The sequence below is a fragment of the Apus apus genome, chromosome 3 (assembly GCF_020740795.1).
Source record: "Apus apus isolate bApuApu2 chromosome 3, bApuApu2.pri.cur, whole genome shotgun sequence".
NCBI classification, from domain to species: Eukaryota; Metazoa; Chordata; class Aves; order Apodiformes; family Apodidae; genus Apus; species Apus apus.
In genome coordinates, this window is record NC_067284.1 from 78324094 (window position 1) to 78612451 (window position 288358).

General features: G+C 37.8%; 3 protein-coding genes across 9 annotated transcripts; 1 reads left to right on the top strand and 2 right to left on the bottom strand.

Annotated features, from left to right (window-relative positions):
* Window positions 1-20691: 20691 nt before the first annotated feature.
* Window positions 20692-192068, bottom strand: BIRC6 (baculoviral IAP repeat containing 6). Of its 6 annotated transcripts, none has more exons than XM_051613084.1 (74): window positions 191689-192061; window positions 177149-177330; window positions 174161-174298; window positions 173565-173758; window positions 171486-171597; window positions 170052-170134; window positions 168664-168886; window positions 168396-168556; window positions 166435-166493; window positions 163733-165127; window positions 154827-154976; window positions 150411-150636; window positions 145924-146084; window positions 142842-142973; window positions 141456-141587; window positions 140995-141173; window positions 140492-140622; window positions 139487-139648; window positions 139246-139377; window positions 138887-138984; window positions 137475-137622; window positions 134687-134820; window positions 133475-133609; window positions 132764-132951; window positions 131799-132113; window positions 131279-131378; window positions 130623-130837; window positions 130230-130438; window positions 129605-129951; window positions 128435-128654; window positions 127384-127517; window positions 124706-124843; window positions 123815-123942; window positions 123085-123216; window positions 121545-121760; window positions 120467-120650; window positions 119918-120073; window positions 119439-119572; window positions 118165-118318; window positions 117307-117423; window positions 116224-116378; window positions 114874-115000; window positions 113949-114059; window positions 109636-109769; window positions 108480-108607; window positions 106074-106636; window positions 103054-103229; window positions 102437-102533; window positions 102067-102261; window positions 100315-100515; window positions 99433-99712; window positions 97238-97494; window positions 96600-96708; window positions 95880-96101; window positions 92184-92964; window positions 91111-91254; window positions 89182-89311; window positions 86349-86480; window positions 84696-84863; window positions 82036-82209; window positions 78427-78623; window positions 76152-76452; window positions 73258-73475; window positions 70828-70992; window positions 68622-68790; window positions 41521-41731; window positions 34595-34740; window positions 33649-33759; window positions 31486-31703; window positions 30634-30795; window positions 28873-28950; window positions 25675-25863; window positions 22424-22558; window positions 20692-21389 (listed from the first exon to the last, which is right to left on the bottom strand). In XM_051613084.1, exons 1-74 carry the CDS (start codon window positions 191933-191935, stop codon window positions 21210-21212), a joined length of 14565 nt encoding a protein of 4854 aa, XP_051469044.1. In that variant the 5' UTR covers window positions 191936-192061; the 3' UTR covers window positions 20692-21209. The 6 variants fall into 6 exon arrangements, with proteins under 6 accessions (XP_051469044.1, XP_051469046.1, XP_051469045.1 ...); XM_051613086.1 differs by having other exon boundaries at window positions 132863-132951; window positions 133463-133609; XM_051613085.1 differs by having other exon boundaries at window positions 96600-96648; window positions 133463-133609.
* Window positions 192069-193618: 1550 nt separating this feature from the next.
* YIPF4 (Yip1 domain family member 4) lies at window positions 193619-208448 on the bottom strand. Of its 2 annotated transcripts, XR_007889017.1 has the most exons (7): window positions 208178-208448; window positions 205135-205288; window positions 202116-202287; window positions 199880-199957; window positions 197895-198008; window positions 197242-197389; window positions 196159-196243 (listed from the first exon to the last, which is right to left on the bottom strand). XR_007889017.1 is itself a non-coding variant. In XM_051614619.1 (6 exons), the coding sequence occupies exons 1-6, from the start codon at window positions 208269-208271 to the stop codon at window positions 196106-196108; spliced, it is 750 nt and encodes a 249-aa protein (XP_051470579.1). In that variant the 5' UTR covers window positions 208272-208441; the 3' UTR covers window positions 193619-196105. The 2 variants fall into 2 exon arrangements, 1 of the variants encoding a protein (XP_051470579.1); XM_051614619.1 differs by lacking the exon at window positions 197242-197389 and having other exon boundaries at window positions 193619-196243; window positions 208178-208441.
* A 96-nt stretch (window positions 208449-208544) lies between these two features.
* Window positions 208545-219092, top strand: NLRC4 (NLR family CARD domain containing 4). The gene is given in 9 exon segments (XM_051615045.1): window positions 208545-208858; window positions 212702-212743; window positions 212745-212870; window positions 212872-213535; window positions 213538-213586; window positions 213589-214029; window positions 216431-216493; window positions 217471-217748; window positions 219003-219092. Coding segments are annotated over 9 exon segments (2067 nt in total).
* The last annotated feature ends 69266 nt before the right edge of the window (window positions 219093-288358 follow it).

The window sequence follows — 288358 nt, forward strand, 5'->3', positions numbered from 1 at the left end:
GCGACATCCTGCCCTGATTGTGAGGTCATGGCCTTACATTCCATACAAGGCCTCTTTTAGGATTTCATGGCCCTACATTCCATCCAAGGCCATAACAGCCCCGCCCATTGTGATGTTGTGGCCATACACTCCGTAGAAGGCCATACTGTCCCCCCATTATGATGTCATGGCCACACGTTCCATTAAAGCAGCCATACTGCCCTGCATTGTGATGTCATGGCCAAACATTCCATAGAAGAGGACATACCTGCCCTCCCATTGTGATGTCGTGGCCAAACATTCCATAGAAGAGGCCATACCTGCCCTCCCATTGTGATGTCATGGGCCTACATGCCATAAAATATGCTCCCTTGTCCACTGATGCAGTCGATCCATTGTAGAAAGCAAGTAGGTTTGTCAGGCAGCACTTACTCCTAGTAAAGCAATGTTGGCTGTCCTGAATCATCTCCCTGGCCTCTATGTGTCTTAGCATCTCTTCCGTGAGGATCTGCTCCCAGGCACAGGGATCTTCCCAGGCATAGAGGCAATGTTGACAGGTCTGTAGTTCCTGGGGTCCTCCTTTCTACCCTTTTAAAAAATGGGTGTATTTCCTTTCTTCCAATCACTAGGGACTTCACCTGACTGCCATGACTTTTCAAATATCATGGAGAGTTGCTTGGCAACTGCATCAGGCAATTTCTTCAGGACTCTGGGATGCATCTTATGTCCCATGGATTGTGTATGTTCAGGTTCTTCAGATGGTCATGAAGCTTGTCCTCACTTATGGTGGGAGGTACTTTGTCTCCCTGGTCTCCATCTTGTGGGCCATCAACTTCAGAGCTGTGAAGAGAGAGGTTGCCAGTGAAGACTGAGGCAAAATTGTTGAGAATCTGAGCCCTCTTCTCATCTATTGTTACTGGTTCACCACTGTTACTCACCGCGGGGGGGCGGGTAGGCTTTCTCTAACCTTCCTTTTCTGATGTACATACCTGTAGAAGACCTTCTTGTTTTTCTTTACATCCCTTGCCAAGTTCAGCTCCAGCTGCGCTTTGGCCTTCCTGACCTCATCCCTACACAACCGAGCAACGTTCCTACACTCTTCCCAGGATACCTGTCCCCACTTCCACTCCTTGTGTAGTTCCATCTTCCCTTTTAGTTTGACCAGCAAGTCTCGACTCAGCCATGCTGGTCTCTTGCCTTCCTACCCAATTTCCTATACCTAGGGATGGAGATGTCTTGTGCTTTATGGAAAGCATCCTTAAAGATCTGCCAGCTCTCTTCTGCTCCCTTGTCCCTGAGGACCATTTCCCATGAAGTGCTATCTACTAACTCCATGAAGAGCTGGAAGTTTGCTTTCCTAATATTCAGAGTCCTGACTATGCTTTCCATCTGCCTCGTCCCCCATAGGACAGTGAACTGAACTAGTGCATGCTCACTGCAGCCCAGGCTACCTTCAATTTAGACATCCCTGATGAGTTCACTTGCAGACCAAGTGAACTAGGAATGGCAGACACAGTTGATGCTTCAGTTGGTGTCTGGCAAAGTCCTGCAAGACTTCTAAAAACTGATAAGCCTGCATAGGATGAGGAGTGATCAGACCAAAGAGGCACAACAATAGTGCCCTCTGGAATAAAACATATTTTCTTATAATTTCCAAATAATAGGTTTTGGGTGTCTGCTGCTACCTGTGTCTTGATAACATTCTCAGATCTTCCTGTCCAGGTTTTCTTCTTTATATTTTTATGAACCCATGCCTTGCCTTTTCTTATCCAGGATATTGAAGCTCAGGTTATTTAATTCAAGTTTTCCTTTGGAGTTGGCAGTAATTCTGAGGCTGAGAGCCAATTCCTCGTTCCCATGCTGGATGCTTGCATGGCATTTCAGCTTTTAATGTGGTTAAACTTTGTAAAACTTTAGCTAGGTTTTCCCCTTATTGTCAAACAGTTGTTCTTAGAACCCATTTACAAATTCTTTTTTTCAGCCAGAATTTTTTGGAGTGATGAAAATGCATTTATACATTTATGCTTATGTTTTAATGATTATTTTTATAATTACAGAAATCAAGTATGATAACTTAAAGTTTCATTATTAAGTAAGTGTGTCATAACAGGGTCTTTACATTCTCTCAGACAATTTCACGAGGATTTCTTGAACCTTAGGACCAGGTCATTTTGTGGTTTGTTTTGTTTTTTTTTATTGTAATGGCAAAAACCAGAAGCTTTAGGAAACTTCATTATAGTCTTCCCATTTGTAATAGTTGCTATAAAGAGGACATACAGGATGTGCAGTACACACACCTGGACCTCTGTGGTCTTCTGAGGGTACTAATTGTGCCTAAATCATCTCCTGACCTCCCCAATGAAGCTTTTTCTTTTTCTTTTTCTGGCATAGACACAACTTTCATCAGTAGAGAGCTTTACTGATCTGCTCTGTTGAAGGTATGCTCAGGACAACAGAGATGGGATCTTTCTATAGATGGTTGTGATCTGATAAATAAGCATGTGTATTGTTTGGAACTTTGTATTCCATTTGCAGTGCTGCTCTATCATACTTTAATACCTTTTTGTCCAGTGATTTTAAGCAAATTCAAATTTTCTTTACCAAAAGAGTGGTTGGACAGTGGAACAGGCTGCCCAGAGAGGTGGTGGAGTCACCATCCCTGGAAGTGTTTTAAAGAAATATAGATATAGAGCTTAGGGACGATTTAAGCGCTGAATGGGTAGATTAGGTTATGGTTGGTAGATTTAGATTATGGTTGGACTTGATGATCTTCAAGGTCCTTTCCAACCAGGATGATTCTGTGATTTAATCAAATGCTTCTAAGAAAAAACAAACAACAAACAAACAAAAGAACTTTTCCTTCTCATCCTCCTACACTCTTCTCTATTATCTTGTTTTCTCAGGCCGCATTCTGCACCCAGGCAAGGCCCCAAAATGAATAGTATGTCTCACTGTGGACATGACTCTTTCATGACCTCAGAAAGACTAAGTAGAATTACAGCTTTGATTGGAAATTGCTTCCGCTCTTCTGTTTGCGTTTTTTAAAGTTACGTGTTTCTCAGTCCTAATGGCATTAGGTGTTTCATCTACTAAAATAATGCTTTATTATTTTTCTATAAACTTAGAATGCTTATCAGCAGTTGTGTGTTGCTTTTCTTATTTTCTACAGATAAGTCTACTTTTTAATAGATGAATTTAGATAGCAGAGGTGTCATTGAGATTAACTGGCATGGAGCCAGATTCAGGTAGCATCACAGTGTGCTGTAGGGCAAGATTTAATTTAGTCTGGCTTCTTGTGTGAACAGATTCAAGTCTAATGTCATCTCTGCTCCTGATGTAAAATAATAGCTATTTCTATTTACATGTCATTTTCAAGCCATCTATAATTCTATGCTATTACTAAAAAGGGAAGAAAGGTAATGAACACCATCCTTATTATAGTTTAATTGTTTCTGGAAGAATAGAAAAAGGTGTTGGGGACTTCATTTTGGTCCTTCTCTCTTAAAAATGACTAAAGGTAAGATAAGCTTTCTATCTTTAAGTCATCTAGTTAGTGTAGAAGTATATCTTGGTTTATAGCATATACTTGATAGTAGTATGGTGTTTTGGTCTTTTTATATATGTAGTAGAATCACAAACACATTTTTCCATCTTCTAGTTCCTTATTTCTCCTTGCAATGATATTCTCCTTATAGTCCTTCTTGACAAAGTAACAAATTGCATTCTGTTTCTCTCTTTCTCTTTTTTAATAAGCCCTACTGTTCTCCATTTCTGGCAGTCAAATTTCTGTTCTTTCTAGGTTTTTCATCAGTTATTTGGGAGCTTTGCTGCTCGTTTTGTTTTGTAGCATTTGTATAATCTTCTCCCTAGTGCTTATTGGGATTTGAGCTTTATATGCTTGGGATCTTTAATCACCATTTTTTGGCATCTTAACATCTTGAGTTAATTTAAGCAGATGAAAGAGATCTATAGGTAAGGTCTTAAATATTCTTGATAGCCAGATGCTCCTATATTTTGCATGCAGAAATCTTCCAGCTGCTGTCACGTTGACAAATGAACTGAGTTCTGAATGTGTCCCCTGTTTAGTTTCATGGCTGAGTCTTCAGGTATTCCAAACCCCATGTTCTGTCTCTGCATTGAAGTGCATAGGCCTAATAGCAGGGAAGCTTCATATTCCTTAGTTTAGAATATAGTACATTTCTGTTTCAGTGCAGTCAGAAGTAGTTAATCTTAAATATTTGTGAGTATCTTCAGACTTAAACTCCAAACACAAAAATCTTTCAACTGCTTCAGAAGCAAGCAAGGAGGAGCAGCTTATTTCAGTAGCTGCCTTTTGAACCCTTGAATTGAAAATTTAATTTTTTGTCACCTCTGTTCCCTAGAATAATATTTTGAATTTGCTATGATTTTGCTATCAAAACTGTCACACTTTTGTGTTTATATAGATATTTCAGTTAGTCTTAGATATTGTTGCATTATTCCAACCTTTGCAAACAACCTTAAGAAATCTACAGCAGCTACTATATTCTCTGATAGTAGTTATGGTAAGGACTGGTATCAAAATACACATTCTGTCCTGCTCTAGGAATGTCCCACACTCAGGATATACAGAGTACCTGTTGTCACTGGGTAAAGCCTGGAGATTGTTGACATTTAAGCTGGAAGGTAATGCAGCATGAGGGAGCAAAATTTAAAAGACATTACCAAACTTGTTATCATCATACTAGTGGAATAATTGTTGTAAAATACAAGACATTAGATACCATAAAGATTTTAGTGTTGCTTAATGACTTAGAAATACAAAAAGAGGGAAATCCGCTGGGTTTAAGCACAGCCAAAATCTGTGCCAAGGTGCAATTTGGAAAGATGTCATTTAACCTCCAGGAAAAAAATCTGCCAGAAGCTTGGGCTAATAACAGTGCTCAGACTCACTGCCTAAATAAATAGACTTTACAGTCTATTGGATGATGATGATGATACATACAAATATATTAACAAATCTTAATGGTATAATACCAACATCTTACTCCTACATATGACTAAGAATAAACAGAGCACTTAACAGAAAGGAGCAGAGAGAAACTATCCAGCCCCTGTATTGCTGTTCTTGCTAGCCTTATTTCCTAGGGAAAACAGATCTATGCAGTTTTATCTTGCTGACTGTCCTCATTTGATACATTCAGAACCCACTGGCCACATTCCCCCAAACTTAAATAGGGGCATAACTTGCCTCTAAGATTATTTTTTTTTTTCTAGGTTTGTGAAAAAGCTGGATAGATAAGGAGAAGAGAAATCCAACAGCCCCATTTTGTGTCTCCTGCTTTAAAACGTTTGTATTATTAAGTAACAGAAAACTCAACCTTGAAGGGTAAGGGTTTGGGAGAGGGGAACCATTAAATGCCCCAAGAGCACAAAGTGCTTCAGCTTCAGCTTGCAGTCAGCTGAGACACAAATTGGTTGGAAGCCAGGCCTCCCTAAATCTTACATGTGCAAAACTCCTGATTTAGTTATATCACCATGATCCTTAAAACTTCTGCTTACAGCACATACATTTAGAATCTGTTTTGCTATTCCCAGTAAATTTTTATAACTTTGGATTTCTCTTTGTAGGTTCTTTTGTACTTAGACCTATTACTACCTTTCCAGTGTTGTAGTGTCCATGTATATACAGAGTAAATTCTGCTGCCATTGGCAATGTGAGACACTGTCATAGTCCACTTTTGTCCCATATTGAAATTAGCAGTATCATTTTCTTTCACGACAAGCCTACAGTCAGGTTTTCTTTTCATCAGTAAAAATGTGCAGCTGAAAATCTCTGGATTTCAGTTCTGAAACAATTTGTTCCTTGAAAAAGGAAGACTGGATTCTGATATAGAGTGATTTTCTTTTTGGAGTTTTTCTGTGTCTGTCATTGTAATGCTAGTTGTAGATGTGTTCTAGACTTTATAACATGGAGGATACGTTGCTCTGCTTGAGGTTACTAGCGGAGTCTTGAAAAAAAATTGCTAAAACACTAGTTCAAGAGGAAGTGCTAGTGGGAGAGATGAGAGGGCTTTACATTTTCTCTGTCATGTTACATCTGCCAAAATCTTTGGATTGCAAAGTTGACAATTATTTTATTTTTGTGTCTTCTTAATTTCTCTTGGAATGCAATATAGAATCTTGCTGAAATACCTTTGATTGGTAGCAGGGGTTTATGAGGAAGTTATGTAGTATTTTCCATGGACTTCCAAAGTTTATCAGTTAAATTAAAAAAAAAAAACCTAGAAAAAATTAAATATCGCCATGAAATACCCTCACCACACCAACCCTTTCAAGGGGCAGCTGAATGTTGCCATTAGATTTTGTATATTTCAATGAAATTGAAAGTTGCTGCTGCCACAGGGGCACTTTCCCAGCTGCAGAAGCACTGGCTACCTCCTTTTCATATCTGATGCTATGTCTGGACCCAGGAGAACGGCTGTAATTTTTTTGGAACAGAATTTCTTTAAGGAGGGGGTTGGGTTCCTTACTATGTAAGAGGTTGTGATTCAAAGTTACAATTTTAAAAATGCTACCAGGGAAGGCAGGGCTTTATAGTCTCCGGATAAGAGTGCTTGAGGCCTGAATTTTCTTTTTTGAAGCTAAAGTTATTTTCAAATCACACTTTAATTTAAAAAAATAAACGTTAATAATTTACAGTAGTGGTAAAAATAACCAGTTTTAAAGGAGTTTCCTTTGAGCATTTCTTTATCAAACTTTCTGACAGGAATCAGTTTTAAAGGAGTTTCCTTTGAGCATTTCTTTATCAAACTTTCTGACAGTAATCAGAGCTATGCTGACAGTGGAAGTAAAGTATAATTCCATCTAGTTGCTTTTCTGTAAAGAAACCTAAAGCAAATTAGTAACCATAAATAAGATGTTACTGGTAGTTTATTAGTTTGCTTAACTTCTGGGCCTTCTAAATAATTTTGTAGCTGGCTTCGTATTTTAACCCAAGAGAATGTGAAATGGTAGTGGGGAGAGGGCCCAGGAGTAGCTCCAGTAAGAAGCTGAGAAGCTCCCCCTGCTCCAAAAGCAGCCACGGAGCCATTAGAGGGACAATAGATGCGCCTCAGCGATTAACATATGAAAGAACTGAGGTAAGAGTTGAGCAGAGCAAGCAGTTATAAAGGGACTGAGCTGGAGAGGCAGAGCGGTGCCTGTGGGTGGTGAGGAAGAAGGGGAAGAAGGTGCCCAAGCAGAAGTTTCCTTGCGTCCTATGGTGAGATTGCAGCTGTCCCCCTGCGCTCATGGAGGAACGTGGTGGAACATTCCCTGCAGGCGCCAGGAGGGGTGCGCTTGGATTTTCTGCCAGTGGACTCTGATTATGCAGCTGTGGATGACCCCATGGCAGGGCAGGTTACCGTTCCTGAAGGAGCCGTGACTCTGTGGGAAGCCCAGGCTGGAGCACCTTGCTCCTGAGGGAAGCAGGGAAGGACTGTAAGGGATCCTTCCTGAGGAGGAAGGAGCAGCAGGAACCACCAGGCTGTGAAGTGACTCTAAACCCCATCCCCTGTCCCCCTGTGCCGCTGGGGGGAAGGAGGGAGAGAACCCAGGAACAAATGAATTTGGGCCCAGGAAGAAGGGAGGGGTGGGATAACATATGCAAGGACTGCTCTGTGTGCTGTCTGTGTCCTGTGTGTGCTTGATTAGTGTGACATTAAATTATTATTTTTTTTCCCCAAGTTGAGTCAGTTTTGCCTGGGACTTTAATGGCTGAAGAACCCTCCTTGTCCTTTGGCTCAACCCATGAGCTCCTAGTTGGCCTTTGTCCTCCCCATCCCAGTGTGTGTCTGTGGGGACGCGGTGAGTGAGCAGCCACGGGGCTGGTTCCGTCTTAGGCCAAACCACAGCACTTCACTTACAAATGGAGTGATCACATAACTTGCAACTTTTCTTATTTGTAGATACATTTTTAAAAATAGAGAATATTTAATTAACGGCTTTCGAGCTCACCTGAATGAAGAACTGGGTCCTTCCTTTTTGAATTTCTGAAGTTGCACTGTCACTTACCCGCAGCAGGGAGGCACCTCATAGGCCCTGCTGTGCCAGTCGCTCTGCCAGCTGGGTATTAAGTTGTTTGCCAGGGAGCCTAGAAACCTGCGTCACAGCAGGAACGGGTAGCGGTCCACGCTGCAGGGCTGTCAGGGCCCAGCGCACGCCGGCTGCTCCTCAGGACCAGCGAGCTGGGTGGGGGTCTCAGGGGCAGGGCAGGGCCCGCTGCCCACCGTCCCCCAGCAAGGCGGGCCCAGCAGTTCAGCCCCATCCAGACCGTCACACAGGCTCGCAAAGAGGAGGCCCGTCCAAGGTCAGGCCAGCCCAGGGGCTGGGGTCTGCAGGGCCCGAGCTGCGACAGAGCTGCAGATCGGCGCCGTAACAGCCTAGCCCGGGCACAGACCCCCTGGGTGGGGCTTACGTAGAGCCCCTGGCTGTGTGAAGGCTGCAGGTGAGGCTGGTTGGGGCTGTTAGGGCCTGTCAGTGCACCTGACAAGAACATCTTTCCCTGTTCAAGATGGGGAGATAAGAGTGGCTGTTAAGACATACTTGGAGGTGCTGCGGAGAGCGAATGTAGTAAAAGGCAGAGAAAAGCACGCTTTCATGAGCCAGCTGTGTGAACAGCTGCATCTTGTCTGATTTTATCTTTTTAATAAAAAGATCCGAACGCTACGTAACTAATGGAAGTTGCTGCAAACCCTCTGTGTCCATTCGATCAGTACGTTGCAGGAGCTGTCATGGTGGATACTGAAGGATGAGAAAAAGAGTGTTGAAAAGTGGCATTGCAGACAAGTCTGGAGGGTTTTTTTTATTATTATTTTGTCCATAATGCATAGTGAAAGATAGCATTAATGTGTTTGTGGAGGAAGGGGTACATAGGCGATGGAAATGGATGTTGCTAGTTGATGGAGGGATCAGGCTGTACCAACTTAGGCAGATGTATGTTAAGAGCTCTAGTATCTTGTTCAGGAGGTGATGAATAACGGGAGCAAGTGGACATGTAAGAGGTCTGACACATTCTTGTTACTGACAAGGAACATAATTACTAATGGTAGATTTTTATGCTGAGAGGTATGTTCTGGAAGAACTGCCTGGTAAGTCATGGCAGCACTGTGGGTAGAGGTTAAGCATCTGGACACAAGGTTCAGTAGGTGACTCAGATTATTTCAAAGTCTACTTTGTTTCTTTGGAGTGCAATATATTTTCCAAGCAAATGAAAACTCGTTCCTGTTCTTTCCTCCCCCATACAATTTGCATCTTTTTCTCCAAAATATCTCTTGGATTAAAGAGCATTTCAGCCTCATAGCTCAAATACAGGGCAGATGGTGCCCTTGCAGAATTTAAATAAGATCTCAGCATGTTGTCACCTGTAAGTGCAGTGAATAGAGCAGTTCTGCAGTGCAGACACTGGGATGTCAAAAACAGAGGATAGAGTTTACTTTAGCAAATACTGTGTAAAACAGTTTTGGAAACTGGTTAATGCTACTCTTTGGCTTGCTGCAGTGCACCTGCCAGAAAATTAATTATTAGAGTGAGATACGAACACCAAGGTACTGTGGGTTTAAAAAAAAAAAAAAAGTAATTGGTTTCAGCATGTAGTAGGTTGAGGGAATTTGAGGGAATTTAACATATCCACTGCTGGCAGGCTTAATTTGCCAGCTTTTAGCATTGCTTTACATGATAATGGGCCTCAGTGTGAATGTGAAGAATCTACTACCTTTATCAACATCAAGGACTACAAAAATATGAATACTCTGTTTTCTTGAAGTGAAGACAAGGTGGTCAGATGCAGTCTGTTCCTAAGTTGAATGCAATATGGACAATATGTGCATACATTTCCTATTTCTTTTGTATTACTATTGCCACTATAATTTAAACATTACATTAATATATTGCTCAAGTGAGTAATTGTTTCAGTTACTGAAACAATTCCATTTTGTATTTTCTTCCTAAAAGGGGCAGAAAGGTTAAGAGCTTGAATTATAATTTAGATGAACAGTATTATTTAGGTTCCATTTAAGGAAAAAATGGTGACATTTTTACTGTTAACCCAGAAAAAACTGTAGCAGTTAAGAAAACGAAGTATCCAAGTATGAGGTAAGTACTAAACTCTACTTAAGTAGTCTGGAGCAAGAGGCCTCACATTACCAGAAGAGGTAATTTTTTAAAGAAGTCAAGCTTTGTATGAGCAAGGAGAATACAGAAGGGAAAGAAAAATACAAACACTGGAGTTGTTTTAATAGGTTTTGTAGAGAGAACAACATAATGGAAAAATCTATTAATTGATAAAGGGAGTCACACAGGGAAATAGCACTCGAGAAGACAGTGTTTGAGTTTAAAATGTTTTAGTGAGAGGAATGCATACTTGTTTTAGTCAGTGTTTTTTGGATCTGACTCTGTTTTGCATCTCTTGAGATTCAGCAATAAAGGCTCAATTTTGGAGAGCTATACCATCCCATATCCTGACAGATTGCTACCAAGGATTGTTCTCATTTAAGGTGGCATCCTCCAAAATGCCACTGAACCAATATACCTCTATAGATAATCCAAAGCACTTGATAGTGCATGTTAATCTATTTCCTTTCCCTTCTCCTGGATCAGTATTGACAAATTTATGAAGCTTACCCAAGCACATCAGAAGGAAAGAGACCATGTCATTCCTGTCAGAACAAAGCAGAATTGTATTTGATTGTGCTTTTCTGTCTTGGTCAGTGGGCTCAGAACAGAAGGAGAGGGGGAGAAGATGTATTGTCCCTGAGGTGGTTGTTTTTTATTTTGATGTTTCATGTGAGAGGCAGGATTCCTGGACAGTATGCAGATCTAGGGAAAAAGAAAGATGTGTTTGTTTCCTGTGTGTATTCAGGAGGATGCTTTACTGGTGATGGATTGTTTTGACAGGTTTTTTTCTCTTGAACCGTGTATTAAGGTTTTCCTGGTGCACAGGCATGTTAATGGTGTCTTACCCCAAAAATACATTTCAGAGCACAGTTAGAGGAATTTAAAATCAGTGAGCTAATCAAGCTGAATAAAAATGAATGAACAAAACTGGTGAAAGGATCAGGTTGAATTTGCTAAGAAACTTTCCTATTGTAATGGATCAAATTACTTTAATGATCTATTAATATCTATTTTTTTTTTTTTTTTTAAATTTAAAACAGAGATGGAATCAGACAGTTACAGGGTAAGTTTAAAAATCAGCAAGATAGAAGAGCTGAGGCTGTACTTGCATGAGCAGCTGAGCTGGCCAGACAGCACCCTGCCTCTAAAAATGAGAGGTCTCATCACCCTGCTGTCCTGCCTTGCTGCCAGCCACATGCCTTGCCCCTTCTTTGGAGGTTGCTCTGATACCCAGGAGACCTTTCCCTTGGCAGGATCCACTTCCTGACAAGTTCCTCTTCGTACATGCAGCTTTTTGGCAAGTTGAGGATGACACTTCCACAGCGATGGCCGTGGTCAGTTGGGCACTGGAGCTGATCTGGCAGCTCAGCTGCAGGAGTGCAGCTCTGAAGTGAGGAAAAGGGGGCTATTCTTGTTCCCACAGCAGTGATCTGTTAGAACAAGTCACACAGTCTCATGTGTCTGTGTACTGTGCTTCAGGATGAAATGGATAATTAAAACATTTGTGTTAAATCTCAAACCTGCTCAACTGTTCTAGAGAAATAAACTGCCCCAGCAAAATTGCTTCACCTTTGAAGTCAGGTGTTGAAAGATACTTTGAACATGAAAACAAACCAATACTGAACCAATCCATATTTTTAAGTGTTAGTCTTTTTTGCCCCTACTAGGCCTTCTGCAAGATGGTATTTGTTTCTTTGGAGTGTCTGATTTGTAAATGAATATGTAAATGTCTTATATGCAAAATGCTGGCTTTAAAGGAGCTGATTTGGCATCTTCTCTTCCAACAGAGCTGAAGTCCTGCAACCACAGTGCTCAGTAGAGGCTGTGAAACCCATTTTAAGAACTGGAGAGCTCTGAAGCCCCCAACACAAGGATGTGGACCTGTGGATCAGAGGGTTGGAGCACCTCTCCTATGAAGACAGGCTGAGGGTGTTGGGGTTGTTCAGGCTGAAGAAGATAGGAAGGGGCCTATTCGAAGGCTGGAGAAGGCCCATTCACTAGGGCACGTAACGACAGGACAATGGGTAATGGTTTCAAGTTAGAGAAGGGTAGATTTAGGTTGGACATTAGGAAAAAGTTCTTTAATATGAGGGTGGTGGATCACTGGAACAGGTTGCCCAGAGAGGTGGTGGGAACCCCATCCTTGGAGACATTCAAGGTCAGGCTTGATGGGGCACTGAACAATATGTTCTAGCTGGAGATGTCCCTGCTTATTGTATGGGGGTTGGACTGAACAACCTTTAGAGGTCCCTTCCAACCCAAGACATTATAAATGCTTGAGGGCATTTCCACCTTTCCATTTTATCTGCATATGAAATAGCTGTTTTAAAGGGGACTTGCTTCTTTCATTGCAGCTGGTCTGTGTGGGCTGTAGCACACACCTCTGATTAGATCAACTGCCTGGAGAGGGGACTGCTTTGCCTTATCCAGCAGGGCTGTGGTTACTGACTGTACCCAATGCTGCAGTAAGGAGTAGGGATTAAAGCTAAGTGAAATCTAGCTTTTGATCTGTTTTCTCCCTAAGGAAAAAAAGAGCAAATAGAAAAAAAAAAAAAAAATGGTTTGGATCAAACCAAAGTTAGTAATTTCCTCCAGCTTGACTTGGAGAGATTTTACACCAAGAAAGTGGGAGTAACAGCTTTAACTTACAGGTTTTGTAACAGTTCCTCCATTTTCCATGATTACATATATATATATATGTATGTATATATATATGTATATGTATATATATGTATATATATATATGTATTTGTTCTGCCATGCTGCACAGCATTTCATTGAATAGCAGCATTTTGGTTAAGGTACAGACTGCAATTCAGGCAAGGTTGGGTGCCTGTTTCTCTCCTGTAGCAGTGTTTCATTGTTGGAGAATTCTTCAACACAGCCAAATTAGATGCAAAGCTAATTATAGTTAGAAGACTTCATGTACAAATTATGAACACAAAGTGCTGAATTATTGCTCAAAAACTGTCCTTAAAAAGCAGAAAGAAATCATACAACTCGAGAAGTCAATTTATATTTTAAACTTCTACAAATTTCAGAAAATTTTCCTGGACTTTTATTCTAGAAAAGTCTTGCGTTCTTACTGCTCCAATATTACCTTATGTGCATATTTTCTCAATCTGTAAAAGTATGTCTGTGTCAATGTATAATTCAGGTTATTTTAGGAAAAGTAAACCCAAATTTTTCTTACCAGCAGCTGACATCAATCATGCCCTGCCCTACCCCCTCATAACCTTTACTGCTAAACAATGTTCCAAAAGAAAATTTATTAGATCACCTGTTTAGATTCTCTGACATCATTCTGTCATGGCAATGAAGTGATTTACATGGAAAAATGTATTACCTCTGGTTTTAGACAAAATGAGTTTAGGATAATTAATGGTTTTACTGCAGGTATGAGAGAAACTGGAAATGGCTGGCCTTTTTAAAGTGAAACAGGACCTGTGCTCAGTTTTCCTCCTTATTTTCTTCACCTATTGTGAAATGGTTTTGAGCAAATTAAAATGCAGAAACTATGTCTTGTAACTGAAGTAAGCTATAAATGCAGGGTATCCATGGTAACATCACTAGATAAGTGGAACTAGAGACAAAAGGGAGAAAGCAATTAGCTCAGAGCACAGAGTCTACAGTATCATGAGGGTGGGGGACCCTCACATATTCCATAAGCAGTCATAGTCATTGAGGGAGCGAGATGTTTCATTTATGGAAGAATGGGCTAAAGGGTGATCATCCCTCTTGGTCAGCATTTTTATGATTCTGTGATGTCATTGACTTTGGGTAGAGGACTGAGTATACAGTATGGTCACATGGATGGTGAAATAGTATTTTAACAAGAAAGCAAATAATCTTTTCTGATACATGCCTTAAGATGACACTTGAAACATTTATTTTAGCTTTGTAAGAGTTTTTTTCCTTAGATGACATATAAATATCATCATACATGAAGGCCTAAACTAGGATGAGAAGATGATGCTGAATACGAACTCTGAAGTATTTTCTTTACGTATGATTACTGAACTAAAAACCAAAGGTCTTCAAGACAAAAGCCGTTCAACTATGGAAATACTTAAATTTAAGAAAAATCTAAAAGTGGCATTTTTTCTAGAGGTCTTATGAACAAATTAAGTCTGATAAGAAGTGGGCAAAAGTCGAGGTGAACACTGCTGGCAATTAAATCTGCATGGAAACTTTGCATCAGTCACAGGATGTGATATTTAGGAATGCAAAGAGAACAACCGTATGACGGATCAAGTGTGCTTTGTTGTGGGACCCAGTAGGGACCAGTAGGATGCTTAATCGCAGCCTGGGGTGAATGCTGGGGCACAGAGTAAATACTGTTGTGTTCCCTCAGTGGCACTGTGATGTGCAGGAGGTCAGTGTGTTGAAATGTGGAAAATGAACTATCAGGGGAAGATGAAAACTCTAAGAACTTAAGAGTCATGGTTTGCCCTTGCTGACATGTACGGGACAACTGTTTCTGAGGACATGTAGCCATGGAAAAATCACTTGCTGTTGGACTCTGCCTGAAACACATTTGCAAGTAAAAGCAAAAGTGTATTTAAAGTAGTAATTAAAAATACACTTAGGCAAGCCATGCTAACGTTTCCAAGAAGACAGCAGTATCACAGCAAGCATTTTAACTGTGTTATTCTGATGACTAATCCACATCTTGCATTAGGCATATACTGAATTTAGCATTCTATTGCAGTTCTCTATATGCAGTCTTGAAATTTCAGCACTATCCTTCATTGATTCCTGCTAGCAGTACAGACACTTGAGACCTCTTCAAGATAGCATCTTTCCTGAATTACACAGCTGTTTATCAGGAACCATGTACTCTTGTCCTCCTGTTCTTTGTTTAAATGGCTTGGCTTCTCCTCTGATACGGGTTATTGATGTTCAGTTCCCTGCTGTGTGTCATTTCTTCATCTGGCTATTTGTTTTCTAACAGGAATGATTTCCTTGGAGCAACAGCTATACAAGAGTGGAAGGAGGTTTAACACAGCAGTAGGTAGTGCAGATACAAAAGGATATTTTGTTCTCTGGAGTACCTCTGCTTCAGCCTCCCCTTCCTGTCATCAACAGCAATTGTTTGTGACTTGAGTGTATAGTTGTAGTGTTGTGTTTGGTGGCTTGTTTTTTGTGTTTTTTTTTTTTTTTTGTGTGTTTTTTTTTTTTTTTTAACCAGAGTGAAATCTGTATTGACCTAAATCATCATTTGCGTGTAATTTCCACCTTTGTCTTCCCTGTTCTGTCATATGGATCAGATAGTCTCTATTAGACTCTTCCTGTTTAAAGCCTCCCAGGGAGCTATAGGACAGCAGGTGTTTCAGTGTCTGTTTGACCTGCCTACATATTCTGTTGCCTTTAGTGACAGGCAGATAGGAGATGTGTAGAATTGAATCTGGGTTCCCCCCCCCAATAGCTTAGGGCTTTTATAATGCTCTGGGACTTATCCAGAATCCCACATGCTATGGAAAAATTCAGCCAGTCAGATGGTCACATTTCTCTGGTGACTGCTGCCAAGCTGGAGGCCAGACCCTGTGGATATCATACATCCCAGCAAGTTTCACTGAGTCAAACTGCCTCAAAATTCCGTTGAGATTTGCCCAGTGACACCTTGGTAGTTGAGAGGATGGGTCCTGTTGGATTCCTTTCCAGCAATCCTGCTGGTGGCCGTTAGTTTTTGATCTGCCATGTTGCCTCTGTTCCCTCTTGAATCATTGCTACAGTACATTGCCAGCAAACATTTGTAAGAATTTCAGGACAGCCTGAACTGTAGCTGTAGCCAGGATGGAGGCTGGGATTTGCATCCTGCTGGGCTGTTCCCAGCCAGAGTGCACAGGGACCTGGCACCCTGGGTTTCCTCATGTGAGATTGCTGGTGCTTGGCTAGGCTGGTTGTGCATACGTGATGATGATGGCCTGGTTAACTTCTAAACTAACTACACTGGTACCCCTTGTGCAGTGCTGAAGAGCTACTGTCATACTCTAGGCTAAGAACTGTGCTGCACTGGGCTTCAGCCAAGACTGCTGTACAGCTGTGTGGCATCCAACTCATTGTCACCTTCTTACACGATGTTTAAAATAATTGTGGAAATAAGCTTATTATTATTACCAGAGGTTTCAAATGAAGGAATTTTGATGGACAAAGTCCCGGAAGTTTGCACTGATGTGGTTATTGATGATTTAGGTTTGGACAAAGTTTTTCTGTGCTAAAGACTTGCAGTTTTAAGGTGAGAGAGCAGGACTTCTGGAGACATCCAACCCTTTGTTTAGGCGTAGGTAACATGACATCTTTGTATGGTATTCTTTCTCTGAATCACATGTTTGCTTAAATATCTGAAAGAAAATAGAGAAGACAGTAGAAAACAACATTTTGCTTTTCCCATTTGCTCTCCTGGTAAATAAGAAAATGCTTAATGAAGCAAGAGAGGCAGTCTTTAATAATAGCAAATTGATTTAATTTTCTGGTTGCGTGGATTGTTGGGGTTTTTTTTAAGATGGTTTCATATGTTTGCTACTGGGTGACTTGGATGTGGTTGCTTTCTACCCACAGACTTGTATGCAAGGACTTTATGACCTACTGAAGGCTTTGTGCATGTCTGGGGCTGTGGGTCTGTAGGTGGTGAAAAGAACAATGAATGGAGGTGCAGGATAAATAACTTAAAAAAAGAATAATAAAATGGAGCAAGTGGTTAAGGTGGAATTATGGAGCACAAGAGTGGCAACAGGTTTTTAAATGCAGTGACACATGATAGGTTTGAGAAGCATTTTCCTCATGTAAATCCATGTCTGACTTGTTGCTTTGGCAACCTTAGTAGAGGAACCTGCAAAATACCTGGTTTAACTATAGTTTTGGGCAGTATTCTTAAGGTTTAATTATCTCTGTTGGATGAAAGTCTCACCAGTTACCTAATTTCTACATGTCTTTGAGTGGGACAATAACATGCCTTTCCTTCCTCTTAAGGCTCTGCTTGCACAGCTTCTCAAGATTAACTCCGCTACCTTCCCATCAGAAGCAGGGCTGCATGGTTCCTGACTGATAAGGACCTGCTTCTTTCCATACTGGACTTTTAACTAAACAACCTTGAATACAAAATTTTGCTGTCTGAATTACAGAAATATTACCAACTTGATATTACCTAGACATTTGAGGGTGATACTGTATTATTGGATGATGCAGATATTATAGGCACTTTTAATGTAAGGGATAAATAGCATTAATAGAGCTGGAGAACTAAGTGGACCAGGTTATCACTTTCCAAGAGCCAAAAAATTGCCTCTGAGGCAAAAGGCATAGAAGAGATTGCAGCATGCAGAGACGACACGTCACAATATGCATTGTGATTTTGGGATTTGTTTTCTCTGCACCTTCGTAAGAAATAAAGGCAGTAAGATTATTTTAGAGCTATACTACAGTAATTCACTGGGTAGGTACTGCAGTTTCTGCACTAATGTTCTAGGAGAATAAAACAACAGCAACAAAATCTCTGGAGAATGAAATGTTTGTACCTGTGATTCATTCTGGTAATTGTGGAACTTAACCCCATCATGCTCTGGTATAAATGCCTGCACAGTCCACCTAACATAGAGGTGAGTCCATGTGATGGTGACTGGCTTCTGAACAAACAAGGAAACAAGGAAAGAACACTTCTAAATCACAACTAGCACAAAGGCAGCATGGAGGTAAAAAATGAAGCTGTGCTTGAGAAACTCCAACTGAACATCTAAGCCTAAATAATTCTCCTTCACAGGGATCAGGGTAATATAGGATAGTTCTAGCTTAGTCAGCTGGATTTGTGTCAAGATATTTATGGTTAAATAAGGTAAATTGGTAATATGGTTGTTTGCTTATCAAGTTGTTTGCCTCAAGATGTAAAATAGAACATTTGTTTATGTAACACCAGAAACACTTTGGGGAAGAAAAGCTCCTGCAATTAACATCCTGGTTTTTTTTTAAAGTAAAGAATTCAAGCTTTACTGCTGCTTACTACGTCATTATGCAACCACAATACTGATGACAGACCCCATCTGAAGCTTGTTGGAAACCATCAGTAGTCCAGTGCCTTACCTGTGTTGGCCTGATGTTACCTGCTGCAAGGGGGTCTCCTCAACAGGCCAGCAGACATGCACAAGCTCTGCCTTGAACCTATGTCAGAGGTTGAGAGAAGAAAAACAGAGACACAGCCCAACCAACAATGCCAAACAGGCTGCTGTAGACCCAGTCAACCTGTGGTCACACATTGTTCTGCCAGTACCTACACATATAATTACTGGAGTGAAACTTGAGAGGTTCTTATGTTTAAAATTCTTGTGTTGTTTTTTTTTTTCTAGGTTGGTCATCTTTGTTTCTTCCTGTATAGTGGTGTTAGGATTACAGAGAAAGATTCATCCATATGTTTATGCACACTTTTTTTACCCAAAGGAAACCATTAAATCTTGCAGCAGTTTCATTCATGTCTCTATATGAAGAGTCCTCTGTCTACAAACTGCAGAACAGTTTAAGCACAGCAATCAGAAGAATGAGTGATTTGCTCTTTTCAAGCACAAGGTCTCATCAATGGCTGAGCTGTTCCCTCTTCTGCAGACAGTGTAGAAAAGCTTGGCATTATTGCCTGTGAAGCATCAGCAAAGACTACTGACTTACTACATGGTGCACTCTGCCCTTGGCAGAGCAGCCACAGTGATTCCACGGGCTGGGAACATCCCACACAACACTGCAGGGCCGTGTATCAGCTGTGGATCTGGGGCCAAAGGTAGGACCATAAACCATGGGGTAAAATTCCATAATGATCCAATTAGCAGTTTGCTGCCCTTTGAGCTTCTGAAAGTAATTTCTACTCACTTTTAAAATGTTGTCTACAAAAACAGCTTAACAGTTAAAACACAGGACTTCAATGCAATTGCTAGAAGCTGTAATCTTATCTATAGAGGTTTCTCACAGTTTGATAAAACGCTAGAAGATCAAGAGAACTGGTTACAAAAATAGTCAGTTTTCTACATACCTCTTAGGATTTACTGTTACACCTAAAGAACTGAAAATATGTACTTTGTTGCCAAGACTGTAACATATTTGCCAGTTATTAAGGACAGGATCTCTGTATTAATTTGGTACAAGACCATTCGAGCTCAGGTTTGAGAGAAAAAAAAAAAGATAATTGGTATGTGGATACAAATTAGAGTTTAATATCCCATGCAGCTGTTTACATCTGCTTAATGAAGCAGTAGTGACTTCACATTAGCATTGCTATGATACCATAAACACAAACTAGAGAAAAAGATACAATCACTAACTTCTTAATGTCAAATCAATGCAAGTTAGGTACTTTTGGTTTCAGTGGCGTTTTTTAATGGAAAGAAAAAAAGAAGTCTTCATGTTTAGGGAGGATCTCCAGGTCCGATACATTTGATTTTGGTACAAGTGGCAGGATTTTATAAAAAGATTTTGCTCCTGTAGGCACACAGGTTAAACCCTAAATGAAGAGCTCTAATGGAAACCACTAACTCAAATATAGTTGGAAGTCAGCAGGTAATTTTGCTTTTGGAGCCTTTACAAGAGTCCTTTTGTACAATAATAGAAGATAAGTAAATAGCCATGTAGAAGAATGCAGTGCTGTTGCAACACTGAGGAAGTTCTAACACTTGGACTATGTGGCATAAACTCTTTGTTTCATATATTTACCGGCCACTGTGGCACAGAGCTGCTTGTTTGTCTTTTTTGATTAAGGATCCCCTGAAGTAATGCAGATGTGCCAAGTCAGCTTTTGAGAGGTATATACAATCAGGACAGGCCTTGGATTCACACAACATACCAATGTCACAGAAAAATTGTACTTTGGTCAGAACTACTGAAGTCCGTTAACCATCAGCATAAGAACACAACCTCAGTTGGTGCCATTTTTAATGATCATAAAGAATACATTGTAAAACAAAACCTGAAAAAATCCAGCGTGATACTTATAAACAAAGAACAAACAGAAAACAAAAAAGCTTCGGTTTTGCCTGATTTATAGTATTTATAATACAACAGAACATTAGTCTGAGGTAATACCAGTAAAAACTCCTGTCTTCCAAGGACTGCTCAAAAATTAACAGTGATAGTAATGCATGCTATGTTAAAAGTCAGACTTGATTATTAGATCAAGCAAGTCCCTTGCCCTTTTTAGTTAGGGATCTGTGGTTGCAAGTATAAAATTGGACATGTCTGTACAGTAGGAACTACAGAATGTTAAGAGTCCTGTGTAGCACGTTGTTAGCCCCTGTCAGTACTCAGGAGTGCAGCTGATTATGTAAAAATCAGACATTTCAACAGAGAAAAGACTTGGTTCCAGAATAGCCCTTAAGAAATTTAGAATACTGTTAAAACAGCCAAACAAAAGATGAATTCAGAAGTCCAGATTTTGGCATGAGGTAAAACCATGTGCATTTATTTAATCTGCATTTTAGAATTAGTAAGCATAAAATGAAATATGTTGACTGTAATGAATTCAGTCATACAAGTGCAAGTCTTCAGCTAAAATGTATTTTGTGGCAGTTTATTTAAAAAATGTACCAGTAAATCATAAAAGAGGGATCATGTCCATTTAACGTTTATTGAAGTATACAGGAGGTTTTCTTTAGAATCAAATATGAGCATGAATATATGGCCAAACGTAAAATCTATCAAATTCAGTGAAAATTTTCTGACTTTAAATAGTAGCTGTAAGAATGACCAATATATATTCTTTGTTACAACTGCCCTCACTCTACAAGTAAAAAAAAAACCAAAACCAACAAAAAAAAACATTCAGTAAACATTCTTTCCTAAGGTAGTTTCCCTTATATATCAGTGATTTATCCATTTCTTGTATACATAACTTTTTAAACATACCAATCAGTGGTTCTCACAATTGAAAAATAAAAGCACAAAAAAGTTTACACTCTTGTACAGGTAAATAAAAGATCATCTTGAATTAAACTGTATATCCTTAAGGGCATAGTATAGTTTCAATTTCATTACCTATTACATAATTAGCTTCTTACATACAAATATTGACATATTTGGCTTGTGCTTCAAAGCCTTTGTGTCTAGAAAGTCCATGTCAATGCAACTCATAACTTGAAATCAGTGGGGATATCTTTACTGCTGCTGGGTTTCACCTGTTCGTGCAACACGGTCTCTTCTGAACTTGTTGTGGCACTGCATTTTTCTGTGGCGTCCTCAGTGTCTGGATCCAATCCTTCAGGACAGGGAAGTTTGAGAAGCTCCTCCCGCAGCTGAGCTGTATGACGCTGGATATGCAAAAAGGAATCAGATGGACTTTAAGAGCACAGGTAAAGCGTTACTTTTCACAATGTTGGAGAACATCAGGCAAAAGGAAGAATAAGTAGAAAAGGTGTCAATTTATTGTTTCAAAGACTGGATAAACTTTTCCCTGGTATTTAAGGATTGGTACTTTCCCTATAGCACCTGAATAATTAGCAAATGCTGATAGGGAAAAATTAAAGGCAGTAAACAGAACTGTAGCCAACACATGCATCAATACAAATGCTGTGCTGTTTGTCTTCTGGTGGAGTTGTATCTGTGTTCTGTGATCACAGCAGAAACTGGCTAGGACTAGGTGGGCTGTACAGTCAGAACGCAGATTTATAAAGAGGTTGTGGTCTTGATGAGATCAGCCACAGGGACAGGTGTAGACACAGAGATGCATCTACTGATGGTAGTAACAAACAATAACTGCATTTTGAAGACCAGTCACACAGAAAGAATGCAATTCTAGCAACAGAAAAAAGCCTTTAAAAATTTTTCTTTTGCTTCTCAGGGGAAGAAAAAAAAAATCTAATACAGAAATGACAGTACTTGGCTAGGAAGGAAGAAAGCATTATAATGGTTACTGCTGTTCGGTAGAAGTTTAACACAGGGTAAAACTAATCTAATGGACCACAGTTTAGTAACTGTGCTTGTCTATTCAAAAGTTTGTTTCCTGGCAAGGAGTTGTTCAAAGTACAACTTTATCATGAACCCCTTCTCACCCTTAGAGAGAACAAGGGAAACGCTTTCTATCTTACGTAAGTATTTACAGAAAAAACAGGCAGGACAAGTGGTAAGGAAAATCTAACTTGTAGAAAAAAAGTCCTGAGAAAGGGGAATGCACATACACTTCATCTCTTGACTGCTAGGAAACAGGTTTCTTTAAATGTTTTAGAGTTGCATTATAGTTACTAGAGTTCCATTATAGTTATTATAAAACTCAGCTGCTGAGCTATTTTGGTGCCATTTGTCACCTTTGGATTAAAGAACATAAATTTATAAAAGCAAGTCTCACCTTTAGAGCTGCTGCATGATGGGACATAGTCCTGCCTACCCGCTTGTCACTGCTGTACTGCTGTATGTCTGCTATCCACTCCTCACACTGAGCCATGATCTCCACTCTTTTCAAGTAAAAGTGTTTGTGGATGACCTGCAAGAAAATATTCCAAATGTAAGAACAGCACGTTCATTGTAAGAATTTTAAGTATATTTTAAGTACTGCAACTAAATGTTAAGCATTGTATACTTTAACAATACAAAATTTGCAATGAGTTTTCCTGTCAGCAATTGCTTGCTGCCTGAACAGAAAACAGATAATCAAAAACATGTCAAGAGTGTGAGCATAGGAACACAAGATGATTCTGCACAGGGAAGGAGGCTCATACCAGCTGCTGTGGAAGAGGTACAACCATGGGTACATCCCATAGATAGAGGCAGCACCTCTGGGAACAATTAGAATTCCCAGCCAAAAGTAGTTGATGTGCCCATGGTTTGGATGGAAACCAGTATTTTACCACAGTAATTTTGGTATTTCTGTACTGATTTGAGTTTATAAAACCCAAACAATCAATCCTCAGACAAAGCTGTGAGGCTCTGCTTAGTATTGCCTTTGTCCTAAACAGTTTTCTAAAACTCTGCCTGGTGAAAGAAACAATAAAAATCAAAAGAATTCTAGTGAGCTCAGAGAATTCTTGGCAATATTGCCACATAATTGACAAAATAACATTTTCCTCTAGATGTTAAGAGAATATAACTATCTGTCTAAAGAAAAACTGCATACTGAAGCATAACTGACAGATTTTTAGACTTAAATTTTCATGATGCCTTTGCATTTTATGGTGCTGAATGTTCATCATTAAGGTTTCTAACTACAAACAACTTAGAGGTCTTGACAACAAGCTAGTCTCTCAGACAAGCGCTCAGATAATCTATGCTATTTTCATAGGGACATTTTCATTTGGATGGGGCTGCAGACAGGATCCAGCATTCTTCCAAAACGAAACTATTGCATCAGAGAAAAATTTAATGCTTTCTAGTGCATAATTTCAATTGTTTTGATATGTAAAGAAAGATACACGGCACTTTACACAAGGAGAGGGAATATGTATTCAGAGAAGCAGAAAGGAAGCTCTTATGTCACACAAGTTGATAAGGCACTGGGTAGGACTCCGAGCTTAAGTTAGTACAGTTGTGTTTTTAACACAAAAGCAAGCTATCCTTGCCTCAAACTTCTCACATGCAGGCTAGTGTAGCTTCAAACTTCTCAGAATCTTTAGAATTTCCACCATACTGTCCTAAAGACCTCAGCATAGGGAAAAATGCTGTATGTAAGTCATCTGTTCTCAGGGAATGATCAATTTTCCATTGAAACACCACCATTTGGATACACCTTATCACTTTACCTTCCTGAAGAGGTGCAAGATGTCAGCTTACAAGCTGCCTTTTCAAATAAGTACTAAAAATACTAAGTGGCAAAGTAAGCACAATATTGCTGACACTACAATAACAGTGAACTGGGATTCATTTACCAATATTGCATATCCTTCATTTCTGTAATGTGAAAAGAAAGATAGAGCATTACTGTCAGGGAGCCCACCACCTAAGAATTTTGGAAAAAGTAAAATTCTTAAGATTTAGCTAGGAAAGGAAAACCTATAAGCAAAGGTTATTTGATTGTATGTCATCATGTTATCTTTACTATGGTCTCCAACTTAGTAAGCAAAACATTTAAGAGGTAATTTATAATAACCACTGTGTTCTTCTTCATTAATTCAAGACACCAGAGTACAATGCACATCCTTTTCTTTCTGCATGTGGATAAAATATTTAACTTCTACCACATAGGTGAAATGTCTGTGGTTTCTTATTCCACACAACACAGTCATTTTAATGGAAAAAAGGTTTTTGCATTCCAAGATACATTTTTTGGACAGCAAGGAAGGGATGGCAGACTACCCTTTCACCCAGATGCCACACTTAGTAATGTGCATAATCGTAAAAAAATTATGCTGTTTCAGCATTTTATTATGCAGACAATTGAAATCATAGGTGATGCTACAAGATGGTTCTGCACCTCAATTTACAAGTGGCATTGGTTTTAGTAGTTCAGAGTAAAATGTGTTTTTCTCAAAATATTTGCTCACAACACTGTGGGATGTACTCATTCATGTTTGACTAACTGTTTTGCATTAGCATTCATACAGATTCTCTTAGTGTATCTTCAACTTTCTTTCCTTGAGTTCTTTGCCATATCTGTTCAAGACCCTGAGATCAAATTGACCTGCTGTGAGAAAGGACTAGGGACACTGAGAGAAGTCTCTTAACAACTAAATTATTCTGTGATGCTAAGGGTGTGTACATTTGTTTTCAGGAATGCAAACAACATTGATTTATTTATAAATAGTAATTTTTTAAAGATAGTGTGAATATATGAAGGTTAATATTGCTTTTAGCAGCATCAAACAGTTGCTTTCAAAGGCATAGATTTCTAGGTTAGCATGGATATTTTATAGATCCTTCTATAAATAACATTCAGGCTGGTATTTGTTTTATCATAGAATGACAGAATGGTTTGGGTTGGAAGGGACCTTAAACATCATCTAGTTTCAACCCCCCTGCATGGGCAAGGACACCTCCCACTAGATCAGGTTGCTCAGAACCTCATCCAACCTGGCCTTGAGCACTTCCAGGGAGGGGACATCCATAATCTCCCTGGGCAACTTGTGCCAGTGTTTTCACCACCCTCATAGTGAAAAATTTCTTACTAATTTGTAATCTAAACCTACCCTCTTCTATTTTAAAGCCATTAAAGCATTTTAAAGTATTTTTCCAGTCTGCATTGTTTTGGTGTGTCCAAATTAATGTTTCTTGGAAAAATACTTCCTGTGTGCTCTGCTGGCTAGCAAACACTGAGGGCTCATCTGCAGGGCTGGCAACATGTCTTAACAAGGAATGTAGAAGGTACCACCTGGCCCTAAGGAGCCAAGCTGTATGAACCATGCTTTATCAAACAGTGCACCAAGCTTTCTTATAGCTTAGTCCTGATTTATGTACATTTGTGTACATCCTCTTCCCCAGGAAAAAAAATATCTGTGAAGTCAGGTACATCCTTACTTACTTCAGTCTCCAGACTCAACTGCCCCAGGGAATGGACTAAACCAGACATCTCCTGCATGATGTTCTGAAATATTTGTATTATTCTTAATACTAAAACTCAATAAATAAGTATTTACTGCTTTGTTATTTACTGCATTTCCCAAAACCTACCTCCTTAAAACATGGTGATGGATTTCTGATTTGTTCAAGCATTGCCCACTTGACTGTTGCCTGTCGTATATTTCCATCATATTCTCTGGAGCTCTGGGTACCACTCGGAGTACCTCTTGATCGTTCATAACCTGGTTCATTAAAATATGGTTCTGCTACCAGTATTAGAGATTGGACAGACACTAACACCTGTTAAGAGAAGAAACTAAGTATTAAAATTGTGCCACTCACTTCTTTTTACAAAGATAAATAGTTTTGCTTACCTGATATGCAAAACAACTTCCATGGCAAAGTACTGTTGTAATACAAGCTACTTGCAAGTAGGGAATGTCCATGCTTTTAAACTGAAACCATTGCTACACATAAAAAATAAGTCCTATCACTGTGAAAATGGCAAATATAAGTTAAAAAATAACAGAAATACAAATAAGAGAAAGAAAACTTTTGAAGGAAGAGATGTCAGATTGCACCTTTTTGTGAAATAAAGTGTATTTGTCAAGTTCTCAGTCAACAATTCTTGAACTTTTCCTGTGGTTGAACTTACTAATTCTGCTAATTCTGGATTAGATGGTCAAGGAACTAGTGAGGTGAAAATTACTTGTGGTATACACAGTCTCCCTCTTTTTTTTTTTTCAAATGTATTCAACTGATTTAGGTATGTTTCAGACTATGTACAACACTGTCATATGCCATTAAAACAATACCTCAGTATTTCTGTTAGGATAAGAAAAAAATGTTTTCAGAACTGTATCAACAAAAGACCAACTATTCAGTGTAAGGAAATAACACTGTTCCCCCTTTCAATTTTATCATTAAGTACATGTGGAAATATATGCTTACATACAAATTAAATAACTATATGCCCAAATATTCCTCATATAAATGAAAAAATGAATAGGTACACAGGGCATTTAGGCATTCAAATGTATGTGCATTGCATATGATTTGATGGCTTGCTTATTTTTCCCATATTGGAATGTTTGCCTCTATCAACTTGTTGCAGTTAACCAAAACTATGTTGCTGCAATAATGTTGCTATATAGGTAGAAAAACATAACTGACTTAAAAAAAAAAATAATTAAATGAAGGACAGGGTTTTCTTATATACTTAGGACCAAGTCCAGCAAGAATTTTAGGGATTACAATCCTATGACACAAACCTAATTCATAATGTAAAGAATTCCAAAAAGGTGATTTGAAGACTTACATTTCCTCAAATATTGAAAAAGCGATGATATGCTGACAGTCTCTAAACTGATCTTCCAGTTTCATCTGGGTTATTCGAGTTAGTTTCTGAAGTATTTTGGGTGGTCTGACAATAGTTTAATCTTTGAGCCAGAAAAACATGTAGTGCTTAATTCTTTCCAAGCAATTTATTTAGTTCTAGAGCTGTTTTCCATTTAAAAGCTACAAAGTGTTTTTCTCTCAATATAGGGGGTGGACTTCTTCTAACAGCTTTCTTACTATTGTTTAATTTGAAACTTAAATGCTGCATGAGATTTCCAACAATCAAATCTAACATTTTAATCTAAGAAAAACCACTTTAGTAAAAGTAAGATTTCATAATACTTGCACCTTTCTACACTGATTTTATAGTTATAGTCCAAAACTTCAGTTCATCTCTCAATTATGACGTTGTATCATGGGAAAGTGACCCTATGTAAGGAACCACAACATAGATCTCCAAATCCTAACTGTCCCTTGAAGGGAGATGGAACATTAATATATCCAAAGGATGGAAATTCCACAATCTGTTTGGGACACCTATCCTCGTGTTTGATCACACTCACAGTGAAAAGGTTTTTCCTAATATTTAATACAAATTTCCATGTCCCATCTTGTGTCAGTTGGCAGTTGTGTGAGCGCTTTGCATCTTTCAGAGGCTGGCTCCATCCTCTACCTTCCATTCGGGTATTGAAGACAGCAGCAAGCTCTGTTTGCCATCAGTCCAGCCCCTTTTTTGCTCATTGAAAATCCACATCTCCCCATTTTGGCTACAAGGGTAGTAAGGAAGACTGCAGAGGTCTTGCTGAAGTCAAAGCAAGCTACACCAGCTGCACTCCCTCTGTGCAGAGCCAATCACCTCACTGCAGAAGGCAAGCAGGTTAGTCAGGAGATCTTCACCTCCAGTAAATCCACACTGGGTGTTCTCAGTCACTTTCTTGTCTTTCATCTACTTGAAAATAGCTTCCAGGAGGATTTGCTCCATAATCTTCCCAAGAACCCAGGTACTGCTGACCAGCCTGCATCTCCTCAAGTCCTCCTTCTTGCCTGCCTTGAAGTTGGCTGCTAGAGTGGCCAGGAAGCTCCCTTGATTCTTCTGACCTTTCAAGGATGAGAGCTAGTGGTTTTGCAGTGACATGGCTGGCTGTCTCAGCACCCCTGGATGCTGAGATCTGGTTCCATGAACTGATGGGTTCAATCAGCTTGAATTCTGTTTCATTTACTGTGGGTAAGGTCTCATTCTCACAGACCTTCTTAGTGAGGGACTGGAGATGTGGGAAAGCAAACCTAACCCCTAACAACTGAGGCAGAGATGACCTCTGCCTCTTCTGTGTCCTTATCAGCAGGTTCCCTGCCCCATTAAGCAGCTGGAAAACCTCAGGAAGATGTGGTCTTTTGCTGCCAACATACTCATAAGAAGCCCTTCTTCTCCCTTTTTTATCTCTTGCTTTGGTTTTCTTAATTTCTTTCTTGAATGCTTGGAAAGTGTCTCCATTTCTAATTAGTTGCCCATCGCCTCCCTCCACCTTCAGTATGCTTTCTTTTTGCAGCTGAGCTTAGGCAGGAGTTTCTTGTTTACCCATGCTGGCTTTCTGCCACTCTTGCTTGACTGCTTTGTCTTCACCATAAACTTGAGTTCCAGGAGGTGATGCCATCTTCCAGTCTTTTTAATATAAAATATTTGAAATTATCCAAGCAAAGTCCAGGCAGTGCAGGAATAAGCTGCACATATGAACTGCAACTCTTCAAAACAAGACCAATAAAAATATTGGTTGGAAAGAGTACTCTGAAGAACTTGTCTACCCTACAGTGTTACTTTTCTAGTGCTCCAAGGACGTTTTCTGGACTTTTGTCTTGTTTACACTTAATTAAGAAAATACTGCTTTAAAAGCACTAGAAAAAGAATGCTTAGGACTGACAGACCACTTACTACTCCCAAATGACATCTACTGCAGAGAGAGAAGAAATGCTCACCTGCAAAAAACTTGATGTTTGGGGATTCCATTTCTCTTCTGGCCTCCCGTGCCATGTGTTAAGTATGCTTAAGCACACCTGAAAATACAACATGATTAGTAACACAGACTAAAAAATGTTCTGCTTGGGCAGAACAAAATTTTAAAATTACTTTATTATTTTTTTTCTTACAAACTTTTGTGTAACTGCATTCTAAAAGGCAAAGATGTTTCCTGTGAAACTAATTTCAAATGAAAGTGGATAAAAATAATGTGGATAAGCAAGAAAAGCATTTAAAAAAATTATCAAGTCAAAGGTAGATTACTTTTTTCATGAAAACGTATGAATTCTAGTGCCTTGAAAAATAAGTGAATTGTGAATACTATCTGACTCTCTACTTTCCTCATTAAGTACTGTTCTAATAGTAATTATTGTGTTTTTTAAAGGCAATAATTCTGCTTAAGCACATGAAAGGTGATTTCTGCCATGCAGACTATAAAGGAACTGAAAATATTCCTAAACTTTTATGACTGATCTGGACTTTAGGGAAGTCTGTAGAGTTCTTGAACCTTATCACAACATGGAACAATCAAAGTTAGGGAACACAAAGAGACAAAATAAACAGAAGAAATTTAGAATAGGGTGTTTGCCAAAACAGACAGACAGACAGAAAGAAGATAAAGTCTCCACTAGGAATTACATTCTCTGTCCACATTAAGAAAAAACCCTCTGTCTAGTACTGGAAAGGAGTATTCTAGCTCATGAAAACAGGGAACCCATTATTAACTGTGGAATAAGGGAAAAACATTAGCCTGTGGATTACACGTTTACACACAAATAAAAGAAAACCCAAAGCTGAATGAGTGCCACAGTGCTACAGCCAAAGCTATTTTGTGGGTCTGTGCTTTGGTGGAGACACACACATAGCCATCTCTACAGCTCTGGAGAGAATTTAATGTGTCCTGTTTTTTAATATAAATAGAAGTCACATTGCCCTAATGTGCACTTGACTTTTTGTTAACTTTTTGGAGCCTTTAGAACAAGCCACAACATACCAAGGACATGGGCAGAGGGAAAGGGGAAAGCTTGTTTAACTTCTAAAATTATTGCCAAAAACTTTACTATTTTTTTGAGAAAACTATCAAGTCCTTCTTTTAGAGTTACATTTTCCTTCATAAAGGACATTATCCTCCCTCAAGAAAAATCACTTACACATGGAAAAAGACAGACAAGGCACTTGGCAAGCATATTCAGTTGCAGCTGATACAAAACATTATTTGTCCATGGAAAGGACCCTGGGTATTTCAGCTAGCCAAAATAGATTTGTGCCTGGTTAATTTAGCAAAGAAAATGGAAAAGAACATTTTTCTAGGTCAAAATTCATAGAATCATAGAATGGTTTGGGTTGAAAGGGACCTTAAAGATCATCTAATTCCAACCCCCCTGCACATGCAGGGACACCTCTCGCTAGACCAGGTTGCTCAAAGCCCCATCCAAGCTGATCTTGAACACTTCTAGGAAGGGAGCATCCACAAGTTCCCCAGAAGTGATCAAATTACTTTTGCTTTTAGGTCAAATTCAGCTCGTAAAGCTTTAAAAAAATCTTCAGGACAATTCAGAAAGGAGACTGTTAAGTCACTCTTAATTTCAGTTTGAAGACCAGTTTTAACCGAAGAGCTTGCTCCAGTATGTTAGGAGTGGCTGATCATTTGATGGCAAAAGTAAAAAAGTTTCATCCATTTCACTTCCTTGTTACATCTATACAGAAGAAAGCTGACCTACCTTCCCATCATTGTAGAGGTTTGGATTAAATCTCACACTATGGCCTCCAGTTGTTTCCAGGTTCACAAGTGGAGGAGAATTAGGATAGTCTTGTGGAAAATATACATCAAATTCAAAGCAACCATTTGCGTAAGGGGTGTCTGCAGGACCAGTAATTAGAACCTAGCAGAAAAAAAAAAAAAAAGAAAAAAGATGACAGTTGTTTTTTTTTTTAAATAACCTCTTATTTGTTGATATTCTTATATGAAGCAAAATACTTCCACATACTACTTATAAGAATATAGCATTAGACATAATAATCCTATGTAGGCTACCAGTCTGTTCATTGGGTACTCTGGGAAGAGAAGCCCTCTGCTAACATTCATTTCTCCAGATTACACAAATGGAAAGCAAAACAGAAGGAGTTAAAACTCTATCCCCTCCCTACTGGATGCTATTAAATTTTTCTTTATACTTCAGGTCCAGAGAAACTCAGTGTACTTCTCCATAGCTACTGCTTTTAATTTACTTGAATGATTGTATGTAAAGATACACTTTGAGTGTAATAGAGTAACAAAACTAAACTTTTCCCTTCCAAATAGCTGAGTGAAGAGTGAACCTTGTCCTGTGAAGACTCCTTGGCCAACAGAGCAGCAGCCCATAGGTAGATGGATGGATTCTCCCTGCACCCCACCAAGTTATTGAGAAATCAGCATCAGACTCTAAAATACTTTTTTACGTTCAAGTTTAGACAGCAATTAAAGGGCACATTTAATACTTCTGGGTTCGTGTTTTTTTAACATTTAAGGCACCTTCTTAAACATTCAGAAGCCAAGCTGGAAGAGAGGAATAAAAATCAATTTGCTCCTTTACCTTCATAATGTCGAGCCGCTCCTCATCGCAACGTACGAAGACGCTGGATGACGACGAGAGAGGCAGTGATGTTGAAAGAGTCACAGCTTCTTGCGCAAGACGTCGGGCTCTGGCAGCACTGTTGGCGTCACTTGCATTTTTTACCTGAGACATGTAGTGGTAATTTACTTTAAAAACCAATTTTCCATCATCATCTTCAGAAACCATTTCAAATGTATCTAGAAGAGAAGAAAAATTTAATGCATCAGGAACGCAGTGAGGTAAATAACAGAAAAAGATTGTGAGTATTAAAATCAGGAGAGTTTTGCATTATAGTAATGCAAGAAATACCTATTTTCTCAGTTACCAGTGATTACAAAAAGCAGAGCATTAACAGTCCTGGGTCAAATTAATTTTTGCAGCAAATTTACAAGCTTTCATCTGCAACTTGTCAGATGTCTGCCTTTTCTGATTTGGAAAGTTACCAGCTACTCCAGGCCAGGCATATAATGATACTTATGAATACATAATAATGCTAATAAAGGAATCTGTGTGAAGCAGAGTGCCCAGAGTATTTACTCGTGGTGTGGCTGCAATGTTATTAAAGAATAATAAAAAATGACACTGAAGCTAGTTTGCTTCAATCAATTACTACACAAAATCTGCAGCATGGCTGCCAGGGTGAAAAGCTATCATTACAAACTTCCTGACTTCCTATTCTTGACATACATGCCACAAATATTTGAAAGAAAATCCCTTACAAATACGACAGCAAAGAAATGGTATTGCAAATGTTGCCGCTGTAACAAAAAAAAAACTTTTAGATGATATTTTTGCAATAATTTTATAGCTCTTTTTTGATGAAATACTTTTAATTCTTCACTGATTTTTTTTTTAACACATTCCCTCGGCCAAAAGGATCAGCAATTCCCATTGCATTTTCCAAATGCAACATATCGCCTGCCATCAAAGGCCACAATGAAGTTTATGACAGTTGAGTTTTGAAAAATATGCTTTGATCTGAATTCTATTCCAATTATAAAACCTACATTAAGAAACATACATCTACAGTCACAGATGAGTTTAAAAAAAATCGACTAAAACTTCAGTATAATTTGAGGACTGAAAGACTCACAAATCATTACTGGAAAGAAAACGTTACCACCATCATTCAATTGATCTGTTCCCTTGAATTAATCTAGTTGTCCTGCTTTCAGCCAGGATGAAGCCAATTTTCCTTTTACTGATATTTTTTTTCCTTCAGTGAACTCTCTTTTAAGCAGAACACTTGCTGAAAGTAGCAGCAAGTTTACCAGCCGGAGGACTGATAATGCTCAAATGTTTATAGTTACTGCAGAGACACCAAGGACACTTTGCTCTGCATGTTCAATCTCCTGCTTTGGACACTAAAGGAGCAGAAGAGTCGTATCTACAACCCTCCTGTAGGGAGGAACGGACTAGACAAGACAGCAAAATTAGCCAAACAGCTTGTTCCATCCATATATGTATGGTATAAATTCAGGGATCATGGAAGACAAGCCCCTTTTCCTTCTCTCCCATCCATGGCCAGTGTCCAGGGAGGATTCTGTCTATCCATCACTGTTGACTCCTAGGCCCAGGTGTTCCTGACCCTCATCACTCTCCCCTCAGCTCCTGTCTGCTCTGCCACTCTCTAGCAGCTCCGGGACATTTCAGAGCTGCTCACAGCTCAGGAGATGCCAGGGGAGTTGCTGGGGGCGTGGGGAGGCAACAGTGTTTTGCACATTCCTGAACATACTTGTATATAATTGTACATATTTTATTTTATCATTAATATTTTATTAAAGCTGTCAAGTTTAGTTTTCAATCTGGAAATTCTCTCTCCTTATTCTCTCTCTCCTTTCCACATCTGAGTGGGAGGGGGAGGGGAATAGAGAGCATTATTGTCACTGGTTTACTTGCTGATCCTAAGTCAAACTGTGACACTAGAGTATGCTTAAAACATTTCTTATTAGTTCAAATAATGCATTAATTGGTAACCTGAAAATACAGACTTAGATAATTTTCCATATGTGAAAAGTATCAGTGGTCACATATGTAAAAGGTTGTTAACATTCTAAAATCATCAGTGGTTCAGTGCAACAGACTGCGTATTTCTTAGGTATCTGCTTTCTAAGACACAAATATTCACATTTATTGACTTACCAAACTGGAGTTTTTTCATGACAGCAACATACTTTTCTTCAAGTGACCGTAAAACAGACAAAGGCTTGGGCTTCACAGCAGCCTTTCTGCAGTATTCAGCCATCTTCTTTTCTGTTATATAAAACACAGTGATTATTTGTAATTAACCATGTAATTCTGAGACAATTACAGCAAGTACTTGGTTATCATTTAACTTGAAATGACATTTTATGGTGACATTGTTTGCAGAGAAATCTGAAAACTAGATATCATTCATAACACATCAACTTGTTTTCCTCACTGCCATGTATTTCATTATCTGAACAACCTGAAGGAAATAAAGACCATTCTCTGAGCTCAGAAATAATTCATTACTACTGCTGCTATAAATATTTTTTCATTGTTTCTTCTATTTTAAAAAATATTTTAAATAGGAAGTATGACATATGCTTGTGAGGATGGACATTCACACATGTATTCTTGATACAAGCTCCAGAATCACAAGCTGAGTATATACCCCTTTTTAAAAGCCACTGATGAAGCTACTTTAGTTTTCTTTACTAGTCAACCAGATGGTCCCCTGAACGTCTGCAGACTCAATCGCAGATTTTTGTTCTGCATGCATCTCGTTAAGAGTTAATCTAATTGATAAGATTTAGTTTTAAAAGGAAAGACTTTAGAATAACAGGTCATGTATGTTGTCTTCTGCCAAGAAAATAAAGAAAAGGTACTACATAATTTTGCTGAAAGTCAAGAGATAGACTCTAACTTACTTATATTATTCTGCTTCCTGACTGAAACAATCAGGACTACCTCAAGCTTCCAGCTGCCTTCAAAATTGTACTCCGTAGCTGGGGCAGGAGGGAAGTATTTTTTTCTTACTTTTAAGCTACTTGATAAGTTACCTGTTAATGAATGTATTACAAAAAAACACTATGCAGTACTTATGAAAGTATTTCTATTTTACCTTGGTTTGCTTGGCGCAAACTGGTGGTAGCAGCATGAACTATCTCCGCAGTCTTTTGGATGTCTGGTACCAGAAGAGTCAGTCCCTCTGGTTCTTGATCAGAAGCATCGGGTTTTACTCCTGCTTTAGCTTTGTCTTTTTTAGACCTGTTCGGTTGGGATTTTTTTTTGGTCAAAGAAATAGGATATAGCATGAGGGAATGTTTTTCAACCAGTCAAACAGTACTCAGCATATTTATCAGAGACAAATACCAAAGATTAGACATTAAGATTAAAACAAGTCTTTTGAAACGGCATGTCTCCGTGTACCTCCAGGTTAATGACTGCATTTAACAATCAACTGTGACAATAGTGAACATAGTCTTGATTTGACAAACATAAACATCTGACATGACAAGTAAAGATATGAACACAAAGCCAGTGATACCAATATACTAGTTTCTGCTTTGACCATTTACTATTTGTGATTGCTATGCTGTATGCCAACCTTATGTTTGCACATTTTCAAAAACACCAGAAAAGCTTACAGAATTAGTGTAAGAAAGATCCCATCATGAATGTGCACTTCGTCCACCCATGTAGATCCTGGTGCCAAAGCAAGTCCTAAAGAGGTAATCTGGAACTATTTCCTAGTCCACAATACACTACCTACACTAATAGTAAAACACTAGGAAAACTCTAGTAAAAATTCACAGCATGTGTATGCGTAACAACCTAGGCATCACAAGGCAGTGGGTAAAAAATGAAGTTGATCTCTCTCTGCACTCCTCTTCTGTGCTACACAAGTTAAGACCTTTTATTTCAAATAATGTCATTTTTCAAGTCTTACGAATAAGGGAGGTGTCTATAATATACTGGATGTGTATAATCAATGTATTGCAAATTAAAACGTCAATTCAAAAGTCTCAAATTTTTACAATGAAATAATTTGAAAACACAGTATATACTAACACCATTGTTTGATAGAAGCTATTTGCCTAGTAATTTAAGATATATTTAAATATATTTTTATTTTGATAGTGACAACCCAGTCTTTACTAACATGTTCAACTGTTGAAATGAAGACATGGTATTTGGTAACACTGTAACCTAAATGTGCATATTTAAAAGCTTCTATGTTTTAAGAGCTAGCAGATATTTGCAAAACTGATGAGATTTTAATGCTACAGCCCCCAAATTATTTTACTGAAATTTCTGTAAATTTGTTGTTTTAATAGCACGTGTCCATTTTAAGATCTAAACAAGTTCAATAGCCAAGAAGGACTGTATTCCTCTTTCTCACTACCATGCCTACAAGCAAAACAGCAGGCTATCAATAAAAGAAAAATCAGCATTTTCATGGTTTGATGTCCCAAACATATTTTAGCAACTACCAAATACTACATCCTTTCTTTTTAATGTAGACTGAAATAATGCACAATGAATGAGTCTCTAAACTATTTAGTGGAGGTGATTACAGTAATACTGGAAGTCTTTGTACTGTACTTAATCAAGTGATAATATCCCTAGAGTGCATTAATAACAAAAATTCATTACTGCAGCATGGTGTAGTTTCCCTGATCCAGATCCAAAAGGATGTTAGCCTGTTATGGACTTTAAGCAATACTGAGCTTTCAGACGCTTAAAGCCAGGAGGAAAGCATCAAAGCCAAACTGTCAATCAGCATTTGAGGAACAGTTTTAAAACAAAGAACAGTGGCTCATACTTTCCAAAATTCTCATCACTGCCTTTCTCCTTGTGGAAATCTAAGCCAGCATTTTAAAAATATACTAACAATGTGTATTTCAGCCCACTAAACCTCAGTGATACCTGTTTTACCATCACAGAACACCCACCGGTTCCAAGGAAGATGTAGAGATTTAGAACTGCTTGCTGCTAATGTAGACTCCTTAAGCTATTTGCTACAAATGCTCGGAGAAATTTTAACTAAAATGAAACATCAGTGGGTTTATCCAAGAGACAGGTGCATGAAATGCAATGAAAATGTGACTGGTGAAGATACTGAAAGTGAAATTAATTCTTACACATTGATTTTCAAGACAGTTACCTTGTAAGGCTTTTACCTTCCACCTGTATTTACAATTTAGACTACCAGCCTTTTCCTACTACTTGGTCTTAAAGTAAAGCAAAAATTTAAGTATTTGTCTCCTTAGAAAAAAGGCTTAACCACATGCTTAAAACCTCCTTTTAGAAAACATTTAAATGTCTGTGTTGTACTGTACATTTTTTTCCACTAAGATACTGCTTGTGAAGCAAAATTTAATGCAGTTATTTAATACAGGCCAAACCTCCATCTACATGTTAGAATTTTCAGAGTGGAGGAGCCAAATATTTAATTTAGACTTAGAAAATTCTCCATACAGTTTTCCAATCACTGAAGAAAAAGCAGACAAAATCATGTCAGCTTATATTTAAAGGGATGACAGTCGCTAATATATTTGCAAGATGAGACAGCAGTGTACATGCTAATAATTTAAGCCATTAATTTAGCTTGTACTAGAAGACGACAACCTTCTCTTCACGCTGTGCGAAATGAATAATGAATGATACATTCCCAAGGCAAGTTTAATTTTTAAAGCCAATACTAATACTTACTAATCTATGCCATACTTAAAGGCAAATGTGATGATATGGAATGATACCTTTATCAAAGTATTCAAAAATAATGCCAATGGACCATTCAGAGCCCCTGCACACCACAGGGGCAGCTCAGTTTTATACTGATGATCACTGTCCTGGGATAGAACTGCCATAGGTTTGCAACCATGGTATTGAGCCCTTGTGGTTCCCACATATATGTGGGACACACAGGTACCAAGCAGAAGCTTGTGCCTTCCAGTAATTCACAGATTCTTAAAACAATCTCCTGAAATCAGGCAAAACATGCAAGGGACCATGCCTTTGCAATTAAACACTGGTAAAAGCTAGAAACCTCCTTTGAAAAGGCTCCACATCCTCCTCCTTGGGGCTTGGAGAACTGCATTTACAGACACTACGCTGAAGCATCCCAAATCAGCAAAGGCTGCCAGACCTGCTCCCTACAGCCAGAGGTCAGCTCCTGAACTGAGTGTGCAAGTGCAGCTAAAGAAACCAACAGTTGTTTTGGCTTTTAAAGAAAAATTAATTAAAACAAATGAGACCTCATTCTTGGGACCCAATCATAAAGAACATTTTTTGTTTGCAAGATGCACCATTTCACATAGAAGTTCTGCAAAATAACAGTGAACACAATGAAAAGCCATAGCAGGGAAAGTGCCTCAGGCCTACCTGGTTGTATTCTAGCATCCCCATGCAACAGAAAAACACCCAGTTCATAATAGAATGTGATAGGTAGGGCCTGACACATCCAGACAACCTTGGAGCTGGCAAGATTAACCCTTAGTAGCAGTATGACAAGCAACAGAAATATGAAGATGACAGAATTCAGTTCCTCAAGCAGTTATGATGGGGGGTTACTGGGATGATGTGGAAAGAGAAAGCATAGTTAGGAATTTTAAACATAGGCTTGCTATACTACACATTACACAAAGAAGCCATCAGCTTATTTTGCCAAATTTAACAATTTGCCATGAAGCTCACCTAGCAGATGGTGGTTCAGACAAGCTTGCTTTGCTACACAGCAGCAGTTCTCTGCAGCAGAGGGCTCAGCCATCACAGCAAACAAATCTCTCCAATACAGCCCTTGTGGCAACCCATTACACCAGTCTGACCACTCTCAAATTAGTGATGGCTTTTAACTTACAGAACAACAAATAGTAATGAGAAGTTATCTCATGCCTAAATGTATTCTCCACTATCCAGAAACTTCCCAATTTTCTAACAGAATATTATGACCTTTGAAGGAAGTGAAATCAAATGGAGTCCAAACCCAGAACTATTCTCCTTGAATTCTGGATCCAAGTAGACACTCTTGCTTCAACACGGAGATGACATTTGGTAGACATGCAAGCAGGACTGCTGTTAGATAAAAGCAAGTTTTGTCTTTGAAAGCAGATCCCATAATTATGCTGTTGTTCTGGCATTTGACCTAAAAGGGGCAGCAGATTGTCCTATTTAAGAAATTCATGCCAACTCTTGCTTCTATTGTTGGCATGCCTTCAACTGAAATGCTGAGAATTATAACCTTCCACCTCAATGATTCCAGGCTGTTCAGGCTATTGGTGTTTTCACCCCTGTCTATATACTGCCTTAAAGACAAACAGTATTATGCTTAAACCAACCACTGAAATACAAGATTTCTTTCTGTGCTGATACACCAAACTAATACAAGAAAATTGTACAGATAACGGAACTGCACTAAGCACAGAATTGTTATCAAATTCATCAATTACTAAAATAATACCAACTGTGTTTCTAGAATTCTTCTTTGTTTTCAGATCCTAAACTGATCTTGAAGAACGCATCACACTGCATTTCATTTTGCCAAATTAAAAAGAACTTAAGAGTAGTAGTTATGTGCCATTCTTACAAAGAAACTTTGGACTTCAACCTGGGGAAACGACATGAGAAGATACAGCGTTCCATGCCCATTAAATCTGAGGCTAACAGATGACAATACCAGCACATAAGAAGTAATTGTGGTGGAGAATTTTATACATATATTTATACTGGAACCAGATTACACAGAAGCCAAATGTATTTTCCTTTCCATTTAAGATGATTACATATACCATGCTCTACGTAATATTGCCAGCAAGCACAAGCTGCAAGTGTTATTTGTCATTCCTAATTCTATTTCTTTTGCATTAAGCAAAAAAATCCCACCACAGGTACATGACATGCTTGATATGCAAGACAAGCAATCTCAGACAAGAAGGATTAGACACATTTACAGGTAAAGTCAAGTCCATCAGGAGTTACTAGTAAGAGTTCCTAATCCAATGGGATTCCTGCTCAGAAAATCTCTCATGTATAGGTTGGTAAATACTCTTAGTTTATAGTGGGAGGAAGAACATTCTACACATGCCATTTCCCGACATTATAGTTAACTTCTTTTCATGATGCTTCACCATATGCTCAGGGACAGCACTAAATTATTCAGGGAAGGACAAGGTATTATTCCCTAACAAGCCACCTTTAAATTAGAAGCAAGTAAACAGAATCAAGAAATAAATTTCTGGAAGCAGAAAACTATTACAAGAAAAAAAAAGAAAATTTGTGTTGGAGCATTTACTTTTCCAAATCCCTCAGTCAGGACAGAAAACCCTCCAAACCCTCAGTTCCATAAACCAGAATGGCTGAAGTCATATAGAAACAGAGATGGAAAGTTGGTTGTGAAATCTGTACCAGCTACAGCACCTCCCAGAGGCAGGAGGCACTGGACAATGTGCTGGGGCTCCTTTCTGTGTGTGCTGGTCTGGTGACTGTCCCTGCAAAGAGCAACCTTTCACAGGAGGTGACAGTCAGATCTCTGTGAGAGCAGCATTTCTGAAGAAAAGAAGCCATGACTTTGGAGTGAGAGAACTGATGGTAAGAACAACCATAAAGCAACACTTCGTGAATCACTTGGAATTGCTCTGAAAAGACAATTTGACCTTTGGAACAGTCAGAAAAGGCAAAAGAAACATCAGGAAGGCAGAAGTAAGGAGTTTTGGCTGTTAAAAACAATACAAAGCTGCAATGCATTTATCCATAATGTGCAGTTCTTCTTTGTCAAAGGAGAATATTTAAAGAGAAAACTGATTTAGCAGTATGGGTATTGGTTGCTACTGAGTAGAAGAGGAAAGAAATCAGCTAGTCTACATTTTGTTTTTCTCCAACACCCAACCATGGCTCAACCATCTAGGGAGATAATGGGACAATAATACCAGGATTGACAAAGCAAAATTGTATTGTAACTATGTCATACACCAAAATCACCAAAGAAGAAAACCAGCTAATAATCAGCCTGGGCCTGGAAGAGCACCTGATCATTATCACCTTTATAACCATTTTACAAAGCGAGTTACCTAGAGGCTGGTCTGAAACTGTCATTCATGGTTTGTCTGTACAAATTTCTTTAAAAAGCCAGTTAACTCTGGAAGCTGGGCAGGACAAGCTCATACATCACTATACTGCAGCACTTACACAGCCCAATGGCATCAGAGCTGAGATGGGATAATAAGAGACATTTGTTTGCTAATTGCTCTGCTGGACTGCAAGTGTTTGACAAGAACTGTGAAACACAAAGAGTTTCTCAGGGGGGGCTGGAAGACCCCAAATTCTGGTAGGGATGGCTCCAGGCCATCCATTTGTAATTTAAAATCATCTTCAGCACACCAGTTCACCTCTTATGCCTCTAGTAACGGACAAACTAGCTGTCATAAAATCACCAATGTACAGAAACATGCTTTTCATATGCAGCACCAACAGACACCACTAATAAAACATTTTTAGCTATCTCTATACAGTCAGGGTTCTTACCACAAATAAAAAAGCCCAAATCTTTTCACCTCTTGAAACTTATTCTTCCTCGCAGAAGCCAAAGGTTTCTCTCCTGACCAGTAAGCCTCTGATGGAGAGCCCACTGAGGAACCTAGTCCTTACTCTATGTGTAAGACAGCATAGAAGCAGAGAGAAGAAAGCTGGGACATTTACTGTAAAAAATTACCATTTGGTTTGGCCCTTCCCAGTGCCATTCTTTACAGAATAGGCTTCTTCAAAAACTCTTTCTGATCAGTGGGCAGTTACCAGCGAAGTGACAAGAATAAGCAAAGCTACCAGCTTCTTTGTGTCATGCAAAAAACCCTCCTTTTAAACCGTACAATAAACCAAAATATAGACATATAAACATAAACCTAGATCAAACAGATGGTAGATTCTCACTCTGCAGTGCAACAACCATTCAGTTAAATATGCAGAACTGAGTATTCTTTCACCTCTATATTTATAATATGTAAGTACAAAGTACAGTTTAAACAAAGGGTAGGGATGAGAAAAAGTGATTACCTCAGTCGGTTGGTATAGGTATCTACACAGGTCTTCATTTTAGCCAACAAAGTCCCAACAGAAGCTTGTGACTCCAGCTGTTCTTCTTCCTCTTCACTATTTTCTCCCGACAGAGGAAGCAGCAATGGTACCATCGATGTGCAGGATGCAATAGCACGGAGTAATTCTAGCAGGGCTCGGTACAGGGGAACGTGTCGAGCCATATCCAGAACTAAGAAAACAAAACAGTTTACAAAATATATTAAAATTGAAGAGCCTCCCACTCTTAGTACAGTGGTTTCAATAGAACATCTAAATTTTAATAAACTATTAATCACATTTAATGATAAAATACAGTACTTTGTAATAGCCAATTATAATTTGTGTTTTAACTGCCTTGTCCAGAAAAAAATCATGTAAGACACCTGGAAAACAAAAGTTAGCAAAAGACACGAGAGGACGAAAGTGGTAACTAGGGTATGGGACAGGATTACCACACGCTATGTTCTTTTCTACTAGCTTAATATTATACTATCCTGGCTTAAGTTGTATGCTGACAGTAATCGCAACCAAGCTTCTATGGAGGAAAAATCATAACCTATGGTGTAGCAGGGTGGCATTTGCTGATTCTAAAGACATACACATTAACAAAGACAGACCTTCATATACCCACTTTTTTAATAGTTATCTTCACCTTTGGGAAAATTTGTCTGCATTATTGCAGGAATAGTTATGGTAATGAAATAAATGAAGTTATCTCCTAGGAAGTCTAGCTCTGCTTTTCATGGAGAAAGTATCATTATTAAAACACACATGCCCTCTTCAGAGCATGCAAAGGCTCTGAAGAAAATGCAAATTTTATCTGCATACATATGAAGCATAAAACAGTCCAGATGAATAAGAAAAGATATTAGGTAGGCAAACCTCACTGTATTAGTGCTTCTTAATTTGATGTGTATGTATTATAGAAGTAACTGTGGGTAAAACACAGGTATCAGCTTCTCTGACTAGGAAAAAAAGGCAGAGATACACAGTTCTAGCACCACATTGTTTATTTTTCTTTTCCACTTGCTTGGATAAATATGTAATGGATGTCATTTCAACTGACTTTGTATCATTAATAGAAATCTTGAAAATGTAGTAATACACAAATATTTTAACACAGCTGCTTCCTCTGCCCTAGGACATACTATTTTTAACCTAACTAAAGAAAAAATTGCTCTAGTTCAAAGTATTTACAAATGACTGACTTTATGATAAAATAAGTTTATGCTTTTTCCAGCAAAAAAAGCCCTAACAAACAAAAAGCTCTTGACAACTTGCATTAGGACAGAACAAAGCATGGAAGAATTCTTTAATGTTTCATTTAGCACATCTCATCCTCCAAGCTAAAGCAGATCACAAACCTTTATCTTCTGTCACCAAGCTCACAGCGCTTAAATACAGCATGATGGGACAGTATGAACCGCCAAGCAAAATTCAACTAGCCAGTTTATCCACGTTTAAAATTGGATTTCTCTCTACTAGTGTTCCTTGATTAACAGGAACAAATAATCAACAATTATTTGTATTTTGAAACTATCACAATGGCACAAACTGTTAACTGGTGAAGTTCTGTGGTGATGAACAGGAAAACAACTCACTGAAGCAAAGCATTAATATCTCAGGGCTGGTATCACAGCTCTAAAACTATCCTATGTCAAAACATTCCACGTATTTTAAGCAAACACCATTGAGTTTAAACATCAGCATTAAGAAAATTAGTTCCAATTATCTGTCGATACTTACATTTTAAATATTTTTACATATATCTCCATTCCTTGTGTTCAGTCTCTAAAGAACTAAATTTGCCACATAAAAATTTGCACAATGTGTAGAATGGCCTTAAAATAAACATGAATAGATCTGATATGTGAATTTAAAAAGAGAAAAAAGAAAAAATGTGTGTGGGGGGGAGTGTTAGGATGGCAGCAGGGCAAAAGAAAGGGAGAACATAAAACGCCATAGCTTAGTCCTCACCAGAAACCACCTCCCACCTGTAGTGCTAAAGATCAAGCAGCTCCTCGATTCCATCAATAGCTGTTTATTGTGAAGATAATGGGAAAAGGAGAGATACAACCTCCTAGATAACGACAGCATTTCACTTCTGGAAAGCTTTTAATTATTTATTTAACCATGAAAATTTCATGAGGCCAGAATATATAACTTCAAATCCTTCAATGCTTGCTTGCCCTCTCCTTTCCTAAATGGATGTTAAAACTCAAAATTACTGCCATGAGGGAAACCAAATGGACATAACTTTAAAACGGGAATGTTTTCCAGAAAGAATAGCAGAAAATTTCTGGTTTTAGCAGATTCAACTCACTTGCACTGCTTTGCAATTTTCCCCATGTGAAACAAATGAAACGTCTTTTAGGGAACAACTACTGATTTCTTTTACCTTAATGCTAGACTCTTTGAAACTCAGTTTCTTGGTACCATTATGTGTCTTACACTATTTTTGTGCAAGGCCTTTATTATACTAAGGATTATGACCCATGCAAGTGTGCTTGTCTGTCTGAAATACCAGAATTTCCTCCAACCCCAATCTAAATCCTCAAAAAATTTATCAAGACTGGGTATCTGAGTAAGTATCAGAAAAACTTGCTGTAAAGAACTCTAAATTGGCAAATTACTGTTTACTACCTTTATTTGGTAGTTCATCTACTCCTTGTGCCTGCTTTGCTTTCAATTGAAAGACAATGCCAAACTGACTACAGCATATGCTTTCTGCAGATACAGTTCTGCTTTCTCAAGTTGGTTAAGAAGACTTGAGAATTTTTTTTAATCTCTAGATTTACATGTAATTATTTGGTCCAAATTGGGTAACACTAATTTTTTAAGACACTATGTTTAAGCCATCAGGGCTACAAGACACTCCTTTGTAAAATACCCTCCTGGCCCAGATCTGGTTTGCTAATCTGTCTGTCAGGTCAACCACACTCACTCCTGGTGTGGCCAGCTGCATCTACCAACACCTTTATGAAAAAACAGAGGCTCAGCAACCTCAGCAGTGTCCATACTAGAACCTAGTGTTCAGGCTGCACCACTCAGATACTATAATCGCCATCTTTAGTGCTGGCAGCATGTTTGAGTTGGTTAGGATTTATGACAGATGTCTTCCCTTTAGATACCATTATGTACATATTTAGGGAGAGAATTTCAGATACATAAATGATACAGCTTTGTAAAAATATATTTAGATCCTGTAACTAAGTCCTCTAAAGGAATAGCAGTAAAATAGAAAAAAAAAAAGAATAACAATATGAAATACAAATATGCAAATTAACATTGAGTCATTGGACTCTCTCAAGTAAATCCCTGTCCCTCTTGAACTGGGGAGCCCAGAACTGGACACAATACTCCAGGTGGAGTCTCTCTAGGGCAGAGTAGAGGGGGAGGAGAACCTCCCTCAACCTGCCGGACACACTCTTCTTAATACACCCCAAGAAACCACTGGCCTTCTTGGCCATAAGGGCACATTGTTGTCCCATGGATAACTTGTTGTCCACCAGGACTCCAAGGTCCTTCTCCACAGAGCTGCTCTCTGACAGATTGCTTCCTAACCTATACTGGTGCAGTTTGTTATGCCTTCCCAGGTGCAGGACTCTACACTTATTCACATTGAACCTCATTAGGTTCCTCTTTGCCCAGCTCGCAAGTCTGTCCAAATCCTGCTGAATGGCCGCACAGCCTTCTGGTGAATCAGCCAATCCTCAGCTTCGTGTCATCAGCAAACTTGATGAGAAGACACTCTTTCCAATCATCAGGTCACTGATAAAGATGTTGAACAGGACTGGAACCTGCACTGATCCCTAAGGGACTCCATTACAGGTCTCCAGTTGAGCTGTGCACCATTGATAACCACTGTGATTCTGGGATACTGTAACAACATTTGATTTATAGAGGCATGTGCATAAACATACCAAACCGCAAATACACAGTGTTCTCAAGAGATTGAAAATAGGAGATAACAATTCTTAGCTTTGTAAAAACTAACAGATGGATACTTTATCCAGGATTTTCTGCTAGCCCAAAGTCAAAAACTTTCTTAAATAACGACAAATATATTTTCCAAACAGCTCAGTTTGGTGCTCCCTGTGTCTCACACTGAGTGTGCCTGGACCATCCTGGCTGTTGGTGCTGCTTGATTCTGCAGGGCAGTGAATTGCTGAGAAGGTCCAGCCCCCCAGTAGCAGGGACTGGTTCAGGAGCTCCTCCCTTGTTGCCTCTCAAAGAGAACTGCTGCCTATCTGAAATGTGCTAGGTTTCCTAAGGATTTCTTCAAATGACTACTGTATGCCACATACTTAAATCAAAAGAGAGGTAAAGATTCCATTGCTAGACTCAGAGCAGAGATATGCACTCTGTTTTTATCCTGTTTCCTCCTCTGCCTTAAACAGTGCCAGCAGGACAGGAGCAGCTGTCGAAAGCCATGTTATCTCAGAGAAGGTTCCAAAACCAGTGCCTGGAACATGGCTTTTGCACCACCTGACCCAGGCTGCTTCTCCTTTGAGCTTCCTATGTGCTCCTCAATTTGCATTCAGTAAAAACACATCAAGGTCTCACCTTTTGGCTATACCAGTAGTTAACAAGTTCAAACAGTGGAGCATGAAGCAAAGTGCAAGCTAAAAACTGCTGCTGAACCTGGAGTGTAAGCAGCCACCGGCAGGAGACCTCTTGGCAGATGGCTCTTGGCCGGTGGTCGGGAGGCAGCTGGGACAGCCCAGGGTGAGTGAGTGGGGCCAGGAGGTGACAGAGAGCAGCCAAGGCAACACCACCATGAGGTGAGTGGCAAGACAAGAATAGCAGGGCTCTTGAAGGTTAGAATCCCAGTGCTGTCACAGACAGCTGATTTAAAAGATAGTAACAGCAGCATCTTTATTACTACCTTTTTTTTATTAATTGCAGGAATGACAAGTTCTAGGAGGATGAGTGGACATGTCCAAAACCAGCTCAGTGTCTTACTGCCCTTTATAATTAGCAAGGAAGTTCACTGTAGCTTTTCTGGACAAGAGGCAGCATGCATATACACTCATAACTCACATCAAAATAGTGTCTGAGGTTTAAATTTATTCTGTTGCATTCATGAAAAGCAGAAATCTCAGCAAAGTTTTTTTACTAAGATAGGTAGGGAAGGCAAACATCTGGAAAAATCTCATGGTTTAATGGGGTAAGGTCTTCTCACTCCCTCGTGTTCCTTTGGGTAATAAATGTCAAGTTTTTTTGGTATCACTACAATTCAGTTAGCATCTTGCCACAATATTCGCAATTTAGAAAGACACTGAAGGCTAAGTAGGTAAAAAAATAGACATTTCATAAAACCAGATCTCCCTTATATGCTGATAACAAGCAGCCCGATTTGGAAGGTGGAGGGAAGAGGAGTTTAACTGAAGTTATTTTAAGAAATCTTAACTTTCAATAACTGTTGAGCATCCTGCCTTTTGAAATCTGCAGTCTGACACATGCCTAAAGGTCACAAAATACTAAGGCACTGATCACACTAAGGAAAACTTCTAGACACAACCTACTTATTCCTGGGAAGCAACTGATCACCATTCAAAGACTGTGTGTGTGATTTCAAGGCACCTCAATTGCATTCCACACATCTATTTATTCATCATTAATATAGATCTTATAGATTTCTTACAAAGACCTAAGACTACCTATATGCAACTGTAACCTTAATATAATGAAAAAGCATATGAGGGCAGGTAGTTTCATAGGATCAAGGTATCACCTTACACTGCATATAGACCTGTGACAAGATAATGGCCTGAGTCTAATACTCCTTTGCTTTCTTTTAGTATTATGCAATATTCAAACAAAGAACAGCCAGGCCTAATGGCCCATTAAATAGATAGTACTGAAGAGCAATAATTTTTTTTTTGCAATTCGTTTAACATCCTCGGTACAACTTAACTGGCTATGAATAAGATTATAAAACATTGCCATTGCAAAGGATATTTAAAACATATCATAAAGAATATGCACATTTATTTTAAAATAAAGGAAACCATTATTATATCATATCCATGATATCAGAAAATCTTCACACTTTATGGCAGATTAAAGAAACAAATAGAGAAGAGTAATTTGGAAGAAAGCGATGAAAAGTTCTGCTTTACTTGCATCTAAGGCTTCCCAGTGTGACCAAAATAGGAACTCTTACCCCAAAGGAGCCTACAAACAATGTAAAATAAACCAAAACAGGTACTCAAGGGAAAAAACCAAACACCTTTGGCAGTTGTAAATGTATCACATTCCCAGATGCATAGTGCTTCAGGGATATAGGAAAAGCTCTGTGTGTATATACATGTATGTGTGTATACGTGTGTATGTGTGTATATATATATATATATGCCCTCAATTTCCTGTGTATCATTTCTTATTTACTAGACTAGCATAATTTACTGAATAAACTTCGGTTATTTTAGAGGCCCACAGAAGTATTACTATTATATGTAATTCTATTTTATTCCAACCAATATATATGTCTGATTTTCTGCCTTTGATGGAGGAAAGAAAGGTGTGCTGGCAGCCACAGTAGAAGGCACCACTGGGAACACCCCAAATTACAGCCCTTTTCTTTGTTTTCTCAAAGAGATCTGCCACTGCAAACATGAGAGGGATGGTCATGAAAGGACAACTAAAAGGAAATAACTGAAAAGAAAAAGGCACTAGAGAGAAAGCGCAGAAAATGTAAATTTAAATAAAAACATTCTTGCAAATGGCTACAAGTGTGGCTTGCAATTCATAGATCAAAACAGGGAAAAAAGGTTAAAACTTGAAATTAACAAATTGACCCCTATAATCAAAGACGAAACTGAACTCTGATTTTATAATTATGCTCTCATCTTCCATTCTAAGAGGCCTCCTTCTTGCATGAGGTAGTTTCCAGTGACCCAAGAGATGACTTCAAGTCTAATTTCTTACTTTGTTTTGGATCTATGAATGATTGTATTTTGTTAAGTATTTGTCCAGAAGTAGCCATCTGATCTTGTGTCTGTTTTAAGAGATGTGAAAGAAAACCACTGAGAATGTGTAGAGCAGCTATATTATAAAACACTTCTATTCACATCTGGGACAAATGCTCAAGGTTTACTACAGTGTATCCAAACCTCCCCTGCAAAAAACCCAAGAAAATACCTATTTTTTGTTCTATAGTAATCAAGTTTGAAAACATTGTTCTCATCAATTTAAGAAGCTAAAAGTAAAATAAGACATTCTGATTCCCATGCTACTCAATAAAAACCTGAAGTCCAATGTTAAGATCACAACTGCAGTACCACACACACCTGATACTACTTTTTTTTTTAGTTTATTGTACCTTTTTTTAATCTCCAAATAATTTAAAAATAGATCTTGAAGTTCTGTCAATTTTACACCATTTCTAAAATGTGCTTAGCAATTACTGAGGACCTATTTTTGATGCATTTGTATCTTATTCACAAACCTAAAACCCAGAGCCTTGATCAAAGACTTTGGGATCTCATTATCATATTAAAGACTCTCAGTAGCTACAAACACCCCTGCTCAAAAAAGCCACACAAAGGAAACACTCGTTTTGTATTTTTAATTAAAACCATCAGACACAGTCTTGGTGCCACAGACACTGCCAAGCATGAGATGCATTGTCTTTCCAATAGGGCCACATGTCCTTTTGATAAATATTTTAAAACCGGAGCTGTTCCTCAGCCCCCTCTACTGCATCCTTGCAAACATATGATCTATGAATGCAGCCCATGCTGCAGGCAATAGTGTCAGTTCCAAATACATCATGCTCTGCTGCTTCTTGATTTTCTGTTTCAGAATCAACCCAGGGCAAGCCTCTTTTATAATAGGCCTAATTAACACCCTGCTTTCTGCTCCACTTTGATAGGGAAAAAGATTGCCTACAGAGTACTTAAAAAACAGATCTCTTTAAGGAAACACTAGCCTTTGGGTAGCTTGACTTTTTCTTCACTTTTTCTTTATAGGAATAACACAAGCATTTTCACAGCACCATTTTGAGTATCAGAAAAAATAGGATCAAAAAAGACTAGCCCCCTTGCATAATAAAGCAGAAGAAGGAGGGGTTAAAGCCCCCCTTACAGGTAATGAGTTAAAAATTGTGTCTGAGCAGTCAAACTGCAAGAAGGGTGAACCTCTGAATTCAGCGTGTACAGTGTCAAGCTTGAAGATTATTATTATTTATTATTGTTCAGAAACAGCCTTAAAATTTAGCCGTTCTGATGTCAGCTCTGAGTTCACTAATAATAATAATAATAATAATAATAATAATAATAATAATCATCATCATCATCATCATCATCATCATCATCATCAAATAAAGTGTTAGAAAAGGTGAAGAGAAATTAGAAATTACTTAATGAGACTGCATTCAACCATGAGTACCACTTCAACACCATGTGCATTTTCCCCCTTTCTCAAAGAGACAGGACAGAACTGGGAAAGGGATGAGAAAAAGGTGACTTAACCCAAGGTACAAGAATGACCTGCTGTGCTATCTAAAATGGAATATACTTAAGTGTTTTCAGCCTCAGTGACTAATCAAGTGTATCATACAGGTATTTCTTTTAAATAGTGAGTGGTGAAAGAAGTGAATAGATTTGGACTGATCAATAGGTACAAAGAAATAGGTACACCATTAGGAGAAACAGTGCCACTTGTAAAAGAGCTTACACCACACATTACACCACTAATAAGCTTTGGAAAAGTTTAGCACTAAATGCTGGGGCAGTAAATATTGTTAGAGGTTCAAAAGTAACCAGGTAAATTCATGTAAGAACAGAGTATCTGGGGCTAATACACACGGAGACACAACCCTTGCCAACATACTAGCAATACCAGGGCAGCATCTCTGCATCAGCTCCATCCCTGTGCTGTCCCATAGGCATCTGCTATTGTCCACTATTGGTGGGTGATAATGGGCTAACAACCTTGGTCTGTCTTGGCATTTTTATTATTAAAAGGGTCTTCTAGGAAACTTGGAAAAAAAACCCCAAAACAGTTTAACTGCAATGCAAAAGGAAAAGAGTGTTCAATTCTAGAAATAAAATGCATTGCTCAAGTTTGTTGGTCAGTCACCTGCAGTTAGTGTAGTAATGTGGCTCAAGAGAGCAGACCACTGCTCTTGACTCTTTCTGGTTTGCTTATTATTAGAGAATATTTGACTTCGGTGAAGGTAAGTATTTTCAAAAACGTTGACAACTCAAGTCAAACAACACTTAAAAACTTGTCAGAAATGTAACCATGAATCCAGAAAAAAACCTTTGACTGAAAAAACATGAAGCATTATTTCATTAGGTCAGTATGTACAGTTGAGTAAACAGCTATAATTCCCTGTATTTCAAAAGGACGGGAAAAAGAAAATCAAATTACATAAAAGACAAAAAAACCCCCATAGCCTTTCATGCATAAGCGACTACTAAAACCATGCCTGGCCCCCAGTTTTGAAGATACTACAGTTTCCATGCCACAGCCGAGTCCTTGGTAATGGAATCCATTAAGAGAGATCACTCTCTACAATTAAATAGTGCTCAAAATAATCTTGAAAAGGTGGTCAGGTAATGAAGGCCTCTTGGAAGGCTACAGAGCCATCCAACACGGCTAATTTAATCATTAATTAAAACTAAAAATGCAGAATTCTATATTAATTGGTTTGGTTTGTTTGTTTGAAAAAAGGGCTCAGTAGGCATCAGCGCAGAAAGGATGCGAGCAGAGTACTGCAGAGGTAGTCCATACTGCCACGGGATCCAACCCCAACTTCTAAGAATCTCCCCTCTGAAAGACTGCTGCTTTGACCCACCACCAGTTCTTTGAAACTAACAAAATACGAAGAAACAGAATTGAAGCATAAAGCTGGAACCCAATTATGTTTGTATCCAAACCTAGAAAACAAGTGTAAGGAAGCATCAATGAAAAGCTACAGAATTGCTCTGTATTATCTAATAAATACATAATGATACAAAGAAAGGTCCAGATAAAAGAAAGATATAGAATTATATGAAGATATATATATATGTATGTAAAGAAAGGCATTTGAGACCACATGAGAGTAAAGTTTTTTGCTTCATCAGGGAATGAAAAAAAACCTTCATTATTAATACAACTCTTTACTATGGCATTTAGTAAGATAGAAAGGACTAATATTTTCTATTTGAGGTAGACAAAACTAATATTAAAGGTAAGTTAAAAGTTTGAAATTAATCTTCCACTTAGCCAAGAAAAAATGAAAAACATTTTCTGTAGAGGAAAAAGAAAAAAAAAAAAAGGTTTAAATATTCTGCCAACAACACCTCTCTTGAAAAAGTAAAACCAAAACAAATTCAATGTAAGTTTGCCTACCACCTCCTGTTATGTGTCTCGAGTGCAGGCACTCCACAGAGATGAAAGGGAAGGTATCACAAAGCAGAATATTTAAGGAAGTTAATCTGGCTTTTATCATTGTCTCTCATCATTCTTGCACTGGAAGAGGGAATAGTGATTTCCCTATTTTTGGCAGTGGTGTGGGCAAGCAGCCACCTTAAAATGGTCCTCAGTCTGAGTGTTACCACTTCCAGCCCATAAAACAGTCACTAGTATTTTAGAATAAGACAGGAATTGAAAATAAGTTGGAAACCTGCCATTTCATTGCACATGTTGCAGAAATTGATGTGGAAATTCAAAATTAGATAATGAAGTTGGGGGATGTTTTTAAACCATTACTTCAGCAGATGGAAAAATGCCAAGACTTGGGTCTTCTGTTCTCACTGTCAGCAGAGGATACCAACAATGTTACTCGAGTGAAAGGACGTGCGGTTCCTGTGCCTTATGGCAAATTTCCCATATGTATGAGTACACCTACGAGACCATGTCCTCAGGAGACAAAGGAAAATAGCAGGTAGTCTCCTTCTGCCTTAAATATCTAATTATTTCATTCGGCCAAGATAGTAGAACCCCCCGTGCACACATGAAACAGAAAATAGAACCTTTATAACCTCATTATATTTTCTAGGGAATAGTTGGTTGTTTAAATACCAAGATGGGCTTTTGGTACACGTGCAAAATGCAGGCTGAGGAGAAACTTCAAGGGTAATAGCCCCTCTGAATTTAAGTTACATGAAAGGTAACCTCTTGCACACACAGCATATTCAAAGTGCCTTGGAGTGCAAATAGCTATGTGGCAAATTTATCAACCAGATAACTGCACACCACATTTGATGGGGAGAATCATGTCTATGCCCCAGACATGTAGAACAGGACAATTTGCACCTTCCTTGCCAACTCATTCAAGTTCCTGCATTACTTATTAAATGGATTCTCCTTTGTTATGTTACAGTAAAGCAACAAAGACTAACTCAAAAGAAAAAAAAATATTTTGTTAATGAGCAGCACTATCTTGAAGTTGTCCTTTAGATAGGACAAGAAGATACATATACTATTAAAAAAAGATAGAATGTGTGTTGGAGTAATCTACCACAGATAAACTCTTCTTCTAGACTAACTCCTTCAGCCACAGAGGTGTGCTTCCTTTGACTTTTACTCAATACTATGAATACCCCCAGAGAACTGTAAGAAAAGAAATACTACGAATGGGAAGTGTCCGCATAAGATGCCAGATACATTTGCAATGTTTTATTTTAAAAAACAGGAGAGAAAACAAGAACACAAAATAAATAAAAGTGAGATTGTTACTGCCCAGAAAAATGAAGACCTACCACTTGCCCAAACAAATGAGACTTTCAACCACTGAAAATGAAAGAAAAACAGCCTCACCTCACCTCAATATTCCAGGTTATTCCTCTTCAAATGCATGACAAGTTACACGCCTCATCTGACAAAACTCTTCACTGAAAGAACAGTGTGCTTGCTTTTAGGAAGGGCAAAGTAAAAATGTCAAGAACTAACCCTGGCAATCTCATTCATACATGGAGAGAAAGAAAGGGATTACTAGTTTGTTTGGTCAAGAAAATGTAAGCAGTTTATCCAATTGTGATGCCACTAATTGACATAACCACTAATATGGAAAAAAGACAAAAAGTAGGAAATGTGCTACTTACAGTATTTTTGGAATCTCTTGGGTGTCCCAATAAAACATTTGTGCCTGTAAGTAATCACTGTATCTTTAGCAACAAGGACCAGGAAGGAATAAGTCAACAAAAAGAAAGAAGCAGATTGTACATTTCTGTGATATAATACAGAACAGTGTAATACAGTAGGGCACTTAGTATTGTGTCACATTCTCCTCTGATGCCAATATTATCTTCCTAAAAAGGACTGAGTGTTGGTATTGAGAAGCATAATTTTTTTAAGAAATAATCCTTAATGCCTCCACAGTAAAATCTGTGAACGCTTGTAGCGTGTAGTGCTGCGGAGCAATCTAATTCCTGACACCCAGTCCTCATATTCCCAATCACAATTACAAAGTCTAAACAAAACCATTTCAGATGTACTGTCTGACTAAAGGGACATAAGAAAAAATGGGAGGCCCAATAATATTTATTCTCACAATGCTGAAAGATGCAATGTGGTATCTCAAATTTTAAAGGGCCTGCTGAATGTCTTTACCAAATACCCTCAGAGGCAAAAACCATTCCAGTATTCACAGACTCCCAGTCTTGTCCTACAAGCTACCAGTGTTGGCTTCCAATTAATGAAGAGAAAAGAGGAACTCCTGGATGAAACACTCATGGGCTTTAGTAATGAGATAAATGGACCAGGAAAGCCTAAGCATAGGCTCCCTCCACTTTACACAAGGCAGAACCTTTACTGCCTTGCACCTTGAACAGTCACGTCCTTGACCGGTACTATTTTCTGTAAATTAAGCAGCTATCACAAGATGATGACAGCTTACTGGCAGTGAGAATTTAACAGAACACCTATGGCCAAAACCAAACACTTTTCAAGATAACAGCCCCTACCTTTTATTTCTCAAGTGAATAATTCAAAATAAACATACCAAAACCAACTTCAGGAATTAAATTAGCACCAGCTGTATCTCATGTATGATTTGTTAGCTGTTAAGCATCCTTGTATCAAAGAATCAGCATCTAACTGCATTTCTCCAAAAGCTTATTAAAAAAAGGTAATTCAGCTGCATGTAGCAGCAAGGCAAACACTACAGTTTAGTTTCCTTTTACATAGAAAGTATTACACAGCGGAGTGCAAGGCATTAAGGGCTTTCAAACAAAGTGTATCTATACATGTTAGTACTGGAAGAGTGATGTCTAACTGGAGTGAAAGTGGAATATTAAAAAAATTACAAGTCCTTGGCAGGCAGATACAGATACATAAGCAGTCTGTTGCTCACTATTTCAAGACAATCATACTATCCTGTAACCACAGAGGTCCAGAACTTCACAGTGGTGTAGATGAGAAATAACTTTTTCTTTTATTTATGTTTTCAGGATTGTCTTGTAAAGCACCTTCAGTGGCTTAGTCATTATTTGGAAAAATGTATTTGATTTAAAGCTCATAAAAACAACTGACAACCCTACACCTCCATTCCTGATTACAGAGTACTCTTTCTGAAAAGTACTCTGCATTATTTAGGCAGCAGGAAAAAGAACATGTGGGTGAGAAGCAGGTGAAGGAAGAATGAGGTGAGATGTGAGAAGCCCCACTGAAATCTAGCCCTTACCCATCCTATGTTTCACCTGATAATTTCTTGAATATCTTAACCACAAAACTCCCCTTCCTTCTGGAAAATCCAACATGCACTTTAATTCACTGTCATCAAGTGAGTGGGGCCAGAGGTTGCAAGCTAGTCTGAAGTATGCTCTGTACATGCAGATGGAAAATCCACCACCAGCTGTGTAAATCAATGGAGAGCTCTCCAGTTAATAGATTTATGTTTAAAAGCCATATAAAATGATGTGCAGTACAGAAACAGATAAAGACTGAAACAGAAGTCAGTCTCACAGTGATCTTTGCTAAATAATGACTTGCTTAAAAATTACTTCCATCAGCTTTTTCAAGTAAGTGCTTTATCTGCTGTGCAATCCAGTACCCAACTACAAACCAAACCTAAACTGCTTTGTTCCTTGTAACAAGTAGGGTTTTAATTCTCAGTGATCTCAATGCCATAATGTTTCGATACATACTTCATAATTACTGGCTGTAAGTTACAACAAATTTCTGCAACACAATAGAGCTAGAAGTACAAATTTACAATTTGCTCTTTCATAGATCTTTTATATAATTAAGCACTCAAACAGATAATTGGTTTAGATATTTCAAAAAAATTCTGTTACTAAAGTTGTACTCCAAAAGTACTATCTACTAGGAAATAGTCTGCCACTCTAAATGTTTTGAAAAATATAATAAGCATATATTAATATTCATTTGCAATAGAAAATAAGATATTTCATGACACAGTAATTTTATCTTCTTATGCCAGAACTATTTCCCACTAAAGATGACAAATCAGAGGAAAATAATACAGCAAAAGGTGCTGGGATGGTGGTATCTTCTAAGTCCGTTTGTTTTGGTTTTTTTTAAGATCAGACACCTGGAAACTCATACGGACAAGATCTGTTCTCTCTCACAAGGTAGGATACTGTAAGGGCTTTGGAGAAAGAGGAGCTTTTTTTAGTACTGTTGTTCTCTGAAAGCCACCCTACTGGACTAGCATCAGTTCTCACTACTCTGCTTCCCTTTGCTTGCCCCGTAAGGACCCAACATTCACTTAATGGACTCCTCTAACAGAACAAAATTTATGAACATGACAGCTCCAAAACCTGACATTTGAAAGCTTTAATATTCCTCCAAAGCATGCAGCCTATACTCAAACTAATACTAATAAACAGTTCCAGATACCTGCTGCCTCTGACAAAAACCCTCTTGAGCTGCAGAGGAAGGCACTGAATCATGACTGGAGCATTTTTAAAGTCACTAACTGCTTTATAAACATACAATTGCCATACAAGATAATCCTTTTTGACAATAGTGAAGACAAAAAAAAAAGAAAATTGCCTGATATCCCATGTGAGACTACAGACTGAAGAAGAGAAAAAAGCCTCTTGTTTTTTTCCCATCATTCCCTTCCACCATATCCAGAAGGTCACCACACAGAGTCAGGGCTGAAACCTTCATGTCTAAATCAGGAATACTCAACAGTCACCAACTTCCGTGTTGCTTCATCAATATGTGATTTAAGTACTTTCCTCAAAAGAAATTTGTGATATGTCACTCAACCCCCTCCAAGGCAGATTGACTCAGTTTTCCCTCAACTATCACTCAATTTTCAAACTTATCACTTTTCTTGACAAAATTCTGGTGTGCATTCTGACCATGTTCACAGACAATAAAACAATGGTTGAGCTTGACGAGTGTTAAGAGAAGCTGGTGCTTTGTGTCTGCTTAATTGATTTCTAAACACAGACCTATTTTAAAGCAAGTGTGAGAGACTGGACAGCTAGGAACAAACTAGAGGAACTTCTGTAGTTAGTTATGAGAGAATTCTGGAATTTTCCAAGGATATTCTGAGTCAGTAACTAACTTACAAAATCAGGAAAAACACCCAGACAATAGCCACTTGAAAGCCAACGGGCTTTCAAGTTTCTCAATCAGAAAGAAAAAAAAAAAAAGATGTAGATGCATAGTTGAAGTGTCAAAATCATCAAGTTAATGCTGAGATGAAACACATGTAAGAGGTGTGAATGAGAATAGTAAAAAAATCTAAAAGTAACTTGTGTTGCTCCATATGAAAGATCTGAGTTCTTCCTTTTTTCAACAGAACGGTAAAAAAATACTTCAAAGCCTGGCTCAAACTGGCCATGCCCATCACTGCTGACTCAAGGGCATCACACATCAATCTTTATAATAAAAAAGAGGCTAACAGTTCCCACAAGAAAAAGAGATGCCGTGTTTAGTTCTCAGGAGAGAGAAGGAAAAAATAAACAAGAAAAAAAAAAATAAGGAAGGAGGAAGGATTGTGGATATCCACTTCTTGCTTATGCCAAGTGAACCAGTTCATCTTAATTTGTATATACTATTGCATATTGTATATACTAAAAGCCACAGCTTCACTCTGTTGTTCTGCAGTTTAACTGAAAGTGTCAGATCTCATAAAGAGAAGTTAGTGGAGGTTGTCAGAGAAGAAAACTAGAATGCATCACCTAAAGATGCACATGCTACTACATTTCAGGTAGTTTGCTGCATCTTAGGGGAAATACCGAACAACTACAAGGGGAGTCTTCAAGGACAACTACTGTACAAATGATCTTTGGGATTTCCTTACAGCATTTTAACCTAAAAAGATTTTTAAGTCCAGACAGCTCTCTACGTTTTTCTTTCCATTTTCTCCTTCAAATCTTCCCTTATGTTTTGCTTTAGCTTGCAGTCTTCTTCAAAGCATTTGCTCTCTAAAATGACAGTATCTGACTAAAAAAATGCTATTTGAATTAAAAAATACAGCATATAGACTGATTTTAGAGCACACAAAAATCAAAACAACATAAATCCATAAAAATACATGAGGAAAGAGAAAACTTATGCTTTCGTTAAGAGTACTTGTTTCTTTTGTAAATGTTATGTTATGGGTGTACATTACTCAAGGCAGTGGCATATAGTAGGAAAATGATCATTTAAGTATCAAGATCATAAATAATTAAATTTACATGACTGAGTTTTTACAAGATAGCCTAGCAATTCTCTGTTTAAGTATGAATATCTTTAGAATATGACATACATTTGTATTGCCTAAGGTCTATTCCCATGCAATACAAATGCTCAAACATCAGCAGTAATGAACAGAATGACCTCTAATCAACAGAATTTGTTCTGCTCTTGGGATGCTACATAAATCAGTTACCATTGAGTTGCCAAAGTCATACTAAATAAATGCTTGAAAGCTCTGCTTAGATGGAAGTAACAGAATTAAATTTAGGACATTTTTAGATACCCATGTTCAAACTCAAATACTATATAACCATGTAATGTTCACCCCAAAACAGGTGGTTTCATTACCAATTGCATAAAAAGTACTCCCAGGCTGTAATGTTGTTTAACACAAAATGTAAAATATCTCCTCATCTTTCCAAATATAAAAAATATGGATAAATCAAGACCTATCAAATCAACCTATATTACTCCTGTGAGTAATATGAGGAATCTTGCATGAAATTTTCTCTTCATACTGAAGATGCACTGTAGGTATAAGGAAGTTATTTGTAAATACCAGCTTCCTCCACCCAACATGGATGAATTCCTGAAGTTTCCTATAATTGAGAAATGTTACGCCTGACAACCTTTTTTATTTCTTTGCACCCCCACGCCCCCAACAGCAACTCTTTGCTAATACTGATAGCTTAAGCAGCTATTACCCCATCCCTCTTATGGTGCTGTGATAGAGATCTGTTTTTGGCTGGGTCTGTTTTCCAAACTAGCTCACAGCATGTCTGCTCAGACGTGCGTATCAATATAATGGAAGAAGGGGAGGGGAGAAATGCCATCAAACTAAGGCCCGTGGAAAACACTGAATCCAAATCATGGTGTGCAGGAGCTGTTGCTCCCCCTTGACTGTTGCTCCCCCTCAACAGAGAAATTATTTCCCTGGGATCACTTTATCCACTAAAGGGCCAGCTGTAGCACAACTAACTATGTAATCAGCAGATCACCATGAGACCTCAACCATAGCCATGACCAGGCCAAGAAATACTTCGTGAATCTTTTGCTGCTCTCCGTGGATACAACTTAACTAGTTGGTTGTTTGCAGTGGAGCTGATGAATTTACTTTAAGGTCACTATTTATGCTTGACAATATCTCAATAAATTCTTCTGCTGACCTTGAATCTTAATACCTGGTTATGCTGACAAGGTGACAAATTCCTACCCTCCAAAAACATGATTAATGTTTGAATAAAAGATGCACATTGCATAATTTCCCTCCTTTCACAAAGGAAAGGGTTGGATTTTTAACATGAGGGTTAATTCAGTGCAATAGCTTGAAAATGCAGTTATTGCTACGTGCTCTCAGCAACATTAATGGTCATCACAGGTAAAAATTTCCCCATCTTTGCCATCTCTGAATGGACCTAAATTAATATATAAATATATGCAAGATGCATAGACAGAAAACAATTCCAGGAAGAAGCGAAGTTGCAGCAGCCTTCTCAGAACAAGGGAATAGCGTAAAAGCAAAGACCATATACAGATACTAGAATGTATTTTAAGGAAGCTACGTTGGAGAGATCTAACCTTATTACTTAAATGTTCTGCAGTAAAAAAATTTCACTGAAGCAATGTGACTTTAAGGGTAACGGGCAAATGATGTATAAATACCCTGACAACACATGGTACTTCAAACATCTTATTGGCCCTTAAAAAATACACATGTAAAATATGCAGTTTTGTCAATCACTAAGATACTAACAAATGTGCTTAGACATTTTTGAAAAATAATGAGGAAAAAAAATTACATGTAAGCCAATTAATTTGAAAATATAAGTATTTAAAGCAATGATTTTACCCTCTTTTGCGTTCTCACAAAAAGATTATTGAAAACTGAATTATAAGCAATGCCTTGTAATTCCTAAAGAATGCTGCTCTGGAAAGTGATTAAGGTTTCCAGTTATATCCCTACTGTTTGAATTCAATGTAATTAATTATCTTTAAATTTTTCACATGTATAAGCTTTTTGTACTTTTTAATTCCACATTCCTTCATATTGTCAAGTATTTATTTTTTTAAAATAAGTTTTCCAATATATGTAAAATACTGTTGCCTTCATATCAGGCAGCTATGCTATACCAACGGAAAGACGTTGCTTTGGCCACCTTCATAGAACAAACTGACTGAATAGAATTATTTGAAACACAGCTACTTGCAGAGGTTATTGAAATTGTGGGGGTTTTGTATGAAGAGATTGGGAAGAAGAGAAGACTTTGCACAGCTCCCCCCTCCCTTTCCAATAAGACAGGACAAAAATACCTCTCTCATTTACCTAGGAAAAAATTGACTTACTACTCACTGTGAAATCAGAACTGGAATATTTTTCTTTAGGTCTGTGTTTTCATTAATTCTACACCAACCTGCATTCTTTGGGTGGCAAATAAAAAGAGGGAAAGCATTAGAAGTAGTATTTCCCATAGAAACAATTGCCTGTCAAACAAAGCATAAAAAGACAAAAGGCAGAAACACTGTTTCAGCTTGAATGCCTTAATGTCACCATTTGTCATGCAGCACTTCCCCGAAGTACAGTTAACTCTACTCCTCTTTACACTGCACACTTTCTCTGTTGGTACAGGATTAAAATGTGCCGGGCCTGACAATGAAACAGCAGAGCCATCGCACATTGTTATGCAACTCACTGTCTGCAAGGGTGGCTCGTAGCTCCTTCTTTATTCAGCAAGTGCCAAGTGCATGTTTAATCAATGTCACAGCTCGCCACAGTGTGCAACTAAAGCCGCTGTCATTCCTCTCCAGATTTGCCTGGCTAAGTTATGCAATGCTCTGAAGAATACCTTGGAATTCTTTCCAGAGGCTCTGAATGCAGGTGTGTGACAGCGTTCACATTATTGCCAGGAAAGAAGACTTCTTTTCATCCTTTTTCAGGCTGGACTACAATTACATAGTGTGACTACACGTAGTTCGCTGCATTTGGAATTACAACACGTCAACGTGAGAAAGCCTCTTCAGACGGTTGCCACAGAGCGTAAATCAAAGGCTGTTTTTTTTTCTGAAGTCTTAAAATAACTAAGTGTAACTGAATAAAACCAGGAGCTGTTCAGGTTTTCTGGTTTTGGTGGGGCTTTTTTTGTTGTTGTGGTTTTTGGAGGGTTTTTTTTTGTTGGTTGCTTTTTTGTTGTTGTTGGTTTTGTGGTTTTTTGTGTGTTTTTTTTTCCCAGGCAAAACTGAACAGCATGCATTTCGTTGCTCTGCATCATCTAAGGAAAAAAATCCTCAATTTTAGTGAGAATTAGTCAACAGCGAGGATCATTACCAGAAAGGGTTTTTCTGTTTTTCGACTACACTTGTTTTAGTGGATTACTGAGAGAGAAGACCAGTCATTTGGAAGATTCTGTAACATCATTATCCTCACCGTTAAACTTCTTCATCAAGGAACTGTTAATGCTCCTGTCTGGTCTGTCTGAGTGAGGAGAGCAGCCCCTTCATGAAGATAAAAGCCTGGTTTGCCACTGAATCAACGAGTAAGAAGCATGTCTGATGACATTTTATTCCTGATGCAATGTAGGGTAAGAAACATTTTTTTATTTTTTTTTTTACCTTTCTGTGATGGCTTTAATTAGATTCACAGCAGAAACACATTTTTCTCTAATGATTAAAGATGTTTGCCAGGACAGAAAAATGCTATTGCACTATTAAATGTGACTGCAAATCTTCAGTAAATTGGGGTTATCTGAACTAGTAGAAATCCCAATCAAATTTTGGCTTAAGGTTAGAATTTTCTGATCAGTAAGGCTAAAACAGCATAGCAGTTTACATATAATATCAACATCTCAGACACCAATGAACATAATTTTACAGGGAATGTTTCTAGAGGATATGTGACTGTCAATTAAGAGTACAAGAGCAGCTAAGTAATAGAGACGACCTGTCAACCTTACTTTTGCAACAAAAAAGGTAATAAATCATACACACATCTGTAAATATCTATCTCAAATCCTTATACTGCATAGAATTTTGTTACTATAAAAGTACAACTATCCTTTGGCATGCTGCAATAATAAGCATATAATAACAGTAGCCTTTATATTCTAAGACAGAGACATTTTCTGTTAAATGTGTACTGTTGCATGGATGTCCAAAACCTGATCTTTTAAACAAGTAAAAGGATCTCACCTGCAATTGCCTACATAGGGCTCACCAGTCAAAAAAGACTGTGGTACTGCATTAAGCAGGTATATTTTCCATGTTCAAAACCAGTACACATTAAAATTTTCAACTGGTTTTGTACTGTGACTGCTAAATATTTAACAACAGCTGAAAATTCCCCAGAGTATTTGACAATGCCCACATACCTGCTTTTACCAATTTGACATTTCATAAAGAAACAAATTAGGTGGCTAAAGACAAATTTTAAAATTCTTTTGTAATAAAGCGTATTAACTGGCTTCAAACATCAAGCTGTTTTTCAATCCTATCAAATCTTTATCTACAGAACAATTACTTTTAACATGAACATGTTTATACAAAAAGAAAGCAAAAGATTAATACAACCCAATAAACATAGCATTAAGAAATGTGTAAAGCAGTACAGAATTGTTTTTAAGAAGATTAAAGCTTGCATGTTTGTCAGACCAGATTTACCATTTGCTTTCTTTCTTCTAGCTAGCTGCCAGAATACTGGTGAAGGTATTTGCAGGGAAAATGGGGACCTCTGCCATCACAACACTGGAAGATGTAAAAAGGCAAGAGGAGAAAGAGGAAAAGGAAGAATCTATTTTAGCACTGCTTGGGATTATTGGAACTGTGCTCAATTTATTTGTTATTGTTTTTGTGTACATCTACACGACACTTTGATGACATTTTTGAACATCAGGTGCACAGCACACAGTGCGAAGACCAGCAATGTTAAGAATGATTTCTAAATTTAAAGCAAAAAAAAACCTATCTGAAAAGACTATCAAAAACATTCCAGAGCAAAGTGTCTGGCTAAGGGTGCTGCATCAATGACTGCTAAATTTACCTGTGAGCCCAGCTGGAGTGTTAAATTACGTAAATGAAGGCAGACGATATTAACGTCTCACTGACAGCAGATGAAATTCAAATAGCAGAAACAGAGATGGCACTGTTTTAGTGCCAGCAAACAAGCAACACACAAGACATGTAAGCAAACACTGAAAACAATCAGAGCATAGAGAGAGATTAATTAAATATATATAAGCAAGCCCCATGATGCTTTCTACGGTTTTGTGCAATGTCTCTTCATAGCTGAGGCCAGAAAACAGATGAAAGGGTTTTATTCTAGATCATCATATTTTAGGCTTACAACTTACACTAATGTATAATAAGTGTGGAAACAGGAACACTGTTATACCAAAAACTTTAATATTATAAATAAAATTTTAGTTGTTGACCATACTCTGCAGCATTTTTGTTAGCCTTGTGGAAAGCTGAAAAGGGTTAGCTTTTCTTGCCTTTACTGAATCTGTATGTGAAATCATCATTCTATTCTGACAATGTGCTTTTCTATTTAAAAATCCTTTAAAATGGTGTGAAAAAATAAAGAATAGTTTCTCACCACTTCCTTTAAAAATATGCATAATTACAATGGCACACTAATACATATTCTCCAAATGAAAAAAATCAGAAATTACATTTTATATCTTAGCATTTTTAGAATGTTATAGAAACAAATCAAATACAATTTTCATGCGTTCAACCCAATGCTTATTTTCAAGTAAAAGAAAATTTACCACACAAGGATCCATGGTGCTGCATGGAAAACAGGTTTAATAATCTTTGCTCAGAACAGTGTACTCTCTCTTTCTGGACCAGATCCTGAAGGCATTTTCCCTTTTTGTACAGTTTATGACTGAGACCCAGAATTGCAACTCATATATACTTCATGGAACATACAATTAGACTACTTAAATTGATGAAACTATTTTCATCATTTCAATTAAACCAACGTATGTCTGAATTAGACCCAAAGCTGCAGACATTCAGAGATCATAGATGTTTTTGTATACGATTAATATATCTCACATATATCTTCTAACAGAAAAGTTACTTTCGAGAGTTTAGGATTAAAAAAACAGTAGAAAAACAATACTCAAAAAAAACCCCAAAAAACCAAACCATGAATTTTAACAAATACCATTCTTAGTATCAGATATACCACAGAGGAACAACAGGGGAGCTGCATTTCTGAAAAATCAGCTCAGTTCCCTCTACTAGGCTGCAAAGCTACATCCAGTCCTTCCATAAAACGACAAGCAAAGAAACACAACCCCTTGTATACATGATAATTTATTACTGTATAGAACTTCGTATCTGCTAAACCAACTGAGCCTTTGGAAGACACTTCTAAACAAGCACATGCATAAAATAAGGCCAGGGATCTAGAACAGAATTAATTTGGCAATGATACTTCAGTCAGTTGCAGAAACTAAGCTGTAACAGTGATTTATGGCTGAACGAGGTGCAAGATGGTCTATTCTGGTTTTGCGACTCTGAGTCAATACTGGCTCAACCAGAAGAAATGATAAACGGAGCTGAGGCTGCACTGGAAGGAAGCATGTGCAGACAAGGAAAAAATTTCACTAGCCATAGTCTACAGCAAGTCTCCAATATTGTGTACTCATTTGCAGTATAAGAAGCACAAAAGCATTCTGCAAAACTAAGCTATGTGCTAGAGGAATTACAACACAGGTTATTAATTTAAGATTTTAGAGCAGAGTAAATACATTATTAATTTTTTCAATGTAGTCTTTATATCTCCATACTTATGGATAATGCATTAATCTCATACTACAAGGATATATGAGATGGGTCTTAAAATGAAAGGTTACAAGAATCTGAAAACCGAACAGAAATATGAAATTCAGGTAGAAATTTCTGCTGTTTATTTTGATCCTGAAGTTATTTTAACCTTGTCAATTCTGTGAAATCAATAAACAGTTTTATTTCATGTCATTTCAGTGCACAGCTCTCTTCTCGAAATTGTGAATCAACTAGTATGCCAGCACTGGAGTGAGATACTGCACCTTTTTTTGTAAACACTGCAGCAGTAAAACAGATAAAAAGCAATCCCAAAAGTTATAACCAAATGTGGCAAAGGTTGAGCATCATTCCTTTACCAATGAATGAATTAATCAACATCAATGAAAACTAGTAGAATTTTTCATTTCTTTAATTATATACTGTCTGTCTAAACTACCATTGTACTTCTAATTTTGCTTATAGCAAAAGGCTTTGCCTCTCTGAAGGAAATCACAGGGTAATTTTATCATTAGAGATTGCCCTGATATGCAAGTCAGATTTTGTTTTAAATAAGGCTCTCAACAACTTCAACCATCTTAACAGCAACTACCTCTTATTAGACACAGTAGAATGTCAGAAAAGCAGAATTTCATGATGATTCTACATTTACACTGCACTAGTACCTTCATACCTTCTGCACTTGAGTAAGATCAGTGTAGCAACCTCAGAGATCCATGAGGGAACACAAGTTCATAAAGCCTATTCAGTACAGTGGAACTGGACTACTTTGCAAAAAGTAAAGCAACATCACATAATGCCTTGAGAATAAGTATGATTAATAGAAAAGAAATACTTTAACATCAGCAGGCAATCTAGTGTAGTTCAAGCTCTGAGTTAAGAAGATGAGGCCTGAAAAGTATCACAGTAACAGGCTCAATTAACAAAGGTAGAAAGGAAGAATCGAGGCAGAAAAAAAAAATTAAAATCAATACATTCATCTTCAACAGATTTGTCCATAGTACTTACTAAATCAAATTCACAGTGAAGTATTTGGCAGCATGATAAAACAGCACAACTGTTAATGAATCCACAAGTCCAGGGTGTGACAGTACATGGCAAACTATGAAAGGTGCATTAAAGGCAAATACTGGACTCTTACAAAGTGGAACATGCTGGTCAGTAAACACAATTCTTTTAGTAAAGCCCTTACAAAGAAAAGTAAAATCTCTTCTCAGCAGCGCCACAAGCTATGCTGACCACATCACATGGGAGTCTTAGCCATCATTCCTCCTTAGATTGACAAAGAGAGCTAAGAGTTGGTCTTGATGATCTTGAAGGTCTTTTCCAACCTTGATGATTCTATGATTCTTAGAGGGGAGCATGCAAGAAAACCCCAGCAAAAATCACAGTATCACCTGCTTCCTGTAGGCCTGGGAATCCAAGCAAAGACAATCCAGGTAGAATTCTGCAACTTGCTATGAGGTCTGTCTTCCAAAGAAGAGGTGGTACCAAACCTCTCTCACTCTTCAGCTTTTAACAAGATTAAGTCATCTCAGTGTTTGCTAGATACTAGTTAACGGCCAAACCAGCACAACTATATTTTTAAGCAAGAAGAGTCTACCTAATACTGTAGTATCACTGATAAATCCAAAATTCACTGGGCTTTTTACTGTCCAAGCCTGTAACAAAATAGGACAGTCCCTGCCCTAAAAGACACTTGATTTCCTTCTGTTTCATTATTGCCTTCCACTACCATCTCTCTATAAACCTTGTTAACTGCAAAGATTACTATTACTACTGCTTTCTTCTTTCCCATTTGTAAATAATAGCTTGTATTATATACATTTTGTAATACTAGTTTGTAGTCTTCATAAACATAGGTCCAGCAAGTCAAGTAACTCTTATTTTTATCAGTAAAATCTAGACTTTCAGGACAGCCATGTACTCCAGTTAGAATCTGAAGGTTACACTTTGCTGGGAATTTGTTGCACAGCACAAATTTTTTCTTCTGCATTTTTTTCAAGGAGAGAAATGTTCACATATTTGAGAGAGTTCCTACAGCAGTAATTCTTTCATATGAAATGTGCTGTATACAAGACAATGGTGAAAAGGTTTTATGTGTCAGCTTTTGGTGTGAAATGGGCATAAATGACTGGTAATGAATACATGCTACATATTCCATCATTCAGAAGTTAAGAGCAACATCAATTTTACAAATCGAAACATGAATGAAGTCTGCAGGAGGAAACACAAGTGTAATAAAAAAAAATCTAACCAAGTTACAAATATAACCTTTTTTCATTTATAAAATGAATGATAATAAAAGCCACATAACACCGTAAAAAGGTACAAAAGAAACACAAGAAAAAAATATCAAGAAACAGGGTGAGGATTACAGCAGCTACTGCTCCTTGTGACTAGAGCTATGATCTATCTTGACTAATAAGGGAAGTCCTTCATAGACAAATAAACCTTTCTTCTCTAGAAGAAAAGAGCAATTATGAAAATTAATGAAAGTGGTCAGTTCACAATTTTCAAGGACTTCACAATCACCTTGCTCTGATGCAGATGAAGCTGCAGAATGTGTCAGAGCAATCTGGTTTGTAATGATCTGCTTCAAGGTGAGGTTTCTAAAAGATTAAATTGTATATGAGCATTCCTAATCTCATTCATATTCCTTTTATCTAGAACAATCTAGATAACAATCTAGTTCATGTATGTTTTGGGCAAATTAAGCAGGGATGGCAAAACATATTTAAGCAACAAAAAACCCAGATAAATTTCTAACTGTGACACAGGCCAATTTTATATTCTCATAATGGAACTCATCAAGAATTTTGTCAAAACAACTTTGAAAGCAGTATGCATCATACCTGTAGCTAACTGAACACCTCTAAACAAAATAGAAAATTCTCATCAATATAAAAATATTTATTATCTTGTATTACCATCATGGTATCAGTCTACTGTGTAATAAAGGGAAACAGCACATCTACAGATTCACTACACATACTTTTATAGAAATTTTTTCCCACATTATTTTACATGCATGACAGATAAGATACATGTGTGTGTGTGTCTGTGAAAATTACTGTTATTGCAACCATCAACAGCAAAACCTAAAACCTAGTAGAATACCTCCAGCATAAGGGTAACCTCTGACTAGCCTCACCAGCACCCATTCAAGTCTAAGTTACAGAGTTGTTGAAAATCGTTGATTTCTGTCAGCACTCTGCTGGGTACAGCTTGTTCCTGCTGGGGTGCCAGAACCCGATAACATGCTATTAGCATTCTGTATGCACTGTCCTAATTTCCCAGTCCAGCATGTTGCAGGAAGAATACAGTTATCTGCTTCTTCCACATGAAAGTACTTTTTCACTGGTCTGAAAATTAGAACACCGCATATATAAGTGTTACTACTAATGCTGTTCCCTTTCCTACTTCCTCTGAGTAGGCATTCAGCCCTATTGGAGAAAAACAGGTATTCAGGATAGACAAGACAAATCAGATCAGGTCTAACAGGAAATACTCAAATCTGCTCTACTACATTGCATTGGCACTAGACCTTTTAAAAAGAAAATAAAAATAAAAATGTAAAAAACAGTTTCTACATTTGAAATGTTTCAACTATAAACAAATTGTTTAAGTGAATTTTTCAGTCTTAAGTTTTGTACCAACTTGGATTATAGAAGGAGACAACAGTACATTACCTGAATCGTTGCGGAGATACGACGACATTGCGGGGATGAGGCAAGACTGACTGAGTAGCTCTAGGAGAACAGATGGAAGAGCACTGCTGTTTTGTCCTCTTCCTTCATGGCTAGTTTGGGCCTCTCCATTTGATGTACTCCCTGCAGGATTTATGTAACTGGCAAGAACCTGAAATACACAAAAAATATTTAATCAAAACTTAATTATTTTAGCCAAAAGAACCCTCTCTTCCTCCCTTAAGGAAGATGCCATTATACTTCACTAGCTATTTTGCTAATTCAGTACTGGTATTTATTTCAATACTCGCAAAGATGTCTTGGAAGAAATTCTATACAGTAATTAGATCATTATTCCAACTTAAGCTAGTGACTAAATTAAATAACTACTATAATTCCGAGCGACTTTAAGCCAGCAATGAATATGAACTTTGACAAACCTGCTGGAGTTACTCAGTGCAGGAGTTTGCCAGCTCACACCATTGAGACATACAGCCAATCAGCCTCATTCACTTCAGAACACCAACTAGCTAAAACAGATCTTTTTTTTTAACTACAAATGTTTCAAAAACAATTATAACTTCCTTTTGGATGGGACTTCAGAGTTCAGAGATGAAACAACAACTTAAGGTATGACAGTTAACTTAGAACAGCCACTGGTGAGCACGGCTCTTGCTTCAGTAAACAAAGAGCTCTGTTTCTGCTCAGTGACAGCAGGGGAGTCACCTCACGAATGCAGACCTGCTCCTCCCAAGGGTAGTCCTGCCTGAGCTTACAGGCCCTTACTATGTGTTGTAGACACACAACTTAATGTACTTGCATGGGTCTGATTTGTGCGATTGTACTCTCAAATTAAGCAACTTTGAGGTTTGAAAGGCAGTATTATTTGTAGTCTCAGGGGCTCTATTCACCTTCTTAGCTTTTACTGTCTTTCATTCTCCCTCTTTGTTCTAACTCCACTACCCATTTTATTTTCTGCAGCACCTTATCAGCACTCTGTGCAACAGAATTTTTCTAAACAACCTTTCCAGAGAAGGGACCAGGGAAAGTCTGCTGTACAACTGATTGACATCTTCAGCAAAATGCTGAAGGGTTTTCTATTTCTTTTTCCAATTGTTCAGTGTGCAAAGCAAGTTACTCCTTACGTCATGACTGACAAAAGTTATAGCTAAACTTCTGCATTGCATAATAGAGAATAATAGAGAACACTGTCTAGAAGCTTTGCCAAGAGTAAGTCAGGTGATTGCCCTCATTCTTGCTTAGGATGCTTTTTTTTTTTTTAAAAAAAAATTGTTTGGTTTTGCAAGTTACTGTAAGTTTTTGCATGTTATTTCTGTCTTGTAATCTATGGTGACTGAAATAACTGATTACATCAAAAGATATCTTAATCAGTTAGGGCATGGGCATTTCCAGAATGTTATCTCCTTTCATCTCACTACCCAGCAGTGAGGTTTACTAATGCATTTGAGCTGACAGTTTTGTGAATAAAATTTTTGATGACTAGACTGAATCCCCTTTTCCCTACACTGACCTAAGCTAACAGGGGTTGGTTGCACTTCACAATGGACTGAAAAGCCTAATTGTTTTCTTCTCCATAGTATGAGGTACTTGGAGAGAATCGGAATTTTATTAAGATCTGGATGTCTACTGGTAACCTGCTATCGTAATTTCATTGACACAGTTATGATTTGACAGTATGTCTGAGCGAGATATTGCTATATTGGCATAACAGTAACATAATCCATGGACATCAGTAACAACTATGGACATTTCCTTAAAGCTGAGCAAAAATGTGAGAAATGAATATGTAAGACAATTGGGCACACAAACCAAAATGCCTATTCCCACATCTTCCACTTTTAATGTACAGTTTTTACTTTTGACTGAATGCAGCAATGTCAACAGAGATATACAACATCTTCAAGGAAACACATTGGAATGTTTCTGGGTTCATTGTCTATTCAGAACTGTCACCCAGGCTTACCCACCCAGAGCTTTTTTTATGCAGCAGCCTAGAGACATTTGAAAACAGCCTCACTCAAAATATGATCTATACAATTTTTCATGTAGACAGGAGGTTGTAAATTATTTTTTGCCCAAAATACCATAATTACTCTGCTATATGACTGAAAAAACACAAACTTTTTTTTCCTATCCAGTCTTAATGTTTCAAGTGCTTATGATTAACCAAAATGTCATTATTACACACCTGTAGAAGGCAGGTCACATGCTCTTCTTCGAGCCTTTGCTTAGTCAAAGCTTGTTCAACATCCCATCCTGAAGCTGTGGAGCCCGTTCCAAAACCTGTACCCTTAGCCCAGTACAACTGTTGTTCTTCTGTTGATGCACTGTTGTGTGTACTTGACACCTGTGGCTAAGTTAAATATAAGAAAGTCACAATCATTTCACATTTTTCATGTTATGAACTTCTATTTAGAAAGCCTTCATTTTGCAAAAGAATGCAATTCCAATTTATCAACTTTATAAAGATATCCTCAGGATCCAATGAAATTCAAAGCTTTAGACAGGAAAGGCTCTATCACATACGTGGAGTTCTAGTACAGGTCAGCACTAAATCCTTGCAAGAGATTCTTCAATTTGTCTAGGAATGTAACTCCATTTTTGTTCTCTTTCAAAATACTATCACTGCTTAAATGATTAAAGGTATTAGAATGCTACTTAATACCATGCTACACATCTCAGCTCTTTAATTATTACTGTTTAACACCTAGTCAAGTTTAATAACAAAATAGCAAGACGTGTAAGTTACACATATAGCTATGACACTTGTTGTCTGGGTGACTGAAGCATATGCTGTTTCCTCTCCAGATAAAACACGGGAAAGACTTTGTCCTTAAACTGTTTTGAGAGACAGCATTTTTCCAAAGGTGCCTGTACAACTTTTTCCAATGGTCTGCTTCACTGCATTTTGATAACGTAACCCAAATACTATATTGCTTAGCCCTTACGAAACTACTTAAGTACCTATGTTAATCATGAAAGTTTACCAGATTTTTGGTGAAAAAGATGCAGAAAAAAACTCTGATAAGCATTTTTTAACTAATCTTTCCTAACTGTATACTCAGCACACTAACAAGTGAACTCATTTTCCAAAGTGATGAAAATTCCTAATTTATCACTGGAATTACTGAGAGGCAATTAGCCTTACTGGAAACCAGGTCATGAGAGTAGGTGTTCAATTTTAATTTCTAATATTTGATTTCTGGCTCTGAAAAGTTTAATTTTCTGTTCAGATTTTCTTCAGTAACTTTTAAAAATATTATACTTAAAGGAAAAGAAACAATGTATGAACAGACTACAATGGTAAAAAAAATTATCACCTATGAAGTACCATATTGGAAGTAGTCTGGAATCACCAATTAACTTACACATTGTGAATGCAATGCATCTTGGTGATGAAACATCTGTATGGTTATTCTCATACAGACATTACTCATTGCCTAACTCATGAACATGTTTTTCCTTTAACACTCAAGAGGACTGTCAGGAGTACTGACTTAAAGCACTTAAGGGAAAGCCTGGCCCCAGAAATACAAGCCTCAGCACAAGGCTGATGGATCTCTAGGTTCAAGTTAACATCTATCACCTGATAGATATGAATTATGAGAAAGCAAGCTGTTTAAGGGGTCATGGTAGAACTGAAGCAGAGATTAGAATTAATGGTTGCCCTTTTCCTCCAAAAAGCCCAAAAATGCTAAGGCGTTAATGTGTCAGCAGCCTAATACCCCATTAGAAGCAGAATATTTCCACTTTCCCATAAATTTGACTAGGCATTGAAACTAATTATCCTCAGGCACAGCTTCATCTCCTCCTTGCTCAACCCCTCATCAGTCTCAGAGCTGCTAAAATGCAGACAGCCCTGCATTTTGCAGCTACTTGCCATATTTAGCCACCAGGAACTTTTTCATGCAAGCCTCTGCCACAACAATGCTAAAGAGGGCAGTTCATTAATTTTGTTTAAACACTTTTATAGACAATTGGTATGTTATGCAGTAATGGCAACTGATAATCCTAAATAAACAAAAAGGGGCATAAACGTTCTCAATAAAGAGCGTTATAATACCGGAAATACCCTGAAAAAGCTTAATTTTGGAGATTCACTCGGGATCTTGAAAACCATGGAAAATTTTTGTCTTTAGATTTAATTTCCCCACCAGTAAAAAGGGTACAAGAAATAAATCACTGCATTAATTTATTAATTTTCACAACTCTTTTATGTTTGTGAAGCATTTAAGAGTAAATAATTTGCAGCCAGTAGAATTTAGATGATGAATGCTAAATAAGGCAATGAGGTCATGCTATCTGATGAGGATTAAAGAACCACCATCCACTGAGCATTATGCTTCTCATGCACTGAAAAAGAAGGTCTTATGAAAGAAACTGATTACACCTTAAGACTGCATGACAAGCCTTCTTTGTTGGTTAAATTTCATTATTACTATGTTTACTTGCAACAAGCGAGGACAATTAATCAAGTACTTTATAACTATTTTTCTTCTTCATTCAAATACCAAATATGCAGAAATAAGACCATAATGAACACAGTAAGATTATTTTCTTTTTTATAATTAAAACTCTTACTACTTCTCAGTGGCAATTACTCTGCTGTTAAACTTACTTCTGCCTGGTTGGGACTAGAGTTGGGCACTCTTGGTGCATGGTGGCTTAAAGCAGACAGACAAGCAAGGATAAGATGTATAGCCCCAATCTCCAGAGCCATCCTCCTAAGCAGTACTCCATCATCAGTAGTCAGTGGTGTAGTGCTGAACAAACTGCGCAACACATGGAAGGGCAGAGTTGGAAGCACGTTTGCTGAAGGAGACTGCAGGATGTGACCTGGATTGAAGAAGAAAAATATCAAACCCAAATCTTCTTGCAGTATTTGAATACCACTTGTTAATCCTGCAATAATTTATAAACAACACATACAGGAACCTATTAAGGACTTCAGCACTTGCATATAGTAAGAAATCTAATACGCTTCTCTTCACAAAAAAATTTCAGCAGTAGAAGAGTGTAGAAGAAAGAATGTTGCTTTACTTCCTTTATGGATTTGGTTATAAACCAAAAGGTACCAAATCTGATTCACCATTTCCAGGGAGACAACTTAGCTTGGGAATAACAGCAAGTCTAATTCTGTATTTAACTACGCTTCAGGTTGTATTTCTGAATGAAGAAAACAAAGGTGGTTTGCACTAATTTTTTTAAATGTTAGTTTTAAAACATTTTAACTACAGCAAGTTATAGAATGCATGTGGTCAGCTAATAGCAGCTCACAAGACATAGAGCTAATGTTTATTATGATGTAGGATTTTTTTTTCCTATTAATGTGCCCCAAAATGGGAATTTAGTCACTGACACAATCCAAGCTGTGATGTTATTCAAGTTGAATACATGGTGAAATACTAACATCATTTTAATTAGATGAGCTACAGGTTGAATTTTGTAGTGGATTTTAAATTTTTAACCCTTTTCCAATAAAAGCAAAAAATTACTTCTTTTAAAAGCCACATTTCAAATAATAGAGCAACGCATTAATGCAGCATAAACACATTTGGGAAACTGTCTCAATTTTTTCTGTCTAACAATGCATTTCACATTTTGTCCCCACTACATACATCAATAGAGGTATTTGACAACTGAAAATATTTCAAATACTGAAAATATTTCAAAATAGCCAGCTCTGCTAAGAAGTTTGCTTCTTGTTTTAAATATACTAATTTCTCCCTCATTCCTAAGAGTTTATCAGCTATATAATCATCTAGAGGTCTAAACTGAAATACATATCTACCCATACACATGCATACACGCACAAGTTAATTCATATCTAGCTGATAATCTTTGTAAAGACAATAACAAGAAGGAAAAAAAAAATCCTCTGACTGGGATCTTCATAAATAAAACTGAACACCTCTGGAAGAAGCCCACCTGACAGACTTCCAAAATTGCAAGTATAGCCAAATAAATGACAAGGAGACAAAAAAAATAAACCTAAACCTTTGCCCCTGATTTATCTTTGCAGACAACTGAATCCATGTTTAATATATAAAGCCATGGATTTGTAAGTGCAGCTCTTCATATTATGTGAAAAAGGAAAGAGACCCTAAGTGTACAAAAAAACCCACACAATTCCAAAAGAAAAGGAAAATCTTAATGTTTCATATAGGGAACTAATGCGGACTACTGTGTGCAATTGAACTCACATTTTGTAAAGAGTTCAATTCAGACATTTGGCTTAGGGAATGGAGAAATTGGCTGTTTAGTCCAGAAAAACACCTGCAAAAACCCAAGTAAGAAGGAATACAATTCCTGTCAACAAATACAATAGAGAAAGAAGAGCTATTCATAAGGAACGATGCTGGCACAATGATAAATGGGCACAAACTCAATATGAATAAATTTAGGCTGAAATTTAAAGCAGCCCCTACCTACCAAGAAAATGATGTTCTGGAACTGTATTCCAATAGTAACAGTGAATGCACACACACAAAAACAACCCACATTTTAAGGGTCTGAGTTGGTCTCTTTATTAAAAAAAGAAATAAAAAAGTGTCTGAAATTGCAAAGGATTGAAACCACTCAGGGACATAAAAATCTGAGGGACTGCATACAGTCCTTCAGTTAATTACTAATTAGATGAGGTGGGGGTAAGCAGCCAGACTGAATTGTTTTTAAACCAGTTTATTTTTGCCTACTGCCCTCTACCTAAACACAAGATAAACAGAAACAAAAAGAAGGGAGGGTAGACAAAGACTGTTGCTCAGTTGGTCTTATAAGCTACACGTTGTCCACCACTCTACAGGCTGCTGAATAGAGACTAACTTCAGCTGATTGCTGCACAGAAAAAAGAGCATTCTTTTCAAAGTCATAATGAAAGGAAACGTTTTAAAAGTACTAAAACATCTTTCACATACACTCTTCCAGTTTTTCAAAACACTAAGAAATACAAATATTAGAACTATACACAGAATTCCAGGTTCGGTTGTAAAGACATTCAATACAAATTGACTTCATTTCTCCCTCTGAACTCCCACCATTAAGGCAGAGCTCCTGCTCAGCTAATTTGATCACTATGATTTTCAGATCTTTCTCACCTTTGCTAAAGCAGCATTATTCAACAGTTTATTCTACATCTGCTGTAGCTATGCTCCTACCCACATCATTCTGCATTTGGTCTCAGAATTATAGGACATTTTCTCAATTAGCTCAGCATACCCAGCTACTCAGATTACTCTGTCTGAACACACTGTCATCTTGACACTGCCATTTTAAGTTTTATCAGCAGTTATTTTACAATTACTCTGACAACTAGATGAGAACACTGGAATACTGGTGATTGTGACAAATCTTTGTCAGATAGAATTTAATACTTGGAGACTGTGAAAGACGCTAGCAACACAGTTTTGCACAACCCAAGTCTAACTTCCTGCTAAAAATATTACAGTGCAAATTAATTTAAATAAAATTATCTAGCCGTGGTCTACAAAGAAACATAATAATTGCAGCACATACTTCCTTCACCATCATCTGTAACTCCCAACACCAATCTCAACAGACACTGAGCATGTTTCCGTTCTTTTAGCAGCACCTCAGCATAGCCCGGGAGACGAAGAAATAAACCGAAGGCAGCCAGAGAATGTGCGGGTATGGGAGACATAGTCTGCACGGTTGACTTGATCGGTGGAGGTTCTGCAGCAATTGTTTCTGGTGCTTCATACACCAGTTCCCCTGATTGCTCAATGGTAACCCATTCAAACTGATCACTGTCCTTCTGTTTTTCCTGTGTGGTTGATGTAACCACTGGAGTGCTCACCTTTACCAACAAAAACAAAGAAAAAAAATTGGTAGTCATTCAGTTAATCACCTAGGCAAAAACTGTATTAAAGTTAGGAACTAAAGGACATGTAATTTTAATATAGAACACCGTTAAAAAGTCACAGTAAATACACTACCATTTACAGATATGGGGACCAGACTAAATGGTTAAAAAGGGCATAGTTGTTGCATTTTCAATACAGTTCTAGAAGTCCTGCCTACACAAGCAAGCACCTGTGCTTTGCCAACCTAAAATCTTCTATACTATGTGCTCCTTAAAATCTAGAGGCATAAGAGACCCAAAAGACACTGAGATAAACACTACAATATCAGACTGTTAAATAAAAAACGTCCCCTTTGTTTTCAACATTAAACACTGAGTGTGAACTTAAGCGTTTAGTTTTTAATTACATACTTTCAAAAAGGAGAACAATTACACATGATACGTTTCAAAACTAATTAGATATTTGGGAATATTAGCAGTCTTGTAGCAGTTTACATGCCCATTTTGTGCTTTTGGTTAATTTGGCAGGCTTTATTACTACCATGCTGTAACACAACAGTCTGTAGTTCTGTGGTCTGAACTAACACTGCACAGAGGATTACGCAGCCAGGAATTATGATGGGAATCGGAGTTCAAGGGTGTAACAGTTACACAATTACTCAGTTGTACTCTCAGTTGAAATAAAGGCATGATACCCAGGTGCCTCTAATGTCACAGAAGTTTCAGGCTTTTATGCTACTCAGATGAACTGATGCAATCGTATTTAAAATTTTAGTATTTTGTCACCAAACTGATGTAAACTGGAAAAGATTAATCTGAAAAGCCCTTGCAAAGTTTATTCAGGGTGCCATATTCTTAATTAAAAATCAAAGCCATGTTTAGCTGCATTTATTCAAATCATCTACACCTTAAGAGAATCAGCAGTATCAGTGACTTAGAGAAATACAAAAGTAAAATTAGAGAACTAAGAGTCTGAAGAATTTATCAGTCTTCACTCTGAATCTTACATTTTGGACTATTGTACCTAATTTGTTTTTAAAGATCGTGGATTTCTTATTCAGTATTTGAATTCAAACACGTTTCACACTAAAAAACTGAAAAAAAAATATTCCCAGGACCATATAAAAAGAACAAACAAAGGGATGAAATTTCTCATGATCATAAGTTGCCTTTCATATGTTGCAGAATTCTGTGAATTAGTCTTCCTCAATACAGAGTACACATTATCACTCTTGGATTTCAAAACACAGTAAAATATTTATGTGAAAACATTTCCTTCACTTTTATTTTTTTTTTAACCTGGCTTGACACTAGACCTCTAAATCATATTTGTGGAACTACTTACAAAGGATTCACACTAATTATCCAGTCTCACTACAGGGTTCTTATTCCTGCCAAAGAAGTAATTCCATACTAATGCCACTACTGACCTGTAACTGCCTCTAGAGAAATTCCATACATAATTATGTGTACAAATAGCATACACATTAATTACATAATTTAAAGATATTAATGTAAATATAATAAAGATTAGACAGTTATTTGTTCTTTATAATAATAAATCTAAAATAAAATTATATAATCTGCTTTGAGAACTGAATTTCCCTTAACCATAAAAATCCCTGAGGGTACACTTACATGAGTGATTAGATGATAAGCAAGTATGGCTTTATAGTACATCAGTAACTTTATGTTACTGGACCCTCCAAGATATTTTACAAACAAAGTGAAGCAAGCAGAAACATTCGTTCCATAAAGACATGGCTACTCAAGCAGCCTATACCATGTACAGGGAAGCAGCCCATATAATCTGGACTGAGTCGTGGAATTACTCATCTATTTTAAAGCTGCTTTCCTACACAACTAAGATGACAAACTGAACCATTGAGAATTCTGAGAAAAACACTGTCCTTAAACAAACAAACAGAACACTCATAGCATATTTTCTACACTGCTCTTTCCACTCACTTGCTGAATTACATCAGGATAAAGCATAGGGAGTCTCTCTGCAATAAGGGCCAATCCACCCATTCCTGCAAAAACTTGCAGTGGAGACTGAATGGGACAGGTTTCAAGAAGTGATTCATCTAGAACTGCATCCATACACTCATCCCCAGGACTGATGGCTTCATCTTCAGGGCAAGGTCCCAGTAAATCTGCATGGTCTACAAAAAGAGGTAGGAGAAATTAATACATCATCATCAGTATTGTCTTTATTTCTTTGTCCTCACTCAAAAGTGGACCTCAAAAGTATCAGTTTCTTCTTAAGCAAAACCCAACTCAAGAATCTGAAATGAACAACAAGAGTATCAAAACAAAATAAATGTATTTGTGGTATCCTTTGCTAGTGATAGCAGACCCAGGTCCTAAGTTGGGACTACTTCTACAGGGTTGCAAGTTAATTATTAGATCAAATTCTAATAAAACAAAATCCTATGCCTTCAAGATTTTGTTAACTTTGGAAGCCCAACATTTAAAACACTACTTTTCATCTAGGACATAAGTAATTTTGTTACTCTCTGATAAAGAGTTTATAGTTGAAGAACGGAAAGATAACTTTACCTAAATTAGTCCTCCTTTTTCCTAAAAAATGCTGAGATTTTTTATTTTGTTTCCCATTTCCCATGATTTAACTCACCATCCATGAACTGGTATCACCTATCACTCACCACACCTATCATTCCCACATCTACTGAGATGTGTCAAAATGCCCTTCTACCAAAGCTGCAAAATTTAATTCTATCTTCCTAACAAAAAATTTCAGTATCTCTATTTAACATTCTGCTAGCCTCCATCCTCTCAGTTTATGACTAAGAACCCTAATATCTTGTCCAACAGACAAAAAAAGGTATTTTATACACTGATGCACAGAGGTTGTATATACATAACCCTACCACAATTCATTTATCAAAAATCAACCCTCTTTGCTAATTACCATAGGCAGACTTCACAGCTAACATACTTCATCTAAAAAAAAAAAAAAAATCTGTATTGCAGACTGTGTTGTTAAATTCTATAAAGCAGTGATCCTCAAAGCCTTCACAGTATATCCACATCAAAAGGCAGCACAGATCAGCTGAAAATTGATTATAATTAAAATGTTTGCATACACACATGCTACCATTTATTATGTATCTGTAAAAACACAGAAGCATATTAAAGCATAATTCATCCAGCTACCATCAAAACTTTAAAAAAGTTTTAACCACAGATACTTTATATCTTAAACCTTTTCATCCCTAACTTGAAAGGGAATAAGAAGCAGCAGGTCGTTCCCCATCCTAATGGTCAACTTTCAAAAAGTTCAAGAAGCACCAGGTTACAAGGACATTATAGACATGTCATGGGAGGAACACATCACTATGAAGCAATATGATCAAAGTAACAGATTTAATAAGCTCAAATCAGGGTCATGTGCAAGTATGCACATCAATTAATCCTAATTCAACCTGATGCACTACGAGAAATAGAAAAGGTCACATATACTTCCAAAGCAGAAAGAGCCCAAACATAACACTTCCGGTACCCACAGCTTTGTTATCTACTGTTCTTGAGGGTACAGGCAGAAAAACATCTCTGTGGAACTTTTCCCTGTCACCACAGGTAATGAGTGTATGCAAATATGCTTGTTTCAACAAGGGAGCACCTTCCATCAGACATGTGGAGGATGCCACCACACTAGGCTGAACACAAATTTAGAATTCAATTGCTTGGAATGACATCAGTTGATCAGACTATAAGAAAGGTTAGATTTCCTTGACAGGGAAAATTTTAAAATAAAGATTTTGAAGGAGGACTCACTCTTCTGTTTTACAATGTAAGCCTTCCCAAAGAAGGAAAGCAAGAAAATAGGCACACACAGATAATCACAATGCACAAAAAGATCACTAAAGCCAAATGCTTCTCTGCAAAAGACACTTGAAAAATATGCTATCAGTGAGCAAGGGTATAGGCAGATCTTTTATTATGAGTGCAAATATAATGCTATACCTTTCACATCTTAAATAGTGTTGCAAGGAGTTACACTTAAGTATGCTTCTCCAGTACTTGCTTTAGTTAATCTTCTTATAACCCAATTTAAATCATTTCACCTCCATTAATGTTCTGCAAGTTTTCAGTGAAGTCATGCACTTCAGCTGTGAAGAACTGCTAATCTCAAAGGCATTGAAGCACAGAGAAAAAATACAAATAAATTACACTTCTCCTCAAGTATAGTAGCAATAAATGCAGCACTAAAGACACCATGTGAAGTTATAAAATCTATCCAGCACAGATGGTGTAAAAAAAAGTCTACTTTAAGTAGCAAGTAAAGAAAGACTGCTATGTAAGAATTATTTCTACACATAATAAAAACTAGTAATGAAAAAGCAGTTGCACTAACCTTTGTAACTGATGAGTGCTGCCTGTGAGACATCTGAATATAACTAATATTTTGTTGTATAGCACCACAGATCAATGGATTTGTAATGACAAAGTCAATTTTTTAAAAGTATTAGTCCGAAGCCTTAAAAAAAAAGGCCTAGTAACTTAAGTTCAGAGGACCTTCATGTTTTCACATGCAACTCTACTACTAAACTGAACTTCCTCTAGTGATTTGAGTTTTATACAAACAAAAATTTTTATTGTAGGCTTAGAACTTAAATATAAAGCAAAACAATAGAAAAACACTATTTGAAAGAGAAAGGCTGCTCAATAGTGTGAAAGATCTGTATATCCAGTCATCACACGGAGTCATGAAATACTTAGCTCAGACCAGAGAGCAAGTAAATATTATTTTAATCAACTCTTCTTTCTGTTTCTTATCTTTTCTAGAAAAAGACTGAACTACAAGGTCAGCATTTTTTAAAAGAAGTCCCTGTCTTAAGATAGCCAAATTATTAACTTTGTAATTCCATGCTGTGCCAGCAGGATGTTGATTAGCACCTTAGCTTAATTTCAAGGTTCCATTCCTCCAAGTCCTTCCCTAAAGAAACGACATCAAAATCTTTCAAAACACATTCCTGGGCTACAGCTCCTACCTCTCTCTTCTGCAGTACTATGAGTAAGTAGATAGCAAGCAATTTAAAAAAACACATTATTAACAAATGGATCATGTTATAAGATGTTGAGACCTGCTTAGAAGGACTTGAGAAAAATTCCCATTTTCAAAGAAGTACCCAAGTTGCCACAATAAAAAATGTCACAGGCTTCTGTGACTCGTGTAGTTTGAAACAGCTCCTGCATTACTTCATCTGCCAAGGTTATCAGCACATACAACTACTACAGAGAATTGGTGTACATGTAAAGGAATAAAATACATGGTATCTATACAATCACATTCATATCATATACAACACTACTATGAAGAAAGGAAAGTGAAACCGGAACAACGATATTGGTGAATCTTACAGTATAAAGACAGGCCATGAATTTATTCTTTATCACAAAGTTTAGGACTTGTCTTGTAGAGAATGGTTTGGGAACATTATTCAAGAATATAGAGAAAATTGCTGTTTCTTATCAAGAAAATCAAACTAATTTTTGTCCAAAATAAAAGCATTTTCAAAAGGAAGATAGGAAAGAAATAAGAACGCTCACCTTTTTCTGTGTGAAGACGTTTAAAAGAGTCTGTTTTCGATAAGCTTGGATCTGAGATAACTTTGGAACCAAGCTTAACTGTCAAATCGATGGAACGGTATCCTTGAGGGAGTTTACGGTCATACAGCAGAGTCAGAAGCTGGGCAAGTGTCATTTCAGCTGGTAATGGTTGGCCTAAACAACAATGACATAGAATCAGAGGGGAAAATTATGATTGGGTTACTTTAACATAAATGTTCAGGTGCTGGTCATTACTTGTACCACAGATGCCAAGTAGACTAAATATTACCTGGCTTCAAAACCAAGGCCTTAATTTTACCATTTGTTCTCCTGGGAAAAAGGACCCCATCGGTTTGGAATCAACTAAAGAACTATGCCAAGATTCCCTAAGGCAGCTCTGTCCTGACAGTCCTAGCACTTGGCATATGTAACAAACGGCTAAGGCTGTAATTTGATCTGCATGTTAAGCACGCACAGCCTGTCCCCTACTATTGAACCCCACCCCTGCAGTACCCTTGGATTGTGGTGGTATAAAGGTGTGTGACTATAAGGTAAAATGGATGAAGTGGAAAAAAAATGGAAAACAGAGAAAGCTGCAATTCTTTTTCATTCCTATGAGTCCCAAGCTCTTGTGTCTGGACACAATTCAGCATGAAGAAACAAATGGCACTGCCAGGACTACTTTTCCCAGCAGCAACGCAGACTTGAAATGCCCATGCAATACAACCTTAACTAATCACTCAAAACAAGATTTCAGCCACTCTGATGTTACGAAGAACATGTACTTTCCTGAAATTACAAGTTACTCTCAAGGCAGAGCAATTTTACCTGATAACAAGTACACATTAAGGCAAATGTTTTACAGTTGGATCACATAATACACTGAGCATGCTCCATTCACCTTGACTGTATTTAATCAAATAACACAAGTTCAAGGAAGGTCTTTAGTAGGAACCTGTTTCTTCAGTGGAAGATGCTGTCTTAAGAAATGAAAATTCAAAGTGTCTTGCCATTGCGCAAATGTTTTCTTTAAAAAAAAAAAACAACCACTTTTTTGTTTTATGCCCAATTTTTTCACCACTAATTCTACTTTCCATGGCTCTTTTTCACTATAAAACAGACAAGAAGCTCTTCCGTCTAATACTGAAGTGTTTCACCCATGTTCCTATATATGCAGTGATCTAAGGTTAAGAATTTGAGTCACACCCATCTCTCTCTATAGGAGAGAGATCTCTCTATGCCCTAACTACAACACTTCTACCAGCTTTGTCCAGATAGCTGATAAAAAGTGAGTACATATCTGTTCTATGTAAAACAGATGACATCAAGCTGACTGGTGTGGTCAACACGCCAGAGGGATGGGAGGTAACCCAGAGGGACCTGGACAAGCTAGAGAAGTGGGCCCATGTGAACCTCATCATGTTCAACAAGGTTAAGTGCAATGTCCTGCACCTGGGTAGGGGCAATCCTCATTATCAGTACAGGTCAGGGAATGATGTGATAGAGCAGTCTTGCCAAAAGGGACTTGGGGATACTAATGGACGAACAGTTGGACACAAGCTAACACTGTGCACCCGCAGCCCAGAGGGCAAATCGCAACCTGGGCTGCATCAAAAGAAGTGTGGCCAGCAGGCTGAGGGAGGTGATTCTGCCCCTCTACTCTGCTCTTTTGAGACCCCACCTGGAGTACTGTGTCCAGTTCTGGAATCCTCAACACAAGAGGGACACAGACCTGCTGGAACAAGTCCACCCAAATGATCAGAGGGCTGGAGCACCTCTCCTATGAAGACAGTCTGAGGGAGTTCAGGTTGTTCAGCCTGGAGAGGAGAAGGCTTTGGGAGGACCTTATAGTGGTCTTCCAGTAGCTGAAGAGGCCTGCAGGAAAGCTGGGGAGGGACAGTTTACAAGGGCATGCAGTGATAGGATGAGGGGCAACGGCCTTAAACTAGAGTAGGGTAGATTCTGGTTGGATATCAGAGAGAAGTTCTTTACTATAAGGGTCATGAAGCACCAGAAAAGGTTGCCCAAAGAGGTGGTGGAGGCCTCACTCCTGGAAACATTCAAGGCCAGGCTTGAGGAGGCTCTAAACAACCCGATCTAGTCAAAAAGGTCCCTGCGCACTGCAGGGAGGTTGGACTAAATGATCTTTAAAGGTCCCTTCCAAACCCATACATTCTATGAAAACATGACTAACTGATTAAGTCATGCTATTTTTGAAAACACAAGTACTATGGAATTCAAGAACACTCCTGAACTGGCAAATCAACCTTCCAGAGAGCAATGCAAGATGGTTGCCCACTCAGAACATGAAATAATAGGCCACAAATACCAGTTCAGTTCTGCCCTGCAGGTGAAAGAAAATGTGAGTCACGTTACCAACCCACCCTCCTTTTATTTCTGAGTGGAAGTGGAAATATTGCTGAGATTTTGTTTAGCAACAAGGAACTAAACTTCAAGGAACTCCAGCATAATTGTTACTTTTGTTAAGCCACAATGTTATAACGCTCCACTTCCAGTTGAAAGCTGTTAGCAACCCAGAAGGGCCCTACACTTCAAGATGCTAAATAGAAAGATAAAGCATTACATCTACTTTCTGTTGACATATCAGCCACTGCAAAAAGACCAACATTTTTAAGTTGAAAAAGAGTTACTGAAGTTACCTGGTAGAAGTTTATGGTAAAGATGAAAGACTGGAACACTAATGGTCTTGCTGGAAGATTCTCCTCCTGAGGAAGAGGTACCTACTTTATCTGCCATCACTCTTCCTCGCCTTGATGGTGGACGTGGAGGGGTGGATGAAACAGCTCTTTTTGACTGAGATTTCAAACCTAGTACAGAAATTAAAAAAATCAAAGTAATTCTAGTATTTAATAACTTCAGTCAACCAAGATGTAATGTACTCAATACTTTCAATGATAGCTCTGAGGACACTAAAAACCAGACACAGTATATATGAAAAGATAAAGAAAGATAAAGACAAAAGAAGATTTCACAAGCAAGTACATAAACCAATGTAAATTAATGAAGTTTATATTTAAAATGGTTTACTTAACTGGAAAAAGACAAACAAAAAGAAGGAAAAACTTACATCTGCTTCTTTCTAAATAGTGAATGGGCTATATCAGGCAGTATGATCAGAGATGCAACTGTGATGAGACATGGCTGACTATGCTATGCCCTATCTTCAAGCTTGGCATTTTCTTTTCTTCCTAGATTCTTTATTCATATGTTAACCTGCACTTGGACCTATTGATATTTTAGATATTCCAAGAACGTGTTTACCCTGTTTAAGTGCCATCTACTGCAAATATCTTTTCAGATAGAGATGCTGTGCTTAATATCAGCTATGTTGCTTTAAATATACACCAAGATCCATGAAACTGCTGCCCTATTCAATACTTGAGTTTAGCATTATATCCACATCTAGAAACCTGAAACAAAAAGCTTAGAAATATTGGTGCCAGAAGTCAAAGGAAATCAGCATATCTTCTTCATGCTTCATGAAGTGTAAATGAAATTGAGGTACTTCAACGAAGGCAGAAAGCTAGACAGGAGAAGAATAGCTTGAAGTTCATTAATCTCTCTCTCACACACAGCAGCACCTCAAACCAAAAGACTTCGGAACTCTACAGCTATCATCTGAACTGTAATCTTCTTGTATCACTGCAAAATTACTCTGTCAAATCTATAACCTCCATGGTAGTTTTGGAGGAAAAGTGTTTACATGAATTATTTCAGAAGGATCTATATTAGTTTTTAGAATGCAATTGGTTTGGAAAAAAATCCTGTATTTGTGGTTTCCAAGTGCAGTTAACGTGGTTTTATGCTTTCATCTCCATCTGACAGTCTTTAGCAGAGTGTCACCAGCTGTTATGTGAAGTACATGGATCCATTTATTTCCAAAGCATATTGAGGGAATAGAGGTGATTAAACTCTGATGGACCAACCACTGCAATCAGGTGGAGGTAGTAATACTGACACCACAGTAGCAGTACACAAATACTAATATACTATCATGTAATCCCAGCTCCAGGTGTGTTTTTACAAAAGTCTGTAAAATGCACTAGCAACAGCATCCACAACGTGTCACTGACACACATATTTAAGTACAAATTTGTCAAAGTATATGATCTGCTAGAGGTAGAAATTCTACCAGGAACCAATCTTTGCTGCCTAACAGTCAGTCAGATTAACTGGGCACTACAATTTTTCTAACCATTAGTAATAAAAAGAATAATCTGTAGGCACTTTTCCCTCAATCCACACTTGTAATATCAGAAAGACCCTTTTTTCAGAAGGTGGAAAAGGCATACCAGAAGCAACAACAACGCTGTAATTGTCCTGAAATCCATTTTCTGCTTTAACTTTTTCTTTCTCTTCGTAGTTCTTTTTTTCTTTATCTTCCTTCTGCTCATTAATTAGCTTAGCTGTAATACTAGGTGTATCTATACGGGGGGGGAAAAAACAAAGAGGAATTTCAAAACACCAAGTTGATTTTATTAGTTTCTAGGCTGTTCAGAAGGCTATACTTAATTATTTTAGTGGCTTAGAGTTCCATCCTAGGCAGCAATAGTCTTGGAAATTGCTTGGAAATGAATTAAGGCATTTGATAATTCTGTTCCTTTCTTCCCCTGAAAATCTGTCCCCTGACAATATAAAATTCTAACAGTTCAAATCCATTACCTGATGATTTAAATGTATTAATATTAAAACATGGCTGCCCATGAATCAAAAATGAGATTTAGCAAAAATACCCCACTCAAACCCCAAAAACCCCACAACCAACCAACCAAAAAATATCAAAAAACCCAAACAAAAGAATAACAACAACAACAAAATCTAAAACTTTTTTAAGGACATCTGCAGACTTATTAAATAAACTGTTGTATTTAGATCTGGTTATCCAGTGTTATATATTGACTCAATTTTAGAACTGGCAATAGAACTGTTCCTTTAAAACTGGAAGATGCCTAAAGCACATTATACAACAAAAACTTCTGCCATTTGTTTAAGAGAACATTAGATTACTGAAGTTCAACTGTTTAGGTTCAATCATTAGTGCAGATCACAAATATCAGCAAACAACTATTAAATTATTGATGATTAGTGACAATGGGTAATTTCACACCTTGTAAGGTACAACACTGGAAGAAAGACAGCCAAAAAATTCTCTAATTACTTCTGAGTAGCTATTTGTTTCCACACAGCAGCCTTAAACTATAACCACAGACTCAAAACATAGAAGTACCAGATACCTTTAATTACATATGACCAGTGGGTGAGCTGCTGAAAGACATATGGTTTGACTGCTTGGAAATATATTATGATTTGTGCCTAAAGACGTTTGGTTATGTTTGTGCTAGACAGCAGTGCAGACCAAAAGAACATATAGAATGTGAAAGTGCTGCTACTCAGGACCCAAGATTCCGATGCACTATGTATCTGAGACTGGGTGTTGGCTTTAAAAAAAATTCTCATTAATATTATTACTACTACTACTATTATTAAACTTCAGAGTCACTCTAGTTTGGTCTTATGGACTGAATGCCTATTATTGATGGAGAATTTAAAGGCCATTAATAAAATTAAGGAAGCTTAAGCAACAGTATTTTTACTACTCAGATGATACCTAGATTTGTTGTTCAATTTTTCTGTCCAGCTAAGACCAGTAACTTAAGACTAAGGTGAATGAAATGCAAAACAATTTGTACTCATCCTAGACAATCCCGTCTTTCTATGGAAAGGAATGCAAGTAGCAGATTTAGTAATGATTTTAGAACTTTTCCCCACTAATTATTTTTATTTTTAGAAAAAAAGTATGACATGAATGTGCTTATCGTGATTTATTTTTGCCAACAGTAGGACACAATCAATTTGAGACATTAACAAACTGACAGACTTGGACACAGGATCTTCATTACTGCCTATTGTTGCAGTGGTGGCAGTCTTTTTTTCCTTTCCACTTCCCGTCCACCGCCTCACCCCAAACACAGAGCTTACTTTTCATATATTCAAGTCTTCTTTACTATGTCCTAACCATAAACTTAAGGGAATAATATACAAGTATCACAATAGGAGAAATCTGATCAGATGAGGGATGGAAACAGAGACCTGAACTTTTTCAGAATTAATTCTTCCCATTTAAAATGAGAGCTAAACTGAGGAATAACAGTTATGTAGCAAACCCCAAAGTTATGGTGCCCTACGAAGTCAGGATTTGACCAATCTCAATTACAGACATTACAGTGTATCACATCATAACATTCCCCTCCCTAGTCCCCATTAGCACTGGCTATCAATTCAACTGCAAAACACCACTAAGGCAGCTATTCAGTACAGTTTATGTCACTGCTCAACAACTGATTCCCACCTCATATGCACTGACTATTACAGTACACCCATTACAGTAATTCTGTCAATAAATTGAACAAGGATCCAAAAATTTTTCCACACGTGATTTGTCTGGACAGTAAGTGAATACAGAACTCTATGAGAAACAGTAAACTATTTACTGGTCAGAAGATTCAAGCATTTTTCTAGGATTCACTATCTTTTAGTTAGAATGCCAAAGCATGTGGGTTGTCTAGTATTCAGCTAAATACCATTATAGTACTTCTAATACCTTGTTAGGTAACCTCATTATTGCCCTAATGAATTTGTTACTTCAAATGTAAAGATTAAAAAAAGCAGTAGTTCCTCTGAACCCCACAAAGATAAGTTTAAAAAATTAAAAGCTAATCTACACTGTGTTCCAGAAAATGACACATACTGATGTATCTATATATCATATAAGTACCTAGTCAGACGCACACACTTCAGTGCACATCTGTAATACGGCAAAACCATAACTGCAGTGACGATCAACCAACCAAAAAACAAGAAAGCAAATCCCACATTCCCCACCTCAGTTTTGCAGAAGGTGAAAATAGTATCTGATCAGAAAAAGTCTATTTTGCATGAAATATTTAAGTCATATGCAAAAGCATACAACTTACACCACTGTTTCATATTTGGCAATAACTGATGAAGACTGCAAATACGTATGTTAGATATACTTGGTTTATGTGGCTTTTTTGGCTTTGGGTGGGTTTTAATGGAAACTATTTAAAAAAAAAAAAAAAAGAAAAAGAATTACTGCAAACTTGCCTGACACACGATCAAGAACCTCTGCTAAAGTTGTTGAGACAGGCAAGTGAAGAGTACGGAATTTGTGTCCAGCTCCATACATTGGATGTTGAATTATGTGACTAGTAGCATTAATTCTACCTTTGTACAGCTGAAAGGAAAAAAAAAAGTCAACATTTAACTGACTTTAACATTCAGAAATAAGTTAAACCACCAAACTCACCTCAGCAAAACAAAGCTAAAAAAGAAAATTGACATATCCTTCAGCTTTGGATGTATACAGTAAAAATGCATCAATGTAGGACAAGTTTAATTTTTTAACTCAAAATAATTTACTTTGAAAGCTTAAAGTATTTTTAGGATCAAAACCAGTATGATATCCTATTTTTTTAAAACCTGATTATTTGACATAGCTGTGTATGAGAAAAAAACTGAGTGTCTGACACTTGGAATTATATATGAAATAAAAAGTAATTCTGAAATTAAATGAGGAAAATCATAATATACTTGGAGAAAGACGTCATGTCTCTATTGCTCTGACCTGAGGATGAAGTTAATTCTAGACTTAATATCTACTTTTTACTATTATGAGGGATAACTAACTCACTATTAGTTAAAACATTTCAAATATTTTACCATAACATATTTTATCCTGAGGTCTGTTTGCATTTTGTATCACTCTTTGCTTGCAGTAACTTTGCAGACTTTTCTGCAATGAGACTGTCATTTATCTCCTTTCTCATATAATCAGTAGAACTGTTTACTTATATTCACACAGAGGGCCAATTTATTGTGAAATATTGTGAAAATAATTTAATACTTGATGACAATCAGAATTTAGCTTCCAAAATAGTTTGGTAAGAACTTAGTAGAAAAAAATGGAGATCCAACCTTTGAATGGTTATGTTGTTGGATACACTAGAAGTACTTGCTGCACAGCTACATTATTTTTAAGGTTTCTCTCTGGATCTTAGAGGAAGAATCAACTCAAGTAAGAACACACTACTTCCTGGTGTTTCTAATAGAAGAAACTGAATCAGCTGACAAATTATTTTCAATATATTTTTTCTGCTTTTACATATCTAATAACATTCTGTAAAAAATGGTTTTATGTAAGACAAATTATTAGAAAACTGATGTTACCTTCACATTACCAATGGCCATGTTAAAAATTAAACTAAGCAGGTTAAAACAAAACATTTAAATGTTTGTGATAAAACTGTATTTGTTCCTCCTTTCCCATTTTATACTATCTTATCCAGCTTCCCTGTCATGTATTTCACACAGTACTTAACTTCTGAGATGTAGTAAGAACAGCAGAACCTAAAGTAGAAAATAATTTATCCTGGTAAGGGAGTACCAAGATCATTCAATAACTTCTGTTTTTTCTGTATTTCTTTACTCACAGCCTTCAACTCGCAGCACTTCAGTCATTGTTTATAATTCTGTGTTCTGGTGAAGCATATGGAAGTATAAAAGCATACTTCTGCTCTATAAATTAATTCAAGTATTTATCACTTAAGATTTTATTCATAGTGTTTTAGCCGATGCTGAAGGATCACTGCCAGTTTTGAAGCATCAAAACTACGACTGTTCCTTAGTGAAACTGGTAACGAAGAACTGCTGGAAAGACTAGAAATAGTATATATATTTGCTGCGAATGCATAAGGATACTATTAAGAAGCCTTGCATAAGATAAATCTCAGTTATCAATTCTTTCAGAAGCAGTGTATTTTCAACAAGATGACTTTTTCTTTAAAATGGTGCCTTAAATTTTCTTTTAAAATGCCAAGTTATAATTCACCAACATATTCCTTTCCAAAATTCAGCAAGGTGTACAGTAGGAAAAGCTGCTGTTTGACATTTCGGAGTTGAATATATCCAGATTTATTTTTTTTTAAAGGTTAAATTTATTCCATATACACCATACAGATATAAAAAAATTCTTACTGGACATGGGGACTGAAGAAACAAAGTAACTTTCTCATCCTCTAGCATCAGCTGCAAAAAAAGTCTCCTAATAAATCCTGAAATATTTCCAGAGGTTGGGAGGTTCCCACGCTGAGGAGAGGACTGGAACAATTCACAGAGAACCTGGGAATGCAAAATGAAATCAGATTTAAAATATTTCTATATTTAGGTCTCTAAAATAAAGCTCTACACAGCCATAATAGGCAGTACCCAAGATCTACCTTCCAGTTATCATTCAACCAGATCAGATATGAGCACCACTGAAGTAAATAACAGCAGCAATAAGGGGTTTTTTTTATAGAGTTCAAAACACTGACTACAGCATCACAGTAATTGTAAACACATATATTATTCAGTAAGATTAAAAAGTGAAGAGAAAGTATTTAGAAAACTAGCTTTCAAATTCCTAAAGCAAAAATTTCCCACTGCATAACGCAGTATTATTGCCAGCTGTTAAGAGACAATTGTACTGATTTTTTTACAGACTGCCTGTTCCCAAGGGCATCATTATTCCTAACGTAGAAAAAGCTTTTTTTAATTACACTTTTATTCACCCACATCTGAAAGGTTAACAAATGAGAGGAAAATAGGAGAATTAGCACTAGAATGCCAAATGTAAAGCCATAACCTGCAATAATGCATATTTCCCTGGTCACAGATTGCATAGGCTTTACAGATGTACAAGCAAATTTACCATGAAATCTCCTTAAGTTACTAATACAAAAGATGTGTATGAAGTTTAATTTTCAAATTCCATTTCAGAAGAGTTTAGGCCTATCCAGTTAAACACAGTATTCTGGATTTTTATCTAAAACGTATTCCTCTCAAACAGGAATACAGATCTATACATAGCACTGGACAGCCATGCCAAAGCACTTTTATACTTTTCAAAGTCAGACCAAAAAGCTAACAATTTTAATTCAAAACTCTTCTAGTCTATGACAGCTTACAAAAAAGAAAATATTTTAAAGAAAGTTAAAAAAAATTAAGAAGGTTTGAAAGTTGGCTGTAGTTATTAATAAAGAAATGGAAGTGTTTTTTCCCCCCCTCACCTGTGCCATAAGTCTCTGGTTATTAGGATGGCAAGAGATGCACTGTAAGAAGAAAGCAACTGTTGCATTTTCAATTGCTGTCCGCTGCTGAGTGGTCAACCCTGCTGTTACAGTTGAAGAAAGCAAGCTAGATCTTGCACTGGTCTGTTGTGCTGTCACATTGTGTCCTCCAGAAGTAGCACCAGAATGGCACAACAGAAATAAAAGTGCTGTCCACAACGGATTGACTTCAGAGCCACCCAACCAATCCTTCATCATGTGGCTGTTGCCAACTTCTGTCAAAAACCTGAGAACAGGAGCAACCAGGTCTGCTGTTATAGGCATTTTATTAAAGTGCTGTGGAACATGATGCCTCCTCAGTCTGTCCTGGGTGACATCCAATGATTGTGCAGTGCAGTCAGAGCTAGAAGTATGGTTAAAGCAAAAACTAGCAAGACTTCTTACAAGCAGTGAAGGCAAACCTGAGTCCAATAATTGCTTGATAGCTTCAGGAGACTGAGATGAGGCAGCAAGAGTAGCCAGGTGAGACTCTGTTAGTGCAAGAGGGGCTTGTGCGTTTTTAGAGTCATCTGTTAAAGAGGAACCAAGGTCCTGCTTTTTGCTGTCATCAGTCATGGACAGTCTGTGTTGACACTGCATCGGAGGAGGAGTGATACCCATCCATCCCATGAGTAAGGAAAAATAATTTGGGTGGATGTGGCACATGGAGCAAAGCAAACTATCAACAGCTTTCTTCAAAACCATGTTGCACGGAAGAGACATGGACCAGTTAAACAGTGACCTGCAGAGGACAGAAAATCATGTCAATACTTAGTTTACCACTCATATTTCCTTTTCTTCACTGGTTCATAAAACATCTTTCCACATTTTCAAGAAACAACAGTAGAAGCTGTCGTACAACACTGCTGAGCTTGACAGCCTATTTTGGATCTCAGTATCAGGAGGACATTCGTTACCCAAAAGGCATTCCTCAACCATGTGGTTCGATTTCTTTCATCATACTGTATTTAATATAGATAAAAGCTGATCTTTCTGGCACATGAAAGACAGGATTTCAGTCTTTTGACAGTTATCACATAATTTATGCATTTTTGAGCCAACTGCAACCTCTTTTTGCTTTCAGCTCTCCAAGCTGCAGCTACTAGGAGCACACACACACACTTACATATAGATCTCTTAATCCTTTGGAAGAACTGAAAGCCTTCTAACATGTTTCCAAAAAAATTTAAAATTTGCTTTGAGTGCTACATAAAGAGGTTGCAAAAAAATGAAAGCAACAACAATACTGTTGGTTGAATGGTGTTACCCTCACTATCCTTACTCAATCTAAACTTAGGATGCAACAACAGAATTGCTCCTCAGAGATACTAAAATTCCACCTACCTTTGAACTCACATCCAAATACCACCTGCTGGAATGCTAATCCAAGGCACATTAATGCAAAAGCTAACTTATCTCCGACAATTCAGCTTAAATTTCAGAAGTGGTATTTGTAATATAGTAAAATAACCGTTTTTTCATATAACCTTGTTCAGAGTAGGTCAAGTATTAAAAAAAAAAGCAACCCTGTTTTCTGAACTGCATTCAGAGTACTGTGACATCATACATAAGTTACATTATCTTAACCTTTACATACAGAGGTGAATGCACACTTAAAAGTTTGAATGTTTTATCATACATCACATTCCCATTTAAAAACAAGGATTGTGTTGTCCCTCTTCTGGATGCAAGTGTTATCCTACGTCTAAGGGACTCTGCAAATCTAGAACAGAACATTGGTCTAACCAAAGCTCAGCTTTATCACCATTCTAGTGGATGGCTAATAAAAAACTCTCCACAATAAAACACTGAAAAGTCAGTGACTAAATGACCTATAACTTCAGAAGGAGTCACAATTTTCCAAAGTCCACATATAATAAAGGAACACTTAAAACTCTTCTCCAACTATACATTCACACAATCCTTTTGCCAAAATTTTCTGGTTAAGTTCATGGTCCATGAAAAATAAGATTCTTTTGCAAATAGTTATTAAAAAATAACTAAGGAATAAATTAGTATCAATTGGCCAAAGCAGAAATATTGACATGGAAAATGGAGATGATCTGAAAATATATCCAAGAGAAAAATAAAACACCAGATGTAGGAGAAATTAGGAGTTAGAACTAAAATCAGTTAAAATATTTCATAAGTTAAAATATCAAAGGGGATGAAGAATACACAGGGGAAGTGATGTTTATTAGAGGGATTATTTATCCATACAGGTCTGACAATAATTCTTCTACATTTATTAAAAATGGATTTTATAATTTGCTCCAGATGCTGGCTGATATGAATTAGTTTATTTGGCAGGAGGTAGAGGTATAGGACTATATTGCAACATGCATACTCAAACTAGGTACAATAATTTTATTAGTATTCCTTAATTTTGTCCTGTGATGAAAACAATATCTTCTCCAAAAGACAGGAGTTCAGTTGTTAAACCCACTTTTATATTAGTATAGATCTAAATGGGCCATCCATTTTAGAAAGTCTCTTTTTATTAAAAGTTCCTCCTTTTAAAATATAGCCTGAAAATGTATTTCTGTTAAAATGTATTGCTGAAAGGACTAATTGACCTGCATTTAAAAATCTTTTAACTGATTCCCAAAATGAACAACCTCACTTTGAATTAACAATTATTTATAAGACAGCATCACTGACATGTCTTTGGAAAAGGTCTAGTTGCAATTATGCATCTAAAGACCACCACGCTGCACATATACAAGAGCTCCACATAGTTGTACCAATAATTGTGTTGTACGTTTGCCAGTTTTGGATGTTCAATTATGCCTGAAGGCAATGGTAAAATAGTAAAAAAATGAGAACATTTCCCAAGGGCAAGAAAAATTTATGTGCTATCAAAGTTCCTTTCACTGAATTGTATTCAATTATACAAATGAAAAATGCTTTACTGGATATGGGAATGTAACAGCTGTATTTCTAAAATGCACTTAAAGATATGTGTCTTCTTTTGGTTTGTTTAAATAGAAGAGATGGTTAAGCAACATAACTTGGGAATATTAGCTCATATATTTTCAATCCAGAGTCAATAAAAGTATACAATTGTTTACGGTGAATTTTTCTTCAGAATCCAGCAACACCCGGCAAATTCATAATTCAAGACTCACTCAAGATTTTGTGCTTCATTTCTTTCAAATCAGATTGGCCGGAATAAAAGTGGTGACTCCAAAAAAAAACCAATCTCCCCCTCCTCTAAGTCTTAGCTATCAGTTACAGATACTGGATACTGTGATTAATTAATATGCTGATATGTAGGCACTATTTTATTAAGATCATGATTTATAGGTACTGTGAAAATTACTGCAAACACTCAATTTCAACAAGAACAGACCAGAGTCATCTCTTAAAAAAAAACCATAAAAACATGCAACAGTTTACCTTCCACGTTTGTGCTAGTATATACATGGATTTCCTGGTTTGCTTCGTATTTGTTTTTAAAGACAATTAAACCTGCAATATGTGAAGTGCAGTTTTGTGTTTAGAACTACAGAACTACCTGCTTAGATATATTTAAATATTCACACTATCAGTTAGTGTCAGGAATTCCACAATTAATGCACTTCAAGTTGTATCATTTCAATGAACAAAATAATTGAACTATAAAAAGTATGTAATGCAAAACTTTGCTTTACTTACTCAAAGAGGTCTCTGTCCAGCAATGCTGGTAAATCATATTCAACAAGCAATTCATAACTATGCCACAAAATAGCTGCTACACAATGCAAATGGGAAGGAGATGGCATCAAAAGCCCATACTCTCTTGTTGAGCTATTTGGACAAATGTAGCTGGCACGGCCACCTTTTTTCATAGCTGCAACTCTTGCGGAATCACTGACCCATTTCAGCAATGCTTGAATTCTGGAAGGCAAGATGATGTAGTACATTATGAAGGGTCAAAGAAGCACTCACAAATTAGCTTTTAGTAAACTGACGTACACATTTATCTCTTTCTTTGAAGCAAAGTTCAAGAGTGAGCTCAAACTGTTTTCTCAAGACTTAGATCACTAACAAGGGAAAAATCAAAAGCATCTATGATCTTGGACAGGCAAATATAAGCATTCTTTCCACAGAGAAAGAAAACATAGCTGTTATCTGAGCTCTGAGTATTTGAGAGAAAAGTCAACTGAGCACTGAAAGTTTCATCACTTTTATAAAAGCAACAAAAGAGGGACAGCATTCTCTACATAGGATGCAGCGAGCTAGGAGGGAACACTGGAAAGCTACTTTACATTTGTGCACTTTCAGTCTATCTCATAACAGATTTTTAAAAGTCTGTTTTTTGTGCAGGAACATCAAGCCACTATTCAGCAGATTGTTTTTGTATACACTTCCATATGATAATCCAAATAACATTACCTATCTTTTGTTCCAGGGTCTTGAGTAGTTCCAAGCTGATAAAGAATGTCTATTGTGGAGTCAGAAGAAAGACCATTTAATCTTCCAAACAGTAAAGGGCTATTCAGATCTTGTCGCATTAAAAAAAAAAAAAGGGGGGGGGAGAGGGGAAATAACAGAAGTACTTATATATGTATTTTTAAAAAGTACTGATGAAATTATTACAAAATTGCAATATTAAGAATTTATACTGCTCAGAATTTATACTGTCCTGCAGTATAAATACAGTATATATCCTATTGCTGCACAAATATTGCTGCATTTGTTTTCCTTATCATTACTCCTTTATTTTTAAATACCTTTTTATTATATTAAGAGGCACTTGAGACACACTGCATATCCTATTCCCATGTCTTCAAAACATTCACCTAAGTTATCTATACCACATAAAATAAAACAACCCTGGTTGTACCACTTGACTTTTGTATAACTATAACTACCTACATACAAAGACTGTGATACATAGAACCAAAACAAAGCCCACTGGCAAGGTCTAACAACCCCAATTCAGAACTCAAAAGTATCATGCTAACAAACCATATTTGTACATTTATACTACGTTTTTATGCAACAACTGAAAAGAAACACATTGCACTCACCTGCAGGATCGCTCCCTGATGCTGAGCAGTTTCTTAGAAGAATGTCAATCAATTTTAGGCCTATTCTTGTGGATTGAAGCCCAATTTTTACAAGCACAGCCTCAATGTTTGGAGAATGCATACCACAGTAAGGTGACATTAATAAAGCAGCACATGTCTGCAACAGATTAGCAGTGGGTGCTGCAGCACTAGCCATCATTCCTTCTAAATCACTTATGTGAGTGAGGCAGTGGTGTAGTAATCTTAACCATCCAATACTGAAAAAGGAAACAGGAAAATGAGCTAATATATAATTTTCTTATTATTTTTCAGCTATAACATAACTACCTGTGCATTAGATTCTAGGACAAGTACTGCAGAAAACAGCTGTGACATGATCAGACATCTCAGAAAAGCAAATTAAAATGACTGAATGACCATAATGTAATACACATTAGTGAAGCTGTTGTAATCACTGGTCTAAGGTTGTAAAAAAGGCAGGACTTGTGGGTAGAAGAGTTAAGAGTCTGCAAGTTTTATTACTGCAGTTCCTAAAACATTTCTTGTTTCACCTACATACTTACCCAAATAGGGCCAACCTATTGAGAGGATGGTGGAAGGCAAGGTGGTTATATATAGGGATGCTAGCAGTAAGGTCGTTAAAATTAAAAATGTGTAAACCACTACATTATCCTATGTGTTAACCATTACATTACCTTGTTTTTAAACGCCATACTTGTCTCATTTTTAAACAATAGTATTCAGTATAACCTGTAATAATAAATCTTGAAAAGTAAACCTATTGTAATTTGGAACCATATTAACTACTTTATTTATAAAAAATATACTACAATGCTGTTTAAACAAGTATTATGAAAAGTATGGCAATCTAAGTTGCATGTGAAATAAACAGCATCATTTCACCAGCAAGTTCTAAACTAAGTTTAACTTATTTTCACAATCCATCTTGAATCCCACAGTTCAGATAAAAGGCAAACTTGCATACAGATCTTAAATAAAGTTTGAACTTTTGTTTTAGTCCTAAATACTCATCATTTTAGAAAAGAACAAGTTTTCTGCTATGTCCAAAACAAAATTATATCCAAGTTTATTGAATATATCTATCATACTACTGCCATTACCTGTAAAACTATGCTGAAAGACAATAACATTTCACAGCATGAGGAATGAACCTTCTTTCTTTAGAGACCGATGATTTTTTGTGACTTCTAGATAACTTTCTCTTAAGTACAAATATAGCAAAAGTATAATTTGGCTATGAAAATTTACACTACTGCCATTCAAGACCAATTTAAGTTACACAACTTTTATCAAACATACACTGGACCGTATTTATGTTCTCTAAACTTACCTACTCTCTAAAAATTTTTCCACTGAAAGAAGAAAGGTTTTTAAAACTTTCGCATGCTCTCTTTTAAAATTTATAAACATTAGATTCAAAGATTAAATATTTTCAAGTAATGAATTTTTATAATTAAGTAAGCTAAATTTCAGAACCAAGAAATCTCAAAAATTCACCCATTAAATTAAATTCAAAGTTGGAAAACTTAAGAACTTATTTTTTGGTAATCCTTAACGGCTTATTTATTTTTACTTTAAAAATGAATACAAAAGTCAACATGCCACCTAACCAAATAAAAGCTTTTGACAATAAATCTTGCTGATGTGTCAGAATCACAACAGCATTCAGTTCCTATTTCTCAAATGTCTGCAAACAGAAATATAAGATTTGACTTCCACAAAACATCCTATTCTCCTATTTCTATTCCTGTTACAATACTTATGTAACTCCCCCAACTTCAGTAGGGCTAAGAAGCATATTGCTACTTCAGTATTTTGACAATTGTCTACCCATTAAGAACACAGAACACAACTCTGAACGCCTTCCTAACCTTTATATTATTTCATCCTTCTTAAGATGAGACAAAGCCTTTTACATATACAGATTAAGCATGCTACCAAAAAAGTGAGTAGTAGTGCTTGTATTTCACTTCTGATTAAAAAAAAAAAAAGAATTTGAATTTTTAAGAATTTGAAACAGATTATGTATATGTTAAAATTCAACTACAAAAACAGCTGCTCATGAATACAATTTGGTACTGGAAGATCTCACTCAAAGCAGACACATCTCTAAAAAAATCCCAAAACATGGACTGGCACTAACATGCCTCTGGCCATTGATACTACAAGCTTACCTTGTTTTAGAGACCTGATCCTCAGAGGGAAGGAATGGATTATTGACAGTTGCAGATGAGGTGTTTCCAAAGGCTGTGAGGCCTAGCAGTTTGATCTGAGAGAGGCCCAGTGTACTTGCATCCCGAGGACGATGGAGACGGAGGCAGACAGCTGAAGCAACTTCAGCTTTTACCAGCTGGATTTTTATATACGTGAGACCACTTGTGATAACAGGAGTTGACAAAGGTAACATATTGACACCATCTGCACTTATTTCAACAGACACTGATGAAGGGCAAGCTACAGAGTAAAAGAAGTTTTGAAACTATTAAAAAATCTGTACTGGCTTGAATTTAAGTGTTAAAAATCTATCCCCATTAAAGATACAAAAAAAGATGACTGAAGTTATCTTAACCAAACACTACTTCAGAACTGCAGCTGGAGTATTTTGAACTGTGCACATGGTGTATATAGTTTATTTCAAAGGCTTAAGACGAAAAAAAGTCCTGTCGTTCTAAAAGCCACATTTTTGTAGCAGGCTGATGAAAATAAGAGATTAAAATCTCACACTTTATTCCAGCTACCGTACAAAACCATTTTCTCTGAAGACCCTTGACCAATACCACCTTCTCACTAGGGAGAATTTTAAGAAATTTCACAAGCATTTTGCACATATTTAACATTAATGCCACAATATATGTACTAAGCTAGAAGAAATCAAGCAGAGTCAGGGGCTTCCATTCTCAAGAAAAGCAGAACCAGAAAGCTTATCAACTTATTTTACAGGCATTCTTCAAAAAAACTTCTGAGTTTTAGTTTCTCTGATATATCCTCTTCGTAGCATTTCTAAATCCTACCCTTCGAATTTTCAAACTGGCATCAGTTTCCGTCAATCTACTTACTTGCCAGGGAGGCCAAGTGAGGCTGGATGTGGATCTCCTTGAGCAGCACGGCTGCAGGAAGGTGAATCGTGAGGTCACACCAAGCTTCCTCGGGTAAAAATATGTACGACCAGGCGGCAGACCGAGCTCGTCTGTGGGGAGGAGTAGCCTGCAACAGCACCTCAGCAGGCTGGGCAGTGGGACTGCTGGAGGTGATTGAACCTTCAAAAACAGCACCATTAACACCGGTTATTTATGCTTACTGATAGAAGCCAGACTAATTTACAACTGTGGAAAACCCTTTTTTTCTTATCTCACCTGTTTTGGTTTATTGATAAGATCCCATGTGTAATAATGACAACTGCTGGGCTATTTTTACCTTTAGACTGTTTTACATAGGCAGTTCACATATTCCCATGCATATGCACGTGGCTGAAAATTTGCTGGGGACACTTGCTACCAAAATCCTAATCTTTCTATCTAGAGTTCATTACAAAAACAAACCAACCAAAAAAGTCCATGTTGAACACTGCTTACAGCTTGAAATCAGTTATTTCATAGTTAACATTATGAAGGCTTTAAAGATTGAAATATTACAGAAGTAACATAAATGAGTTCATAACCAAAATCTGCAAACCTTTTTCTTTAAGAAGGTTTGTTTCATATAAAAAACTCCTGACCTCAGCAGCAGCTTATTTTTCTAATCTTTGCATGAGTTAATAATGAAGTAGGAAGATCTAGGCTATGTCTTCTTCAGCAAGTAGTATGGCCTAAGACCAGATTTGTGCTGTTCACGTTACAGGTACTTGATGTGTTTTACTTTTAAGTAGCTCTAGCCTGGCCTACTGAATGCCTAGTAGCAGCTGGAGATAAAGTCCTGGACACATTTTGATAAGACCTTCATCCAAATGAAGAGAGTTAATCTCTCAGAGAGAATCAGAGGGTAGTGAGGACAACAAGAAGGTTAATTTTAAAATTTGAAAGTAAAATAGTAACATAGATGCATTTGTAGCAGAACACTTTCGAGCTGGGAGAGAAAGTCATGCAAGAACCCACCATCATATGTGCTTAGGATTTTTACTACTTAATCAAGTACCAATATTTACTGGATACTTAAATTTACACTTTGGGAATTTCTGAAGGGCAAGGTAGAAGATTTCTAATGGCCTTCCTATTCTTCCAAATGAACCTCTCCCTCATTTTCATTTTTTTTTTCATTTTATTATTATTGACACTCTAAAATTTGAATGACATCTGAAAGTATTTCTCTCTTGTCCAACAATTTTTCCAGAAATTTTAAAAATAATCCTTTGTGTTTCTCCTCTTGACAGTGAGACACTGTATAAATATGTTCACAGGCTAGTGGACAGCAACATTAAGACACTGCTCATTCTTTTTCATTCAGCTCCGCTATGCTTCTGTAACAGCTCTTGATGTGCCTCAAGTGAAGCTACTGCATCTTAACGTGTCTTTGACAGATGGTGGACTGGAACTGGCTATCCTGAGTTAGGGGACCAGGGTGGTGCCCACCTTGGTGCCTGACTACATCAAATACAAATCACACTCTTCTTTCCCCTACCCACGCACAGTCTTATCACCCATGTAGGAGGGGCTAACCTCTTCCCCCAACATCTTCTTGAAACAACAGCAACCCCTTTGTTTAGAAAATTTAATAATATTGCAACATTTGACATTATTACAATATTTTTGTTAATAACTTGATAAAGATTCAAATGACGAGTGGATATTAACGTAAGAGAAAATATTACTTACCCAGAGGTGCAAAATTGTGAATTCCTTCTGCATTATCAGGCTCAGAAGCCAGCACTCTAGCTTTCAAACTGCTGTCTGTTACTTTAGTGGGACCAGAATCAAGAAATTTCATAATAGTTGAAACCATACTTCTTGCTGTGTTAACAATTGCTCTTGTGCTCGTTACCATGTTGTTACAAATAAGCTGAACACCACCTGTGTATAATGAAGGCATGGAGGGAAAAAAAAACAAACTCTGTTTGGAAACATGCAATAGATTCTAGGCAAGCAAAGGCCTACTTAGTAAATTCATTCCTCCGGACAGCTACCTGCATTCCATCTTCAAAAGAAAAAAATTTACCTGATGCACCTAAAGAAATAACATTCTTACCCATATCATGGAAAGCCTTCAGTGCTTCACTTGTATCCAACACTCGTAAAATGAACCAAAGCAGTGGCTCTGACAACTGACAGGTGGCAAGAGAACCCTAGAAGTTAAGAAATACAGTTTCATGCAAATTTAGCATGACAGAAATACATATAAGTCTCTTATCTTAGTAAACAAAAGTCCAAGAGAGAAAATGCTACCATAGTTGACCTCCCCACCACAAAAGAGCAATATCATGCTCCATATGGTTCACTCTTATGCAGAAGCCTTTGCAGTAAGGAAGAGATCAAACTAGTAGGGGTAAGGAAAATAACAATATTGAGAATTTGAAATAGCCACTAATATTAACACAATATGTTTCACACCCGAACATAATAAAACATTCAACTCATCTTCAAGCCTTTTACCCAGGAATTTATGAGTATGTGGAAATGTCCTTGCAGAAACACACTATCTACCATGGGCAACAGAGGGAGGCTTCCTAAACTCCAGCACCAAAGTGAAGTGAAATGTTAGCATCTTTCTTTTACACAGCACTAGTTCCATTTTCTGAGCTTACAGGTTACAGTATCAACTAATCTGTAATTTCCTTGAAATCCAGCAGACCGAAGGGAACTTACCTGTCTTCCCATGTACCCACAGGCCATGTAGGTAAGAATTGGCTGAAGCATCACTTGCACTGTTGTTGCTTTTTTACTAAGCGTTGTCAGGATAGTGAACAACCCGTCTCCAACTGATATTGCATCTAAGCCACCATGGAAGTTTTCATGTTTAGTGAGATGTAAGCCACTTGCACCTTAGTGAAAACAGAAAAAAGTTCAAATATCAGAAGTTGAGATCTAATAAATCATTATAACACAGAACTCAAGGGCATTAACATTTCTTTTCACTTAAATCTTCACGTGGATTTTACAAAACATAAATGGGCCAGTTTTCAGGATCACACATTAATATTAGCGCTCCCAGGTACACGCAACCTTCTTTACATTATAAACAGGAAGACTTGATCCAGGAAGTCAGTGAATTAAAAAGCAATGTAAGGTAAGACCATACAAGTGACTGTTTATTAGTAAAGCAAACAGAGTAAGAACTACAAAACCTGGAACCACTTCTAGCCAGAAACAACTAACAAATATTTAAGGTTTTTTCAGATAATAGAAGTGCAGTTGTGCAGCCAGAAAAACCCCAAAACATTTAATATACATATATCTCTCTATATATATATATTTCTATCAGAAATACCTCTTCCAGAATTCTCCTTCTCAGTATTACAGCTCAGGATTTATTCACAAGGATTTACTGAATATTGATATTCAGCAATACTGATTACACGTTTCTGAAATCGAGAATGGAAAGCAAAAGAATTGTCTTCCCAAAGAAGAGATTATCTCCATAAACTCAACTGTTTTACAGAGTGCATGACATCAGTCTGGAAGAGGTTTTAGAAGTGGTTTTAAATTTGAGTGGGGAGAAATAAATAAAAGAATTGCAAGAGAATTGACAGCTGTAGCACTTAAATCACGTTCAAGCTGTCAAGAAAGAAAATATTGATGAGCACTTGGTGCATAGAAACAGAGAAAGAAAAGTCTTAAGACAGCCTCTGCACAGTGTAGAAAAATTAATGGAGTGAACGACGGAGCTGGAGCCAACTAAGGTGTGTTTGCTGTGCAGACTGAGATAAGAAGGTAGGCTTGGAGGGAAATACTGGCACTTCTATGATTTTCATATCCTGTCAATGGCAAAGCATAAAAACCTAATGAAGTAAATAACCAAAATGGTCATAAAAGAAAACCCAACAAATGTTTTAACTTCATGTGACAAGTGAACTACTCATGGCCATCCTGGTTCCTGACCAATTGGCTTGTCAGATGCAGTAAATTGGTATAATTAACATAAATTTTGACACCAGAGCCACTGCTTATCAGTACACATCTACAGCTATCTGCTTGCTTATCTTCCTGGGTTGCCAGCATGCTGCACTAGGTATTACATGGTAACTACTACATGTTGATAACTGATTTTTGCATCATATATAACCCTGGAGAAATGTTTTGTTCACAGAAATTGTAGGGAGAGAGGTTAATACAGTTTTTCATGAAAGAACTAAAACCACAAATAGCTGTGTTACAGTTTCCCAAAATACACATACAACTTAGTTTCAATAACACATATTCAAAGAACACGAAGGAACAATCCACTGAAGAGATTAGCTGGCCTAGTATCCCAAACTCAATGAAAAACATTTTGAAACAACTTCCAAACAGCCTTTTCAAAAATGTGAAACTGCTGGACAGAAATCGGTGGAAAGACATCAAAGTTCAGGAGAAGAATATTTGAATTTCACTGCAAAGAAAAACATACTGAGAACAAACCATCATTCCCACAACAAACTACTTTCAGTGTTCATAGTGTATTTGCAATATTACACCAACAACCCAGAGTAAAGGAGGAGGCATTCTGGAATTAACTTAAAGAAGGTCCCAACAGTGCAATCCAGGCTTGTTAAATCCTGCCTGCTGTTTGACTAGTGGAGAGTACTACTTTTTCCTCAATTGCTTTTATGCCAAAGTGAACCACTGGTCTAACATTCACGTGCTTTCATCCAAAAAGTGTACTGTTTCTGGTAATAGCACTAGTTAACAGTTTCATGCCTACTTCAAAGAGACCAGCAAAGAAAAGGCCAGAGATACTTCCTTTGAAACAACAGAATGACTATGAAGAGAACAAAATTTGACAGCTATTATGCCTGAAACGGAGATCAAGCTCTTTGACTATACTGCAAAACGTTTTTCCAGTCTTGCACATGCAGAAACATTAATGGTATTTCAGCCTGTGGTTTAATTTGTGCAAATAAATTCAATCCTATCATCACAGCTCACATAGTCTCTTTGAGAACAGGCATCTTAGGCACATGTCTCACAAACTGCAACTTTCTGTTCAAAGTATCATCAGCTTCCCACTTGTAGCAGGAAGATGCCACCCACAAATACATAACTGGAACTCCCAGAACACAATGTTAATGAGAACTCTGGTAAAACAGAGGAATAGAAAAGTTTACATATTCTGTGCAAGAGCCACAAATGATTTGAAAAAAAAGGAAAATAATGTCATACATAGAGAACAACTGAGGTGATGTGTCTACAGTACAAACTGAAGACCAATCCTAATGCATGCATAGAAGCATACGATGGGCACAGACTGAAATACAGGAAATTCAATTTAAACATAAGAAAAAGACTTTTCTACTTTAAGAATGATTAAACATTGCAACAGGTTGCCCAGGGAGTTTATGGAGTTTCCCTCCTTGGGCAATTAAAAGCCCTACTGGACAAGGTACTGAGCTCTCTGAGGCAGGCTCTGAGTTGACTCTGTTTTGTGCAGGGAGGTTGGACTAGATGCTCTCCAGAGGCCCCTTTCAACATTGACCATTCCGAGATTCAGCAAATTCAAATGTCAAATGCATTCCTGTTTTATTTTAATTACTGTCTCCCACCTCATGTTATTTTTTTTTCACATACCTGTCTCCCCCCTTTCAGTTCTTATCAGTCTGTTTTTTTCCTGTCATTTCTGTGATACATTCCTTCATGTCTACACCCAGTTTATGAGTTTGTAGAAGTTTGAAGTGTTACAGAATACCTACCAATAATCATTGCCATAGCGCTGCTGTTACACTGGCCAAGTGCAGACAAAATCTGGCTCATAATTTGTTGGTTGGCTAACACCAAGTCTGCCACATATGCAGTTGATCCTTGAGTATTAGGGTTACTTCCATTGCCATCTTTGCCTCCCGAAACCTTTTCTTCATCAGACACACTGTCTGTAGTACTGCTTGCTACTGGAACACGGGCACTATATTCTCGGTTACTGGAGAGCGGCAGTTGAACTAAAATGTTGACCAGCTTTAACAAATCAAACATAAGTTGATCCCTTGTCATTTCTCCACAAACTGCTTTGGCATCACCTGGACGGATAATATTGGCAAAAAGCCCTCCAAAACATGCTCGAGCACCCACAGAGCTGTCTGAGCCACTGCGAGACATCACTTTGTCCGAACACGTAATGTAATGATGCACTAGGAAGGTTATAGACTCAATTACTGCAGAAATAGTGCTAACTGATACAACTTCAAAATTCTGTTCCAAGGTAAATTCCAAGAGTTTCACTTGTGCATCCAAGGGTCCCTGACCTGTCTGGAAAGCACCCCTGAAAGACAAAAAATAAAAAAAAAAAAAAGAGAGGGGAAAAAAAGTTATTTCATTGTTCAACATTAACAAGTTAAACAGATTTGATTGTTGGGGTTTCTTTTCTTGAATTTTAAGAATCAAAAAGCACACTAGACTACCAATAAATAAAACCCCAGCCATTTTCAGAAGCACACATTGAAGCATAATCTGATCTTTCACATAAGTCAAGCATTCATTACCTTTTAATATACTGGTTAATACACAGCCTCTAGAACCTGCTCACACTATCGCCTTCCTGATACCAATTAAGGATTAAAGTTGCCTTTGAATAAGTCTAGGATCCTCTATTTATTTATTTAAATAATTACGTTGATTTTGTAGGTATAGGCTTGGAATATAGTCCTGTTCAGTTGTGGGTAAAAAGTTTCATATGTTTACAGAGAAGCTTTATGGCAAGAAGTCATCTAATACTTGAATGTCATTAGAATTCTTTGTTTCCTTGTTTTTGACATTGATTACCATGACTTTTAAAATTAAATATAGAACAAAATAGTTTATAGAAATAGCCCTGAAGAAAATATTTGGCATTTAATTAGTTTGAACAGTAGAATACTGCTTTTCATCACAATCAATCTTATGTTTTGATCAGACCCTGTATACTTCAATGATTACCTGAGGTTTTAAAAATAATAATCTAAACCCTTTCTGGTGCTTTGTTTCCACTTTATAACATTTCAGTCTGAACATTGGTTTGTCTCAAAAAAGACCTAGCACATTTGAAAAACTAGTTTATGACTGGTTTAATTAGCTTATTTCAAATAAATTACGGCATACAGACACTCATACTGTGTCACAATTCACTGTGAATTAATGATTTTTTTGTATTATGACATTTCTTCTATAAGTAATTGATCATCAATGTAGCCTAGTAAACACCAAACATTCAATTTAAGTTACTAAGGCAAAGTCTCTTGGAGAAGGACAAAATAGTTTTATGTATGACTAAAGAATAGATAACATCAAAGCGCCACCTACTGGGAAGCCAGAAACTGAGGAAGCTCATCCCTAATTATATCAAGGCTTTGTCTGCGGATGAGCAGAACATCAACACTAGAAATAAATAATTATTCCTAAGGTACTTCAGACCAAACAATTGCCACATTTCCAGTGTGCTTCTGTATATGCAACAGTCTTGTGCCCATCAAACTAGCCTTGAAGAAGCAGAGCTGTAAAAGACAAGGTATAAACTCTCTCCCCTGACCAGTGGCAAGCCTCTGCACTAGTGGGGAGACAAGATTATCAATTGGCTCCAGAAGGAGAGGGGCAGAGAAGGCTTTCCACTGTTGGGGTGAGGAGAAAAGGAAAAAACTAAGAAAAAGCAATAAATATGCATATTCCATAAATAGGATTATGCAAGCTCACATTTCACCCTACCATGTTCTAAAAGCCATCCGTATTATTTCCACAATCTATGAATAATTTCTAGATTCTTTCATTAATCCAGGCCTCAGAATATTTCTCTCTCATTGTAGCAGGTAACCTCATCAACAGTGTCCTTATTTTAGGGATTATTGAACAAGGCCTACATCTTAGCTCTAAACAAATTCAATTTAAACAACTGTTTATTGCTTTTATTCACTGTCATTCACACACGGACCGCTGTGTGTGAATTCCAGTCACACTCTTCCACGTGGTAGAAGCAGCCCAGATCATGCTTGTAGGGCTACAGCAACACCTATGATCTTCATCCATACATAACTTGACAGTATGGCAAGGTGGGACATACACATCTTAGTTGTCATTACATGTCCAGAGATGATTAAGACAAAGAGGCAAGAAAGGAAAAAATAGTTAAGATTTACCTTTCTGTTGAAAGTATATGTATTAATTTCAGTAAAAATTCACTGAACATCTGAGGACAAGTTGAAGAAAGGTGCACTTGTAACCGAGTAAGAAATTCTTGCATAGCTTGCGTAGCTGTAGGCCCAACCTATAGGAAAAAGCATTTTAATAAGTATTACATGAAACTGAAATGTCTTCAAGAACATTAAGCAGTACCTAACAAGAACATTTTCTAAGAACAGAAAAGTATTATGCAGCTTAACCTGCTTTCTGAAAAATTTTATGGGGTTTTAACATAACTATTCTGTATCATTTTATGTGTTTTTCTAATAGTAACCATGAATTAAAAGCAAGTAGTTCAGTTCTTTGCCTAAGACTTGTTTTGACACTTGAGGCTTCACCTTTTCAGCAATGCAAACTATGCTTCACACTGAATACAGATCTGCGCCAAGATGAATGTTGGGTTTTTTTTACAAAGTACATATTTGCATACAACTGCTTTAAATTAATGGCACCACACAGTCTTTACGTTCTGGAAAATATTATGCATTTCCTATAAAGTTTTCTGGAAAATACAGTAAATATCAGGGTTTTCTTGTTTCCTAAACTAAGTTTTTCTGAGATTCCTGTCAAAGATTACATACAATTATTTTAACTGTGGCTTTTTAAATCACTATTTACAGATCTTAAAAAAACCTGCAAAAAGCAAAAAAACTACATTTACTGAAATTAGGAGAAACAGTAGATGCCACATGAATTTAGAAACAAGCAGACAATAAAAGCGTAATTTTCCATTCTGCATTTATTATGTATTTAAATCTAAGCTTCATTGGCATTTTTATCCCACCCAACCCAGCAAGATTTTGGAAAACTAACTGAACTCTATTACTTTTTTCAAGCATGTAACTAAGGAATCGTAATGTTTAACATATTCACAGATATATCACATGACATTCTCTCCCTCTGGCAAGTCTCCAGGTAGTTGCAAAAATACACGATCACCACTCAGACTGTATCATCAACATGAACTGATGAGTTACTCATCAGAACCGACTAAGTCTATAACCAAAATAAAGCAACAAGCCAAGGATATAATATATTATGAATAACACAGATTCACATCAAGCGTATTGAAATCGTATTACAAGTTTTTCTCTCATTTTTATTGCTAGTTACCTGTGGACTGTGTTGATTTGTTCCGTGAGGATTAGTGCCGGAAAGAAATTTCACTAACACATGAATGAGGTTTGGATCTGACACCAACAATTGGGCAGTACTTTCCTGAGCTCCAATGGCACTGCTTGGACCAGCTTAAAAATAAAGACAAAAATTAATTCTGTAATCTTAAGCATTAAGTTTAAATCAAGTATTTACACTGAATATCCCTATAATTATTTAACGATGTGTAAATATTATCAGGAAAATCAGTTACCAAAACTTGCTTACTCAGGACCACAATTTTGAGTGTACATTCTCCCATGCATTACAGATGTGAAGTCTTACTCATACAGCAGTGGTATACTGAATCAATTCAAAACAGAACTTGAAAAAAGGAGTTACCTACTGAATAAAAAGTATGTATTATTTTAATACTACACCTATCTAAATGAAGTTACAGGTTATTACATACTGAAGACATGATATCTTTCAGACTATCTCATTACACATAAAAGATTAAATCAAGAGGAAATTATGCGTTGGTACATGAGCTTGGTTGGCATTGCTTCACATCCCAAGATTCTCAATTAGGGAGGCTGTTAAAAGAATAAAATCCTGAACTACTGTTTATCAGTCTTCATAATTTAATTTCCTTAAACTAAGGAAAGTTTAACTAAACATCCCAACCAGGAGGGAAAAATCTCAGTCAAAACCAGAATTAAACCCCAACTGCTTCTATCTCAGTTGAAAAGCTTTCAGAGCAATGAAATAAAAATAGTATAGGAAAGACATTTGCCATGAGAAGAAATGCTTATGAAGAAGAAGGAAGGAGAAGACAATTCACAGTAAGTTTTCCCCTTATTAAATGCCATTTTAGTTTAAAATTATTAACAGAATTCTTGCATTACATTAATGCAGAAAACTAGGGCTGAAAGCACTGATTTATCAACATTAGTGGTGGAACAAGCCTGTATGGCTATGACTGACAGCACGCCAAGAGCAGGAGGTTAGTAAGAGCAAGAGAGCAGCCCACAGCATTCCAGATCCACTGTGTTGCAGACAGTAAGAAAGCTGTAGTTTACATTTGATAGTGCAAAAGATGAAATGGCTAGGTCTTGTCTGGGTGGGGGACAAATCTGTAAAAAGCAAGCAATTTCACAGGTTCTCTGAAAGAAAAACTGAACATTTCAGAACAACAGAGAACATCTGTTGCAGGATGTGCTTTGAAAACACCAATCTGTACCTCTGAAGACTTACTTAAGTTACACATCCAGTACACTGACTCTCCCTCTAAGGAAAACTAGGTATGTAGGTTGTTGTTGGGTGGTTGTTTCTAGGCCATGTTTCTGAATATATAATCATACAAGTTAAAAATTGAAAACAACACTCAGGTGACTCAGAACACTGAACTGCTAAGCTCATAGCTCTCTGGCATGTATACGTAGACCTGTTATATTACTGCCTTTTGGGTTTGGTGGGTTTATTTTTTTTAATTTTGTTTAAAAAAGTTCCACTTGCCAACTCTTTTGAAATGTAAGACAAATCACTATCACTAAAATTGCATTCAACTGCAGCTGACATTATTAATCAAAATGAGATGTCAGTCTGAATTCAGTTATTTTGTTTTGAATAGTTTTCTGTAATGTTCATTGCTTCAAAGTAATTGCATTGTTGAAATTTTGTCTACGACTTCATTTTGAGCTAGATGTCACCTTAGTTTAACGAAAAGTACTGAGTATCCGAATTAATTTTAAAATAAGCAAAATGCCAAATGTTTATATTTTCATTTTTAAAAAGGATATAGTTTTGTGCTTTCCTGAACTCCTGAGTAGTACCTGAATGGTAGAGAAAGTATTTAATTTTCTTCAGAGACCTTGAATTACCTATGAAGTCTATAATTATTGGTGGGACAAGCAACATTGTTTTTAGAATATGCATGCTTTTTCTAAACAAGGCAAGTTTGGGGGATAGCTTCAAGTAATTTAATTTGTTCACTTTGAAGGTTACATTATTAAAAAAAGCTCCAGCTTTTTCCTGCTCTGTGCACCTTCACTTGTTAGGTTTGTACTGTTAAAAACTTATTTGAATCTGGCTGTTCTTTAAGACTTTACGTCTTAATACAAGCAGATGTTACATTAGAACTTCTCTGTAATTGACAGTCCCAGTGCATCTCCTCCTGACAAGCAGTAGCCAAGTCTACATGCTAACTTTCAAATAATTTCCTTCCAGGATTAGAAGGGTCCATAGTTTTTCTACTGTTTCATGAAAGGATTGATGGGGAAACTGAAAAAACCCCCACATTTTCACTACCCGCTATGTTATTTTATTTTTCTATTTTCTATTTAACAGCTGAAGATACCACTACAATATAAAAATCCACATTTTTTAATATTATACTTATAGTCTGACGTTTTGTTTGGCATTCTAACTCAGATTTTAGGTTGTGTCTACATCACCTGCTGTGTCAGTTAGTGTTTATGCTCAAAATGCTCTGTAATGTTGTCTCTGGTGACAATAACAAGTAACCAAAAGAGCATGTGGAGAGAGCACCAACAGCTCTTGCTGAAGGAACAGACAAGTAAATACACTATGAGAATAATTTGACAGATAACAGCTGTTTACTTTAGAGCAACTGTAGCTCTAAAAAATTTTTCTTAGCCAGGTTATCTTTGTAGATTTGCTTCTACCCACCTTCCTGGCATTAAATGGATCCACACGTGTGTAAAAAGAGACACAGCTTCAACCTTTTTCTTTACACTCCAGCAAGCTTGCATCTCTAAACCTTTCCAATTCAACTGCAACCTTGGGCTCACAATCCTATATACACAAAAATCCACAACCATATTTGTAAGCTGAAGTGCACCTGCAAGGAATTACAGTGGTTCCTTCTGAGCAGCTTTTAATTCACATAATCACTTACTGACCTCAAGCAATTGCCTAAGCAACTCCAACAAACATGAAGTTGGTTGGCTGGCTGTGTCAGAGAACAATACTGAGCCTCCTAACAGTCGGAAGAGATTCACATATGTTTTCTGTGGTACACACAGCACCATTTTTGGAAATTGCTAGTCTACAGTTACAAATTTGAGTGTTGAGAATATGCATGGGTGTTAACTGCAAGCACTATCATCCTACAAATCAGGCCACATTCTATTCTCAAATATCACAAATAAGATGGAGGTCTCTGTTTGTGAACATCAATAAGTCTCTTCCATTAGTTTATTCACAGTAATACTGCATCAACAAAGAGCAAAAATTCCAGCAGATTTCTGTGAGAATGATATCTAAATAACATCACAGGAAAGAGACAGAAAGTGAAAACATGAAAAAAATGCATCCCAAAGGCAATTATTTGAAATGGCATATATGAAAATAAAGATTCATAAGCGTCTTGGGAGGAAAACTGTGGAGATAAGCTTTGTCATCACAAGATCACAAAATTGCTTCACAGCAGGTGGCTCTGGGCTTCCTTCTTCTATAATTACCATCTTTAGGCATACACTTGGAGTGAAAGCAGAATTTAAGAGAGCTCTGACTTGGTCTAACATGTAGGATTTAAAAGATTCCAGTCTCCTGGTTCTTAATATTTCCTATCTTCAGCCTTGAGGACAAGGCCATCAAAGCATTCCTTATGACAACTGCCCTGTGATAGTGAGTCATTTAGAAGCTCAATTTCTTCATTTGAAAATGACATCCTTTAACTTCTACCTTGTGGCAAAATCTCATTCACAAAGTGAGATTATTTCTAGTGTGTTACAAAGCAATACACAGAATGTAAGAGAATGTGGTGTGCATAGGGAAATAAAGTTAAATTAAAGGGTTGTTTGGTTTTGGTTGTTTTGTTTTGTTTTATGTGTTTTGTTGTGGTTTTTTTCCCTAAAGATTCAGCTTCTGGGGGCTTATTCTCAGATAGCTTAACATAAGCAATGACTAGTGCCTGCATATTTACAAAAATATTCCTACTGCATCAGAAAAGCATAAACCTCTTTCATAGCACCTTAATTATTCCTCTGCTAATTTTCTCATAGTACAAATCTAATTCCAGAGGATCATTACCTAGTCTGAAAATCAATTTTTAGAAGACATTGTCAATCTACTTATGACATTTTAATTTTACTACTTGGGTTTCAGTGTCCCATGGTACAAGCAATTCAAGGAATCCACTCTTGAGAAAGGGAAAGTTGTGGTAGTTTTTTCAGATGTCACTCACTCATTTGTACATCACTAAAACAAGCAACATAAAAAAACCAAACACAACAAACAACAACAACACCACCACCACCCCCCCAAGCCCCCTATCAAACAAAAAAGAAAACACCCAAAAAACTTACCATTAAGCTGCATATTTGTCATGAGAGTTAGGCTATGAAGCACAAGGCACCATGTCCGGAGTAAGGTATTAGGATACCATGCCAGAACTGACAGGAAGCTAGTTACTGAAACTGTCAAGAAAAACATGTTTGCAAGCTTTAATCTTCAGAGCATTACTACAAATTTGTGTTTTGTTTTGTATTTTTACTCTAAGGTGCTATAGTTATTAATATTATTGTTTGTTGTAGTTACTTTGTTTTGAAAGCTACTGTTCCAGGGAATTAGGAAAAGCAGCCTCACCAACATTTCACAGGAACTGGCCCACAGAACTTTTACTCTGACATTTCAGAGAAAACAATACAAAGAAACTGGTTTCAAAATACTCTCATAGAAAGTTAATTATAGCAGGTATTAATGTTTTGGACTATCATCACAAGATACATCAGATTTTCTAAATTATACAGTATAACGTATTATAGGAAAAAAAAAACCAACACATATCTTTGTATTAGGTTAGTACTCTGCTGTCAAAAAGTAACTGGGCTTTCCCCCACCACCAACCCCTTTGACAGTAGGGCAGTATACAAGGAGAAGAAATTTGTCAGAAGTGCATACAAGTTCATCTTAGACTATGAGGTGTATTTTAAAAAGTCCTCTTGGGAGTAGTGATGAGTGAAAAACCACAAGGGTTGCAATTTAAATCGTGAGGAGATTCTGCAAATTCAGTAACCTCTCAGTTACATACTAGCTACACAGTTTTCACGTTGAAAAGAAAATGAGCCCTAGAGCTCTTTAATAATAACAACACAGAAAACTATCCCAACACTGATCTTATCAAGAATACTTACTGCAATAAATTTTCCTTATTAGCAAAAATTGAGTTAAAAATATAAGTCTTATTTAACACTTCCTAAAAATTAATTTCCTATATTTAAAGTATTTTACCTTGGTTCAAGGAAATGACAGGTATTCGGTTAGCGTTATAGAGGAAAATATCAGCGCCACTATCTTTACTTCCAGAAGAGCTGGAATTCAGGCTTAATGTGAGCCATAACTGTAAAAGGGATTCAAGCTGAAAAAAGGGAAAAAAACCACTATCAGAACATATTCAAGTGTTTTTCCAGAACTCCACAGCATTAAAGGTTATCTGTTCTGATACTAAAAGCATTGTTTACATTCTCAGCTGCAACTATTTCACTGATAATACACACACACAATCTCTTCTTTCCTGGATTTAAAGGTTCCAATAAACATAATAAGCAAGGCCAATTCAGCATAACTAGCAAACACTTCCACTATATTTTTGTCATTTATTTCTTCTAAATACAGTAAAGTTCTCTTAAGAGAAGTTTCTTCAAATTTATGTTAAAAAACAAAATCTTGCACACTTCTTAGAAATGTTTGTCTCATAACCTTACTCCTATAACACTGGTTTGTATGTAAGCAATGTTTCAGTTTTGCCTCAAATAAAACTTTGATATGTCTTAGAATAGTCAAATTATGTTTACCAGTCAACCACAATTATTCAAAAGGCCAGTTTAATTAATTACTGGGAAACCTCCCTCAGTATCAGAGAGACACTGATGCTCACTCTGATAAACTCACTTGAGGGAAATAACTATTCAGATATTCTGGGGAAGCATCAAGGTACGTGACACCACAAACAAGATTTTGAATGGGATATTTAAAGAGCAACTGAACATGAAGTCAGCCAACCAACTAAAATATAAACAGGCTGGCAGGTACCTAATCACTCATATCTAGCACGAATGGCATTCCTTTGTAAATTTCAAGAAAAGGACTGCTAAACCTATTACTTCTCAAAAAGCACACTTTAAACATTCAGAATCATTTGATAATTCAGGTTGAAAGGGACCTCTGGAGGTTATCCCATCCAATCTTCTGCTCAAAGAAGGGGCGAAGAAGATAGCCAGACTAGGCTGCTTGGGCATTTATCCAGCTGGATTTTGGAAACCTCCACAGATGGAGACAGCACACTTAGTGACACTCTTTGCTAATAAGCTAATAATTACCTTTTAGTGAAGCTATGAACTTGTTTTTAATTGGAAAACATATATCCACTTTTTCACTGTAACAAGAAATGTCCTACGTGATAAAAGCTTTTAGCAGTTGGTCTATTACACTATTGTTACTTTTGTCCATGATGGCCTCATAAACAATAAAGCACCTAACAAGTTACTTGCATCTTAAGTAGTAAAATATATAGGAAAACAACTTTCTAATTTAGAGAGAAATATGATTAAAAAAAACTTTTAAAAGTTCATAATTCTATACCTGAACATGGTGGACTTGTAGCATGGAAAAGAGTTTGTTGAAGCATGCACTCAGCATAGGTATAGATGACAACTGTACAATCAACTGGGCATTTTGGTTAGCAGCATGTAATCCTCTTAGCAATGAATCATCTGTTCCACTAGGAGACTGGCTTACTAAAAAACAAGACAAAAAGTACCACCCCCACCCGAGTTATTTGTAGAAATTGCTAAAAAGTAATGTCATTTATTTCCTTGCATTTTATACTTTAGGGAAAGATACTTATTTTATAATTTTGAAGAACATTTTCATTGTACTGTTCAGCTGTGCTGGACTACTGACTACCATACTGTGAAAGGCCTACTTGAATATCAGACATCTCCATCTTCACAAAAAAGTGTATGGAAAGCGAGCCCACCCAAATTTCACTGTCCTTGCTAAACACATTATAGGAAAGCCACGATAACACAATGGTAAAATATTGGTACATCTCTTCTGTGAATTATGGTACAACTATTGCAGTCAACAACAAACTTTCAGAGAATGAAGGCTGAGGTTGTCACTCAACCTACTCCATCATTAGATATTCAATTGGTGACTGCATGCATATTAAGGTGCCCAGAAAGCTACAAAGAAGCACATCTTAACAAGATGCAACTCACTGAAAATATGTTCAAAAGTTACCCGACATCATGCGTGTTTCTTTAAAATAAAGCTTACTGAACAGCTGAGTTCAAAACTGTATTAAAATATTTTCATTTTCAACACTGAATAGGTGAACCTGTCAAATGCAAGGCAGCTTTCAAACAGCTGAAATTTCACAATGAATGCAAGAATGAGGCTTCATAAAAACAGGAAACTTAACATTCACTTGCACCTAGACAGGATAACGAAAGCACTCCTCTATTGTAGTATAATGTCTCTCAGAAGGTCTTAAATATGTGCAAACCCATAATTCAGTATCTCTACAGCTCGGTCAAGCAAGAAAATTCAAACAAAATGTAACTTCTTCTAAGCTACTAAGTGACTGCAGAAAAAATTAGTATAAATTTCAAAGCATCATGGTCATTATGGGAAGAAAATTATTTGACAGGATATACTTACATGTAGGAGATGTGTTTGTTAATGCTTGTAGAATGGAATCAGCCTCCAGAGTGGACATCATTTTCAGCATGAGCTCAGCCTGCTGTTCAAGTCCAACTTCCAGACGTGCATCTAAAGCTACACAAGGTAACAAACAGGGTAAAACTGAATTAAGTCAAAGACATACATAACTAGTTACTCTAACTTCCTGTGCTAGCAATATATACCTATACACATTATACACATTAAACTGACAGAAAACCCTCAGTATCAAAAACATGAAGACTCACTTCTATACATTCTGCTTCTGTCTTATAGAAACTTACCCTTTGAACTGAAGATTCTTAAAGAAATGAAATATAAAATTAATGCTAAATTTCCATGAAAAACACACATTTCTTTTTATGGTCACTTCAGTATTACACATGACTAAGTATACATATGTTTAAGCCTGTTTTTACTAATGTAAAAGCTCTCAAACAAGAACCAAAAATCTGGTTTTCCCCAGTGTGGCAGGGGAAGGATCACTCCAGTTCATTAAAAATCCTCCAAACCAGTGTGCCACCTCATTCCTTAGGTTACAGCCAACTACCCAAAATATCAGCTAATTAGAAAACAGCTTCCAAAAGTTCCTGAGAAAACAGGAATGATTTAAAGTGTGTGTATTTTTTCAAGATTTTTTTGCTACGTTACTCTGCTTTAATACCAACACCACACGATAATTCTCTCAGTTACCACAGAAAACACTGTGGCAAACAGAAAATTTCATTCTTTCCACTTAATGCATGTAGAGATTGCTAATATAATTCAATATGCAAGAGTGTCAAGTACAGTATCACACAAAAGAGATCCTGAACAGAACTTCAGTTCATTGCTTACCTTGAGACACTGATACGCTCACAGTTTGTGATCCGTTCTTCTCTGTAGTCACTGGTGGTTTTGCAACTGGAATTCCCACACCTCCAATGTAAGGATTGTAATTGTAGGTGCCATAATCAGCACCCCAGTAATCATACCATGTACTGCTTATAGGCTTAAAAAATAAATCAAAACAACAAGCAAAAATTAACAGCAACTCTTCATACCGTCCAAGCACAAAAATAAAATTTGCTATGACTAGCAAAGACACTGAAGTTACAAAAAATTAAAACCAGAAGATTCAATCCAACAGCTTTAGAAAATTTTATTTCAATTTTTATTGCAGTATAAGCTACTGAAACCTTAGTGACTGCCAAAATCCAGCAATGTTGTTAGCTGTCTCAAAGATTCAAGAAAGCAATTTGAAAATGTTGTCATCGGTTTTTATTCTCACGTTTGTATTACATTGGAGATTTGAAAGTGGTGTATCATGCAGGTATTTTGAGAAGCTATTTGTCAAGACAGAGTACTGTATCATTAACTGTACTACTACAGTATCTTGAAGCCTCAGTGAGTCTTAGGGATTGTTTGTACTGGGCTTTTGCAAAAGAAAGAATTGAATAATCTCTACCCAAGCATCATAATCTAATTTATAAGAAGGATTAATAATGAAGAAATGTTTTTCTGGTTGTTTTTTACAGGACATTCCAATCAGGTAATAAAACCATGAAGATACCTGTGGAGTAAGCGCACTAAAGAATATTCTGCTATCATTTCATGTGGCAGTAAAGAAAGAGGGCAAGATATGCAACACAAAAATTAAGCGGTGTGGATTTTTTGGGTAGGGTGACATCTCAAGAAAAAATTGTATCATGACAGATAATCAGTGAAAGAACATACGAAATAGAAGAAGAGAAAAATTTAGTGTTGTCCGAGGAAGTGGCGAGGAAAATAAATGGCACTCTACTCTTAATAAAAAAAGACATGACTAGACTTATTTTTCTTTAACATTATGTTTTTGTTGTCTTTGAAATGTGCTGAAGTACAAGTAGACTCAGAACTTGTAGTTTATACAGATATCTTCAAAAGCAGAACATTCTGTGGTCAACTAAGATATGAATACATGTGAGATGTGAAAACAATACTTACCTTCTTTATTGTCATTCTACATTAAACCTTTATAAATAGCTAAAAGCAGGTTCATGACAATAAATACCACTAATGAAAGTGTGAGAGAGAAAGGATTTTACTGTTTCACATGTAAAGGTTATCCTGAAAAATCAGGTGTGTCGTACCTTGAAGACTTTGGCTGCAAGGGGATCTTTTTCCAAATCAATATCCAAAGGATCAATATCAACTTCCATCAGATCTTGCAGTAATTCAAGGTCAATGTCCTTATCCTTTTCCAAAGATGACAGAGGTGGAGCACCTTTGAATGATTAAAAGATTATTAATAATTACAAAGTGAAAATTATAAAACATGAATATATCATACACTTAATGGATAATTTTAAGGCTTTTAATATTACAACGCTCAGTGGAACAAGTTAATTAATGCAATCAAGTTGTCTTTTTAACATTACTGGGAAAATAACAATTTTTACTGATCAGATGTAAAACTGAGTTGAAGGATTACTGATTCTCTGCCTATATTTTCAGAAATTATTCTATCACCAAAAATCCTTTACTGATATTTTGATAGATGAGTAAATGCCAAAGTTTTTTTACTTTTTTTCAGTACACATATAAACGTCAGAATTATGGAATATTTTACCTGTGATGTCATGTGTCAAAGGCTCATCTATTGTTTCCACCAACTGAACTGTGGACTGCTGGAGAGAGTCATCTGAATCTACAGCCGAAGCTCCAGCATCTTCTCCCAAAACACTTTCTTCCATAGCTTCAGCTGCTATAGGTGCCAACAACTCTCCTACATTTTGAACAGAACACTGCATTTCAAGCTTTATTCCAGTTACAAATTAACAGCCCAGTGCCTAGAGTAACTGTTTTTCTTCTAACTCCCAATTCTCTAAGGGCTACTTCTTCAAGTGAAGGAGTTCTGAATAATTTTCAAATTATAAATATTAGATGAAAATATAAAGTTTTCAGTGCACAAATCACTAATTCAAGGTTGTCTGTAATCACAACTTTAAACTGCATTTTTTACGCACTAATATCAATGTTACGATTTTTTTTTTTTTTTTTACTATCTCAACAGTGTCAGCAGATTCTAAAAAAAGAATAACAAAATCCTAAAACATTAAGAGAAGAAAGTTTCAAGTGTAACATACATTCTGAAAAAATTAACAACCTGAAAACAAACCTGCTAGAATATCCTGCAGCATACAAGTCAGAGAATACTGAGCCCATGCTCCTCCCCAGGAGATGTCTCCTCTGTTAAAGTCAGTTCCAACAAGAAGCAGCAATAATCTTTCCAACTGAGTCTCATTTACAATCTCACATAAATGAATTGTTGGTCTTGTAGCATTTGCAATTCTAGCAAGAACCTATATTAAAAAAATAAATCCGTATCTATCAATATGATAGTATGCAATAGCTTTAATTTCTATGGTATTAGATTTTTCTTACAAGTAAATCAGGTATTTTTACTAGCTTAAATTTTAGAATTTTACAAGCGTAATTATATGAAAATATTTTTTTTTTAAATTACTTTTCTATGTAATTCTGAAGCCATGATACCCTACATTACTAAGTTGGGTGGGAGCGTCGATCTGCTTGAGGGCAGGGAGGCTCTGCAAAGGGATCTACACAGGCTTGATCCATGGGCCAAGGCCAACGTCATAAGTTTCAATAAGGTCAGACGTCAGGTCCTGCACTTGAGCCACAACAACCCCCAGCAGCACTACAGGCTTGGGGAGGAGTGGCTGGAGAGCTGCCCAGCTGAGAGGGACCTGGCGGTGTTGATTGACATCCAACTGAACATGAGCCAGCAGGGTGCCTGGGTGGCCAAGAAGGCCAACAGCATCCTGGCCTGCATCAAGAACAGTGTGACCAGCAGAACCAGGAAGGTGATCTTACCCCTATACTCAGCCTTGGTGAGGCTGCACCTCGAGCACTGTGTGCAGCTTTGAGCACCACTGTGTAGGAAGGACATCGAGGTGCTGGAGAGGGTGCAGAGAAGGGCAACAAGGCTGCTTAGGGGTCTGGAGAACAGGTCTTACAAGGAGAGGCTGAGGGAGCTGGGGCTGTTCAGCTTGGAGAAGAGGAGGCTGAGGGAAGACCTCATTGCTCTCTACAACTACCTGAAAGGAGGTTGCAGTGAAGCAGATGTTGGCCTCTTCTCCCTAGTGACTATCAAGCGAGCAAAAACGCAGTAATGGAAAGCTAGTTTAACATAGTCTCCATTGCAAGTACACAGTGATGATCCATGTTCTCTTTACCTTACAAACAAATAGAAGTAAATCTGCATGGCAAGTAAAGTCCATGGACAAGAGAAAGAGTGCCAGCTTCTGCACTACCGAAATACAACGTTCATGTGCCAGCGTAAATGGAAGTGGTTCAATTTCTGGAGTTTCCTTTGTTGTTGATACTTCTGTATCTAAAGTAGAACGAGGCCATTCTGCAGTCCGACGTAAGCGTATTAAGTCCTTGAAGTGCTACAGAAATTAAATTTGAATCAATAGTTACATTTAAAAACTAAACTCCAAGTCTTTTCCCAGTAAAAATCTGAGGCAGATACAACAGTAATTGTAAAACTTAAAAAAAAAAAGTCTAAGAATATATGAGATTCTGGAATGGAACTAAGGCTTTTTTGTCACAAGTTTGTTTTGGCGGCATGTTATCTCAGGTGACAGACTCATAACCAAATTATCCCATTCCAAACAAGTGCCAATTAAGTCTTTACATTTGCCATAAAACATATTGAGAATACACATTTTGGAAGTTCTTTTCATATTTTCACATCTGCATATAAAGCTACAGTTAGCATGTAGCAAATCGCATATAAAAATAGCTAATATAGAAATTTACCCCTACAGGAATGCTAACTTCTCAGTTCTTCATATTAGAAAGCATCAGTAATTTTTAACTTTCTTAATACTTCCAGGGTACAAAGTGTCCGTTAGCCACCATAAACTGAACTACTCTGATACTTGATCAGAGCTCTAAATTACAACCATTTTGACAGAGGGCCTACAAATTCAACGGAGGAAAAAAGGTGCTTTTATTAATCTTTCCATCCACCAAAGGGACACACATTCAGCAGCTCAATTAATAGCATTGGCTACTCAAGCAGTCTAAAATTAGATAATGCAAATGCCTCTTGCAACCTCACTCAAGCAGTAGCTACTGAAGTACACCATAGAAAAAAATATTTACTAACACAAAGTTTACAGCTTTCTCCTAAATGCAATAAATGTCTTAAATTACAGCTTGTCAGAACTGAAAGTAATTAGCAGGCAAGTAGTAAAAGCTGCATGAAATGCAACTATCAAGTGTACAATGATACTGTTACTAGATGTTAAGAGACTGCAAGGGGAAAACTCTTTAGTTCAACATGCTTTTTTGATGCAACATGGCTGCTATAAAGTGAAACAAACAATAGCTAGACAGCATTTTTCAGTCAGCAGCTTATTTAAAGGTATCTCTACCAGGGGCACCAGTGGAGCAGCCCTCTGGTATAACCTGCTGGAATAAGGCAGAAAATAGTGCAAGAAAGAACAGCTCATGACAAGCAGAGTTAGTGAAAACTTACGGGTTTACTTTTTATGTTGGTGTTTAAATTTTGGTTGTGTTTTGTTTTTTTTTCATAATTACACAAAATTTCCAGATGGCTGCTTTTTTCAGCATCAGAACATACTTGATAGCAGCCATGATGCAACAACTTTTTAAAAAGGTCAACATAGGACAAAAATGACTTTGCAGGAACAGGTCTTTTCACAAAAAGGACAAGAAGTCAGTTACAGTTTCAGAGCATCATACCTTTGAAGTAGCCTGCTTTAGTTTTGCCTGCTCTACTAAAAGTTTGTATGATGATCCTTTGTTGCTCTGTATTTTCTCTTTTTCCATCTGTTCCACCAAAGCCTTCTGTTTTGCTTTTAATAAGTTAAGTTGCTAAAAAGAAAATGTTAATAGGGAAAAATGAAAATTTAAGCAATAAGATGTTAAAAAGGATCAGTATGTTCATGTGATAGTATTCTTCAGTTCAAATTGTAACTTGAGCTTTTAAAATACAGTTTGTATATAATTTTAACTAAGACACTGTAAGACACTAGCAGACCCAGAAGAGATAAAGTTAAAGAACAGTATTTTTAAAGGAGCTCAAGACATACATGCCCAGGGTCATAAAACCAACATGGTTGCATTTAGAAATGAAAATTTTGTCTTTCAGAAATTACCAACCTCTATATCACAGTTTAGGTGCTTGCACTCAGGTGTACCCAGATTTATGTAGAAAGCAAATTGTATTTATTCTGCAATATGGGCCACAGAGTGCAACTGCACACTCCACATCTGCTCTTCCAGCAGATCCCATGCCCCATAGTTTGAGATGAATGTCAAACAAGCTAGGCAGCCTCCAGCTACAGAACCAGACCTACGCAAAAGCGAGGCTGCATGAGTCCCAAGGCCAAAGCTGTTCTTTCAAGAGTTGACATACTGTATAAATGAGATATACGTCTGATAAAATAGTCACTACCATGCTGGAAGTCACCTGTTTATGATGCACAAGCTGTTTTCTGATCTTTCTGGAATACAGTCTATCTAGGCTACTGTTGCCTTTGGTAGATCTGCTCAGACTCTGGGTGTGAAGGCTATTGTTTATAAAACTCCACTGGTTTCCTAAAGGAAATAGGAAAAAAGGGGATATTAATCCATCTTATCAAACTTCAATTTCAGAGAAGAGCATTTACATCGCAGCAGTGGTTAGCAACTCCATACACCAAATACTACAGGAACAAGCAAAATCTAACTCTAAGTATTAAGCAGCTATCACCACTGATCATTATATTTTCTTGTAATTTGAAAACGCAGTGGTACTGCCTTGTCATTATTTTAAAAACATATATGGAACTAAGCAAGACTGTCCTAAAATAAAAATATTTGAATAGCTTCCATAACACAAAAGCTTTACAGTTTTAAAGTTCAGAAAAGATGTTCAAAGAAAACCAAAGCTAATCCACCTAAATATTAATAAACAGTCAAAAAATGTGTTTAGAAATACTGGATACAAATGCTATGGCAAATATGAGTCATAATGTTGCCCCATCTCAACTGTCTCAACATGGTGTACTCTCAATTGCCATGTCCTGGCGTCACACATTTTACAAACTAAAACCAATCCTGTATTTTTTACTTAGAAAAAAAAAACAAACAAAAGAGGTAATATTTTAGAGGTCTTTTCCAACGAGGATAATTCTGTGATTCTGTGACACTTCTAAGGAAAAGGGGACATGAAGAAGCAGACAACAGTGCAAAGAAAATGATCACAACATCTGTTTTAAAATCTCAGTTTTCAATTGAATTTAAAATACACTTTTAGTATTCAAACAGCTCCCAAGCCAATACCCACAGAAGCAAAGTTTGATAAATAAGTGTTACAGACCTGTCAAAAATCGTTCCCTCTCTTTTCCATTCAGAGGTTTCTTGGCTGTGGCTGCTTCATCTTCAACAGTAGCTACATAATCTAGTAGTCTGGACACCAGCATTACAACCCAGCTGATCATAGGAATGTCTAAAACTCCTTAAAAAGAAATAGATTTGAGTGCTTTAAGTTTTGAAGCCATAGCAAACCAGTTTTAAAGAAATTGTAAAAAGCTTTGAACGGCACACATTTCACTAGGCCACAAAGATTCCATTCTTTTTTTTTTTTTTTTAAAAAGAGGATCAGAGTCTGAGCACTCATAAATGAGGGAAGAAATCAAACATTCAGTTCAGAACTCAAGTGTAAGAGAAAATGTCACAGTTCTCTGAGTTTGATGAAGTCAAAAGTCAAAAGCTTCAACTCTCCTTTAAGTAGCTTAAAAAAAAAAAAGTCTAAAAATCTCTCTAAACTTCCTAAATACTAAATGCAGAATGACAGTTGCTTGCATTAAAACACATAAATGAGATGTATCAAATTCCATAGTGTGCAATTCCTTCATCAACCAGGGCTCCAACAAGACAGTTCTAATGGTACACCCAAATACTATCATTTTTGCTCCTCTGTTAGTGTATTTTCATGTAGCCATTTGAATAAGATGCAGAAAAGCCAAGACTGAGTTCAGAGTAGATGAGCCATGTTGGTGGCACTAATGACTGACTGGCTATTGCCTGTTTCAGTCTCACACATTAAATGCAGTATTTTTGTACAGGCAGAAGGGAAAAAAACCCAACGTATTTTACACATTATGCAAGAAAAATCTTTGTGTACATGAGCAAATCTAGATGAACAGCTCTAAAATGAACTCAGGAGTGTTCAATAAAGACCAGAAACATACAATTAATGACCACTTGATCACAGTCATTAGTCAAATGGCATACTTTTACATTACATCAATACAGCAGTCATCAGTTCTAGAGGTAACATGTATATTTTCCTATCTGTGCACTGTGCTGAGCCACATTTAACTACCCTATGCTTTCCCTGTAGTGACCTCAAAAAACTTTAATTAACTTAAACTATTAGTAATTCCAGGTCAAAGAAGAAAACTAAGGCACAGAAATGACTTGTCCATAATCATATTTATTTGCTGGCAGCCCAAGCGATGGAATGCAGGCTCTGACTGTTAACTCCAGTTTCCTGTCCACATTGGCAGAAGGCAGCCCACCCCAAGCAAGCAAAAGAACAGGAGGCCCCTCCCATAACAGGGCTCAAACAAAAACTGCAGACTAAATATGAAGAACAGAAATTAGCAGCACTTGTGATCACTACACACCTTTTTGGTTGGTAGAATAAAAAGGGAGTCTGCTGCAGGGTGAAGTACATACCTTTTCACACTTCTGTTTAAACAAGTCCATTTCTTTTCCTTTTTTTCCTCTTTAAAATTTAAATTTTCAGCTTCCTCCCTTTAAGTGTTTTTTAATCCTTTTTTTCCCCCCTTTTGCCTCCAAGTTTACGACCTCTCTCTATCCACAACACTCACCTCTTGCTCTGAGTGTCCTTTGTTTCCTGACTTTTTCCCCAGTAAGTTTTTATCCCTTTGACCCTTAGTTACGCATGATAGTTCTCAAATAGGAATTTCTTCTGCCCTACCTGATGCTTCCACCACACATAATAATGCCCTAGTACTCACCTGTACTGTCCAGGAGGAAGGAAGCTGGAAGACCAGCAAATAAAGCTCTGAAGTATCAGTTACTTCTGCTTCCTAAAGTCCTCCGTGAGGACAACTAGTAAGGCAAGAGCTATGAAAGGAATTGGCAGCTGTGGGGAGAGTGCAAACAGAGGTAGAGGAGACGTAAGCTTGGGTTTGCCTCAAACTAGTTAGAGACTACAGCAGGATATGGCCAAGATAGAGAAAGTACAGGGTAGACCAATGGGAAGTAATAGGAAAGCTTCTGACATCAGCTGTAGGCTTGCTTACATCAAGAGACAAGGAAAAAAGTGAGGACAGCATGTCAGCTGGGATTTACCAACTTCAAAAGACAAGAATTTTAAACACCTTATCTTCTACAATGCTCTGCTACACGCATGTAACAAGTGAAGTAGCCTTGAGTTTGATGTTTTCAAAAGCAAGCATTTTCTTTGACCTTAGGGTAGTTAATAAAACACTTAAAAAAAAAAAATCAAGCTTTGAGAACATAATTTCAGCATCTTTTTTCAGGGTCAAAGAATGTAAATTCCCTGCGATTACAAAAACCCTCATGTAGTTTGCAGAAACTAAGCAGATACACCTAAGAAACCTATCTTCTAACTGTGTTTCTCCTCAAAAGCTTAAAACGAAGAATGGATCTAAAAAGCAAAAAGGGGCATATCTTTTGAAAAATGCTAAATTACAAAGTCATTCACTGGAGCCACTAGAGTTGTACACATGAGATATTTCCCCCACTTTGTTAAAACTTTAAAGGTCCCTAGATGAATTAAAAGCAACCAAACATTTTGCTAAGATCTAAACAAAGGCAGGGAGGAAGGAATCCCTTTTACAACCTACAAGAAGTTTCAGCACATTTTAGAAGACAACCATGTTTTGGAAATATACTAAACAAGCATTTTCTTCTTTTAATACACCAAAGATTGTGAGCTAGTCTCCCAGTTTTTTAGCTTATGAGGAATATGAAAATATAGTTTCCAAATTAGAGGGCTACCTTCAGTTCTTCTGTGCACAGGTAAATGAGGTTGCAGTGGTGACAGCAGGTTATCCAGGAGATTAAGTAAGCTTTCTAAAACACCACTGTTGCTAAGTGATCTTTGGCCAATGCAGGAAAGCAACATGAAGACCCTAAAAATAAAATTTACATATTTAAGATTTTATTTCCTTTTGAGATACAATAACATTCTCACACACCCCTTACAGAACAGTATTCCCCTAGGCTTTCATCTGAGACATGGGCAGATTGGTAGAGCAAGCAGTACTGTGGCCCAGCATGTGAACTGGATTTCATGTTCTGTCGTAAGCATAAAGCAGTATTTTAGGGTGAACATTTTCTTTCACCCTCAAGAGGTCAGCAGAGCATTCCACTTTGTACATCTGAAAATAAGATCTCATCTGTTTTATTTCCTGTTACACCTGATACACTGAGTAGCAAGGATAGAGAATTAAATCCATATATTATTTTATCCCTGCATTAATTATTCTTTTTTTAAATAATTAAAACATAAATGCTGCTGTCCAAAGAAGGCAGAAAGCCACAGAACAGCAAATATTTTTCTTTAAAATAAAATCTTAACGCTTAGAACATCAAACAACTCAATCAATAACCTGAAACAATCAACACATCTAACACTCAGTGCTCAACTCAATGCTTGTTTATTCTTATCTCAGAGAAAACTTTTGTGTTAAATGCTAATAGTGTGCTCTTCCTCCAAATGCACTAGAAGAGCAGCTTTATGATGAGGGTGCAATTAAGCCTGATAAAGGAGGCGGCTACTTTTGACACTGCAGAGCAATCCTGCTGGGTATGTGAAGATCTCCAAGTAAGGAAAACTAGCAACTTATTGTGGTGCAAACACAAAATAGATGCAATAAAAAACTGTAGAGACACTTAGCATTTGCAGTGCTTTTTTGGAACTATTTCTTAAATCAATAGCATAGAAGTAGCCTTCAGTCACATTTTTTTAATTCCAATGTTAAATTATGAATAACAGAATTATTTAAGTGATCAATATGTAATGTATCAACATAGACTTACACCTTACCTGTCTTGTGGAAATATAAGAAGCTGCTCTGAATTGTATAATTCCTGCAGTACATTTGAGAGAAATTGACCCCACCATCTTTCTCCTCCACAGAGCTGAACAAGCAGAAGGCCAGTATGCAATCGTATCTTTGGGGTCCCACTGATACATAGGTGTTTAAATAATTCTTCACAAGCTTGAGCATGGAAAGTACTTTGCAGAACCACAGGAACAGAGTGCCCTTTTATGAAAAGAGAGCAAGGAACTATGTTTTAAAAAAAAAGACGACTTGAAAACATAGGAAAAATTTTGCAGAAAGTTTTAAAAATTATTATAATTAGACTAACTGACACAGGGGAGAAGTAACAAATGGAGAGATGGTAATTTTCAGTTAAACCATAAAGATCAGACCATTTGGTGAAAACTACCTCAATTTCATGTCAGTGCAAATGCCCACATGGCTACACAAAAAAACCCCAAGCCCTCATTATGATTAAGAACAAAATAGCACAGAAAATTACAAGACATACACACCTATCTGTCCGCAGAGCAACCTTCTGCTTTTTTAAAAACAAAAATCAAACAAACAAAACAAAAAACAATGAACAAACACACACCACTCCTACTCACACACTTGAATTTTGATTCTTCAAGAACTCTTTCAATGACAAGTTTAGGAAATAAAAATCCTTACTGGATATTAAAAAACAGTAACTGAGTAGAGATACTGTTTTATGACTTCTTTCTCCCCACCAGAAGCCATTTCTGCTTCCTTTCCTCACTTGTAACAGCCTAATCCATCCCCAGTGCTGCACAGACTTCAGTACTCACAGATACTTCTACAAGCTGATTCTACCTACAAAAACAAGATTAATTCTGCCTGGGCAGGCTTTCGTTCCTTCAGCAAACTGAATCAGCCCATAGATAGATCAGATGAGTATCTGAACAAAGGAATACACAAGCATGACTTGGGAAAAGGAAGATGGCCCTCCATCTCCTCTTCCTCCTCCTCTTTGGGAGGTGGTGGCAAAGCTTTACACTGCATGTTACCAGCTACTAAAATCATAGCAAAACACATCTCAAGATAATTTAAAAGCTTTATAGTGGCAAAGTACAGATCAAGAAATAGAAACACTTGCAAACTGTTTCTACAAACAAGACAAAAATATCAACACCTCCACAAATACTAACCGTTGGAAGAATGAAGCAAACTAAGCAAAGTATCCAATAAGTATCTAATGATGGTGCGTAACTGTTCTGTGGATGACATCTGAATCAACTCTTTTGGATCAGCTTGCTCCTTCAGTGTTTTCCTGCTTGCACCTAAAGCTACTTTAAGCCTCTGAACAGCATGGTGAGCCAAGTTGAGTTGAAGCTGTAGCTGAATGCAGTCCTGGTATGCAGAAAATACTCTGCTATCTTCTTCTACTGCTTTGTCTGGTTTTCGTAAAAAGTACTGGGCATTGTTAGCACTATTGAGTGGTGGCAGGTCAATACTCTGCAGAAGGATTTCTAATCGATGACAGGCCAAATTGTACCTAAAGGGAAAAATTTCAACATACATTAGCAAACGGCAATATATTTGACAGTCACCCTGCAAGAAAATGACTTCTGGTCCATTTTGAGTGCACTTTTACAACAGAAATATAAATACAGTGTGGTCTTACTGCTGTGCATTGTAACTCTACAAAAAAGGCAGGGTTTTCTTTGGTCCAAAGAACATTAAGTGGAAAAAAACCCCATATTTATAACATTATGATATCCCAGTGGTTCAAGCTAAAATAACTAGTAAGTACACATTTGCTTGTCTTCTAACCTGCACTGTATGTCTTCTTGCAATGCGACCATCATTCCCAAGTGTTGGTCAATTTCTGGCTGATTTGCAGCTTCACCTTCTCCTCTGAGGGGATCATGCATTAGTTTCAGCTCGTTTTCAAAGGGCAAGATATAGGTATGGCCATAATAAAATCCTAATGGTATTTTTGCTCTGGCATTTGTGCTACCATATCGACCAATAACAGTGATCTGAAAGAGAAGAGAAATATACTGTAACACACTTGTACCAAACAGGCAAGATAAACACCAAGTGAGAAGTTCATAAAAAAATTTATAGCCAACTAGTTTGGCCTAAGAGAACTTAAGAGAAAGTTCACATACTAACAATAACCAAGAGTGTAAAAGACAGAGTAAGCAGTCTATCTCCTTTTACCTTCATAAACCTGCAAACTGGGGGTGGCAACAAGTCATGTAAAATAAGTGAATGTGTGCTAATGTCAGTAGCCACCACCAGTCGCCTTCCATCCACTTCTTCTCCTAAAGTCCAGATGTCAATTGACAGAGAAGCCAAATCTCCACAAGTAGGAATCAATACATCTGTCAGCAATATAGGTCTTCCAAAATCTAAGGTCACGAATCTTCTTGCTCCTAGGGGGAAAACACATGATATTGCCTAAAATTCCAATGCATGCTAATGAGTGAAGAGATGTTACTTTTAAAACAATAAAGCTGTTGTCAAACGTAGCTGCATAACCTCAGAATCTCTCACTACAACTTTCACTGTTTGAAAAGAAAATTTTGGCTTCAACTTCATTTATGTTGTTATGCTTTTTATGCACTATTCAAAATAGATGCTCTGTCCAGAGACCCAGCACATTCCCCAAAGCTCCTGGGATTTTTCAACTTTATAAACATCACTGAATGCTGGGGCTTAAACTTCCAGATACAACAGAAATGCTAACTGAGAAGTATCTTTTCTTTGGAAAGCCAAGTGAGCCTGAGACTAAAAAACTTCTTTAAGACCCTGGAAAATATTCCACTACTTTTTAGAAAATGTGTCAAAATTATTACTAGGAATTCTGGTTTTACCTGAGTGCATTCGCTCTATAATAATTGATTGATGAGGGGGAGGTTGAAGAAAATGTGAAGCATGAGATATTGCAAGAGCAAGTCCGGATCCAAGTGGATTCTGAGGAGAGGGAAAGCACCAGTAAAATTAAGTCTTCAAAATCTATGCATTTATAATAAGCTGTTCTTTACAAAAAACTCTTAGAATACCTCTTGTGATTTAAAGATATCCAATTTTGACACCTCACTACATTTAGATTTGAGCATGAACCAACAAAATACATTAAATACTAAATTTGAGGGATTAGTATCTCCTTATATAGTTAATCTAGCTCCAATTAAAATAAACCATTTGAGGTACCAGAACAACTCTATCTAGCTTTCATATGGTCTAAACCTACTTGATACAGTTTTCACACCTCATCCAAATAAACAGGTATTTACTAGCACTCAAGTACAAATCAGATCCTGATAAGGCTTACAGCCTCTTACAGTTTCTATATGAAAAAACAAAAAAACAAACAACAACAAAAATAATTACCGTTCTAGACTTGCTTGTATTTTTGTTATGTGCTGCAAGGTTAACTGTTGGGGGATCAATGACTGAACCAGGGAAAAGCTGAGCAAGCTCTGCATTAATAACAGCAGAAACTGCCTCGTTAGGTGGAGTCAAAGGCGGAGTCATGAATAGAGGAGTTGTTTTTGGTGTGGGTGGAATGACATCTGAAGGATGGATGAAGAACCCTGGGGCTGCTACTGGATTAGAAGGCACGGAGTTGTGAACAGGACCAACTGCTGATGCTGCTGCTGCCGCCGCTGCTGTTGTCTGGTGCAGCTTTGCTTCCAGCTTAGCTTTCTGTGGGGAAAATGAAAGCAGCATATGTAGCAGATAATACTGCCTGCGAAGACAGTAGCAGTACTGAACTACAAATTCAACTTTCATCGTAAGACTAGATTTAATAAATCCAAGCTACCTTCTATAGAGACATGTTAGATATCAAACTATAAGCTGAAAAATTAAACTCTATTCAATTTGACCGGACTTGTTCAGAAAAATGGGTAATTAAGTAATGAACTGGGGTAATAAAAAAATAATAAAAAACCTACAACTGAACAGCAAAGTACACAGCCAAGCTTCATACTGACGATTGCTTTATCAATGATACTTCTCAGTGTCAGCAACTACATTTTTCATTTCAGTGAGCTTTTTCAATTTCCAGACTGATATTCTTAACTATTAAGACTTAGTGTTGATTACAAACTTCCAACCCACCCTCAAATTACACAAAAAAAAAAAGTCTGAAAGACCAAAGCAGCACAGGAGACACTCTCAGCATTTTGCTTAATAAGAGTGATCCTCAGTCATGAGCTGTTCCTTCCTCAAATACACTGTGGAGGGAAAAAAAAGAAAAAAAAGAAAAAAAAAAGGTGACTAGCTCTGCAACTACTTTCTCAGCTTTTGAAATTTAGAGACAGCATTAAAAAAATAGCCAAATAGCCTCCAACCTGTTGCTGAAGCTTCAAAAGCTGCTGCTGTTTCTCTTGCAGCACCTGGAGCTGTTGCTCGGCTGAGGCCATTGCATGAGAGAGAGACTGCAAAGCTACCTGGGCTGCTGAACTCAGTGCTGTCGAGGCTTCCCCAACCGTTCCAGAAGAGAGGCCACCAACTGCTGGGGTAACCCCAAAGGTACTCACTGGCATGAAACAAACAAACAAACAACAAAAACAAGAAACACGTATGTAGAAAAGAAATTATAAAACACACCTTTAATTTAATTCCTTACTAATTGTTAAGAGCAAGGTAAAAACAAGGGAAGTATCTCCTTTTACCCAGCTTTCACTATAGTATATGGTTTATAGACTATGCACACTCATCATACATGCTATGTTTTCATTACAGAAGAGCCACCTAATGCCCTGGATTCTTAAGCCACATAAGGCTGTAAAGCAAAGATGCAAACTTCTATGTTATACTCTCCACTAGAAATAAAGTTGATTCCAACACAAATTTGTAATCCAGTTTGTTAGCTAAGCTTTAAGAAGTTTAACTTCACATATAGTAACTATTTAAAAAAATTTTTTCAACATATATAGAATTACAGATTGTTTGTCAAGCAAGTTTGTCAAACAGTGCTAAATATGTCCAATTAAAAATATTATACTGTGGAACTACACTAAATAGGAGAAAAGAAAAATTGTATATACCAGTAAACGTACTTGCATCGTCCCTTTCTATTCTAGTTCCATCACTTGTTGAAACGCAGGTAAAGTGCAGAGGTTCAACTTCCAGAAGTCCAGTAAGGGAAGTAAAACTACCTTCAGCAGCTGCACAGCTACTTATTTTCCCATTTCCTGAAAGAGAAATAAATACCTGCACAATCAGCTTATGTATTCTTGGCAATGACATTTCAAATCATGAAGAGTCAAAAGGCACAACTAAACATAACCTACATATTTTATTACCTCGAACAGTGGAACAAACACCGTAACACTATCACAGCCACAATACAAATGGAAGTGTATTTTAAACGGATAATGCTGACAAATTAAGTCCAACTATCAAGTGTGACAACAAAAGCATAGTGAGTGCAACTTTCTTAACTGCAGAAAAAAGTTATGTATGGATGCTCTATTCTTTCTACACTGTGAGAAAATTAGCTTGTAAAAATACATTTATGTTACTGGAAAGGAAGAGAAAGAAAATGACAGACAAAAATGATACATGAAGTGAGTATAAAAACTAGACTACTATTCAGTATACTAAGCAATTCACAGTGTTGCATGGAAGAAGGGGTGGGAAGAAGATGGACAAGCAAAGGAAGAGTCATTATGACTGATGGATATGCTTGCTATGAAAAGAATTTACTGACAGATAAAAATAGTCTGATTCTTAGGACATTCCATGGCCCAAAAATTCACTTATGAGTTAACCCAAAGTACAGATACAAATATGCTTTTAAGGTGTTTTAATGCCTTTGAAACAGAAAAAAGTATCTCATTAAAGCTCTAATATTTAGGTAGAAGAGTGCCATATGGTAGCTCCCAACTTCAGAAAAATCCATTTAGGTTTTCCTGTCTTTGAGATGGTTGCTAGTCTAAGTGAATAATACCATATCTCAAAAACGCTGATCAATGGAAGTGACAGATGCTTCCTAGATGACTCTGACCCAGAGAATGATAGCAGCCTTTCTGTTTAATCTCTAGCCTTTCTTAGATATTCTACAGTATTAAAAAAAAAAAATCCAGAAAGAGGTTTCTTCTTGCCCTAAGGCCTACAGGAAATGTAAGAGATCTCATGAAGCAGAAAAATCTTGAACTTCATTATGTACAGCTATAAAACAGATGGAAAGTATAAAACCAGATCTTCACTAAAGGAAATAGAGACAATTACCAATTATTGCTCTAGAGATTACTGGCAGACATACATACCTGAGAGAACATCAGACAAATCAATTTCATCTGACTGTACTCCAATACTGCTGTTGTATACGTTTTTACAAGAAGAACCACTTATTTCCAAATCAAATAGGACTGGATCAAAAGGTGAACTATATAATCCATATCTGGAAATGGAATAAGACAAACAGAACTATTCAAACAATAAGAATTTACGTAAAATTATTTACAAAGTATTTCATCATCAGAATTTTTTACATTTCAAATTACTCTTTTAATTTAATACTTACCATAGAAACTACCATTTACTTTACAACTTAAGTAGTTTACTAGGTGACCTTTTCAAACAGCTTATGATGCTAAATAAATAATGCTTTTTTACTAAATAAGTTTAAAGATGTAATACTGTCCTGGAAACACGACACACAGTCACACTCAAGACATGGAAACTAGAACTACAAGCTTTAGACAATCAGTCATACACATGCCTGCACATGGTAAGCCAGATATTTATCTGAAGTAAAAAAAAACAGTACTATTTTCCAAAACAGGAAAGAAATTCCACCTCAGCTTGTTCTTCCAGCTGAAGTAATAAGAAAAAAGGAAATGCTGCTAGGCATAACAATCAACACTTGCCAACACTTTAAATATCTCAACATAAGAAAATCTAATTACTCCTACTCTGGCAGTGTTGCAGGGGGGAAAAATAATGCAATCACTCAGGTAACAAGGTGATCCCAAATAATTTAGGGTTTTATAAGCCAAGAAAAATAAAATTTAAAGTAATAACAAAATTAGTGGTTTTACACTTTTGTACAAATACCTATTATCAGCAACTGACAAAAGGAGGAAAGATGGAAATCAGGCCAAATTATTAAGCAGGAATAGAAAGACTACATCTGTGAAGGTACAAAAGTGAGAAACACATATTTCCCACCTTGACTACTGGTCAGAGCCAGAACAAATATGAACATATTTCCATGAACACACCAGTAGCGACAGAAGTTCCTCCTCCCTCTTTTACCTGTGCCTCAGAGCAGCTTCTCTGTTCTTTAGCAGTTGAGGAAAGGCCCTAACAGGTAATACTGAGAAGGCTGGTGTTTTTCAATGTATTTTTTGAGCAAGTAGTCACAAAAGGATAAATGGCTACATTAACACTGCAACACCAGCAACATGGTGGAACAGGTTCTAGACTTCTCAGAATGTTAAAATGCTTCCATGTTGGCTGGGCTCAATGCTTTTTGCCACACAATGCCAAGACTAACTAGTCAGAAAATGATGTTACACAGAAGGGCAATAATTGCTACTATCTTTAAATAAAATTTAAAAAGAGAGGAAAGAAAATCTGAGAATCACAGATCAACTCATTTAACATACATTCCCTAACTAAGTTGCTTACAAGCACCTACAAGGTAGCAAATTTAAGACTACAACTTTGCACTGAGGACAATATATATTAGATTAATCTAGATTAATCTTGCTCTCTACAAGCCTGAATTTCACAGAAAAAGAGAAAACTGCACATTTAGCGAGACTGAAATATTGGCTGCATGACCTTTTTTCATAAAAAAAGCAAGACAACATGCTACTGTAAAATGGTTACTAAAAAATACAAAAATGGTCACAGCCTGTTTTAGAGCTTGGATTTACCAACTCAATAAATTAGGTCAGCTCAACATAAGTCATGCAAGTAGTAAATGTTAAAGTGAAGAGTTTGATTTATTAAGCAAGCAGGTGATAAAAACTAAACAGGAGTTACAAGAGTTTTGGTAGAATAGGATCAGAATTGGAATGTATCGCAGCGAGTCAAATGTATTCTGTCCAACCCAGATTTAATTCAATAAGCATAGTTCCTTTTGCTGATCCTTCAGTAGGAATGATCAGGTACATAGTTCTAAGATGCATTAGCAGCACCCTTCAGAAAAGGATACAGAAGTTACATCAATGAAAAACAAAGAATGAACCAATAACGTCACATAAAACATCATCCTATTCATCTGTGCAGTAATGAATATACACTATGTGAAACACTTCTTTTGCTTCACTCAGCAGAGACCTCAACTGGAAAAATGTTTACCATTTTGTGTACTGCAATTTGAGGAAGATGAGGATCAAAGAAAACAGCTCAAGGAACTGCTTCAACAATTACTATAGATCTGGAGAATATGATCAAGATACAAACATCCTTTAGGCACCCAAAATTTGTTAAGAATGAAATAATCTGTTCTTTACTGCCAAGATGGACAGGACACAAGCATTAAAAGACTTTAGTTGCAGCAGGAGACAATTCAGGTTAGATACGAGCATAAGGAGACCGCTGAAGTGTTAATGATAATAAACCCATGTATAAGCTTACAATATTTAGAATAATTAAATGCTATCTCTACTTTAATCAGGTGCTTTCACGGCCAGGGTGGATGGGGCTTGGAGCAACCTGGTCTAGTGGGTGGTGTCCCTGTCCAAGCAGGGGAGTTGGAACTAAATGACCTTTCAAGATTCCTTACAACCCAAACTATTCTATGATCATATATGGTGAAATGAATAGCAACTGAGGAAGAATGCACAGGCTTCAAACATTATATACCCATTTGCTGATTTAAAGTGTACTGTAAACAGCAAGACAGTAATTAAATTCACCTTTAACGCTGAACAAGTCAAAACTATTTTCCAGAGCTGTATCAAATTAATCCTTGCTTGAGCAAATAGAGAAAAATGCATCCTTCTTTTTAATAGCCAACCTTTTTCAGCACACCACAGGATGGCAGTAGACAGTTTGTATGTTTCTTTTTATTACGTTTACAACAGTTGCATTTCTTATTACCTTGTCTGAAGTAATGCTTCCATAGGCGTTAGGCGATCTTGCAACTGTCGGGACACAGCAGTTAGCAACGATGCACAAGCTGTACTACATCCTGCCAAATCTTCATCCTTTACATAATTCAGCAATACAAAATACCAATACACAGATCCTGTATTAAAAAATAAAATAATCCTTTCAGGTGAAACATGATTCAAATTTTCCACTCAGAAAACATACTTCGAAGCATAATCAATGAAAGTGAAAAATTACATTTCTCATGCTTAATGAATACAACCTAGGAAACATTCTATGATCCTATGATTATCCGTCTCCTCCTTTTTTGAGAGACTTCAATTTAGAATCATTCTGTAATCATTAGTTTCCACATGTACTTCAAATTCTCTTACCAACCAATTCATAATTGAAGAAAAAAAGGTTCCCAAAGACAGCATCCCACATTTCATTGCTTCTGCCCACTGTTTCTATTAAGCACAACAATCAAACTGTTCTTCATGTATTAAGGTGCTAGGCTAGGGGTTCCAGTCCCTTCAGAGCAAAGTCTTATTCTAGATTCAATTCCTCCTTTCCCCTTATCCTCTGTGTTTGGCTGCTGTGTCCCTATTTCGTATGTCCTGGAGTCACTCCTTACAGATAAGTTCTGGAAGCAGACCGAAGTGGCTCCGTACAGAAACAGAAACTCTGTACAGAAACTTCAGCTTCCTCATCCTCCTCCCCCTGTGTGTTCATTCCATACCCTCAACAGCAGCATATCAAAAGTTTCTACCTGGGTAGTAGCACAACAAGCATTTCAGACTGCAAACTAATTTTCGTGCAAGACTCCTTGGTGATGCCAAGCTAGATGCAATTCAACAATGACATACTGTGAAAAACACCAAAGCAGGCCTTGCCACCCCAAACACAGGTGCTCAAAGTCATCTTCCCATTCTATCTGGCACTCAAACAGCTCCAACAATGGTGCTACCATTTCTCTGCAATGTACATGAGGAAGGAATTTACTTGACTTAAAAATTCCAGAAGTAACAGAAACTGATGGCTACCTGCACCTCATTCAGATAGCCAGGATCCCTGGAATAAATCCTCCAATTTTCAGAAATAACAGACAATCCTGACTCTCACTTATGCCAACAGAATCTGTGGCTGCTCAATACCTTTTGCAATTCTTGCAAAACTTACTTGAGCTCTCTGAAAATACTAGTGTCTTAGCACTGTTTTAAGCAAAGTAATTTCCTTACAATTCCATCATCTACAAATGCGTGTTTCATACTCGGATACCACCTGACCAGACCACTCCAAGAAGCATTTTGTACTAACTGAACAATTACCTAATTCTTATTTCACAACAGAGTCCAACAAAACATGCCAAACAACAAATGTGCTGTGTATGCTTATGTCAACAAACACTGTATACATACCACCTGTTGCAGCAGCAGGCAAAAGAGGCATATTGTCAAGTAAAGCTTTTAGAAGAACTGATCCAAACCCCTGCTGACTTGGGTCACATCTGCCATTGCTAAAAAAAAAAACCAAAACACAACACATAGGCACTTTAACATTTAATGAAGAATGCAGGAAACAGGAAATCTCCTCCAGAAGATGGAAGCTGAAAGACTGATACTCTTTGCAGTCATACCCTAACACATTTTTCCTCAACAGAAGATCTTGTAAATCTTGTTGCTTTATAAATTCAATGTTAAACCATAACAAACACAATTCAGACTGCATGCAGAAACATTTATATATAAATATATTAAAACAATTAGCTTTGACTGACCTGATGCATAGTGCAAGAAATCGTGCACATTTGTGAGCTATGCTCCGCCCAGCTTCAAAGAAGCAAACACGTATTATATCAGAGACACATTTACGTGTTTTAGAAAGCAAGCTGTCATTTCCTTCCTTTGAGCTGTAAAAACAAGTTGCATACTTTAGACAATCATCTACAACTTTTATTTTTTTAACAGAGCTCGTAATGAGAAACAGCTATGCTAATTTAAACAAAATCTCCATCTCACCTGCCAGGTCCATTTGAATACACTCCTGCCAGCCAACAAAGCGTGTCTAGTACAAGACTCTGAGCATGTTCTGTAGTCAGGCCATCATCAGTCTTCTTGCAAAGAGTGGCAAGTAGCTTCTCATGGAACTCTGAAAACTGTAACATGGCACATCGTTGAACTCTAGGGAGGAGGGGAGAGAAATAAAAACCAGAATTATCCAATACAGCCATTCTCCCCATTAAAGTGTCCCTCCAGCTTTCTATCCTGTCTTAGGAGCAGCAAGAAAAAGATGCCAGTATATACACTTACATGATACTTTCCATGCACATATTCCCAATGTGCCTATTTTCTGCTCACAAACACTCCAGGTTACTATGTATTTGATAACTTTCAGGGTATTTTTTTTTCCTGTTAACTTGTCCAGTAACTTCTAAACAAACTTTCATCATCTACAACACTGTTTGGCAACCACTTGCAATAACCCGCAGCCTCTTTGACCTCTTTAAGCTCATTACAGCTAGTGTCACCATTGTGTGGTGACAGTTGATAATACAAATTAAATACTATATTATTTGTATTTAGGTCTGTAGTTTGAATCCATAGAGACTAACAATTCTTTTAGTAACAATTTGTTAACTAAATTTGATTCTAAACTTTGTCAAATAATGTAGTCTCTGCTGTAAAAAATAAGACAATATGTGAAAACAGAAAGAAAAGATCCTTCTTTTTAAAATAATCTGTCCAAATAATTTACATATTTTAGGAACAAAACTTACTTCCATCTGCATTTTCAAGTCAGGCAAATAATCACGCAACATACAACTTCATGCATGGTGTTATTCTGCCACAACTTGCACAGCACATGCCCTTGCACTCGCAATTTACAGGATTTTCAATATAAAATAGATTTATGTAGTGACAACTTTAAACCGTGGTATGACCTGCTTTATTTTAAGAACCAAGTATTTTACAAAAAGCATATAAAACCCTGGTTTTCTTTAGAATTAAAAAACATCTACTAACCTTTCCTTTGAAATGGAAGTTTTTTTAAATCTTCGAATCGTTACAGAGACTTCTTGAAGTAAGTCACAGCCTCTCAGATTATCTGATTTTCTTGAAGAATTAGTGGCTTCAATTTTGCTAGATGGCTTTTCCTAGTTTATGGGAGGTGGGGAGGGAAATTCATAAATCACATTGGTTTTGACTGCTTCATTTGTATACCTTGTTCAGTGAAATGCAAACAGTACAGTAAAATCTCTCCCTCAGTTTGAGCATTGTACTTTTATTCATTAATTGTTGTAATACGGAACAAATTTAACAACGTTCTGTAATTTATAATGGTCTAACCATTCTAATAATGTCCACAAGATGCTCATCATATCATCCAATCTTACAACTACAGGAATTAAGAGTTAAATATGCACACAAAAACACACACAAAAATCTTCTTAAGAGGATGAGTTATATGAGCTACTAAAAACACTGTCAATTCTACAACACCGATGTATTTCTTGGCTATTAATTACCTTGCCTGCTGCAACTTTTGCCAACAATGAAGCAAGGGAATGACCCTTGTTAGTCTGAGGTTTTAGAGATGGTATTCTAACAACTGGTCTAATGCCACCATTGCAGATTTCATCTGTTCCTCTGTCATTCACTGCTTTAACATGAATTAAAAATGAGCGGTACTTGCCACCAGCCATGCCTGAAAGTGGGGAAAAAAAAGGTGGGGTTGAAGAACCTGCATAGTTTACTACGGCAAGCTGTAAACATACTTCATCTTCACCGACATAGTATACAAACAAAGGTCAGCTACATTAATTCCAGTACTACAGCATCAATTCGAAAAGGTAACTCACTACTGTGTTACAGAGCAAAACTTGTCAATGTGCAAACAAATACATGCAAACCAAAGTCTGACTACAAAAGTATGAGATGCACTTGAGTCACATATAATTTGTAGAAACAGCATTATAAACTAGTTTACCTTTAACAAGCTTTGGACTTGTAAGTGTCAACATTCCAGCATGTCCTGATAGATCAAGTCCAGCAGCCAGCCATACTGGACCACAAAGTATATCTTCTTTGTGTTCCTCCAGAAATGGACACAATCTAAGACCTTAAAAAACACACGAGTAATATGTATCTGAATTACTCATAATTAATTTAAAAAATGATAATTTTCATGGGTTAAAAATGCACCGTATCAAACTCAAATCACTAAATACACATAAACTCTATATCAAAAAACTAACAATTACTTGAGGTTCACCTTAGCCACTTTCCAGTGAAATAATAAAGGTAAGTTACAGTTTTCAAAGCATTTTCAGTTCTTTTATACAGATAATATTTACATTGACTGGCTCATCAGAGCCACAAAATACACAACCAATAAAATTATGAACTAACATATTCTGATCCACAACTCTCACTGCACTGTGTGTTTTCTAAAGCAGAACAGAAGAGTTAAAAACAACAAACAAAAAAAATCATTTTTTTCTCCTGTGGTATACTGAAGTTATTGAAATTATCATTCACTCATCATCTGCTTCTTTCTCAGCATGAAAAACCTCCTTCCAACACTTTTTCTTGTATCACCTCTTTGATTCATTCCATCCCCACCCTTTGCAACACCTTTCTTAGGATCACAGAATGGTTTGAGTTGGCAGGGACCTTTAAAGTCATGCTCTAGATAAGCCTGATCACAAGAAAGGAAAAAAAGGTGTAAAGTAAGACTGCTGAAAGGGCCAAGAAAGAGAGTCATAGTTCTGGAATTGATTAACTCCAACTATAAATTTTTGATCTACAGCCCTCCACATTCAGATCCAATCTGATTGCCTTTCAGAGTCTAACAGATGTTGTGGAAGAGTACTGGTTAAAAAAAAAAAGGTAATAAAACCAGATACAGCAAATCTGATACAGCTGAAAATCAACCTGACTAGTTAAGAATTCTTTACCAGCTGTTTATTTTTCTTGGTTTACAGCAGCAGTCTCTAAAAAAGCCAGGTATGCACAGAAAAATTCGTCAGAAACTAGCTAAGAAAGGAAACTATCAGTAAAATACAGCTGGAACAGGGTAAGAGTTTCAAAGATGCCGTATCAGTCTACTTCATAAAATTGAATTAAAATAAACACTAATCTGCTTTTAAGCATCAAAACTCTCCTGCACTATTTTTGGGGTGTGTGCTTGTGTTAAACTTTCCACTTATACAGTAAACAGACCAGTTAAAGAGGCAATACTGAAGAGGGCTGAGAATCCATATGTTTTAAATGGCTAAGAATTTTTTGCAGATAATTTCTGGTGTATCATTAAAAAAAAGAAAAAATCAAGCTCATATTTCACACAAGGCATAACAAGTTTAATTTAACTTACATTGTGGTTCCTCTACATCCATATACTGCATTTCTTCATTGAATTCGACTAGTCCTGGTTTTCCATTTCTCTCCACTTCAATATTAAGAGCTGGAGATAAAGGAAATGTGATCTGCCTATCTACTGCTGCTTCTGGAAATAAAAACATTAGCAAGATTTCATTAACACTGCTGAAGTCTCACAGAAAACAGAAGCAATAGTTTTCATAGCAAATTTATCAGCTTTCTGCCCAAACTACTATTTCTAATATAGGCATGTTTTTCCTATTAGGACTGCAACTGAACTTGCAGCAAATAAGTTAAAAACTGTTTTTCTGAATGACCTGTAAACCGCCTGCTTTATTTCAACACTGCCCAAATTATGTTCTCCTAATAACCAAATGCAGATTACTCCTATGTAATTAGATTCCAGGATTGAAAGTTTGATAATTTAAACTGAAAATAACTGGATTGCTCCTGCTGAAAATCAGATATTGTTTTGATAATGCTTAAGTACAGCTCTTTTTTTTAATTAAATGGTTCTCATGAAAAGGACACGCAAGCAAATATACAACAAGAAATATATACAGTGAATTAAGTGCCAGATGAAAAACATCAGTTCCAAACCAGATGGATTATACCTCTGACCTTCCTGTTATTACACACTACACATTTAACTGGCTCCAGGATTTCTGTTATACAAAAAACAATTGAATCGACTCTCCCCTACAGATCTTCCTAAGGTCTCACTACCTTAAAATTTCACTACCTTTCTCGCCTTATGGAGGGAGAGAAGCTAAATGCGGGGGGAAGTTAAGTGAATTTCAGTCTGAAGATTTTATACATTTTTAAAGAGCCCACCACACAATCCTGAATATTCCCTTTCCCTGGGATTAGGACATTTTCGTTAATATCTAATGTAGATATAAATTATCTAAGTTTGTCATCCCTTATAATAATACCATTAGTGCCCTAATACTTCACTTAGTAGTGAGCAGAAACAAAGGCAAATGTCATTAAGGTCCTTTTCCAAAATGCAAGAAACTAAAAGATGGTAGGAAACAGCCGTAATGCAGCAACGCTAGAGAGCATGTTGGTCAGCTGAAACTCCCCAATCTCATTGTATCAAAAAGAAGAAAGATCTTGCCAAGGTCACCTTGCAGGGACTCTCACATCCCCCAGCCCTTTCCAGACTGCCTGTGCATACCCTGGCCCTCCACTCCATGCTTTACACATCCTATTCATAACAGAAAAAAAGTAAATTTCACAATATTGCATGTGAGGAAGTGAAATGTCACTTTCTGGAATAGCTCTGTCATGTCCTATGTTGGGGGTATGCTGCACTGTAAAGCATTCACAAAAAGCTCTAGCAATTTATTTCACAGCCAAACTAAACGCCTTCAAAGAAGCAACCTGATCTAGCTGAAAATGTCCCTCCTCACTGCAGAGCATTGGACTAGATGACCTTCAAAGGTCCCTTCCAACCTATTATTTGATTCTATGAATTATCAACTCACAGAATAGTTTGCTCAGCAATAATTAGATCTGAAACATCAAGAAAAAGGGGTTAGCATTTCACAGGTGAAGATTTTCAGATTAATTCTGACATCCAGATCTGCGAATGAACTGAATTTTAAAATTCATGCCAAAAACAAAACAGGTTACATTCAGGTGAGCAACATGGACTATTTGTCTTATTTTTCACCTTGATAAAACAAAATTCTGCTACATGCTAAAAATAAGGTTTTGCTTCAAAAATTAAACAAAGGAAGATACTACAAGAATATATGTTCACTACTGTCCTGCAGTCACAGCTAGCTAAAACTCTTATACCACCTTGTATCCTAAAATAATACACTTTCCTCCTAGTACATCACTATGCTAGAATATCTTATTCTTGGGTAACCACTAGTTTATAGTATTTCTTTAAGGAGTATCTCCAGCCCTCTTTTTTTCTTGTTAAACAGTAGGAGGTGCTACAGTGTCAGAAGCTGTATGAAAGCATGTCAATGATCTTTGGAATACCTGTATTCCTTTTTGAAATATACAGCTCTGTGACCCTTGTTTAACTGGGGTGTTCTTACTTGGCATTTAAAAAAACAGGGGAAAAAAAAAAGATCTTTAAAAATTATGCTTGCTCTTCTCCCCAACAAATTTTATATCCAGCAGCCGTTTTAATAATATCCAACACCAAGATTTCTCTGAAATACCAAATTCCTAGAAGCTTTCCAACAGAGGTGGCCAGATAAAATAACCAATTAATAACTTAATAAAAGGAAGCGCTGCATGTAATACCTTCCATCCCTAGCAGACAGGGCAGCAAGACATGCAGTGAACACTCCCACCACATGAAAAATCCCAATGGAGGCACAAACTCTTCCACATCAAAGAAGTGACTTTTCAATGTATGCTACCCCCTCACAGGTCCCCTGAGAGCTAGTAAGATGCAGAGTCCAGCTAGGAGTCTTCCTAAAGCAAGAGCATGCATAATTTTGGTCTACCCTGTCAAAGCTGCAGGGAACAAAAGGTGAAATCTTACTGCAGCTTTCACATAGCTTAGTTAATGAGCCAGATGAATTTCCATGGAGACCAGGTTTTATCTACTGTAATTAAAAAAAAAAAAAAAAAAAAAAAAAAAAGCTGTGCTATTTTCTCTTATGCATCCAAGAGGCACTGACAAATAATTTCCTTCTGTGACTTGGAATAATTCTTATAATTTTTTTGAAAATACATAAAAATCTTAAGAGCACCATTTGTTTCATAAATCTTGAGGATGATTTACAATTGACAACCTATTTTTTCATGACTGCAGGATTCAAGCAGTACAGAATAATAATTGGTTTCAACCTTTTTGAGCAACGCACTTTTATTTGTGTAAAATTCAGGATTTTGCAACTATTTACCCAGTTTATTTCCCCAATTTACATTAAAACATGGTATGTGAAAACAGACCATGATGCTGAGAAATAGAATTAAATAGAAATAAATGTAATTTAAAAAATCAATTACACTATTTCAAGCCATTCTTCTAACATATATCCCAGAGAATACTGAGTCTGAGAAAATAAATAATATTCTGAAAGACAACTGAAGTTATTTCTTACCATTGACTTTTCCTAAGCCTGGAGCTTTATTTTTCAGTAAAGTCACTTGAATCTGGGGAATGTTTGTGATGTTTGAATTCAAAACAAATTTGAAATCCACATGTCCAACCATACAAGCTTTTGGTAGAACCAGTTCAAAGACATGCTCATCCCAGCTGTTGCTGTCAGGAAAAAAAGACAACAACGAGCCAGTGTTAAAAGAAAATTCAGGTCAAACGAGCAGCATTACCCAGTATATTCTCCATCTATGCACACTTTCTTTAACAAGAAAAAATTCTTATTTTATGTTAGTTGACATCCACATTGACTTCTGAAGTAAAAGTCTTCCAAGCTGCAGGTAATCACTTTCATTTTGTGAAGAACATGTTAAAAGCCAATTGGTAAGAGAGACTTAATCAATGTTTGGATAAAAGCAGCAGTGAAAAGATTCCCTAATACCTTTATTAGTTTGTTTTCAGCATTACTATAAATACCACTGATTTATTTCTAGAAATAAAAATATTTATATTTTTTTTAAAATTCACTAAAAAAAGGATCTACCAATCAGTCAAGTGTATGAAAGCATGATAGTAACTACCCTACAAACTCTTAACTTGGCCTTCACCATTGGTAAGTTAAGCAACGCCATCTTCCAGTGGTACAACAACCACATCCAGAAGACTCAAAATACTAGTTTAAAAATATTTTTAAATGCATTTCATTTATACAGGGTAAGGAGTGCTTCTTACCAGGTGCACACTCAGAAGCCTGTGCTGTCTAAAATGGATGCAGCTTTCTTTTAATTAGCTATATTTTCCTTTTGAAGACAACTTTGGTTTAGATTTAAAGTGTAAACTTGAGACAATAAGCACCCCATAAAGATCATTTCCATAGTTTGATACACTAAGGTTTGCAAAAAATAGTTCAAAGAGTAATTAAAATAAAATTAATCATGTGTCAGTTGTCACATTTCTATAAACTTTTAGAATAACTGCACTTCCTGATCTTCCCAATTTATCAGTAAATTACTTTTAAAAATGTAATAACTTAAGAGCCTGTGATTATTTAATTGTAAAATTGAGTACACTAAGAAATTGAGTACACTGCTGTAAATACTGGTTAGATGTTTTTCTAAACTACAAAAAGGTATTTTAAATCAAATATTATGCTACGCATCGAGTATGTGCAGAAAACCATTTTAAAATAGATGAAGGATTGGTAGAAATATATTTAATTCTTTCTATTTTTTTCAGTATTATCCCTGAAGGTCGTATCTCCCTCAGACAAGTATAATAAACATACTTCTGATGATTCCAGGCACTCATAATGAAATGGCATGCTAGCTGTTCAGAACAAGCAACATAGAAAACAGTGATTTGCGGAGGAAGGATGGATAGAAGCAAAAGACGCAAGGAAGAGAGGTTGTGGTTATGATTTAAGAATTCAGAGAAGAATTTTCTGCTAATAGTACAAATCATTCAGGAAAATAAAATAGAATAAAAATTAATTCTACAACTCCAGGGAAAAAAAAAAACAAAAACAAAACACTCTTAGCAAATATAACACTAAAAACTTAAAATCACTCATGCCTTTCCTGTGGCTTGGAGAAGATGTGGCCCAATGTAAAACAGGGAGAGTTTTGGGGGTGGTTTTCCTACCTGTGTCATGCAAAGCATGGACTGAATGAGACATTCAAAAGAATAAGCCTTCTGAAAGGCCAAGTAATAATCTGGGCATTCAGTTTGAGTTAAAGATCTGGTACAAAATCAGAAATTAATAATAAACTGGTTTGCCTGCAGTAGTCTGTATTTTGCATAAAATGCATACTTCCATATTGAATTACAAGTCACTTCTCTATTCCAGAATTCTATTTTTGACAGAATTCAGCAGCAGATACCCCAAAGGAAGTTTTAAGTATCTCTCAATAGGCATGCATGGAATAATGATCCTCCATGAAGGTCTCACATTAACCCAACAGTGAAAAGATCTTACACCTGTGGCAGCAAAGGTCACAATCTAATTCAGCTATGAGTGAAAAACTCCCCATTAAGCAGTTTTTAAATTTCTCATAGCTCTGTTTAAGCACACCCTCTTTATTAATGTGTAGTTTCAAAGAAGGAAAAAAAAAATTACTATTTTCTCAATATTTTAGCATATGCATCCTAAATATCACTTTTCTGTGATAAACTAACGCAAGTTCTTTTAGCAAGAAACCTCACCTTTGAAACCCTTCTAAGCATCTTTTTAAAGAAGAATACACAATCAAGATTGTTCTAAATGCTAATAGACCACCATCCTCACAATTACAAAGTATTTTCCACCACACTTTTTCATTCCTTTTCTAGAACATCTCATCATCTTCCCCTACAAGTGAACTTTGAGCTGCAGACCCATTTCAAAAGTTTAAACACTGGAAAGCACATCAGTATCTAGCTCTTCCTTTTTTCACATGTTATGTGAAATATTATAAGGAATCTATAAAATATTTCCTGCATAAATTTGGGTAAAACTTGGGAAACTCAGAGGTGACTGTTTTATCAAAGCATATTAGGAATTTATGTACTTTGCTTAACAGGATTAACTCAATTTAACATTTCAGTTAAATTACCAGTGGAGATAAACCACCAATTTTTAGATAATTCAGAGTCTACTTTTTCTATTTTTTTTGTTACACAGCTTTTGAAAAAACAAAGTACGGACTGAAAAGGCATGAGTGTAATATAATGTCATTTCCAAAAATACATTTACAGGATTATCTCCTTCAATCTATTTGAGAAACAAAAGAATTACCATACCAAACTGCATTACTCATCCATCTAACCCTGTAATCCCACTTCTTGATAGGAATCAGCATGAGACACTCAGAGAGGAGATAAAAGGAGTGGAGATATTAATAATCCAGAATTAAAAAAGTTTCTTCCCAAGTAATTTTTAATTAAGAGCTCATGTTGCTCTCAATCTTAAGATTGTATTTTCTACCCTATTAACAAAGGGACTGTAATACAATAATTTTCATCATGAGTCATTTAGCAGTTGTCAAAGATTTCCAGTACTAAACCAAAACATTTAACTTTACCTCTTTACATTCCTGTCTTACTGTGTAGCAGGCAGAATTCTTTTCCTCTAATGTAACAAATATTCATAAACTAATGTTTCACCTATCACCTTTCATTTAACAGCTATTACCTTCACAGTCCGCTTCCTTTTTTTATAGTGGTAGGGTTTTAACTTTCAACTGTTACTGAATGCACCGAATAATCAAGGTCTAACTGAAGTTATTTTGCAAGGAACCACCTCGTTTCCACCTGTTACATACATACTGTCTCACTTACACAAAACAAAACCACAAGACAAACATGCTTTTTAAAGCCTATAACACACTGCAAGTTTTTAATCACAGCTTATGAACACTTAATACAATCAAGTTCAGCTTATTTTAGGTGTCAGCCCTGAAAACGGCTGCAACTATTATTACCTTTCAGACCTGTTATCCCACTTGAAATGCTTCATTACTTTTTTTTTGCTTTCATTTACTTACACAACAACCTTTTTTCTCCACATATAATCTCTAGTTCCCCAAGTATCCTTTGGCTGTTTAATTTTTCCCACTGTATGGGCATTTACCTTCCAAATTACTATCCAAATCTTATACATCAGTGGGACAGATGTGTGACAGCCTGAACCAAAAGATCTCACAGTATCTTATTATGCACATCCCTTAATAAAACACACAACACAACTCATACCTGTATTTTGTTTCTCAAAGCATTTTTCAGAAAAACTATGCAAAGCTACTTCAGGTAGTTTTTAAGCAACTTTTCAAGAAGGCTGTATCATTGGTGTTCTAGTCTGCAGGATCCCATGCGAATTTCAAGTTCTCATGCCAGGTGTAAAAAAAGACTAAGAGGTAGTACAAATACTATGTCAGTGCAGCTACTTTCAATGAAGATACTGCCTAATTTTTAGCGTAACTGGAGCTCTACGCTGCTTAAGCAAATGTCAAGCATATTAAGATTTAACTTGACATGAAAAGACATGAATCCAGATTCTATCTTCACATTTAAAAAAAAATTACAATACAATTTTGCTTAAGGCAACTAATTAGTCATATTGGCACCTGCAGCTGGCATTTTCTGATTAAAAATGTACTAAGAATGTGTGCATAAGTCAAACAGACTTTCATGGAAAAAATCAAGTATATCTGTAATTCTGTTGAATCTAAGTGTCTAATTATATAATGAACTGAGAAGATTTGGCAAACAAAAATACACAAATTCAAAACTTGACTTTTCAATTTGTTTCAAGGTCCACTAAACCAACTCTAATGATTTCAGAAAAAGCTACAATACAAACTACCAAACAGTGATTATTATATTTGAAAGTACACGTTCTTAAACCTGCACACTACTGAAAACAATTAAATTGCATTAAATTTGTGACTATACAAGCTAGATGAGCTAGTTAAGCAATACACACAAGATTTTTTTTTGCACCATTACCCTACCTACCTGTCTGTCTGTAGCTTCCAAGTTCGAGTATGCTGAGCTGCATCTCCATGGTGCTGCTGGTGCAAATGCTGAGGATGGCGCCTTTGCTGCTGCTCTTGCTGGACTTCTACCCAGCAGGGAGGGACTGTGGCTGAAAACCGTGGTGTCAAAGTCTCAAAACGGGTCAGTTCCACCAGGGATGTCAGTGTTTCAAGGGAAAATGGCTGGTCCACCAAAAGATCAACTCCTGAATAATTACAGAACATACATTAATTACTACTTAGGTATTTTTTCCAGAACCCTATTAACACTTTGAAATATCCCCGAACTGCCATATGTAAAATTAACTACACATTGTATGACTCTTTCAAAAACAAATCAAACACACAAAACAAACAAAAATCAACAACAAAAAAAAGCCACCAACACAAGCAACCAAACAACCCTAGCCTTGAAGCCAGTGTCCTTTGAAGATAGCTTATCTGGAATAAATTTTCTAAGTACTGAGAGCTCTGAGCATGCTACCTTGAATTCAACCAAAAGCATCAGGAAAAAGTAGTAAGCCAGCTACACTCTGATGATATACAGCTGATTAAAACACTTTTTTAACATCTCAACTGACTCAGAAAAAAAAACCACCACCAAACATAAAAATTGTGTAGTTCATGAAAACAGACATGTGGAATTACTATGCAGCTGTAACACTTTTATCACTGTCCAAAACATTATTTATGCATCTGCTTAACAGACTCAAAGATACACACTACGTCAATTTTCTTAATATTTCAAGTATGTTCTCTTAAAAATATATTTTGGAGGAAATCTTTTACTTGTCATGGCTTTCAGAAAGAGAAAGTTGACTACCTGGCTACTACTGTCACCACCCAGGGAGGAGGGGATTAAATACACTCAAACAAATACCATTCCCCTAGTGAAGTCTGAACCTAGTGATTACCTTGCAGAGCAAGGCAGGCTGAAAACAGGATAATAACAAGATTACAAGAAAGGCACATGCAATTCTTCCAAAAAAGTGGAAAAGCTCAAGATCAGATACCCAGAGTCAGCCAGAAAATTCACTCTCATTGTAACAACTAGGGTTTCTACTTTTCAATCTAGGAGGCACAAAAATGCTGAATAGATTAGAAATGCTTTGGAAACTTCATTCAAGAATACAACAGACACGTTAATTTTTTTTTTTTTTTTACTGTCAAATGTGAACCTCATTAGCTACACTGCAATAAGAAGTGAAATCATAGCACAAAATGTGCAACAATTCTAGCTTTGAATAGACTGGACTTTTTCTGCTTCATTCTCACTCCCTCTCTAAAAGAAACAATTACAAATTCAGACCATTCAGAGCAATCACATGTAATGTGGTACCAGCCTCTAAAATTGAAAAACTAAGTCCTTAACTTTCCAGTGTTGTCATATATACTTGGTTTCTTTTACACAATTACATGATTATTTTTTAATATTGTAAAATTGAGTAATGACAAGCTGAAATTCTAATAGACAAACTGAAAAAAGGAAAAAAGGCTTTAAACTGGTTAGAAAATTTATTTTTAGCTTGTTTCTTAAAAAAAAAAAAAAAAGCCTTATTTTAGATCACTTCACCACAAAAAACTCTCAGTTCCTTAAGAGGAAATAATATTTTTAACCCAATCTAAAGGTCTTTTCCAACCTCATGATTCTATGATTCTCAGATTTATGACTCGGTAAGTTTAACTTGTTTTCTTCTAAACCAATACAATTTAAGATGTATCCAAGTTGTAAATGCAGTCTAGACAACATATTTTAAGAAATGCATTCAAGAATGCAAACAGCAGAGAAAAATACATACAAAAGAGACCCACAGTTTACATAAATAGTATATATAGACAAAAGATTGCGCTTGTTGCTGTGGTTTCTGTACTGACCACAGCAACTTCTAGTTATGGTTTCAGAGAACACTGAAGTGATTTCATAAGAATGCCCCACTGCTGCTTGCCGTCAGCTGTGAATGAGATACATGCAGATCAAGACTTCCTGCTCAGTCAGATCTGCCTAGGAGTTAATTTTCCCAAAAAGAAAGCTTTCTGTTGAGCTGTGCCTCTGTCTGAAAAACATGCTAAGACAAAAGTGGAAAACATTTCTAAGCTGTCAGCTCAGAAAATCTTTGGACAGTCCTAGCCATTATTCACAGATTCTATGCTAAGGATCCCGTATTACTGACTGCAGTAACCTTAGCATGGGTAGTTCATACTAACCACCATTTGGTTTCAAATCTTTATCCCAACCCCGTCATGTTAGCACAGGCTTCCTATGACTAGTAAGCTTCTCTCACAGCTTTTAATGACTCATTTTGAGGCAACTGCAAAACACCACTTGATTTGTCTGATCGATACTATGGATCCAACAACTCTTTGGTCAAGCAGTACAACTACTTAAAAGAGAACCTGCGGCTTGTGGACAATCCAAAGGCACATTTATACTTTGAAGACTATTACACAAATAAAACCCCTTCTTGTTTGCATAATCCATATTCAAGCCCATACTGAAGGCTGGATGGGGACAAGAATAAGAAAAAAAAAAGCCCATTACGGTACTGGCAGAATTTAAATGGTAATTATAATCACTTTGATTCAATAGATTAGTCAAAGTTTCCCTTGGACTGGAAGTCACTTAAATCTGCTGATAAACTGCTGTGCAGGGAATGCATATACTGAAGCACATCTATGTTCTGGTTGTTGATGGTCCTTACTGCTGTATTTGCCACTATCAAAAGACAAAAGATGCAGAAGAAAGCCACAGACTTCTTTCCCTCACCGACATACAATGGCTTATTACCTAGTGATTTTCAACTTCAAGAATGGCTCCTTTGATGAAAGAGGAGGAGAAATTTAGTCCTCAAAGCACAGAAGACAGCAACTGCTGTACTGCTGTTTACAGATAATCTAATGACAAAAAGCATCTTTTCCTTCCCTCTTTTGATTGCTCTTGTGGAGTAAAATCAGGGGTCATATAAAACACAGCACAACACAGCTTAGAAGTGCTACAAGGCTGGAATGAAGCAGGGGTTTGAGGAGAAAAACAGCAAGCAGCCTGCTGGCAGCAAAGATGCCATGTTCCAAAATGGTCCCTCTACTGCCAGTCAGTCCCAGCTCCCTCCCAGCTTTTTTTTGTAGTTTGCAGCTGCAGGTAAAAAGTCTTCACCATACACTCAAAAATCAACATCACTTTTCTTGAAGAGTCATAGCTACAGGAATGGTTAATTTCCACTGGATCAATGCTTTATATTATTTATTCTTATATTTTATAGTCTGTTCCCAGTATACCCCTATTTCTATCCCAACAGATAGGACCAAAGCCTCTAAACTCTGACCCAACAAAAATAAAACAAATATGCTTTGTGTCTCTGTCTTCAACAATTTTAGGTTAAAACAAAATGAAAACCTAACAGTTTTACAGCTCTTTATAAACAATCCCCTTTAAAACACAAAACAAGACTACATAAATATATATACTTAAAAAACCTCAACAAGACTCAAACATTCCTCAGGATTAGATTTGTTGTTAAATTTTAGTAGAAAGAAAACATCTTTGATGAGGACTGAGAAAAGATCAAGAGGCCCACATAGGAGTTCACAAAACCTGCATACTCACTGCTCTCCCTTACAAGCAGGAGGAGCCTGTCCCATTTTTACCCTTCAACCTGACTACTGAAGGAACAACACTCCCTCTCAACTCTTTAGTTCACCCAAGTGGGCTGGGATACTACAAAAGGCAGCAGACTGGTGGCAGGACTGGCATATAAGAACTGCAGTTAAGACAAGAGCTAAATACAATGTTACGGGTAAAAACAGAATTTGGACAATTAGTAACAATTGTTTCATGCTGTGCACAGGAAGAAAACTAGTAAGTAAACAACAGCAGAATTTGAAAATGGCTCGCTCAACCCAGACAAAATGCTAAAAACAAAAAAACAAGAGTTCACACAAACTTAATTTATCAACAGCAACTGTACTGCTTGAATACAGTGAGCATGAGTTTCACTCAATGCAGCAATACCTCTTGAATACGTTTTGTACAGTTTTATTAAAAAGGCCTGTACAACTACTGCATGAATGAACATACAACTTCAATTCCAAATAAAGAGCTCAAGTCTATTTAAACTATGACTGCACAATTACCTGTTTTTCCCTTTCTGCCACAGTTAAAATAACATGTATAGATTGGAAAAAACAATCAGTTACAGAAAAGGGTTTGTTTGGTTTTTTTTAAATCAGGGCCTGAAGTTCTATACTAGTTCATAAGCAAATAATAGGCACACAGAAACTACGGAACTCCAACTTCGGGCAGCAAAAACGTATAAGCAACATACTACTAAATAACTCAAAATCATGTTAATAAAAAACCAAACTGTTTTACTTATAATACATTTAAACATGTGCAATTTACCTGTAATGCCTGGACTAGAAGGGTTAGATAATGGCTTGGTGCCTTCTGACGACTGTTCTACGCTTTTGGAAAGGGATCCATCTACAAGTATATCAGTTTCATCTATGTCATCACAGGTCCCTCCAATCTGAAGGAAATGAAGTTCTCCACCTAAAATCACCACAAACAACAAAAGCAGCAAGTTTAGATGATCATAGAGCTAAATTCAACTCACAAGACAGGCTTTCAGTTGCAGTGCTAAACAATTATGACGATAATAATTATGCAGGACCTGAAACCAGTAAGATTATACGGCAATACTCATTTTGCTTCACTACTACAAAAATTTTCAGGGTTAATGCAAAACAGAACTACTGATTCCAGCTGTCAATTGCATAAGAGGAAAACAAGTATTAGGGGAGAAGGGGATTAAAGCATAATTAACTGAAGAAACACCAATATAAATGCAAAATAACCATTATGACCCTTTCCATAATGCCAATGACACTTAAACAAAAAAAATAGTCCATCATGTCAACTGAAGGCCTACACTACCTCATTTGTACAGTTTGCATACATGTCCTGTAAAGTTCAGTATCTGACAACTGAAAAAAACAATTTCCCACTGAAGTCTCCTAACTAAGTGGCTCTTCGCGTTGCTCATCAGACCTGGAATAACAGCACTGATCAGGTCAACGTCATAACAGCAAGTACAAAATTTTCCAGGGACACAATGTTTCAAGAGAGCTTGAAAACATTCAAAGAAGTTGCCGGTTATTCACCAGCACAGACATACATGGATGAATTCTGTCATTTACAGAGAAGTCACCAAGAAGGAATGCTCAGTTTTGCAGGTGGCTGGGGGGAGGGAAAGGGCTGTTAACAGTTTTAGAAGCTACAAACATCTTACTCAGCAGGATTTCATTAAGAGAGGAAAATCCTAGGGTAAGCCTTCAATAATTTTTCTGAAAATTGATTACAGACTATCTTCCAGCACCTGACTAATATTATGACAAACCCTTTTATGCAAATTATCCAGGTAATCAGAAGCAAACAAACTTGAGATAATAGACATAATTAAAAGCCAAGACAAAAACTTAATCAGCAGGTGCACGTTCTCCCCTGTGAGAGGTGATGGGGGCAAAAGAGAGTAACAGAAGCACAGGGAGGTAGATGGTGAGCATATAAAAGGCATAGAGAACTGCTACAGAGCTTTTTTTAGATCTCAGTAAGATAGGCCTGAAAACAAGTGGCTAAATAAAACAGCTACCTTAACAAGACAGAATAAAAAGAGGAATATAATAGCTTGAATGACCAAAAAGGAGTAACTTCTCCACGGACAGGATTTGTGCAATGGAAATACCCACCCAGGGTCTGTGTGATGCTGCACAAAAGCAGTGCTCCCAGCATGTGAAAGGATGTGAGATTTCCTGTATTTCTCTTTTTGTTCTATTTTATTAAAAAGGCTGTTCCTTTAGGCCCCACCAACAAATGGCTTTTCTCATAGAGATCCAGTAAGAACCCTGTACTGCCCCTCTCTCAGCCCCAACCCACCCCATGTACAACTTTACATTCCAAGTAGATACGTAGAGCAGAGGGGAAAAAACAGTTCTAGCAAGTAACACTCATAATTCCTTTAATCTCCTTGAAATTAAACAATTAAAAAGTGAGCAGTTTTCCTCAAAGAGAATTAGGGACACATTTGAAAGCACAGACCTTGACAGCTTTATTTGGTAATAAGCCAAACCTCGGTTTGTTTAATACTCTATTTACTGCTCAAAAATCAATGATCAGAATGATCTCAACAATCAAAACCAGATAATCTTCTATCTTCAAAAGAAAGAACACCCTCATGCAATGGAAGTTCAACATACTCACTTCCACCACCTGTCACTTTTATGGCTCATAGCAAGAGAAACACCAAAGAACTTCAGACCATGGTATTTTTTCCTAAGGGAAAGTTACACCTCGGTCTCACATATTCTCTAGATGGCTGATTCATGTTTGGTTTTATAGAAAAAAAACCACCTCAGTTCTTGTATCAAATTTCTGAGCTTCTGTCACTAATTAACAGCAGCAAAAACATCCTTACCATTTTCATCCATACTACAAGGGGAAAGGGTCACAATCCCTGCATTCCCAAAAGATTCCAGCATTTTTCCAAGAAAAATTCTGTGCTACACTTGAGATACCTCACTTCCTCACATTTGTTTTTGTAAAGCTTCTGTTAATAAGTTTATAATGAACTTCAGTTATACAGTATAAAATTGTTACTGCTTGTGCACACTTTCCAAAACCCTGCACACAGCTTTGCTTCGTTCTTACAAAAGAGGTATTTACTCTCATAGAATATCCACAAAGATGACTTTCTGATGATGAATTTAATTATTTGTTTCAAAGATAATGTTTCAAAGATAATGTAGTTTCTATAGTGAAGTGCCCCAGGGGGGGAAAGGAAAAGTCAATGCTGCTGCCTTTTTCTTCTTCCCTTCAGTATTACTGGCTCATGGTATGCACTACTAGACTGAAACAGTGACTCATCTGACGTCTTCTGTTTACTACCTGGCTAAAACTATTGTACATAGTAGTTTTTCTGTAGACTTCTCTGCTTGCACCACTTTGACAGAGGCAATAAATGCTTCTGTTGAACTATCAAGACGATATGAGCCGACACCAACTTAGTCAGAGATCACAGAGTATAGTAATTCCAAACCAGCACCACTATACTTCCCACACATAACACACTCAAAACATTTTGAATTTAGTTCTGAATTGTATTCAAAATCTGTGATTTGCTTGGGCTCAAGAACCTGGTGGGTTAAACAAATACACCACAAAAACCATATATCCATCCAAATAAATCCTAAGCTTCCTCCTGGCAGAACAGTTATCAGTTCCAGGAAAGCAGGATTGACACAAGTTTGAGACCATGTCAGTGACTAGGCCACTGCAGTCAAAGCCAATCTGATGAAACGTTCAGTACGCTGAACATATACTGCACTCTGGCAGGAGTTTGGAAGAGTAACACAATTGTCAATAGCAAATCACAAGAACATGACTGAGCAATACCCAAACAGCTAAACGAATTTAGAAAAAAAGCCATACCACAGGAAACTACTCACTAAACAATTCAGTGTCCTCCTTGTCACACCACTGGGCTGTGGAGAAAGGGTTAGTTCTAGCCATACTAGTTCAGAACACTTGGAAAATGTCCTCAAGAAAGCATCCCCAAAACCTCACTTGAACAGAATTTACACTATTCTTGGAGATTTCAGCTGTAAAAATCCATCTTGACTTATGTAAAAATAGAATGCAATTGAATAGGGATAAGTGAAATTAGTTGTGGCTAGCAAAAAAAAATTAAATACACTATTATGGGATAAATAAAAATCAGCTAGCCAGCAGTTCTGTAAAAGCGGCTCTTGTGAGTCAGAGGATAAGCCTGATTCAATCTCCTGCTCATAAGTGCAAACATCCCAGTATGTACATACACACATGGTATGTAGAGACTGCAAGCTGTTACAGAATTCTGTTCCATTCCAAGACAGATCCTACAGACACAGGATCACCATGTCTGGTTCTGGGTATCTCATTAAGAAACAGGTGGTCTGACCTCAGAATGTCTTTTAGGAGGGGAGAGTATGAGGGTTGTTTTTTCTTTCAAAGCCCCTGAGAAAAGTTTGAAAGCGTTGGAGATACTCAGCCTAAGAAAACAGACGGCTGGATGAGGACAGTACCTTCCACTCCTTTTTTTTAAGCAATCACTTTACCATGTTTGTAAAGGACTGTGTAACAGTAATTACTCCAAATCAGGAAAGATTATACAGGCTAAACACTAGGAAAAAAACCAAAGCATTATCATCAAGAACAGCATGCACTTAAAAAAAAAAAAAGTGAGTGGGCTGTTAAATCTCTATGTTGAAGGCCTTTGAAAACAGGCTGATCAGCACTGTACTTCTGAATGGGTAAGTGTAATTGATCCTGATTTGAAGATGATCCCTTAGCATCACTTCCAATACTAATTCTTATGTGGAAAAAACTTGATCTCTCTCCAATCCCATTAGACTCCACTGTCTGTGAAGACAGAAAATAGAAAACACTAAACTGATTACTTAACTTCACCAGTTTGCAAGGCTGACAAAGCCTAATAACATGGAAGAGACAAGATATCCAAACAAAACCAGAAAAAAGCTACAGAGAGATAAATACACTAAATACAACTCAAGAGCAAGAAATTAAAGGGTAATCCAGTTCTGCCAGGCTTGCAACAAGAAATGTTAGCAAAGGCTTTCAACATACCAAAAGCCAGTCTAAAAATACCACTACTTTGTCTGACAAAGGGAGTGACTAGAAAAACTCGCTATAATGTAGACAAGAATTTAGCACAATCATGTATATAGAAAAGAAAAAAATAAATCACAAAACAGACACCTAAAGAAAAAAGTGCTTATAAATGAAAGTGTAAAAAGATAGGGAAGACCAAGAAATGTATGTGATGGGTTACACTCAGTGTTTGTGGGCTTCTCTTACAGCTTCCAACTCTGACTTCAGAGAGAGACAACATCCAAACTTATACAATGTGATCTAGGAATCACTGTGTGTGAGATAGGGAACTTCAGTTGGAGCTGGTTCTTTTAGTCTGAAGGCTCTAAAGCAATATTGCCAGAGAAGAGAACTGATAGAACAAAAAAGCACTAGAACTTTTCTTTCTTATGATAAAAACAAGTTGAAAAACTCATTTTTTGCCCTGCTTTTCTCTAGACTACTACCAAACAATAACTACACTGAAAATATAACTGAATTAATTTAGGGAACTACTGAAGAACCACTTCTTAAAATTCATATTGACTTTGAGATTTTTTGCTAGATGTAATGCAAAAACAAATACAAGCCTTTTTGTAGGACACAATGAGGAAATGATTTACAGTACAACCTTCTCTCAACACAGACATTCAAAAACTAGATCTGAGGAAGAATAAGATTGCAAATTTCAGGTAAGCACAATCCAGGAACACTTCACTCACTAGAAGGAATGCAAGCACTCACTTTGTCTGAGTGGGAAGTACCTGCTCCACCACAACACTCTGAACATTTTAATGCTATGCTTCTTGTAGCGTTTGTTTTTACATGTCACCTAGCTCTCCTACTTGATCATGTTTCTTCAGAGAGCTTCAGACACAGAAGTTCACAACTTGACGAGAACATCAGTACCAGTGAAAAGACAAATAGACCACAAATGATACTTAAAAATTATTCCCAGAAACATAAGTATGTACAGTTTTTAAAACTGTTAAAAGAAAATACAAGCAGAGATTTGCACTGTTATGTTAGATAAAAGAAGGAACTTTTCCAGTGTCCATTTTTCCACCTCATTCCATATTCTAAAGGAAAGTTCATCAAAACTACATGAATGGCAAACACTGAGCTAAGCAGCTAAACTAAGGAAATAATTCAAAACAAACCAAATAAAAGAAGAAAGTAGAATGTATACTGTGGACAGATTTTCTGCAGTAATTTTTTGTAGGACTGTAATTTAAAAAAAATAAATATAACTACATGAACACTTGAGATATAAAGAAGGCCATGCCAACTGTAGCTTTGGAAATTTATGCATCCAAAACAAATTATATCTGATTCTCTTAAACACCAGATAACAGGCTTCACATATAACCAAAAGACCACTCTACAGCTGTAACCCTATTAAAAACCAGAACCTGTCAGCTTACTGCATAGTTTCATAATATAAAGTTTACTTATTTTGGATATTACAAAAGCAGAATTTAAGCTCTTTTATATTAATGACACAAGACAAAATATTTAGGCCCTCCCATATGATAAGACACAAGTCACTACTAAGAGGGATATTAACTATAGCCTAACTTGGCCAAGGGGAAGAGAAGAAAGCAAACCACAAAGAGATTTAGGTTCACTATGTTTGCTAACAGAACTGGAAACAAGAATATACTTGCACACTTCTTCCCCCTGCCTGAGGCCAACTTCAGGTAATATTTGCTGCAAAAGCAAAGCACCTGAAGGTGATACCAACCACTCAAAAACCTGAAACATCCATTCACACAGAGGTTTCTTCTCACTAAATCTTTAAGGCAGCTATGAGAAAACTTACATCATCTACCAATGAAATAATATGTCAACAAGCAGGAGCAGCAGGAAAAAAAAAGATTATTCTGCATCCAAAGCTGCCAGACATTAAAGTACCTCTTTGCCCACTCCTACCACCCAAGAAAGTAAACAGGGAAGTATATACTTCTCAGCTTATGTTCTTTAATAGGTTTTCCAACAATTCCCAAGCATTTCCAGGGCATGAACATTCCAAATCTTATACTTAACGCTTTCACTTATGTCTCTGCACTAGAAACTACTGGCTAAAAGGATTAAATTTTAATAGATCAGTAAACATAGCTATTCTACTTCCAACATGTGTTGTTTTAATGCTGTCAGACTGTAGGCACCAACCCATATGTGATAGTAAATACAGAGGAACAAACACCTCAGAATTATTTTGGATGAAGCCTAGGAAAACTGCATTTAAGGAAAAAAAATATTTTAAAAATCTTCAGCTGCCTGACAGATAAGCAAGCAATTTTACCCACTTACAGCAGAAAGGCTGAAAGATGGTTCTAACAAAACACAACAAAAAAGTATGCAAAACCTAGTCCCTTACATCAGGTTATTCAAATGTAAAATAAGATACAGGTTAAACAGCATATTAAAAATTGAGGGGTTTTTAATTTGCTTTTTCATTTACTATTTCTGAATTGTATGTGGTACAGTTATTTATAAACATTCAAGATAAATTCATTCTTTACATAGCTTCATATTTTGGCATAAGCATTAGGACTCTTGAGGCTTCAGATTCCTTCTGTAACACTGAAATCCAGCCTGCTAATGGACATTGGTCCCTTTATGATGGCTTTGAATTTAATTTCTCAAAAGTGAGAAAAATGACATCAGGAGGTGACTGAAATGTTAAAAAAGGAATAGAAGTTGAAATTTCTAAAGACATTTAACAATTAAAAGAGTGAATTCTGAAGTCCATTCTAATTCAATTGCAGAGCATAAAATCATGTTCCAAATGGAGGCGCAGTGGGTGTAAATGAAAGATAAGAATAATCAATGGATTAAAAAAACTAAAACACATTATTAAAGCATTACATTCAAAAGGGCAAACTTGAGAGCAGAGGGATATCTGAGGCATACAGCACTCCAGAAGAAAAAAAACCAAAATCTCAGTCATCTTAAAGGCAATAAGAACAAGAGAAATCACACCAAAGCTATCAGCTATCTATAAATTACTAGATGGATATTATAACACTCTCAGAGAGAAAAAAAATATAGATATTTACTGAAAAAGCAGAATGATGTACTTGTCTATTATGAGGAAGATGAGTATCCTCCAGTAAGTAACAAAGGTGGTGGTTATTTAGGCAGAAGAGACAAACACTCCTACACATACAGAATAAATGCTCCCAACTCAACAGACCTGCATATCTTACACTCAAGGTCCTAAAACAGGTTTAGATAATACCAAATGATACAAGAATGTAATTACCACATATACTACCATGGGATGGGAAAGTACCATGCACAGTAACAATTAGACCTTAAACTCTTATCATTAATCTTAAAACACAAGAAAGACAGAATACATTTTATATAAGAAAATGAGCAGTAGTAAAATTCTGTAGGAAAAAAACAACAACAACCCTTTGAAAGGTTTGAGGTTTTTTAAATGAGACTGCAGTTTGATCAGCAAAGTACCGGTAAAAACATTATGACAAGGATATGATATACTAACAGTTTTCACAGGCAATTAACCTTTCAGTTAGAGTTCCATTTTAACTAGGAAAAAACATGCATTATTAAATAAAGCTAAAACAGTTTAACTGACGTTTCTTCAAAAGCAGCTACCAAACGAGAACAATCTAGAAAATATGAAAATTTCTATTGGGAATCTGCAAACACCAGTACTAGTTGCTAACATGCAATGTTTTCATCCATACTAAAACAGCAAATCTAAGATCTCCACTGCTAAAATATTTGGTAGGCAAGTGATAAATACAGGGCCCTTAACAGACATAAGATTTTTATAAGCTTGACTTTATCTGTTGCAAATAACAGGTAAATCTGTTTTGAGTTTCCTAAGTCCTCCTATGAGCAGTTAATCCACATGACATGACCATGAAAGGAGGAAATGTGACAATTCAAACTCTTGAAGTAAAGTTCAACATGATACTGGTGGGAGTTCACCTGAATGGCTTAGTCCCTCTGAGAGGCTAAATGGTTCCACCAGAACTGCATTCAAGTGCAGGAGAACCAGATGAGGCATTGAAGGATGGAGGAACTCAGCAGCGGGACAACAGCTAGAGCTGCTTCCACTGCCCCAGTGTAACACATGAAGGTGAGAGGTGTGTGGTGGTTTAGGGACTTCTACAAAGTAGCAGTTGCCTGGACTTCAATTACACTCCACTCCTATCTGTCCCCTTCCCTCAAAATGTCTTGTGTTAATTCTGAGAAAGATTTAACAATCTTTCATCTAAAAGAGATGCCTTCTCTACCTTTTTAATATTGTCATTTACACACCAGTGACATTTTTCTGAAATGCAGATCTCTAGCACAGAAATAATTACAAACAAGACTTACTTTGTTTTGGATTTAAGAAAATCTCTGCCTCAACAAAAAACAGTTTACTAGTACACTGGACATGCCCAAGACATATTCTCATCTTAGAGATAAAAACTATTTAAAGTGAGGAATTAAATGGAGTTTGTGCTCCCTAGAACAGAAGTAATCTATACAGAAATTCAGTGGAATTTGCTTAATACTATTTTGAAACAGATTCTAACATTCTACAATATAAACCAAATGCAGTCAAATCAAGCATTAAATCTTTTTAAAAGAAATCTTACCTTTGGTGCATGCACATAATCTGTCTGTGCCCGAACAGTATATCACAGAGACAAACATATCTGGTTCCTCAGTGCCCTCTTTTTTAGGTGGCTCCACTTTGGCTAGAATTTCAAAGTTCGAAAGATCTAGTATTTTTACATATCCTCCCTGAGTAGTTATTACCAGGTGCCCAAGAGTAGAGATCTCAGATCTTCTCTCTCTTCCACTGCCATTTTTAGAAGTTAATTGTATTTCCTCTACAGGCTCCTCACAGTCATCCTCTCGATTATCCAATATATCTGGTGGGAGCAAAATCATTGAGGTAATTGTGTCTTGAGGGTCTTTGATATGCTGGATTTTTACCGGTTCCTCCTCTAGAGTAACTATTCTAGTGGCATAATTCATCTTATAAAGCACTAGGTATCCACCACTAACACTTCTCTGTTCAGGCTGAATTATTAAAGGAGTTGGTACATCTGCTGGTGACTCATGTTGGATTACATCGATACTCGTGCCATTCACTACAGCAAGACTTGATTCTAGTTCTCCCTTCCTTCTATTACATAGTGCCGAGTTTAATTTATTTAAATTATTCAAGGCCTCTACTTGATTTATTGCACTCAGAGATTCAACAGGACAAGTCCGCAGTCCTACTAACAAATGAACTCCATCTGCACAAGGAGTGATTGAATCTACACACAGGTTCTCCTCCTCTGCAAACTTTGGCAGACGCAGGCACTGAACCAAAGTCCCAGGCTTGGGGACCATAGAGCTCCACTTGTCAGAGTCCGGAGAAGTGAGGTTGGCTGCAGCATCTGCAAACTGCTGAATGTAAGTCACAGGGGGATCCTGTAAAAGCAACTGTTCCTGACTGTCCAGCTCCATTTCAATGATCTGTGGAACTGTGAAACCATCATCATGTATACTTTTACTCATAATATTGTTCATCTGTGAAAAGAGTTTTCCTGCTTTTTCATCAGACTCCTTAATGCTGTATAGCAGCAATACAGGTAAAGTCCTCCTTACCAGAGGGGAATTCAGTTCTGAATTAGTGCAGGATTCGTTGTCAGTAGATCCCTGTTCCGAGACACTCTCACCTCGAGTCCTAGTTAAGCCATCCAGTGACCTCTGAGAGTTACTGCTAACAGGAGAGGTAGCAGGTGATTTGTATGTTAACAGACCTCCAGCTAATAAGCAAGGAAAGGGAATGTTGTGTTGTTCTAGATGTTTTTCCTTCATCTTTTCACTCTTACAGTTGGCCAAACAGGGATTTGCCCCAAGTTCTTCTAGATCCTTAACCGTATCTTCCAGAACATTTGCAACAATTTCCCACTGAAGTTTTTCAGGCTGCTGAAGAATGCTGAGAGCTGTTATATCAAGGCTGACTTCCATAGTTTCTTTTTGTGATGTATGACCTTTAAAAACAAAATTCCTTAACATAATATATGTTCAAATCAAAGCAAACACACGGCATATATTATGGACTTAATAATTAAGCAAAAAGTCACTGCTCTACAGTTCCAGTATGTTAAACATTCCATATGTTCAAGATCCAATAGTCAAGAAGCAATAGAAGAGGCCCAGAAACAATTCTTCCACATAGAGTAATGGTTCTAATTTTATCAATGAAGAGTGACAGTAAAGAGAATAGGACATTAGCCTTTGTAACGTCTCCTAGCGAGCAGCATTATCTTTCTGCCAATTATTCTACTTAGGCTAGACAACTACACTGAAATCCAACTATTCTAATCAACTTAATTCATGTTCTACCATATATTATTCCCCTTCCTCCCTAGACAATCCAGCACCATCAAAAATCTGCAGTTCTGCAGGGTCATTCTCCAATCTTCACTGAAAAACATGTCATTATACTCTAAAACTTGATACTTCACACAATGTAACAGACCACCTAACAGAAAGAAGTCCAAGCTGTTATAAAAGAAAATCCAGTAAAAACTTGAGAGAGCTTGACCAAACTAAACAGCACTGAAAGAATAACAATGAATCAGAAGTTTAACTAAGTAATAGATTTAAAAGATTACAAAGAACACTGTACAAACCCAGATTAAGAGGTGACTTAAGCATAAATAAGAGCACCATCTTTGCTAATACTTCTGTTGAAAGAAATCCTTTTCATATCTGAAGTTTATTTCCTTGTGTATGCACATGCACATTCTTTTTTCCCCCCACTTGCTGATCCTCAAAGATGTAAACTTGATTAGAGAAAATAAGTAACCCTCCTTCCCATCAAAATTTCTGATTCAGATTCTAAGAAAGTAACAATACCATGTACAGCAGTGTTATGCTTCCATATTAAATCTTTATTCAGGAATAGAAATATTCTATCAATACCACTCTCTCTGGCAATCCCCTAAATTTAAAGGGTTTTGTACAGCTGTAGTTTGTTCCTGTTCTAAGTAAGTTCTTTTAACTTAGTTTGTGTGTTTTATTGACAGCAAGATAAGCAATGCTTGTTGTCAAATAAGACATTTATTAACCAACAAAGGAGGGTATTCCTTTTCTCCTGTGTGTAATCTCTTCACCACACAAACAGTGACTTCAATATTTGCACTGCTTTCAAGGTCAATATTTTTTATTTTTTATTTTTTCTAATACAGTTCATATAATCTCCTTTGCCTTTGACAGAGCTCTTTCCAAAGCCTGAGAAGAAAATTTTTTTCTCCCAACCTCTAAACTGTTACACAGATCAGATATAACCTACCTGTCACAGATTCCGATCTGGAATGCTCTTCACTGTCTGAATCCTCCAATAGGTCATCACTGAAAAAAATAAATAATGCATGAATGACACTCTGTACAACGTAGCTGCATTCCTATTTTTAATTACATTTTAAAAAAAAATCTGGTAAAAAAATACATTGTGTACTATAACCTGGCATTTCTTTCAGTCAGCATTCTGCATTCATTGAGGAGTTGGTCACAGACACTAATAACACAAATTTTATCTTTCCCCTCCATCATCTAAGCAGTAGACTAGCTTTCTGTTTGCCTCATTCTACAATTGTACTCCCAAAAATTCAGACATAAATGGAATTAACATGAAAGCCAGTTCTCAGGAACCTTTCCAAGCAAAACCAACCAAAAATCTCTAAAAACTGCTGACATGATCTTCAAAGTTCCTCAAAATAGTCCCTGAAAGCTGAAGCTACCAAACTGGTCTTCAGCTCTACCAAGGCGATTTTGTAGCTAGTACAGAAAGGGTGTATGAACAGTGTACTGCTTTTAAAATACTAACAGATGAATCATTTTTTAATAAAAGCAGATTCTGCTCAAGATACCTCTTCAAGAGTAAGTCTCTCCCTAGGTCTAAAAATATATCTAGATTTTGTGTATCTGGCTTTTCCAATATAAGAAACAATTTCCTATTACAGGCTTTTTACACACAGAAAGAACAGAAATGCCTTTGCAGCTTCAGGTACAAATACTCACAGCACCAAGCTGGATTCCCAAATTTCAACAAACTAGATGCTTCCTCTTCATGCCCAAGAAGCAGGTCTTTTTTAACTCAAACATTGATCAACTTTCACTTCATGACAAGACAGCAACAATTCAGTACTTTGATTCTCATCCAGTTTCCCCTTGAGTGGGAAAGTGATAGCAAATTTCATACAGATTAAGTGAATGGAAAGATGCTAAGTTCTGAGCAGTATGACTGCACTGATTGTACTATCCTTTAACCAGCTCTTAAAATTGGCTTAAATCTCTAACTCTCAAGGAGATTACAGCCCTAAAGCTACAGGAAAAGCCTAGGCCCCAGTGGCTGTTAGGCTCTGTATAATTCCTGCAGTGCTGCAGAGCAAATACAAAGCTTGTTCTTCTGAAGGCAGTATGTAGTGATTTAGGCAACATAAGAGTGTGGAGCCAAAAACCAAAGACTTACTTCCCTGTGCCTGTAACAGGCACTGTAATGTTACTTTCTGTGATGCTGGAGTTTAAGAAACACTCAAGAGAACTAGCAAGACTCTGTAAACACCTTTTGTCCTGAGATTATCAGCAGTGACTCACTCCTTTGTTTGACTTTTGGTAATAAAAGAAACAAGTTTCCAGTAACAGTGCAAGAAGCATAAATGAAATACTGCTTTTCCTGACATGACAATTTCTGAGCACTGGCATACCCTCTAGCTCATCTAAAAGCTTGTGACAGGACTGTCTAATTGTTCAGAGTCTGTATGTACGTGTTAAAGGTACAAAGTGAAAGCAATTCCTAGCACATCCATGTAATTTATTTTCAGAATGACAGAACAAGAAGTTACAGAGAAGCGATCAGAGAAAAGCACGTTCCAGAAGTCTATGAGCAACTTTTACTTCCAAAACCTAAAATGCATCATTCCTAACTAAAATGAAAAGCTGTTCCAAAACTTAAATTCCTTTCTCTTTTTTCTCCGTCTCTGGAACATCAGCACAGGGCACCAATAAGATTTGGTATCTCTCTGTTTGCAGCATATAAAAATTGAAATAGCAGGAATAAGTGGAACTGGTTGTAAAGACAGAAATTTAGATTATTGGCTTTTTAAGTGTTGAACTGTGTACAGATAAATAGTGATTTGAATAGTCACCATGAAGAAAACAGTCTTATCAATCTTATTTTTCACAAAGCCTGAATTTACTAAACAGCATTTACAACTTACACAGCAGCATTTCTGATTCTGTAGATCAGCATACCTGTCTCCTTCTAATTTTGGTATATCTGAGCAGCTAGATGAATCTTCTAGCCATGCTAGTGTTGGCCTCCTTGAGTCAACCCCTGAGCTCTGTTCTCCTGATAACATAAGTTGCTGCACAATAGCCGGATCATATGCATTGATCTCAAATTTTAAGTGGACCTGAGAAATAACAGCAAAAAACAAACAACAGAAAAGGTCTTTGATTTAAATCGAGATAGGCTTATTCAGTAATTGGTTAATAAAACCTGGCTGTTTATATTGTATACCTTCATAAGTTTGGAAACATCCCATATGCAGATCTTTCCTCGTTTTGTTGCAGCAGCTAGAAAATGAGGGCAACTTCCAGATCCAAAGCAGGCTATTCTGTCAGTGCCATCTGAGCAGGGAAACTGTGCTGGACTTGTTGCCAGTGTGACTGAAAGAGGTACATTCTGAGTGTGCTCACCCTTGACAAATGGGCAGTTTGGGGAATGTCTCTCATGCTCAGACCTTTTCATATAAAAAAAAAAAAAAGACATAGCAAACTTTGATTTCTTACTGTGAAAAATACACACAACATACTCAAACTCAGCCCCTGAAGCTGAAACTTCACTGCTTGAACTGTATTGCAGTCAACCACAGAAGACAATTCTTTCTCTGCTGTTTCTCAATACCAGACTGTATTAAAACCTTTGATCACTTAATGGCTATTCATATCCAAATGGAGGAATCTACACACAGCGCTCTTATTATAATTAATCCATTTAAAAAAATTATCATTCTACAGGCTGTAGCCCATCATGTCCTCATGAAGAAAAGTGTAGATTGAATTATACAGAGCATAGATTAGAATTCCAATATTATGAGATACTACCATAAGTAACCTTAGGAATATGAAGCAACTTCCTGTCTTTTGTTCTACATCCACACTTAAAAAATCAAAACTGAAAACAGTCCTGGATGATACACTGACCAAGAAGCATGAAAAAACCCTTGTAATCCCATTATATACCTAAAACAGAAACATGGCAAGGAGCAATTGGACTACTACAAAATGTCTAGAAACTAACAAAGAAAAGGAAGAGACAAGGACTATGAAGGTAATATTACAAAGGAAATTTTCCAGCAAGTCAGGAATCTGACATGTTCAAATAATAACTTCCCAACACAATCAAGACAAAAATTACATTAAGAACTGTTTTAAAATCAACATAAGGTTCTGTCATTATGTACAATTTCTGCTGATTCAGGAAATTAGTAATGGATCTTGCAGCTTCACAAAAAAGGGAAGTATATACTGCATGGACGTTGCAACTTAAGAACTAAAAAAAAAAGATGAGTTCTCATCACAGTTACACAGAAGACTGAGCTCAGATCCCTGCGAAGAAATGCTGGCTGCCATCTTTGCTATGGAACAATATGAAATGAAATAGCAAATCAGAATTAAGAAATCAACTACAATTTCTAGGGCTATTGGTTTATGCAGAACTTTGACACGGTACAGGGAATTATCTTGCAATTTGTTCTATGGAATCTTCCCAGAAATCCAACCTTGTCAATGATACTCCCTAAACTCATCAGAAATTCCACCGAAATAATGTTGATCTTTGTCCTCCGAAGATTTCTAACCTCTTCAGCATGAAATTAAGTCTACTGTAAAGATCACCAAGCTTACCAAGGTTCATCTGTAGGCTCCCAGCATACCAAACACACACTACAGGTAAAGCACATGGCTCTGTCATCTCCTGATGAAGCAGGCTGTAAAAATAAAACCAAACACTTACACTTGAAATTTATATACCTATATACTACAAAACACTTTAACTAGGTGATCAAGCACTCTCTTTCTAGTGGCACAGCAAAGCACCACATCACATGTATAAAAGGCCACAAGTTACATACTATAAAGAGCAGTATTTCACATTAAAAAAACAAAAGGATATACCACGTTATTATAGAAATTATTCAGAACCAACACCTGTGCAAACCTCTGGATAAAAAACACACAGAGAACAGAACTCAGCATTACTGCTAAGACTTTTTTTTCTGGAAAACGTTCACAAGGTTCAAAAATTTTTGTGCATTTGCACGCTTGGAAAAACACAGGTTAAACAAATATTTCTTACCAAGCCTTCAACCTGCTGGAATATAAAGCATTCTGTATAGCTCCTCTGCAAAGAACAGTTATTACCAGCTAAAGTGACAGAGGAAAAAGAACGGAGATTTCCATTCTCTTAAAATGTAGCATTTTCATGACCGCATTTCAAGTCACTGAGAGATGCCTGGGAATATGTAGATGAAATTCTAACACATGAATTCCCCATATTTCTTCTCCTGAACAAGCTTAAGAAATCCTCCAAAACATGATCCACTTGCACCTACCAGACTTCGCAGTTGATATAATGAGGCAGACAATACTGATGTCAGATGATGTGCCTAGCCATTGTTATGTAAATCCATACAATAAATAATTTTTGATAGTAGAAATAATTTCAAAGAATGAAAAATGGAAATAAGCTAAAGTAGTGGAATAAAACTTACAGATTGTATTTATTTGCGAGGTTTAAGAATTTAGTAATGTCATCTACAACTGTTGTTTGTTGCAATATCATTTAAGTCCCACTAGAAAAGTATGGTTAGAAAAATCCATTGTCAGGCTTATTGATTTTTTTTGGCTTTCCTTATAATATAAAAAGGGTATTTGCTGAAAAATTTATCAAAGAGAGACTCTAGGTAACAACCAACTCCATCTTTATTTTATTTTTTTGTTTAACTCAGTTCAATGTGATACCTAAAAGTGTTTTATATGAAGTTAAGAACAGTATTTTCTATGATCTGTACCAAAAAAAGAAGCAACTTCAGGACATGGAAAAAACCCTGAAACTTAAAAAAAGAAAAGAGCTGAATGACAAAACTTTTTTATTATGGTTTCTGCATCACTGAAAGAATGTAAAAAAAACCAAAACAACCAAACAGAAACAAAAACAAAGCGAAACAAAAACAAAGCAAAACAAAACCCAAAACATGACCAAAACCAAAACACCACAACCGTTTGTACCCTGCTCCCCAAACTTTCACCTAGGGAACAAACACCAAGAACAACTTTTACCTGGTGATAGAACCCAGCTTGAGCCATAGGATCTGGCTGTGCCCACCTATAACCCACATGAGGCCATGAAGTGAATGTCTCCCGCCTGTTAGCTTCACTATACATCAAAGACCTAGAAAGGTGATAAATTATACATTACCCAAAATTGCCACTGAGAATCAAAAAAGTAAACTACTTATGAGATATTTTCAGTGTTCTAGTAACCATTAGAAGTACTACAGACAGTGATTTCTAGCTTATACTTAAAATTATAATTAACAATTACAGAAAAGTTACAGTGTTCTCTCACTTGGGTACCTAAAGTACATCCACACAGGAGTCCAAAAGACTATATAGACCTTAGACCTACAGACCTTAAAACAAAGATTAATCAAATAGGCTTCCATGTAGCCTATTTGGCCTAACTGCAGAAAAGCATCAAATACCCAAAAATACTCTGTATTTCAGAAAGATGCAGAATCTAGCCCAACAGAATTGCTATGGAGTTGTTTTTAATGGGACAACTAGGGAAAAATTTAGGTTTATTAGTTGAACAGATATGAATATACATATTTAAAAATACTCTAAAGCAATACTTTAGGCTTAACTGAATACATGGTACAAACCCCCAACATTCAACAGTCATTGCATACTATAATACTTTTAATACTACATATCCAATAATGTACTATACATACTATAATATAGTATGTAATACTTTTAATGACATAATACAATTATGAACTACTAAGTCACAAAATATGAAGTCCTCTGCAAATGAAGATCTACAAGGAAAGAAGCTCCTCTTTTTTTCACCTTTACTTAGTGTATGGCCCTCATCTGAACTAGTACGTAAGAAACAACTGTCAGCTTTTCTTTTTCCTTCACAGAAGTTTGTTCATTATCATCCCAAGACCTAGTCCTGCCAAATGGAAAAGTGCCTCACTTCTCGCTTCTGCCCCTCAGTTTCAGGAGATTTTTACTATCATATAAGAGAATGGATATATGAAACCATTTCCTATGAAGGATGTAAACTGTTCTTGCAACACCTAGAGAAGGGCTGTCTTAACGTGAAATTATATCATCTTAAGAGACAGTTCTTGGAGAGCTGTAATTGAAAATACAATATGGCAAGGTACAGGTAGACCTGGTGGCTTGAGGCTGGGGGGAGTAAGAGATTAAATCAATTTTATTGAATTGAGCTGTAAAACAATGAGAGTATGTTTGCAAAATAATATTTGTACAAAAACTTTCAAGAAGGAACTCATTTCTAGACTTAGAAGATTTATCAGTATTCTAACTAGTCTTGGCTTATGAAGGTTAAAATAATGGGTTACTCATTTGTGTACACCTTATCACTTGGATTAGAAAAATATGAAGCAACAGTCTGAGGTAAAATTTCCTGACTTCAAACACATAACAGTTGACTAGAGAGTTCAGAATTAGCACATATATATTCTGCAAAGATAACAACTGCCTGAACTTCTAAAACACAAAACATAGGCATAACTCTTTCTTGCATGAAGGAAAAGGAATTGATTTTGAGATGCAGTATAGTATTTATGCTCTATCATTGGTAGAAAAATTAGTGCTTTCCATTCAAGGAAGGCATACGTACACTCTTAAAGCTATGCAATTTTTAAGTATTTCAACACTGCAGTCTTGGGAAGGTTTCAGTAAAGCCAGTAACTTAAGTAACTACTCATACACATGGGACTGTTCAGATAAAACCCATGATCAAACATGAAGAGTAAAGCCTGAGTGAACACATCACATTAACATGTTCCAACACCACCTAAGGATCTATATTTAGAGCTGCAAATGTTACCTTTCTGAAAGTATATGTTAGTATTAAAAGGAAAGTGAATTCAACTTGCCTGACATTAAAGTCAGAATCCAAACAGTCTTGTGGCATCTATCAAGGTTTCTCTAAGTTTAGTAATACATACAGTGCATTGTGCATTAAACAACTAATTAGCAGTATGTGTAAGAGCAAAAAAGTACAGAAGAGGATTAGTTCCTTTGGCAAATTAGTCAACAAAGAGCTTATTCTGACGTAACTAAGCAGTCAAATTTATCACTTATTTTATCTTAATATACCTGTCCACAGATCGACCAGGCCCCACACCAAGTTCTGGTCGTGCGCTGGGCAGGAGGTAAGATAACCTATCCATCACAGAGGATGCTACAGGTAAGGCAGCAATATTTTGATTTATCTTCTTGAGTTCATTTACAATGGCACTGGCGACAGACTTCAAAACATGATGAGGAAGGTGGAACGTAACCGTTGCCCACTAAATTAAGAAAAAGAAGTGTCTAGTTTATATTTAAAATTTTCAGCATCTGAACAAAAAATAGATCACAAAGGTGTCAAAAGCAAAAACAAATGCACAACTTGATTTCAAGAAATAATACAAGAACGGACACACAAAAGCAACATGGACATAATGCAATGAGAGTCAATAACTTCTGATTTTAAGCTCAGTTGAGTTTATTTGTTGTTTGTTATCAAGAAACTAATCTTGTTTGTTCTCTTAGCAAGCGGAACTTCACACAGAGGAACTAAAACATAATATATTCCATCCTCTTCAAACAAAATCCACCACACTAAGTCAAGCATTTTGTATGGTTCAACAGTGGTAGCTAAGCAAACAACTTGGGAATCCATGTTGGACAATACAGGGACAAATTCTTACCTTCGCAACTTTATGATTTGCTGCTGTTTCATGTGAGGTATTTTTTAAACCATCCTTCAGTTGTGTAATGAATAAGTCGTATCCCTCTGTGCTAGAAACATCTACTTTTTCTATGCAAGCAGATAACAGCTGCTGAGCCTAAGATGCAGATGTGCAAGAAAAGTCAGCATCCATGTTGAATAACTACAGACAAGAAGTACACCTGTTTAATTACTCTGGGAAATGTAATTTGTCACATCCTTCTTTATCATATATGATATAAGCATAATTCCCAGAGCATAAGATCCAGAGTTGAGTAAGCAGTTTCAAATTTTACTTTGTAGGCCAATCAATGGATAAACTTTGGCAATAGTGACTAATTATTACAAGTTTCCACAAGGGCAATATTACCAAAGGTTAAACAAGTTAGTCATACAACAATTAGAACATCCATTAAGGCCAAGCAAAAGGAGACCTCTGTTGCCCAATACTTTCCCTTCAAAAGGATTCATTCAGCTCTAGGGGCAAAAAGTGAGAGCCAGAATAAAGTCTTGTCATTCTTTTGAGCAGCTCTGTATCTTATCATTAATGAGAAAAACAATGTTGCAACAAAATTAGAGACAAGTTACTTACACTGGTTGTATAATGAAGCTGAAAAATGAGGCAGAAAACAATAGGCTAGTTTTGAACCTAGAAATTCTCAAAACTTAAAAATAACCGTATTTAGAAAAGAACACTATAAACGTCCATTTATTGACGCCTTCCTTCCGTGTGCCATCTGTTTCTAGCTTGTCCCTCTGTCTGCTAACTTGATGTCAACAGGTAAGATTTAAAGGTACACTTTACCTGCAAAGCACTGAGTATTCTGTATCTTTTGTTAGGTGGGCTAACATCTGAAAAATGTTATATGCAATCTTCCAAGCTACAATTATAGGCAAATAAAACTGGTATAACAAACTGCTCCAAACAGAATGGACCAAATGGCCACTTGGTTACATCTGTGGAGAGTTCAAGGGAAGAAAGACAGAAATAAGGCAGATCTGCTTCTCAGATTTCAATAAAGACAATTGCAGTTTTTGTGGCATCTCATACTTCTCGAGCTTCTTGCAGATGACAGAAGAACAACAGATAGATTGTGGAAGTTCATATATTCAGTGTTCTACAAGAAGTAAAAACAGCACAGAGACTGTATCATTAGTTGTAAATGCTGCCGATTAGAAATGCATGAAGATGCACTGCTTTACCAGGAGATAAATCATACAAAAAGACTAGTTAATTTAAGTGCAAATATTTGCGAAAAAAAGTTCTCGAAACTAAGAAAAAAATCAAGGTCCTTGCTTGGACAATCGTTCTTGACCTTTGTATTACAAAAGAGGTGGACTTATGTGTTTGTATGATATTTGCTGATTATCTACTAAAATTTTCAGAGGTCTGGGTACCTGTTCTTTCAAATTAAAAGTAAGAACTGAAGACTGCTAATGGTTTTCCTCCCACCTCACTGATTTGACCATGAAATCCCCAAATTTGTTCCTACTGAACTATAATATTTTTCAGTTTTGTTGGTTTTTTTTCTATGGGAAGGACTTGAAAGAACCTTAAAATGAGTCTGTAAACTCTTTAGCACCAAAGAATCTTTTGCTAAAACTGATACGAACTTATAGCTCATGTTGAACCATGTGAGACTGCAAACCAGTGACAGCAAAACTTACAATAGGAAATGCTGACCTGTGTCGGTCTCTTCACATTCAGCAACACATACCAAGATTTTGTAGTTACCCACAAATGGTGTAAAAAAAATATGCCAGAGGCAGCAAGCTTGAGAAACCTGGAAAGCTCTCTTCAGAGATCTCTATGAGACATTTTATTGCTGTTACTCCTACTCCAGATAAGTAGTTAAAAATCCCACATATAATACACATTCTTGGTTCACACCAATACTATCCATAATAATTCAATACTATTATTCAATAGCACATAAGTATTTTCAAGTAATGCTCAGTAAGTTTTTGTTGGTGGTACATCATTCAATATAAATTTATTTCCCAGAAAGACAAGTGAAAAGTGTTAAATTTCTCAAGAGTGCCTTAAAGATTCAGAATCTGGATCTAGTAGGGCAGTTTTGTTTTTCCAACTGTAAGCACCATTCTAAGTATTATTTGCAAATGCTCTATGCTTTTTCCAAACAAAGAATTAATCTCACTTATAACTAAAACTGTTGTACAGATTTACTTTCCCGATTTATTACTTCATGACTCTTATAAAGGTGGAAGCTGCTTTCCTTATCACCAAGTACCTTAGAATAGAAGATATCTTGTATTAGGCAACATTTGAAAATAAGAACGTACATACTACCTCACCTAATAAATGTTATGCTAGCTGAAGGTAAACCAAAGCAAAAAAATCCTAAACTTCACACTCTAAGCAAAAATTTATACATTAGATTCCCTTACAGTGATACTAAATGCTTGGTTATATTGTCTCAAACCAGGAGGAATCACATTACAGTTGAGGTAGTCCAAACATGTAAAGAAAGACAGGTCTGCAGGGAAAAGTGTCTTTAATTAGGCCCAATGACCCAGCTAGAAAAGTTGGATTCCAGCATTAATTCTTCACATGTAGCAACAACACTTTAGTTGGTTTTAATTGTCTTTTCTTCTCTGAAAGCCTAAAACAAAAAAATTTAAGGATGCCTAGCAGCACAGACTGACTTCTAGAAGTGCATAGATTCCATACATAAGCACTGACAAAATTTTGGAAATGAGTCCTTATTTCTGGTCACTACAAAACTCTTTCATCTGTAAAAACATGCTTTCAATGAGGCAAGCTCTTATTTGTATGAGATATAGGTAACTGCAAAAAGCTACTGCCTTATGACAGCTAATCATTTAGAAACTTTTCCATCTCATGCTGTTAATATCACACAATACATTCAGGGTCAAACGCCTGGTTTCAGTACTTCTGACACAGTTACTTACATACTTATTGTTTTTTTCCCTCTCAACCTCTTACCTCTGTCACTGGCAATTCAAGCTGAACCACATCATCGTGTTTTGAAACGGGCGTTTGCAGAGCTGTGTCTAACAATAAGATGCCATTGAGATCTTTCCTACATCCTACTGCATAATCATCCACAAAGATCACTTTATCCACAGCAGAAATATACTGACATTTCACCCGTCCACCTGGTTTAGCTATAAAGGGAAAGACAAAAAGCAAGATCTGATTAGAAAACAGCTTTTATAAAATATGTCTAATATCTGTTCCAGAAAGTAACGCTTCAGCAAAATCTTTACTTCTTGAGATGACAGAAAACTAGCATTTCAGCTACAACTTTCAATGTTTTCTATTTCTTACATTAAAAAAACAAACCACCAAAATGTATACATCCCATCAACACCTACAACCATTTTATTTGTGCAATGTAAGCCATCATTCAAGTCCTGCTCCTACTAAGAGGCCTAAACTAGTGTTTTCAAGCCCAAAATAGATGTTAGTTGACAATCAATAATAAGAATTAAGTTGCACAGATCAGCATGAAAATTATGACAAAATTACTAAACTAACATTAAGGCTGATTAACACCACTTCAAGCAAAACAATACTCAAATTTCTGAAAATAAAATACAGCTTATAACATGCCTGTGCTACATGTGCTCCTTGAGACACTCAGGTAGCTTATTTCTGCTCAGCACTGCACACATGATGTCAGTAACAGGTAAGTTTGGTGGGGGTGGAGGAAGACTGTCTATAGATAAATAAGGAAAGGCTGTGGCAATGGATATTATCCTCAGAAATGTTTAATATTACTTGTCATGATTACATGTCTAAGGCTGAATGGAGTGTTAAACTAAATCCATGTAATATGCTCTCTGCACATAAGGGAAATTTCTGTAATTCACAGAAGGCATAAACTGCTGCTACAGAAGCTATACACCATCCAAAGGGCAAACCTGGAATCGCTGGATCATCAACAGATCTCTCTTCTTGCACAGAAACAGGAGTTTCATTAGATTCTGCATTAATCAAGTCCTGCCCCTGTTCTCCTCTTTCCTCAGACACCGGATACTGTTTTTATTATGAATAATTAAAACCCACCATTTAGGTAGCTAGCTAGCATACAGATGAAGCATCCAGATAAAGACGGCTACATAATTCTGTCATCTTTATACTTTGATACAGTTAAATTAAAATTAAAACTTCTCCAAATACAGGGCACATCAATTTGACCGTATTGCATTTGTGGTATCCTGTCTTGAAAACTCTAGTCAAGAATAGCTGGCAGTTGGCCTTTTCACCAAAATTTTGGAAACAATGACTCATATACTCTCAAAATGTAGTAATTGCTAGAACAGTCTGAAATACTTCAAGAGGCCTGGAATCACTTGATAGTTATGAAGTTGTTAGTCCTAGCTCAACAGAAAAGGGTCATCTGAATGGCAAATCAACTAGTTTCAAGCTGTATTTTTGCCATTACATTGGAGCTCCTCACACAAGACTACAGAGAACACAGCTGCAGGCAAGGAAGTAAGTAATTCTACAGAAAAACAACAGTTTTGACAAAAAATCAAATGCAGGTTTTCACGTCTTTAAAGTTACTAGTTTCAAGAAGATACTGGAAACTATTATGTAAATAAACTGTAAGGTATCTGATGGCCTAATCTAGAAACTTCAGTAGATTCAAATGGTATTTGCAATCTATTCAGTGTGATTCAAGTGATGGATCACTACATGGCACTTTCTTTGACCTGTTACTTCTCCTCCTTCCCAAAAAGGAGCTCACCTTTTCTGGCAGTGCCAACACCGTGAACACTCTTTTCCTCTTTTCTTGTTTGCTTATCAAGTACAAGAGTATACTCGTGCCCTATGACAAGGCGTTTAGCCACCTGTAGGACCCCAACCCTTGTGGCTTTCCAGGCTAGACCATCCTTATTTTATCATTTCTGTAATGAAGTTAAAGAAATTCCATGTCTAAACCACCAAACGCCTAACTACTATCCTCTGTGAAAGCAGCCTAAATTTTTAGAAGCCAAGAATATTACTAATGAGGTAGATAACATGTGTAATCTACATATTTCTTCTCCATTAAGAAACAAACCAAAAAGCTTTAACAACAGTACAAGAAATATATTTCTGTATATTCTCATTGTGCTTGTATTTTGATTGGTTACATTGACAGAAAGACTTTGGCCAAACTATCTCTAGAAAGTTATTTACAGTTACTGGTTGTATTTTGATTGAAGTGCATAAGAACATATCAAACTTCATTAGCCTAAGTAGATGGAGCTTCAAGGAAATTATTCTATTAATATTTAGTGTCCTTCCAATACCCAGAGAAACACATTCTGCAACTGACTGGTTTACACTTTGAATAGCCTCTAAATTGTAGACAAGCTATTTTGCAAACTCAGGAGTTTAATTTTGAAGTTCAGAAAATACATCTCAAGATGGTTCTACTCCTAATCACAAACCATATCATAGTGCATATGTGGCTGACCATATGATTAAAACAGTAGGTTGAGAACAAGGAAACTAAATTTAGAAGTCACCACTATAGCATAAGTCACAACAGTAGAAGAAATGCCTAGAAAAGCTTAAACTTCCTCAAAGCAGTGGCAGAAGGGTCCTTTCTAACCCAGGATCAATATCTTACAATGTGCCAATGGACTCTGACCAATATTCTTTGAAAAACCTACTGGTGCCACTACAGTATTATATCCTATCTGTCCAGCCTGGCTAAGTTTACAAGCTCTATGTAGGGATCCACATCTTCACAAATCACAGCTCAAAAGTTTAACATTAACCCACTGAATGACTTCAGCCAGATCATCAAAACCCAATTGTTATTCTCATTTTAGCCCTAACTCCTCCAGCTGCAATTTATTTTGGGTGGTGGAAGTAATTCGAAGTTTTTAACAATTTTACTTTTCAGTCTTTGTACAGGTGGATCATAGCTTCTCCCACATCTCCAGCTTATCTGTCTAGGAATGAAAACAAAACAACTCATAACACAGTCATTTAAGGCTTTTGTCAGTTCCTGTAAGGAAACCTGGAGGGCTGCTAGCATGCTAGAAGTGCAAGCCCAATAGCATGCTACATTATGGTACATCATCTATAACAACCTTAGAACTAGCAAAACTGAAAGCAAATAAACACCAGACTGCAAAAATGAAGAATTTGCTAAAAGGAACATTCCCCCTCCGCCTTTTTTGTTTTGAACAATACAGAACAGAGATCAGCAATTTCCTGTGATCAAAAACTGACCTACAAAAAAACATTACAGAAAAACTTGTTTGGAGAATACATAACAGTCTAAGCAACATGTATGGTGCCCCCTTGTCTGTAGGCATGAAGATGAACCAAATCCATTAGAGAATTAGCTTTGCATTTCAAGAAGTAGAAGAACAAAAAAGCTTGTCTCCATTTCTCTGCTACAGACAGCTTTAATCTCAAAGCCTCAGAGCTTAAGTGGCTGTCACCTGAATACACATGGCCACCATGATGAAAAGATGTAGGTTAATGTTAATAGTAACGTGGGGTTAGTTGTTGCTTTTTTTAATAATATTGAAAAAAAATAGCTAAGTCACCTTGAAAGCTACTAGCCAGGAATGGCACTAAATCATATAACAAAGTCAATAATTCTTTTCACAACAAGCTCCCAATGCACAGCAAGCAAACAATTAGAATAAACTAGAACTTTTATCTGCAGCTATAAATTGAGATGTAGTAAACACATGCATCCTAACACTAATTCCATCATGCCAAGACCAACTGAACATCTAAAGGAACATCCATAGCTTTGATCTATGCATGCAACTAGGTCTTCAGACTAAAAAGTAGTATTTTGGAAGAAACAGAAATCCCATCAGCTCACCATAACACACACATGACATGTATTGATAGTAGTTTTTGCACTTTCAATTTAAACTACGATATCCAACTACTGTATTAGTGCTCATTTCAAAATACTGCTATGGGAAGCTAAATGGATAAAGTTTCAGGAGATCAAAGGCGCTCTCTATCCTATTAACTTACATTTCAACATCAAGCTATTTAAATGCAAAAGAATAAAAAATATTAACAGAAGGTACAATTATAGAAATCCTTAACATGTACTGCTAAGAATTTAAAATAAAATGTTAATTTTCCCCTTCGAGTTTGGGAGATATTACCCTCATGGTAACATGTTGCATGGAAATTCTCCTCCCAGAAGTGAGGTTTAGCAGACAGCAAATCCATCCTTTCTATTAGGGACAGAAATGCTTCTTGCCAGCACGTTACTCAGCTACGTCTCACACATTTTTCACAAATATGTGGAATTAAAAAAAACAAAACAGATGTTACAGTTGTCCTCATTTGTTGCAAGGCAGGTGCCTTTCCTATTGCTACCACTTCACATAATCACAAAACCAATTGAAAAATCCAGTCCTCAAATCCATCATTTCATATGCTACCCAAGTAACACAAGCCTGCCAAGGCAAGTGTAACACAATACTTGCAGTTTGAGGAAGTTCTACAGTACAAATAAAAAACCTAAAACTGTCTTGAAGTGTAACTTGCTTTATTAAAGTGCTATATTTGCAGGAAACTATTACTACATAAACCACAATTATACATCAATTGGAAAGGGCAACATTTTCACGCAAAAGAGGACAAAAAGCATGACTGCAAGTCTGGTTTAAAAAGGACAGAGTTGTCTCTGAATTGCTTTATATCAGTGGCTCCCAAAGGAAACAAAAACACAGTGGTTATGAACATCTGTGAATACAGTAATGAGAAGATTGCTAAGATGGCCAAAACAGGCCATGCCTGCTCATCATTACTGAATTTACCAGTTAGAGATTCTCTCTTGTTCTTCCTCTTCTGCTCGCCTACTTCTTCAGCAAAAACTTCAGCAGTGCAGTTTTATCCTCCTGCCCCCTACTTGCTCTTGCTCCTCACCTCAGCAAAGCAATCCGCTGCCACCGGGAAGATGCTGCTTAGGTCCCTCCTTTCTCAAAACAAAAGCATTCTCAGACTTCAGGAAAGGATGGAAAGGAATCTATTGGATGAACACAAGTTCATGTCGCTATTTTAGGTGAAGGAAGTAAATGGGCTTAAACCAGCCCATTAGATTTCACTATATGCACACAACTACATCTGCAACATGGCCTGGAAGCGCAGTCCAAAATGACCAAATAAAGGAAAAATGCATCCATAGCTGAAATAGAAGAAAAACCCTAAAAATGTTCTCCAAGCAGCAAGAATGTTAAGGAGGCAGAAATGCTCAGTTTAACATCACAAAGTGCCTTCAAAGTCCCTTATTTGCCAAAACTGGATGTAGTTAATCAATTACAAGATGTGATCTACAGTTTATCTTTTCCTTTAGCAACAAACAGGACAGAATGTTTCACTATCAGTTTCATTGTAAGATAGCTGGTTTTAATAATCCTTCATAGAGCAGAAAGACATTTTATCTGGACCAAAGCTTTGGAGACTGCCACATACACATTAGCTAGATCTGTCTGATCAAGCAGCTACTTACAGAAGCTAACATTAGCACTTAAAAGGTTTCAGAGCTTAAACAAAAACCCACAGAGATCAAGGCAGTTCATATCTCACTAGTTTTGCAGGCACAGGGTCCTCTTCTACTCTACAGATTCAAACTGAGACTGAATCAGCAGGAAGAGAGACTGGTGAGCTCTTCATATTCACTCTTCATGTTGTTTCAGAACTCCATGTATCAAACATCACTGATGCCTTGTATGTCATATAGAACACACTCGCTCACAGAGCTTTGTACCATTACCCTCAAGAACAAATTATGAAAGATTTAACAAGGTATTCTACAATGCTTCCCTCAAACTCAGGTAAACTGTGAAAATGTAGGTCCCTGCAATTCTCCTTTAAACACCTTCAAAATTTTTCTCAAGGCAAAAACTATTATTAAAAATACTCAGTAAACATGTCTTTCACAAATTGCAGACAGACACATTACACAGCATCCACCCAGAACCAGAGACAGGCAAGGAATGCTTCTCAGCTCAGTAACAGGAAGTTCCCGTTCTTCAAGAGCAATTCCCATGGCAGCATTTCACAACAAAGAAACTTTGCCAGACAAAATTTTACCCCCAGTTCCTCTTTTTGTCCCTACAATGTCCAGAGCAGCTGAGTTCACCCATTATGTATCCTGCAGTCTCTAACAGGAGAAAACATATCCAGTTACGGCACTTTTTAAACTCAAAGACTGGCAGGAAATGGTTCAGCTTCCCTTCCCCCGAGTCCCAAGATTATATGGAGCTTCCAAAATATCAGGCTGGGAGAAGCAGCAAGTTCTGAAAAGCAGATGGCTGTGCTACAACACAGGTGAAAACCTGGGTAGACTGTCATACACAAAGTCAGTAGTTAATGATTTAACATCAACCTGGCAGCCAATCAGCAAAACTTGATATGGTTTACTATCTTCATGAATGGCCCAGAAGATGGAGCAGACTGGACCTTTAGCAAGACTCTGGATGATGCCAAGTGGGAGGCAACCAAGGGCAACTGATGCACTAAATGGCACGGCTGCATTAAATGGCAGGGCTGCCATTTAAAAGGATCTCAAAAAGCAAGAGAAATGGCTTGACACAAACCTCCTGAAGTTCAACAACGACAAATACAAGGTCTTACATCTGGTATGGAATATAACCCCATACACCAACAGAAGCAGAGGATGAAATGCCTAGTTGGCAACCCTACTGAAAGATCCTGAAGGACAAGGCTGACCAAGAGGTAGCAATACACTGTTGCAGGGACAAACAGTTGCCACACAAGGTATTAAACAGGCAGTAGATCAGGGGAAAAGATTAGTCTCCTCGATGCAGCAACTTTGAGCCCAGAATACCATGTCCAGCTTCAGTTCAACATCTGAGATATCAGTACATATGTGAGTGACCTCTGAAGGCCTACTAGGCCCAGCAGAGGGCTAGAGCATACAACACATGAAGAAAGACTATGATAACTAGGTTCAGTCTGCAGAAAAAAGGGTTTAGGGGGAAACCTAACAGCAGTATTCCAGTACCGCAGCAGTAAATCAATTTTCCTCTTTTTGACATTACTTTTAAGGAAATACAACACTGAACACTGAAGCAACCATACTGGATCACAGGAAAATGTGCATAACCCCACATATGTCCAAGACAGTGGTCCAAATCAAGTGGTTAGTGAAGAATTTAAGAAAGAGTATGTATACAATGGCATTTTCCTGTAACACACAGTCCCTGCTAATTTGTGACCTCTGATAGGTTGTTCTCCCATCAGTTTGTCCAATGCTGCTGTAATTCCACAAATATATAGTATCCACTATGTTCTGTAGCCAGGAGCTCCATATTTTATTGTTTCTAAGTTACTTCTTTTGATGCCCTCAGCTCTTGTATTAGAAGAGACAATCAACTCCCAGTTTACATTTTCAAGTTCAGTATTATTTTACATTCATAAGCCATCCAACTCCTTAAGTTTCTAGTTCTGTTATACTCATTTTTGAGATGGAAATAGCAAAATAAACACAAATACATTGAAATGGACTTCTATTCTCAGTGGAGTTCTTGACAGCTTCTCTAGCAATTGCTTATATGGTTAAGTGTTTAGTTGGTATTTCATATTTCTAGCATCATTCCAAGGTCTCATTCTGGCATTATGAGTCTGTTCAGAGTCCAGTACACCAAGCTCCAATTCCACCAAATTCTTACAAGTACGCCCAATTAATTAAATGCATTCTCACATTCTCCTAATAATTGCCTCTGCATAGAAAAGCTAAGGTAGAACAGATTAGATCCATTAATGTTTAAGCTATATTTAAGAGTCAAACTATTCTTTAGAATCCTTTTTCAAATTCTTTAGAGAAGCTGGCAAAATTGAAGGACCATATATGTTTAACACACCTATTTGCAGCATAGGAACATTTGAACATGGTAAGTTCAACTTTAATTCTGTCATTAAAACGTCACATTCAAAAAAGCTAACTTAAGCCTTCTAAGACTAGTCTTGCCAAGCTCCTTCTATTGGTAACTGGAAGCAGGTTCTTCCAGAAGTTCAGAGTAAGGACTTTTCCTTTCTCTGTATTGAATGGAGAGGGAACCTAAGATAACATGTTGAAAAACACTAATCTTGTCAGTTCTGACTTAAAAAAACTGAACAGAAAAACTTCACTATTAAAAAAAAGTCTATTGAGCAGTATTTTATGCCATCATTTACATCACAGCATGAATGTAGAATCCTGTAGAAGACAGTCTATCACGGTATTTCTCCACAATAATCACAGTGCCATCTTGCTCCCCAGTAAAACACCCCCTATCTTCCCACTCTTCACTGCCATCTGCCCAGAATTCTACTTCCTTAACCCTTTCTGACCCTTCCCCTATTGTCATCCAGACATACCATGGCAGTTCTGGAAGAACTGAGGGCAACAGCTGTTCTTTCTTGAACTGTCCACTCAGTGATAAGCACTCATCTGGTGACCACAAGCAGTCACTGCAATTAAGAGAGCATTAACTATTTAATGCACAGCTTTCTAACAGGAGAAAGCAATAATGTGGCATCACTTAAGAACCATCAAGAAAGTTAACTGATTCACATGTAAATTTTTTATTTAAAAATAAAAAACTGGTGAGCAGCTACTTACCCCAGTGGAACTGACAACAAACTCATAACATGACCTAGGTCAGACTGATATGCTCAAAAGTTGTCCCAGAGTCCACACAGTTGTAAGCCTTACCATGTCCAAGAAAGCCTAAAAACCACTTTTGAAGTAAGTCATACTCTTCAGGAAAGAATACTCATAACAGCAAGGATGGACAACTTTGTTTCCTGTTTTAAATGTAACTTGGAAAGAAAACCTGAAATAACTGATCAACATCATGCCAAAAAAATCACACATAATCATTACTAAAAGCTTGAGAGAAACAATAAGGTCAATCTCCAGTCTAGGAAAGAATTTTCTTATACTCTGTCTTATAAAATCCTAGATGATGTTTTGCACTTCAGCTTCAGTTATGAATACCAATGCAATAGCAACCATAAAAATATTGTTATAAACAATACAACTAAAGATTCCGAAAGGGATTTTACTAAGCCAGCTAATGTTATGTTTAGGACCAATTATAGGACAGGAGAGTATGCTAGATCCAAACCACTGATCACCATGACATTCAGAACAGTAAAAAGTTCAGTGCTCCTAAAGATCACTCAGCTGTGCAATCCAAACCAAAAACATTCTCCATGTTTCCATTACTTCAAGTCCAACAGAGATTTACCTGCTTTCTTTCATTATGTTCTGGACTTGAACTAATCAGTTATCTCTGCCAGAACATACACCTGCCAAGTCTTCTACATTTTATACCACACAGTATACAACACAACCAGGAGATGAGCTGAAAGATTTATCACATAAGCATATTAAAAGCTGTCTTGGCCGAAGCTGGACCACAATCAGCACTGAGGTTGAAAAATCATTATTTTCCCAAAGGATTCTTCATATCAATGAGAAATACCTTAACTACCTGTGAGATGGAATAGGGCATGAGGTCAAAGTTCAAATCCCTGACAGAGAGGACAGTATTTCCTCTTTGGGTCAGTAAGAAGCACTTCAAGATACATCTTCCTGCAGAAGACCTTTTTGCATGGCTATGAAAGTTCTGTTTATTCAACATGAAAGCATTCTGCAATTAACATTCTGCTGTATTAACAATACAGCACTAACACTGCAATGACAGCCAGGAATCCATCAGTCCGTATACTAATGATCTGTCAATAAAATGAAAAATATTGTGCTATCTTGCCTGGCAACATAAGATATGCCTGCATCACTGTCTGTTTTTACCTCCGGATCATTGCAATAAACATAGTAATGCAAACACCCCTTTAAAGGCATGTGAAAAGAAAAGATCTCTATTTTTACTCTATTTTAGCTTCTGCAGAAGTTAATCCAGATGTGGTCCTACAGAATTTGGAAATATCAGTTAACGGCATCTTGACAGTCTGGCAAGATACGTGGCAAGTAACAAGGAATGTCTGACATACTCTGATTAAGCTAGCAGAAAAATGGAGCACACACTGGTCTAGAATCTTTATTAGTATAAAACACAGAACTCAAATCTAACAGTTCTCCTATTCTGCTTTTTCAAGTCCTGAAGGCTCTTAATGAATCACATTAGGTACACGTAAATCAACAGAATGATCTCTCTGAAAATCATTTCACCCAGATTAGTATTGTCACCCAAGTATATTCAAATACATGGTGGGCTGTAGCTAAATCACCAGGTATTTCACAATACTCACCATGCAGTGAGAAAATAAAGGAGAAAATTCTGTATTAACAGCAGCAGCCTTAATTATTAATATTCTGTCTTCTAATTGAACAATTTAATAGAAGAGCCAAGAAGGTGAAGAAACTTGCGTCAATTTTAAGGAAGTATTACCACTGTGAGCTTGAAACAGTTGAAACTGCTGATGGTTTCTTCAAATAATTCAAGCCCAGAAATGGAGGGCAGAGTATCCCAACAGTTTCTTTCTAGAGATTATAAGAAGTGTACACTCCCTCTGTGACTTCCAAGTTACAAATTACAATCTTTTATTTTCCTTTTGCCTCCTGCATCAAGTGGAAAGGAATCAAAATGAAATAGAACTGGATACGCCTTGATGGATTTTCAGGGCTCTATAACTCAAAGTGATCCAGCTGAAGACTAACAGGACTTCCCAAAAGGGAATGCCAAGAGATAGACAATAGTGTTGAACTTGCTGCCACAGGTGAACCTCCTGGGCTAGGACTTACTTCCTTAAATTCTTCTGTTGGAGAAGCAGCACTTGAGAGCCTCTATTACGGAGGGTCTGTTTCCTCTACAGGAAATGGTAGGTATGTACAATGAACAGATCCTTCCCTGTATTAATTCAGAAGTCTGTATTTTGATTACTGCTAGGGCCTCCACAGTAATTTAGAAAGGCCTAGTTATGAAATACTGTGCATTTTAGTGAATAAGACTCTGATGATATTGGTATGTCAAACTAATCTAGAAAAAAAAACTACAGAAATATTCAAGATGGTCTCTGTTCATCTGACAGTAGACTTCAGTTTCTTATTGTGTTCCTGGCCATGCTTCTCTGAGAATTACAGCAGTCTCCCAGTTCAAGCAGTTTTCTTATTTTATCTGTAAATAGAAAGAACTGATAAATCAAACATCTCCAGGAACACAGAGAGAGTCACTCAAGATAATTCTGGAAGTTTGGTTTGACCCTTCAGGGGGTTTTCATGTGTTGTTTTTTTTTGAGGCAGAGAAAAAGGCTCATCCTTAGTGTTTTATTGGGAGATTGATCACTCATACTCTTTGACTATCAATGTTCAACTTGAAGCTGAAAGCACACAAATATTTAAATGCCCAAGAGAGAAAATAAAGTACTTGACAGACTTGAATGATAGATTCAAAACTAGTCCTGACTAACCACTACTAGCAAACACATAGGAATGTGTAATACGTAGAAATCACAAGAATTGTCGTTGCACTTCCAGTCTGGCTCTCTGAAATGCATAGTCAGCATGCATCAGCACTGGTAGAATAAAAAAGACAACCTTGTGACCAGGTAAGACAAACATTAATGTTAAAGGATCCTCTGATTTTCCCTTTACAAATGGTACTCTGTTTCACCACCATGCTCTGGGCTGTTGCAAATGATCAACTGGCCCATACAGGAAACAGATTAGAGATGATCACACACTTTCAAGAGATAGATCTGATTCAGATTCAGTGTGGTATAATAGTAATCATAATCCTCACTGGATTCCTACAGTTTGGGCTCTGAAAAACAATCCCTGGATCATCACATACATCAGACCAACGATGTTCACAGAAGAAACCAAATCATGCAGACCAGAGGCCACATCCTAATGTTTGGACCTGATCTAAAACTGATCTGCCTTTTGGCTGTGCATCTTTCTTCCTGCTCTTCTACACCCCAAAGAATGCAACCTGCATTTACTTGTTAACTAAAGAAGCCTCCACTGCTCTACCAAATTCAGTATTCCACAGGTTCAGACTTTTCACTGAGAATGAGCTCCAACCTTAATGTACCGCCCCAGTGAACTGCGACTGAAAACAAAAGCAACATTGAGGCTTGGTGGTGTTCTCTTTTCTCCTTCCTCTCCCTTAATGGGCAACCATTTTTCTTATTCTGCTTTCTAGAAGGAGAGGTCTGCTATGTTGTGTTTTTTTCCTTGGTTAATGAGCATCAGCACTTCTACCCAATATACACCTTTTGGCAGGGCAAAAAAACCTGCAGCCCAAATTACCAAGGAGGACAAGCAGTCTCCCAGGGGAAACAGTTTTGATTCCTAAGGACTCTATTTTTAGTTACAGCACCAGAAGTCCCTGAAGCAACAATATCCTTTGACCTGTCATTTATGGCAGGGAAGGGAGCATGGACAGAGTTAGTCTACAGGTCTCAGCATTTAGCTACTACTACCCTACAGGAAAAGGGGCCACACTGTACGGAGCAGGCAGACATCAGAGAACAGTTGAATTGCTTTTTCCTCCTCTTCCCAAAGAAGAGCTGAAGAGGGACAGAGCAAGACTGAACATGGTTGCTAACAGCCCAAATAGACACCAACTGCTGAGATGAACGAGATTTCTGACAGGCACGTCAGTCTGAATCTTTAAGGACATTCATTTAAAGTTTCTTCAAATTAAACCATGGTTATAATTCTTTTTTTTAAATTTAGTAACATAATGATCAGCTATACTACTCAGATAAAATTTGGGTAGATTGCAAGCAATTATGTTGTTTGATGTGAGAAGGAACAGAATCTACCTTTTACAGCCATGCTATCACAGCGAAGACTGACAGTAAAGGAAGTAAAGGAATATACATAACAGAACCAAAGCAATAAGTTATTTTAAAGTAGTTACTATTTAGGGGAGTATTGCTGTTAGCATTTTGAACGCTAAATCAAATGCCTTGCAAGGATTCTATCACAGGAAGTATAAAACAACAGCTTAAGATTTGATTTAAAGTTCACTTATTTTTCTGCTTGTAAGAATTACACATCTCCTAAACAGACAACCAATTACAAATTAACTCCTTGATTTATGCCGTCTACATCTACAAACTTAAAAGTAATTCTCAAATTCTGGCAACAGCTTGAAAAAGAAACAAAGCTACTAATTTAAAAAAGCACTTTAGGAGAAAGCAAGGTAGAAGAAAGGGAATTATAGAAGCCAAGTGATCTGAATTCTGACCAAAGTGGGAAACACCACACAAGAGTCTCATTTTCAGTACAAGCAATGGACAACAAAATCAGCTAACAGATTACAAATTCCACACAATTTTGTTTTCATTGTCCCAGACACTTAACCCTTACACTTTACAATGTACTGACTTTAACTTGTTAAAGGAAATCACTGATTTTTGTCCCGTTCTCTTCAGTTTGACATTGTAACAGAGTTGCCAGTTTTCAAGGTGAAAGTACACATGGTACTTAAAACTACAGCATCTCGGTACAATTCTTGACACTACTATACCATGCTCAGGTGGCAAACATCAGCAGGTCACTACCACCACTCAGCAAATCTTATTTGCCACACACAAGTGTAATGCGAACATGAACACTGAAACACACGACTAGCAAGAAACGCGTCTTTCTATGCCAAGGGCTGGTCTCACAGCACACCAAATAAGCCTTCCTGACCCAGTCCTCGCTTCCCACCTGTCAATATTCTGACAAGTACCACAGTTTAAGAACCATTCATAAACCAGAAACAAAGGCTGATAACTGCATATGGATCTTTTACTACAGAGCTGTTTTTTTAACAGTGTAAAAACACTAACGGACAACAAACTAAGTGGCTTCATAGGTAAAGAGATGCTCTAGTCCTAGCCTCTACAAAGCCGTACATAATGGTGCCCCCTTAACAGCACAGATACTGTTATGAGCACCAGAGACAGTCAGGACACTCACCAGCCTGAAGAACTATGCAAATATATTTATAAATATACCATTGAATAACTAAGAAGCCCTCTTAGCAAACGCAAATTAAGGCTCAATAAATAAATTACTACAGTGTCATGTATCAATAAGAACTAGAATTCTACCTATCCTGCACAACACGCTTTTTCTCATCTTTGCAAGGTTCAACGCTGTCATTCACAAGAACACTTGGAAAACTAAAATAAAAAAATACAACCCTATACATTACAGCCTTCCAACCCCGTTTAATCTTTAGTAACCACGCTAACACACTTTCCAAAAGAAAAACGCCTCGGTGCTGCCTACACGGATGAAGAGCTGGAACCCTTCAGGCTTGAAAAACGAGGTGAAAAACCGCCGGGAGAACCCCCCGGCACCGAGGGCCTGAACCCAGCGCGGCCTCCCCCCGCGGAAACCCCTCGCCCGCCACGACACCTGTTTCCCGGGGAGCCTCCGGCCCGCCCGCCCCGGGGCTCCGCAGCGCCGCGATCGCGGCCCGCAGCCTTCCCGGGGGCTGCCGCAGCCCCCTCCCGCAGCGCCCGGCCCGGGGCCCGGCAGGCCGCGGGGGCCCCGCGCTCACCGTTGAGCGCCGACGCCTGCAGCGTGGCCCCCGAGGTGCCGTCGATGACTTTGATGGCGCCGCGGGCGGTCACGGCCAGGATGGCGTTCAGCGCCGGGTGGTAGCACAGGCTGCAGAGCCCGTCGGCGTCGCAGCGCAGGCAGCCGTCCCGCAGCAGCAGCCACTCACAGGAGCCCGGCCCGGCCGGCCCGGGCCCGGGCCCGGCCGGCGCCGCAGCCGCCGAGGAGCAGGAGGCCGCCGCAGCCATCTTCCCGACCGCCGCCGCCGCCGCCCTCAGGACAAGAGGCCCGGGGGGAGCCGCTCACTGACAGTCCCTGGAGCCGCCGCCGCCGCCAGTCACCATCCGGGTGCGGGAGAGGGGGGAAAGGGAGAGCGCCAGCGTGAGCAGGAAGTGACACAGCCGCGCCGGATGCGGAACCGACCGCCGGCCTGACACGGCCGGGGGGAGGCGTTAACCGCGGCCTGTCCGGGCGGGCGGGGAGGGGGGGGGCTGTGGGGGGGGCGAGGGGCGGGGCTGCCCTCGCGCCTCCCGCCTCCCCCGGGGCCGTCGGGCGCGCGCCCCGAGGCGAGCTGGGCGGGGGCGCTGCGCGCGCCGCCCCGGCCCCGCCCCGCCGGGCTCCCTGCCGCGGGGGGGGGGGGGGGGGGGGGGGGGGGAGGGGCTGCTCCCCCGAGGGCCGGCGGCGGGTCCGGGCGCGGCGGGGCGGGCGCCCCTGCCTCCCTGCCCGGCCGGCGTCTGGTGGGCGCGCCGGGCAGACACCGGGCGGTGAGCGGGAGAGCGTCTTTGCCGCCTTCCGCCTCGGGAAAAGCCGGGGGGGACGGATGTTTCACACCGTGGCTCTTGGGACTCGTTTTCTCTTTCAGCACGAAGCGTGAGGTGAGGAAGCCCCCGTGGAGCCGCCTCCCGGCTCGGCAGCCAGCGAGGAGGCCCGAGGCCGGAACGAGCTCCGCCCTCGGGCAGGCTGTCCCCGGCCTGCGGGGCGGCGGGGGCGGGATTGCTGCGGGGTGTGGGCTGTGCGGGGTCCGGTCCTGCCTGCATGCCTTCTTTTATTTACCCTCAGAAGTAAGGACGGAGTCATTCTACTCATGAAAGCAGCTTGTTCCGAAGCAGCTTTCACCTTCATGCTTCAAGAATGACATAACGAAACCTTTTGTATTGTTGAGATTGTCCCTTTCTACTCCTGAAATGCCAAAGCAGCTCGTACAGCTAAGCCTACCCGTAAGCATTCGTTTATCTAAGAAGCATGTTCTGCTACAGTATTTGAGAAAACTTTTAGGCTACTGCTGGTCTGTAAATATAATGATGTTTCAAATATAACGTGGTTTCCTACAGAAGAATATTTTATTAGAGGGACCCCAATTGATACAGGCTGCTGTAGCAGGAAAATATTTAAGGAATACAGTGTCTGCACAAAGGAAAAAACACACAAAACTCCCAAACCATACACGTATGTAATGGCACCCAGGCAAATCAAATTTGTTCTGAGAGCAAAACAAGCAGCCTTTACGCTTGTTTCACTGTTTCAAGCAGAACATGAAAGACCAATAAGAGTAGTAACAAAACGTAAAGCAGATCTGAAGCTGTATGTTGTCTCCACAGGAAAGCAACTGCTTTCATATACTTCTCAAGTAGGTGTAATTTTTCCTGACAGAAGATGTCAGGGAGAAACACACACACAAGTCCAGCTGCTCTATACAGAAGATCATCCAAAGAGCATGTCTCATTATTAAGGTATGATACCCATGTCTCTACCTTGAGGTGTTACATCTTAGAGAAGAAACTTTTTGACAGATGGATGTGCTCTTCTAGGTTTCCCGGTTTGACAGACAGAAGTATATATATTGTCACAAAAACTTATTTACAGCCTCATAACTTAAAATTGATAACATGTATAGGAATGTGTCTTAAGTCAGTAAATATAAATGAGCTTCATACATTCTGTAAACAAGTTTAATTCAAAATTTTTATAAAACACATCTTGTATTTACACACATACCTCATCTAAAAATATGAGTTTGTTGAATGCAAAGTTATTACAAACTATCAGAACCCTTTGAAAGCTGTTTGTACATATTTCTTGCACAGCATATGCAAAAGGTGACCCTAGAGATACTAAGATTAAAAGGTGCAAATCTGCAATTGTGTACAAAGTATGTACTGTGTTAAGTGCATATCTACATTGCATATTACACATGTGCCAAGTCTGTGAAAAGGAACAGTTAAAATTGAAACTCTAAATTTCACAGAACATTAGTAGAGAGAGAAAAGAATCAAGATATCTGGAGATTAAATAGAACATTCTCACATCCTTTGAATGTCATTTCATTCTCTTGAGTCATTTCAGATGCATGGGATCCATTATGGACATTTAATGAACAGCTATGCAAACTAGAACTAAGCTTAAAGCTCTCTGACAGCCTAGTAACCTAAATGTTTGTGGTGGTGTTAGTTAAACATGTATTTTCAGGGTCTAAGTTGAGTCTTCTGATACTAGTTGGATATTGCTGTTAAAAAAAGAAATAGAAATAATGAAAAATGAGGTAAAACCAGATTATCACACAAGATTTCAAAGCTAATGTGTTGGGGTTTTTTTTAATACACTGTAACTTGCATACTGTTTTTAGAATGTGGTATGAATGCTCACAAAACACTTGTAGATAAGAACTAAGCTGCTGGTATAATTAGTTCAGTATGACCCTGCAGTAATTCTACCAAACCTTCTGCAAAAGTCCAAAATTAGGTGAGGAGTCAATCACTCTACCAGTTTTTCTCCTTTAATGTACTACAAGCTAGAGTATTACAGTTTTTGTCCAGCATCTACTTACAGTTTTATTTAAAATCAACACAAGCAGCAGCCCGAAAAGCAGACTGAATAAGCTAAAGGTCTCTGGTAGAGTTGGAATTTAAATATATATTTTGCGTCAGTTACGAGTGGTAAAAATAAGCTACTAAAATGGCAAGTTACACAGTCTAAAAAGCTGAAAAACTGCAGTTCTGATAAAGAAATCTGTCCATCAGGGATCAAAGACAGCCCTTGCTATTATCTTGTTATGGCTGGTTTTTATTTGCAGCATTTAAAAAAAAAAAAAAATTTCTGTTATAAAAAAAATTAAGAAACTTAAGGTCTATTTGGCAATACTAAATATTGAAGATTGCAAATGCCTAAGTTAGTACCATGCAGAGTGAGCTTCAGTGGACTTCTCTTGTGGAGAAACACTAACATAAGGACATTACATAAGCAATCAACACAGTACACAGGAAATATTTAACATGTCATCACGTTATTACATAATCCTTGGATGGTAAAAATTAGCAAGACTGTAACTGTTACTAAGGCTGTAATTCTGCCTTATTTAGTGGAGGGAGAACCTGGCCTTATAAAACTCTTTTATTTCTCTTGAGAAGGCATTAATATTACTGGGGGGAAAAAAAAAATAAAAATGGATGCATGTTAAATACCATGCTATTAACAGCAAGACAGAGCAAGATGTTGTAAAACATAGTTAGGGAAGCATTATTTTTATTTTGTCATATTAAAATAACATTGTTTGAAGATCACACAAATTTGATAGATCATCTCTTTTCTCCGACAGTAAGCCAGCACTACAGTTGAGAAAGGTGCTCACCTATTTCTCTGTAAATTTATACTTTTAAGTAAAATAATTTGATTCTCTAAATATGCAATTTAATTAGTTATGTCACACGGTACATATCTTGCTCCTTTGGTCAGAGATAATAAATGAAGACTTCAAATACTTCTATCTTCAATTTTTAAAACCCCAATATACATCCTCAGCCAAGGAGTATTTACGCTACACACAAGCCATAGATACAAAATACACAGTATGTACATGTTTTGGAAAGAAATTGGAATTTATAAAAACTCAATAGCCAAATCAAGATAATTGAGGCACTAAATTAAAAGTAGTATCTTCATGTCTTGATTATACACACTATTCTGTGAACAATCAGAACTGTTTCATAAATATATATTATCTACAGAATTTGCTGTGCCCAAAAAGCCAGCTCTGTTTTCTCAAAAGAAAAATTGCACTTTGCGATTGTTAGAGTGAGCTTCTCATTTTTCTCCTCCAAAATAGTAATATGGTCCTAGTGCTTTTGGCACAGGTACTGAGTTGTGGTTTTGCTACTCTTTCTTATAAAACACAAGGTTCTTTTTTTTGTTGTTGTTGTTCAATAAAATCTGAAGAGTCTCAAACAAACCTAGAACTTTGATACAAATCTATATAGCTACAATTGCTTCATTAAATAATATACACAAGTATGCTCTTCGATCTCAAAACATCCTGACAACTTGATACAAAACAGTCACTTGCATTATCTCCAGCCTCCTTAATCTTACGCATTATCAGTCTGCAAGTGAATAACATATGGTTTCTGGCCACGTCTTGCACTAGATCACACCCCAGTGTACAAAGACAGAAAATAAATGTATAATAAAAAGATTGGATAAATTAGAAGGGGTTTCTTGGTCTTGAATTCTTCTCCAACTAGTAATGATGCAGCACTGTATGCAGCCCAAAAGACTCCAAACAACTGAAAAAGAAGATGAACACCCTTAGCTGACACCACAAGAAAATCTCTCCAAATACCAAGATATCATCTCACAATATAATTAAAAAGAAACCCCCCAAAATGAATTTTTTGGGGCAAGGACTCCCCATACACACACACACACAGAAAGCATATACTATGCATTTTCATTTAAGGTTAGAGAAACACTTGACAAATGGGCATGTTATTTTCATTTGAGACATTTCTACTGAAGCGAGCAGCTAAGGACCTACAGTAAGTTTTCTCTAATGTAAGACATCCAGATACCACACAGCAAACCATACACCAATAACTGGAAACTTCACTAGATTAATACCTTTTCTTTTGAACTTGACTGTCCCCAACTATTAACACCCCACCCCCCCCCCCTTTCTTTAAGCAAGAGTTACTATACTTGACTCTTCCTCCTGCAATATATACCAGAGGGTTAAATTACCATTTTTTATTTCAGGATGTGTCATGAGCTTTTCTTTACTTATGGTGCAGCTCAAGCTAACTGAGTCTCACACACCTATTTCTTTCAGGTGCAGTGAAAAGCCTGCCAAAACACAATCTGTATCAAAACCAGATCACAGTGTAAGTAGTTTTGGCCATATAGGGCTTGTCCTGCATTTTCAAACTAATGATGCAAAGGTAAGAACTGTGCACAGATTCACCCTCAAGTTAATGTGAGACTGTTAGTAGTGATCAAGTAACAGAGGTTTCATTAACAGGTATTTATTTTCAAGTTAACTGGCAAGTTAATTATTTGCTTTCTGACTGTATCACTTAACAGTAATTGCAAGTTACCATATCATAAACACAGCAATTATTTATCATACACTTTAGTTGTACTTGAATATTACTGTTAACCAGCAAGCTAAAAGGATAGAAATTAATCAAACCAAGAGAACAAGAACTGAAAAAGCATACAGCTTAGCTAGTAACAGAATTTTCTCAGTCAACCATTCCAAAAGTTCAGGAGTAACTTCACAGGCTACCTAAAATGGTTTTAAGAAGGACTCTAAGTGTTCCAAGAACTTATGTAGTTCTGGAATCTTTCAGGGCACATTGCTAGTTTCATAAAAGGTGTCCAACAGCAGGTGGTATCAGTCAAGTTGTTCTTGCTTTGTGCCTTACAGTCCACATCTGTAAAATGAGAACAAGACTTACCTTCTCTGCAAAGGGCATTGAGAGGTTTGTACTGCTACCACTATGGGAAGGTCTCAGAACAATGACTAATGTCATATTCATGCTGCAGTGACTAAAAATAAACTGGATTATATGGGGAGGGATAGAATAGCTTATTTTCAGATTCTTCATTTTGAGACTTATTTTTTCTCGAAATGACAGTCTTATTTACTTTCATGCAACTATTATAGTACAGCAAAATACTAAAACAGAAGCTAACCTGGTAACAACAGGTGTTGTTATAGCAACAACACAGTATATACCCAAGCACTCAAAAGAAACATTCAAAACAGAATTCACTTGGCAGTCATGTCCATTACGCTAACCAAAAGGACCACAGAACTTAAGTTGCAGTTCTGAATATTTCAACACATTGCTATGCTGTCCTGAATAAATTAATACTTACTGTTAAGTGACTTTAAAATAAGTGTAAACAATTATTAACATATGATACTGAACTTACTTTTATTAGGGTTGAAACAACTTCAAATGATCCAACCACCAAAAGTACAGGTGCTATGACAATGAGGGGAAGTAGGGAATATCCTATCACACCAAGAACTTGGCCATAAGCAACCTGAAAAATTTTCAACCACACAAAATCAAGCTTTTCAGTACTCAATCTTTGTCACTAAACACAATATTGTTATAGCTACATTAATAATAGCGATAATAAAGTGTCAGATATTAGTGAAATTTCAGCTAATGGAAGCTTGTACTAGTATGGGAATTATTTCTGTATGCTACCCCCAGACTTTTGTAATTAATAATGCAGTTCTCTTAGAAATACGTTACGGTTTGTTTGTTTAACACTGTAAATGACAATTTTATCACTTCCAAGGGAAGTATTTACACAGGTTAAATTATGTAATTCCACCCACCCCTCACATTTTCCTGTTCTGCCTTAAGTGGTTCTCAGCTGCCCGTCTCCATGCACGTATGGCTCCCAGGAGCACAGAACCACAACAGACCTCTTAGTCACAAGCTGCAGTCCTGGCTGTCACAAACAGCAAAGATATTATTTTCTGCATGAAGATACTCATATCCATTATACATAAATAAATATATGAAGTACCCAAATGCTTTTGACATGTATAGAAGACCTAGAACGTGACCCCTCTAAGGCACAGAAATCTTCTAATTTTGAGTTTAAATTTATTATGACTATCTTAAACAGATTTGTTCAAACTTAATTCCATAACTGTTTTTAGCTTCATGAGGATTAAAACACCCAGTTTTCCCCTATTACAGTTTGAAATGCTCCTGGGCCCAGCTACACTTCTTGGATTTAACAGGAGAAACAATAGCAAGACAAGTGACAATACTGCAAGCAATCTCTTTTGGCTTTTCATCTTCACAGTGAGCTGTGCAGTCCTTTATTTTCTATCCAGTTTATACATTCTGATAATTTCACATTCTGAACCACAAAACAGCTTGATTTAAGGGCATCTGGATTATGCTGGTATGCAGAAATACCATGCAATCACACTTATAAGAGCTTTTTCTTTCAAAACAGTGTTCACACAAGACAATTCTAGCAATTATGATTAAAGGAAATTCTAAAAAATTGGAAGTAAATGTAAATAATGCAGGAAGCCTTCAACACTAGTTCACCATTAATGCAAGATGCATAGTAAAAATATAAAAATCAAGTATCATAATTTTTAGGTCTTCATGACACAGTCCATTGCACTTTATGCTGCAGAGCCATTTTAAGAAGTTTCTATACTTCTCAGTGTTCCACTGTAGCTGTCTGTAGGCCTTGCTGTAAGTAATTTTTTGCTGTTTACACTTGAACTGCTTAGTGACTCAATTTGTAAACAGCTCAAACCTCTATTCCAACCCTACCAGTGACAGCAGCTGGAGGGAGGGATCTAGGCCAGAATTTCAATTGGCTTTGCAGTTCAAGAACAGGCATTGACTTTCATTCTTTAATGGTTTTAACTGCATCAGGCCAAGGCTGAAAGCAAACACTAGTAGGTGCTCTACCCACAAGGACATTAAACAACTGCTGTTAGCATAATTTTGGAAAAAAAAAAAAAAAAAGTTTAAATAAGGGGCAGTAAAAGATCAGTGCAAAGGAGGAGAAAGGATCCCATTGAGCTTCGTGACCAAAAAAGTAAAAGCACTTGTCCCTCAAGAATGGACTTCAGTTCGGGATCACTGGTACTTTTTAGAATTTCTGGGATTCATACTACAAATTTCCAGATTATTACATCCAGCAGACCATCTATTGCACAGAAAGATTAGCTGACCATCATTGTTATTTTAGATTTTATTTTGGAGACCAAGAACCTAAAAGGTAAATGCTACACCTACCAATTACATTCATTGTTAGTTAGCCACAAGGCCAAAAGCAACGCAACAAGAAAACCCAACCAACTACTGAAAAATGTAGCTATGAGACTTTACATTACCTCCACGTCCTTCTCACATAAAGGTACTTACTTCTCCTCCAAGAACCCTGGCCAGTAAAAAAATTGTCAAGGATCCAAATATCCAAATAGTTATAATCCAAGAAACAACCTTAAGAGATAAAGAAAAATTAATTTATATTAATGACTCCTGTTGAGAAAGCAAGAAGTCATTTCTATTAATCACTGCAGTCAAGGATTTTATTACACAAAGCTGAATTCTGAATTGTTGCAAGAATAGTTTTACTTAGTATCACAATGCAACTTCAGAATAAAATTCTGATATTTCATTTACAGAATCATATTAATGGTCAGTTTGGTGAACACGGAATGCAAATCCAACATGTTTTGTAAGTATTATAATATTGTATGGAGTATGAAGGGTTTAGTTAAAGCTTAAGCTAAGACCTCCCTAGCTAAATGACTTTGCATCCCACCTATTACAAAAGGTGGACTAAGTTTTCAAAAGTCAGTCCAACCAATACAAGGAATATGCATTCTGCTTCTTTCATCCGTAGAGGCACCACCTTACTCTTTACTCAAACTGGGAACACTCAGAAGAAGACATAGGACTTTAACTCTCAGTAGAGCTTGATGATGATTACAACTTAGGAAACAGCCCTAGGCTCCTGGGACAAAGTCTTTAATTACATTTTCTTATTTCTTTCATTGCTCTGCTTTTAAACTGAAGAAGAAATCTTAAAATAATTATCTGGCTTAAAAGAACCTTCAAAGTAACTTAGCTATTATTGGAGTTGAGTCACTGGGAGGATTAAAAAGGGAAACTCCTCCTTTTGAAATACCTTTTTAGATGGAAACAACAATACCAGTGCAGTCTCCATATTTCCAAATTTAAAAATGGCTGCACTTAAAAGTGAAGTTACTACTCAATTCAATGTTTTTGCTTAATTAGAAGTTCCAGATTCACAGAAGAATAAAATAGGGGATTTTTATTTAAATTTAAAACCAGATTAAAATCACAGCACCACTTCAAAAAACTAAGAGAAATATAATGCCTTATGCTATTTGTGAAAATAGTGCAAAGCCTCCATTTACTCCCCCCTTCCTCCCACTACGTAAAAGAGGACCACTTTAAAGACTTAGAGCAGGAATGCTTGTCTCTCCGCAGCTTACAGCACACCATTCAGTTCATCTAGTCTAGCTGTTGTCAGTCATTCTCTTGATAGCTACTAGCTTTCCCTCCTCAGACAAGTACAACACTTTTACATCTGTATGGTAAATCCACTGTTCCTACGAAACACGAGACCTACTGTTCATGTAGAGTAGGTACACGAAATGCAGAAGGTAGATTATCTGTCATGGGATCAAGGAATGGTCCTTGTTTGCCTAGGAGACAGCTCAGTGGTCCGTACTGAATAATCCAGTGGTTTAGTCTACTCCAAGTCTCATAGAAACAAGATGCTAATAGTGAATTCTTAGTCAGCATTTGGTACACAGTATGGAAGCCAGAGGTTGCAAAGGGAGTGATTTTATCTCACAATTTGCAGAAATCCTTGCATAAGCCCATTCTGCTACTTGACATTTGGCTTACTGCTATACTACATTGTATCTTAAACAACTATTACTAAACACAAATTTCTGAAGCAGGACCACCTAGGCTTACATTTAAATTGTGACTATAGATGTTACCACTTCTCTATTTCAATCTGAACATAAAGACTAATGGTGTTTAAGGAGTCCAAATAAATCTGCACAAGGCCTCTGAATAGCTATTCACCCTAGGCTTCAGAAGGAAGTATGGAAAAAGTCTATTGATCAAAGGGAAGTTATTTGACTGTAACTGAGCAGGGAGGACAAAACAGCAAATGGTACTAATGAAGATTCAATATATCAGATAACAGCAGTGATATAGTATAAATTAAACAAGTAGCTTTGTGTCAGCAAAATTAATGGCATCCGAACTAATGTTCTTCAGTAACTTTTTTTTAATAAAAAGCACATTAATTGAAGGTCATAAATGAAATTGAAAGATTAATAGGACTATAAACCCATCAGATCTGTTTCCTCTAGAAACCAGATCTTTTCTTTGTTTTACTGTATAAAAATAAGCCTGACATTTCATCACACTTATCTGTGGGCTATTTCATACATTTCTTAATTCTTACACATTAATTTGAGAAACAACATTTGAAATGCTCTGTATTAGTTGGTGAGGACAAGATTTTCTAAGTAAGAATGCTAATTGCTCAGCAATCATGTCCCCAAATTCAGTTTAGATTTCTTTTTACGTAGAAGGTTTTTATACCTACCTTAAACTGTCCATATAATGAAATCATTGAGAAGAAAAGGACAACTGCTAGAGGACCCCAAAAGTCTGGATTGTCTCTCACTACCTGCCTATTAAAGCCAAGAGATGGCATAGGCATCAACACACATCGAATTTTGTAGTAAATATCCTTCAGATCAATGTCGAGTTCTTCCCTGAAATTGTAAAGCAGGAAAGCATTACTATACACCACAATAATAAAACAGAGCTTAAAAATTTAAGTTGTGGAACAAGCAGTAGGTTATAGAGCAAGTTTCCTGTCACCCATAAGGCTTTCTGAACCCATGACTAGCCAAGCAACAGCTTGTCCACAACAAAGCAACACCATACCTTCATCCTGCATTCAGTAACTGGTGTGACACAGCGAGATATATTTAATTATTCAAAAATCAATTACATGACTGAAAATACAAAACATACACAATGAAGCCTAACAGTCAACATTACAACAGTAGATCTATTTTCTGACATGCAGGAACACATGACATTTTCATACCACTGTATCTACTTAAAAGTCAAAGCCATACATACACAAAACTATGCCTGTGTATTCCTATGCTAAGCAGTCTGCCATGAGTATACTCATTATGGAAAGATTTTATTTTGAACTCTACAGGAAAGAATACCTTTACATTCACTAAACCTAAACCATTCAAAATACATCAGGTAAAACTTATTTTTTTTTTAATAAAATGGGGTTTTACTTCCTTCAACAACAGTAGTTTTGAGCAGGCCACATTATACTAATTGTTTAATTGTTTCTAATATAGGTAAAAATAAATAAAAGCAAATTAAACTAGGAACAAATTCTAACAACAGATCTGGATGTTCTCCAACTGCCTTTTCTACTCCCTGCTATAAACTATCTGTAAGCAGCTACAAATTGACCAGAAGATTCTTCTGCGTAGGAGGCTCTTAACTGGTAGATCATCTTGTGATTATCCTAGCACAAGGGGAAGGAAGCAGACTTTCCAAGTAACGGGCAATTTTTCTTCTTTAAGTTTAGGCATGGAACCTTAGGACAAAACTGTATGCTAGTGTTTTCCTTATGCAGTCACAGCTGAGGAGCTCTGAAGAGCTGCAAGAGACTTCCTGGCATATACTCCTCTGCTGTACATTTTAAGAGCAGTGGAGAAAAACGTAGAAACTTATCTTAGGTCCTTTAAAGAAAGTTTTGTACAACACTTTGAGTTATGTCTTTTTCCACAGAAAAGCTGAGGCAAGAAATAAACACAAAGACATAATTCACCACAATTTCTCTTTAACATAACTAAATAAATAAATAAATAAATATTGCTCATTGAGTCTTTCAAGGAAATTTTGGGATTGCTATTACTGAAGCTATTTCAGAATTAGTATTACTAACCTGTGAGCAAATAACAGAAATTGTTCTTTAATGCATCCTTGAACCTCAGGAGTAGACTAGAAGCCTCTGCTTCCCTCCATTTAAACAGCTTGTACCATTCCTTTATTTTACTCTGAAGATTGTGTAGAACAAATATTTCCTGTCTGGAAGTAATTATTTGTAATCACCTGAGGCTTCTGACAGCTTTTCATGTGAATAAACTGTCTTTGGCATGAAGCTGACAGCTAGCTCACCTAAGATGTGGTGGTAGCTGTAACAGGAAGCAAGTGTCTGGAGCATGGCTGCCCAAGAAAGAAAAAAATAAATCTCACTCTATTGAACAAGACGTTTGCACGGTAGCACCATGTTGGTGAAATTCCCTTAGCTGGCTGCTATTCTTTAAATCCTTAGCAGGACTTAGGCTGCAAGGCTTCACAACAATGTGTTCTGGGAACAATCAGAACTGCATAAAAACTGCTACATGAAAGTCAGATTAAGGTCTTCTCTGTTAGGATGATACATTCATCCTGTTTGCCACAAGCTAATAATTTGCCTGGCACATTCTCCTCACTTCCAGCAATCAACAGCTTGGAACACCTAGCTGTCTTAGATCCACAAACTTGTTTTTGGTGGTATAAAAGGCTACACAAAACAGGAGGTTCATATGTTGTCACCTTAGCACACCATTCCGTTTCTAACTGAGAAGGGAGAGGTTTACAGAACAGATTTATTCACACAAGGGGCTTCTTCTGCACACTTTATGAAACTTGAAAAATACTTTAAATTAATTAAACTCTCCAGATATTTGTTCTCTCCCAACACTCTTATTAGAGTTCTCCAGAGTACTCTCCTCATTACTCCATTTTTTGTAAAGCATTATTATCTTCAATTTACACAAAAAACCACAGAGACACAGAGAATGAAGCTGCTTAGGGGCAAAACAAGGATTAAGATGCAGGCTGCCTGATTCATAGTGCAGTAGCCTTAAGATGTAAACTTCCTTCAGCCAACCATGCTCCTGTGAACAGAACAAGGGATGTTGATACTTTCTGTTTGAAGGGCTTTGTTGTCTTTCAACATTAACACCCTTTTAATCTAACTTTATAATAGAAGATCGCACCAAAGATTGTGAAGTTTGTGCTACCTTGCTTCTATCATCCCTACTGCAACAAGCATGATTTACAATTCATTCACTTCAAAGTACATCACAGAATTTACTTAGATTTACTTAACACAGTCTTTCCGCAGGACTGTCTTTGCCTCCGATTCCTTGATAGGATGAAGAAACTTGCAACATCAACGCAAAAGATAAATAGAACACAATCTAATTTTTTAAGCCATGAAAAGGTCAACAGATAAGAGCAGAAAAAGCCAAAAAAGCTTTATACTTCTAGAGGTTAATAACAAGGAATTTGACTTCCTCCTTCCTTCCTCCCCCACAGTGTAAATAATAAACATTTAATTTACACTAAAAATAAAACCCATAACGAGATATGTAATTATTTCATTCCTGCACCAGGAAATACTAATTGGTCAAGAATTTGTCAAGCTGAATTCTAGTCACAGTCACAGAGTGTAGGACAAGTTGAGAGACAAGTTGGTTTTTTTCCCCTGTACAATTAATAAAGACAGATACCCCAAAATACTTATGACCTACAGGAGAGGCTTGTTATCTTCTGGGTCATCATCTTCCACTTCCAGAAGCCAGCCATACCCTCTCTGTCTTAGGAATGTACTTGCAGTAGATTCTTTGATGAATTCTCCTCCAAGATTTAGCTTAACATCTGGAGTTGCTATGGAGCCACTAAGATCTTAGAGAAAAAGGGAGAGAAAGATACACTTTTTTATGTCTTGCCAAAATCCATTTGATTTCCAAAGTACTGGAAGATAAACAACAGACTTATAAAGCTACATGTGCTGGTCATCACCATGAAATATTCAAGTTATAGCACAAAATTATACTTTAACAGACACATAATTTGAAGGGGTACTTCTGGTTTCAATGCAATAGTAACAACATCGGTTTATGTCTCAAATTACCAAGCTTTAGCTTCTAGATGGAACTCTAGTTTTGATGACACAGTGTTATGGTATGACAGAAAGGCTTCAATTTCTGCTTTATCGCTCAGCACTTAAAGGCATAAAAGGAGTAAGCCAATTAAAGTCTCATAATACTTTAAGTTGTGAATTATTTACTATTTTTTTGCTGACCATACTACACATCTTTTGGAGTCCATTCCTGCACAGTGGCATTGGTTCAGCTTTTTTGTACAATTTTTCATGAAAGGAAAGCATTTGTAGGTATTTTCCCTTTGTAGCCTGCCTTTAAAATAGATTCCCAATATTTGCTAAAACAGAAAAATCCAAACAGAAGCACAATTTTTTTCTGTACAAACCTTATTACAAATATATCAAGAGGCAAAAACTCTCTTTTCCTCCAACACTTTTTCACCTCACCAAAGAAAATCTTATGTTGTTTTTTCCATTATTGTGTGTTTTTCACACAAGAAATTCCTAGAAACACATTTCCCAAAACAACTAGCTATAGAAAGTATTTCTGAAATACATACTTACAGAGGCAAGTCAACTGATACTAGATTACATTTGTGACTTCTTCTATCAAAATGCAACATAGTTTTATAGAAAGAAAATTTTTACAATGACAGAATTACACAGTCTTCAGCCAGCATGTATGAAGCATTCACTGAACACTCAGTATTGCAATTAATTTAAGAGTAATTTCCTTCCCAAATCAGCCTGCTAGGCTACTCAAGCTGAAATTTAAGCTTCTCCATAAATGCTATTCAGCTGTTTCAGAATCATGAGAGCTAATGGTCCATTGCTTTGATTCACCATCTTTGAAATACCATCTGTGCAGGATCCTTGCAAAGATCACTGTAACTTAAATAATTTCTCTTTCCTCTTCCAAGTATGGGCACACATACACTCTTCTCACCAGCCACAAGCAAAGCCTTCCTCTGCTGGTTAGTGAGAGGGGAAAGAAGAAATATGTATTCTTAACATGAGGGCATCAAGCTAGAGAAAGCTCCAGGAGTCTTCTATTGTTACTGGGACAATAATTGTAATTTAAAAGTATTTCTTTCTTCTGTAATATAACACAGCTTTGTAAGGAGAGGTTCTTGCTACTCTTTGTGCACAGGTGTGGCTGTCAAAATAAGCAAACAATAACAGTCCAACCAGCCATTTAATTCTCCTTTCATAGTGACAGCTGATGAGCCATCCTGAGACAGGGAAACTTTTATGCAAGTCTTATTTACCAAGACTCCATTAAGCAGCCAATGGTTAGTGAATACCTACACCCACACTTTCTTACCATGAAACCTATTAGCATGATCTTAAGTATATTTTGCAAGACATCTCAAGAGAGACATAAAGCTGCAGAAACCAAGGAAAAGATGACCCACCACCTCCTCTACCAGCTGCTTTGAATGAGGTGGTTAACAGCAGGCCAGCCGAGTGCTGGAGAATCTGCCAAAAAGTCATGGTTTGCTAGAGTTAGAGTGCCTTCCTGGCTCCTGTCTCAGGCAGAGCACCACAGAAGCAAAACTGAGGTATCTTGCATACCTCATCTTAACCAGGCACTGTGGTTCAAAGACAGTTTTTGTCCTCAATTTTGAAAAGGCAGTACAAGAGACAAACCCCGAACCAGTCTGTGTTCATAAAGCACACAGAACTGAGCCCAATTTGGCACATCCTACTGGGAAGGAGCTTGTACTGGACTGGGTTCGGTATTGTGCAACTAATACTTCAAGCAGGAATCTTTCCAGAGGTACATGGATCGTTTTGCAGGCTGAAGTGGAGAAGAAAAACAAAACAAACTGACCATCATCACCAAAAAGCCAAAGCCGAGACTGCACCTGTTGATTAGTATTCCTTGGCAAAAGGACTGCGAAGTTAACAAAAAACCTGGCATTCTACAGTAGCTTTTCCACATCAATAATTCTTTTCCAGGGTGGGGCACATGAGTCAGGATTTACACCGTTCCCTATGCACAATCACAACGGCAACTAAACACAAAGTAAAATGGTTGTTGTTAAAATAGGTGGAGGCTAAAAGCTCATTCTCCATCACAACAAGCTACCACCAGAGTGTTGACTTCCGCGCGCCCCCGCTCCCGCAGCCCCGGGGCAGGACCCGGCGGCACCCCGGCACCCCGGCACCCCGGCACACCGCGGCTGCGGCAGCCACACGCAGGGCTTCGCTAACCCCCTGGCTGCCGTGCCGAAACGAGGCACAGCACCGAGGCTCCGGGGCAGCCTTACACCATCCCCACGAGACGCCGGGCAGAGGACGGAGCGCTCTGTGAGCAGGGCCGGTCACGGCCAGCGCCCGGTCGCCGGGAGCAACCTCGGTGACGGCTTCACCGGAGCGCCACGGTCGGCTTTGCAGCCGCGGCGCTTCCTCCAGGCGGATAAAGCCGCTGCTGGCAGCCGCGTCAGGCCCCGCTCCCGGCACCCGCCACAGCGGGCTCTCGGAGGCCCGGCCCGCGGGCACCGGCCGCCCCGCCGCCCGCCCCGCCCCCAGCCACGCCACCAGCCGCGGCGGCGGGGCCGGCGGCCAAGGAAGCCCAGCGAGGCACCTCCCGCCTCAGCGGCGCGGACGCCGCCGCTGTCCCGGGGCCTGGCCGAGCCCTTCTCTCGGGAGAGCCAGAGCGGCCCCGCTCGCGGCCCCGCGCTCACCTTCGGCGTCTGCCGAGGAGACGAAGGTGAAGTCCCCGTTGCTGGGCGCGTAGAGCGGCGGCTGCTGCTGCTGCTGCGGGCCCGGGGGCTGCATCTCCCCGCCCTCCGCGGGGGCTGCGGGGCCGCTGAGGGAAGCGACGGGCGGGCGGGCGGGCAGCAGGGCCTGCAGCCTCGCCGGACCCTCCGGTGGCGGCGGCACCCGAGGCCCACGGCGCAGCCGCCCGGCAGCGCAGCAGCGGGCGGGACGGCCCCGCCGATTGGCCGCTTGCAAGGCGCGCCCCGATTGCTCGCCTGCCAGCGCGGGCCGGCGTCCCGGCCGGCCGGGCACCGCCACCCCGGTAGAAAAGCCCTCCTGATTGGCCGAGGCATGAGGGGCGGGGGGGCGGGCGCTCTCCGGGGCACCGGGGCGGGGTCACCCGCCCCCGCGGGCTCCGCCACCGCCCCCCGGAGGCTCCGCCGCGGCCGGGCGTTTCGGTCCGGCCTGAGCTCCCAGAGCCGACCTGAAGGCTGTCAGCAGAGGTTCGGCATTTGCAGCACCCTGGGACGGCAGCTTCAGCCCCCGCCGCCGCCTGCAGCGGTTTTCCGGGTGTTCTACACTCTTCGTGGGCAGTGCCCGCTGCCTGCCCCCAGCTACCACCTGTCTGCTGCTGCGTGTAGCTGTAAATCTGCTCCTCGTTTCGTGTGGGGACTTTTCTTCACGTCTCTGTGCTGCTTGGCCCGTGTAATCTGCTTCCTGCGTGCTGCTAAAAGCAGTGTGTTGACCTTCCAGCATCCAATTACCTGCTGGCAAATACTTAGCCTTTTAAATAAAAGTGTGGACTTTTTATTTCTTTGTTGAATAAAAACATTAGCCCATATGTTCTCCTCCCCTGATGGATTCAAAAAAGTGCATCCTTCCTTTTGAGTGTTCAGAGGGATTTGCTTCTGTCTTTACTATCCAGTGATACTGTATGTGACTCTACCTCTCGGTATCATTGTGATCATGTGCATCCCTTTGGCTAACTGGCTTCCACGTGCAATCCTAAATCTGCTCTGTTACCCTACATCCTTTCTCCTCTCCTGCCATTTGGCCTTTTCTCCTCAGTATTTACATGCAGTTTCCGTCGTATTTTTTAAGCTACGCCCAGTCCACATGTATTAGTGGCATCCTTGGTATTCTCCTGCAATTCTGATGTTTCTGGGCTACTCTCCTGCAATTCCCTTGTGTAGAAAGAAATCTGGCACAGCCACTGATCAGACACAGAATGCAGCACATCATGTACACTCCAGAATGGCTGCCTTTTTAGTTGATAACTGAAATGCATTAGCATATCCAAAAACCTTTCCCACAGTTTAAGGTGCTACATCCAAGCTAGCTCCTTTACCAGGCCTTACTAAACAGCTACTGTTATTGATAGAATATACTGTTTCAGTTGCAAGGGACAGACAACAGTCACCTGATCCACCTGATCCAATGCCTCAAATACAGACAGGCTGGGAGCATTGACCACCTCTTTAGGGAGCCTGTTCCAGTGTTTGACCACCCTCTCAGTAAAGAAATGCTTCCTCATGTCCAGTCTGATCTGTTCATAGAATCACAAAGTAGTTCTGGTTGGAAAAGAACTTTAAGAACATTGAGTCCCACCATAACCTACTTCCACCAATCATTAATCTAAACCTACCAAGTTGAGTGCTTAAACCATACTCCTAAGCACCACATCTACATGTCTTTTAAACACTCTCAAGGATGGTGGTTCATCCACCTCCCTGGGCAGCTTATTCCACAGCTTAATTATAATTTCAGTGAAAAAGTTTCTTATAATATCCAGTCTACATTTCCCCTAGTGCAATTCGAGCCCATTGCCTCTTGTCCTTCCTGTTCTGTTTGTTACTCGGGAGACCGACCCCCACCTCACTACAACCTCCTCTCAGGTAGTTGTGGAGAGCAATAAGGTCTCCTCTCAGCCTCCTGTTCTCCAGGCTGAACAACCCCAGTTCCCTCAGCTGCTCCTCGTAAGACTTGTTCTCTAGACCCTTCACCAGCTTTGTTGCCCTTCTCTGGACTCACTCCAGCACCTCAAAGTCTTCTTGTAGTGGAGGGCCCAAAATTGAACACAGTACTTGAGATGCAGCCTTACCAGTGCTGAGTATAGGGGGACAATCACCTCTCTAGACCTGCTGGCCTCACCATCATCATCATAGAATCATCATAGAATGTCTTGGGTTGGAAAGGACCTCTAAAGGTCATCTAGTTCAACCTCCCCTACAATAAGCTGGGACATCTCCAACTTGAACAGATTGCCCAGAGCCCCATCAAGCCTGACCTTGAATGTCTCCAAGGATGGGGTCCCCACCACCTCTCTGGGCAACCTGTTCCAGTGATCCACCACCCTCATATTAAAGAACTTTTTCCTAATGTCCAACCTAAATCTACCCGTCTCTAGCTTGAAACCATTACCCCTTGTCCTATCGTTACATGCCCTAGTTAACAGCTCTTCCCCAGCCTTCTTATAGGCTCCTTTCAGGTATTGGAAGGTTGCTGTATCTGATACAAGCCAGGAATCAGGGGGATACCAATCAACACCCCCAGGTCTTTCTCTGCTGGGCAGCTTTCCAGCTACTCTTCCCCAAGCCTGCTGCATTGCATGAGGTTGTTGTGGCTCAAGTGCAGGATCCAACACTTAGCCTTGTTAAATCTCATACAGTTGGCCTCAGCCCATCCATCCAGCCTGTGCAGATCCCTCTGCAAAGCCTAGCTTCTTTTAGGCTCCTTTGTGGGTTTTTTTGTTTGTTTGTTTGCCTGTTTTTAATTTTTTTTCTTTTCCCCTCTTACTTAACTACATATAGGGATGACAACAAAGAATGCCATGCCAAGGAATTGCTTGCACTTAAGGCAAACCTATCACATGATTGTAATTCTTATTGATTGAAGTTGTGCCTCAAAACCTTTAAGGAGTTTGGTACCTGTCTCCTAACAAGACCAGCAGCGTACACTGCTAGAACAAGACTTGGACAAAAGTAGGGTGGGACAAAAGTAATGTGCCTCTTGTTAAACATGAGCAGTAGCTCTCAGGCCACCGTAAAAGGGTGGGAAGAGACAAAATAGATGAAGTCTCACAATGGATCAGCTTTGAGGAGGAAATGTGGGACAATGATAATTAACGACAGAATATTATGCAATAAGATGAGTTACAAATGCACATTTTGTTAATGTGCCAAACAGGAGCAGTGACAAAGAAAATTGCACGACAGTCTGAGTGACTAGTTCCTTCTCGTTTCATGCCTTCATGCCCTGGCCTCAATGCTATGTATGAGTTGTATTATGTTCTAAGTGCAACTAAAATACATATGGGTTGATGTGAAGCTGAAGACAATTCCATGAGACTGCTGGGCTTGCCTAGCAAGGAAGAGATCTTGTTCACTGTTTGGAAATATTTTCCATACTTTTTCATTGTCTGTGATTCTGACTATGATCTCTGTATGAACACGGGCAAGTAAGTAATTCTATTTATCTGCTTTCAGAAGTCTACTTACACATTATCATTCACTATCTTCTTTTTAAACATGATTTTGATATGATAGAAAGACATTTGTTGCAGTTATTTCTTTTCCTAGGGACTTCTTCACCAGCAGAGATACAAACGGAATTTCACACAGAAGAGACTCTGAAGGAGACAGAGGAAAGATACTCTGCCCATGCTTACCTAAAATAAGAACAGAGATTAGATTTTCAAGAATTTCTCCTCCCAATGCCCTGTCATACAAGAGCAGTGAAGGATCGAGAAAGACCCCTGATCTAGGTACTCTGGATTTTTCTCAGCATTTGCTCAAATATTAAGATTTTGGCTGTACCCCTTCTTTATGCCCTGTTCCCCTTCCCTTGTGACTTTGCAAGTGAGCAACCCGTTGTGCCCTACCTGGGCTGTGTCAGCGGAGGGCACTCTAGCACTGCTACTGGATTTCTCAGCATTTTATGCCTTTTCTCTTTCACTGCACTTTAGAAATGACCTTCATTGATTCAGACGCAGACCAGTTGGAGCGATTTGTGATTGCTCACATTTTCAGTGTAGCTCTTTGCACATAACCATCTTGTCATGTAGCTCAACTATTTGCAAGTGCTGGCTTCATTCCTAACACCACTGGTACAATTTGCTTGTGCTCTGGCTTATCGTATAGTAGTCAGGGAAAGGAAAAAGGGAAAGGCAGTATTTAAAGTCTGTAGAAAGCTGTGCCGCATACAAATGCCCTGTTGGATAGACACAAATACAATGTATCTGCAAATGGTTGTTTTAGGATGGGCTTCTGTTTAATTTTAATTTTACAAATACAAGAATCATGCAGCATTTGAATTTACTAGAATATTTTCTAATATTTACTGTGTGAAAAAGAAGTCAAAATAAATTTTGTTCAGAGTCATCTTCTGATTTCTTGAGGGAAGTCTGGAGCCAGCTGCTGTGACAGGGGAAGTAGGCAAAGTTGCTGGAGAGTTTTATTCCTGGAGTCTCAAAGTAGTATCAGGTAGACTAAATCTATCCATAAAATCAGACAGTTTGGGTCAATGATTGCTGAAACAGGAGAATTGCAAGAAACTCTTTAAAAATGCCTTGATGTACAAGCTGGCTGATGGTCTGTTACACCAGCTTAAAGAGGCCACTTTTGTGAGGAACCTTATGAAGACTCCACTCTTTGTAGTCATTGCTTGTGCTATCCAAATGTGTGAGTAATTTTCATTCAAGCACCCAAACTCTACTATTCTCTATATGACTTAATGATGGAGAAAAAAGGTACAAAACAGAAGAAATCACAGAAAAACATATGCTGAGCATAAATCATTGTGGAGACTTATCTTTAGATGGAATATTTGATCAAATATTTGATTTTCAGTCTGAGGGTTTAGCTGACATAAAAGAAGTCTTGCTAACTTCAGGTCTTCTGAATAAATGCACAGCTCAAAGACTGTAACCAACACAGAGATTCTTTCATAAATCATTTCAGGAATACACTGCAGGCAGAAAACTTTACCAACTACTGACAACCCACTAAGAAGCAGAGTTGAAGAAAGGGTATAGTTATCTACAGAAGGTTAATATTATTTCAGATATTCCTAATTCTTATTTCAATTTGCTCTTTTGCACTTGTGGAGCCTCTCTAGATGCCACTAGAATTATGCTGCTCTTACTGAAACTAACTGATCAGCACAGAAATATTTCTCAACTGTTATCATTAAAGAATCTGGCTTTGGAAAGTGAATACAGAAAAAAATCAGAAAACATCACAGAAAAAGAAGGCTTAAATAAAACTGATGACATTTTTGTGGACTGTGTCATTAATTTATTTTATGAAAGTTCTTCAAAATCAGCGTTGAGCAGAGATTTTAAAGGGTGGTGTTTTTTTGTGATAAAAGTATTTACATTCGCACTCAAAATATCCCAATTTCATTATGTTACTTTTTAGACACTTACTAAATTGTGTTATTGTATTAGGACTAATTAAGTTAGATCTTTTTGGAAATTATTCACTAAGTAAGTAAACAGATGATGGGAATGTGGAAGATCTTCAAAGTAATTAACTTTTAATTTACATTCCTGAAAAGGCTGTCTCCTTATTCTCCAACTGGAACCAGAATCTCTGATCTTCAGAAATTACACTGCAAGATTTCAACAAGTTAAAGAAACATTGTATTACATATCTGAGCAAAGTATGTTGCTCTGCTGCAAGTCTCAAGCTGTACATCACTAATTGTGTTGGTACCACAGGAACACTGAATGTCAAGTCCTTGAAACCTGTGAAACCTTAAAAGGTTTTTAATGTGGAATCCACACCTCTTGGTGTGAGAGACGAGCAACAGATCACAACAAGGACAAACCTGAAAACCTAATGTAGCAAAGATCGGCAAAGTGAAAATCTAGAAGCTACAGTATCTACTGGCAGTAAATGAGATTTCTCAGATAAATGTGGATTAGGAGGTAACTCAAAAGTTGTTCCTGGCCGCCTTGTATATGGAAGATGCTTGGTTTTGAAAAGTTTGAGAAATGTTACATTGCTAGAATGCAATTCTGTATTCATGGTGAAAGTAACTGCAATCTACTTGGTTGTGTAAATTTACTTCTATTCTTTAGTTGTGTAGGTCTGGCCTTTTAATCCCTGTAAATTGCCATTTAATTACATTCTTTACATATTCTTTAATTATGTTCTAGCTACACAAAGGCCTCTGCAGTAAGTTGTAATTCCATCGTATACTTGATTCTAGGTACAAAATACATTTAAAAACCCCAGTTTTTAATAAAATACAAGAGGGAAGAAAAATCTTAATGACTCTGGTGCAAATCATCCACTGTAAATGAGATAACATCTGTAAGGTAGCCAGACTTTCTAAGTGCCATGGCATATAGCATACTATGACTTTAATTTAGTTTTCACAATAGATGCGTATCTTTTGGCAACCAAATGAGAATGTTGTGGCCTAACTTAGACCTGTAACATTGGAAAAAAAAAATTTCTCTCACTGCTTCCTACAGCCCTGTCATAAGTTCTGGGTGAGCAGTTTTTGGAAGAAGTAGTTCTGATGTTAATACCCATATGATGGGAAATGTGCATTTTGAATGCATATTTTTATGACATTAATAAATCATTCCAATAATTCTTTAAATGCTTCTAGCTTGAATAATTGTTTTCTCTTAAAATTACAATGGCATAATAAAGAAGAGTGTAGTAGCTATAGTGTAGTATGCTCCAGATGTGCTGGAGGTGAAAGATGCTGCAGTTAGGATGAGGGACATATATTTCCTTTCACTGTGAATCACACACATACAGGCTCCTTCAACACTGTTGCTAGAGCAGGGCACTAATGGAGGGTTGGTGCATCTACTGCTGTATTGTACTCTGAGATTTCGTTGTTCAAGCTATCCTTGAACGTGTCTTGTCTTGTGAAATGTGGGCAAGTATTGATGATCCCAAATCTCAGACATGGGCGATCAGGAGTCAGCAAAGCACTCCTGCAGCAATAAAGACCAAGCACAGAGTGAGCTGCACTAGCAATAGTGTACTCTGGGCAGTAGTCATTCCCTGCTGTTCTGCACTTCTGAGTCCAAATCTGGAGAATCATGTGCAGTTTCAGCCTGCCTAGTATAAAAGAGATTGTAACATTCTGGTTAGAATCCAGTGGACAGCCACTAATATAGCCAGCCAGGGAGCTGCAACACCTAATACACAAGGAGAAGCTAAAAGAACTGGGAATGGTTTGCCTGGAGAAAAGAGGGCTAGTGGGGAAACTAATTGCAGTAGTCCGTTACCTGAATGTGTTATGGAAAAGAGGGAGCTTTCCAGAAGTGCACAACTAAAGGGCAAGAATCCACAATTCCAAGTTTGTAATGTGAGAAGCTCCAACTGGATATAAAGTATTTTTTACTGGGAGGGTGACCAAATATTGCAACAGGGATTTGGAGGTCATTTAATCACTATCCTCGGAGATTTTCAAAACACAGCTGTACAAGGCCGTGAGCAATCTCATCTGACTTCAAAATCAGCCCTGCTTTGATCAGACAATCAAACAATATGATCTAGAAGTCCTAACCTGAATACTTCTATAATTCTATGACATATAAATATCTGGAACTACATTATTAAAAACATATAATAAAAATCTCTTTCATGTGTACACATGTAAGCCAAGTTTGTTATGGAGAACAGCAAATAATAACAAAATCAGCCATACTGATTCAGAGGAAGGGTTCTTCTACCTTGGTGCATTGTCTCCGGTAGCAGCTACAAGTGGATGTCTAAGGAAGAGCAAGAACAATACAAGAATCTATGATAATTTCTTCTGACAGCCTCTTTTTTCAGCTCAGGCCAGTTTCCTGTGCTTATGATTTGTTTATTCAGTGACCTCCCAGAGGGTCCTGTTGGTAATTTTCTGTCTTTGCTTTGAACCCATGTAAATTTATTGCATCTGCAAAATCATTTGGCAAAGGGAGTGAATGACTATGTCCTTAATGTTTGTTTTGGACTAGTCTCAATTGGTGGCCTCTTGTTCTTGTTTTGCAAGAAAAAAATGATCAGTCAGCCTCTACTCGAGCTTTTCCATGCACTTATTATTTTGTAGACTTTTGTCATATTCTCCTTAGGTCATCCCCTTTACACATCCATATCTGCACACAAACCTGTTACTTTTCACAAGAACCTAATGCCACTGAAGTGTACCTGTTCTACAAATGAATTTGTCCTGTACTAAGTTAACAGGCTGTATACATCTATGGGTTTTTTCTTTTTTGGCAGGTGGACTAATTGACGGAATAAAGAAACTTGTGAATACTGAAGGATTTGTACTTGAAAACACAAGTATGGATTAATATGAAGCAAAAAAAGTAGTTTATTTCCTTGCTCCTATTTCACACAATAACCAAGTATATAGTCCTGAGATCGTGAATGTTTTAATGAGCTGGTCTAACGTTTGTACATTTTTAGGACTTGAAAATCTTAATAATGTAATTTAGAGAAGTAATTTCTTATACATTTGCACTAAAGTCTTGATATGTTCTGTATCCTGACTGTCATGAAATATTAAGGTGCTCCTTTCAAGTCATGCATACTGTAGTCAAACTGATGTAACATACTGATCCCAGGACTGGCAAATCTGCATGAACTGTCAGGAGGCTGCAGAAGTGATACCGTTCCCTTCCCTGGCCTGTTGCTGATTTTCTGCAAGGTCAGTCACTGGATACCAGTGTTGAATATTTTCTGATGGACAGGCTGATTATTGCATCCATAAACATGACAGGAATACATGTGGGCTCTCCTTACATTAAATCTTCCAGTAACAAAATGTCTGTGATGGAACGTATGTCAATAGGAGAGTTAAAAAAGGCCAACAGTAATATAACTTTTATCAAGGCAGTTTGCTGAACATCAATGAGAAATAAAAACTACCAGAGGATACAGTAGAAATGAATGTGGATTTTCATGAGCCTGATCTTGCAATGCTTTTATGTGAGTGACCACAAGCAGCAGCCTTTAGGCCTATTTAAGCTAATGACCTCTCTGTAGTTAAAATGATCCTGTTGTCTGCAGCATAGTGCAGGTTAACAAAGAGGAAAAAGTTGTGATCTGTGGCTGCTATATTTTAAATGCTTTGTTCTAAATAAGAAAAAAAAGTAATATGCAAGCACATGTTTAAATGCTTTTGTAGTAAGTGTGGTATTTTTTTAAGCATAGAATTTTGACTGAATTCAGTGTTTGAATTCTTCAATATCCTGACCTGAACAGAAATAATTCTCTTCATTAAGGTTTGAAGCAAAATACATAAATAATGTTCACAGGTAATTTTTTTGAGAAAGAACACCTGGAGAGCCTTTGGCACTTGAACTTGGCAATAAAATGTGTGACAAGTGATGGCTGGCTTTCCTTCTTGCAGTCGCTGATCTCTCTCAAGAAGCTGGTATCTGTACATTTCAGCAGCAAACAAGACTGGGTGCCTGCCTCTCTTCTAGTCTGCAAATTAAGTCAGGTACTAACCACATTAAATGATTTAAAGGACATTAAAGTGATTGGATGGAAGTTTGATTGTCATGATCTTGGACTTACTAACGATGCAAAGGTAAACTGCAGAAAACAATTTCAGCTAGCGCATTCATAAACAGAACAAGCTGTCCCAGTGAACATTCACTTACAGTCTTTCATATTTGAGAAAGACACTACTCTCTAACCATACGTTGAATGAGCAGCTCTAGGGTTATTTAGATCTCCTTGTCTGTGAACGAGATAGGACAGAGAATAGTATCCCATCCTCTTCAGGGAGAAACAAGTCAAAAGGAATAAAGCGAGAGATCACCTGTCTTTAGCCCTAAATTCTGCAACCTGTAATGCCTCTCAGTCTTTAAATGGTTTCAAGGAGTTTTCACTTTATTTGTGTGTGTTTTCTATGAGCTCATTTTTATTAACTTTGAAGTTTAACTCTGCACATTAGGGAAAGCTCTTAATAAAAAGGTAAGGAAGGCTGCAACTTGATGGATAACAGCTAGGTGTTTTACTAGGGTTTTTTTCACAATTCAATAGTATAGTTATCTGACCTACCACAGAGGAGCTTTTCCTACTAGCAGGGCAATTTTAGTGTAGTTACGTCTCCACAGTATTGCAGAGACAGAATATGCCAGTGAAAAGTTACACCTCTAAAATAACAACAGTATGATTAAAGCATATTAAAGCTACAAAAGAGAGCATGGTTACACAAATGACCATGAATTAGAGATGTAAACATGAGCTATTCTGCAGTTATTAGCTACAAACAAATTCTTACTCCACAGCAAAAAAAAAAACCCAAACAGGTAGCTTCTCTCAAGTGATTTTTACCATTATTAATCTACCACAATTTTGGCTTGTAAAAATAAATCACTGCTTCTTTCACAGTAACCTACCTCACATTTAGCATGTGGGAAGAGTTCATATATGGACACTACAACAAAGTTGCAGGGGTGCTTGTAAGTTCCTGCTGTGGTCTGTCTGTACAGGAAGATGATTGTTTTCTGATACCCTTAGCCTATCGTGTAGATAAGCCAGAATGCAGTATCCAAGCCCTCATACTCCACAAATATCCCAGGAGAGAACTGTGTACAAAAGGCCACTCCAAACACAGCAGAATTAAACAGAGGAGCCACTTGGCTGCTTCTATAAAAAGCAGTGGCCAACCAAAGGCTGCAGACTCTTGTTTCCAAGTTTCTTGTTTCAGCCTTATTCTTCCAGTCTGAAGACCTTCCTCTTTTGTATGAAAAAGTTAACAAAACCATGCATAATTTAATCATGTAATTAAAGACTATTCACTTTTTCCCCATGTGTTGTGTTGTCTTTTATCCAGAGTGTCAAGTTTCCAGAGAGAGAGTGCCTGGCAATGGCAACTTTTTGCTCCCACTTCATGCTGATGCAAGTAAATACATACAGTGCCTAGCAATGCAAAATCAGGCACTACAAACGTGGAAAATGATGTTGTGTAGAGAACTGGAGTGTGTTCCACATCTTCTGAGATCAGAAACTAGTGCCATTAATTCAAGTCCTTGGAGGAAACATTTACCTGTGGTAAGCAGTGGAAAAGTCTTTGTTAGGGCTGTTGGCAGTGGGAAAAGCAAGCAGCCAAAACGCAATGTTCTAACCACTTTCAAGAATGGGTAACTGAGCCTTTGGAAGACAATTCTAAGGAGGAGTCAACCATAGCCTGTGGCTAGTCTCAATCCTACTAAAATAAAGGCATAATAAGACCAGGCCCCAGTTGTTCCATGGTGGAGTCAGTGAATAAGCCTACATTTTGGTGTGCTGTTTTCCTCACAAAATCAGCACATTTCAGTACTTTTACAACATACTTTTAAAGTGAAAAGCTAAGCAGCAGTGTCCTCCCCTCCATACTGTAAATCAAAGGAGCCTGAGGCATATACAAAGATGATTTTTCAAGATCCCTTTCCCCAATTTTCCTCCATTATACCTTGGATCATATTCTTTTATGTTTTGTACGTGCTTGTAGTAAGCACAGTAGCACTGCCTGTAAACATGAACAATTTTAGGTTTGTTTTTACAGTCTATCCCCTTCCTTCCTCAAGGTCTGATGACTAAAAAGCTGAGTTATAATGCTATTGCTACACATTCACAACTTAGGGATAAAAAGATGCTGATGAGATACTTAAAATGTCAAAACATAGATATATAGAAAGCAGGAAACTGCACCCTACAGAAGATCATTGTTTGTTGTTACAATACTGCATAGTGTATGCTTTCAATGATTTATGAACAATCATTTAATCTGCCTTCCCAGCCCTCTGGACTTGAATTAGTCTCTTGATAGCTCTGATTAACTTGCCTGCCTTCAGTCGTATAATGCTTTTTTTTTTGCTTGTAGATAAGCAGCTTTTGGTTCGTTGTATTTGGACTGTTTCCCACAAGTGGTATAAATGTGTCCTTAATGCTTCTTACAAGTTTGTTAATAAGATTACAGGGATGACTGTAATATTTGTTGATTACTATCCCATACACTGCTAATCCATTACGGTGGTGAGGAAAGGGAAGTACACAGCATGGGTTGGAACATAAATCTCAAACAGTAGCACTTGTTAACTTTCAGCAGCTTATGTATTTTATTGTGCTCATTGCTAATTAAAATTCTTACACAGAAAGCTTGTTTCACCCTAAGCTTGACCTGCCTCATATGATGCATGGAGGTGGCAATTTCCTTGAATTAGGGTAGTTTGGGCATGTGACAAGTTTTCTCTGATCACCTTCCCTATTGTGAGTCTCTAATAACTAGCTAGCACGCAAGAAGAGCATTAATGTCCTTACTGTATTAATTCTGTTGTGTGACAACATAATAGGCTCCAGTTGAACAGAAATAAGATTGGAGCTGTTTCTAACCATAAAGATTCCTTCACGTATGGAAAGCAATCCTTACTCTTCTGCATTTGCTTTCCGTTTCTCCTTTAATTTTATTCCTTTCTATTCCCTTTCCTTTTTCTCCTGTGAAACTTCCCTGAGATATTTTTAACAAAATGTACTTAACTGACTTTGACTGGAATATAGGAGTAATTGGGTTACTTTTGTGAGAGCTGCAATGTTTCCATTTCTTTCAAGAAAAAAATAGCTTGAGATTTGGATTAAATGGTAGCACCTGCCAAAAGGTGTAAAATAACAATATGTATGTCAGTATTAAAACTCAGAAAATTATCTCCAAATTACAAAAATATAATAGGGAAAACAGCAAAGGGTAGTTCCTCTTCAAGCCCGTGAATATACCAGTATTCAGAGAGACATCTCCTTGATCTGGAGACACCTGCAGAAACCTAGCCACTTCTAGGCCTTCTTCATGGCACACAGATGTCTCAGGAGCTCTACTCACCATCCCTTAGGTTCTCTACTCAAAATTACCCCACACCACTTCCAATTGAAGTTTAAAAGGACCACAACTAACTCAACTGTTCTGAGCAATCAATTAGGAGATGAGAATGAAGGTGCATGATTGGTAAGAAATGAACCTCATCCAGCACTACATGAAAAGAAATAAAGGTGACCAGGAGGTTTTTTGCAGGCTTTAGGATAAAAACAAGTATTTCACTAAAGCTACATCCTGGAAAATGAGACAGTATGCTACTACACCACAACAGTCAGGATTACCCTGTTGTAGCATATTTGTCAACTCATAAGCACTTATGTTTCTCAACTTGGAGGGGTTTTCACATGCAGATTTGAAACAGCATGAATTATCTGGGCCAACACTCATAGGCAGTTCTGCACAGTTGTGTTTCACTGATGTCACTGGGAGCTTTTCTGGCATCTTCAGTGAACCTGAGGTTCACTGTTCCTTTGCTTCCCATGACTCTTGAACATGCATGGTCTCATCTTTTGCAGTGCACTAGTCTGTGCCTGGCATAGAGTCAGCCTTAAACTGCTCCTTCTGCTGACTATAAAAACATAAGAATAACTTGTGTGAATCATCAGCAAAGATTCAACAAATATTTCAGATTGAAGGCAATTGAATGACTGAGCCACTGCTCTAAATAAACGGTCAATGATGCTCTTTGCTAGACTAGAAATCAGGAATTGCTCATCAATATTTTCTTCATATCAAGCAGGAAACTTTTTATTTATGTCAAAAAGATTCAAGAGCGATTTTTTTTGGTAATTGAACCTCGCATCGAGTTTCCATTTTGAAGCCTGGCCTGGCTGCTGCAAAAAATGCACAGTAAAATTTCAGTCAGTATTTTAGAGGTACAGGAAAACTGGCTTTGTTCTTGAGAATATGAAGTGGTATTCACTCTAAGAGCAGATTCACTAGCCAAAATGCTAAAATAAAGGTGGAATAGCAAATTGAATGTAAATCATCCTATCTCCTGTCTTAAAGACAAAATAGAGAATAGTTCCCCTACAGACTTGATCAGCAAAAGTTCGGTGACAAACGAAAACAGTTAATTGTTTGTATTGCACTTGATCCAATATTATTTTATTTAGCGAGGGCTCTAAAAAAACATTACATTAACTTCATGTTACTGTGGGAAGTTCGAAGAATCCAGAGGTATAGGGTTTTCTGTGCCTAAAGAAATTTTTCAGAAGAAAGCAAAGATGTAACCAAAGAAGACAGAGACTTGTGGCATTTTTATTATTCTTTGCTTAGTATGATTAGCGCTGTGGTTTTGTTTTTTGGGGGTTGTAGGGTTTTTTTGTTTGTTTGGGTTTGTTTTTTTTTTTTTAGTTTAGGAGCTTCAATAAAATCTATAAAATAGAAATAGATGCTGAATCACTTTTTTTTTTCCCCTCCTTCCCCCCCCGCACTGAATAGCATATGCTGAAACTTTTCTGACCCTGGAATGCATATGAGCTAGTTAATGATCTGATCTAGTTCTCCAAATAAATTACAGGTCAGTCTATTGTATTTATTTAGCAACCACTGGGTGTCACTATGTTTCTATAAATCCAGCTAAAGTAGGCTTGATAACTATATTAAGAAACTAAATGTATATCACTTGCATATAACACGTGTAATTATTGTGTCTGGTTATGGAACTGTTAGGTTGTTTATTCTCCCATGTATACAAAACTCTTACAAAAATGAAGTAATGAAGAGCAAATGATCAGAAAACCAGCAGCCAACTCAGAAGTAGCCCTAGAAAAAAGATAGTCCTTCATTTGCTATTTATGCAGTCTGTAATTGTGATTGCTGGCATCAGCACAGATGTAGTTAATTTTATATTTCTTTGTTTGCAATGCACTGGCTAAAAAAAGCAATGGCTACCATACTTTTTGTCCAACCTCTGTGAGTATTGCATTATTAAAGCCTCATACTTCATTGCAGTTAGAGGCCATTGTCCTTTGAACGATTAATAGTAGCTATAAATACCAACTTCAGCATGGAATTCAGCCTGTAAACAATGTGTGCTCCAGAAGGAAGTTTTTTCTTCAGTGAATTTTTAAGAAGATTGATTGTGGCACAGAACAGCTCAAAACTCTGTTTTCCAACCCTCTGTTTCACCATCAGCTTTTGTTCTGAGCAAGGAAGCAAGGGTCAGGATGATTTTTAGGGTCTGAACAGATTCTTGTACATGTTATACCCTGCAACTACTCCTCCAATTATATAAGTTTCCCAATGCAGAGTGTAGTTGTCAGTGAGGGTTATCATGCTCTGCTTGCAGGGATGGCAAAGCTGACCTCACCAGGACCAGAGCAGCCTGAAGCTGAGCTGCACTGAGCTCCTGCCAGCAAGAGCTGGGGGGCTGTTGCAGGAAAGACACTCGGTAGAGCAGGGGTAGAAATAGGTGCCACTGTCCGAGTAAGATGGAACCTGGATCCTGCTCACCACAATACTTGAAAGTCCTCATTGGAGAGTCCAAGCATGTGAGTGGCCTTTCAGTTTTGTTTTGTTTTGTGTTGGGGTTTTTTTGTGGGTTTTTTTGTGTGTTTTTCCTTTTTCTTTTTCATGATTCTGCCATGTATTATTGTCATGAGCTGCACATAGGCAAGGCTCAGAAGAAATACATGGTGATACGCTTTTTGGCATCTGTGGACTTAACACTGTCATGAGTATTAAGGCTGGCAGGTTCTCCTGAAGATATGAGATGCAATATTTCTTTAGTTTTGCTTCTATGGTTACCAGAGAACAGGGACTGAAAGTGTTTTTATATTTAGGGTCAAATTTGTGTGATACATACAGCCATCTGAAGCATTTCTAACAGAGACAGGCAGCTGTAGGTATCAATGACAATATTCTGATTGATCGCTCACAAGAAGACAGGCAGGAATTTCAGTTTCCTGAAGAAAATAAGAGAGGAAGTACTGGCTGAGTGTGATCCATATGTATTTTGTCTTCTAAAGTCTGAATGTACATTAGTCTGAATATACATCCCCCAGTGAAGGGCTGGAGCAAATATGCAATCAGCATATTTGTTTGTAGATGCCTAAGAAGTTGCACAGACTGAGGCCTTGGGACTGCAGATAGAATTGCCTGAAACTCAGTTTCTTTTACTCAGAAACATGGAAGATTTTCCCCTCTGATCCGGAATGGAAACTACAGTCATTGTCATTCCCCACAAATTTCTCTGGTCATCTAGTTTTTTGTTGTTGCTGTTGTTGTTTGTTTTGGTTTCTTGTGTTTTTGTGGGTTTTTTTGGTTGGTTTTCTTTTTTGTTTCTTTTAGTTTGTTTGTTTTGTTTTGTTGATTTTTGTGGGTTTTTTGTTTGTGTTTGTTTTTTTAAAAGGTGATGAAGCTGATTTATCTCCTGAGGGCTCCCTGCTGTGTTTGCTGCTGCAGCCCTGTGGCCTGGCACTGCTCTCCACTCCCTGGCAGAGAGCCCAGGACATTCAAAAGCCCCCACTGATGTCCTGGCTTCCCATCTCCTAACCCCAGCTCAGGCAGCCTAAAAACTGCAGTGTGTACTTTTGGCACTCAGTCCTACAGAGGGAAGAGGGGAAGTCTTGTGAGCCCATGTGTGAACTGAGTCTTCCAGCACTTCTGTGCTTGGTGTTACAGCCCTGGGGTCAGTGAGAAGGGAACCCTCCACCTGGGCAGGTAAGGGTCTTGAAAGCCTGGGGACCTCTAACCATCACCTAGCCTGAAGAGCGGGCCCCCCACACTTGCATATTCTGGAATTACAGCATAAATCTATGTGGGAGCCACCACCAATCTGCTATTAGCCCATCACTAGTCCAAACATGAATTTGATCTCTCAAGCCCCAAATCAGGCCTTTATCTGTGGAAGCAAGATTTATGAAGAACTGCTTTCTAAGGAATTATTCTCTCCTCTTAAGTCTGTAATGGTTATGTCCTCATTCTCCTTCTGGACAACAGGCAGAGCCAGGTTTTGTGTGGTCCTTCCCCTTTCACAGCAAAGTTTAGTAGGGATGGAAATGAGAGAAGTAGTTCTGTTGCTGCCAGGATGGATCCAGAAGTGCTGGATTATTTCTGCTCTGATCTTCTTCTGTCAGAAGGGTCGAGCAATGGACCTTGCTTGCTCTCTACTCTACAGAGGCTGTCATCAGCTGCTGTAGCCCAGAAGCAGGGCTGTGAAGCCAGGAACCAACTAGAGGAATTTCTTCTGGGTATTAGTCAAGTGCTCTCTTCTGAAAACCACCTTTCTGTTCACAAACTGTAAACTACAGGTCTCAACTTTTTCCAACTCAACTTATTTTAAGCTTTGCCAGAGCTGGCCAGAGCTTTAGACCTTGAAAATACAACCTCTTGAACAGTCCACTACATGAATTATCAGAAAACTGGGCAAGTTTTAAAAGGAAGTATGACTGTGATTTGGGAAAAGTTTGTTGAAACAAAACTATTTCCAAAGAATGTGTTGGTTTTGACAGATCAGCATTTTCCAATGAGATTGCATTTTGTCCTCAAGTTCCCGAACAGCTTCAGCCAGGTCTTCGTTCCGGTTCGGTGACGGCAATGAGATCACCATCCAGTCATGCCAGACAGCAAATCCAGTTTTGTAAAAGGACCTTCCTCAAGCTGTGAGTTTCTACTTTGCAAAGGGTCTCACCACTACTTTAAATTGCTGTTTGAATTTCAAATTTCCCTTCCTTGAAGGGAAAATCACAGGATTATAAGAAAGAGGAACACCAAAGGCATACATTTATTGAGAGATAATTTGTTCAAATGCAACTAAATGCTAGTGTTAATGACATATTACCTTGAGCCAAATAACATGAAATCAGTGTGTTGACACACTCCCTCCCCATTCTGCAAATGTAAAAGCAACATCTGTGGATGTATGTCTCTTGGTTGAAGGCAAATAGGGACAGTAAAGTAGGATATTACAGAACTAACAGGAATTTGCTGACATTCAGCTCACAGGCTGGGATTAAAAGGACATGTCCCCAAACATCCAGCAGTTAGAGATGCTTGCAATACTGCTAAGCGGAATCTTCACTAGGAGCATGTCTCCTCAAATACTTAGAATCACTTTGTGCAGGATTGCCTTTGAGGTCTTATCGGCTTACCATGCTACACATGGTTTTACCAGTTACATTTATTTGCTATCTCACTACTGCAACTCTGAATGATATGGCACGGAGTATATCCAGTTCCCTGCCCCTAAATTTTTTTTTTTTTCATAGGCTAATGTTGGAGTACTACGTATTTTTTATTTTTATTTAATTTATTTTTTTAACCATTTTGAATTGTGGTACCAGACAGATATTGGTGTTTTAACAGTTCAGTCCTTAGTGGCGAGATCACCACCGACAGCGTGCACGCAGAGGTTCTCAGATTTTGTTGGTTTGCACCAAGTACAGTCTTAGAATGATGTAAAATGTTCCCTGCTTCAAAAAGTCCTTTGGACAATATTGTTGGATCACCAATCACCAGTAATAAGATTTTAATCCTTTAAATTTCAGATGATTGGCAAATTCAGATTCAAAGATCATGATCCAAATTTGCCTCAGAAGTGCTTGAATCAAGACAAACCAAAATGTAATGGGACTTGCTAGTCAAGGCTACTTCTTGTTGTCCTCCTTGCTAAGGAAATGAGAAAGTCACCAGAGGGGTAGAGACAAAGCCTTCTGGAAATATCAAACAAAAATTTGGTACCATCACACTTCACCTCATTAATGCTTAGATCTGTTTTCAAAGTGAGACCAAATGCAAACTAGCTGTAATGCAGATTCAGTCCCAAAACTTTCCAGTCCACTTTTAAGTCTCATTAGCCCTGTGACAGCCATAAAAAGCCACTGTGTGTGCTAAGGAAACTTGTTAAAACATGCATACTTTTGATCACTCGAGACAATAAATAAACAGAATAGCAAGCACTCCTACTCTTGGGACTTTAGATTAGTCAAGCTGAAAATACTTACATTTACTGACCTTAAAGTGAACTTTACCAAATAGTGGGCAGACAGGGTCACCTTGCACCCTGTTTAAGGAATGGTAGTAGTACAACTCCTGATGGATCAGGCACTTCAAGGCCCACCCCTCGATTAGAACTGAAGGAAGCAGATGAGAATTAGAATTTTCTTCCTTTGGTCTTTTGTACACAGATATAAGATTTGTTCTGAGCTTCATGGTTACACTTGGACCCGCAGGCCCAGGTCTGTGATATGGGATTTACCACAAATTCTTTATTGGTCACATAAGACCCTCTAAAGTACATAGCATGTGGGGAGATTATTGCTTAAGTTTTATGGGACTCATGTAAATAAAACTGAATAATAACAATATCTCTTGAACTCAATAAACCTGAGGGACTTCTAGATACAGTTAAAATGGCATACAAGCCAGAAGTATTATTAAAACTTCTTCATCTCAGGGCTGTTTTAGCCTGAGAAGCTTGCAGCTGGTTTATGTCAAGGTTACTGTGGCTGTAGCATCCTGATTAAATCCATTTAAACCTCCCTTATTAATTTTTCTACTGTGTTGTAGCTGTACACCCAGTGCTAAGCAACCTAAAGGATATATTTGAAAAAAAAAAAAAAGGTGAACTTAGTGTATAGGTTTTGGTTGAAAAGGTTTTTAAAAACTGTAAAATATCAGGGGCTATCTAGATCTTCAGTTCAACGTAAATTCAGAGGATTACCACAGAAATAAGCCCTCCTTCTTGCATAGTGGAAGAAACTAATGAATTAGAGTAGTGAGTTAAATAATTTAGAAGATGAATATGGATCACTGCTTAAGTCTCAAGCAGCAAGCTTGTTCTATTTATAGCATAGTTGCCATTTTTTCTCCTCTCTGTGTGTGTTTTAATAATTTCTTTACTCACTAATAAAGTATTGAGTGCAGGCAATAATCCCACTGCCCTGTTTTATACCATCCCATGAAAAATGTGAGTTCAGGAGAATTGCCTCTGAGGTCAGATGAAGAGGGTGCATAGAGAAGATGATCAGCTTGAGGGCAGGGGTAGTGATGCTGACGTGTTGGCATATACGAACAGTCCTGTGACTGATTTGTCAAAAGAAGTGTGATGACACCATTGCATGACTGACAGTTTTATTTTGGAGTCTGGGATGACGCTGCATAATTATCCTTCTGCCTAGAAATAAAAGGGTGAGTTGAACATTGATCCAGTTAAACAGTTCCAGGAAGGGAATATTTCACTGGAAGTAAGTACAGTTGCAATGCATCCCATTAGACAATGCATTACTGGGTGCATGACCTCTTAAGTTGAAAGCGGGAGATGGGCAGACTCTCACATCCACTTTGAAAGGGGCACATAAAGACAAACTGTTATGTCCAGGTATTCAGACAAGTGGTCAGGCAGCAGAAAGGTCCCAAAGGTAGTGACAGAGGCTCTGAAATGGAAAATAAAGAGGTGGGTTCTCTGGAGGTCAAATAGCATAATCATGTGTGTTCCCCTTGATACCAGTGAAGGTTTTATCGGTGCTGGAGACATCACTGCTGGGTATCAATGAGCAGTTTAGTCTCCATTCTCATTTTAAGCTTTATGCTTCCAGTCATTCAAACTCCCGTCAACAACAGTTTTAGCTGTCATCAGCCAAAAGGTGGACAAAGCAAATGCTACTTAGCAAAGAGGAGACTGAGGAGCACCAAACTCTTTATCTATGCAGTTTATGCCACAGGACAAGATACAGAGAGCCAAGCAAACAAGACAATATGTGGCACAGTGTCAGAAAAAGACCCTGCCAGGATGAGGCTCCCTGGGGGTTAAAATGAACCACTGACTATTATACACCTAGATTTAAAATCTAGGGAACCAAAATTTTTGGGAGGATCAGGACTCCAAAATCTACTTCAGTAGTAGTTGAATAAATTTTAAAAAGCTATATAAAGATGAGACCTCTTTTTTTCAGTAAGATCTAATAGGGGCAACTAAAAGAGTAAATGTCTGCAGTTAACATGAAAACTATGGACGAGATATTAAAGGCTCAGAAGCATGGCAGACTTCAGATATATCAGCACACTCTACTCAACGCCCAAAGCAATCAGTTGACATGTTTTAATATCAGGTTAATGGAAAGTATTTGAAGTAAAAAGACAGCTTTCAAATATCTCAGGCTAAGCTGAAAGGAGGAAAATGGGAAAGAATACAAATACTGGAAGGTTAAATAAATGCGTATGAAGACAGGTTGGGAAAGAGTTTGAGGAACAACTTGAGAGAGACATAAAATGTAATATAAATTCTTATTCAGACAGAAGAGGAATGAAAAGCCTGCCAGAAAGTTTACAGGGCAATCAATGGCCAAGCATAAAATGGGACTACTCAGAGAACATAAGGTCAGTGCAGAAAGAGTAAACAATTTTTTTGGTAGCTGTGCTCTCTTTGGAGACTCTAGGAACATTTCCCCATCAGATTCCTTCCCAATGGATGAATCTGAGGATGTGTCACGGACTGAATTGCCAGTGGAACTAGATCCAAAACCGCAGTGAACAGTAACAAATCACTGCACCCAGATGTTGTTCAGAGCGGAGTTGTAAAGGAACACAAGTCTGAAATAGCTGAACTGTTAGCTGTCACATATAGTTTCTTGTTTAAAACCACCTCAATACCAGCTGAATGGAATGTCATAAATTTTTCAGAAATAAGAGTTCAAAACTATTGAAAACTCCAGCTAAATCAGTAAAAACAGTGGCATAGAGTGAGCTGAAAAAGGGGCTAGACAGTGAAGCGGCAAAATTTGCTGATGATACTGTATTGTTCAGGGTAATCAAAATGAAAGCTGATTGTGAAGATTTGCAGGAGATCCTTATGATGCTAAGGGAGTAATAAAACAGCAAATGAAACTGAATTAATAAATGTGAAGTTATGCCTTTGGGAGAAACAATCCTGTGTACATGTTAGACTCAGAAAAGGTTTCTATGATGCAGAAGAGATTTTGAAAGGTCATTCTTTACTAGTCAGCAGCTAAGCTGCTAAAATGATGGGCATTATCTTGAGAAGAGTATGGCATGAAACCACAGAGGACCCAGAACTTGAAAACTGTGTGCACTTCTAGTGCCCTCATCTCAAAAAGTTTATAGTAAAAATAGAAAAGATAAAGAGGAGGACAAGAAGGACTGTTGAAGCTAAACAATGGCTTCCCTGCAAGGAATGGCACGCAGCCTGGAAAACAACAGAGGGATGCTGTGATAAGACTTCTGTAAACAGAGAGTAGCAAAGAAAAGGTGAATAGGAGTTACTTGTCCACTGTCTTTTCTAATGTAAGAGCTATGGATATCAAACAGACCTAAGAGGTGACAGATTCAAAACAAACAGAAAAGAGACACTCCACATAATGCATCTCAAATTCTTAAAACAATGCATCTCAAATTCTTAAAACCCCAAGCTGAGTATGTACCAGGGAAGCACCACTAGGTACCTTCCCTATTCTTATACTTGGATTCTTCCATGTGTAAGATAAGGGACTCTCCTAAGACTTGGCATCTTGGGGGCAGAATGCTGTTCTCATGTCTTAGGAGAAGGTTGCTATTCTCATGCCATAAGACGTTAATTGCATGACTCTCTGTTTTCTGAGTTTATTTGTTAAAAGCTCAGATCATGTCAGCAAAATATACAAGGACCTGGAATTGAACTGCTGTAGCAAAAGCTTCCCAAGAAAGCTGGGGATAAACAGATAAGTTAAATTTCTGTTGAACTTCAAGCAGAAGTCATTTTGGTTAAACACGTATCTCCATAGAGAAAACATGCCTTTTAAGGCAGAACAATATTAGATTACAGGGTATGTGACACCATTTTTCCACATTCCAGTTGAACATTCACACAAGCTCTTCCTCCCAGATGTGACATTTCACCTGACACTTACTGCATGTCATGCACTGGCCTGAAGGCAGTAGGTGAAAGTGACATGGCATTTAAAGAAAATGTTCCCAACAGCATTGTCATGATCTGCAAAAACATGAAAATCACTACTGTTTATTTACAGTGGCTTGGTTAAAGATCTGTACCCAGCCCAAGGGCATAAAGCAATGACCTAAAGTCTTAAATAGAATTCCACTTGAAATAAAATAAAACAAAGGAAATATGCCACAGTAATAATATTTGAAAGATTTGCTGAGTGGTAAAATAAACATTGCCTCTATTTATCTGGTTATCAATCCATGGAGAACATGAAGTAATGTGTCACGCTGGAATGGTGAGACTTGTGAGTATCTTTGGGATCATTTAACTCACATACATGAAAACTTATTGGGAAAACATGATCAAAACCATCACTTTTTTAACTTGGTATTCCAGCCAACACTGAGTAAATAGTAATTTCCCGTTCTTTTTCCCAGTGGTCATCAGTCTTATTTGCCTCAGGAATTCCAGCTATGCTCAGTTTTAATATAATCTCTAAAACAATCTTGTAATGTGCACTAAGAAAACATTTTTAATCTATTTGCATATTTTAAAAAGGAATTTACAAATAAGCTAGATTTGTTTTAAAAACTGCATTTTAAAGCATACATTATGTTCTATAAGGGTAGCTGGGAGACAGGATGTGCAGATTACAGTGATATTCCTCTGCAGATGTGATGCATAGGCTTGGGAACCATGTACAGCTGTCCTCATGGTATGCACCCTATAGAGAGAGGTCTGCAGGGCAGAGGAGGAGCTGGTCTATGGCATGTGCTTACACCTGCAGCGCCTGCTCCGCATGCCAGCCACACACCTGCAGCTCGGAGAGCAGCCCAGGGCTGTCCCCATAAGCCTGATGGAAGAGTGGTAGCCACCAGGTGAGTGCTTTAACTGGCACCCAGGTACAGGACAGGCCCAGACTCTCTCCCCTAGTATGTGCCTGATCCCATTACCAAGTCAGGCCTTGCATTCATACAAGGAAAAGGAGCAAGTCTGGGCTCAGATATGTCCCACTGAACAGCAGAGATGCACCCATGATTCTGGGGCATTTTCTACCTAGTTCTCCTTCTGGGTCATATTTTTCACTGCCTAGTAGATGTGTGTGAAGACACCAACTCTTTTGCTCAAGAGGAACAGAAGAAGCAGCCAGCGTTGTTCCTAAAAACTACCTAAGCAGGTACATAAAATCAGTTCTTGTGTATGCAGCATCCTTGTGCTGCATTTACCATGTGCTTCCACATTTTCAGAAAATAAGGCCACAGTGCTACAGACTCTCTCAGTCACGACAAGGCTGCGTCCCTTGCCATGTACACCACTGAACATTGAACAGAAATGTTGCTGGACAAAGCAACAGATAAAACTCTCAAAGATTCAGCACAGTGCTTAGCAGCAATGAAAAAAAAAACCCAAACCAAATCCTTAATATATAAATAGAAACATTGGCTATAATCTGGGAGAAATAATTTTAGAATTATTTTAAGTGGATAACAGTTTGCAAACATGAACAATATGCACAGAGATGAATACTCAGGGGCTAGCATGAGGGGGAAAAGCAACTGGAGTATGTCCAAGTGTATACTCTGGGGTTACAGAGAGGGTAATGGAGCAAATGGCCTGGTTATCAGGGGGAAGCTGCATGAGGAGTTCCAGTTTTTATATCCATGAGGAAATAAAAGAAAATGATCCAGAAACAAAGGATAATCTTAGCACCGAAATCCCAATGCCATCAACTCTTCCTGTACATTCAGTGGGCTTTTGATGAAGCCCTTATATATCCAGAGCAGGAAACAGAAAAAGGAATGACTAGGAGAAACATTCTGAAAGGTGGCTTAGTGATCTCTTTTGGGGATTTAAAGAAACAGTGAGAAACCAGTAATGAGCTCAGAGCGATGACGCTGCTGAATGTCTTGCTGTCTTTAACTTTTACATCTCCTTAGGCTTCTCATTAGAACTGTATCTCTGGTCTGAAACAGTAGGAGTCAGCAGGACAAATGTACTGTAAGAAACACATTTTCATCCAACAGTTCAAAAGCCTCAGTAAAAATGGTGAAGCTTAATCTGTCCTCTGTGGGCTGCAGCAGCAGACAGCATGGGTGGGGCCTCAGCACAAGTCTTGGCTGCCTGTTTTTGCAGGGAGCTTGAATAGAGATATTTATTCTTGGAAGAAAATAGGTCAATTATTTCCTATGGCAACTGAAAAATAAACACACAAACTGGCAGCAAAACATCTATCCCATGTTTGGGAAAAAAAAAACCAAAAAACAACAAAAAACCAACACCAAGTAAAAGGTTACTTTGTAATATTCATTGCTAAACTATTTATTCAGTTAAATTCTATGTTGGCTTTTTACAGTCAGACAGAGCACAGTCTGCATTGCTGGGAGCTGAGACGAGCTGCAATAACTGCTGTGGAAGCTGAGCCTGAACCCAAGCCTGAGCCTGAGCCTGACCCAGGCCACTGCTGAGAGTGGGAAGAAATTTCACCTGATTGCTCATGCAGCAGGAAATGCCAATCCTGAGCACTGTCTCACTTCCAGTGGGATTTGTGTGTACATCATTTGTATATAAATTAAATTTACATCCTAAAAGACGTCAGTACTACTGGGTTGTTGAGGTCATAGGAGAGGTACTAACTTACTTCCCTTGTCTCTGCAGAAGCCAGCACTACCTGCTTTCAAAAGGGCAGCCAGCCTGCAGTTCATTCACTTATTTTAAACAGAGTTGCCTTTGTTTCTGCAGATAGTTTCCTCCTTCTGAAAGTCAGAGGGTATCCTCAGAGGGAGGAAGAGAGCCTCCTGGCCCCTTCCAAAGGAAAGCTGACTGACTTCCACACTATCTTTCCTCTCTTTAACCAAAGGGAGCCTTACTGGCTCTCAGACTATTTAGGCCTTTCAGTTTTAAGTCTCCCTGTCAACCTCTCTTCCTCTTTGTTGACAATGGATGATGTGTCAAGCCACTGATTGTGAGAAAAGGCAGGTAACATATACCATGATCATCTAGATTTGTCATCTGAGACTCAAATTCTTCTGCTATAAAGTTGAAGAAACTCAATGGATCTGAGTTGTGGGTTTCACTTCAAACTTTGAGTCAATTGATGTCAATTGATGAAGCTTTACTGAAGCACAACACGGGATGCAAGCCTATCTTCTTCTTGGGAGAGTGGGAGAACCAAGAGTTTTTGAGTTATTTCAAAACAAAAGGATCAAAACGGTGGAGTATAACTGTAGTCTGGTTTTATAAAGTAATAGTATCTTTGAATACCATGAAATAAAGGGACTGCAGTATTGAGGCAGTAGACGCAGCTCCACAACGGAAAGATGTGAAAACTCTAAAAAATATCTTCACATTCCCCATAAGTGAAGAGGAAAATATGCTACTGCTATTAGCTACTGCTGTTTGATCTACGCAGCTGTTAGATCAGGCTCTCCTAAGATCCACCAGTTGGGAAGAAAACTTAGTAATAGGTTCAATCATATCTTTTATGCAACTTGACTTACAGGAATGTACAAATCCCACTTCTTTGACTGTAGAAAAAAATAAAACAAACCATGACAGCTTCTTCACTTACCCCTTCAAGACTTTCTGCCAGAACCTTAATCCAGGAGTCGTCTCTCCAGGCTTCCCACAAGCCTTCATTGAGAGCTGTTCACACTGCTGAAGCTGCTTTTTCTCTTTCTTCCAGTGTGTGGTCTCAGTCTTCATCTCCCTGAGCTGTATCACATGTGTACATGTATCACATGCACACACACACACACACACACATACTTTTCCTAAGCCCTCATGTAGCCAAAGGACCTCTGCTCAGAGCATTCAAATTTCTGAGTAACTGTGCCTTGCCTTTATTTTGTGTTGAGTATCTAAGAATGCAAGAATCCCAGGACCAGAAAGAGAGCGAGAAAAACACAACCTTAATCTGGAGGCTGTAGTATTAGGGGTCTTCAGCCTAAAAGTGGGCAGATACAACCTCTAGTGCCAGCTTCTTTAAATTGTTTAGCCTTCATTCAATAAACGTGCAATAAATGTGCACTGTGTATTGCATCCTTTCTGGGACATAGACTCTTTTTACATCTGAGTGCTTTAAACAGGGAGGCAGAATCGAAACTTTGAAGCCTTGCTTTCTCTAAGTGAAGGGGCACTAAACTTCCCTAAATTCCTGGCATGGCCGAACAACTCAGCCCTCTCCTTAGAAACTGAACATGAGATGTAGGAGACATCCTTTGAACATATTTTTCAGATAAGGTGTGTGAAAGGTCATAGGTAAGAAGGCATGAAGAGCTAGGAGAGCTAGATAACAGAGCTGAATTCCCAGATTTGGTTGCTTCTGAACATACATGGTATCTACCTTTATGTGTCTAACTTCTGATCTCTAAGTACTTTTAAGATTACATATTTTGATGCAGTAGGCTTTCTGAACCTGCTTCTTGAAATTCCTGCCTATATGCTGCATAGAAGATTAGACAGTCTGTACAATGCCCTTGGTTCTGCTGTTCTTTTTCAGTCAAAATAGCACTGTTTTCCTCAGTGTTATTAATAATATTTTTTTTTCCCTAGCAAATGAATCAGCATTGGGCCCAGAAGCTGTGAGCCACTGGAGTATACATAACTCCAACAGGCTTTTACTCTTGAATAAGTAAAGATGCCAAAAGGTACTTGGGTTTGGAAAGCAGGACTGTTTTCACAATTTCTATGCGCTGTAAATACTGCATGAAGTTCTACTGGTACAGAACACCTCTCTTAAAAGAGACCAGGCATGGAACTTGTTTTCTCAAATATCTCCTTTTTTACTGACAAATCCCTGGGAAAAGGAATTTTGGTAAAAACATGAATTTCACTCTTCTCCTTTCTCATTTTTACCATCAAAGTTTCCATATACCCCTGTTTCTTATTTTCCACTTGTGGAACTCACCAGAGCCAATGCCATTCCCAGAGGCTATACACAGACTTGTTTAAATTAGATTTAAGTGGGGAGAGACAAAAAGAAGACAACCTAACTCTTGCAGTTTTTAATGGCCCATCTCCCATTTAAGCCATGGCCACCTTACACTTTGCAGGCATAAATTTCTTGGGCAAGAGAGGAAGTATGGGTTTGTTTTTTTTTCTCTTCTGTTATTTTTCATTCTTTGTTCTCCTGCCATGGTTCCACCACCATTCCTTTTCCCAAGTAGCAATTTGGTGGCATCCTTGAGGAGTCTGAGAGAAGATGGGGAAAAATGCTGTGCCAGAAAGTGGCAGGAATGGCTGATAGGAAAGAATGGAATAAAAAAGGACATGAGTTGAGCCTTGTGGTTAGCACAGTCATGCAGTGCCAGAGGTAATCCAGTGACTCATGTCCAGACTGTTCCAGTGTAGACTGTGTGCTGGGGATGGAGGGGTGAGCACTGTCCCCCTCATTTTAGAGATGTGAAATGTCCTTCAAATGAGGATAAAATTACACTCGAGAGACAATATTTAATCTCAGTCAATGAACTATCTGGGTTTTTCACATGCAAATTGTGGATTTTAATGTGGAAAAACACCTTGAAACTTTCTGAAAATCCTAAGCACTGGAAAGTTAATTAGTTACTCATCCTGATTGAAATTCTCCCTGCAGGCTGGTGTGAACAATTTTAAACATCTACATATATTGTCTTACAACTGACAATTTTTTATTTCAAAATATAAAGAACAATGAATGTGACTTATTACTCACTCTAAGGAGTAATTACCACACAATGGTAACAAAAAGCACTTGAGGAAGACAATGCAAGTGACCACTAAACCTATTTTTGGTAAATATATCTGCAGTACTGAATAACTAACTCCATTTGGTTTGATTTGCTGGCCATCCACACTGCTAAATGTTAGTTTTTTCCAAGCAGCTCCTTAGTATCTTCTAAAAAAAACACTGGGTTGTGGGATTGGGCATTGTGGTGCCAAGTGAAAACCCAGGGCCAAACGCTCTGTGCTGTGCATGCCATTAGTCTTCAGAGGAAGGACTCTTTCTTTTCCAAACAAAGTGATGAAAAGAGGTGCTGACACTGATGTTGGGTATGAGGAAGATACTATGATGATGCTCAGTTGTCTATCATCTATCAGAACAGACTTCCAGAGAACAGTGTTACAGGGTTAAGCTTTACTTGGCTGAACTGAGCATTCCCTTAGGTCTCTATTTATTTGGATTCCGTGAGACCTCAGTGAGATGCTAGAAGCCTCAGGAAATTAAACCAACCAACATTTTTAGAGTAAGCAACATCTTTTAATAAGCCCTTCTACCAGCTTCTCCCCAAGCTCCTGAGAGAAGGAACAGGCTGTACAGCTGGCCAAGAGGCTTGCTGAGGTTCAACAGTTTTCTACACATGGGGGCCTGTCTTGAAGAAAGCACATTTTGTCTGAAAGGACATCAGAGTCTACCATTAAAAAAGGAAGAAGACTGAGTTCAAAGGCTGATTAAATTCCAATCCTAGAAATGCAGCAGACAAAAAAGCCATTTTGCTGGTAAATGGGACCACATTTATGCGCAGGCTCATATAGCTTAAACCTCAAATCCCAGTGTTTTTTTGCCAGCTGGTACAGATATACTGACACACAAGCAAGGAATTCCACATATAGGATGAAATGGAACAGTAAGAGATTAGATTTAAACATTTGAGAAAGCAGTACATTTAGGTATAAGAAAACTGCTATAACTCATATTGGAATGCAGTTTTTCTTCAAGGAAGTGGAGAGTTAACCTATTTACAGATAATGTGACATTTTCCAAAATAAATTCTCACATGTGTGAGAGCATTGAGTTGATGAGAAGATTAAACTCATATCAATGACTTGTTTATTTTAAACATTTACAGCTTTATGAGACTAACAGAATGATTTATCAGTGGCTCTGAAATACTGTAAACATGTCATCCCAAGTTTCTACACGCACTTTTGCTTTGGGATCTCTAGAATAAATTCTACAACTGACTTAGTATTCACATTTTCTAGGATAGAAGATACTGATCTTATTCACATTTCTAGGATTGTTACTACATGCAGCAAGCAAAGAGGAAATAGTAAAGGGAGAACTAAAAGAATCAACCTTGATTATTACGTACAGAAACTTATTCTGAGGCCATATCAGCCACATGGAAAATGCACTCCTACATGCAGAAAGGAAAACATAAAATATCCTTTTTCTTTTTTCTTTTCTTTTTTTTTTTTTTTTTAAGATGTCTTCCAAGATTGCTCTAATTAGCAACAGGAGACTGAAACCACACAGGAAAATAACTGAATCATGAACTTCAAGCATTTTGGAGAAGACAAAATTCCTCAATGTGCTTCCTCTTTGAAGACTGAAAATGGAATAGCCAATTTATGCTACATATCTGTGCTTGTGGAAACGGTTCATGTAGTTCGTCCCCTCAAAATGGTGAGAAATTGCAGTATTTAATTAAAGAAGATATAAGTGCAAAATGCTTTAAATGGGACTGAATTCCCATCCAGAATCATAACTGCATTTAGAACCTTTTGGTTGATTTGATTGAAACTTCTTACTATGTCCAGCACAGGAAAACAAGAACCAATGTCATGGAAGGACATGTATTAGCAAGTTCTAACTTGTTGGTGGAACAGGAGACCCTACTGTGTTCTTCTGTTGTAATAGAGAGCTACAAAGTTTTCATAACTTTAATGACTGTGTGCTTTAGTATGCTAGAGGTACAGAGCACATACCCAGATGTTCCATTTGATAAACTGCCAATGCATATCTTATTGTCCACTTCTTTGATAGGAAAAAGTAAAGTACATATGTGGGCAGGAAAAGTAACAACCCTGATACAGCTGGGTTCAAACTTGCGTCCCTAGAAGTGCTGACAGTAAGTAAATTAATCTGTATTCTTGGTACTTTCTTGTCTTTATCAGTCATCAGGCCCATCATTCATGATGAAAAGGCATTCTTTGAAAATGAAATAACACAAAACATTTGAGAGCCAGAGGGCTTTAAAGGAGCCTAGGTGGTCTGCTTACCCCTCCTGCATCTCTTCTCTATTTGTTTGTTCATAACACTTGAGGAAGTTTCTGGTTTCTGGTGAAGTGATAGAGCAGACATACAACTAGCACTTACACAGCATTAACAGGGCTATGAAAGTCCAAAAAGAATATATGGGGAAGAAGGTAATAAATAGTCTATGAGAAAGAGGCCAACAATGTAGCTGAATGACACCCTTGAGTGATATTTGTTCTTTTTCACTGTGATTACTGACAAATTTAAATGCCTCTGTATACATGCAATTCCAGTGCATTTCTATCTATAAAGAGTTAGTTCTAATGAGGTTAAAACTTCACTCCAGTGTTATGATATTTAAATAATCATTAAGATTTATTCAACCAACATGTATGGCTTTGTTTTGAGATTTCTGTCAGTGTTATAACCAATCCTACAGTTTTATTCTGCCTGTGCACATATAAGATTGAGAAGAGAATAATTAAATAATTATTATGCACATATGCAATCTAACAAGACAAACAGATTAATTTTCTGCTCTTGTATAACTTCTAATTTCACATCCATGTTGATAGAACAGATATTATACTAAAGACAATTTACTACAGAGAATCAGAGAATCATAGAATCATAGAATCATAGGGGTTGGAAGGGACCTCGAAAGATCATCTAGTCCAACCCCCCTGCCAGAGCAGGGTCACCTAGAGCACATCACACAGGAAGGCGTCCAGGCGGGTTTTGAATGTCTCCAGAGAAGGAGACTCCACAACCTCTCTGGGCAGCCTGTTCCAGTGCTCTGTCACTCTCACAGTAAAAAAAATTTTTCTGATATTCACCTTAAACCTCCTATGCTCCAATTTGTATCCATTACTCCTTGTCCTGTCACTGGTCATCACTGAGAAAAGCCTAACTCCATCTTCTTGACACTCACCCTTTACGTATTTGTAAACATTGATGAGGTCACCCCTCAGTCTCCTTTTCTCCAAACTAAAGAGACGCAGCTCCCTCAGCCTTTCCTCATAAGGGAGATGTTCCACTCCCTTAATCATCTTTGTGGCTCTGTGCTGGACTCTTTCAAGCAGTTCCCTGTCCTTCTTGAACTGTAAGAAATCTATGAAAATTGTATAAAAGAAAATTGAGGTTTCATGGTGGTGGCCTCAGAAAAAAGAAATAATAATGTTGTCCATAAATCCTTAATTCCATCCCTTCCTATACATGCAGTACCAATAATTAGAAGACCATGTATTATTTTTTCCTGCAAGACTTCTATTTCATTCAGCATGGTGTATCCTTACATTTGTCAGTGACTTCTCTAAAAATCTCATTAGATCCTTGCTGGGCTTGCAAGACCCAAGCCTATTGAAAAGCAGCTCATTTTCCTTATTTTTCACAGCAGCAGCCTGCAAACCCTTCATAAGCTGGGCTTCTGAAGCTCAGGGTGGGGTCAAAATCTTTGTTGGGAGCCTTCAATTTACATCTAATTAGCTCTATGAATAAGCCAACCTTGCTTTTTGCTTGCCATAAATTCCATGCTCTTTGAGACTTTCAATTGTCACCAATTCACTATTGAAACCACTGCTGAGCAATGAATATAATCTGCAGTAAAACATACCTCCTAAAATCTGCTGGTAGAATGCATATAGCAGTTTTCAGCACTGATTATAGCTGCTATGCCATAAGACATTGTCAGCACTAACCTTTTTCCATTGTTGAGGCTGCCTTCTGCTGCTTCTTTACTGCTTTGATTATACAGCAGCAGTGCAGGAATTATTTATGTTAGGACTTTATACTGAGGCATATCACCATATTGTGAATGTGCCACTCATTTTAATGCAAATTTAGACGCAAGGTCCATATTATACTTCTTCTATTCTTGCTCCTGATTAGAAATCTAATTGTAAGGATTCAGCACTAATAAAATTAGTATAATTATCAGTGCTCTCAATTCTTAATATTTTTAACAGTCCTGAAATAGTTGTTATTCCCTGAGATTCTCAACTGTTACAATAAGGCCACTGAAAGACTGCAGATGTTCTCAGTCTGAGGGGAGGGGAGGGAGGGAAAATTTTTAGCACTCTGCTTTTGAGGGAGAAAAATGTAAATGCAAATTTCAAACAGTCACACCAAGATACATTTAAAGACAACCAGAAATCCATTAATAATTTGCACTGTAATTTGATTTTAAAGCCAGTCTCAGTTTTTGGGATCTACCTCACATTCTATAAAAAAGTTTGATACATAACTTTTTATTGTGAAACATAAAGCACTATATGGTAGAAATTTAGTTTAAAAGCAGAAGAGAACATGCTGAAAAAAAGCAGCAAAAAGAGCTTGAAAATGTTACTACAACATAGGAAAAGATTCCATCCTAGAAGAGCAGGGGACAAAAACCCTTTCATCACATCACATTACTTAGGAAGCAGAATCTAGATTACTGTAACATCTGGTGTGGGCTCACATTGGTTTCAATCCCAAATAAACTCTTCTGTGAAATTATATGGGACAGGAGCTACAGTCTGGTAGGCAGCAGATTTTGAAAATGGCAAGATTTTTGCTCATTGCTCTCACATTTATCATATTTTCATCCTATGCAATATCACAAACAAAATGATAAATGGTAGCTACTTCTATCCTATATTTAATTTTCTGTCATAAAGCTGTTGACAGTGTAAGTAGAGTCACCCTGACAGATAACAGATACCCAGAGATTCCTTACTAAATTATCTTGTTTTTTCCTGATCCCAAATTTGCCATCCAGCCAAAACCTAATCTTGCAGCTCAATGCTGTCAGACATGAGCATGCTGCTGACCTCATGATCCCTCATCTTGTCACTCACTAACTTTACCAGCTGACACCAGAACCTTGTGGATACCTTGTAAGCCCAGAGACCTCCAGTTTTCTTAGGATATCTGCTTTATGACTGTCAGCAAATGAAGTACAAGGAAAGACTGAGAAGAAATCTTGTAGCTTGTATTGTCCCCTAGCAAAAACTAGCTTTTGTATAGTCATCAGCACTTCTAGAAGCCAGCAGACTGAACCCACACACCACTCAGCAAGCAAAAGGGTTCAGTCAAGGTGCTCTTTTCAGAAGCTCCCTGGACTCCAGTAGCAAGAGACTCCATAAATAAAAAACTTTTGACAAGCCAAAATCTGAAGGAAAAGAGGTGATCTAGAGGGATCTCCTGTGGGATGATCATGACAGAAGAAGCAACTTTACAGAGACACTGTCCAAAGCTAAGATCAATTGATGGAAAAGAACATCTGTCCGACCCAAATAGCAAATAAATTAAACTGGATTGACATACTGCTGCACAGATGCACAATTACTATCTTACCTAAAAAACCCTGAAAGAATATGACAAGAAACATAATCTTTTCTGATAGCAAAAAATTCTAATACATGAAATTACCTCTTCAAAATCTTGTGATTATTGACATTCTGTGTTTTCTCAGCTCTGATGATGTTCATACACAGACACGTGGTGGGCCTGGCAGCTGCATTACCACAATTTTAAAAGAGAAATTTTCAGGCAACTCTATGGGTATAAACATAGTCCTGCTTCTTCATGTATTGTGTATGACAGAAGCAGAACCAGTTAGCTCTTAGTCAGTGTGTTTATTTCCTAAGTTCCTTTCCCTGTAATACCCTGTGACAGTCAGGGAATGTACTCTTTGATATGTATTTACTGGTGGCTCTCAGAAACATGGTACTGTTTGTATAGCAAAGTCAGAGCATCAGTGATAGGGGCACAGACCTCTCCTCCAAGCAATTTCTCTTCTCTACTGCCTCACAGACAGAACTTGTCAAAGGCTGTTGCCAGAGCAACTGAAACTTCTCACAAAATAGCATTTCTGATGTGAGACAGCTGTGCCCCAGGAAAATACAAAAGCAACTATTTTCAAATGGCTAGTGTTGAAATAACTTGTTATGAAAATGCCATACTGTGATAAACAGTTGTAAGAAATTACAGTTTCATGGCTTCTGGGATCATCTCTGGTAATTCTGCTTTGCTGATGAATAGAAAAATAATCTACAAAACAGTGTTTATGGGGAGGCTTCTAGGATAAATTCAGCCCTTTTCTCCATGGATGGAAAAAAGCTCTTGATATTATAAGCCTAATGACTCAACTAAAGGATAAGTTCAAAGGACTGGCTGAAAAGGGTCATGATATTCTCATCAGTTCCCCATGCATCTGTCCAGGGAGCAAGGAATCAAGCTGTGCAGAGCCTGAAGAACAGTAAAAGAGGCTTTTGGGTCTTCAGGTTGAAGGCTATGACTACGCTCTACTGCTGTAGTATAGATGCTAAAAACAACACTTCAATGCAGGTTTCTTTTCCTGTTTGACTTAGCATGCAAAGCAGATCTTCAGTGAGGAAGTAAGTCCCTTTCAGTCTTTACCTAGAAAAGATGCATTTAGACTTAATGAGTTGGGATTTTTTAAGTAACTGAGGACTGTCTGAAAACCAAGTTTCCCCTTTAATAATAAATATATCTTTCACCTAGTCATCAATTTATTAATTCTATTTTTTAATATTTTTTTTTAATTTGAGCTCAACTTCAAGTTGAAATTTGTGAAGTAAATGTTGATTAAGAGAAGGAAAGAGACAAAGAACATATGTAAGCTCAGTTACAAGGTATACAGCAAATTAAGTGGCATCAAGTTATCTGAGCAGGCTATTTTCCATTCTCAGACAATACAGCTTCCCCATAATTCTTATGCTGTGAAGTATATGACATTACAGAGGCAGTCACTGGCACTGGATACTTTCATAGGTTACTTTCAGAAAACTGGATTTGTATTGGGAAGTAGCTGTGACTCCAAAGAATTTCTAGGGCAACAAATGTAATCTCTAAGTTTTCTTGGAGCTGGAAACACTAATAAAGAAAAAATGTGCTGCTTATGAATGTCGCTCACACTTATAACCACCTTGTCTCAGATATGGAAGAAAATGAAGGGAAGAGTGGTGGGATTAGAAAGTGAATACTGACTTTTGCATTTATATTTCTTATTGGGGATATCAAACTGCAAGGTGCTGAGCATGTTGCCCCTTATTAGACTAGTCCTGTTGATTTCAATGACCCTAATAGTTTATCCTGAAGATTTTACTGGATTGGGCTGACAATATTTGATATTTTGCAGAATCACTTTGAGCTCTCTCACTGGTGTATTTTCATTCAGAAGACATAACTGACGTGAAACTAGTTTTGGATGTGTTCAGGTTTGGTTGTGTTTCAAAATCTCCTGACACGAGTCATCAAAAGAGTTGTGTTATCTGAAGGAAAGTGTTATCTACTCCTCATAGGATTATCTGTAGGCTTTTTCAAAGAGTTTAGGACTACTATGCTACCATTTGTCAAACTAATAGAAAAGTAGTTTTCTACTTTCTTCTCTGCTTTTTAATGTTAACAGTATTTGGATGCATAACTAGAAGTACAGAGAGATGGATTTTAGTGTCACAGCTATGTTAATCTGAAGTCAGTTTATCAAAGTTAATGGATTATATGAGGCCTAAAATGAATAAGCATTGTTGACTTAAATAAATCAGTACAGCCCTCCTGAAAATGAGGCTAGGAAGAGCTTCTGGGAACTTTTTCTTTAACAAGATTTTTCCATCTAAACCATATTATAGTCTTCCCACTTTATATAATTGTTTCCTGTTTTCTCTCTTTCTTCCAAATGGGAAATTTTTGTTTCCTTTAAATGACAAGATTATTGACATTTGCATTGCCTCCATAAGGTGTACCTTTCCTGATATGCCATTTTGCATAGAATATAGTTCACTACAACACACTTTAAAAGAGTGCTCTAAAATGGTAATTTCATTAGGAGCTTGTGAGCTATTTTCATTTGAATCAACTTAATCTTACTCAGTTTATACATCTTTTAAGAATTACTGTTAGCAATGTTTGGACACAAATATAAGTAAAGAACAGATTGCATTTCAAAATGTCTGGAATCCAGCTATAAATATTTTTCTAAATGATGTTTCAGCTGTCCAGCTTCCAAGTACTCCATGATTGGAGCACTTTACAATCAGAGCATTTGTATTTACTAAACTGATAATTTCTAGAAATCTATTTGAAGAAGCTTTGTGTCATTAATGTTGTTTCTATGCTGATGACTTTTAAGACTGGACCTTTGATCATTTTATTGCTTGCTCATATGATGCTATTCAAAATCCCATTACTGTTACATAACACTCAGTAAAGGAGACACCGTGTCTATCCTCATTTTCTGATTTCCTCCATTTCTAATAAATGAAACTCTACCCACTGGTAATCTGCTCACATAGATTGAAAACTTATTTCCATTTCAGAAATAACTACTCTTATCCACAGGTGTTTATTTTGCTTTTGCCTCCACAATTGCCTCATCCAAAAAAAAAAAAAAGATGGAGCAATGATGTGGAGGCACCTTCTAAATGATGAAAAAGTATGTCTGCCCTTTGATCTTGTCTTTTCTGTGGATCCAGTGCAGCTATTTACACACACACTATCTCCTTACTTCTGCCAAGAAGATTCAGACTTCCACATATGCAAAGACCAGAAATGAGAATACCTTCAGTAGGTATGCAGAGCTCCAGTGGCATTTCATAAGTCTTCATTATCAAAGGGGAGATATACACATCTACTAAGACTGTTCTGAGAACAATTGCTGAGACAAGAAGCAAGAATTTCCAGAGCCTAAATAGAAACCTTGTGTGTCTATCAAATATCTTGAGATAAACTCCTGAAGAACCTTTGATAATGTCAGGGGATTAAATGGGAATTTGACTTTAGTGCAAACATGGTTTTCTTCTGTGTTAATAAGCTGAGCCAGTGTGCACTTTGATAGATGTCAGGGAGACCAAAGTCCTCCACAAAAGGGCTTCTGAACAATTTCCTCCCCCTTCAAGAGCTCCTTCAGACAACCTGACTGGGTAGAGAGGGGAGAAAATACAGGCTTGCTTCATTTCCCACATTTTTCTCATAGTAGGATCTTCTTTTTGAGGCCCTTGATTATTAAAACTCTTTGAACCCTTCCCCTTCTCATGACTCTCCTTCCTTAGCCCCAAAATTTTTTTTCCACTTTAAAATCACTTTGACAATTGGAGTGGGAGCATGGCCCAAAGTTCTTACCTTCCCTGCTGATTGTTAAGTCCTGCTTGCAGTTACTGGGTATTGCTTCCTGGATGCTCTTTTACTTTAAACAGACTATATGGAAGCATTGGAATATTTTCTCTTTGAAACAGAAGTGAACATTTTTTGGGGGAGATCTTAATCATAATTTGGTTTCTTGGACAGGAATATTCACTTGGCATTAAGCACCGGTAAAAGGCTTTGCTTTCACTTCAGGCTACTTTAGAACATTTCACATGCTACAGGAAATATTCTTTCTATGATTTATGCTCTATCTTAATTGAGCTCCAGTATTTCCAAAACAATGTTGAAGGATGTTCTTTGTGGGTAACTAGGAACAAAAATATCTTGTTTAACTTTTGAGCTATGTGTACTTTCTTGGCAAAGATTAAGTTGAGAGATGGAGATAGGTTTTTTGCTCCAAGGAAGGCTTTTACTCTAGCAGATTGAATTTTGTTACCAGTGCACATCTTTTACAGGTTGGGTTCAATGATAAGAAATAAGACTAAGAGAACTGGTATTTCTCTGGATCTTTCCCAGAGACTGTTGGCTTGACAGTGTTTTTGTAAGTCTCTCATACCAGGTATCTGCATGTTTGTCCTCTATTTCTCATTTTTGGAAAGAAAACCAATCTCAGGGTCTAATACTGCTCAACATGGAAAAGCTGAGGAGTGAAGATGAAAGACTTTTATCGACCCTGTCCTCTCTGAACTTGTGTGCTGTTTTTTCTACTCTTTTCATCTACTACTGCAACCCTGAATATGCGTTTTTTTGTCACAAGGTCGTGGCAACTGTGGGATGTGGTTTTATTTGGGATTTTTTGTGGTATTTTTTTAAGAATGCAGGAACATCTAGATTTATCCAAAAAGATACTTTATTTTCTCTTTATTTCAGGCACTGAATGTGGCAGTTCAGTTCGATTTAATTGATAGTGGAATTCATATATAATAGAAGTCACACAGTATTTCCTCTGTGCTAATGTTTTGTTTAATTTCCCTACTGCAATTTAAAATATTTGCCTTATTATTCATTTCTGAGACCATTTGGAGAGATTACATATTGAGCTGAAGTGCAAGTTTACTTAAAAATAAAGACAACAAATGGTATACTGTAAATGTTTGCAAGTTTACACTGCAAAGCCTATTCAAATTTTAATGGATATTTTTTTAATTAAAATTCTATCACTTTGTAGCATTTGCCCATCAGTTACATTCAGCAAATTAAATAGTGGTGAAATTCCTATTATAATGACCTCTCTAGTCCCTGGTGATGGTCAGTGCATCCTGCCCAGCTGTGGACAGCTAGCTCCCACACACTGACAGTCACACTTGGCATCACATGTGTATGATGAATGCATACTGCTGTCATTAGGATGAGATTTATTCCAAAAGGAGTTGGCTCCTTTGCCACAGCCATGCTTCCCCCTCCACAAAATGTGCAAAAAGACACACCCCCCCGACCACTTTTATGTTAACAAGATACCCTTGCTCACACACCTCTCTGTGGCGTGTGAAATAACATTTCTACAGAGCTGTGGACCCTCTGTATGCCCCTTTTGAAATATGCTTCTCAGTATTTGCAAAGCACTTACTACAGAAGTTGATATTGATCTACCCATTAATGCAGCTGGGACCACTATGGCAAGCTTGTACCGGCTTTCAATTCTCATATTTGGTTGCAAAGTGGCTGTTTGTCTTCCTCAAAAGCTGCACTGTAGATGCTTTACACAAATCTCCTATGAACTTCTGGCAGTCTCTGAAACTCTAATGCTGATGGGATGTGGTCATCACATATGCACAGGCAGAACACAAGGAAATATGGAATATATAATAAAGGAACACATACTTCTAAACCTATTGAACATGTAACATGCAACAGTTCTGACTGCAAATCAATCTTGCAAAGCAGAATTACTAGCATGTTTGTGTGCCTATGAAATGTGTAGTTAAGGAAGATTCATTTTCCTTCCTTCTGTCTCTTTTTGGCTCTGTTGAGAAAACTAGGCCGTATCTAAAACAAACTGTGGCAATGACAACTGAAATGTGGGCTTGTGCTCACAAACACACTGAAAAACGGTGCCAAATTGTGTTTATCCTTATTGCAAATTTTTGTCCAAAGAAGAATTTAAATGTTTTCAGTCAAGGTCTGTTTTTCTAGCCTAGACAAGTTGGAAAAATTGTCCTTTCCAAACCAAACTTGTTTTTTCTAAATTTGACCTACCTTTAATAAATTCCAAATAAGCAGCTATCTGTCCTGTTTCTGGTTTCAATCAAAACTAAACCAAATGCATTTCTATTTCATAAAACTGTAACTAAGGTTCCTAAATTTTCTTTGTCTCTATTAAGTTTAACACAACATACTAATCTTAAGTTGCAGGAATACAAACCAGAATTGGAGTATGCAGAAACTGTTGATGCCCACATAAATAAAAATTGGCAAGGTCTGCAGAGTTTTAGCTTTTGGGTTTGCTCCAAAACTTTTAATACTGTAAAACAGACTTCTTAGCTAGGAATCCTAAAGATGCTCAAAGAATTAAACATTTAGAGAAAGAAAAGGCTGTACAAATATTTACTCATGATTATTATTGTGGTCCTTGCAGATCCAGGCCTCCAAACACTTAATAGATGTACTTAACTTTAGTGGGAGTACTTCCACTGAGTTAGTAGAAATATTAATCAGCTTAAAGTTAGAGACAGATGTGTTTGCAGGACTGGAACTTTATTTTTTATATGACTGGTATTAAATTCACCTTCCAACCATGGCTTTAAAGTTCATTTAATAATGGGACTCGTGGGGAAACAAGCTTAGAAATAATATATGGTCCTGGAAAAATATTTTGAGTTCATAAATAATATGATATAGGATATTTTCAAACTTTGGAATAACTTTTCCATTGAGGCAGATTTAAAGAAACATGAAGCTTGATTTAAACTTTGGAATATATTGCCAGAGGGAAGAAAGTATACATTTTCATTTTTATGAATTAGGTTTTGCTGAATTATCTTATTTACTGCCATCCCATTTGCACTTGCAAGGGGCTTGTTTTACAAAGCAAAAGAAGAGAAAGGATATTTCATGCCTCAGGTGAATTTGCATCTTCCGTGCAAACGTGTCATGTATTTCTTGAACCTGAAATTTAGGTGTGCTCACATGCTATATAATAAGAGAACCCAGTATTCTAGAGTCCAATTTAGCATGGATTTTTGCACTTTGCATTGTTAATAACACTGATACAAACACTGTAAAACTCCATGAGGTCACAGTGCTACTTGCCCTGTTAGAAATGACTGAATATGGTGCAGAGAAGCAGTACACAGGGCCCAGCACACTTCTCCACTGAAACAAAGCACTGTTCATGAAACTGCAGGGAATAGAAAAGGGTGAGGGAGGGCCATAATCTCCTCTCTGTGCTGTATTTGAAAGCAGGATCTGATCTGAAGCTTGCAAGGCAGTGCTGAAAGCTGAAGAAGGTGCCTGAGAAAGAGGAAAACCACAGGAAAATGACAGCGAAGCCCTCTTTTAGAGGATAGTGTATTACAGAACAGCTGAGAGGCAGAGTAAAACACTGGGCTGTAGGAGCATTTGGGAAGATGGGAAGACGGGATACAAACAGATGGAACAAGAATTCATCTTTTTGGGTAAAGTTGGGGTTTTGGTTTGTTCTTTGTTTTTGTGTTTGTTTTTTGTTTTTTTTTGGTTGTGTTTTTTTTTGGGGGGGGTTGTCTGTGTTTTTTGTGGGTTTTTTGTTTGTTTGTTTGTTGTTTTTTTTTTCCAGATTATTTATTATTTTAGGCTATAATTAAATTTAAACTTTCAGGACTTTTCTGTGAGATCAAGTGGAACATCCTTGTCTAGTGCAATACATTACTAACAAATCTGAAAACTGATGCCCAGGGAATATTTTTCTCCCATTTGAGGAAGTACTTCTGGAAAAGCCATAAAATGGAAGCAGGCAGAAAACTGATACAATTTTATAAAGACTATTACAGTAATGCAAAAAAAAGGTAAGACCAAAAAAGATCATAGGCTTCATTAAACAATTCTGGGAATACTGCATATAAAGATTATCATTCTTCATCATATCCTCTGAGACTGCACCATAAGGACCACTGGCACATGCAAGCTAGTCAAAACACTAGAGGTCTTTTTATGTGGTCAGTACCTTATGTTTAGGAGATATTTTCTAATGTAAGATTCAGAACAGACAAAAAAAAGTGCCATATGGCACAAATAGACTAAAATTTCTGTGTTTTTCTAAGGGAGGACTGCCTGAGCAATATAGAGAGGCAACCATAAAACTTTTCCTCTAGGACCTCTTTCCAAGCACAAGAAGCACTCTGAGGTCAGAAGGAATAAGTTCAAAGGGGGTTAAATGCTATGCAATGCTTAGGAAATTACAGACAGTGCTGTCCAAATTAAACCAAACACTTCTCCAGCCTCTGGGGTGTCATTAAAAGGTGCAAAGTTTGTTTAAAGCTACCTTCCTTGCCAAGATGCCAAATGCTTTACAGCTAGTTTCCTATACTGTGAGCGTATTTCTTGGCCACATATCCGAGAGACAAAGGAACTGGGCTCTGCATTGACACAGATCTACTGGACATGGTCCTACTGTCCTCCAAGCCACTTCACTGAAGGGATGCAAACTTCCTTCTAAATCTGCTCCAAATCCAGTCGATGCATGCTGCATTCAGGACATTTCCTTCTAGGAGAGAATGAGTAATATCATGATCAGGATTTATTAAACTGAAGTCTAAACATGGTTTCTTTTTTAGTAAACATGTTCATTTTTTACTAGTAATTTTGTGACTCTCATAAAAGAATTTGTAAGATTTATAGGCTTTCTGTGTAGCAGAGATATTGAAGTGTCTGAATTCACAAGTACTTTGTAGTTCCCACTAGATAATAAATTATTACTGGAAGGTATTTATTTCACCTTCTGGAGGTGATACATAGTTAAATAGCTGTCATTTTATATCAGCTTTGCCTATATTAATGATTTGATCATAGTTCACACATTTTATGATGTCATTGGTTAACCATCATCCCAGGTGTAATGCCAGTGAAATCTGTGGCGTTTCATCATTGATACAGTCATCCACATGCTGTTTTGTTTAATGCATTTGCTGTAGCACAACCTCCCAGATTAGGGAGCAGCTATATTTTTGACTATGTCTATATTAGCAATCAGAGCAATAGAGTGGGATCTGCAGAATGAAACACTGTGCAGAGGATCCAACCTCAACGCTGTGTGTTTCGCACACAGCACTAAACTCATCCTATGGACTGAATCCTTATAATTAGATGTGCTCTTGGAGAATTTCCCACTTAAGCCTCATCTGGAAGGATGCCATGTTGCATACCCCATAGCTTCTCCATGATGCAAACCAAAGTGCATGAGTGGGGGCTATGAGGAATGCACTACTGATTTGAACTGAAGTGCCACAGGAGATTAACTTCTATGCGCTGAAATGCAGAAGACCAGGACTGACCACTCTGTGTCAGCTAATTCTACCTGGAAGCACAGTGATTCCACTTGGGATCCTGACAGTAATGTCGGGTGCCAGAGCTCATTAACCCATCATTCTCATTAGTGCTCATTCTTCTACTAGTTTTTTCAGTTATCTCAAGAATATCTCTGCTGCCATGTGGTTCAGCAACCAGTGAAAAAGCTATTACTGCCAGAGTCACAGTGTTACCCAGGTATAGATGGGAGAATCAGTTTCTAGGGAGACATCACTAGGTTTTACAGGAACGCATGATCTAGTCATCAGCTGCACACAGATTTGACTCTAACTCTTATCTTTAAACATAAAACCGTCTATCTTTTTAAGCAGTGTAAATTGTAACTAATCATGGTAATGATGACTGCACTTACTGCAGTCCTGCAATTCAGCTTCTTACTTCATGGGTACAAAACAAGATTCACAATAGATGAAGTTATGGACAAAGGTTACCAAATAAATCAGTATTTTCTTAACAAATTATTCTTTTCTCACTGAAGGCTGAGATGCAAAAGTACTTTGGTACTATATTCCTTTCCTTTTGTTTGCTTCAAGAAGTTTGAAAGGTTACTATGTTAAACACTACAGAAAAGCAAAGCATGCAGGGAGAGGCAATATTTTATGTTAAATCATAGAACCATAGAATTATAGAATCATAGGGGTTGGAAGGGACCTCGAAAGATCATCTAGTCCAACACCCCTGCCAGAGCAGGGTCACCTAGAGTACATCACACAGGAAGGCGTCCAGGCGGGTCTTTAATGTCTCCAGTGAAGAAGACTCCACAACCTCTCTGGGCAGCCTGTTCCAGTGCTCTGTCACTCTCACAGTAAAAAAAAAATTTCTGATATTCATCTTAAACCGCCTATGCTCCAATTTGTATCCATTACTCCTTGTCCTATCATTGGTCATCACTGAAAAAGGCTTAACTCCATCTTCTTGACACTCACCCTTTACGTATTTGTAAACATTGATGAGGTCACCCCTCAGTCTCCTTTTCTCCAAACTAAAGAGACCCAGCTCTCTCAGCCTTTCCTCATAAGGGAGATGTTCCACTCCCTTAATCATCTTTGTGGCTCTGCGCTGGACTCTTTCAAGCAGTTCCCTGTCCTTGAACTGAGGGGCCCAGAACTGGACACAATACTCCAGATGTGGCCTCACCAATGCAGAATAGAGGGGGAGGAGAACCTCTCTTGACCTACTAACCACACCCTTTCTAATGCACCCCAGGATGCCATTGGTCTTCTTAGCCACAAGGGCACATTGCTGGCTCATGGTCATCCTCCTGTCTACTAGAACCCCCAGGTCCCTTTCACCTACACTGCTCTCCAGCAGGTCAGCCCCCAACCTGTACTGGTACATGGCGTTTTTCTTCCCCAAATGCAAAACTCTACACTCGCCCTTGTTGAACTTCATCAGGTTTTTCCCCGCCCAAGTCTCCAGCCTGTCTAGGTCTCTCGGAATGGCAGCACAGCCTTCTGGTGTGTCAGCCACTCCTCCCAGCTTGGTGTCATCAGCAAACTTGCTGAGGGTACATTCTGTACCCTCATCCAGGTCGTTGATGAAGATGTTGAACAACACCGGTCCCAGTACCGACCCCTGAGGGACTCCACTAGTCACAGGCCTCCAACTAGATTCTGCCCCATTGACTACAACTCTGACTTCTACCTTTCAACCAGCTCTTGATCCACCTCACTGCCTGATCATCAAACCCATACTTGATCAACTTATCTACAAGGATGCTGTGGGAGACGGTGTCAAATGCTTTACTGAAATCAAGATAGACCACATCAACCACTCTACCATCATCTATCCACCTAGTAATTTCCTCATAGAAGGCTATAAGGTTAGTCAAACATGACTTACCCTTGGTAAAACCATGTTGACTGCTCTTGATGACCCCCATGTCCTTGATATGCCTAGAGACAGTGCCAAGGACAAGTTGTTCCATCACTTTTCCAGGGATGGAGGTGAGGCTGACCGGTCTATAGTTACCCGGGTCCTCCTTCTTGCTGTTCTTGTAATCAACTGATTATTTTAAATCAGACTAAACAGGATAACCTTTGGGATCAGACCCACTGTTTTAGGCACTGTTTTAGGCCCTATATTTCCCTTTCTGTGTTATTATAAAAGCTTTTCAGAAGCAGAAGTGCTACAGATTTCATGGATGAAACTGAGTAATGGGTACTCAATTTGAGTCACCATATACATTGCTTAGTGGCTGTTTTCAGTGACAGACAAATATTGATTAATCTGCTGAGGTTTTCATGATCTATGACTCTGTACAGAGCACAGATTTAGGTGCTCAATTCCATCAAAGGACTCAGAAACAAAGCCATCATTTAATTAATTAAAATCAATGGAGATATATTAATCTATGGCAGAACAGATTAGTGTCATGTAATCAGACCTTAAAAAGCCATGACTGAAATAAAAACACTATTCAGATCAAGACATTATTTCTTTAATGTGCACAGGGTTATCTGCATGTCTGTGACTTTTTGAAGAATATATAAAAGAGGAGGAGGAAGAAAGCAAAGGTGAAGGTTAAGAAGCTTCCTGCTATGCCAATGAAACCAGATATTAAAGCCATCATGTTACCTGCTTAAGATTAAAAATTCCCCACTGTAGACTATAGTAAAAGGCTACAATATTATTCTAATTTGGTAGGAGATAGAAATAACAGTCGAGACAGACTGTCAATATTTCAGCTAAATTGTGGGTGGAAAACAACTTGAAAAAGAATGTAGCTTACAAGCTAATAAATTGGGAAAACAACTTGAAAACACTGAATTTAATAGGAGGAAGTAATACTGGGAATGGAAAAGGACTATTTGTAGAGAAACAGTAATGCTGAAAGGACTTGTGTAATACAGAAGAGAGGTATTCTCTGTGTCACCAGAAACTTAATCTTATACAGAATAGACAGTGTAAATGGAGACTAGAGGAAGAGAAAAGAGGCAAAGGGGAGAGTCTGATGAAGACTCACTACCTTCATAAGGTATTTTTATGAGGGACATCTGCTGATCTGTCTGCAGAATGAAGAAGGGATGTATGCAGCCTAAATAAATGAAAGACTAGAAAACTCCAGGGCTAAACTATCCTCACCTTATTCATAGGAGTAACCTTTTAAAATCAAAAAATACTATGAGCAAGCCATACACAGTTAGATCTTCAAGAAGAATTTGTACGTGAACCTTAGATTTCTTCAGGCAATGTGTTTCACTGAGTCACTGGGTTGGGACTCAGAAATACTAATAATGGTAGTATTTCCAAATCCCTGGCTACAAAATCTTGAACAACCTCATTTCTCTGTGTACTTCCATCCCTTTTCTTTCTTATTTATCTAGTCTGGAAACCCTCTGAAGCAGAAACTTATTCTTTCTGAGGAAACACAGTCAAGGACACATATTTGAAGGGAATTTCTAGGTACAGTTAGCACGTATCAATACACTCCTACTTACCTTTACATTATCAGTCAGGTCTAATCTCCAGTCCTGTTACTTTGGTCCTTTGCCCCCCCAATATAAATACATTTTGAGAAGGATTATGTTCATCCAATAAGAATATCTTTGAATCAGCAATGTTTGGTAAAACTTTGTAACTGCCGTACTTAGCCATAGCCATAGCTTTCCCCTATGATTTTGTTTAATATTCTATTATCAGTTCAATTTAATAAGTGAAATAGTAAGTTGGCATTAGTGCCCTATAGATAATTAATCAGAAAGTAAACTTCCACCCAGGAAGTCTAGGATTGCATTATGAATGTTCCTAAAAAATTCTGCTACTGCAATTAAATTATTTTTTTTTTTTAACCAGAATTACCATATGGTTAGCTGTGGTTAACACTAAGCAGCCTAAAATACTGAATACTGAAGGACAAGATTGCTTCGTCAGCCAAACGCACAAAGCATGAATTCCCAAAGAGGCTCAACAATGTATGGAATAGTGGGAGATTAGTCTTTCAGAACAGCAAATTGACATACGTGTAGACTAAGCACTGCAAAAGGAAAGAATTTCTTCAAAAGCTTATGCTTTGTTCTTAAAATACTATTTTTTCCTTAAATCTTTTTGCAGCTTTTCTATCAAACAAGTTAATGAAATGGAAATGTAATTGACCTTTGCAGTTTAATTCACCCACCTAATCAAATGATGAATATTTGAAGATGCTTTCATTAAATGTCTTAAGCCGCATTTAGATAGCATTTTGGTAATGATACACAACTAGAAAAGTCATGATATTTTAGCTACATTTGCAGTTTCAGTGAGTTCCTCTGGTAGCTGCTTAACTATCAAGCATAGTGGGACATCAACTCTCCTTACCTGAAGTCATGACTCACACCCTACCAAAACCTCATTCAGTTTTAGGTCCATTTTCTTCTCTACTTCTGAGTGACAACATCTGCTCGCACCACCTTATCCTTCCAGAAAGAACTTTCCTCTCACCCAGCTCTCTCCATCTAATACAAAACATGACCTTGTATCCACATCTTGCCTTCTACCTTTGCTCGTTTCCACTTACACAAAAAATTCCTAAACTGAACTGCTGGGGAGGGATTCTTCAGGCCATGTAAGAAGGCTGGAAGAGCATCAAAGAGCCTCAAGCATTTTATCTGGTGAGAGATCTATTCCAGTGCTTAATAATCTTAGAGTTGGGAGGTCTTCCCTAGTGTCTGACCTGAATGTCCCATGCTGCAATTTAAGCACATTATATTTTCCCTTACCTCCGATAAACATGAAAAGCAATTTGTTTCTAGCTTTTTCACAGCAACATATGTACTTGGAGACTGCTCTCACACCTCGCCTTGGTTGTCTGTTCCCTAGACTAAACAAACCTCATCCTTTCAATTAGGGTTCATGTTTTCTAGGCTTTTGATCACCTTTGCTGCTTCCCTCTGGTTCTTAGATTTCTTAAAATGGGCTGCCAATGCCTGAGCGTAATGCTCCAGATGAGGTCTTGGCAGAGCTAACTAGGAGAGTTAGGATGCATACATTTAAGGTGTGTGTTACACGTTTTTACAAACACTTCATTATATTCAGTTTGTGATCTACTGAATCTCCATGCTGTTTTGCCCAGAAAAGCCATCTAGCTGTTTATTTTCCATCTTTCAATCACACAAATAATTATTTAAATGTGTATTACTTTGTGCTTGTCCTTATTGAAACCTATTTTATTTATTTAGTGTTAAAATATTTTTTTCCATCATTTAAGTCACTAGTGAAAAAGGTAAAAATACGAATTTAGGAAAAGACCTTTCTAAACACACTTATTGCAATTGTCTATCTTGACAGAGCAACATGAATAACTGTCCTTTGAGTAAAGTTTTCTAACCGTTTTTCCATTCACTGTGTTATTAGATTTACTTTACCACATAACCCCAAGTTGCTTGTATCATCTAAGACCAAATTAAGATAGGGCATTAATATTTCTTCAGTATCCACATGGCCAATTATGATGTTATAGAAGGAAATTAGATTAGTGCTACGTCACTTGTTCTTTATAAGTTCATCCTGCTATTTATTTATTACCCTGCAGCCTTCTACTAATTACAAATACATTGTTTAAATACCTCTTTTTGTATTTTTCCAAGAACTGAAGTTCAGTTATGCTCTTTCTTAAAGACGGACATTATATTTCTCTTTCTTTGAAACCAAGGAGAAGGACATAAGGCTGCCTTTGAAGAATCCCCACAGCTTGCTTTGGTACAAATCATGGCAGGATCGACACCTGAGGTGGTGGCAGAAGGACGAAATTGGACCAGGGTGGTTGCAATGAAGACTTTTTGGATGACACTGCTGCATGTTCCAAGTCACATTGAAAACACATAATAGAAAATATACTTCACACCTAGTCTGCGCAGCCAAGGCTGAACATGTTTGACCAAGCTGAACTCCCCTGTCACTTAAAATCCTCTTCTTCTTCATAGTGTTAACCCCAATAGCAGGCATTTTAAGCAATACTTTACAGGGTCTGAGTGCCTTTCTTAATGGGATCCTAATGAACTGGCAGCTCCTGGTCCAAGCACCAGGCACCTAGACAAGTGCAAGCCATTCTTCCCTATACAGATGCCCAATGTCTCTTGTCACACTGAGATTTATAACTCCCTAGCTGGCCTCATGATGCATGATTCTCCCTTTTCATCACTACAAAACACAGGTGCTGTGTGCTTATTACTTGATTTATTCATTTTTCCTCATCATTCTGGTAATATCAGTTTCATTCTTCATGCTACCCACTAGCTCCCCCCCTACCCTGCCACATGAGACTGTGTCAATGATTAGCTGAAAAGCGGCAGCAATGAATCATCCCTGGCAGTTATGTTCACACCTCTTCTACAAAGCAGTTTGGGGAGTGGCTCTGAACACGCATCAACCTGCCTGTTTACTGACATGGCTGACTTGTGGACACCTGCAGCCAGCCAGCAGACAGCCTGCCTGGATATGTCGGCATCGTGTTAACTCACTTGGGTGCTCAGGCACACAGGAGCTCGCGTTCTCCGCTGGGAACTGTTCCATCAGATCTTGAGCCATGTCTTCAGGTTCCCCGTAGGCAGCGAATCTGGTCTTGAAGACAGGCTCAGTGCTCTGCCCCACAGATGGGGTGGGTAAGTCTAATGGTTTCCTTGTGGCATTTGAACATGCAGCTGTAACTCATCTGGAAGTCTACGAATGCAGGGATTCAGACCCAGTTCACCTCAGGTTATTGATGTTAAGGACTGAGTAACCACAGAAACAAAAAGCCATACAGATCAGTTAAAATGTAGATTAGCTACATATTATCACTTATTAAAAAGTCATTAATGATCACTTTATTTTGTCTTCTGCCTAAATATTTTTTTTTGCTTGAATGTTTTCCAAGTAATAATAAATGTGCTGAATCTCTGAAGAATTTTTAAGGGAGATATGGAAACCAGTTGTTGATTCTTGAACATGATGTGTATATTAAACATCTGCATCTTCATCCTCATAGGCGGTGCTACAGTAGAGTGAGTTATGTTGGGCTGAAGACAGGACAGTAATAATATAAGATCTGATATTGGCAGGAGAAAATAAGGAAAATCCTCATATTAACATCAAAATAATTTCTTAAATGGCAACAAAAGTAAGAAGTTATGAGGAACATAATATTTATTAATGAGCCCTTGGCCATCTTAAAAATTTGAATGATTAATACAACTCCAGTACTTACACACCAAGAGTCCAAATATGAAAGTTGTATGGGAATCTTTTAGATGTGCCTGTGATACCAAAAAGAAATTGTCTACAAGTAAGATGTAGAGATTTAACATTAAAAATGGTGTGTTTTGTTTTTCTCCAGATGTAACAAAAATTACTCTGCCATATATTTTCTAAATGCATGCCAGAATTCACATTTTACTGTAGTTTTCTGGCTGCAGACACATGCTTATCTCAATGCAAATATAACTCACAGAGCATACAGTAAGGCAGATTTAGATACTTAATTACTTTTCCGCATTTGTCCCTTCACAAATCCTCAGAGAGAATGAAACGTTCTCTGCCTTGAGTTACAATTTTTCCTCTCCAGTTTTGCATCATATCACAGGGGATTTTCCAGTTCTTTTTGTGTTTTCTTGCCTTTGGTCCCAGTAATGAAAGACTATTGAAGTCTCCAGTAAGGGGCATAAAATTTCAAATACATAAAAAATGTATTAGTATGCCTTAGCAGCTCTTTGCTACAACTATGTGCATGTATAATGTGTTCTCACTGGATTTACTCTTTAATATTTGTGTTGACAGAAAAAAGAAATATAGCAACTGCATTTCTTCATTTGTAACCTTTGAAGTGTTCAGCTTTATGCCTGTATTGATACTGACTGTCCAAAAATGCAGACAAGGATTTGGTTGCTTGCAAAATAAGGGGACCTTTTTGAGTCCCCAGAACACCAGATTACAAGATACACTTACCTGCCTAAGGAGCTGCAGAACCAGATTTATTCTGTACCTGAGTTAGCCTGTTGCCAAAATAACTCAACCTACCTTACTGTATTATTCCCTTAGAATGAGGGGGAGAGGGGGGCTGGGAAGCTTGTTTATAGACCAGCCTAACATATGCCATTAAATGGAAGAAACAGACACACATAACCCCATCTCAGTCATTCCATCAACATGAAGTTGCATCCATAATTAGAGCCTGTGAATGATCAAGGTTCCTTCAGCCACTCAGCTTCTCGTGGTTTTGCAAAATATCAAGATTGTTGTTTTTTTCCAGAAACCTATGCCAACGTCTGTTCTGTAAAAGTAATTATTCATCTTTTATCCTCTTAATTGCTTTTGTTGCTCTTTTGAGCTCTAGCAAGCCAAAGGAACAACTAGCTTAGCTGAGCTTTCAAAGCTAAAAAAAAATGAGTGCAGGGATCCTTCAGTGGCTTCTCCAGCTTCATTTTAAATATATTGCAGAATGGCTTTCAAACCCCATCTTGCCTTCCCAGGCTTCTCAGAAGACCTGCTTAGCTGTGTCTATCAAATTCTGGGGAGAGAGGTAATACAGATAGCAAAGAAGAAGACAATAAAGGTAAGATGCAGGAAAAAAGGGCAAGGAAATGAGATCCAGGAGGGAAAGGGCAGACAAAGTCTGTATCGAGAGAGATACTCCTTTAAGCAACTGAACTCAAGTTTTGGGATTAAGTACTGCAAAATCATGTCCATATCTTTTATCTTCTAGCCATCTAGATAACAACTGACAGAGGTGACAGTACCCTTCCCTAGCCTCTGGTATCTCCACAGTAAATTGTTGACCTGCTTTCCTGATAGTCCTTTAAAGCGGAAAGGTATCATTTATGAAGAGATATAGACAACATTTTTCAAGTAACGTTTTTTTTCCCCCAAAATAATTATACACTACGGCTTTGTTGCAGAACATGGATTGATATGAGAATAGGCAATTTGCAAACACATCTGCTCATGATTCATGCTGATCCCAGGCTTGAGGACAAGATGAGGGAACCCGGGAAGTACTATGTCCAACCTTCCTAATCAATTGTCTGTGCAATGGCAGCAATTATTTGCTTGTCAGACTTACACATGATGTTGAGGCACTCCAGATCCCCCTGGCTCTCTCTCTGTGAAGTATGAGAACCCTGTTCTTGAGTGCTAATACAGTTTTCCCAGTCAGTTCACAAGCAGGGGTTCTGGAGTCAGGAAAGACTTTAGAAGGGATGTAAATGGTTTAAGACTAAGAGGCTGAGCTGTGAAGAGCAACCAGCCATTTACTGGACAAAGAAAAAAAAATGTTGAGAAAAGAAATGAAGAAAAATGGAAGGGGAGCATTGAAGAAAAAGTCATGAACTTTCATGTGACTTAAAAACATGATTGGATCTCCAATCTTCTGGGATCTATTGAGACCTGATGACTGACCTAGCCTCTTTCCTCTTGCATCTGTGCAGGTTTCCAGTGGTATAATTCCTATTATACCACTTACCTGTATTACAGGCATGATGAAGGTCTTTAAATATTTGGAAGGAAAGTATCTGATGTGTGCCAAGTATTATCATTATTAGAGGCAATTAGACATTGGAGATAAAACTTGCCTTTCTCCTTCAGACAAGGTCCCTGAAAGTGCTCTGCAGTTGTGTCCAACTCACAAAAAGACCAGCTCCATGGCCTATCATTTCAGCTGATCTATAGCAGCTTTGAGGTTAAGGCACTCCAGAGCTATTTCTTATCTCTCTGCCACTGACCTCTCCTGACAAAACACAAATTTCTCTGTGTTTTAGCTCCCGATTTATGGAATGGATATATTCCTAACAGTCACATTACAAAGGTTAGCCCATCTATGATGTCTTCACACAGTCCATGTTCTACTTTGGGGAAAAATAATCCTGGCCTGAACAATGTCTTTGTAAGGCAAGAAAAATAGATTCTCGACCTGTTGGTCCTGTCCAGGACCTACATTCCCCACTACTAACACAGATGGTATCTGTATCTAAAATTTCATGAGAGTGCATTAGAAAAAAGCCAAACAAGACTAACACATACCAGAGACTGAAATAATATTCATGATTATCTTGTTGGAAAAGAAAAAATAAACACAGTTATCTGAATAAAACCAGAACTTACAATACTTAGATAGGAGGCATACCAATTTTTATTTGAATGAGTTACCAATTTGGTGCTCGTATATCTACTTAAGCTGTCAAAACATTACATGTCGTGGAATACATTCTATATGTCAGATGGGTCATATTTAGGCCACTTCCTTCCCACATACAAAATTAGAGGTGATTAAGTAGGGTACAGATTTTAAGCTTGTTCATGGCCTCCCATAATCCTACTCTCAACAAGTCCTATAGTAGGAGCCAAAAGGCAAACAGAAGGAATCAGAAGGAAAAATTTATGGGTTTTGTTATTACTGCCTATCAGCCTGATGTTCTCAATGCTTTCCTCTGACAGAAGTCCTTAAACAGCCAGGCATGATATGGAGCAGATTACTTCATCATTTGACCATGTCTCACACTCTCCAGCTGCTGCCTGAGATTCTTAGGCACTTACTGCACATTGCCACATTCTCTCTGCCATTCTGTCACCAAACGCACCAGAAGTATTAGACTGACCTGATCTCCTGCTCTCTATTCTGCAGACCAGCTGGCTCTTGTACACAAGGCTGTGGAAAAGGGAGGAGAATAAGATGCTGTGAAGAAGATGCAAATTACATCGCAGTAGGTCTAAGCATTGAAAGCAAGAATATAAGAAATACTTTACTGTGCTGGATCAGTATTCTGCCTCCACCAACGGCAGCAGGAGATGATGTTCAGAGACAGCATGCACTCTGGGCCAGTATCTCCCTGCTCCTCCTCCTGTGTCCACAGTCATTGATTAAGGAATTCCTGTTTATTTTCTTCAATATACTATTGGACTGGTTTTCCAGGAGTTTGTAATTCCTTTTATTCTCTGCTGAAACTACCTGTCTCAAAAATTAATGGCCACAAATTTCAGAACTTGACTGCCTGCAGTGTGAAAAAATAGATACCTTTTTCTGTTTTAAACCCATTTTCCACTAGTTTTAATGGATCACTCCTACATTTAATAATGAAGGATTGGGTGAATTAGCAAATGTGCATTCTCTTCACTGGGTGCCTTCACATTTCTCACTGAGCATTCCCCACTCAAAATTGAGGATTTAGCCCTCTAAGTCTCTCCTTTTAATGCAGTTGCTTGGCATCCTTAATCACTTCTCTTGGTTTTCTCTACACCTTTTCTAACTCCACTATGACTCCTTGTGATGTGAAGATTACAATACTCACAAAGCCCAACATGTGAGTACAAGATTTTACATTGCAGCAAAATTATGCTTTCTGTTATGTTCTCAGTGCCCTTTCTGATGGAAGCATGAGCCTTTTTTGGCCTTTTGACTGATACTGTATCTTAAGCTGACAGCTTTGGTGATGACTGCTAGCTCTATTCCCTGAGGAGTAATTGCCAATTTCAAGTTCAGCATTCCATAAGCACAGTTTAGACTCTATTTCCCCAACATCAATTACCTTTTTAAAATTATTATTATTTTTTTATATAATGAAGCTAATTTGTCGCTTTTTTTGTCCACTGACTCAGTTTTGTGAAGTCTTTCTGAAACAGGGGGGATTGGAACTTGATGATCTTTAAGGTCCCTTCCAACTTTAACGATTCTATGATTCTATGATAAAAACAGGTCTACCAAAAGGCACATTCCTCAACTGCAACTGCAATATTCAACTGTGAGATCCCTCATGTGACTGGAGCACTTCCAGCACAAAAGACATTTTGTAGATACCCTGCAAAGAGGTGACTCAGCACACAGGAACATCTGTCCTTCTTGATCAAGATTTCAGGTGCTGGGAGAGACAGAAGATGAAATAGCTGCATGCTTTGAAAGGACTGCCTATTTGCATTGATGGTAAGTGTTCTTCAGACAGTTCTGGAGCTACTAAAATATAAAATGTTTGCATTTGAGTGATTATGATTTCATCTTTAGGATCAAAAAGGGAAAGAATTTCCTTGCCTGAATAGCTACAAGAATTTTGTACCTAGTGAGGAGTTCACCTACCTTCACCTTCACAGGCTTCTGTGTGCAGTGACAGCTGGTCTGTTAGATCCTCTGATCATTTAGTCTGTTTGTTCAGTCCTTTGAGATCCATCTTCTATGTTATGGTATTCTTATCTACAGGGACTTCAGAAACACCAGTTCCCCTGCCATGTCCATGAGGAGCCAGAGCACAGAAAGGCAAACCAATAATACTTTGCATCCTATCATGGATTTAACTAACATTCTAGTGCAGTATCAGGCAGGCAAATTCATTTCAACTGTAATGACAGAGCCAGATTACCTCACTGTTTTCAATATAGGAGCCAAAATAGTAGTACACAAGCCAGTTGTGTTGATGGGCTGTGTTATATTTGCTGCATGAACCTTGCTTGCCCTTATCCATGCTTTGTTCCCAAAGCTTGAACTGAAATGAAATGCTTCAGGAACCAACACGTTTTGCAAGCAATCTTTCAGTCTTCAGCAATGTATGTGAAAGACTTTCAATCTTCTAATGCTCTCCTACAATGTGAAAATTATTGGTTTATCATCTTCATGATGTTTTCTTTGATTTTTAAAAATCCACCACTATAAGATAAAAGACAGATCATATATTCTGCCTCAGGTGGCCACTTGTAGAATCTCTCTTCCAAGATGACTTAATCCATACTACAAATTAGCATTCTCTAAAAAAAATTTGCTCTTTTCCCCCTTACAGCCTTTCTCTTCATGCCAGCAGCTTCCACTTAAACCTTTCTCAGCAGGACTACCACCTGCTTCCAGGGCAAGGCCTCTCAGGCAAACACTATCAGCACCTTACAAGACCGCAATAGCCAAATCTTAATTGCTGGCCATGACATACAGGGAGAAGCTGAGAGAGCTGATTGTTCAGCCTGGGAAAGAGATGGCTCAGAGGGATCTTCTGTAATTATGATGGTGGGGAGCAACGAAGACAGAGCCAGGCTTCTCAGTGTGCTCAGTGAAAGAACAAGAGGACACACTGAAATACAGGAAACTTAGTTTAATCATAAGAAAAAAAAACAATTCAGTGTAAGGCTGGTATAACACTGCAACAGGTTTTCGAGGCAGATTGTGGAGCTGCTATCCTTGGACATAATTGAAAATCCAATAGGACACGGCCCTGAGCAACCTGTTTTAGCTGACACTGCTCTAAGCAGAGAGGATTGGACTAAACAGTCACCAGAGATCCCTTCCAACCTCAATCCTTGTCTGAGATTGTGTGAACATCCACAAGCTTGAAATTATTAAAACCATTGCTCTGATTTATTGCAGATTTATCACAGAATATATGAGGGTTTGAATGTAAATCTCAAGCATGTATGTTTAGGATAGGATGGGTTTATATCTAGAAAACTCAGGAGAAGAGCAATAAACTAAAAAGACACATGTACAATGTATATTTGGACATCTGGTTCTGCCATGTGCTGTAAAGCCGACTGCCCACTGGGAAGTGAAAGGCAAAATCCCCCACAATCAACATAATAACAATTAAAGACTGTGTCTCAGAAAGCAACTTGCATATATATATTTGTCAACAGATTTTAGTGAAAGTTGCTTAAGGACTCTGCTGAATTAGGACTGAAATACAGCAATACTAACAGACACTTCACCTCTATAGGGTGACCTACTTAATTACACTAATACATTTTTAGAGATTTATTCTTCTCCTGAGGTATGCATTTTTCCTGGTGTTTTAGGAAAGCCTATGACAGACATTATGATGTGTTAAGTGAACTCTAAAGATTCCGAATAGTTCCAGATAACAAAGAGCACTTTTTCTTCAGTGTGCTTTAGAGAAGTAAAGTAAATATATCTGGAAATTTAAGAGCACCAGTTGAAGTGTTTATGAAGTTGTACATGAGCTATTTGGTTGTAACAATGCTTAACTGTAATTTAGTGGTCTTATTTGCAAATTTTTTGGTCTTGTTTATGACTTGTTTTTTTATGGGACTAGGCAATTTACTGTGCCGTGCCACTACAGGTTAAAGCATCTTGCTACAAACTACTTTTTGTTGTTTCATATGGCATCTCAGCTTCTTAGATAGTTCAAAGAATCATTTTGCACAAGTATGAGCAAAGACAATTATCATCAGGCTCATTCACTCATCTTGAAATAACACAAGAGGTTTTAGGCCAAAAGGAGGCCATTTGCAGAGACATTAATTGCCTAAACGAATCCATTAGCTATTCATATCCAGAAGAATTTAAAGATGCAACCGCAGTACAAATATTGCTAATAAAAATACCAGAGCTTACTTCTCCCATCAGATAGTGCTGAAAACAGTTGTCTTTGTAGCATGACCAAGGGTAGATGAGCTCAGCACCTGTTGCAGCAAAGTGTGTTAACTATTGAGCATGTTTTTCGAAAGCAGGTGTTGAACTCCCTTGACCTTATTTGCATCAGCTGAACAAATGGACAACTGTTTTTCCTCAACAAAGAGCACGTGTCATCTTGACATACAGTAGTTTCTGTGATTAGAGAAAGCCTAAGAGAAAACTCTCAAGTTCGCAGCTTAATAATTTCAATCAAGTGGAAATCAGCCCTGAATTAAACTCCATCTTCAAGTTAAACTTGGAGAACTAAACTTTAAAAGGTTTGTGATTCATTTAGATGATACCTCTTACAAGGTCACCAGTTCTTATTCTCTCTATTCAGCTCTTTCTGTCAGTCATCGGGAAACCTATAGGTGACCTCTCCCTTAAATATCTCCAGATGCACTTGTTTTTGAACTTCAGCTATTTCTGAAATCTTTGGGACCCTAACCTCCATAATATCATTCAGCACAGGGCTATTGCTTTCTGCAAGATTTGTTTCTTAGACATTTATATTAGATAGGCTTTGCTTACTTCATACTGGTTCCTCCAGGTAGGGTAAGTGAATTTGTCCCATTCTGTAATGTGTTGGTAGTGTGATAATCATATACCAAATAACAAGTTTTATCTGAGTAGATATTTTCTTTCTGATTTAGGCCTTCTTTCCTCCTAAATTATGATTGTGCTACCTTTTTTCCACAGGGAAACATACCATTCTATATAATGGTTGTCCATGGAAGTTAATAACTGTTGTTCATAAGGCTTTGTGCTTTTACATGTTGTGATATTTATATGCTTGGTTCAATGGACCAAATAGCTACACCTTCTATTTAGAGAGTACCAAGTTGTATTGGAAAAAAACCCCACACATTTGAAAAGTCTACGGATATACATAATAATGAAATAATTATGTTTTAACTTTTTTTCAAATCATGAACCAAAACATTAGCATTTATATGCAAGTATGAGATTAGAAGAACTGCAAAGTATACAGCAATGTATAATAATGTTCACATACAGACATAATGAAAGATATAGTTAAACAGAAATGTTTCTGAGATATTAAAAGAACAGAAATTCCATTGCCAATGCAAATAGTATATTACTGAGTAAAACTAATTATGTATTTTTTTAATTCTTATTCTTGTGATTTGGTATTCTCCCTCCTCCTAACTTGCCACTTGATATCCAGAAATAAAGTAATTTTAATTTCTTTGTTTAATTTAATAAATGCCCACTGTGAGCCATGTCTCAATTTGCTTCATTCAGAAAATACATTAGAATGAGCAAGGAATTACCGTTTTATTTTTCAATAAAAAAGGGGATATCAAGATAGTTCAGTATATTGGCTGTTTGTTCCTGGGACTTTTCAATATGTTTATCATGTGAAAAAATGAAATTATTTCCTACTTTTTCTATGTTCAGAAACAAAGGGAAGAAAACTATGTTATAGTTTGCATACTGAAGTGGAATTTGGGACATCAACATAACATGTGCAAAATCAATGTCTGTTTGCTTTTAGTGTTAACGTTACTGGATCAACAAGGTCCTGCACCTGGGTCAGGGGAAACCCAAGCACAAATACAGGCTGGGTGGAGAACGGATCAAAAACAATCCAGAGGAGAAGGACCTGGGAGTGATGGCAGACAAGAAGCTCAACATGAGCCAGCAATGTGCGCTTGCAGTCCAGAAAGCCAACAGTGTCCTGGGCTACATCAAAAGAAGCGTGGCCCGCCAGTCAAGAGAGGTGATTCTCCCCCTTTACTTGGCTATTGTGAGACCTCACCTGGAGTACTGTGTCCAATTCTTCATCTCCCAAAAAAAGAAGCACATGGAGCTCATGAAGAACTTCCAGAAAACAGCCACGAAGATGACGAAAGGGCTGAAGCACCTCTCCTGTAAGGACAGGCTGAGATAGCCTGTTCAGCCTGGAGAAGAGAAGGCTCCAGTGGGACCTCATAGCAGCCTTCTACTACCTGAAAGGGCCTACAGTAAAGCTGGGGAGGGACTTTTTACAAGGGCTTGTAGTGAAAGAACAAGGGGTAATGGATCAAAACAGGAAGAGGGGAGGTTTAGGTTAGACATTAGGTGGAAATTCTTTAGTGTGAGGGTAGTGAAATACTGGAGCAGGTTGCCAAGGGAAGTTGTGGATGTCCACTCCCTAGCAGCGTTCAAGGCCAGGTTGGATGGGGCTCTGAGCAACCTGATCTACTGGAAGGTGTCCCTGCCCATGCAGGATGTTGGAACTAGATGATCTTTAAGGTCGCTTCCAACCCAACCCATTCCATTATTCTATGATTCTATGATTCTAGAGATCTGGAAAAGGTTGCTAAGCTTTCCCAAAGAGATACATATTTCTCCTGCTTTTGCCCATCTTTCTACTTTCTGTAATAAAAACTGTTTTGGAAGGGAGCTGGTTTCTATCTCATTATATACAACTAATTGTGAGTAATTACTTTTAAATGAAAATGTAAAAATATAAATAGATTACAAAAGAAAAGCAATGTATGTGCTATTGTGGTGGATGCTGGCAGGATGCAAGTGAGATTGTTTTTTTCCTCTGTAGGTATTCTCTTTTTCAAGCACTTGCCTGTTTTTACATTCACGTTGTGGATTTGTACACTTACACACTACACATCATGGTCTTCCTCCCCTGCTGCAGGAGGAGGGCTGCTGCACTGTTTCCAAAACCTGTAGTCTGAACATTCCCCCTTCTTGTCCTCCCCTACTCCCCTACCAGACCTTCTCAGTTCAGGTTCACCACCTGCATTCCTGAACAGCATTCCTAATACGTGATGTTTTAGTTGACAGTAGTAGAAAGGATTATATTTATATATTCCCACAAAGCCAACTTGACCTCATGTTCTGTTTGGCACATTTTTGCCATGAAACCACCTCACTTGTGCTTAAGTGGGATGGAACAGCAGAGCCACCAGCACAGGCAAGAAATAGTCAGACAACCATTTTAGTAAGCAGTTTTCACAGTAAGAAGATGCTCTGGCTTTTCTTGCTCTACTACAGTGGAATTCACTAATGTGTCAGTTAGGGTCTCTGCCAGATAGTGGTCCCAGTCCTTGGAAGAGCTGAACCTGTTCCTGACAGGTCAACACAGAGCTCCCTTCTTCACTTCAGTGAAAACAGCCCTTTTTTTCTGACAAAGTCACAGAATCACAGAATCATAAAAGTAATGCTTAGGCCTCCTGTTGGATGTCTCTCTGAGACACTAAGTCCCATCTAGTTGGAAAATTAATATATTATATTTTTTCTGACTAAACTACTCTTGCATGTTCTATATAATCCAAGACTTTTTAAAAAAAATCTGCACAGGATGAAAAACACCCAAAATTTTTCCTGTCTTTTGAAATTTGTGGCTCAAGGCTCGTAAAGGGTCAGTTATCTCCACACAGAGACTGTCTTAGTGGGTCACAGATGACATTTAAATCTGGTAATCATCAGTAAGGCCGGGCAGCACAGTATGATCTGAACATTCATTACAGTTCAGATGGTACTAGTGACCTCTCTTGCAGGATGTTTTAATCTCTGCAAATTGCAAAGCTGCCATCTGGACTCCATTCACCCTCACTGTAACAGCACTACACAAACACAGATACTTTTAGGCACAAGACTGCTCTGTCATGAATAAAAGAATCCTTCTGTCTTGATCCATTTAAAGGACACCAGGGCAGTTCTCCAGCTATGTAGTGGTATGCTGGAGGTACTGCCTGAAGTCACATACTGTGTGGAAACATGTATAAATAAGCACTCAAAATAAAAAGAGAGTTTACTGGTAACTGGGATTCTTTCAATTTCTGTTGTCTGTGGGTATGCTTGCAGCTTCCTCCCCAACTTCTGTCTCCTGGGTCCCTTAAAAATGTGTAGGATTTATGAAGCCAAGAAGAGCAGCCTGCGGCCACTGCACCACTTACATGCATAGCCTTGCTTTCTGGGGAGGACAGATGAGGGGGTGGAGGCACTGAGCACTGCTGCAGGTGGTGTCCAAGCAAAAAACCCCACTCTGCTGTGCCAAGAAGCACACCCACCAGGTATCCTGAAGAAGTCCAGCTATTGGTGAGCAGCTCCCCCATTCTGGAAAAAGAGCCCAGTGTCAGGATGCTGATGTTGCAAACACCCCAGCAGTGGTCCGCAGGGTGCTGCACTGCTGCCAGAAGTGCTCATGGAATGATTGCAAGATGTGATTGGGCTCTCTCCATCAGGATAGTCACCAATACAACAGCAAATCACCTTGCTGCTTGCCAGCCTCTTTACAGCTCTGTCGTCTGAAATTGCTCAGGTCTGACTGTATGAAGCTTCACTTGACTTTCATCTTCTAATATAACATTTTGTTCCATTACAGCATTTTGCCCAGCCACAGGTTTTGTGTTGAGCTTGCATTAAATATTTCTTTCAGTAGTACATTTAATGAACATCAGCTACCTTTGAACTAAAGATTTATGTAAATAGTAGGTACGAGAGTACTTTTGAAAATACAAGACAAATAATTACTTACGAGGAGAACAGATAGAATTCTGCCCCAAACCAAAGTGGGCAATTAAGCATTTGAAACTGAGTCCTCTAGAAAATATACAACATCAAGTATTTGCTTTATTAGTATTGCATAAAAGGCTTATAAATTAAGCCTCTGTCAGAAGCTCAGCTAGTACAAATGCTGGGCTGCAGCAACTTAATTTCTGGAGCATGACTATGAGTTTAGGGGGGGCAGAGAACATTTTCCATGTACTAACCTACACAACTTCTGCTACTCCAGCAATTTAAACCAATAGAGCACCTGGCCCCTACCAAGTCTCCATCTTATTAGAAACACATTGACTTGGATGGCTGCTTGGGAAGCCAAGAACCACATTCATCACTGGAATATCTCATCTAACATCAGTGAAATCAGAAGTTGGCTTTAGTCCTCCAAACCACTCACCGTTTTTACACAGGAACTATGTGAAAATTAACTTTGAATGCTACACTAATTCTTCTGTATTCAGAGAAGGACACTGAATGTTTCTCTGTGTTCAGAACTTCTCTTAATAACATCCTTAAGCAGCTATCTTCAAGTGAAAAGCCTTTTGTTTGCTGATGTAGAAGAAGGAAAATTTAGAGCTGCTTCTCATGCAGCCTTAGGATGAAAATAGCACTTGTGGCACTGAGTATCACAGGCAGCACAGAATTGCTGGGCCAGGCAGGCAATGTGCTACTTAAGAACTAAGACTCAGGAGACATACACAAGACACTTTTTCCCTAAAATATCTAAGATTATGGCAACATCCAGTATTTCTTAGTGGCAGTGGAACTTTTACTTTGCATCAGCAGACAGGGCTTGGCCTTTGCACCACATGCTGTCAGGAATATTATAGCCTAGAGAATAGCCTGGCTTCTTCTCATTGAAGAAGGGAAACTTGCTTATATGATTCAATTTGTGTGTTCTGATTTTGTTTTGATTTTGGCTGCTGAATACAGTATGAAGACAGAATAAATTTTGTTTAATGGACTGAAAATGTACGAAATAAGGCACGACAGAAGAGATAGTTGTATAGACATTGATTGGCTACTTTTTTTCTTAATCTGGAGATCTTTCAGAGAATCTTTATCGTTTTTAAGAACAGCTTTAAAATGAAGCAAGGAATTCTGTTAGAAGACTTTTTACAGTTACATTTTCTTTTTAGATGGATTTTGGATTAAAATTTTTTTTGTACTCATAACACTGAAATGGTGTTTTGTTAATTCTCTATGGCATCAAAGTGCCCATAGTGTATAATTTGTCTCCTACACTATGGCAAAATTCTATTTATGCATCAGTGCTTTCAGTCACAGACCTTATTTTTAATACCTGGTTCAGATGTGTGTTAGGTGTTTGCACTTTGAAGAGGTGGCTCTGATAAAAAATGGTCATAGCTTAATTTTCAAACTGAACTTCCCTTTGAAAATCAAGGTCTTCTTACTGCCTTGAATTCAGCTAATTAGTCAATTTTTGCAAATTTAGGCTGATACTCCCAAGAAATTAAATCAGAGATTTCTATCAAACGCTAGATGATACCGCAAATGCTGGACACCTTCTCACTGTGCCTGTGTTTATGCATGTGTATGCATGCATAATTTTTTCACTTGTGCAAAAACTACTAGGCTTTTAATAATAAAGCTTCTCTTGCTACTTAACAATTTTTGTTGTCTCATTGATTGGGAGCGATAATTTCAGGGAAAATTTCAGCCAAAAAGAAAAAGTAAAGTTTATGCTTATCTTCAAGGTCTACTCTTTAAAATATATGCAAAATATGTTAGGTAATTATTCACAGATTTGGGATGATGCTTCTAATATCCATTTCCTTTGGGGGGCTATTAGCAAAAGCACTTCTTACCGAACATTAGGGGAGATTCTATGCTGTAGCACTGAGGAGGATCTGACATACCTTTTTTGATACTATGATAAGATATTGCTTTGTGTATTACTAAATTTTAATATCTAAGCCCCCCCCTCCCCTTTCTTACCAGAGATGTGGTACATGTTACCTGTAGGTAATGCATATGACAAATACTGAGCAAGATCAACTGCAGAAGTCTCAGTTGGTACCAAGTCTATTAGCTTAGTGAAACTATGAGATATGTAAATGTTGAGGCTAATCTATAACAGAAAGATATTACAATTTTAGCATTTCATTATGCCCTAATTTGAAAAAAACAACCAAAACCAACATTATAGTGTCTGTCAGTTTATATCTACAATTGTAGTTGACCTAAGGTCTGATAGAAAGGATTTTTTTTTTTTAAAGGTAGTAAAAAAAATATTCCGTATGGTTAGAAATAAGGAAAAAAAATCAGTATGCATGTACACTGATGAGAACACAGAAGTCTTTATCTTTCCTAAATTGAGTGGGGAAAGGCTCAAATGAAGAGTGAAGTAATTTTGGCAATTTGATGAAAGCAGCCTGATCTGTCAGAGGCAATGCCCTCATCAGAAGTAATACTGGAGGGATAATTCATAAGAAATGGATATCCACAAAATGCTGGAAAAGAACAGCAAAGCAAATAAGGAATTGAAATTCTGCCATCTCTGTATCACTTGCTTATATATGGATTGAAACTATTTACTGCCAAAATAGTTAGGTCTATATGTTGCAGAGGAGCAGAGACTGCTCTCTTTTCATGTTATCCCATTTTAACTTAAGAAAAATATCCATCAGGATACCACTTCAGTATGTATAAAACAAAGTACCAACAACAGGACTTCATGGTTTGGAGTCCTGGAGTTTGCAGGCTCCATTAATTTTTGTGTGGGTTGACAAAACAGAGTGGTGTGGAGTATCTTCTAAGAACAGGGAGCCTCCCCAGACTCCGTTCTGTCACTCTGCCTACTAACTGTCCAGTACCTTTCATTAGTTTAAAGCCAACTAACTGTGATTTTAATGTTAAGCAAAGCACAAATACAGAATGCTTAAGCACATTTCTTTCCTTGTTTCTGCTGGCAAGATCTGCAATGGCATTTCACAATTATGGTGTGTTTCTCCTCACTAAAAAAAAAACAACCCTGCTTAATTTTGAAGTCATAGGAAGTATTGCTGCTACACAATGACACTTGTGTGTAAATGGCCATCAGAAAAGAAGACAAAAATTAACCTGTATGAGCAGCTGTTAAAATTGTCCTTTGGCATTCAGGGGTTGATGATTTGCTGTTCCTCAGGGAAATGTCATCCTGTTGTCAGGCCTTTTCATTACTCCTATACACCATTCCCAAAAGTTTCTTGTTGCATGAGGTGTACACCAAGGTTGCTGCAGTGATTAAGTCTGACTACAAGATACCTCTGCAAGAGAGTGTGCAGCCCTGCTCATTGGGCACTGACTGACACTATGGAAAATTTCTGGTGCACATGATCAGGCTTTCACCACTCACATCTTTGTGACTAAAGGTGCTACTCATTGTGGACTAAGTTTTTTCAACTAATTTTCCTGCAGCTGCTGTATATAAAATGCTAGGAATAGAATTTTCTTACCAGGGAAAAGAATATCTGACTGAAGTGAAAAAATGCTGAAAAGGAATTTGCTCCAACTTTCTCCCCTCACAGTATATATACAGAGTATTAATCTTCAGACCGACAAAGGATGATAACTGGTGTAAGCAGGCATGCACTACAATCAACAGTGATTTAATTCCACTCCAGTTGTAACATTTAAAAACATTATGCCTTCCAAGTATCATCAATCAAGTCCTTGTTTAGGAAATACCAAATTAGTTGCTTTTGCTAAATGGATATCAATAGATTTTTATATTTAGGGAAATATTGCACCACTTTTCCTTCCCCCCCCCCCCCCACCATATTTGGTTGTTGATTATTAAGTTTTCTATAGGAATGTTACAAAAGGCTTGTTCAGCACATCTCTATCTTCCGACTTGAGACAGAAGGAAACCATCTGCAGAGTGTAAAGCATCCCTGGCATGACCATGATCTTACAGGCAGCTGCTGTCCCATCCATAAGACAGGGAGCTGGTTTCAGTGCCTGCAATTTCCTTCTCAATTATTTGAAGTTAATGTGGTTCAGACAAGTGTCTGGGGTTATTTTGGCATGTAAGCAATCTAATTAAGGTTTGATCACTAACTTTGTGGTTTACTAAATAGTTTAGTGGGAAAAATAAATGTGTTCCATGCCTAGAAAGAATGAATAACAACAAGATATGATTCTTCAGTTAGGAATTGAATTACTTAAATCTACCTTGAGTTACCTCACTGAGTTCAGTGTGGCTTGGTAAGGAGCAAAGGGGAAATCTGAGCCTGTTTTCCCTCTAGCCCAATTTATCGTTCATATACTTACAATCAGTTTATAGTAATTTTCTTCAACTGGTCATTTTACAGCTTACTTTTAATAGATAATATTATTATGTTTGGACAGATTAAGTTGCAGGCAACTTTGCTGCACGTTTTGTAGCCTCTGACATAACAAGTGTCCTACAATGATTATCAAGTGCTTGCACAATTGGAGAAATATTGGATTAAATACAGAGAGAGCATGACCATTTGAAAGCATGGTTCTGTGTGTGAGTAGTACCAAACTCCATGAATATTTCAAGGATTTTGTTAAGATGAGTGAAATAAGCATGTGTGAGCAGCTGGTTAACTGCTTCATGAAATGGCTGCTCCATTAAACTGATCTGAAATTACACCAAATTTCTCAAATATGTCTGGCACCTGTTTCAAGCTACTGTATTTTTTGCAGCCTGATCACAATGTTGAGGACACAGGTGTGTCCATATGAAGCAACAGAACACAAACTGGTGTGTGTTCAGGTAAGTTTGGTGAATGGTTTCCTGGAGGAGTGGTTTGCTGTGGAAAGGTTCAGACAAACCAAGTGTCAGTCACTGCAGCACTAATCTAAAGCTGATGAGAAGGGAAAACGGAAATTTTCTAATACATTTGCATGTATATCTAACACATTTTACATTTTTCTAATACATATTGATCCTTCAATGTAGTTGTGCATGACTAGGTCATCTCTGGAGGAATTAACATGGGCATCTGGAAGAGGATTAGCTTTGCAGCAGCATGCACTGCAGTAACACAAGTTACTCTGCTGTTTCTGTAATTTGCGAACAATGTACAATCTTTTGCAAAATGAAAGCATATATGAGCAATGGATCATCTTATCTCTTTTTCCTACCTTGATGGCTTAAGGCAAGAAAGTCGGGTGGGGGGGGCTTATATTGGGTTTGGAACTGGTTTTTTGGGGTTTTTTTTTGCATATGCTTCTCATCTACATTAGAGCATCCTTTCTCATCTATTTTTCTTTATGTTCCAATGTCTTCACGTCCTTTCTTTTCCTTATAATTCCCCAAACATTTTCCTTATTCTGTTTCAATTTCTTTCTGTTTTCACCAAGTTACTTCAAGTCTCAAGTAAACTCCCCCTTCCTTACACATTCCTCATATTTAGTGACGTTTGTCTCAGTCTCTTACCTCCCCTAGCTGTCTTTACTTCCTCTAAAATGGTTTTCTATTACAATACTTGTAACCTTGCTTTCACAACCCTCTTACTCTATCTTTTGTTCCTTGTTCTACTGTCTTTGAAAGCCCCCCTTCCTACCCTGTCATCACAGGGTAGAATTAGCCATGTTCTGCAGTTGCAAAAATTATTCCTTGTTTTTTGTGTTCTCAAAATATATTTAACATAGCCTGCCACTTAAAACATTTGGATTTCAGTTATCCTAACAAGGCAGTTTTCTCAGCTGAAGTGAGCTTCAAAATATGAAGCATTTCCCTGCATTTCATGACTGCCAGAACTGTTCTTCCTTGAAGCTGCTGCTGGCTGAAGTTCCTGTTGTAACAGATCTGTGGACCATATTATAAGTAGAAAGGTCAGATAAGCACAGATACATTTTTCTAGTGTGCTTGAATATATCAGTCATAATGATGAGATTGTAATCTACTGAGCTAGACTTTGTACAGTTGCCAGATACAGTGAAATTTGTTCTGTTCAAATTTCATTTCATTCTCCTCTCTAGTTTATAATATAATCAACATTGCTTTCTTTAGCATAATCACACAGAATCAAAGCTTTCTCAAAGCTGAAGCTATTTGAAAAGAAATACAGACATGAATCACCTATGATGGGACCAAATATCTATTCTGAAACCATTCTCGTCAATATGATATCAAGGTAAACACACAGATCAAAACAAGACAAAAGAAAACAAGGCAAGATAAAGTTTCTAATTCTATGGTTCTATAGTTCCTATAATTAAAGAACGTGTTAAGCCTGACTTACATCTGCAATCCAATTGAACATATCAGGAAAGGTAAGAAATGAGATGTCTTTGCATACTTGAAGCCATGTATTTTTCCGTTTTTATCAGACTGGGCAGATACAGACATTTGTCACTAAACCAGCAAAAAATCAGCTTTCAAGCCCTCAAAACTTCTTACTCTCAGAAGTAGTGTCCTGGTTTGGCTGGGATAAGACCATAGGCCAACTGTGCCATGTGGGCTGTGAGCACTTCCAAGTCAGCTGCGGGCTGAAGCCACGAGGAGCAAATGCCAGGGCAGCTGGCTCAAATCAGCCAGCAGGTGTATCCTGTACCATAAATGAGAGGCTAGATATAAAGAAGGGAAAATCTGCATCATTATCTTGAGGGTTGCTATGGTTGGGGGGTCTTTCAGAGGCTTGCTTTCCTGTTTGTTTGGGTTGCTGTACATAGACTGGGCTGAATATAGCTTTGTGTTAGCATTGCTCTTACTGTCAGCTTTGCTGTTTCATGAAATCTCTGTTTGTTTAATTACAACCTCTAGGTTTGCTCTCCTTTTTTGTCCTATAGAAGGGTGCCAGGATGCTGGAAGCCCTCTTGAGTGTAGCACTGGGCTTGCCTTGTAGCCTTCCTGTGTCAGACCCCCAGGTAAGGGGCATGCCCATGCTATGGCCATGCTATATATTTTTTAGTTGCAAGCAATGTAGGCGCTCTTTGAAAGGGACTACAATGCTTTTTCTTTCTTCTGCTTTAATGCATTATTATTTTTTTTGTGTTACACATTGCTTTAATAAGAATACCAAATACTTTCAACATGACTTGTGAATCATAAAAATATGAAAACCCAATTAAGGAGTGAAGAGAATTAAGCAGGGATATCTTTTATATATGTATATTAAGCACATAGATATCTATCAATCACAATAGATGCAGCCAATTGAGGCAAGTATCCTCTGCTCTGAAGAATGCTTTTCATGTACTTCAAACCCTGATGACTAAAGAGAGTTCTTAATCTGGACATTCAGGTTTAATTTTTTTTTTCAGTCCAGATTTTTATGTATGAAGGCTGTGTTTGCCTTGGCTCTCCCCACAGCAAGCAGGGGTGAGTGTAGCAGGGCAGTGGTCCTCAGGCCAGATTGGCATCACCAGTAAATTGGGACAAAGTTATGTCATCCTGTTGCGCTGTTTCTCAGAGTTGCACCTGGTGAAATGTGATTTGTACACATGTGCTTATGCTCAAAAAACAAGTTCTTACTAGCTTGGTTCAGAAAAGTGTTCCTCTCCAATTTTTCTCCAGTAGTATTTTAGTTAGTTGACTCAGGCTTTCAAAGGCCAAATTTGAATTATGAATTGTGTGCTTGTCCTGCTGTGCTCACAGAATAATTTAATAGTTCTGGTTGAAAAAGACCTCTATGATCATTGAATCCCACCATAACCTACTTTCACCACACCAATCATTAATTTCACCCTGTGCTTAAACCATGCTCCTAAGCACCACATCTACATGTCTTCCCAACATCCTCAGGGATGGTGGTTCAATCACCTCCCTGGGCAGCCTATTCCAGTGCTTGATTACCATTTCAGTGAAGAAGTTCCTTATAACATCTAGTCTAAACCTCTCCTGGTGCAACTTGAGCCTATTGCTTGTTACTTGTGAGAAGAGACTGGCATGGCATTTCCACTGTTTAACAGTCTTGTTTCATGAATTGTCACTGAAGCAGCCTGCTCCAAAGCCATGTAACTGAGCTTCTGACCTCTGGGCATGAAAGAAGGGAGGTAAAATATATTTGACCTCTAGCACTCAGTGGAAGATAGGAAGCCAGAATGTTGCCAAGATGCTGGCAAGAGTCAGTGCAGAAAGAGATTTTTTTTTTAGAAAGAGGGGGTCATGTTAGCTGCAGGACCAAATACTGACAGGTGTCAAGAAATCTTTTTTACAGTGTCAATGTTTTTATTTCACTTTGTAAAAACATTCGCCGTCTGCTTTTCTGTGATTGGTATTATTAGAAACACATTTTCAAATTATATCAAGAATCACAGCCAAAGCTGCTTATTTCAATAAAATGTATTTCACTTAATTTTGACACACTTAATTGGGAGAGATGTTTTATTGAAAAAGCCTCTAGAAAATCAATTCACAATAGTACACAGAAAATTCTGGGACTTAATTAGGACAGTATTCACAAGTTTTCCTTAATGAGGTATATTTGGCCACTGTTACAGGTTTAGATGGTGTTTAACCAGGTGTTAAATGTGTGAAACATTAAACTTCAATCTTTTCATAGAAATATTGCCAAAGATTTAAAAAAGACCCATAAAAGTAATTCAATATTGTTATTCTTGTTTTCTTTAGCACTTCATTTCATTCTGAGCCTGCTGCTCTCTTTTGTGTGGGTTTCAGTGTCAGGTCTGGGAAACACTACAGATTTACATTTGTATATGTCAATGTCAGCATTAAATAAAAAGATAATTTCCTGAATAAGTTAGGGAACTGGAGGGCAGCAGGTTTCCAGATCCTGGAAGGTCACATGTCATTCAATTAACATTTTAGCTCTAAGGTCCCAGTTTCAAGCCTGAAATTGCTTTGGAGTCCAGGTAAATAAGCAGGCCTCAATTAGTCAAAATTACTGACACACCATTGTAACAGTTTCTTCCTAATGGTAGATGTTTTGGTGTGAGGACTGGGCATGCAGCTTTATGTGAAGGAAAGTTAGCCCAGAAATTCCTCTTCTGGTACCCAGAAGACAGGGATACCTTTGTTACCTTCCATGGGACTTTCCCCAGAAACCGCAGATCATGCTAGTCGGTGGAGTTCAAGGCCTTAACCATTTTCAGTGAGTTTTCCCCAGGCTATGCAGTTTTAAAAGTAAAATACACTATAATATCTTGATGTTTCCATTCAAAGATCCCATCTACACAGGAAAGGTGTACAGCCAGACATGAAGACAATTTATGACTTCTGAGCAATTTTTATTTTTTTTTAATTTTTAATATATTATCTGGTTTAACTCATTCATTTTGAGAACAGCTAACTGAAAAGTTGTTATAACATTTAATGTCTGTAAGGAAAGTCTGCAATTAGACTGCTGTAACTAGGGAAAGATATCCTTTGTTTTCAGCCTCACGAAGGACAGCACAATAAATTAAAACTGGAGTTCTTGTATGTCCTGCAGCAAATGGGGTCAAGAACACCTTTTAGGAAAATTTGAAAAATAATGGATTTTTACATAGGAGATGATTCGTCAGTTTTCTGCTAAAGTACCTGAAGTTAAATCTTTTGCTCTCTGTGTTCAGGACAGATTATTTTCAAGGCATTCAGTTGTATAAACAAAGAGGGTAGATTGTAATGAACTCACAGTGAGGTCAGTCCTCAGAAACTGTAAGAGACAGCTAGAAATAGTGTTTTAAATAACAATACAGTACTGAAAAATTGGTTCACATTTACTAGTAAGAAATTTGGCTTCTTCCTTCTTGCATGTCTATGGGGAAACACAGAACTTCAAAGACAATTTATTTTTCCTCCTCACCTTGACACTCTCAGCTTCACAGACTGCTTGAGCCTGCTCTAGTTGTTCAGGAGAGTGTTGGAAAGAGGAACTCCAGTTGCTTTGCAGAGCAAAGGACCCTGAGAATAAATGCTTTCCTATTCAGCTGTGAGCAAAACTCAGGAAACAAGAGGACAGAGCCATCAATCATGAGATGCTTTGATATTCATCCTGCCTTGTGCAGTCTGGAAAATCTCCTGCGTGCAATAGGAGGAGAGCGAAAAAAGGAGCAATCTTCCATGAGCTACTATGGCTGTGAGCTGTCTTCACATGCACTCGACTTTTCTAGGGACTGAAGAAGACAATACCATTATTCTGGCCTGCTTTGACCCCATCTGGGGCCAAATGTTTTTTTTCAGTAACTAGGGTGATCAGATCTCCTGAGGCATCAGGCTGTAAAAGGAGATGTAGAAAGCAGCTGAAGACATCAACAGGAGATCCACTTTCTACCCCTCCTCCATGTAAAGCCAGCTCTGTCCCTATAGCCATCATGCTTCCCATAAACATGATTAAGATGCATTCTCTTGAGGTGTCCCATGTTTTTTATTTTTGCATGTTAGATCTGCAGCCCACATCTTGGTTCATGTATAGAAAACATGATCGTTAATGCCTTTCAAAGTAATACACAAAGCAGTTATTTTTGGGCAGCAGCATAACTGCAGAAGTGTCCCACAAAGTGTGCCAGTAGAACTCCAGCATATTTCCTAATTTAACAGCCTGTTATTTGAGTGTTTGTTGTCTTGAGTGCCTTCAAATTATGCCAATTTTGAGAGATTTGAGTCTTGGCTAAGTACTCTACATGAAGAGATATACAGTGTATCTCTGTTTTAGTTGGAATAAGGTATATATTTGAACTGATTGCTCATTGCCTGAAAGAGCTATTCAGCTGGCTATAGAAGTTGTGGCTTTGACATGGGAATGTTCCTGTGGCATTGTTTTACATAGCAGTGGTTGAATCTGAAACTTTAGATTCTCTTTGGACACTTCAGCTGTGATGTGGTTTGAACTGGAGTACCCAAGGCTCTCTTTGATTCCCTACCAAAGGAGAAGTAAAATATTATTGCATGTTTTTGATGTCCAGAGAAGTCTATGTTACTTTCTCTGCAGGATTGCCTTGTTATGTTGCAGGTACATTACCTTCCTGGTAAGTAATGATGAATAATTTATTTTTCTGGAAAACGAATTAAAGCAGTCAAGCTTATAAACTTGAACTTAGTCTAAATCACTCACTGGAAAACATTTATGTTCACAGATTGAGCAGTGAACAAAGGTTAGGAAAAAATCTCTTATTAATCCCGTTTCACAGAATTACTCAAAATATAATCATGGGCATATCCTAAGACCTCATCTGCTTCAGGCAGTGCAGCTAGAAATTAGGTAAAAAAAACCCCAACATTCTGGATGCTGTGCTCCATATAAAGCCTGCGTGTTCTTTGGATGTAAAAGTTCCTCAAAAATGCAGATTAAATGAGGATGTATTATAAAAAAAAATAAAAATGTGCATGGGTGGATTACAGGACTCCTTAAAAATTAATGTTGCTTCCTGATAGAACAAAGACATTAGAAAATGTTCATGTGCTTGCATGAGCATCTAGAACTAGGAAAAGACTCTAGATTTTATTATTCAGTTCTTTTGACAAATAGATATGTTGTGGATTCAGGGAGACTGATGTGGTGCAATTGCTGCTGCAATTGAAATAAGTTCACAAGGCAGTAAGTATTTTTCAGTCCATCTTGTTCACCACTCATTGTTAACATTAATTAGCTTAATTTCAGCAGGGAATTTTCTGTTTACTAGGTTTCATCTCATATAATTGGAACTTTATATTGAAGGAATTTCTGTGGGTTTTTTTGTGTTTTTTTTTTTAATCTAAGTTTTAAAATTTGCATTACATTTTAATTAGACATTTTTTAACCATGCTGCAAAAAAGGATGATCTGGTCTTTTTAGAGTACACCAGAACTACTAAACTCTATTTCTGACTGTTGCTAGATGAATTGAGGCAACATTTGTTTTGGATTTTTGCTTGAGTAAGTCTTACAGATTTGGCCTAGTTTTGCCTGTCTTCAGTAAGAACAACAGTGTAACTATGGTCTGTGCTTAGCCTGTCACAAGACAAATGCCTCTTGAAACAAGGACCTACAATGTCAACTTCAGTACACTGTATGAGTATTGACTTTAACTTTGCTTAGTCAAGAACACTATAAAAAGAAAACTGCAGATAGATGGAAAAAAAGGCAGAGACCAGAATGTAAAGATTTAGTTCTTAAAGCATAGGTTGGGTCCTATGTGACCATTTAAAAAAAATAAGCTATAGCAGTTGTATTTTTAAAACGTAAGGTATAACATTTGCATTTTAAAAAATAAAATAGCTCTACTGTGCAACTTTTGCTTTTTTCAAGAGAATGGTGTTGTGTTGAAATTCAAGGCTGACCCTGGAAAGCATCTTAGGTGGCAAAGCAAAGATCAAGACCAATGTCAAATTTTTCTAATTTATATGTCTCTAATGCTTTCAGAGTCTGGAGACAAGATGAAATCTGACTGGAGTGAGGGTATTATATTCCCAAATATGTCTCTCAAATTTCTGGGAATTAAAAAAAATCATAGAAGAAGAAAAATCCCTTATTCTTTTTGATACGTATATGTGAAGTGTAACTCAGGTAAGGCTTTTCAGAATCTCGTTTCAGACTGATACTCATGACTGTGGACGGTATCCGTGAATAATGAAATTGCTATCAGCAAATTAGCCTCTTCTCCAGGATCATGTGAATGCCACTGTGTCATGCTGAAAGAAGAAAATTAGGTCATATTTCACTTAAGGATAGAATGAAAGCTGCAACTAGCTTCATATTTTTCCTCATGTTTTCTTTTCCACTCTTGGTTCTATCTGCATGGCTGATGGTTAACAGGGTGCTTTGCTTCTATGTGAGGAAGCATGTGTTATTGCTTGCTCACTATTTTCCATAGCAACACAATGTCTCTGTTTAAGATCCAGTGGAGATGAGCAAACAGAAAAGCCTTTAATAAGTAGTTTGTAAAAGAAGCTAAATTAAACTTAACTCTTTCAGGTTAACTGCGCAGTCAGTATTTATTCTGCTATTAAAGAATGTCTTGTTGAGGGCCAGATCGCCCTCAATCTCCAAGCACGAGATATCTGGCCATATAAGGCCAGATCCACTGTCTCCTTAGCACAGAAAGCCATCTCTGTCAGCACTGGGTAGTGGATTCCTGCAGAACACAAAAGCAGGGCAGGCATGACATGATAAATGACCCTTTTTCTCCTTCCCTCCTCAAGTTCCTACAAGCTGCAGCTGAGGAACTTTCTTGACCAGAAGAGCTGTCTGTGTTTTTAAATGCAGGTGTGCACAAAGGGGTTAGGTTGCAAATACTTTTATCCTTTATTTACCCCACTAACGGCAAGAGAGTAATCATAGTATCTCTGATTGGTTGCGTGCTGCACTCATGGAACATGTAAGAAAAAACAGGCACAAATCTGAGATGGGACTCGGAAACTACTTGAAAAGTCCAAATCGTTTACTGAACCTTTTAAAACCACAGAACGAGTACAGAAGTACATAGCATTAAGATATTTATGCTGATAACCACATTTTGTTCCAAAGAATTAAATTAAGACTTATGTCAGGCTGTGAAAGATGAAGTATCCCAGAGACATACTCAGCACATGGAAAAGGCTACAAAAACATTGGTAAGGATACACGCAGTAAATTATTTGTGCCCCACCCCAGAAACCAAAGTATGTGCAGAATTTTACATACAGGTGCTGCCCTCATAGAAGCAGTAGCCTTTTGCAACCCATATTTCTTTGGAATCCTTTTCCCTACCATACACTATGTTACCTACCTGGCAATAATAATAGTAGCTAAGAACAACCGAGATAGGTAAAGAGCATTACCTGGACAGTCTTTCCTGTCATTGCAAATAAATTAGAATTTAATAGAGCATTCACCAGCACTGACAACTCTCATAACTTTTACTGTAAGTCCTTTCATATATGAAAGGTGCTTTAAGCCTGGTGCTTTAAGTCCTGGAGTCATTTGCTCCACTTTACCCTCCTTCCGCCTTTATGTTTCTATCCCTCATGACTGCAGCAGGAATTTTAAAAATACTTACTTTAGATACTGAGAATATAACTGAACAAATTTAAAAATTGCCAATTTTTAGCTCTCAGGATTACCAGTCCAAACCCAGTTCACAGCAGCCTTGTTCAGGCAGGTCTGCCAACACTCCAAAAAGTTGTTTGACTTGCTACAACAGCCCCAACTCTGCTTCAACCTTGCCTTTTTCTTCAATGCCTGTCCAGCCAAGGGTGCTGTCATTACTTTGACAATAGGAAATATCCCAAAGTAGTCATGTATTTACTCTTCAATTTAGAAAACAGAAGATTGCCACTGCTTTGAAAAAAAGCATTTAAAATAAATGTTAATCTCTGGCTGCTCACTAGTAGCTCTTGGGTTTATAATGTTCATTTTCTATTTAACTGAGATAAATTTGGATTTCAACTTTAAAGCTCCAGTATTTCTACTTTAAAGCAAAACCAAAAACAAAACCCAAACAAACAAAAAAACCCAAAACCCAACAACCTTAGAAACCTTACGGATGTGGTTTGCAAATACTAGGGAAACATGCACTGCAAGAGCAGCAGTACTCTGGTAAAAAGGGCACTGAGCATATAAAGACACAAGGAAGGGTAAAGACTTCCGTCTGGAAGCAAAATGGTATCTTTTTGTCAGCCTTATCTGAACTGGCATATGAATACCAGTCCCTCATTTATGGTTTTAGTCAACTTTACTTTTCTGGCTTGCTTCAGCACCAGACTCACACAACTGAATACCAGCCATTTTACACATGACTTAGAGCTACCATACTGTATCAAAGTATTTATGTAGGGTATTATAATTAGGATTTCTCCTCTGCTACAACAAAATTCTGGTTATAGACACTTTTAAATGTGATTAATTGATCTTAGAATACCCAGTGATAGAATTATGAAAACATCAAGCAATAGTGAATGATAATATAGGGGTTTTACCATTAATGGAAGCAACAGACTGACACAAAATAAGAGAGTAGAGAGAAAATAAAAAATGTCCGGGAATGTAGGTCTTCAATTTAAGCATGCAAGAGAACAGAAGCAAGAGATACACAGAAAAGCATACTGCAATTTGTTGAGTAATTTATGTTTTCACAATCCAGTCTGACAGTCTGTATGTAATAGATACGTGTATAACATAGGATGTTTTGGGGAGTTATTTGTAAACTAGACAACCGTACATTTCTTGTAATAACTGCTACTTCTTTACACAGCAGCTCAATATGATAAACATATTAAAAATGCCTGAAGTCTGAATCAGTTTCTAAAATTTCTTTACACGTGGCTGAATCTGTCATTAAAATCGAGACATGCCGACAAAGTACCTCAGGCCCTATGTGATGCTAGAGCTGTCATCCTACCACTCAGGAGGCCTGAACAATGTTCATCTTTCAAACAGCCAGTCACAGATCTGATGCACGCATGTACCAGCTGCAGAAATGCTGGCTTTTCGCTGTATGGCAAAAAGCAGCTCTCACTGCTGGCACACCTCAGCCAGGCCCTGGGGCAGCAGCCACAGGCCGTAAGTGGGGCAGAAGAGGCAGAGATGCCAGAAAGGGCTGTTACTAAGGGGCAGCCATGCCACACAGAGCTGTGCTGGAGCACCTGAGGCTGCCAGGGCACCCGGGCCGGTGGTGCCGCAGTGGGACCTGTGTTTCTTTGTCCCCAGGAGCAGTGTGCCAGGGCCCTCTTTGGCCTTGTTATGGTGTCCCTCAAGAGCAATGCTTTCCCATCCCTGCCCCCGGACGCGAGTAAATGTCCACAGCATTCAAAAGCAAAGGAAGGAAAAGGGAATGAAAATTCAAAGGAATTAAAAAAAAATAAAAAAATAAAAATTAAAGATTCTCACCACCGTGATATCTTTGACTTCTCTTCCTGAGGCTGATGGGGACTGGGGCTGCCTTTCCTCCCTCAGCCAACGCTTGCCATCTGTAGTGGGCAGACCCCCAGAGGTGGGCAGGCCCCCAGAGGTGGGCAGGCCCAGCCTTTCACCCAGGGTCCCAGCTGCTGGGGCAGGGGACAAGGCTCTTCCCCAGGGTGCTGTGCCCAGGCTGGGCTGCTGCGGCTGCTGCGGCCCTGCCATCCCCTCCGTGCGGGTGGGCTGCCTGCTGCACAGGAACTGCTTCAGAGCTGCCTCTGCTTCACCTCAGGGCACAGGCAGGATGAGTGTTACACACGGGGGGCCCTTGCAGAGAAAAAAAACGGAGCCCTGAGAGAAACCTTCTGCTCTCCTCATCTCCTTGCTTTGGACAGCCCCAGCTTCTCCAGGCTCCCACCACCTTGCTGTCTTCTGGATCTGAAACAGGTCTCTTCATTTTAAGGTACTATATGAATTTATTTTGCTCCAATTAAAACTTAAGAGTATGTTTTCAAAGTGCACAGTAGGCCAATCTACAGCTCACTGCTGCCGAAGGAGGACACGTGCACTCACCCACCTCTTCTCACTGTCGGGCTGGTGCTGGTGCTTGGCAGAGGCATTCTTACGAGCCAATTCCATTACCTAAAATGGCAAAACCCCTCCCTAGAAAAACCACCGTGAAAAATTGGTAAGCCTCTGCCATACTAATGAGTTAAATTAGATCACAGAAGGGCCCAAAGTGTGCCAGAGCAAGTATGAGAAAGGAGGTGCACGGCCAGCAGCAGGGCAGAGGAAGGAAGAGAGATTAAGTCTCCTTTTGACCATATTTGATCAGTTTATTGAATTTCAGTGTTCATTTTATTTTAACTCCGAAACCCAAGCACATTAGCCTGGCACTGCTAGGCCTTTTGCCTCAGTGACTGGGATGTGCCTATGGAGTGCTGCCACCATTTTGGGGGCTGGCTTCGAGAAGCCATTGCTGCTCCTCTCACTGCTCACAGGGGCTACCAGCAGTGAATTTTTGCCTAAGGAAAAAAAAAACAAAAATGTCCTAGGACAGGAGTTACTTTTATAATATTTAGAAACTGACTTTACCATTATGCTACAATGGCTGAAATGCAGCCTGAGCCCCTTTTGTGAATGAAAAATAGGACCTGCCACATTACGTCCCCAGAGTTTTTTTCAAAGCAAGATCATTCTAGAGAGTGATGTTATCCTCTGTGCAAGTCAATGCACTCATACAAATTCCTGTAACTTTTCTAAAGTGGGATGTGAAAATTTTTCTTAAAAATCACACAGTAAAACCATGAGGAAAATGTTGTGCAGAAGAAAGCATTATAGTCCACATATGGATTCCCACCAGGATCTAATAACATGTTCATATTGGCACAATCTTGGAAAACACTCTTGGATGTGATAAAATTTAGCAACTAGGGATATGTATCTTTTATGCCTCTCCTGGAAAACTGGAGAGAGCCAATCCATTGATTTTTACCTTTAGTCATATCCCTCTTCCCAGCCAACAGATAGGATGTGTTTTATGAGTGCTGAAGGTATATTGAAGAGTTTGAAGTGTAAAAACATAGACATAGCAAAATGCAGTGGTTGAAGTTTACATCAGTATATTTTAAACAGGAAAAAAACATACATTTTACACTGATGGAAATAACAACTGGAGCAGTTTACCACAGGCATGGAAAACAGCATGTTTTGAACTCCTTAAATTTGAAATGGCTGTCTTTCTAAAAAGATATTTTCTAGTTAAGTTCTTGGTGAAAATTGCTGGATATGACAGGCAGGAGGTCAAGTCAGGCTATACCATTATAACCACCACTTTTTACTACAAACCATTATCATAATGTACATAACCATGTATCTAATAAGCCCTAGGCTGATAGCCTTCCAGACAAGCACTACATTTTCTGAAAAAGTTGACTTGAAAGCTGAAGCTGGAGTGTTCCTTCCCTGATTGAAGAGCGAATGTCCCAGGTGGCCTGCAGAGAACTGTGAATTTAGAGGATACTCTACAGTTAAGGCCAAATACTGATAGACCACCTTACATGACTATGGATTTTAGAGAAAGTAATCAGCCCAGAGTAATGCAAGTAGTATAGTCATGCATCTTCGCTTTCCAGTTTAATTTAGTATCAGCCACTTCCTAAAAAGTATTTGGAATATTTTAATATTTTTTTTTCTGTATGGCATTTTCCACAAAGAACAAAAACACAGATGTCATTTATTTTAATTTCACTACGCACATTCATTGTAATTATCCACTAGCAGAGTC

Bases quoted from the DNA above. Each gene is read 5' to 3' on its own strand.
- YIPF4 (XM_051614619.1), bottom strand. From the start codon at position 208,271: ATGCAGCCCCCGGGCCCGCAGCAGCAGCAGCAGCCGCCGCTCTACGCG. The intron at 199,958-202,115 runs GTAGGTATAAAA...TTATCTCTTAAG, and splicing joins CATTATATGGACAGTTTAAG to GTTGTTTCTTGGATTATAAC. The intron at 196,244-197,894 runs GTAAGTTCAGTA...CTTCTTTTTCAG, and splicing joins TTGTTTCAACCCTAATAAAA to TTGTTTGGAGTCTTTTGGGC.
- BIRC6 (XM_051613083.1), bottom strand. From the start codon at position 191,935: ATGGCTGCGGCGGCCTCCTGCTCCTCGGCGGCTGCGGCGCCGGCCGGG. The intron at 82,210-84,695 runs GTAACTTCAGTA...ATTGTTGTTTAG, and splicing joins TTACCATAAACTTCTACCAG to GCCAACCATTACCAGCTGAA. The intron at 21,390-22,423 runs GTGAGACTTGCT...TTGCATATCCAG, and splicing joins ATCATGCAGCAGCTCTAAAG to CGTCATACAGCTCAGCTGCG.